Source organism: Crotalus tigris, unplaced genomic scaffold, assembly GCF_016545835.1.
Source record: "Crotalus tigris isolate CLP2741 ecotype Arizona unplaced genomic scaffold, ASM1654583v1 scf7180000017903.3850313, whole genome shotgun sequence".
Classification (NCBI taxonomy): Eukaryota; Metazoa; Chordata; class Lepidosauria; order Squamata; family Viperidae; genus Crotalus; species Crotalus tigris.
Window position 1 is genome coordinate 3,560,774 of NW_024096713.1, and position 288,358 is coordinate 3,849,131.

A 288,358-nucleotide genomic window follows, 5' to 3' on the forward strand; every position below is an offset into this window, starting at 1 on the left:
TCTCAGAACCATTACACTACATCTTTCATAAATCCTTGGGCACCAGGGAAGTACCTGAGGACTGGAAAAGGGCTGATGTGGTTCCCATCTTCAAGAAAGGGGGAAAAAATGGACCCAGGAAATTACAGTTCAATCAGTTTAACATCAATACCTGGGAAGATCCTAGAAAAGATAATCAAAAAACAGATCTGCGAAAAATTAGAAGCAAACAAATGTATAACTAGTAGCCAGCACTTGTTAAAGGCAGATCATGCCAAACCAATCTTATTTCATTCTTTCATAAAGTAACTAAACTAGTAAATCAGCGAAATGCTGTGAATGTAGTATACTTAGATTTCAGTAAGGCATTTGATAAAGCAGACCACAACCTACTCCTTGGTAAGCTAGAAAAAGGTGGAATAGACAACATCACCACCAGATGGATTTGTAGCTGGCTGGCAAACTGTACTCAATGAGTAGTCCTTAATGGCACCACATCCACATGGAGAGAGGTAAGCATCGGAGTATCACAAGGTCCAATCTTAGGCCCAGTACTCTTCAATATCTTCATAAATGAGTTAGATGAGGGAATTGAAGGGGAACTCATCAAATTTGCAGATGACACCAAACTGATGGGAGTAATCAACACCCCGGAAGACAAAGTCAGGATCCAATAAGATCTTGACAAACTTCAACAATGGGCCCTATCCAACAAAATGAGTTTCAAGTAAAGTTTTACATTTAGGCAGGAAAAATCAAAGGTAAAAGTACAGATTGGACGAGACCTGGCTTAAAAACAGTAACTGTGAGAGGAACCTTGGAGCCCTAGTGGAAGATCACTTGACTATGAACCAGCAGTGTGAAGCAGCAACCAAAAAAGCTAATACAATCCTGAGTTGTATAAACAGAGGCATAGAATCAAGAACACGTGAAGTATTTGTACCGCTTTATAAAACCCTAGTAAGACCACACCTGGAATACTGCAGCCAAGTTTGGTCCCTATATCACAAAAAAGATGTTGAGAGTTTGGAAAAAATTCAGAGAAGAGCAACTAAGATGATCAAAGGCCTGGAGACTAAAACATACAAAGAATGGCTGTGGGACTTGGGTTTGGCTAGTCTAAAGAAAACAAGAAATAGGGGAAACATGATAGCAGTATTTCGGTATTTGAGGAGCTGCCACAAAGAAGAGGGGGTCACATTATTCACCAAAGCACCAGAGGGAAGGACGAGAAACAATAGTTGGAAACTGATGAAAGAGAGAAGCAACCTGGAATTAAGGAGAAATTTCCTGAGAGTGAGGACAATTAACCAGTGGAACAGCTTGCTTCCAGAAATCATGGGCACTCCATCATTGGAGATTTTAAAGAAGAGACTGGACAGTCACTTGTCTGAGATGGTATAGGTTCTCCTGTTTGAGCAGGGGATTAGACTAGAAAACCTCCAAGGTCCAAACTCTTATTATTATATTTAAACCTCTTTTTAAAACATTAACTAGGAGAGAGAGATCTGTCTTTCAGGATTGTTCACTGAATGGAAAAGTAGTATTACTAGGATTAACATCATTTCAGCACTGACATCATTACACAAATTATATAAATCATTGTAGAGTTTGTTGTATCAAGCTCCAACAAATTGTGATTTCACTTTGTATTTATTCATCACCAGGCTGATCTCATTTTGTGTATTAGGGTTCCTATCACCATCCCTATAGATGCATCACCTGCAGGCCACGCCCACCCCGTCTCCACAAAAGCAAAAAAGTCGCAATATGTCATGATATGTCACATGATGCAATTGAGTTTGATACCCGTGCTATAGACTCAAACTACCAGTTTTCTGTGTTCCTGTTTAGTCATCATCCTCTGCTTCCATTTCCTGTATAGCTTCTTTGTGCTTCTCAGCTTGTCAATAAGCTTATTATTAACTCATACAGCAGGGATTCTCAACCTTGGCAACTTTAAGACTTGTGGACTTCAACTCCCTGGCTGAGGAATTCTGGGAGTTGAAGTCCGCAAATCTTAAAGTTGCCAAGGTTGAGAACCCCTGTCATACAGGCTTCTTGAAGCTTTACTCATATTTTTCTTCTTGTGGGGATTGCTTATTCCTATATTTTCATTATCTCATTTTTCAAGATCTCCCTTCTCTCTTTGACAAATTTATCCTACAGTAATTCAAAACATGTTGTACTGTCCACCTTTCACTTGAATTCATTAAAATCTACCTCCCTGCGCTCCAAGGCTTCTAATTGACTTCTCTTAGCTTTTTCTCTTCCAGTTATACTGAATTTCATAACTAGGTGGATGTTTTCTCCTGAGATGCTTGACACGTTCAGTCAATTGACCAATTAGATCCGGTGTAACTGATGTCCTTGTTTTTTCTTCGGTCTAAAAAATCGAATTGTCAGCCAGAGAGTTAAAAAATCTGTTCAACTTTCCATTCTTAGCTGATGAGTTATTCAGCAAATATCAGGGTAGTTGACATTTCTAATTATTCTATATCCTGTCCACTCCAGACTATAAGCTGAAAGGAATTGTATACATATTCTGTAATGAACTACAATATAACTTTTGTTTTTTACCCTTTAATCTTTGCCATTCTTCTGCTTTTATGACTTTGAACAAATAATGTTCATGTTACATATTGCAATTATTGTTCTTATCTCACCAAGTTTCTTATCTATTGAGTCATGTTTAATTTTCCATGTCAGCTTTCTATTACTCATATTTGTATGCTGGTATCTGATGAATACCACTGTTCTCTCCACTACCATGTATTGACTATTTTCCATATTTATTTCTGCCACATAACTCCTGCATTGTCATGTATAACCATGTTTCTTTTCTACTTAATTTTAGTTGCAGGCTTAATTTTAGTTCTAATAAGCTCTGCAAGACTCTTGCCAAAAACATTTATATCTGGTCTTGAATCAATCCCATTTTTGTCTAAGAATCCCTTATACTGGTGGTGTAACCAGGGCCCACAAATCAAACTATTTCTTGATGAAACTGATTTCTTAATCATTGTTTATTTTTATCATCTTGCTTCTTCTTAGCCCTTTACCATCAACTGGGAACAGGTAAATACTGGTCACACTTCCAACTGTATTACCTTCCTACTCAGAGCTTTACTATGGCTTGTATTCCTTTATAATGTTTATTTTCTGTTTCTATATGGATAAGAAGGAATGGGTTGTGATTTGTCAGTCTGAATATCTCGATAACTTTACCATTATCATTTATATGTGTGCAACAAGGTACTACATTTCTTTCCATAATTTATCTGGTCCATAGCAACTGCTTGTATCACCATCAATTCTTCTTTTCCTCTTCAATTCTGTGCTTTAGTTTTGTTGATTCCCTACAAAGTTAAGAGGCATTTCCACAGTTCTGTCGTCCCAAACACTTAACAATCTCGCATTCCATGTTAATAGCTTCTAGTTTTTTCATTCTTTTTTAAATCTTTTTTTAAAAATCACTTCATACTTTTTCTTCTTGACTCCTTTTCTTTTCTCTTCTTGTCCTGGATAACTTTCTATCCACTGTCTTCCTTGGATGACATTCTGTTAGAGTGGACTTAAAAGAGATCTCTGTGCAAACTGTATATTCTTTAATTTTTCTGATGAGCCTTTCACTTCCTCTTCAACTTTTGTCTGCTAGTAGGGTGATGATAGTCTGGTCCTTATTCAGGTTTCTGAGGGCTGCCCTGCCCTCTAGATCAGAGGTGTCAAACTGCCGGCCCGTGGGCCGGACGCATCATCCGGAACCCATGCCCACCCCATTGCCGGCAATAGCAAAACTGTCCCGATACATTGCGCGATGTCATGTGATGTCGTGAGTTTGACATGTCTGCTCTAGATTCTACCTCCTGAGATTAGGATGATCCTGACCCTGCTGGTCTTTCAGAAGGCCTTAAGAACCTCCAAGGCCACTCCCACCAATAATACTGACAGGGCAAGCCACTAGAATCTAACCTGAGTGCACCATACTCCTTACTAGCTCTGTTATGTCCCGAGCCTTGCAAACGGCTCGGGCGTTTGCAGGCAGTCCCGGGCAGGTGCAAAGCTGCCCGGGACCAGACAGGCTGTCGCCAGCGCCGTGCGCATGCGCGGGTGCTGGCGCGGGAAAAGTAACCCATTTACCCGGGAGTTGCCTATATAAGAGGCTGCGAGGCGTTTGGGCGAGGCTGAAGCCATCTTCCTGTAAGCTGAACGCTGAATAAAAGAAACTGAGAACTCCAGCTGCTTCTCGTGTCTGTTTTCCCGCCACGGACTCAACACTGGCGACGAGGATGGGATGCCTTGCACTACCTGGAAAGGAAGAAGTGTAAGCTTACCCAAGGAGTCCTGAGCGGCGGAAGAGGAACGGCGTCGACTCGGCAGCTGCCCGCCATTCCGGTGCGCATTCGGGGGTAGGCTGGCTGATAGACCCGTCTCCTGAAGATCCGAAGATGGCGAAAATCGGAAGGCTTTCAGAATTCGACGTCTCACATCCAGAGCGGTGGGAGTCCTACGTATCCAGAATGGAGAACTACTTCAAGGCAAACCAAGTGAGGGAAGATAGCTTGAAGGCTGCCACCCTGCTTTGCGTTTGCGGCCAAGACGCCTTCGAAATCGCAGAAAACCTTGCAGCACCTGTCCCAGTAGAGTCTGTAAGCTACGCAGACCTGAAGAAGCTGCTGAAGGAGCACTTCCACCCCAAGGTGTCCGTTATCTCATGGCGCCACATCTTCGAACAGAGGGATCAACAGTCCGGTGAGTCAGCCAAGGAATACATCGCCGCGTTACGGAAGGCCGCCAAGCCCTGCGAGTTCAAGGACCTCGAGGAACGACTGAGGGACCGATTCGTGTGCGGGTTAAGGCATCGAGAGCTACAACAGAGACTTTTCGCTAAGGAAGAATTATCCTTCCAAGACGCCTTAAGGGAAGTCACCGCAGAAGAAGCAGCAGGCGGCGCCGTCAAGAACATGCGGCCGATCAGAAGCAGTGCAGAGGGTGCGTCCGTGCACCAGGAAGACGTCCGACGAAACTCCGAGGAGGATCCGGACGAGGAAGTCGACCGTCTACACCCCGCGAAGGAAGAGAACCAGAAGGGAAGCTCTTCGGCTCCGCTCAAGTGCATCGGCTGTGGAGGTCGCCACAGGAGAACCGACTGCAAGTTCCGCTCCGCTACCTGCCGGGCATGCGGCAAACAAGGGCATATTGCAGCTGTGTGTCTGGGCCGACGAAAGGCACAACCCCAAGAAGAACGCCTGAAGGGTACCAGATTCCCCAGCCAGAATAGGCTTTCTTACAGGCAAACCTGATTCATCATGCCACGTCTGCGCCTTTTCACCCGTCCACCAACGGTATGGCTGAACGCATGGTGCGCATCGCAAAGGACGCCTTGAAGAGACTCACCTACGGGGACTGGCATCACAGGTTGGCTGACTTTCTCCTTTCTTATCGCACCACACCGTCCACTTCTACAGGGAGAAGTCCAGCTGAACTTCGTTGGGGGCGCCAACTTACTACTAGACTTGACCGGTTGCATCCGGACAGACTGCCTTCATCTACCTCACATCCTAGGGCACCTAGACAACTACTTGTGGGTGCCCCGGTTTGGGCTCGCATTACGGGCCTGGTCATACATGGGTCCCCGCTTCTGTGTCCAGGATCACAGGTCCTCTCTCCTCCGAGGTTGCCCTGGACAACGGTCGTGTCCTGCGGCGGCACATCGACCAACTTCGCTCTAGGCGAGACTTTTCTGATGAGACTCCTGGGTCTTTTCCAGGGGGGAGGGGGACCCTTTGGAGCAAAGGGAAGGGCAAGAGCTACTGCCCACCTCCACTGAGGGAGCCACAAACGGCCCATCTCAGGGTTCTGCAATTGCTCCGAAAAGAAAGTCATGGAGCTTACCCACACAACAGGCACTCACGCCTACTCCAGCCAGGGAGTCACCCCGGGGGCATACTCACTTTCCACACACATCACACAGCACTCCAGCAACGGAGGATACCCGGGGGCATCCCAACAAATCATTCCCTGCAAGAGAGCTGGCACACAATTCCCAAGGTTGGCCTGACCTTACCCCAAATCCTACAGGGGGTCAAACATACACAGAGCTAGTCGAGGAACCAAGTCCCGACTACAACAACCCCTAGCACAAATCAGGGAACACCTGAGTTTTGGGAAAGTACAGAAACCCACACGAGCCCGAGCACAGAATGGGGTTCAGGGATGGGACAGCCTCCTGACAGGTCTTGGACTGACCTAGGAGGTTCTACAGAGACGCCCAGCAGTGGCTATCACTTCAAGGGGCCTGAGGGTCTACAGCTAGGTAGGACAACCAGGTCACAAAGCAACAGAAGCCCTGGCCTGACGAGCCCGGTGGGCAAGCAAGCAGGCCAGGCATCGGGGCACAGTCCTCGGAAGACACCAGGGCACAATAGAGAGAACAGGCTCACGCCTCCCTCCAGTCAGGGGACTTATGCCAGTAACCCAGAGCTAAGAAGGTCACAGAGAGCAAAGAAATCTCCTAAGTATCTAGAAGATTACATAACATTGCTGGCAAGGCAAAAGCCAGTAATCAGTGGGAGCACTGGGGAGCAAAATGTCATATAAAATAAATGTTGTATGTTGATAGTAGTTTTAGCCCGGGGGAAAGGGGTGTTATGTCCCGAGCCTTGCAAACGGCTCGGGCGTTTGCAGGCAGTCCCGGGCAGGTGCAAAGCTGCCCGGGACCAGATAGGCTGTCGCCAGCGCCGTGCGCATGCGCGGGTGCTGGCGCGGGAAAAGTAACCCATTTACCCGGGAGTTGCCTATATAAGAGGCTGCGAGGCGTTTGGGCGAGGCTGAAGCCATCTTCCTGTAAGCTGAACGCTGAATAAAAGAAACTGAGAACTCCAGCTGCTTCTCGTGTCTGTTTTCCCGCCACGGACTCAACAAGCTCTGATGATGTTACCTGGCTATGAAACTTCTGCAGGAAAACAATCAAGCTCAGAGAGCACCAAGGACCCTCTATTTCAACCTTGAGCAACAAATATTCTCCTTTAAAAAATAATTTAAAAGCTAAAATCTAGCACTTGGGGCACTTGTAGATAATTACTCCTGCATTAAATTTGCTATTGTGCTTTTCTTGATCTTGCCTCTATTGCTTCTGTTTTAAGTTATCCCAGTCATCCCCCAGAAAATGTAATAAGTAACAAAGGCTAACAGCCTTTATATAGCCTGAGGAAATCTTTGGACAGGACTGGGATAAGAGACCAAGAGATGTGCTTTTCTGCCCTAGCCCTTGAGAACATCCTCCCTCCTGAGAATAGGATGGCCCTGGCCCTGCTGGTCTTTCAGAAGACCTTGAATACGTGGCTATGTACCCAGGCCTAGGTTCCTGAGTGCATTAAGAATCCCATTTCCTAGTTATGTTGACACCAATGGATTGGCTGCTATTTGTGCTTAATTTCCTTTTGTATTGTGGTTTAACTGTTTAATTGTTTTATGATTGTTCATTGCCCACAGTCACTGGTTTGAGATGGGTGGCTATATACATTGAATAAATGAATAGTCTGAAACAAAAACATAAATCAGGCAAGACATCTTTATCACAAAATTTCTCCCCGACTATGACAATTGTAGTTTCTATATCTTGACATAATTATTCTGAAATGGCATGCACTTCATATTTGTCAATCGTAAAACCCATTTGTTCATCAGTTCTATTTGATCCTTCATTTTCATTATATTTTAATATCTTCAGCTCCGATTTTTAATCTTAAAATTTGCTAATGTACCAAATTCTTTTACTTTTACCATTAATTTTTCTGTTTCTTTTAATGCAGCATTCCCCAACCTTTGCAGCTTGGTGGCCTGGCTGAAACGGGGAGAGGGGAACCTGGCCGTGTGAACAGCGGGCTGACACACACGCACATAGAGCTGGATTGCAAGTTCAGCTGCACTCACATGCGTGCACCAGCCTGCCACTCGCACGAGTCAAGTTGCACCCATGCCCGTCAGCCTGCTGCTCGCGTAGCCTAGTTGCAAATAGTCCATGGCCCTTTAATGGGCCATGGCACAGGGATTGGGGACCCCTGCTTTAATGGATTCTCCAAAATCAATACCAAATCATGCCCTTAACTTAAAAGTTTATTTCTCAACTTTTATTGCCACAATTCTCTTGTCATGTATCTCTATTCAGTAATTAAAGAACTAAAATAAACAGGAGAGACATCCCTGTGTGATCCCTTTTTATATCTTATAGGATTTTTTTTAGATGTCCGATTGACAATTATTTGTGCTTTCTGTGAAGTGCAAATCAATCTTACCCATTTAATAAAATTCTGTTCAAAATTAGTATCTTCCAAAACTTTAAATAGGAAAGCCTAATTCAAATTGTCAAAGGCCCTCTCTGCAGCTATGAAAATCAACATGACTTTTTGCCATTATGTATTCCAAAATGTCCATCACATTTTATTATCTTTTAACTCTTTTAGCTAAAAACCCATATTGAGCCTCATGAATAAATTCTTGAAAAATTATTTTCAACTTCTCAGCCACATTATAGTCATTATTCAATATTCAATATTGACTGATAATATCTTGAAGTCAAATCTTGTCTCTCCTAGTATTAATGCTAAGACATGATTTTTAATTTGGGGAGATGTCTGGAGGAAAATTTTACTGTATTTATAATCTGCTAAAAGGGGGATACTCTAAAATCAATTATACCATGCTTTATTAATATCCTTAAGCATGAAATCTTTTGAATTCGTATTTTGGTCAATGTGTATTCTTTCTGTCTGTGAGCTCCAATTTTCTCATTGGACAATTTATCATGGCCCCCAACACCTCTTATCTTTTATTTTGCTCAACCAAGGCTGGAGATGGGCTCCTAGATAATGCTATGCTTGGATGGAGCAATGTATCTGTCACAACATTTGAAGAGAAAATCACATTTCACCAACAGTGAGATCTGCTAACATAAAGAGAAGTTCTTGGCTTTTTAGTATTTACTATAGATCACCAGACAATCCACCAATTCCATCTGTAGGTGTCACATACTACCTCAGTGGTTTTGGAAACCACAGACGAATGCATATATATGTGGGAAAATTCATGGATTATATATTTGTCTTTGTGTTGCCTATTGTTAATATTACATTTATTACATTTATCTTCTGTCAATGGCATTTTTGGTTGATTTTCTCTTAATATTGACCTGATGTTCCATTTGTTTAAGTTCTACCTATATAGGCTGTGCTGTGATTTATTGAAGACATTCTCAGGTTCTGGGCTTGAGCAATAGGCTAAATGATCTTGAGCATCATGTGGGAATGACAATAATGAAGGGAAAAGCAGATCTGAAAGCATGCCTGGTAATGCCAATTGATTCTAAATATAACAAAGTAGAGTACAAATTAAGTGAGATGCAAAATTATTGATTAATGAGTTCTGGGGAACAGTACAAGGATCATTTACCCGAATTAGATAATTTGTATGACTTGTAGCACAATCAGTAAAAAGAAAGAAATCACATCAGTAAAAAATATGCTGCCATAATCCTGAAACTGTACATATTCATCTAAACATAGTATAAGAGTCTTTGCAAAACATTAATTTTTAATACATGAGATTTGAACCTTATTGTAACAAGGTACATCTAGTATTTCCATAAACTGAAATGTCACTAGAAGACTCTTATTCTTCCAGATTTCATTGCTAATAAAATGTCCTTGAACTCATTCTCCCCCCTCCAAAATACATTGATAGAACTGTTAGATCAGTGGTTCTAAACCTGTGGGTCGGGACCCCATTTGGGGTCGAATGACCATTTCACGGGGGTCACCAAACCATGCTGTCCGCCATTTTTTTCCCTTTTCCCTAGCTGTCCTACTTCCTCTTATTGGTGGCCACACCCACTTGGGGGTCACCACAACATGGGGAACTGTATTATGGGGTCATGACATTAGAAAGGTTGAGAATCACTGTGTTAGATGGAAAGATGCAATTGTTTTTTATGTTTTGCTGATGGAGGCCGTTTAAAAAAATACCTTTTTGATACATTTGAATGAAGCCATAATCTAAGCTAGAACATTCCATAGGGTCGATTGCTCTAGAAGTATAGACTGAAGCACTACAGTTGAGACTGAGGGCAATGGTTATTGAAGGCAAAGTTAATAGTGTTTGCTTCTGGGACTGAGAGTGCAGCCTGCGGGTAACACTGAGGGTGATAACAATGAAAGGCTGAGACCTGCAAGGGCCAAGTTGAAGTGGCAATGCTGTAACAGTGACAACAGGGTCTGAAGACCAAACTGGCAAGTGAAGAAAGTTGGAATTGGCAGCTGGTGATTAGGGCCTCTGTGATAGCGGAGTGGCTGAGGGCCAGTGGCCCTCATAAGGAAACTATGAATGCATGGACAGCTCAAGATTGTGGCCAGAGCTCAGTGGTCCCGAAGCCAGAGTGGTTGACTTGAAGCAGTGGCCAATGCCCAGTGGCCTTCATAAGAGACAGGAAAGAACTTGGAGGTGGTTTGGCCACCTGAAGTGAAATGGAGGAGACAGTGGTGGTTATGCTAGAGGAGCACTAAGGATCCAAAATCATTTGAAGTCTGCTCCAAGTTTAAAAGCCTGGGAGCAGCTAGTGTGTTGATGATGGATATTTGGCATTTTCCCTCCAGAATGAGAGTTGGCTATGAGGGGGTAAGTCTGCCCTCCCTCTGGCTGACCAATGAGAGGGACCAGCTTAGGAGGGAGTAGGGAGAAGCAGAGAAGAATATCTCTCCAGGATATTTAAGGGAGTGAATGAGAAACACTGAAGTGGGATAGTAGAGTAGGGAGGTCAGATTGGGAGGGGGAAGATCATCTTGAGGATCTAGGGAAGGACAACACATTAAATTGGTGATGGGCATGGGTTGTTTCAGGAGCCAAAAGGCAGGCCATTACAAGTAAAGATACCCCCAATGTGTAGTACCGGTGGTGTGTTCTGGCCCTCTGAGCTCATTCCCAGGGCCTGGATAGCATAACCTCAGAGGCCCTGGGTTTGGCTGCTGCTGGTGAATGCCAGGTTGGTCAATAATAAGGCTCCCATTATCCAAAATCTCACTGAGGTGTGAGCCGACCTTGTATGCATCACTGAGACCTGGCTGATTCTGGAACGGAGGGTTCCCCTTTTAGAGATGTGCACAGCCAAGTTTAGGGTTTGGCACCGAGACCCTAGGACAGGGGAGGCAGGCTGGCAGTGTAATCCAAGAATGTCTTCTGGCCTTCAGGGGACTTGCTCCCCATGTTTTTGCTTGTGCGATCCTGTTTCTGAAGCTGCACCCCACTGGATCAATTGGTGCTGCTGTAGCAGCCTCCCTGCTATGTGGCAACTCCTTGTCTGAGTTACTGGAAGCCATCTCAGGGTTGGCAGTGGAGTTCCCAAGGCTTATAGTCCAGGAAGACTTCAACTTGCCATCCCTGGATTTGATCTTGAAAGCAGTCCAGGAGTTTATGGCCACCACGGTGGCTTTGGACCTATCCCAGATCATCTCGGGTCTGACTTGGGACAGTGATCACTTGCCAGATATGATCTTTTTGGAGCAATGACAACATGATCTGGGACAGGGATCTATTGTTAATCCTCCTGTCATGGTCAGCTCATGTCAAGTGTCCTTGAGATACTCTTATGCCACCCCCCTTTTCAAGAGAGGCCAAACCCATTCAAGTGGCCCATTCCCAATGACTGATGGACTTGAATGGGTTCCAGAGAGAATGAGGGATATCCAGAGGCTTTGGTGCATGATCCTAACAAAGCTCTGGTTATGTCCTAGAACCAAAGGACAGCTGAGGCTTTGACAGGATCATTCCTGTGCAGTCTCTCTTGATCCATTGTCTTTAAAAGGACTAAGAGATGCCTAGAGCACTTTTGGAGGAAAACGAGAGATGAATCTGACCAGATATGTCTTAGAGCTGCTCTTAATGCTTACCTTATGGTGGTAAGAAAAATACCAAAATGCAAGAAGCATTTTAAGAAGGGATAATGCCAAGTAGAAAATTCAGATGGAGAAAAAATTAGATTCATAAAGGTTTGTAGCAGTTAGTGGGTTTCCACACTGAGCTCAGCAAAAGAAAGGGTATGCTGTGCATTGTGTACAAAGGTTTCAGAAGAATTGAAAGCAAATAGCCAGTGACCACATGACACACCATATGGAAGTCATTCATATGATGGCTAGAATCATATGGATGCTTATTTGATTTGAAACAACCAACAACTGAGAGCAATTTATTGGATCAAAGGAACTCAGTCTTTGTCCCAATACAGCTACTCCTTGACCTAAGTCCACAATTAAGCCCAAAATTTCTGTTGTTAAGTGAAACATTTGTTAAGTGAGTTTTCCCGTTTGACGACCTTTCTTGCCACAGTTGTTAAGTGAATCACTGCAGTTGTCAAGTTAGTAACACAGCTGTTAAATGAATCTGGCTTCCCCACTGACTTTGCTTATCAGAAACTTGCAAAAGGGGATCACATGACCCCAGGACACTGCAACTGTCATAAATATGAGTCAGCTGCTAAGCATCTGAAGTTTGATCACGTGACCATGGGGATGCCGCAACATTTGTAAGTATGAAAAATGGTCATAATGGTCACTTTTTTCAGTGCTGTTCTAACTTCGAACATCATTAAATGAAATGTTGTAAGTCGAGGACTACCTGTATTAACAGATCTAGCAGATAACAGATATACTGTACATAAGATTTACTAGTTAAAGACTTTCTCACTTTGAGCATGATTCCACTATTTCTACACTTTTGTGCAGTTTTCCTGGTAATGTAAAAAAAAAAAAATAGTTTGTGATGATTGCTTTTTCCAGATTTTCTAATTCCCCAGTTTAGACAAAGCCCTGATTTTTTTGGTGGCTATCCAGGTCCTGTCCTGCTTAGCTTTTCTCTGGATTAGTAGAGGTTGGCTCAGTTCTGCCACATATTTAATGCAAGAATAAAGAACTGTGTTACAGAACTGAGTTGATTCAGATAACAATCTTTTATTTTTTTTCCTTAAAATTGGTATGTTATTAGTTCATTTCTATATTTTAAGAGTTCTGTACAATTATCAAAATGAAATAAGCAATGTTCAATGTGAAAAGTGGAAAAAGGTAAATCAGGAAAAGTTTGAATAAAATGGAACAAGTTGCTGGCTAGGATACAGTACAAACTGATAACAGGACATCTGAAGTGCAGTATCACTGCAGTATAGATACATGAAAAAAATTGTATTTTAAACAAAGATATTACATATATATGTCTGTGTTTGCATGTTTGTGTGTCCACGAATATATATTTAAATACATATATATATAGCATAATATAATACAATATTTATTTATATGCTTCTATTTTACAGACTACACCCAATGATATCAGCAGATTGTAAAAACATATTTACAAATATTTTTTTAAAAAAACCTTTTCATGTACACCAGCACCATAGTTAAAAAGAGCCACCACCCGCACCGATATTAAACAGTATTTTTTTATTACTTGGTCCCAGTTTAAAGTATTTGGAGGAAAATTTACAAATATAATAAACTTTGTATGAGTGCATTATCAGACACAAAGTTAATTTCTCTATTATTCTAATAAAATGGAACTTACTAGAATTTGTGTAGATGAAACTCATGTTTTAATGTTGCAATCCTATAGCACCTTACCGGGTTTAGCTCAAAGAAAATGGAACCTATTTCTGAATAAACATATATAAGATTGCACCATAAGTCCTCTCTTATCAATCTTTCCAGGAGATTGAGGGAGATGATAAAAACATTCACTTAACTTCTTTCCTAATTTTTCCATACTTAACTGGTCACATTTTTCAGCTTCGTCTGACTGCTACACTGCACAAAAGCTTCAATTTTTTTCTCTCTTTCATCTGAATGTGGTATAATTTTATTAAATAAATTGAATAAATGTGTGGATTAAAAATTCTTTGGATCTTTACATGCAGTCCACTAGTGCTATGATCAGAACTCAATTTGCACACTGTGCACTGAGTGCATGATAAAATCTATCTGTTATAAGCACGCAATTTTTTGGCCAAATGTCTAATCTACGGTACCAATGTGCAAATGCACTGGTCAATTTATATTTTAGTACTGACAAGAAATTAACTCTCATAAGAATCAGCAAAAACTCTGCCAGTAATTGCAGTAGGATATGCGCCTGATACAGGAATTTTAGATCTATGCTATTTAAATCTTATATCCCAACACGAAGTGTTTGATGGGCTAAATATTATTTAAGTAAAACACATAACTAAAACCCTGCCCCCTCCTTCATTTTTCGGGAAAAGCTGTTTCTAGAGGGGGAAAATTATGGATAAATGAAGTGTTCAGTGCTTCTCTACATGCTTTTTGAGCTTTTCAAAACATTTCTTCCAACATGCATGGTAATCTTAACCTGGAAATGTATAAGAGATACGATCAGAGAATGTCATGAACCAAAGAATGAATGGCAAAGTCCCCTCACTGTCTGCTGCTATTCTTCTAAAAATTTATCTCTAAAAACAAATTTGCCTAGATGGAAAACTTAAGAGAAACAGATAAATCAGACCCTGAGAATGCTCTGGATGTGGATGTATTTAACATGAACCCCATGTTCAATATACAGATAGGTGGTCACACATTCAATTTCCAATGTTACAAGTAATGCCAATCTAGACTCTTAAGGACCTAAAATAATTGCAGTTAAATTCTAGTACTTCAAATTGCACAAATCTATGAAAAATATTTGCAATGTCAAATACTTATATACAACTGCTACTAAAAATTACATTAATGGATTTTTATTTTATTTTTTATTTTGTTTTCATTGATCAATTTAGTCATTTTAAAGAGCTTAGGGCTTGTAGAAAGTAGGAGGTGTAGAAAAGAGGACATGTGTTTGAAGAACATAGAGCATAAACTCACTCTCAATCTGTCAAGGGATGCTTTGATAGAGGTGTTCAATGTACTGCATATGACAGCCAATACAGCTGTTAGCCCATTTCTGTGTGATCTTTAGAGCAGTTGTTCCTTGATTCTCATGACATCTTTGGAAGATCAAGCCAACCTCACTTGATCCTGTATTTCCAGAATACAGGATCAATATCAATGTTTTCATTTCCTTAGACCTATCTCCCTTTTTCCAATTACTTTTGTATTGCATCACTATCTTTGGAGGCAGCTAGTGAGTAATACAATTATTATACAATCTTGTTTGTCCTGCGTTGTGTTTTTCCTCATACTTAATGAGTCAGGAATCACTTGATTATGCAGGAAATGGACAATAGAGAAAAGACAAGCTCTTTTACTAGAATCCATCATGGACCTTAAGAAGCATTGATAGGGCACCAACTGAACTCATTCAACCCTGATATCATCATCATCATCACATTGAAACAATCTTTATGTAATTCTCTATCAGATTACACACATTGCATGGAAAAGCTTGGTATTTATTAAATTCAGAGTTAAGATCTTTGTGTTTGTCACTTATACAGTCACCTAGTTTTGACTCTCTAGCTTTATTTCAGAAGCTGCCTGTTCTGTATCCTGAAAACTACAACAGCTCTAACAGAACTGCATAGAAAGTGCATTGTACAGGACAGCCAGCGCTTTGGCACACGGAAACTGCCTGACACTTTCTGTGGCCCATGGGCAGAAAGAAGCACTTTTTGAGCTTTTCTCTCTTTTTCTCTCTCTCTCTCTCTCAGTCTCTCTCTCATTCTGACCTGCAGCAGGTACGCTATGGCATGGAGACTGCTGTGGGAAGTTGGCAAGGACTTTTTGTCATTGCTTCAAATTCCATCTATGCCTTCACAGATCAGCTAGCCTTGCACAGCTTTAAAAACAAAACAAAGAAACAAGGATGGACATCATCCTGCTTTCCTTTTTTGACCCCACAAATATTGGAAATAAACATCTCCATGTGCTATGGATTTCCAAACAGTTCATCAAGTTCTTGTATCCATTCATCTCCTGGACCACTTTTAATGATGGAGTCTACAAGATTGGTGTTTTCAGTTATATTTGGAAAGGACCCTCCAGTTCCTTCATTGCTATAGCTATAAGATATGTCTTGAGTGGGATTCCTCTCGTAGATCTGACTTTGGCTGCTCTGATTGAAGCTACTTCCAGGTATTTGTTGTGCAGGAGATTGATTAAAACCAGTTAGAGAAGAAACTGCCTGACTTATCGTAGGCATAACCATTGATCTGGATTGGTTATTAGTTCCTTGTTGTCCAGGGAGTTGTTGCAACATCTGTCTCCCTACACCTGAGTTCAGTGTCCGTACTGCTCCATTTGTATCCATAATAGATTGACCAATACCTTGAGGAAAATGTTTAGGCAGCCTTGGCTGACTTGATTGCATTGAATAAGCAGATCCATTATTGAAAGATCCAATTTCATTGCTAGTCCTTCCAGGGATACCTTGCAGTCCTCTTACCTGCCAATTCGGTGTTCCTTGTGGGACTGACCCCATCATATTTTGAAGCCTGGGGGCTTGTGATCTGGTCATAACTTGTCCCACAGGTCCTTTCATTTGCTGATGTTGTTGAACTACAGTAGAGTTTACTAAAACATTTGGACCAAAGCTACTGACTATGCCAACTCCTTGTGTTGAGCTGGACTGCCTTGGCCCCTGACTTGGATTGTGTATTATATTTATACTATTTTGGTTTGGGTGCTGCAACATTTGGCTCATTCCTGAGTTCATACTGTACATTCCTGGCTGTCCAGTCACTGGGCTGCTGTAAGGAGTCATTCCCATCTCAGACTGGCTACCTGTTGCAGATATTGCTGCAGTGTTCTGAGATGCCGCCAAAGACATCATGCTAGCATTCTGAGGTATCATTCGGGAAGTCCTCATGCTCTGAAGAGCAGTCTGGTTTCTCACTGCAGCTATATCTTGTGGAGAACCTAAAGCAGCAGAAGAAAAAAGATTAGAGTGAACTTCAATTTAGTGAAAGAATTTGCAGTTGGAAGAACTTGGCAAAAAATTTTTGCAAAATATATGCAAGAAATAATCTAGACATTTTTATATTAATATTCAGATTTGTTACATACCTCCTCAGCTGTGTTGTAAGCTCTGACTTGCAAAATTCTGACTTTATGATGTTGGAATATTATTTTGCTTAGCTTATAAGCAAGATTACATGTCTCTAGAAAATCCTACCAATAAAGTCACTTTTAGAGACATGTTAGATCGTAGCAATATGACTTCTATATAGCAGACAATTTCTTTATCTAATACAAACAAAACCAAGCTAAAGAGGTGGAACTTTTTTCCAGTCTCTCAGGTGGAGTCTTTTCCAGTCCTACTTGGAAATGCTAAGGATTAAACATGAACATATTGTCTCTAAACGTAATTTTTGATCTATTTAGAAGATGTATATGGCCAGTCTGGGTGGTTATCAACAATGTTTTGCTAGGAAGCTCTGTCCATAGAAAATTCCAGAAAATGCTAAAATTCTATCCTGGGTTCATCTTCTGCATAACATTTTTGTGATCACAATGATCTCCTCTGCTTTTCTCATAAATAGAAATAATTAAAAAATATATTGTTGCTACAGACTGAGAATAGAATAATGTGTTGTGGTTTTATAGTAACTAAACATTTAGGGCTGTTGGGTTAGAAGGCAAAAAAGGCTTTAGTGCACAGCACACACAGCAGGTTATTCTATACTTGTACCCCTGCATACTCAGAAGCACCATTTGACCTTCAAATCTGAAGTACTGCTCAGCTGTTGTTCTATATCATCATGTTACAATCTTGTTTAAAGTTTGAGGATAAATGTTTTCCTGTTTTCAAAGAAGCAGAGGTTGAGCGTGATTCAGATTTTACATTATTTAGTGGCCAGCCAAATGCTGAAGGTCATGATTACAGGGGATTATAATTATGCAAGCATTCATTAGAAATCTATTTGGAAATGAAGAATTGAACAAGTAAACAATGATCTGACCATTAACTATCCAAGAAACTCTTTAACTATTCCCATTATCTTTTAAAATGAAAACTGTCAGTTGCTGAGAGGTTAATCAATTTGTATTGCTTAGGCATCATATGTGAATGGATATATAGTGTTGTTTCTAGTTATGTCTATAGAAAAGAGAAAAAAAGATGCTTTCTCCTCTAGATATTTTACACAGAGATTGTGTATTAACAAATCAATACTGTAAGCACATTTTGTCCACCTTGAACCAATGTTGAGGAATCAGAAAAACCTTTCCTTATTAAATTCTAGCCTCTCCACGATGAAAAGTAAACTATCTTGGAGGCATGATTGCTTTCTGGAAAACAAACATGCCCTTACGTTTATCATCTCTTATTTAAAAATAGTGATAAGAATTTTGACTCTGCCAAGAGTTCAGTGTGATGCTGAATATAATAGAAGAAAGTAAAAATTCCTTGGTAGTTTTTCCTTTACAACTTTTTCTACAGTAAAAAGACTATGCAGCCCATACATGTATAACATGTATTTCTGAGTTAATATCCTGTCATTTGTTTAAAAAGTCAGCATATATATATAGTACTCCCTCCTTCCATTTTCCTCCACAACAATTCTGTGAGGTTGGTTGGGCTGAGAGAGAGAAAGAGAGACTGGGCAAGGTCTGATTTAAAAAGGAACCAACCACATCTATGTCTCTTACTCACTGAGCAGGTAGGCTCAGGCAGCTGTGGACCCAGGCTCCAATAGCTCCAACAGCTCTTTTTTTTTTTTGAAATCTCCACAACTTTCTCTAATAAAAAAAATTGCCCCAATCAGTGGCAGAGCTTCACGAGCATTTTAAAGGATACAGATAAATAATGTAGTGAGAATAATCTTCAAAAAGTATAGGCATCCCCCTCAGAATATTCTTGCCCTATCCATATGCATCATTATACATACTGATAAAAATGATGTCCAGTGGAGCCCCTGATGTAAAACAAGGCTAGAAGACTCCAACAAATTATGCATTTTGGGGGTATGCCATTAGATTAGATGTTTCTTTTGGAATGAATTAATGTAAATAAACTACAGGTTGTAAAAATATTCCATGAAATAGAAAAGGTTGTTTTGAGCTACAGGGGGCTGTGATTAGGGAAAAATAATAAGTGTATTATAGTAAATGTACATAAAATCAACTGTTTTAATAGCATATAACCCATAAATTTTATTTCCATATAGTCTTCCTTCCAAAGAATTATTTAAAGGAGAAAGCTGGAAACATTGAAAGCAGGACAAGAGCAAGTGCCTTGCGTATAGGAGCAGAGGTTTCCACAACTGTGATACTTCCACAATGACATCATCATGTGGCTATTGCCATTTCATACTAAAGTCCAGACATCTAATGTAAGTAAGTAAACTGCAGCATTTGTGTGAAGACATTAGGCAATGTCAGCATGTCCCCCTTTTTGGGACTCTGCATTGACATTCCCTGACAGTGTTCTGCTAATCAGGGTTATGGAGGTGAGGCTAGAGTTTGTACAACTGACTTACAAAGCTCTTAAACACTAGACATCTTTCAGGGTATTTACAGCTTCAGAACCAGCCATCCTGAGTCCATACTCTGCTTGACTGAAGCACATTTGCTATATTTAAATATTTTAAAGGCAGTGAAGGGGGGGGGGAAGAACTTTTCTTCTATTAAATTTCCCTTGGAAATATTTTTTAATCAGGTTTTGTCTGGCATCCAAAGTATCCATTTCCCCCATTGTCTGCGATACACTTCATCCAGAAGTACTATATATTCTCCCATATATTCCTAGCATTTCATAAACAATTGAAATCATTATTCCAGGGAACCTTTAGCCTCAGCTGATCTGATCTGTGGGCAGCTATCTTAGTTTTTTTTAGCCATCTTGTTATTTTAATTATTTTATGTTTATTCAGGTTTTTTCTACACTTTGTTTGACATAAGATTTTGTTCTTTATACTGATGCACATCATCCAATCTTTGAGATTGGGGACGTTTACATCACCATAAACACAGAAATTCTCTCAATTGCATCTCTACTTTTTGCTTAGAATGTGAATGGGATAGATTTACATTTGAAATGTGCCATCCTTTTGACTTGGAAACTGTCTGGACTAGACCTTACAGTTTTTTGGCAAGGTTTTCCAAAGTAGTTTGCCATTGCCTTCTTCCTGGGACAGACACAGAATGACTGGCCCAAGGTCATCCAATTGGTTTCATGCTAAGGCAAAACTAGAACTCAGACATCAATGCCTTAACTACTGTACCAACTGGCTGTCTCCACTCTCATTAACAGCTTGCAGATTGTGGTAGAACAGACTACATGTAATGAATATGCTTGCTTGTTTCTGTCTCTTCCTGCCATCTGGCACTACAAGATGGTTAAATTTCTAATGCAATATGCAGAATATCTAAGAGGATCACTCCACTAATCAGAATTGTTTGTATTTTTTTGGCAAATAAGTTTTGTAACCAATCTTCTAATTTACATTTTTTAAAGTATTTTTTATGCCTGTTGACAGTGAAGAGAAGGAAAGAAGTAGCATCTAGGGCTATTTGATGATCTGGATTCAAAGGGGAATGTGGGGGTTCAAAACACACCAAGTATGCTTGTTATTCCTGTCAGCAATTCCTTAAGTCAAAGATATCTTTTCCTGGATAATAATAGCCTAGAAAGGAGTAAAGAAATCACAAATAGATGTGATGTGAGCACACTCATGTGTGCATATCACCTTTTTCTCCATTATATCTAGATCAGTGTTTCCCAAACTTGACAATTTTAAGGCATGTGGACTTCAACTCCCAGAATTCCACAGCCAGCATTGCTGGCTGTGGAATTCTGGGAGTTGAAGTCCACATGCCTTAAAATTGTCAAGTTTGGGAAACACTGATCTAGATTGTCGCAAAGTCTTAGTAGCTACTGCCAACTTGTGTTAGATAAGATTGTACCTCCTGAAGATGCTGTTTTAAAATAACAAAGTAGTGGCTGTTTTACATAGATAACCATTATATAGAGAAATAAGCACGTAAATATCAAAGAGAGATAAGCAGCTTCTGAACCTAAAAAGTATTTAGCTCTCACCTGGAAACTGAGTGACTGGTTGGACTGGATAAGGATTTCGCTGCTGTTGCTGAAAGTGCTGCCGAGGCAAATGTGACTGCTGCTGTAAATGCTAGAAAAACAAAAGAAAAGGGGTTAAGAAGGGAAAGTTGCCCATTGGGTTGCTATGACAGCCAATAGTGGGGCACTGATACTGTTCCTTTACTAGAAAGGACTCTCCAAAGATAAGTGCTTATGTGAAGTGGCTAGTGAAGTGAGCAGTAGATAGCCTTGCATAGATCAAGGGGTCTGATTCTACTCCAATATTCTAATTTGTGAACTGGCTGCACACTGGTCACCCATGGGATATATCTGCTATCATTATTAAGCAGCTCCTGGCAGCGTATAAGAGATTTGACTGTTATCTTGATTGGTATGCTTTGTATGTTATGCTGTAGGAGAAAAGCAGGCATAGCTGGGAGGCAGAGTTAAACATGTCATTGGCTTAGAATCCTTACATTGTCACGAACGATCCAAGTCCACACTTCCTTTAATTCCTTTGACCCCTATCTAGCGCCAATTTTGTGCTGATCATTAGTTGACTAGAATTTTGTGCAGACTTGAATAAATGTTATGTGCTGCAATATATGGTCCTGATCCTTTGTGCCTGACACATACTTTTCAATCTATTTATTTTAACTAATAATTAAGCATAACACTCCTTATTTACTGGTATGCTTATTGTCTTTGGCTCCAAAAGAACCAATTGCCTGGATACGGGATCAACGCCTTGACACTTGGCAAATCAACTCATAACTTCATTTAGAAGCACACTTTATAAGCTGAATGAAAAGAACTTTGATAGATTTCAAAATGTATCTATATTTAATTGCTGTACTGAATATTTGCTTATTAATGATCGTATTTTTTCTTATAGAACAAGTAGTTCCAGTTGGTGTACAATATATCAAGCAACTTCCTGCAAAATGTTTGTTAAGTGAATTTTGCCCCATTTTACAAACGTCTTGCCACAGTTGTTAAGTGAATCACCGCAGTTGTTAAATTAGTAACATGTCTTCCCCATTGACTCTGCTTGTCAGGTCACAAAAGATTATCACATGACCCCAGGACACTGCCACCAGTATGAGCCAGTTGCCAAGCATATGAATTTTGATCACATGACCAAGGGGATGCTGCAACGGTCATAAGTGTGAAAAACAGTCATAAGTCACTTTTTTCAGTACTGTTGTAACTTTGAATGATCACTAAACAATCTGTTGTAAGTCAGGGATTACCTGTACTTTAATTCTGCCTGCCTCAAAGGAACTTTTGGAGATAGAATTCAAAGTGCTGCAGAGCCCTAATACTGTCAGTGTTGGGAAGTAATGTTTAAGATATGTAGGAAAACGATATACTGTACTTGTTCCGCCAAGATGTGCTGCTGCCGTTGCTCCCTTAGAAGAAAGTGTTGCTTTTGCTGCTCCATCATTTGGAGTTGGGCCCTCTGCTCAATCAGCATTTGCTTCATAATGGCTGCTTGAGGCTGGTTGCCCAAGAAATTGGCATTGCCAGGATTTGTGCCCACATTACTGGGTCCTGAGGATACAGCGGACTGCATGGGACCTGTGGATCGAGACAATCCCACAGCGTGCTGGTCCTAAACAATGAAATACATAAAGGTATAAGTTAGAGAGTATGCAGGTATACTGTACATTAAAGAAATCAATATATTAAACATTTTTCTTTGCAAAAAAATAAATTAATAAGGAAGAGAACAGAAAACAGAAGGAACAATGCCAGAGGTTAGTCACCAACCTAGTGCTCTCCCTGTGATTTGGAATTACTGTTTACCTAAATCCTAGTCAGTATTCCATTGCATTAAGTTCCATGTTTGATATCAAAAAACAGTGAGTCCCTAAGGAATTATGAAATCTGGACATCATTATTGGTCACAAATGCCAACAGAATCTCTGATGATGTAATCTCATGAAACAGAGTCTTTCCAAATGATTTGACTTGGGAAGAGACCAGGCAGTATACCAGGCAGTAAGGTTTAGTGCAATGTTTTGAATTAAACCTGGAAGTGTTAGGAAGTGGTAAAACTTCCGTAATTAAAAAAATTGCATGCTTTGTAAAAACAACTTTAGCAAAATTGGTTGCTGCAATGTTTTGGTTTTTAAAAATTTATGAACATTTGCATTAACCATTCTGATAACAGTTTTGCAAAATATAGAATGTATGTCAAACTTTCTTTTGGTAAATTTTTCAACCATTTTCTGTATTGGTAGAATATAAAATAATTCATTTCAAATTCATTTCTGAATTTCTCTCTTTTTAACGACATCAATAAGTGTCTACCAAAGGGAAAGAAAATTTGGTAGCTTCACTTATACATAACATTGGGAAATCAGTCTTAACAAGTTGTCAGTGGTGATGAGCACAATAACAGATAAAGAGTTTAGCACAGGCAAAGAGTAAAGGCCAAATATCTGGAAACATGGCCAGAATTAGAAAAGGGTAGGAAAAAAGGGTTAAGAGGTAAATCTGAAATTAGGTATTAACAGCTTTTGGATTCAGATACGGGCATTTGAAAGTCTACCAAAATTTTGATTTGTTTTTCCTGCCTTGCATTTATGTAATGTAAATAAATTAACCATGACTTTCTCAGTTAGTCTCCCTCTCACATTTATTTGATTGAGCTGGGCGGTAATATACATTTCTTTAATAAATAAAATAAAAAATAAAAAATGCAGGGTAGACATAGATGAGGAATGGCATAGGGGCTGGATTAGAAACAGTGATAATCTCTGGCAAGCAAAGCTCAGTCTTCTTTTGTAAATTCTGGATGTCAGTCCAGTAAGCTTCATATTAAATTTGTGCAATCATTGTGAATGAGTGAGCAAAACGGAACCCTGTGGTTTTTCTTCCTATCTATATAATCAGTCTCCGTTGTCTCATCATAATCATCTTTAGATAAGGTGAGGTTGATGAAAAGGTCTTCAGCATGGAAACTAGCTGAGGGAAAGGTTATTATTATGATACTTTTCCAATTAAAGGTATAGCTGCAAAATCTTGTCATACTAGGTACTTAACTTTGAAAATATTTTTTTCTACTGTGTTTCATAATGATTAGAAGAAACTAACTAAAAATGGACTGCTTTTAAACTCCCAATGAGATTTAAATAATGCAGGCTTGTTATGACTGTAATGCAGGATTCAAGAAAGTAATCCTTATAAGTTTAGAAAAATATTCTTGTGAGTGCTCTTGCCTGCCTATCTCAAACCAACATATCATGATATACCTGCAGGCTTTGGCTAGAAAACTCCTAAGGAGGGACTGAAATAAATCTTTGTAGCAAAACAGTTCATTAGCACTTTGACCAATAGCAATTATCATACAGCAAAGATGCATAACAGGAAGTTAGAACTTAATTAGATTAGAAAGAGAAAGTCAGAGGAAGAGATGTGCCTTTTAGAAAACATATCTCTTTTGCCCTGTAAGGTTCAAGTGGAACTTGAGAGGCATCTATTGCAACTCATAAGCTCTGAGTATTGTTAAAAGCTTCTTAAGCACCCAGCAGTGGTTATGTGCTACAAAGGATGCAGTGTACATTTTTCTTCTAAATCCACCCATTATCAAAACTGCAGGTAGCTCTGGATCAAGATGAGTGTGAGAACATCTACTGGGCTAATGTTTCTCTGTTGCACCAGCAGGTGGCATCACGCGTCCAATTCTTGATAGCTTGTGTCAGCCTATTGGTGACTGATTGCTGCCCTGGGCGCTCTGCCTTTTTCCCCCCATTTCCACCCTCCCCTGTGCTTGCAGATGGCTTAATCATGACTACTGTTCCCTCCCCCTCCTCCTCCCCCTTAGTACTTCTGGGATAATGCTGCTAACATTCAGCCAGCCAGTCAAGTGTTACAGCACCGAGCAGGTAGCCTGGCAACTGAGAGTATAATACCGAACAGATGGTGTTCATACAGCATGATGGACATCACACACAGCAGCCTGAGACAATCCAGGAATTCTCCGGTGGTTTAAAGCCTCTTTACACAAAAAATGTGCTTGCCAGCAGCTTTGGGGATAATTTCCACCCTCTCCCTCCAATCTGACACTGAACCACTGAAATGATTTCTTATTATTTCTGTTTTGCTAACTGCACTGAAGGGACAGCAGTCTGGTGGCAGGTGAGATGACAGATGGAGGGCGAAACTCAGGTTATTGTGAATTAATAAAACCTTATGTTAGGCATAGGCAGAGAAAGGTTGTTCAGAACAACATACTTGGGAATATTTATGTGAGGATGCTCTTCTGGTGGCAGCTAGGGAAAATTGTACAATGCATCAATTCCTTCCTGAACAGGATTCTGGTCATTCATTCCCACATGATTATAGCAGAGGTGCTCACAGCATAAAATCACTGAATGTTTTGGTGGCGGAAGGGCTAGGTCTGAATACTTCCATATCTCACCCCCTTTCTTCCTTCCAAACAAAGAATCAACTCTTCTGCCACTGTTGAGAGCTGCAGGCACACCACTGAAGCAACATTACACTGGCTCAGTTTCCAAATTCAATGCAGTGCTTGCTAAGGGGACTCCTGACACTTCTTCCAGATAGCATGTTGCTCTTTACTAATGAGCTCAGGAAGCTAAGACGTACCCAGGCTGTCACATTTCTAACCCTGAACAATGCATAATCTGTGACTCTGGTGGGGCTGGGAAGAAGGCGCAGAGAAGCTCAAACAGTGATATTTTTGTGGAGGAAAGAGGTGGAGGTAAGGAAAGGGAAGAGGCTACAAAGGCTAATGTAAGAGGTTTCTTACAAAAGCAAAAGCATTCATATTCTCAGACCTGCAAACCTACAGTATACGCCAGAAAGATGAGAAGAATAAACAGTTGAATTATTTAACCTTTCTGTCCACTCACATCTTCCTTTTCCTCCAGTTTTATTCCCCAGGGCTACCTGCCCCACCTCTTCCCCCTTAAGCAATGATTTATGGGTGAGGAAATGGGATTTTCAATGGTAAGGTCAGAAATGGCAGTCAGACGTTATCTTGCCCCCATTGCAAGAAAAACCCTGGGCAAGGTTCCAGAGTTTCTGCAAAGCAAGCCTGGGGGGGGGAGGGGTGTCAGAAAAAAATGATAGGTAGCAGCATAGTCGGTCATTGCTTGTCTTTTTTTAAAAAAAGAGCTTTCTTCTGTATTTAGTAGTCTGCATATGTCTGCTATAGTTCAGGAACAGCATCCATATCCTATAACTTTTAAATCAGGAGTCATTAGAGACCCTTTTGATGTATCTCTCTATTATCTCTGTGATTCAATGCATAGCACTGGGCTTTAAAAGTTTGAGTTCAGATCTTTTTTTTAGTCACAGGTTCACTTGGTAAATGCTCAAGCTGTACCTGAACAAACGCTCATGTTCTGAATGCATGTAACTGCACAAAGAACCATCAATCATCATCCAACAACCTGGTAGAAAAGGATTCTCATGCTTTTGCAGCCACCTTTTATGCCTGGCTGAATGACAGAAGTGGAAAAAGAAGAGAAGGTGGTCATTAGAATAGATCAGTCTGGTTTTCAAAAAGCAGCAGCCATAACAACACATTTCCACATTCACACCATAATTTTTATTCTAGCACACTTTAGATGGAACATTTATTCTTCTTCAGAACAGTACAGACTGAACTGTATAAATGCAATCTCAAATGATACTTAGAAAAATGTGTTTAGTGCAGTATTTGTGGGGTGCTCCATGAGCTAAATCAAATTAAATTCAGCATTGATTAATGGTGAAAAAAATTCCTCTATGCACTCCCTTATCACATACTTTTCTACAGAAACTAGTACATGGACAGCATGTGCTCCCTTTGAAACTTTAAAACAGAAGGCATCTCATATCAAAATCATGGTGGAGATAGGCTGTAAGCCTCAAAATTAAATGAATTAGATAGATCAACTATCTAAGAGAAATAAATATAAAAGAACACAAAAATAGGAGATATTATATAATTGTTTTTAAGATTAATTAAGTATGGTAGGTTGACCAGTTTCAGGTCATAGCAGCACAATTACTAAGATCATATGAAGTAACAGTCAAAGCATCTGTTAATTTTATTTGCAAAATGTGTCCATAGAAATAGCTATCTGAGAATTTTCTCCTGGTGGGTCTATCTTTTGAAATGTGTGGTGATCAGAGACAGAACTTTTTCAAAAATGATCCTTTGCCTTTCAATGATTTTTTACAAGGAAGTGTCTTTGTTTCCTGACCTGGACTTCTACTAACTTTTTTTAGCAAAATAAATTTTGGTTGTACTCTCTGCTTGAAAGATTGTTGCTCTTTTATTCTGTGACTTTGTAGTGTTTATTTTATTATTTTCATGGGAGGTTGGGCTTTTTTTAAAGTGACAGTTTTATTTAATATCATTTCTACTTATGGACTATAACTTTACCTTAAAGGTAAATGTTGAGCAACAAAACAATCAGTGGCAACACCTTGAAAAAAGGGATTTCATAGGAAAGTATGCTTTTTACCACTGGATGAAGAAATGCGGGGAAAATACCGCAAAAAAGTAACTTCATATTAAATCTTTGCAGTTTGAAGATAAGATAATTCAAGAGGATGACAAGAAATAATAATAATATGGATTCCTAGAAGGATAGAGCTGATAGAAACACTTAAATTATCAGAATATGCAAATAATATTAAGACAGAAAGTCCACCACAAATCAAAGTAAAGTCTTAAAAAATCTAAAAGCTGCTTTGTAAGCACTTTGCTGTCAAAAACAGAGTTTGCATTACTGACAATGGCATCTTTACAGAAGGTTATAAAATGAGACCATTTAAACATTAGAGGGAAGACACTGAGTCTCCCTTTGAAGTTAGCTCAGGTGTCAGGGATGGAAGTGTCTCATGACAGGTTGTTCTGCCTTGTCTTGCAAATTAACTTCTGCTCTTAGCTGTGGCATTTCCAACATAGCACTTTAAAAAAAAAATCACGAGAGAAAGAATTTAATCCTTCTCAATATGAAGTCTGATGAACCCTGCACCCCAGAACACATATTAGTCCTTGTACATCTCAACCTCTGAGAGAGAATTGTTCATACTGTAGGACAAGATAGGAAAGTGAAAGAGAACATGGGAGTAAAGCTGAGAAGAAACTTAAAACAGAAGATTGATGGTTTTTCTGCACTGTCAGATAAAGCCTGCTTCAACTCAGATTTTAGATTTAAATAGCAAGTCCAGCAGGACCATTCCAGACACAAGATAATGATATTCTGCCTATGGAGTGGATGGGCAATCAACTAGAAAACATATATATAGAATCTCACATATTGACTATTACCTTACTTTCTTTCAGTTCAGTTGTATTGTTTAAAACTCTAGGTGAGCATAAAAACATGAAAGCAAACACATTACAAATAAAACAGAAGGCAAGCAACAATAAACATAAAAACAATTTAAAATGATTAATCACATTTTTAAAAATATAAGTAAATCACATTCTGCTACATTTAACCTAAAGATAAAATTAGGTTTCATTTTTTTTTAATGTAGATGGAGAGGAAAGCAAGCCATATCCTTATAATAAATGTCAGGCTACATAAAATGCAGGATAAGGATGATGTAGATATATTGTTTTTCAAGAAAGTAAGGATGCAATATAGTTGATTCCACTCCATTAAAAAAACCCTAGTTTTTAGAAAAATAATCATGTAATTATCAGCAACAACAAAAAAAGGGGTCACTAGGGTATCTGTGCCTCTTAAATATTAATACCAACTATCAGTCCAAGCTAGAAACCAGTTTGAAATCCAATTTCTTTTTATTCCAGGCCTTTGCTTGCTTGCCAGGAGCAAAGAGGTATTAATAGAGCAAGGGACTACCTACATGGGGAAAACAATCATGCAAATATGTCCTTCAATTAAAAGTGGTGAAAAGGAAAATTCAAAACTTCTTTCCCTTGTGAATAAAAACAACATTCTCAGCCAAAAAACACAAGAGGTAAAAGTTTGAATCAGACAGCTCCTGACTCAAATCTCATTTTTCTGTAAGCTTGTGTATAAACATTAAAACTAAATAGATGTATTAAAAATCCTTTACTGAATTTAGTAGATAATTCCTGTGCATAAAAGAATTTCCTATCTAATCTTCCATGACTGAGAAATTCCCGCCTAAAATATTGGAAAGCAGCTACTAATCATAAAAATTACTGGACTAAATGAATCAAGAGTCTACTGCAGTACAAGACAGTATACACATCAATTAATAATGAAATAATGTATGTGTTGTTCTCTGACCTTTCCAACACACTTGATCAATGTGCTATCATACCTAACATTGCAGTTTATACAGATAACCCTTGCAGTCTTGATTATTGCCACATAAATCTTAGATCTATGGTATGTGGCCTTTTGTCAGCTAAGGACTATACTTGGTCTTGAAATGGAACATTGGGTGATTCTGTACATCCTAAAAAATGAATGAGACCAGAACAAATAAGTGAGTAGGGGGCTAAGGCCACCACCAAATTTGTTTTAAATGTAACAAATATAATTTTAAAAGATGACATGTATACACACATACATATGTTCCCATCACATTGTTTGTTTTAGGAATAAGTAATGTTAAAAACAGCACAAAATTAGTTATTTTTCCCTCATTTTTTTCTTAGTCATGTTAAAAATGATGTGCAGAAGCAACTTCAGCTTTCTGTTTCTATGAGGACTCATGCACTGTTTCCATTGTTCCATGTTGCTCCTTGTGTAATTTTTTGTTTTCTTCAGACATGAAGTAGCTGTAACTAAAATAGCTTCAGAAGTTCTTTATCTGCCATGCTCTTTGGATTTTTTTCCTTTACACAGACACATAGATTCTTTTTTCCTTTCATTCTTAACTATCTTTAAAAAAAAATTACAAGTTACTGTATGTTTTAGTTTATTCTAATTTTCACCTAGTATTTTCTCTTTTTGCTTAAGATTATTGAGTAAATGGTTCCCTCTCAATTTCTTATTTGGAAAATATTCTCAACAACCCAATTTGATCAGGATTTTGTATGGCTCAGGCTGTCATTAATTTCCTGGTGACTAAAGAAAGCCATCAATTTTAAGTGTTAATGCTGCCAGGTTCTTGTGTGCCATTTTGGTATCCTTCATCACCACATTTAGTATCTTCTTTATGTTCATTAGGTATTGACAACATTGTTTTTTGTTAGTTTCAGTCTTATAATTCCTATCACATATTCCCCCTCTCCTTATATGTAAGAGTCTTTGCATTTCTTTATCTGAGATGTGCTACAATATTTGATTTTAGGCCCACTTTTGTTTGCTTTGTATACTTTGTCTTTGAATTCTTTGATTTCCTCTTTTAAGTTCAACTATTTTCAATCCAGATTTTTTTTTCTCTGCTGTGGTCATGGATATGTGTTGTGATCTTCTGTTTCGAAGTTGAATGTGTTTCCACAAATTTAAATTAAATTCAGACAAGATTAAATTTACTGATCTTCACCCCATTTGTTCTTTCTTTCCTCCTCCATTTCTTTTCCTTTTCAGCTGCTGATGTCACCAGTAGTACAAGAATTAAGGGTTCTTATCAAGGAGAAACATTCTTTAAAACCTTTCATGGATAAATCCACAGGAACTTCCAGCTTTTATCTTCTAAACATGCAAAGAATCTGATCATTTCTTACTATTAAAGCAATTTATGTCATGGTGATATATTATTTGGATTATTGCAGCAGTTTGTTAGGAGGCCTTCCTGACACTATTGGATGGCTATTACCTGTTTTAGAGTCTTTTCCTATTAAGCTCCTTCTCTTTGGAATAGATTTATCCTAAAAATCATATTTGGAGTTTGATCTTCTTAAGTTTAAACAAATCTTAAAACTTCTTTTTTCACATTTTTAATGGAAGTACAAGAACTATTCATTTTGATTGCAGTATCAAGTATCATTTTAAAAAGTGGTCATGCTGAGATTAAATCATGAATATTAAATTGATTGAATTGATTAAATTAATTGATTGAAGTTATTAAATTGACACACACACAAACACTTTTTATTATTCTGATGTTACTGTTGTCTGCTTGTATTGTATTTTGGTATATTTTGGGGGGCCTTTAGTCAGAGTTGACTCCTGAAGACTGCCTGGACTAACGCCTGCAGTTTTCTTGGCAAGATTTAAGAAGTGGTTTTCTACTGCCTGAGAGTGACTGGTCCAAGGTTACCCATCTGATTTTATGCCTTAGGTGGGGCTAGAATTCATAGTCTCCTCCTTTCTAGCCTGGCTTCTTAATCGCTACACCAAATTGGGTCTCTTTAGATAAATATACATGAAAATGGTAATACTATTAGACTGTCTTGTGGGAATGGTATGCATGCACCTTGGACCTTCAGAATTTTAATACATATCTTAGATGCTTGAATTAATGTGCTTTCAATATGAACTTCATTCATCAAAAATCAGTAAAAACTAGACCAGCATATACTGATATTGCTAATTCCTGTTCTGCCTCTGTTGCCTCTACATCAGGGCTTTTCAACCGATGATACACGTACCACTGGTGGTACGTCAGCACCTGGCAGGTGGTATGCTTACAATAGGTCAAAAAGCACTGTAAAAATGTGTAAAAAAAGTGTAAAAGTGTAGTGTGGGGATGAGCTGAAGCGGCGGCAACACAGCACTGGCCTATGGGAGATTCAGCTGGAACCATGGTATTGCTGGGGCTCTGCTGAGTGCCCAGGATCTGCACTGGGCTCCAGCTAGCTGGAGCTTCCAGAAGCTGCATGCAGCCTGGGGAAAGGATCAGTTGCAGCAACACTGAAGACAAAAGGAGGAGGGAATAGATATATTCGTGGGATGTGTACATTTGGCCCGGGGCTGTCCTGGAGACTGTGAGGGGCTGGCTCACCCCAGCCTGCAATCAAAGGATAACTCCAAATCCAGCAGGCTAGAAGGCAGCCCAGCCACCATGCCCCTCTGTTTCCTTCTACTTGCTCCCGAGGCACAGATGCAGTCGCTGCTCCTTGCCATAGCTGGGGCGGGACTTGCAAGTACCTCCGTCCTGCAAAGTGGTGCTCCCCCGGCACTACTGCCCGCTGCTATGCCAGAAGCCCCGACTAAAGGCCGAGTGCTTCAGGCTCACCTTGCCAAGAAAGGTGGCACCGGCTGAGACTACGTCCGATTTGCAGCTTGTCAGGGGTGCTCAGAGGCTGCCCAACTTTACTCTGCAATTTTAGGGTTGGAAAGCAGAGGAGCAGCACCACGTTTGCAGGCCTGGTGGCATCTGCTGAAGAACTTCCTGCCCCCCCCGCAGCTTCCTCCTTCAAAGCCATCCTAATTCCGATGGGCCTGCCAGCATGGCAGTGGGCAAAAGTCCCGGGTGAGCCACGCTTTGCAGAGTGAAGCTGGTGGATTTATGCCGGCAGACCCGTCGGAATCAGGACAGCTCTGAAGGAAGTAGCTGTGGGGGCGGGGGTGGGAACAGGAGGCTTTCTAGCAGGTGCTGCCAGACCTGCAAACATGGTGTTGCCCCTCCGCTTTCCAACTCTGAAATTTCAGAGTAAAGTCAGGCAGCCTCTGAGCACCGCTGACAAGCTACAAATCTGCTGTAGTCTCAGCCGGTGCCCCCTTCCTTGGCAGGGCGAGGCTGGAGTGCTCAGTCTTTAGTTGGGCTGCCAGCATGATGACAGGCAGGAGTGCCGAGGGAGTGCTGCTTTGCAAGGACGCAGGTACTTGCAAGTCCCGCCACAGCTATGGCGAGGAGCAGCAACTATGTCTATGCCCAGGGGGGTGAAGAGAAGGAAATGGAGCGCGGTGGCTGGGCTGCCTTCTGGCCTACTGGATTCAGGGGTTTCCTTTGATTGGGGGTGTATGGCCTGACCTTGGCCAAAATGCAAATCCCTCCCTAAGCAGGTATTGGGAGGCTGAAGGCCTCTATCTTTGTGGCCATGCAGTTCTGAAATCGATGGGCTGCTGCTGGGGAGGAGAATCAAATTAGGGCAAAACAAGCGTAGTCCACCATGGTTTATTGATTGCAAAGTTTTCCTCGGGTTTTCCTATTCCTTCCTGGGCTATTAAAATCACATTGGCAAGGTCTGTACTGATAAGGTGACCAACTTTTTTACAACAAAAAGGAGGACACAAATAAATTGAAGAAAAAAATATCGTAAATAAAAGAAACATTGTATTTATTGCAACAATAATACAGAATACACTATAACATGATAAATGCATAATAAAAACCATTTGTAACAATAACATTTTATATTGTAATTATGCTTACGTGCCTATTAATTATTTAAATGAGTACTTTTCCATTGAATGAATATTTTTTGTCAATGTATCATCTTCTAACAATATATTGGAAATATCTGAACAAGAAATATCCTTCATATTGAATTTTACAGCAAGTGCTGCACCTAGAGTATCAACATTCAATCTCGATTTCTCACTTGTCCAAAAATCTACATGGCTGGATTGCGCGGGGGTGGGCAGCGGAGGCAGATGTTGTGAGCCAGGTGCTCCAGGACGGCCATGTAGGTGCGCAGGGTGAGGTGGTGGCAGCGCAGGTCAGCACCAGCTGGCATAGCCCATGGAAGGTCAACTGCCTGCCACGCCCCCGCCTATAGCCGCCCTGCCAGCACCGCTGCCCTGCCATGGAGAGCTGACTCCGTGGCTCGCAAAGCACCAGTCGAGCCAGCTCTGGCCCTGCAGCCGCCCCCCAGCACCACCGCCCACCCTGCGCATCCCTGTAGAGCTGGCCCCACGGCTCGCAAAGGCAAAGCACCAGCCGCGCAGGCTCCGGCCCAGAAGCCACCCCCCCAGCCGTCCCCCAGCACCACCGCCCATCCTGCACATCCCCGTAGAGCCGGCCACGCAGCTTGCAAAGGCAAAGCACCAGTCGTGCTGGCTCCGGCCCTGCAGCCACCCCCCCAAGCTGTCCCCCAGCACCACTGCTCACCCTGCGCATCCCCGTAGAGCCGGCCCCGCGGCTTGCAAAGGCAAAGCACCAGCCATGCTGGCTCTGGCCCTGCAGCTGCCCCCCCAGCTGCCCCCCAGCACCACTGTCCACCCTGCGCATCCCTGTAGAGCCGGCCGCGCGGCTCGCAAGGGCAAAGCACCAGCTGCCCCAGCTCCGGCCCTGCAGCTGCCCCCCAGCCACCCCCCAGTACCACTGCCCACCCTGCGCATCCCCGTAGAGCCAGCCCCACAGCTCGCAAAGCACCAGCCGTGCTGGCTCCGGCCCTGCAGCCACCCCCCAGCCGCCCACCAGCCCCACCGCCTACCCTGTTCATCCCTGTGTAGAACCGAACAGGGAAGATCAAGAGAAACTTACCGCTCCAGTCTCCTCCAGCTATCTGCAGAACTAAGTAGGAGATGGTGTAGTTGGGTAGCAGTGAGGGGTGCAAAGTTCCTGCAACTTGCACGTGCAAAGTTTGCCGCCCGGGTGTTTTGGCGCACTCAGCAGCAATTCCCATTGGCTTTCGAAAGCCAATGGGGGAGTAGCACAGCTGAGGCAAAAGTTGAAAAAAAACATCAAAAAAAGGTCCCGGAACGCCTTCTGAGCGTTCTATGAGGAAAAGAAAGCCCTGCAGATAAGTCTTCAAATATAGAAAAAGAGGACATTTAGGAGGACATTTTCGAGGAAGGACAGAACTCATAAAAGGAGGACCATCCTCCCAAAAGGAGGACGGTATATGGAAAAGGAGGACATTTAGGAGGACACTTTTTGAGGGAGGACAGAACTCAAAAAAGGAAGACTGTCCTCTCAAAAGGAGGACGGTTGGTCACCTACGAACTACTCAACCAGATTTTAGACTAGGCCCTTGTGCAATCCCAGGCCACATTCTGGAGGTAAGAGGATGTGGTAACAGGAGAGAGCTGCAAAATTGATTCGTTATTTATTCTTGCCTTTAACAGTAATAACTACATTGTTTGATGACTTTGCTAGCAACCTGCAGGCTGTGAATTTTCCTTTCCCCCTTGGGGAAATAATTCAGGAGTGCTAGATTTATTTTTCCTGCTAATTACAGTATACCTTGTGGGTTTTTTAAGGAGCTTATGAGAAAAAGATGTGTCTGAAAATTAAAGGATGTATGGATTGGGTTGTGAGACAGGGAAGAGAAGTACATGGACTTATGCACTTCCTGTTGCTGACAGGTGTGTCACTAATATTCTGACTGGACACCTGCATGCTCTCAGGGCCCAGAGATTATCTTCATTCTTCATAGGGCGGTATTGTGGATTAACTGAATTGTCCTCACATCAAGTTAGCCAGTGCAACTTGTTCCATTTTGACCCAGCTTCTCGGGTCAGCTGTACCCAGTGAGTGGCATTGAGCAGGCCATGCCTATCTTCTAGGCGACTGGTGGTACTCGAATATTGCCATATCCTAAAAGTGGTACAATCTCTGAAAAGATTGAAAAGCCCTGCTCTACATTATCTGACTTGCTTCCAAAGTAGGAGTGAGAAAGCATAACAGGTTTAATACACCTTGGGGTTATCCTTGGGTGGTATTGGAATATGAATAAAACACTGTTTTAACAGAGGCACACCTAAGGATACTTATGCCTGTCTCATTCATGGGCTGAGGATGAGATGAGAGCAATACCAGGGGGACATAGCAGACAGAATATAGGGCCAGGGCATGTTTATATCACAGTTAGGTGCAAATGGGGAAATGCTCTGTGTTTCTTTGTGATCAGCAAGGACAGAAAGGATATGTCAACTGCACCATAGCCCCAAATAGCTGTTTTAGATTCCAGACATCTTGTTCTGGTCAAATGCAACCTTCTAATGATCTTTTAGTTGCTTTATGAATTGATTCCCTCTGCTATCTTTTTTAATGCCTTCATTTGTAGACCAGAGTGCCATCAGTCAGCCAGATAATATTTTTTTGGCAGCCACTATAAGGAACAAAAGCAATGGGAAGCAAAAGAGAGAGGGATCAGAAGATATGCTGCATTGTGACATCACCAGGAGCTTTCCCATTTCTGTCCAATCCCATGTACACAAATACCTTCCATGGCAGAAGCCTGAAGCCAAACTAAATATAGCTCACATAGGCACTCATATAAAGCAGCCATTCTGCCCACATTCAATTCTTTCTCTCTCTCACTTTTGCCTTGAACAGCTGTATGCTGCTGTATAGTCTATCATATCATCAATCAAGTTAATGCTAATCAGATCAATAGGAATATAGTCTCTCCAAAGCTTTCCATAGTCTGCTTTTAGAATTCTAAAGATTTAAAATAAATCAAACCAGACTGAATCCTGCAAAAGTAATGCCTTAAGAAAACCAGTAAACTTAAATGTCAGCACATTGTAAAGGTGTTTACTTTAATATAGGGTACATGTCTGGCCGATCCACATAAGCAAATATATGCTGTTCCATAACTCAATAGTTCATATAGTCTTCCTTCCATTTAAAATGATTGTGTCCAAAGTGATGACAAAAAGAGCGTTGTCTTACCTGAACGCTTTTTCTCAGCAGGATGGTGTAGACTCCACTGATTGGGTAATTTAATCCCACCTGCTCAGACTAAGACAAAAAAACTCTGCCACGCCTCCTTCTGGGTGTGACTTCCCAGTTTTTGTCGAGGCGAAGCTACCAGACGCAAGGCTCCAAACAAAAAAGGAAGACACAGGCCTAAACTAACACTAACAGGGTGGGTGTGGAGTCTACACCATCCTGCTGAGAAAAAGCGTTCAGGTAAGACAACGCTCTTTTCTCCATCAGGATGGATGTAGACTCCACTGATTGGGACATACCAAAGCTGCTCATGTCCCTATAGGGAGGGAGTCTAGGCTTGTGACCCCTGAGAACCCACTATTTGCTGTAGGACTCTCCTACCGAAAGCAGCCTCAGCTGCTGCAAATTGATCTATCCTATAATGTTTTATGAATGAGGAAGGAGAGGACCATGTCGCAGCCCTGCAAATCTCCTCGAGTGATGCCTGGGTAGACCAAGCCGCTGAGACAGCAGCACTACGTGTAGAGTGAGCAGTAATATGTGAAGGTACCGGAAGGGACTGGGAAATATAAGCCCTGGAAATACACATCCTTATCCACCGACCAATGGTGGAAGAAGAGACCTTCCGACCCATAGTTGAGGGTTGAAAGGACACGAATAATGCCTCGGACTTCCTGAAGGTCGAGGTTCGTTTAATGTAATGGCGCAGAGCCCTGCGCACATCCAACATATGCCACCGTCTCTCCAGATGATGGGAAGGGTTAGGACAGAAGTTAGGAAGGACTAGTTCCTGCGAGCGGTGAAACCCTGTATTGATCTTTGGAACAAATGCAGGATCCAACCTGAGGACCACTCTATCCTCATGGAACATGCACAAGTCCTCCCTGACCGACAGGGCCGCCAATTCTGAAATCCTCCTGGCCGACGTGATGGCCACTAGGAAGGCTACCTTCAATGTAAGGAAGTGAAGGGAGCAAACTTTCAGAGGTTCAAATGGAGAGGACGTTAAAGCCTGTAACACCTTAGAGAGGTCCCAGGATGGATAACGATGAACCGTGGGGGGCCCTACATTGGCCGCACCCTTGAGAAAGGCACTGACTGCTGGGTGTTGGGACAGGGAAACCTGGTTGTCACAGGTGAGAACTGTCGACAAGGCTGCTATCTGCCTACGTATGGTGCTGGTTGACAGACCTCTAGTTAACCCCTCAAGTAAGTAATCTAATATGTCTGGGATGGAGACAGCAAGCGGTGAAAGCCGCTTTTTGGTACACAAAGAGCAAAAACTTCTCCAAGTGGCATCATAGATTCTGTTGGTCGAGGGACGCCTCGAGGCCTGGATGACGGAAATAACCCCAGAGGAGAAAGACTGTTTGGTCAGACTCTCCCGTTCAAGTGCCAAGCGGCTAATTGGAGCCACTGTGGATCCGGATGTTGGAGGTTCCCCTGGCTGAGAGCTACTCGGTCCGGGGGAATCTTCCATGGAGGTGAAATTGACAGGTCCACCAGGTCGGCAAACCACGGGCGTCTTGGCCAAAATGGAGCCACTAAGATTAGCTCTGCCTGTTCCTGGATGAGCTTGCGAATGGTCGCTTGTATTAGTGGAAGAGGAGGGAATGCATAAAGTACGCCCTCCGGCCATCTGCTCCGGAGGGCGTCCGTTCCCTCCGCCCCCCTCGCCGGAAACCTGGTAAAAAATCTGGGGAGCTGTGCATTGATCGGAGAGGCAAAGAGATCTAGGATGGGCTGTCTGAACCTGCGTGATATTTCCTGGAATAGGATTGAGTCTAGCTTCCACTCTGAGTGATCCACTGTGACCCTGCTCAAGGAGTCTGCCTGTTGATTCGCCTCCCCCGATATGTGCTCTGCCCTGATGGACCTCAGGTTGGACTCTGCCCACAGCCCTATGGCCTGGGCTTCCTGCATGAGTGCCCAAGAGTGGGTGCCCCCTTGTTTGTTTACGTGAGCTTTGGCCGCAATGTTGTCTGTCAGGATTAATACGTGTTTCCCTGATACAAGGGGGGAGAATCTTTGGAGAGCCAGGTGGATGGCCCTGAGCTCCAGCCAATTTATATTGTGAGCCAGGTCTGAACTGGACCACTGACCCTGGGCTAAATGGTTCAGAATATGACCGCCCCAACTGAACAGACTGGCGTCTGTGGTGAGGGTGATCCTGGTGGGTTCCTTGAACAGAGTGCCCTTGGACAAGGCGGACGAGGTCCACCATAGGAGGGAGGACAGAGTGTGATGGGGAACCCTGACCTTCCTGTTGGAGGCGCTGATGTTGCGTTTCTGAAAAGGAAGAAGGAACCACTGGAGGTTCCTGGAGTGCAATCTGGCCCAAGGAACGATGCCCAGGCAAGAGACCATCTTCCCCAGGAGTTGGGATAATTGTACCAGGGGTACTCTTTTTTCCCCTCGGATCTGCAGTGTCAGCTTCCGGATGCTGACTTGTCGCTCCTGGGAGAGATATACCTTGCATAGGCTGGAATCTATCAGAGCTCCTAGATGGAGCAGACGTCTTGTGGGTGTGATGTGACTCTTTTTGAAATTCACGGAGAACCCGTGATCCTGAAGTGTTTGAATAGTGATTGCCAGGTCCGACTGCCCTGATTGGAAAGATTTGGACTGTATCAGTATGTCGTCCAGGTAGCACTGTACCCGTACGGGTATCATCCTTAGATGAGCCGCCAGCACGGCCAAGATTTTTGTGAAGACCCTCGGGGCCGAGGATAGGCCGAAGGAAAGAGCCCGGTACTGGTAGTGTTTGTGTGCATAACAGAACCGCAGGAACCTGCGGTGTTCCTGGATGATCGGAATGTGTAAGTAAGCCTCTGTCAGGTCGATGGAGGAAAGGAAATCCCCCTTCCTGATACTTGCCAAGATGGACTTTAGGGTCTGCATCTTGAACCTCCTGTAAATGAGGAAGTAATTTAGACCCTTTAGGTCCAGTATCGCCCTCCAACCGCCTGAGGCTTTGGGAACTACAAACAGGATGGAGTAGAACCCTTCCCCGATCTGTTCCTGAGGAACCCTTTCTATGGCTCTGATCTCTAATAAATGAGCGATGGCTGTTGTGATTAGTTGTGTTTTTGATGTATTGTTTGAAACCGGGCACTGTATAAAACGATCTGGGGGAGAAGATCGAAACTCTAGGGAGAGACCCTGTCTTATGGTCTCTCTGACCCAGGCGTCTGTGGTTGTGTTTTCCCAAACGTCGTAAAACAGTGCCAGTCGACCCCCAATGGGGTAGTCCTCCTTGGCGTCACTTGGACCGCCTGTAAGGACGACTGCCTGATCCCCTGAAGGGACGCTTGGTCTGGAACTGACCCCTGGCTGCACTACTCTGGCGGTCCTGTTGCCGATCCTGTCTGAAAGAATAGGATCGCGAGCCTCTGGGCCAATCCCAGGACTGCCCTGCCCGAAAGGGCTGTCTCCAATCCCAGGAACCGCTGGGACGGAATGATGGCCTACGGAAGTCCTGTTGGGGCCGTCTATATGGTTTTTTAGAGGGATGGGCCAGCGCCTTGCGCTTGTCCTTGCCCTCAATGATGTGAGGCTCTAGGACCGGACCAAAAAGGTGGGTGCCACTGTACCTAGATGTTGCTAAGCGCCACTTTGCCTTTAAATCCGTGCGCCATTGCTTCAACCAGAGCAGCCTACGTGACGCCACTGAGGCTGCAATGGATCTGGCTGAACATCTAGCCGAGTGTAAGGATGCATCCGCAATGTATTCGGATGCTGCCACTATTTTCCCTATTGTTTGGTGCGCTCTGACCTGATCCGGCAGAATGAGCGTCTGGAGTTCCTGCAACCACATAATTGCCGAGCGTGCAAAGAAGGAGGATGAGGTTGCCGCCCTTATGGCCCAAGCCGAAGATTGGTGAGCTCTACGAAAAGAGAACTCGAACTTTTTGTCCTCTGCCTTCAAGAATTCAGCCATGTCCCCCGGGATGGCGGTATTGGAGAACAGAGAGGTCAGCGGAGCGTCTACAGATGGGACTTCTAGAAGAGAAGCGAAAGAAGAAGAGACATTGTAAAGTTTCTTGTCTAAACTGCTCTGTGAAGGAGTGGTAGCAAGGGATGCCCACTGCTTTTCCACCGTAGACCTGAAGACTAGTGGGCATGGAATCTGCGGTTCCTCCTTGACCTTTTCCGCAAACAGAGGGTTGGCTTCCCGGTTGGATGAGGAAGAAGGAGTCTCCTCCTGGGCTGAGGTAAGTTTTACCGTGTCAATAGCCCTTACGAGGAGTGACCGAAAAATGGCCGGATCGAAAAGCCCGGAAGAGGTCACCTGTTCAGGAGCTGGATCCTCCTCCTCAGACAAGGGAGTGTCTGCAACTCCCAGTTCCACTGATCCCTCCTCCCCTAATTGTGAGGATGTCTCCGAAACAGCAGAGCTAGGTCTAGTATCACGCTCCACCAGAGGTGGGGGAATAGATGCGGGAGGAGTAGGATGGGACTGCACCTGGCTACTCTCAGTTGATGACATAAACTGCCTGAATGCTTGGTGCATGAAGGCCTGGAATTGAGCCTGGGACCACATTTCCCCTTGGTCCCTGGAACTGACCCCAACCTCCATTGAGGCACACCTGGTCTCAGGTGGTTGGTGTGCTGATGAAGGAGAGGAGCGAGGAGGACCTACCTGCTCGGTTTCCCCCCGAGGAGACCAAGGTCTTGGGGCATCCTGAGATGATTCAAATTGAGGTTCTGTCAAAGGAGTATCCAGTGGGGCGGGGGAAACCGTTTCAGTCCCACTGGATCTGAGCCTTTGTGCCTTGGAGAATTCTCTCTCCAATGCTAAGTGTCTCCTTGTGGCCTCTCGCCCGGCTGATTTGGAAGTATCTTTGGAAGACAGATGTTTGGTTTTAGCTTTTTTCTTCCCCCCCATGTTCAATTCTTCAGATCTGCGCTTTGCTTGAGCGGGGGGGACACTAGATTGAGAAGCCTGGGGCGAGGAGCTGTCTGCCATTGCTGTCTAGGTATTCCTGGCCAGTAGTACCTAGAAATGGGGGGAGGAACCCAACACGCAGATCACAGTCAGAGATGGAAAACCGATCCTCGCTCTGAACAGAAGGCAATGGCAAGAACAGCCAGACAGTGTTCTAATGCTGTCAGTACAGGCCTTGTGACAAAAGGTCACGGGCTAAACTGAGAAACAGGTGGACAATAAAAGAATCTCTTCGCTCTTCTCTTCTAGGCCTTAGGACCAGTTAATAAAACCTTGGTCTGCTCAAATGCAGCCAAGGCCCACACCTGGAGTAGCCCCCTCAAGTTTGACCACAACTCCTGTGGATACAAAAATATCTCCCCCCCTGAACAGGTCTGCTCACAGACCAAGTGACACAGGCAACAACTATGTGTCCACAATAATGCAGGAATAACTGCCAATGATTATGCAAAAATTTCAATTAGGCCTCCAAAATGGCGTCCGCCACGTGGGACCTCTAGAAGCAGCTGCGCTAGACCATGTGGTCAAAATGGCGGCCGCCAGGCCTTAAGGCCTGGAGAAGCAAAACCCTGTCGTATTTTAAACAGGAGAATCAATTACACAGCAGGGGAATACAAGGCTGATTTGGGATTCCTCCCCCAGTCCCCAAGCACTTGCGATTAGTAGCGCAGCCCCTGCTGCGATCCAGATAAAGCTGCAGTCAGGAATTCTCCCTCAAGGCCTCGAGGCAAGTAAATCACTCAGGAGGTCTCCGAGTTGAAAAGCCGACCTCCGCTACCCAGCTGAATTGGCGGAATCGCAAAGAGGCTACAGATCGTCGGAACGAGAGCTCCCTAACGAACGAAGCCTGCAGCCTCCTTTTCAAAGCCCAAAGGGCTGCAGGGGAGGGAGGACAGAGTCCCTATCCCCCCCAACGCAATCCTCTTAATTTGGAAGTGAAAGCCGAATTAATCTAATTGTTAATCAATTTGAATTTAAAGTATCCAATTTTAATTGAATAGCCTAAAAGAAAAAAGGAAAGAATCAAACTTAGCTAGGAGCCTTCTGAAAAGCGTCTTGCTGAGCACGAGACTAAGACAAAAACTGGGAAGTCACACCCAGAAGGAGGCGTGGCAGAGTTTTTTTGTCTTAGTTTGAGCAGGTGGGATTAAATTACCCAATCAGTGGAGTCTACATCCATCCTGATGGAGAACATATGTGGCATTCACATTCAGCAATTTAGGTCCTGAATGGTACACATGGATGCCCTTGTTTAGGATGTTACTTAGCAATTTGGTCAAGGATCTTTGTTTTGTGGAAGCCTATCTTGTGGAATAGCAGGTCTTTCTTATGACCTAAGTGATTAGGGCTATGTGTAGTTGCTGGAATTCATGCAAAAATTGAAGGACACAACTACTTATAGCAGATACAGAAAATCTACACACACCCGTTTAAATGCCAGGTTTTTGAGATGTAAAAAAATCAGACCATAATAAATCACTTCAATTTTTTTCCCACCGCTAATATAACATATAGGTTATATAATTCAATTGAAATTCTTTTAGGGGGGAAATGTCCACTGTACATGTTCAGAGAATTCAACACAACTATATCATAACTATCCAGCAAGCAAAAGAAAAATAACTATTGCTCCAAGTTTAGGATGATATTTGTTCCTGCTTCTGGTCTAAGCAATAATTGGCATTCCTGCCTGGCCTTTCTGACTGTATTCAAAGTCAAAACCAATCCTTACTGTAGCTGTTCTGTTCCCAAGTAAAAGGCATTGAGACGAGCAGGAGTAACAAACAGTCTTATCTTTATTACATACACAACAGAACCAAAAACAAAATGGTGCGGATTGTTCTTATACCCCCCTTGCAGGGACAGTCACAGCCAATCAATGCAAGGCATTTCTCCTGCCTTGCGCATGCACATAAGGCAGGAGACAGCCTGTCTGGTCCCGGGCATTCACGTGTCTGCCTGGGCCTTTCTGCAGCCTCCTGCACCTGCTGAATGACTCAGCAGGCCCAGGACATAACAGTAGTGATGGCATCTGTCTGGGCTATTCCAGGATATTCTGAGAGACAGAGGCAATATATATTGAGATGCCTATACAGCACACAGTGTTTAAGTTTCTTAGCATTTACTAGTGAAGCTGCAAATTTTGGTAATGTTCCAAGCTGTGTTTTCAAAAACCTATACCTTGATTTTATAAATTTAAAGTTTGTAATATGCATGAGAGTGTATAAATTATAAACCTAATCTTCCCATCTCCTGAAACACATACATAACATAATTAACCTTATAAGCCTAAGCTTATAAGAGTCATCTTAGGGTGAGATGGGTGACTACTACTACTACTACTAATAATGATGATGATGATGATGATGATGATCCCCCAGTGAGGCACTACCTTGACGTGGTTGTGGGGCTTGTGTACTCTGAGGAAGATGAGAGCTATGCCAGAGGTTCAACCATACTGGACAGGTCTCATCAGAGGAGTCAGACAAAGAGTGTCTCTCCCATAAAAAATATGGTGAGACATAAATTTCAGAATGCCATACCGGCTCGGACGTCGCCCGGGTTAACAAGGTCCGCGCTAGATATTGAAGTTCCTGGATATCTGGTGAAAAATGGGTTACAGGACTCAGGACTGTTGGCTGAGCAACCAGGGCCAGCAGCTGCAGAACTACTGGAAGAAAAGGTGTTTACCCATCGCAGATACACAGTGATGGAAAACAAAGAAATAATGATCTGTTACTACAGATCAAGTCCAACAAGAAGAGGATATCTAAAACGAATGCACCAGTTCTGGAAAGAACAACATCCAGAATCAGAAATAACAGAACAGAGACTAGCAGATCAACGCCGATTTATAACACGAAATAAAGTATTCACAGAAACAGAATTGGACGAACTGCAAAGGTTTACCCAGGGCAAAGAAATCAAAGCCTTACCAGAAGTAATTCAGAATGTAGAGGCAAACCAGGGGGAGTTGGCAGTGAAGGAATCCAGCAGAGATATACAACTGTTCTCATTTGGAAACCAGGCACCTCTTCCTCAGGAAGAACAAAACCCTCTAACTAAAGAAATAAAAGAATTGAAACAAAGAATAACTGAGCATCTAGAACAGCACAAAAACAACAGAATAAGGCTGCCTGCATTGAAGCTTGTTCCAAAGAAACAGCTAGCACAAGCATTAAAAGATGCAAATACTGCAATAGCAAGTATAAGCACCAATTCACTGCAAGAAACAAACCAACTAATGTACAGCACAGCTGCAGTTATAACTGAATACCTGGGATGCAAAATCAACAAAGAAGAAAAACAAACAAACAGTGCACCACAAAAATGGAAGGTTAGACTAGAAAATAAGATCAGCAAGTTAAGATCACATGCAAGCAAGCTAGAACAGATGAAAGAAAAGAAGCTGAAGAACAAGAAGACCAAAGAATACCTAATCAAGGAATACCACTTAGAAACAAGGAAGATCAAGGAAGCACTGGAAATAATAAAGCAACAAATAACAGCTATAGCCAGGAAAATCAGTAGATATGAAGCTCGAATTGCAAACTATAGGCAGAACCTCCAATTTCAATCCAATCAGAAACGTTTCTACCAATCCATCAATGGAGAAACTGCAAGGAATCAGTCAGTACCTGACAAGGAAGAAACAGTGCAGTTCTGGAAGCAGATATGGGATAACCCAAAGAAATACAACAAGGATGCGGCTTGGTTAAAAGAGGTGGATGCAAATAAAACAGAAGTTGAAATGAAAGAACTAGTAATAACAACAAAAATGGTAGAAAAAAGAGCAAAGAAAATCAAAAATTGGTCAGCACCAGGTGAAGATGAACTGCATGGGTTTTGGTTGAAACATCTAACTGTTATACACCCACTCATTGCCAAACAGTTCAACAATATACTACAAGGAGGAGAAATTGAAAAGTGGCTAACAACTGGGAAACCTACCTAATAATGAAAAATCCAGCAAAAGGGGCAACACCAGGCAACTACAGGCCAATTACCTACTTACCAACAACTTTCAAATTACTAACTGGTGTGGTAGCTGATGCAGTACAACAGCATCTAGTTGAAAACAATCTCTTTCCACTTGAGCAGAAAGGAAACCACCCCAATAGCAGAGGAACAAAAGATCAACTCCTAATAGACAAAATGATCTTTGAAAACTGCAAGAAAAGGAAGACCAACCTGAATGTGGCATGGATTGACTACAAAAAGGCATTTGACTCTCTGCCACATGACTGGGTAATCAAGTGCCTAGAAATAACAGGAGTCAGTAGAAACATCAGAAAATTTGTGCAAAGATCGATGGCACAATGGAAGACACAGTTTCAGATCAATGGTGATAGACTGGGAGAGGTTCATATCAAGAGAGGAATATTTCAAGGAGATTCAATGTCACCACTACTATTTGTTATTGCACTGTTTCCTCTGTCAACAATACTGAATAACTCAGGACATGGCTCTCAAATATCAAAAACATCTACCAGTCTATCCCATCTCCTTTACATGGATGATCTGAAGCTGTATGGAAAAACATCGTCTGAAATAGAATCGCTGCTCAATACTGTCCGTATATATAGCCAAGATATTGTTATGGAGCTTGGCTTGGACAAATGTGCCACACTTACTATCAAACAAGGAAAAGTAGTGAAAACTGAAGGAATCAAGATGCCCCACAAAAATAACATTAAGAGTCTGGATGAGGAAGATTACTACAAATACTTGGGTATCCTTCAAGCTGACAACATCAAGCACACTGAAGTCAAGAAAAAGATTAGAGGTGAATACATCAAGAGAGTGAAGAAGATCTTAAAGTCCAAACTCAATGGAAGAAATACCATAAAGGCAATCAACACCTGGGCAATCCCAGTCATTAGGTACACAGCTGGAATAGTGGACTGGACGCAAGCAGAACTAAAAGCAATGGATAGGCAGACCAGAAAAATAATGACAATGAATCATGCCCTTCATCCACGCAGTGACATTGATAGACTTTATCTACCAAGGCAAATAGGTGGTCGTGGAATGCTACAAGTACATCAGATGGTTGAAGAAGAAAAAATGGCTTTGGAAGAATATCTGAAGAACAATGATGAAGATGCCCTGAAATTAGTATATCAGGAAGGCTTACTAACTACTGGAGAGACCAAACTGTCCTACAAGAAAGACCAAATGAAGAACAGAATAGAGGCATGGGAAGACAACGCACTACATGGCCAATACATGAAAAAAATAGCTGGGAAAGCAGATAATAATAAAACCTGGCAATGGCTAAGAGCAGGAAAATTGAAGAAAGAGACCGAGGGACTAATTCTGGCTGCACAAGACCAAGCCTTAAGGACAAATGCATATAAAGTCAAAATTGAGAAGACAACAACAGACAGTAAGTGCCGCCTATGCAAAGTAGCTGAAGAAACATGGACCACCTGGTAAGCTGTTGCAAGAAGATTGCACAGACTGACTACAAGCAGCAGCATGACAAAGTAGCAACAATGGTGCATTGGAAGATCTGCAAAAAATATCATTTGCCTGTAAGCAAAAACTGGTGGGATCATAAAATAGAGAAAGTCATAGAAAATGATAAAATTAAACTGCTCTGGGACTTCAGAATTCAAACAGACAAGCACCTGCAACCTAACACCCCAGACTTAACAATTGTCGATAAGAAAGACAAAAAAGTCTGGATAGTGGACGTGGCAGTGCCTGGAGATAGCAGAATAGAAGAGAAAGAACTGGAGAAGATAACAAAATACAAAGACCATACAAAGACTGTGGCAAAAGCAAGCAAGGGTAGTACCAATAGTAATAGGCTCCTTGTGTGCAATCCCAAAACAACTGGAGCACCACTTGAACACCATTGGCATTGACAAATTCGCTATTAGTCAATTGCAAAAGGCGGCCTTATTAGGAACTGCGTCCATCCTGCGACGATATCTGTAATACCATCAAACATCCACATCTGCCTATCCCAGGTCCTGGGTAAGGACTCGATAGGTAGACAAAATGCCAAATCCAGTCTGAACATCTGGCTGACTGTGCAATGATCCATAATAATAATAATAATAGAACAGTTTCCTTTTTTGCCACATAAGATCATTAACCTTGTCAGTTTTTACTGTTATCGCTGATGAAATTGTAGCTATTTTATTGCCTTTTTCATCCCAACCTAGGATAGCAAAAAGTATTTTGCCTAGAATGGGAGTGGGGGAACCAGTACAAGCTTAGTGGAAGAGGGCGGACTAAGCAGAAATTCCCAACTTGCCCATATGTTGTAGTCATCCATAAATCCAAAGTGGAAATCTGGAAGATTTCAGGAACTGCTAAGAAAAGTGTTTTGAACCAAGCAAAATTATTTAACTTGGTTGAATCCTATTTTTGGAGACATTCTTATCATGTACAGGCAGTTAAAGTTCCAGTCTCTTCTACACAATTACACAAACCTGTTGTGTCCAAACTGTACACAGATATATTTTCACAAACAAGTTAAAGATTGTATGATAAGGTCGAGTAAAAAATTTACAAATGATATGCAAATACAGCAGTGGGAAAATATGTGAACTAAGGGAGTTGAAATTTATAGCATGTTACAGTCTGAAAGAGAATTTCTATAAAATGATGTATAGATGGTATTTACAATCACAGAGATTGTCAAACATGCATAATGGAATTTATAATATGCTAGAAATATAAACACCAACAAGGGACATTTTACCACATTTGGGGACTTGTAAAAAAGCTAAACATTATTGAACTGGAATATATACCATATATATTAATTCAAACAATATACAATTCAGACCAGATACATTTTTGTTAAGAGCTGATGGACAAAAGTCTGCAAAGATTGCATGGTATTTTGTTCTTATATATGACAACAGCAACAAGACTTCTATATGCCCAATACTGGAAGAATTCGACAAATGGAGGAGTAGTTGACAAAGCTGATGGAATGGACTGGAATGCAGAAAGTGACAGCTCTTATTAGAAGAAAATATTGGCTAAATTTAATACTAATTTAATACTTTTTGCATGAAATAAAAAAACAAAATCATGACATATGCTTTGGATTATTAGTGGTATTTGTAAATTATTTAAAATGGAGGTTACATTGTAATTGTAGAGCAAGAGTTGAACTCAAGTTTTATTTATATTTGCTGTAAAAGAGGTTGAAAGTCATTCTTTTTGTATGTTTTTTATTTCTTTTTATATATTTTAATTTTTTTGCACTTCTATCTGTGATTCCTGTGTACATTCTGATTTATTTTTTATTCTCTTTATTAGTAGTATTTGTTAGTTTTTTATTTTTTACTTTCAAAAAAACTTAATAATATATTTTTTTAAAAAGCCTGCACCTAGGTACTGTATATTTTCCAGAAAGCTTCCTTGACTATAAAATCTTTATATACTTGAGAATGGGTACTTCTTTCATATTCATAGCCAAATTCTGGAAAACAAATGCACTAAGACCACAGTCTAATTATCCATATTTACTCTACAAAAACATATTTTATTGTCTCCTATCATTTTGAAACTACTTGTTTTGTATACTTTCTTTTTCATTCTCTGGCACACATTTTCAATTACAAACCATCCTACTATTTTCATAGAATTTCCTTCTACTCTTTATTTGGAGCTTTTATCTTTTCCAATTTCCATAATACTAGAAGTCTACATTAGGATGATTAGAAACAATATACTAGCCCATATATTAAGGCCAGATAGAGTATATCAATCAAGCTATTTTTCTTTGTAACATATACAACTTATTGTATATTAAAAAAAAAGAATGTGAAAGCATGGATTTAGTGAAAATAAAACTGAAAGCTATGGAGAATGTGTGAGATTTAATTCATTGGGAAGAATTTATTCTTCCATCAGTAGTTGGCAATTACAAGATAAGCTCTTATTCTACATTTGCAGTTCACTTTCCAGCTACAGGGCTGTATTTGTAAAATTCCTCTAAGAATTTGCACCAATTCAAATAACCTATAATAAGGCTAAAGAATAAGCTATGAACCGCCCATTAATTACATAATTGTTTAAAAAAAATGTTAAGGAAATATAGTAAACAAAATAATAACATTCTTTTTCTGTGTGTGGTGGTATGCACCAATGATTTTACCTAAAACAGTATGATGGTAACGAGTACTGAGCTTCTTTGGTCTACCTGCATATTCTGCTTTGTTCTGTGTGTGTAATCTATAGTTAGATTCATAGTCCAAGACTTGTGGAACCTTAATAATTCAAGTGCTAACTAAGGACCTAAGAATTATTAAGGTAACACTTCCAAGAAGGGTGGTTTTATGTTGGGTATGTCTAGCTTAATGAATTGGATATGTCTAGTTTAATGAAGAGAAGGACGAGGGGGGACATTATAGCAGTGTTCCAATATCTCAGGGGCTGCCACAAAGAAGGGGGAGTCAAGCTATTCTCCAAAGCACCTGAAGGCAGGACAAAAGCAACAGATGTAAACTAATCAAAGAGAGAAGCAACCAGAACTAAGAAGAAATTTTCTGACAGTTAGAACAATTAATTAGTGGAACAACCTGCCCCCAGAAATTGTGAATGCTCCAACACTGGAAATTTTTAAGAAGAGACTGGACAACCATTTGAAATGCTATAGGGTTTCCTGCCTGAGCAGAGGGTTGGACTAGAAGACCTCCAGGGTCCCTTCCAACTCTATTATTATTATTATCAATCATCGCACAGTCAGCCAGATGTTCAGACTGGATTTGGCATTTTGTCTACCTATCGAGTCCTTACCAAGGACCTGGGATAGGCAGATGTGGATGTTTGATGGTATTACAGGTATCGTCGCAGGATGGAAGCAGTTCCTAATAAGGCCGCCTTTTGCAATTGACTAATAGCGAATTTGTCAATGCCAATGGTGTTCAAGTGGTGCTCCAGTTGTTTTGGGATTGCACCCAAGGAGCCTATGACTATTGGTACTACCCTTGCTTGCTTTTGCCACAGTCTTTCTATTTCTATTTGTAGGTCTTTGTATTTTGTTATCTTCTCCAGTTCTTTCTCTCTATTCTGCTGTCTCCAGGCACTGCCACGTCCACTATCCAGACTTTTTTGTCTTTCTTATCGACAATTGTTAAGTCTGGGGTGTTATGTTGCAGGTGCTTGTCTGTTTGAATTCTGAAGTCCCAGAGCAGTTTAATTTTATCATTTTCTATGACTTTCTCTATTTTATGATCCCACCAGTTTTTGCTTACAGGCAAATGATATTTTTTGCAGATCTTCCAATGCACCATTGTTGCTACTTTGTCATGCCGCTGCTTGTAATCAGTCTGTGCAATCTTCTTGCAACAGCTTACCAAGTGGTCCACTGTTTCTTCAGCTTCTTTGCATAGGCGGCACTTACTGTCTGTTGCTGTCTTCTCAATTTTGACTTTGTATGCATTTGTCCTTAAGGCTTGGTCTTGTGCAGCCAGAATTAGTCCCTCGGTCTCTTTCTTCAATTTTCCTGCTCTTAGCCATTGCCAGGTTTTATTATTATCTGCTTTCCCAGCTATTTTTTTCATGTATTGGCCATGTAGTGCTTTGTCTTCCCATGCCTCTATTCTGTTCTTCATTTGGTCTTTCTTGTAGGCCAGTTTGGTCTCTCCAGTAGTTAGTAAGCCTTCCTGATATACTAATTTCAGTGCATCTTTATCATTGTTCTTCAGATATTCTTCCAAAGCCATTTTTTCTTCTTCAACCATCTGATGTACTTGTAGCATTCCACGCCCACCTATTTGCCTTGGTAGATAAAGTCTATCAATGTCACTGCGTGGATGAAGGGCATGATTCATTGTCATTATTTTTCTGGTCTGCCTATCCATTGCTTTTAGTTCTGCTTGAGTCCAGTCCACTATTCCAGCTGTGTACCTAATGACTGGGATTGCCCAGGTGTTGATTGCCTTTATGGTATTTCCTCCATTGAGTTTGGATTTTAAGATCTTCTTTACTCTCTTGATGTATTCACCTCTAATCTTTTTCTTGACTTCAGTGTGCTGGATGTTGTCAGCTTGAAGGATACCCGAGTATTTGTAGTAATCTTCCTCATCCAGACTCTTAATGTTATTTTCGTGGGGCATCTTGATTCCTTCAGTTTTCACTATTTTTCCTTGTTTGATAGTAAGTGTGGCACATTTGTCCAAGCCAAACTCCAAAATCCACTTGACACTTCCAAATACTCTTCAAGGACAAATCCATGTATGAGTGCACTACAGTAGTCCAATCTGGAGGTCACAAGGGCATGAGTAACAATGAGCAGGGCACAAGGATCTGTAGGAAAAAATGTCCACTTTACAAGTGCTAATTAAACACCTAATTAGCTGTGACTTATTCAAAAATCATAGCATATTTGCCTTTACCTTACCCATGCTTACCTGAGTATATGCTTCGTACCTTTATTAAACACCATCTAATGCTACACTCAACTCTATTAAAATGCCACAAAATATGAACTGTATTTGAACATCATGCAAATGAGCAGATAAGATGTATAGCTCCCAAACTACTCTCCATAGATTAATTATGTTTTCCGAATTCAGGACACATTTATTTCTACTGGCTGCAAACCACAGAGTTGAAATAAGGTTTGCAACAGATTAATTTTAATTAAATTAATTAGTTTATCTTCTAGAACATTAAACATTAAAATAATCTACCCAAACTTTCATGCTCACACAACACATTTAACCATTGCTAAATCACAGATCAAAGGATGAAAGCAAGTTGCAGGATGATCCAACAATCATAGCTGAAACAGTGGTACAGTATGTTAACTGCTTAAACATTTGATCAATAAACAAACAAATCCAGAAACAATCAAATATAGCCCTATATGTTATATATAATCCTGCATGTTATAATAACCTTAAATGTAAACCACCTCAAGCATAGAGCTAATAAAACATGCTATAGATTCAAGTTTCTCTGCTTAAAATATCCAATGCATATTTAAACAAAATATTATCACCGTAATACTCCACACTAACAAAATCCCAACTTTTCCATTTTCTCACAAAAACATTCTTACTATTGCTCTCAGTGCATCCATATCTTTCTGCTAGAACTCCTCAAACTTTTCCTCTGTTCTGCATATTTACCTGTCACTTTATAGGGGAGACAGGTGGCATAAAAATATAAACAAACAAACAAACAAATAAATGTCTTCTCTGTTTCTGTGAATATTGTTCTGTGAACCTAGTCTCATGAAGTGTTATATTCCTTTGTTGATTCTTTTATTTTTAAGACAAATTGCAGGAGTATAAACAAACTCTCTTTGGTGTCAAGGGTTAATTATTTGTTCTGTTCTTCTGCATAATCTACCATGCTTACTTTTCCTGGAGCCCTACTTGCTATGGTCTTGAATATTTGACAGAGGTTTTCTGTATGCAGCTGATTTGCTTTGCTTAAATACCTTCCCTACACATGTGCACAGTCACCCCCCCCCACATATATACATACATAAACACACACATAATATAATATTATTGCGGCATGCAGTTAGCATCACTTCCCAACAGAAACAATTGGAATTAAGGATAGAACTGCATAGTGAAGACATTCTACTAAAATTCTACCTAAAGTAGTCCTACAGAGAGATAGGCGACAAATAAATTTAATAAATAAATAAATAATATAATTACTAAATACCAAATAGGATTCACATTATTTTATTTTTGTTAATAAAGTACATTATTACATTTACATATTATTATAATGACCATAATGTAAAGAGATGTCTGCTCCAAATAATAAAATACAGGGAGAGGTTTATATTGTCAAGGCCATTGTTGCTCCAGGTTTATACTCTCAAGGTCATTATTGCTCCACTTTAGCAAAATTGGTGCTTTTATCTATCATATTGAAGAAAATTCCTGAAAATACCTTAGGGAGAATAAATAATTCAACACTAGTTGAAATAAAATCAGACTAGTCACTGGAAGCACCAATAATGAAACTAAAGTTTAAATATTTTGGCATATAAAATTAAGGTAAGAGTCATTGAAAAAGACACTTGTAAAATCAAAGGCAGCAGAAAAAGAGCCTGAAAGAAAACAAAGAGATATTGATAATCCAAACAGAAGTTCACATGAAGGCAAAATTATAGTTACTAGTAAACAGTCCTGGGGAAATGAACTCTAGTCACAAAGTGACTGAAAAATTGAACTACAGTAAACATATAAAGCAGTGAATAATTCTATGCATCAAACTAAAATTTGGTTGCAGCCACAGAGAAAAATTCATCTGAACATATTCACTGTTTATAACGGACGTTATTTACTGCTTTGTGCTTAGATTAGCTCCTCACTGAGCATCCTCATTCTCCAAGAAAGTATGTATATTAGTGTTGTAAATGAGGTTAATGGCAGACAGGAGGAGCTCTCCTCTGGAGGACCCCCATTTTGCTTTCTTGTTATTGCCAGGAGAAGTGCTTTATTGTACATAATTTTAACCATTTGCAGATCTTGTGGCTCATTTTCTCCACTGGATGAAACTCTTGTCTCAACCCTCTTCAATCCCTGCAGGAGAAACGCTAGCATGACAGCTTTGAGTGAAACTGACAATAGTTCTGTCAGTTTCTCTCTTATTTTTTAGTTCTATAGGAAAAATATGAAGTTTTCTTTTCTTGAAATGGAGTGGAGGTGAGACTTTTGCTGCTTCAGGTGATGTATCATTAGCAACATTAATAAGACAAAGACAATTAAACTTAGTTGAAAAAATAGTGGAACCAGTAACTTTTGCTGGGTATACCTTTAGGAACATCTTAACAAATTTAAGGAACTTGCTTATTATTCAAGATGGACTTATTTAAACTCTTACCAAGAACATTTTAGATCTTTTTTTCAAACTATCTATTTCATTTTCAATGAATTGGTGCTAAAATTAATAAAATATTATGGCTTGTATAAATAAATCACAGAGGAGCATGCTTGCTTGTATTTTAAGTAGATCTACAGAAAGTGTTTCTGCTCAGAATATCACTGAGAAATTAATGTTGCTATTTTACTGCTTAAAAAAATTATTGAAAGTGTAAAGAAATCCCATCCATTCAATGGCTTTTTTCTGCCTCCTTCCTCCCTAGCAGCCTATATTTTGAACCTCTTTGAAAAACTGAAGTTTGGTGTCAAGGATTCTCAAGTTTGTGAAGGTGGGGGGAGGGAAGGGGGGCAGAAAAAGACTGAAGAAAATATGTATTCAAATAATCTACTGTTTAAAACTTTTTTTTTAAAAAAAATGTAACATTCTTCCCACAGAGTCTTATGAAATAAAAACATCATAAAGTACAGAACCTACAAATCATTTACATACTACTAAATCTTCCATTTGCTTTAACTGGGCGAAGCAATGCCTCATGGGGCAACAGTTTCTGAACCAAGGTGTCTAAAATCCAGAACCCATGATTCCTGTGGAATTGAAATTTGGCAAATTGTATAAAACATTTTATGACATAATACAAAATGTCCCAAAATATTTCCTGTTGTCAATTCCTAGTATGTGCTGTACAGTTCAACATGGTCTACTTTCAAAGCAAACACATGTTTGAATATCTCCCTGAATTTTTTAAGACCTTTGCCATTGTTTTTCCTATGTGTCTGGTTCTATTCAGTCTTGTTGGAAGCTGGCAGGAATTAATTGGAGATTACAGGGATCTGGTAAGGAAGTATCTCTGAAAAGATGACTCAGTAGGTCACATGTTGTTTAGTACTAAATATAAATAGTGTGAGTACAACCATGCATGAATTTGGCCTCTGATTAAAATTAACAGACTGTACCACTAGCAGAATAAACATTGCCATAATGCAAAGCTGATTTCTTATAAGAGAATACATGGATGAAATATAGGAACATTATAGGGAAATGCTACCAAAATCAAAGTCTCTTTTTCCATTTTTATTTCTCTATGGCCTAAAAGAAAAAATATCAAACCAGGTGGTATTTGTGATGGCATCAGTTTATCATCTTGTGGTTGATATTCCTAATGTCTCAGATCTTTTATGGAAAATAATAGTATTTAATCCACAATGATATAGAATTTTTTTTAATAAGACCACAATTACAAAATATTATGACTTGATCATAATCTGTGCAACCTTGCAGGACAACGTGGAGCCCAGATATATCAGAAGAACTTTTATTACACAGCACTGAAGTGCCCTTGATCAGGGGTGTCAAACTGCTAGCCCACAAGCTGGATGAGTCATGCAGAAGCTGCGCCCATCCCAGTTCCGGCAGATGGACAAGTTTCCATTTCATATTAAACCAAAAGCAAACTATCCACTGTGTGCAGATTATGTCATTAATTCTGGGGCACACATGTGCTAATTGGAAATTATTCAGGTGTAAAGGTAAAAGATGTTACAGAGAATATAGAATATATTTTAACTACATCTCTTTCAAAGAAAAAATGACTCATATTGTATTAGTTTTATTTTAGAAATGTGGCAATGGATAGGGCAAAGAGCAAATATGAATGTGGACAGCAGTGGAGAAAAATTGGATCTCTTAGCAACTTGCCCATTTTTAGCTGTGTGTAAAGAGAAAGAGTGAAAGAGGACATCTCAAAGTGAAATGTGATGGGATGGATTAAAAATTTTGCAACCTGTAATATGCAGAATACTGCTTAGAATAGGAATCACCAAGCTTTTGAGGCTACTATAGAGAGGACATGGGAGGTATTTATGTTCTGTGCATCAGATATGTTTCAATTATTAATTGATGAGTTTTCAGCAAATGATTTGTATTTTTACTGCTTGAAATATTTTTTAGATTAAAAATCATCTTCATTATGACTCCAAATGTAACTGAATCTAAGCTCTTTGCTGCTTTGCTGAAAATATCATCAGCATAACAGACAATACAAAGCTAGGAATAAAAGGGAATAGGAGCCCAGGTTTTGCATTGAAAGGAACAAATCCTTGCTATCTTTAGAGTTATCTTTATGAGTATCTAACTCCATGCATCACAGTCAGTTATGTATGTGTAGGCCCTTGACTTACAACAATTCATTTAGTAATCATTCAAAGTTACAACAGCATTGAAAAAAGTGACTTATGACCATTTTTCACACTTACAACCGTTACAGCATCCCCATAGTCACATGATCAAAATTCAGACGCTTGGCAACTGGTTCATATTTATAATGGTTGCACTGTCCTGGGGTCATGTGATCACCTTTTGCGATCTTCCATCAAGCAAAATTAGTGAGGAAACCAGATTCACTTAACAATTGTATTACTAACTTAACAACTACAATGATTTACTTAACAATTGTGGCAAGAAAGGTTGTAAAATGGAGAAATTCATTTAATGTCTCATTTAACAGCATAAATTTTGGGCTCAATTGTGGTCGTAAATGTAAGGACTACCTGCAGGGCTTTTTTTCTCATAGAACGCCCAGAACGGAGTTCCGGCACCTTTTTTGGATGGAACCTTGTAGGGTAGTCAAGGCGGGTTGTATGACATGTGTGAGTTCCGGCTTTTTTTTTTTTTTTTACAAAAAAAGCATTGACTACCTGTATTGAATTGCTGGACAATTAACAAGTTCTTTCTGCACAGCTCTTTAGACAACCTGCTAATAATACAAAAAAAAAAAAAATTTCTCAACATTGCTATCAAGTAAAGGTTGAAGTAAAGGTTGATCTAAGATTCTCTGTATCAATGGAAGAAAAACAAACTTGATGAAAGAGGGCAGATTTTTGTTGCATAAGTTCTTCTGGATAAAATTCTGCATTTTACAAAATGGAGTGCAAAAATAACCAGCAGCAATGCCAATTGGCACAGTTGCTACCGAATTGTGACAACAGGTCTGATTTCTTGCTAATATCAGTGATTAGTACCCCACTTTTTTAAATGTATGGATGTTATTTTAGAAGGGTTAGGATGCCCATTTTCTTCCATTCCTAGAATTTCATTATCTTTACACATTAAAAAGGGCTTCATGAACAAAGGGTAACTTCATAATGAAGTTCTTGATACTCTCTTAGGTTGGTTGCTTGCAGAAGTTTCATTATCCAACTAGGAATCATCATCAGTGCTAGTGAGTATGGGTTTGCACCCAGTTTTATATATAATAGTTGGCCCTCCAAGTGTTGTTGGGAGTGTGGTTGGATAATGAAATGTCTGTAAGCAATAACCAAGCTCAGAGAGCACCAAGAGCTCCACAGTTCAATCCCAAGCTACATGTATTCTCTTCTATTGAACTTCACAACAGTTTGGTTGAAGCAATTAGAATAGAAACCAACAATTCTTTTGTAAATATGGGGAAATAGGTGACTGCACTGTGACAGCCAGCTAAGTTGACCATGCTCTGCAGTGCCAATTGGATGCTCAGACATCCATTGATAAAATAACAATAAATGGCAGGCTGATAAATAGGTCTTTTACAACCCAGTCACCAACATAATGTTGGCCTTTGCATGTTTCTCAGTTGCTGACAGATTTGATCGACTCTTGCTGTCTCACTGCTGTAATGCATTAGCAGCCCTTTAACTTAACATAGGAGATATTTCTTATCCATCATTCTTTGCCCGCAGAGAAAATAACATATCTTCTACATTATATTCCCTCAAAGATTCAGGTGGCAACAACTGTTGCATTGTTCTTCACAGAACTGTTTGATTATACTTTTTTTGTAAAGGTTATGGGTTTTCATCATCTAGTCAGGCCATTCTCTAGAAAGCTGAACATTTGATAGGATCTTTTTTACTCTATCTTCATACCCCAGAAATCATCCCATTCTGCTGTTAGCTATTACTATCTATTATTCCATTTTTATCTTATTCTTCCACCAAGAAATTTAGAAAGGCAAACTCAATTCTCACCTAGAGAATACTCTTACAAACATGCTACAAAGACTGAGAATGAACAAATGACCAAAGATGTGTGGAAAATATAGAAGACGCATAGTTTACATCCATACAATCTCCATGCTCTGTGTCAAAGTTGTCCCAGTAATCATTTCCATAAGATATGTCCTCATGCCAGCAACTCTGTCTTATTATCAACTTGTATTCCCAAACAGCTTTAGAAACGCCATTCTGGAAGCATTTTTTTTTCCTTTCTACACTGGCTCAAGACCTCTCCTCTGGATTGTCCATAGTGGATGGAAAAGGAGGCTTAAGACGACATAGTCTGCGTAGCAATCTTTTCAGCCCTAATTTCTCTGACATTTTCTGTGGGACCCTTCATGTGAAACTCAAAACCCAATTTGTATGTTTGTTAAGGTTAAATGACCAATCAATTGTCATTGAATGCAAGCCCTGAAATTGACTAGCCCATCCTTGGCCTAACAATTGAAAGTGCAGTTGAAAGGACCCAGCTCCAAAAGACTACAAGATGGAAAATTCCCATCTGGTGGTCACTATACCTCCTCTTTTCAATTAGGGCTCTTGGAATTTTGTCTATTTGAGTGTATGGGCTGCAAGGCATCATGACCAATTCACGTTTACTGTGGGGCGTGCAATATTTGAGATGGCATGATTTTCTATAGCCCAGGATGCGGAAAGAGCTCTGAAAGCTACAAAACTGGTGCTATTATAGTCAAGAGACATTGTGCAGTGACCAATTTCAATGGATTTTATTAGAAAATTAGAATGATAGATGAACAAATAATCCAGATTTTTTGTACCAGAATTTTGCTGTCTGGATCACTCATAAAATTCTGTGAAAGGCAAAGAGAAAAATAATAAAAGGACACTTGAAAACACTCAAGCTCTGATATTAAGCACTTCTGCTTGTAATCAAAGTGGTACACATTTTTATGCATGGCATGATAGAATGATAACTTCTATAGGACTAAAACAATCATATCTAAGAGTCCTGAAGGAGCTTACAGATATTATCTCAGAGGTTCTTTCTGTAAACTCTGATAAATCATGAAGGATGGGTGTAGTGGCAGAGAAATGGAGAAAAGCAAATATTATTCCTATCTTTAAAAAAAACAAAAACAAAAAGGAAGTAGGCAATTACAGACCACTCAGCTTAATGCAAATACTAAGCAAAATTCTGTAATAAATTTTAAGTAGTCTGTTTATGAGCATGAAGAATGGGTGCTTGCTAGGAGCCAGAATGGATTTACCAAGAATAAATTATGCCAACCCTCTTTTTGACGGAGTGACCAATTTAGTTGACTACAGGAATGAGTGACCACAGTTTACCTTGAGTTGGACAAATATTCGAGTTTCCTGTGAAAAAATCCTGTCAGAGATGATGGCAGCATGTCCTGAATGATAGCTGAACAGTCATAGTTACTGAATGCATCTCATTGGCTCCCCATGAAGCCCAAATGAAGTACTGAATGCCTTACATAGGGCTTTATTCTAAGTCTGTTCTGCTGTTCACCTTATTTATACAACCAGATAAGAGATTTTGAAGTATAATTATGAAATCTATAGACCACACAAAAATGAGGAGATACAAATACTTAGAAGATAGTATCAAGATTTAGGAGACTCTGGACAAATTGGTACAATTGGCAGCCATCAGCAAGATAGATTTCAACAAACACAGAAGCAAGTTCCTTCCTTGGTAGGAAAAATAAAGGCATAGCTACTGGGCAGTAGTATGTGCGTAAAGGGATTCAGTGATTTGGTGTTTCATAATCTGAACATGAGTGAATAGTAAAATGCAGTTTCCCCAAAAAATATAGTCTGCATCAACATAATTTTAGTAACAATATCAAGAAAAATGATCATGTCTTTATATTGTGTGGTCAGGCCACATCTAGCACCTTGCATGCAATGCCAGGCATCACATTTTAGGAAGGATACTAACCAAATGATGCGTGGCCAAAGGAGAATAAACAAGATGATATATAATCTGAATTTTTAAAAAAACTTATTAGGAATAATTGAAATTGGGGAATGTTTAGTCTAAAGAAGAAAAGACTATGGGGAGACAGCATCTGAAGTAGATGAGGCAGAACTGTTCAGAGTTGTTGTAGAATATACGGAAGTAGCAGATTTTAACTGGACAACAACATTTTCCTGATTGAGAGAGCAATTTGAACACTATTAATGGCAAGTAATGAAAAAGACTCCCTCCAGAACTGGTGGATTCTCTTTTATTGGAGATAGTTAAATGGAGGGAGGACAACAGATATATTACGTTCCCTTCATTGGGTGGGGCGTGGGACTAGATGGTCTCCAAAGTTCTTTCCAGACCTCACATCCTGCCAATCTGGAATTAAGAATATTTGGCTGATTTTGAGCTAAATTCTAGTATCAATTAATATCAGTAACAATAGTAGTAATTGTGAGAGGGACCTCGGAGTCCTAGTGGACAATCACCTAAATATGAGCCAGCAGTGTGCTACAGCTGCCAAAAAGTCCAACACAGTGCTAGGCTGCATTAACAGAAGGATAGAATCAAGATCACGTGAAGTATTAATACCAATTTACAATGCCTTGGTAAGACCACACTTGGAGTATTGCATCCAGTTTTGGTCACCGCAATGTAAAAAAGATGTTGAGACTCTAGAAAGAGTACAGAGAAGAGCAACAAAGATGATGAGGGGACTGGAGGCTCAAGCATATAAGGAATGGCTGCTAGAATTGGGTATGTCTAGTCTAATGAAGAGAAAGACGAGGGGGGACATGATAGCAGTTTTCCAATATCTCAGGAGCTGACACAAAGAAGAGGGAGTCAAGTATTTTCCAAAGCGCCTGAAGCAGGACAAGAAGCAAAGGATGGAAACTAATCAAGGAGAGAAGCAACCTAGAACTCAGGAGAAACTACCAGTGGAACAACCTGTCTCCAGAAGCGGTGAATGTTCCAACACTGGAAGTTTTTAAGAAGAGACTGGACAGCCATTTTTCCAAAATGGTATAGGGTTTCCTGCCTGAACAGGGGGTTGGACTAGATGACCTCCAAGGTTCCTTCCAACTTTACTACTACTACTACTACTACTACTACTACTACTACTATTACTACTATTATATGGCATACTGCTAAGTTGAAATGAAATGCATTTGTGACAGATTGGCAACCATACCTAGTCAAACATTAACTATATTCTTATTAGTGCTGCACTCTAAATGTAATATAAACTGGTATCCAAAACGTGAGAAAGGTGAAAGATAAGACAGGCTGTGCAATTAGCTTCTCATACTGTACTAAAAAACAAATCATGTTTGAAATCAGGGAGGAAGGGGCTTCTAAACTCACTGAACATGCAATTTGCCAAATATTTGGTTGCTTGCTTTATTTAAAACATTTATACAGCCACCCATCTTATATCAAATAGACAAGAATTAAAATAACAATAATAAAATAACATAAAAACTGGATTCAAACCATCAACATTGAAAACAAAAACCTGGTACCAAATTAAGCTCTGAACATGCAGTCACCTCATCCTATCCCAGCACTTGGGGAATTTTTTTTTGAAACTGCACCCCCACCCCAGTATACAAGCTGCTACTAGTTACAGTAACATGTGAATTGACATTAGGAATCAAAATTAGGCTGGATTAAAAGTTCAGCTGTAATCGGACAGATTAGTTTCTTTGCCAAGATAAACTAATTATCTGATTAATCTCTTTTTTTAAAGGCAACCTTGCGGTGTTGTTTTTTTTTAAAAAAACACCCTTCTGTTGATGCTGTCCTTGTTTATTTGGCCATGTGCTGCACAAAAGGGTATATTTAGCTTCAGTGTGTTTTGCAGGCCCACATCTTGTAACTCAACAGGAAATCTCTGGAGTCAAAGCTAAAGATACTGTGACATGCTTGGAAATTTATGACCAGCTGTAAAAAGGGCTGCTGTGGTGGTCAGAATACTGGAGCAGTCTGGTTTTTCAAATGAGAGAGAAGACTGAATTCAACTCTCCAATATTCTGAATTTGTGGCAGGCAAGGGACACTTGACCAGGCTTAAAATAGCCATTGAAGAAGCTTTTCTGTTGTTTGAAGTGATGCACAGACACTAACAAACTTAAAAACATAAAGTATGAACATCAAAGACTGAGAAGGAAAGGATACACTGGAGAATAGAGTAAGTAAAGACTCTATTTTATAGGACTTCTGGCTACTCTGGGGATGGTATCATATTTATCAGGAATGGGATCTGAACAAACCAGTTCAACTATTTTTTTTTAATATGGGAAAGATGCTTCCTCCCATAATTCTGCAAGATGGAACTTTCTTCAGTGTCCACTATTACACAAAACAATAGCAGATTGCTACAGTCTTGATATTCCTGCTCCTCAAAGACTTTTTGAGGATGCAATGGGTTCCATTGTGAATCAAGAAAATTGACTTAACTGGCAAACAGCAAAAGGAAAATACTTAAGCTCATTGCTATGAAGAATATGGAAGTATTGAATGGTCTCTACTTATAAGGAAGGAAACAGAAAATGCTTCTTTTTCTGAGAGAAAACTCTGCTCTGAGTAGGCCAAGTCAATCTTTCACTCGTTCCTTTCTCATTTCTTCCATCAGCAGCTGCAGCTGCTCAGAGCAGGAAAGTATGAACTTGTTTTGTTTCAAGTTTTCCTCCTGTTCAAGTGTGCTTGGAACTCCATTTCCTGTTCCTGAAAGAATAGAAGTACTATACTATCAAGGCTAAAAATATTTTGACCAACAAAGGATGAGGAATTTCTTACTATATATAAATTAAAACTCTGTATTTATTTGGTCCCAAAGCCAATAAAGCACACTGACACTGGTTTATCCCACACAAGTGCCTATTGTTATGTCAAGTAATGTTGTGTTTTACTGCATCATTGTAACTGTTACAAGTGGAATTATGCTATACTACTAATACAATGAAGCTGAAACTTATCTGATTTACTGTTCTCAAAAGGAAAAGTCACATTTTCATTTTTAGTTTCCATTTAGTTTATTTTTTAAATTTCTCTGCCTCAAAATCTAAATTTATGTCTAAATCCTACTAAGGTCTGTTTTACAACTGACAGATAGAAGTAATATATATATATCAAATCTGTAACATGTAGAAACAGAAAATACTCTGCCCTCTAGTTACGTGTATCTACAAGAAGACAGCACCAACTTTAGCAGCTGATTGTGGGTGTTGCAGTGAGAAATATGTGAAGTGGTTCCTATAACATGAGAGAAATAACCAAAAAAACCCTTCAAAGTTTATTAACAGAAATATATAAATATACAACAGCATTAGATCTATTACATAAAATTGATTATTGATGCCATTTGATTATTTATTAGTAATAAATAATTAAATGTCATCAAAATTAATTTTATGGAGCACTGAAAGATGTCAAATGTATTTCAGTCTTTCTCTGCAACAAGTTAAAGTAAAATGTATATACAAATGATAATGAATTTCTGGCTGCAGCATGTGGTTTTCAAAGTTTCTATCAATGTTGTCCTTTGCCATCTAAGTACTATTGTTGCGGTGGTTTTGTCTGAGGTTTTGTATATATTTAATAAGGAGATGACAAGAGAATAAAGGCACAAACAATTCAATCCAATATACACTGATTTTAATATAACGTATTTAATGGAGAGAGTGTGTATAATTAAATTCCATTGACTTAAAGGGAGTAAATATATACAGTATAGTTTTGGGTAATGTGTGGTAAATATTGATGTAAAAAAAATTAAAATGAGCAGCCAAATTCAGGATCAGGGCCAGTATGTTCCATTAAATGGGAGAAATGTTTTCTGTTCTATGTCCCTTTTGTCTCAAGATGCAGCATCTGCATGACTGTACAGGATAGAGGGTAATATTCTGGATAAGATGATCTCTGGCTATGTCATTTTGGGGCATGTTAAACATATATAAGCTTCTGTGGATCACAATGCACTTCAATGGATTCTGATCCATGAAAGTCCTCAACTTTACATCCATCTCATTCAAGTGGAAGAGAGCAGATGAATTGGAAGAGAGGTCTCAGAAAAATCATTTCATGCTTTGGTTGTGCCTGTGATTGTCATTTGGGGACATGTATTTAGTGCTCCTCCAAAAAATTACTAGATCTAGACTTAAACAATCAAATCTACTAGTCTCAGAAGATCACTAGAGCCACAATCAGAAATATCCTACGTAGCAGACAACTGCCATGAATAACTTTTGGGGTAGTGATTTGTTACTTGTATAACTTGAAATATAAGCTTTTCTGTCAGACAAGTGTTCAGAAGTGTCCAAACCCACTTTATCATATGATAAGGCCAGAGATTGCTTTTCCTGTCAGCAGGTGATGCTATCTGGGAGAGAAAATGTAGCTATAGGAATCCACCAATGTTTTAAATTGTTTCATCTAAAAATTTTAAGGACAATACCAGTTACAAGCCTTATCAGTGATGCAGATTAGAGTTCAGCTTCAGGGTAGTGCAAATTATGCCAACATACTTTTTTGTCTAGTGAAGGAGAAATACATGTTAACATAGCCACAAGGAACAGCCCCAACAAGGACTCATTAAAACTTGAGTTTTGCTTTGAGAAAAGAGCAATGAAGATAATCAGCAGACTGGAAAGTCATATCAAGAAAGAGTAAAGAATGTTTAGCCTTGAGAATTTTGAGAGGGATATAATAACACTCCTTAAATTCTTAAAGGATGTTACACAGGAAGAAATACAGAGCAATTTCTATTGTTCCTGAGTGGAGAACATAGAGTAGCTAAGTTACAAAAAGGCAGACTGCAATGGACAGAAAAATCCTCTTAAGAAAAAAGAGCAGTTTTAGGATGAAAACCAATAATTTCTCTTTGCTGATGGATAACTTCACTAATAGACAGCCTTAATTTGGATTCTTTCATGGAACAGAGAGTTTGTATAGATCAGGAGTCTTCAAACTTGGCCCTTTTATGACTTGTGGACTTCAACTCCCAGAATTCCTCAGCCAGGCCCACTGGCTGAGGAATTCTAGGAGTTGAAGTCCACAAGTCATAAAAGGGCCAAGTTTGAAGACCCCTGGTATAGATGGCCTAACCGAACATCATTAATTTTGTGGCTCATGAAGGGGCAACAAATCTATAGATCTAGGGATATTTTTTTTTGTTTTGTTTCCTAATAAGATAACATTCAAAAACTCATTCTCTTTTCAAACAGATACAGGATGTTCTGTTTAACAGCAGTGTAAGTCTTGTGAGAGTTTTCTGGCTGAACCTGAAATCTAAAATACAATTCTGTCTACAGAAATGCAGTTCAATTTTTTCCATTGCTCAATTAATGAAACCCATGAACAGAGAAATAGATTGAATGCATGTTTAAAATTGAACCTCACATTCTTATTGTTTCTCTCTTTTTTTGGCACTGGGAATATCAGAAGAACATAGCAGAAAACAAATGAAAGGAAGAAATAGCCACAGCAACAACAACAATAAAATGAAGAACAAAATATAGTAATTTCTAATTTGTTTATAACTGATGCTCATATGAACTAATTAACTTGTTGCCATGGGTAAGTTGAAGGCTACCTATTACATCAATGATGTCAAAAGGGACTAAATACACTAATTGAGGCTTTGGCAGTAATGGTTACAAGTCATAATGACTATATATTACCTCTGGTACTAGAGGCTGTATGCCTTAAAATACTTGGAAGTAGCAGTGTTCTGCTTAAGACACCCCCAAGGCATCTGCTTGCTACTGTGAGAAAGTGCATTCTAGAGGCTTTCAGTTTAATCCCACATGGGTTTTCTCTTTGTTTTAGCAAGTTAGGCAATGTATGCAAAAGTCCTGCAAATGCATATTGCATCAGCACGCAATGACAAATATACACTGTTTTTCATTTTAAATAGTTTTGTGTCTGATTATCTTGGAAGCTGACAAAGCCATATTTCATTCAAATCAAAATAAATCATGAAACAGAAAAAAAATAGACAAAGTTCCACTAACTCAATTGAACCTGTTTTGTTAGCAAAAAAATTTCATCATAATTGAAAATAGCAGTTTTCTTAGCAAAGTGGAAAATATATGGTTTTGCTTTCTAATGACCAAGATATGGCCTATTTGTCTTTTTTTTCTCCTGAAGTGTCTTTTGTTTACTTTTCTCATTCATGCATAGAAAAGCTACTAAGCTGAGAATCTGGCATGGTTGTTGGGAGTTGACAACTGTATGTTTGTGCTCTGACACTCTGTGACAATCTTTTATCAGGTGTAATTTGAGTGTTACACACTAAGAGACACATATCTAGGTACTTCTTGCTATACAGTATTCAGATGGCATAATGAGGTTCATTCACTGCTATAAGACTGAAGGAACATGGCCCACCATTACCAACATCCAAATACATATGTGTTTTCAAAATGACTATGAACTCTGAATGCTGCTGCAGTTTTCTATGTGACTGCAAAGAAATTCATTCTTTCTTAAAATTTTGGACAGCACTTTTAAACTATTTGAAGGACACACTGAGAATACATAGAAGAAAAAATAGGGCAATTTTCTTCTTAATTACACATTCACTCTTATCTCTTGTTAATGAAAAGATATAACTTATTGGTACAAACAATAGAATTTTCTCAATGCATCTATTCTTCTCCACCTCAACATTGGTTTTATAATAAATATGGGATTGATTCATTTTTTCACCACTCACATTTACAAAAAGCATTATTCTCTCCTGAAATAATTACATTATTAAATTTGTACACATAATTTATTTTCCAATAATAATAATAATAATAATAATAATAATAATAATAATAATAATAATAATAATAATAAAGTTGGAAGGGACCTTGGAAGTCATCTAGTCCAACCCCCTGCTCAGGCAGGAAACCCTATACCATTTCAGACAAATGGTTGTCCAGTCTCTTCTTAAAAACTTCAAGTGTTGGAGCATTCACCACTTCTGGAGGCAGGTTGTTCCACTGGTTAATTGTTCTAACTGTCAGGAAGTTTCTCCTGAGTTCTAGGTTGCTTCTCTCCTTGATTAGTTTTCATCCATTGCTTCTTGTCCTGCCTTCAGGCGCTTTGGAAAATAGCTTGACTCCTTTGTGGCAGCCCCTGAAATATTGGAATACTGCTATCATGTCCCCTCTCGTCCTTCTCTTCATTAAACTAGACATACCCAATTCCAGCAGCCATTCCTTATATGCTTGAGCCTCCAGTCCCCTCATCATCTTTGTTGCTCTTCTCTGTACTCTTTCTAGAGTCTCAACATCTTTTTTACATCATGGTGACCAAAACTGGATGCAGTATTCCAAGTGTGGCCTTACCGAGGCATTGTAAAGTGGTATTAATACTTCACGTGATCTTGATTCTATCTCTCTGTTAATGCAGCCTAGCACTGTGTTGGCCTTTTTGGCAGCTGCAGCACACTGCTGGCTCATATTTAAGTGATTGTCCACCAGGACTCCGAGGTCCCTCTCACAGTTACTACTATTGAGCAAGGTAACCCCTATACTATACCTGTACATTTGATTTTTCTTGCCTAAATGTAGAACTTTACTTTTTTCACCATTGAATTTCATTTTGTTAGATAGTGCCCAGTGTTCAAGTCTGTCCAGATCCTCCTGTATCCTAAGCCTGTCTTCTGGAGTGTTGGCTATTCTTGCCAGCTTGGTGTCATCTGAAAATTTGATGAGTTCCCCAACTATCCCCTCGTCCAAATTGTTGAGGAAGATGTTGAAGAGCACTGGGCCCAGAACAGAGCCCTGGCGCACCCCACTACACCCTTCCCTCCATGTAGATGCGGTTCCATTGAGGACCACACGCTGAGTACGGCCGGTCAGCCAGCTACGGATCCATCTGGTGGTGATGCTGTCTAAACCACATTTTTCTATCTTATCAAGTAGTAGGTTGTGATCTACTTTATCAAATGCCTTACTGAAGTCCAAGTAAATTATATCCACAGCATTCCTCTGATCCACTAATTTTGTCACTTGGTCAAAGAATGCAATAAGATTTGTTTGGCATGATCTGTTTTTGACAAACCGATGTTGGCTTTTAGTAATGACTTTGTTTGCCTGTAGTGTTCGCTGATTCGTTGTTTGATTATCTTTTCCAGAATCTTCCCAGGTATTGAGGTCAGGCTGATAGGTCTGTAATTTCCCGGGTCCCTTTTTTTCCCCCTTTTTTGAAGATGGGAACTACATCAGCTCTTTTCTAGTCCTCCAGTAGTTCCCCAGTGCTCCAGGATCTTTGAAAAATATAGTTCAATGGAAATATAGTTCAATGGTTCTGAGATCACATCTGCCAGTTCCTTGAGAACCTTGGGATGTAATCCATCTGATCCTGGTGATTTGAATCTAGGCTGGACAGGTGCTCACTTACCATTTTCTTGCCTATCTTAACTTGTGTTTCTATTCTGTTTTTTTATGGCACTATTTTTGGTCTGTTTTTTTCCCTTTGTGTAAAGACAGATGCGAAAAACGAGTTAAATAGTTCTGCTTTCTCCCTGTTGCTTGTCACCTTCTTGCCACTTTCACCACTAATGGACCAATCATTTCCTTCACTTTTTTCTTGTTTTTTACATGTTGAAAGAAGCTTTTTTTGTTATTTTTGACTTTGGTCGCAAGCCTTAGTTCATTTTGAGCCTTAGCTTTCTTCATTTCATCTTTGCAGGCTCGGGCTATTTGCTGATATTCTGACTTAGTTATGTGTCCCTCTTTCCACTTTCTATACTTGTCCTTTTTATCTTTCAATAAGTCCAAAAAAAATAGTAGTCTGTGGTCTGATTTGATTATGAAACAATGTCAGGTCTTCATTCTGCCTTCTCAGGTATCAAAGCTGGAGACAGCAGGAAAAGCTGATTGGATAGTGAATCCTATGATTCAAGTTGATCCTGCTAACTGCCAGGTGGGAACCTATAATCTGAAGATCACATGTAGATTCCACAGTGCTCCCAGAACCCATCTTCATCACATTAGGGAATTCTGATAGCAGCCTGTTTCTATTTAAAAGATGAAAAAGCAACAGCAATGTTGAAAGGTTTATGCACAATAACTGTGTTTTTGTGTGTGTTTGTTTATTTATTTTTTATCCCATCCTTATTACTTTGTAAGTAACTCGAAGTGGTGAACATATTTAGTACTCTTTCCTCCTATTTAATTAGCTTAGCCTTTTTTCTACCATTGTGGCATTGTTTAAAATATCATGACTTCCCTCTGATAACAAAATTACATCAAAGTATTAAGCCCTCCCACCCACATTCCCATGAACTTGTGGAGGGGAGGTCCTTTGCAAAGTTTCTTCTGGAGCGGTGGGCAGACTGATCTCCTTGGTGAGAATTTGCACCTTACCCTGGTCCCTGGGATTTTTCCTTTCTACTTGTAGCTAAATATGGGGTTTTGGCTACCACTCCTCCCCAAATCCTCCCTGGTTGTTCTGGTTTGTTATTACCATAAAAAATATCAAAATTAGGTTGGAATTGTGTGCCATCTGGCTGCTGCTTTTTGCATCTTTTCAATAGCCAGTGGAAAAAGTCCTGGAGGGACAGAGCTTATTGGTAAGGCAGATTAGACCTCAGCCTCAGAGCAACATGAGTTTTGTCAGAAACATTTTCTCTTTACTAAAGTACTAAGCTTTATATTGCCAATTTGACCAAAAAGGGACCAAGGGTCCACTGCTTTAAGTTATAAAGAAGAGAAATTATCAAGTGTGTGGACCATTTTAGTTATAGTTATGATTGTTGTTATGTACACATAGTATATCAGAAAGAGCTCAATGGATTTGGATTTTGTGTATGTGTGTGTGTGTGTACATACGTACTACATACATAGCTCTCATAATATAAGTGCTGCCCTCGTAATGCAAATAATAATTCCTAACCAATAGTTATTCATTAAAAACTACTACTTATTACTATAAACAAACCAATGTGAAATTACAACTACCAGTTCTTTAGCTGGTGTTTGCCTTCATACACATCAAATTCTTCCTAAGAATCTAAGGTGTCATAATTTATTGGTGTAGCATATCTGTGGCTCCAAGCAGTGTGGCTTTTTGTAATTGACCAATGAAATGTTTGTCAATGCACAGATTTTCTAAGTACCATCCAAGATTTTTTGGTATGACACTCAGTTTGCTGATAACTACTAGGACCTCCATAGCTGGTTTATGCCATAATTTTTCAACTTTTCAGATCTTAATACTTTGTGAACTTCAATTCTTTGACTTTTATTCTACTATCTCCTGGTATTACCACATCAATTATTCATTTTCTTCTTTTCAATCACAGTTAAGTCACACAATAAATGTGTTGTGTACTAAGACTTTACTAATTTGTATTTAGAAATCATTTTTATTTATACTTGCAAACTGAAATAATTTAGGCAAGAGTCATTTAAGAGTGGTATTAGTTTGGACATTGCTTTTTTCATCGCTCCACTTTTTATCTTGTGTCTTTTTTCTTTTTCCATCTATTTAAGACTGAAAACCTGCCTTTTGAGATAGCATTCAAGTTTCCTTTTGTAACTATTTTAATATCTTTAAGAAAGTCTGGACTTCATAATTAAACATATACTTAAGAAATATAGAACATGCTGATCAAATAATCTAAGAAATCAGCGAAGTCTGTATATTAGGAAGTTTCTCTATACCTGGTCTTATTCCATTTCCTCAGATATACTCAGTAAACCCAGTATCCCATACGGAACTAATTGTATTTAGTGATTTTTAATTCAATCTGCCAAGTTATGACCTGATTCATGGTTCCTAATAACCAAACCACAGTCTCCAAAATGCACATCACATAGATAGAATGTAAAGCCACAGTTTTGGTTCAGGTCTCCATCTTTTTGCTTCTGTTTCTTACTTAAAAAGTTTCCCCCTGAATAATATAAACTTTTAAAAAAATTATCTGTTTATATCTAGGAACAGAAAAGGACTATTAGGCTATTTTTCTTCAGTGGAAGATTATTCAATGCATGACATTTGTCACTGTGTTTTATGCTTCTCATACTATATATAGACAAGGAAATTTGCAGCTGACAGAGACAAATTCTAGAAAAGTTGAAAAAACTAGATCTTTGAATAGTGTTTCCTTGTAATATAGGATATTGTTGTTGTTAATTGCGAAGTCGTGTCTGACCCATCGCGACCCCATGGACAACGTTCCTCCAGGTCTTCCTGTCCTCTACCATTTTCTGGAGTCCATTTAAGTTCACACTTACTGCTTCAGTGACTCCATCCAGCCATCTCATTCTCTGTCGTCCCCTTCTTCTATAGCCCTCAATCTTTCCCAGCATTAGGCTCTTCTCCAGTGAGTCCTTCCTTCTCATTAGGTGGCCAAAGTATTTGAGTTTCAACTTCAGGATCTGGCCTTCTAAAGAGCAGTCAGGGTTGATCTCCTCTAGGACTGACCGATTTGAACACCTTGCAGTCTAAGGGACTCGCAGGAGTCTTCTCCAGCACCATAGTTCAAAGGCCTCAATTCTTTGGCGCTCAGCCTTTCTTATGGTCCAACTTTCACAGCCATACATTGCAACTGGGGAAACCATGGCCTGGACTATACGCACTTTTGTTGGCAGGATGATCTCTCTGCTTTTTAGTATGCTGTCTAGATTTGCCATAGCTTTCCTCCCCAGGAGCAAGCGTCTTTTAATTTCTTGGCTGCAGTCCCCATCTGAGGTGATCTTGGAGCCCAGAAAAATAAAATCTGTCACTACCTCCATTTTTTCCCCATCTATTTGCCAGGAATTGAGAGGGCCGGATGCCATGATTTTGGTTTTCTTAATGTTAAGTTTCAAGCCAACTTTTGCACTCTCCTTCTTCACCTGCATCAAAAGGCTCTTTAGTTCCTCTTCACTTTCTGCCATTAGAGTGGTATCATCTGCATATCTTAGATTGTTGATATTTCTCCCGGCAATCTTAATTCCAACTTTTGTTTCATCTAGCCCTGAATATAGGACATAGTTATTTCCAATTGCTCATCACTTAGTCTGATCCTTTCAAAAGAGATTAAATTTTTAGTACTGAACACAAAGTCTATACCTAATTTGGGAAACCCAACAGAAATCTGCAAAAGCATTTTCTCACAGACATATCACAGTTCTGGTCAAAAACTAGGTGAGTTTGCATGCACACAAATACACATTATATAGGTTTATGTACATTTTGAGATTATAAAACTTCCTGGTGACATTGTTCCAGGACTTGGAATTAACTTATTTTTCCCTAACTATGACTCTGATTTACAAGATCTATATTACAAATAGCAGATTATTTTTGTATTAGTATCTTCATCCTTGATATATAATTTAGCCTTAATTTTTCCTCTTATAATAATAATGCTTAATTCCAGGAACTTTAAGTCTTGGATAAAAGGTATCTATCATCCTGATCCTCCTAAATAAACAAGTCAAGCTTGATTAGTACTCTGAAACAGTTGAACATTTGGTGTTCATTTTTTCAAAAAGAAACAAATGAAAGTGTTATTTACAAAACCAAAAGTATCTCTGCCCTGGACATTATGAAATGAAAGAACCACTCATTTCATTAGCCATGTTTGTCCTCATCCTAAATCACTGGTTATAATGTTCTAAGGTCTTTAAATAAATATGACTGTCAGATGCCAAATTCTACAGTGCTGTCAAGCCAAAGTTCAACAGCCAAATACAAATTGTCAGCATTTATTTACAAGGCAGATGTAAGCTGTTTTAATTTCATCTCTGCTTTTGCAATGAGCTCCTGTCCCTTGAAAGAACATACTGTATGATACATTATTTTAAGAATTGGATTCAAAGTGAATTGGAATATTGGTCCCTTTAACAGCATTCATTACTAGCAGGCAACCACCAATAATTGATATCAGCTGAACAGAATTGAGATTTATGATAAAATTAATCCACATAGATTTTTTTTTTTAAAAAAAAAATCCAGCGTGTTTTCCCCTCCATTTGTTATCTAGCATTAATTCTGACCCTTTCTCTCCTTGCTCGTTACTATAGCTGGTACTACAAGCACAATAGTGGGAGCTGATTATCTAGGGTAGCAGGGCATGCAGTTCTGCCATCTGCTTTGTACACCAGTTGTTACTAATGTCTATTTATAGTGTACTTTGCAGCATCCAAATGCTTATTATTGAGATGGGAAAAGCAGCCAGTGGTCATTCTGTTCTCATTCAATCTTCTGACCTATCAAGATCCATTCTACTGATCTTTAACAGCTGCATTCTCTTTCTTCTTTATTCATTTCTATTTACGTAAATTGGACTGAAAAAATATACAGAAAAAATTGGTCAAATAGCAAGCCTTCTATCTCTCAACTGGAATCCTCCTTCCCCCCTTTACAAAGCATTAATTCTCTGTTCCAGAACAGATCATCTGCTGACAAGTGACTTTTTTTGAAGTACTTTTCAATAAACTTGAAAGGTTACCTTCAAATTCTGACAAAGCAATTCATATTTTAAATTGCAATGGAACATAAGATCAATTAAAGATTCTTAAAATGAATTCACATATACATATAACTACAATTCATAAAGAAATTGGGTACTTTGGGATCAAATGATATCTAAGAAATAAAAAATACAGAGCAATGATATATAAAAAAACAAGACAAGAGAAAACAACTTTCTTTGGCTTCAAGTTTACTGAGTCACTGAAAAATAATTCAGTCCTCATTTACAGCATTCCCAAAACTGGCTTTAAATCAACACTCTCCCAAAACTCGCTTTTTAAATAAATTTCAGAAAGACAAGTTTAAGAGCAAATTTTATAACAGAAATAATTGAGAACAGTGTTCATCATGAGTAGAACTACATGTTTTGATTGAATCTCAAGGAGGAAATACTGCAACAGTTTGTCAAAATGTCCAAGTAGATATGCAGGCATGTTTCAAATCTACTGTAAGTAAACTTTAAAATTCCCAGAGTGAATATAGTTGGACAAAGATAAGGAGGGGTACAAGATCACTATGATATAAGAAAGTTTTAAATGGCTGTTACATGCTGACTCTGACTAAAGGGAAAATGTTAACTCATATTAAATGAAGTCTTTTTTTTAAAAAAAGAAACAGTTAACTAATTAACTTTATTCACTTTATTCCCAGACCATATATTTTTACATAAACATAATTTTCAGTGAAAACAACTCCATTATAGACAAAAAGACTTCTCAGTTGATCCATGTCATCTTTAAGCACCAGGGAAGTAGAAACTGTGCCCTCAGATGCAATACTTATTTAGAAAAGCAGACATGCCAATATCTTATAGGAATCAGCTACTTTCAGACCACAACTTGTTACAGCCATAGCTGAATATAGATTTGGAAGGTAAATCAGCAGTTCAAACTTCTGTTCCTAGAACTGAAAACTGCAGGCTAACTGCTTACCAAGGACAGTATATATATAGGTAACATTTTATTAGATAAAATAAGGATGCCACTGGCTACCAGCAATGTGGAAGGAACACAGAACATTATCTATAGAATTAGGAAAGAAGCAGAATTGATAAATTAGTTAAGTAGAACAAAACCCCAAACCTATAGCTTATTATGCTACATAATTTCTTTCTGATAGACTGGCTCAATCTGAGTGATGTTTGACTCATGTTGTTTCCTGCCTGTTCTCAGGGTTTCCTCTAATTAGTAGGGGAGAAGATACTGGCAACTGTAGCTTACTGTATTCATTAGTTGGGCAAACTCAATCACTGACTTAAAATGACAAATGACTTACTCTTCACTTATACTCAGCTATTATTTAAAACTGAAAATATACAAATCAGAGCAATTCCAAATTCTAACACTTAAAATGTTAGCTCTCTGAGTAGCCTATGGCTAATGATGAAATCCATATATAATCTAATATCACTGGCAATAAGCCTTCCAACTACAGATGGGATCTGCACATTCATCAGATATAAGCTTTGGATGCAATTAAGTTAGACACCATCTTGTAATGCTTTTAAGAATATTTCCTGTCACACAAAAATTTGAACAGATTATTTCTCCAAATTTTCAGCTATGAGCTCAGCTTAATTAACAACATTTCTTCCTTTTAATGTAAATTTTAGAAATTGGTTATGTTTATAATTCATGCCTTCACTTAAGTCAAGGATTAGGACCAAGTCTTTCTGATTTCCCAGTTGTCCATATCAAAAAAATAACAGAATAGTTATTTGGACATGTTTTCTTCATCATTTTAGCCTCTCCGGTATTCCAGAGAATATATGAAGAAGACTAGAAAAAGTATCAAACATAGCATACAAAGTTATTAAACACAGAGATATTTAAGAGAGCATTCCAGCTGAGTTTGTGCCTAATGCCATCTTTTATTATTTTTATTGTTTACCTGTATTTTGCTTCTATAATTGTCGAGATTTTTTTATTGATTTATGAAATTATGATGTAGATTTAATTTGTCATAATAACTGGGGACATTTTTTAGATTATATTAAGATATAAATTTGTAAGTGCATGAATGAATGGATGGATGCCTAAGGCACTCATTTTGATTTATGTCTTCTTACTTAACTAATTATAGCTACAAAGCCTCTTCAACTGACCCTTTCATATATATACATAATTTTCACTAACATTTCAACAATGTGTGCCTAAATTTCTCACTTTTCACAGATTAAAACCCTCCAATGTTCTTTTCTATTGAACAATTTCCACTTGCAATAGGAAACAACATAGCTCTGCATTTTGCATTGAACTGAGTCAGAGCATGAGTATGAACAGCAAATGCAGAATAATAGGACATTATAATTAGAAGATTAAGACAGAATCTAGCTACAGATTTCTCAATTACTAAATCCAGGTTCAAATTTTTCAACTACTGTTGACTTATAAGGGTGTATTGCATAGCAACATATTTTCAGGCTAATATTCTTGCTCAACATAAATAAAAACCCAATCAAAGTAGCTTCCATCTTCAATCAAGTATTTAACTTTACTAAATTTCTGTAGGTTACCAGACCTACAAAATTCAGCAGGAATGGTAATGTTTACTACTGAATGTTCATATTAAATGCAGCAGAATAATAGATTCGAAAAGTTCTCCCACAAATTGCCCTGCAAGGTCATTCTGTGTATTCCATTGAGTTAAGAAAGAATTGATTGAATCATAACCATCTTTGATAGATACTTGACCAAATTATCTTGGAGAGCTTCATTTATTTCCCTCCTACTTTCTTTTCTTGCTCACAATCTCATGAAAAGCTACATAGCAAGATATTTGGGTTCTTAATCATTTTCTTCTTGAAGAACATGAATGCTTTGCAACCTGTTATACAAATAACAATGACACAATAAAGTCCAGTCATTCTATTAGCAAAAATTATGTTAGTTAGTTAGTCAATCAATTTGACTGCCCGACTGATGATGTCATTACCTCGGCAGTAATTTATAAGATTGAAAGGAATGAACATATTGTGGGATTCAACTGTCTATTTCCCCCATCTATCAAGTACAATTCAGGGATAATAATCTGAAATTTGTTATTTGTGGATAGAAGAGATGCAATATGCCTTCTTCAACACACAAACTGGACTATATTCATTTTTTAATTTTCTGTATCATCTTTGCTTAATCATAGGAAAGCATTTTTAATATAATCAACCTAATTTATGCCCCCAAGTTACATTTCTATTATTGAATCACCATACCCAACCTCAAGAAGAAACAAATCTGTTACAATTCATTGATTCATTCAGTGTATATAATTGCCAAGTCAAAACAGCTCTGTGTAGCTTACAACAAATTTAAATTTGGCGGAGATGGCATTCTTGTTATATTATTTTATTTTGGAAACAGACACACAAGGATCAAATCTGACATCTCAGAGAATAGCAATTAGAGCGTTCCAAATATTATGAACAATAATTCCCATAATCTCTAATTACTGTTCATGATGGCTGATGGGACCTGATATACAAAATATCTTATCTACTGTTGTTCTAGATCAGGGCTGTCAACTGCCGGCCTGCTGGCCGGTTGAATCATATGAATGCCACACCCACCCCAGCTCCGGCAATGCAAAAAAAGTCGTGATACATCGTGACAGGTTATATGATGCGGTGAGTTTGACTCCCGCATCCCACATTATACCTACTGGGTTTAGGTGTACAGATTCAAGGTACTGGTAAATGTTTTTCTACCCTTTTAAAATAAGGGAAATAGAGCAAACACATGTTATTTCATCCTAGATTGATAAAACACACATGTGCAAACTACAGTATGCAAGCTTATGAAACATTGCTCCTAGTTAATCAGAAGTAACAGAATATGTGTAGAGGGAAATACAAACTGACTGTCATATTGTCAATTCCAGGAAATTAACTCCACAGAAAGGCTAAAACTACTTTTATTAAGTTTGGTTATAATAACAGAATTTTGCAAGTTTGACTGCATCTTTGGTGAATTAGGCAGGCATCTTACTAAGACACTGTTATTTGGCCATTCTGGGCTTAAAAAATGCTTCAGCTCCGCCAACAGTTTCTGCATATCTCCATCAAGGTTATTTTCTTTACTCACTGTATAGTGCTTCTATTTTTCATTCTGTAACAGATATAACAGAAAAAGAAGGGAACCCTATGAGGTTGAAGAAGTCTGGGGAACATGGGCAAATTAAATGCTAAGTGGAATAATAATACACTAAGTGAGCCACAAAAAAAGAAATTAGGAAACTTCTATGCTGCTTATAATTGATTAAATATTCTTAGATTTAAGATACTTGTTTACAGAAATGGGCAAATCCTGCACTAAATAGCTTGTGACATTTCTAAGCTTTATTATTTTCATCAAGAATTTTAAACACTGAACCAGAAAATTAATTATAATGACTGTACTTATACCATGACAGTTTTATAAATATATTAACTACATCCACCTTTTCAGCAAGGAAGAAATGCAGTTTTAAGTGAGAAGATGTTCTGAAGAACCTTCATGAGCCTCCAAATAAATCTGTAGGTTTCTTTCTGATTCAATCAACTGCGATCTCTAAGTGCCAATTAGCAACTTACATAACTGTCAATATGAGAAACATCACAAAGGAGAGCTGCAACTGCTTACAGCTAAGTAAAGGGTAAATGAGATTTAAATTAGGTTAGGATTATACTAGGCTCAAAAGTAGGATTAATATATTATTACTATATTATATTATATTATTATTACTATACTATGATTATGCTGCTGTTACAAATTGATCAAGCATTTTCTCTCTAACTTTTATCAAAATAAGAACTTTCTGTTTCTTAACATTTAATTTATATGTTTTTTTAGAATTAATATAAATTTATTTAAGTACTATTTACTCACATCTGCAAATGTTACCACTTAGGATAATATTTTAGTCAGCCATGATATTGGAATAAATTTACCATGATAATGGGCTATGATACGTTCAGCTCTAACTTTTTGTCCTCCAGAAATAAGTGTTTAGCATGAAACTGTGGAAATAAAATGATCAACCAATTAAAGATAAGAAACATTTCACCCCCTTACTCCCCCCCTTACTTTTTATTTTGTTTCATCTCTTTTGTTTACTTTATTTAGGAAAACTGCTCATAAAACAATCCTCAGGTGGTTCATAAAATAATATTTAGAAATGTATATGCTCTGAATTAAAATCAAATTATGATTATGTGTACATACACATATATACTATGCAATTCTCTTTCATTATAAACAACATTATGAATAGAAGAAAAAAGCAGGTATGAGATTTAAAAAAGGAAAACATAGCTAAAAGTATTTTATGCCAACAGCAAACTTTTTTTTCACTACAAACCATCCTTAACTATGTAATTCTTTGATTCCTATACTGATTGCTTTTTGTTCTTTAAATTTCTTTTTTTTTTTTCAAGGAACTCATGAAATATACTCAATCATTCTGTGTCTTTTTTTCCCAACCAATTCAGCCTTCTTTTTTGCACTTGTTTATGATTTGATCTTCATTCATTTTCTCTATGTGACCAAAACATCTCAACCAGTTCTTTCCTATTGCTAACAAATGTCTGTATCCAATCCACATTAATTCATGACTCACTCATTCTTGATCATATTTATCCTTGTTTTACTACCCACACTTCTTATATGCAGCCAGTATATAATATTTGGCTGGGCAAATATTAATTTCTTGCTGCAGATCATATCCTATCATTTACCTAATGACAATTTTAGGAGAGCAGTGAGGTGTCCTAGAGGTTAAGATGCTCACTTCACACTTGGGAGATTGAGAGTTCAATCCTAGGCAGTGACAGATGTTTCTCTATCAGGGCGCAAAGAGAAAATATCTGCTGCAAACTCCACATAGGTGTCAGCACAACTTTTTCCTAACATTTAACAACTAGGTAGACCTCTTGCTTCATGAATCTTTGGAAAACTAATAAAGTCCACAAGTAATTGAAAGGTATTACTTTATTTTCAAATTTCCGTTGAGACAAAGGTTGTCAGGCAATTTTGCCTTTCCTTTATACAAATCAAATTTTAAACCTCTCCAGCTGCTATTTGCTGAAGACCTATGTCTTTTACAATGATTCTAAGAGCTCTGAAATTGGAAGATAAAGTAGTGATCCCTAATGGTTAGGTACGTCGCTAACTCCCTCCCTCTCTCTCTCTCTCTCCTTTGTTGATTGATCATTTTGGGAAAAAGCTTCTACATGTCTTATCAATCTGAGAATCAGTTCTCACAATGTTGCATTTCCAAGTAAATGAAACAGGAACCACAAGATGAGCTAATTCTACTTTATTATAAGGTTTTGTTAAAAAATCTTGCAAATCTGAAAATACAAAACTCCTTTCTCATTTTACAGCTTGATTAGTGAAGGCAGATCCTTTCTAAGTTTCTTTCTGTGCCCCTTACTCTTGTGGATTCTTTCTCCTTTTATTTGATTGTTCCCTAGGCAGCATCTCTTCCCCACCCTCCTCTTCCAAGGACATTTTCACATTACACCCAAGAATCTTTGAATCAAAAATCATAAACTATATGCAAGGAACCAATTTTCTTTTTTACAAAGATGTTGGGTACAATGGGAAAAGAGGTAAGGTTGATAAAAAACCTTGTAATCAGTTTTTCAAAGTACATTATATAAGAGGGGAAAGTACAGAAAAGGCAACTAGATTGGTCAGGGCTGGAAAACTTTCTGAAGAGGCTACAACATGAGTTTTAGAAAAATGATTGTAACAAGAAAGACATAACCAAGGACATTTGTGGGTAACAGAATGCTTGTTTAGATGAAACTTTAGTGTAGTCTATAAAATCTTATGTTTAAAAATGATGGTGATAGAAAACTGAATAAAACAGAAAGTTGGATGGTTTTATTAATGAATATGTTAAGCCTGCATTATTATAAGAATTAGTAAAATAAGTATTCACACACCGTATGATAAAATGGTGAGACATTTGTGCAAAAATCGATGCAGTCAGCAATATTCCATGACAGCATTTTTGGCAACCTATTAATTTGCTTTATTTTATTTTTTTCATTCAAAGTTTATGGATTTCAAACTATATATACTAAGCACAGTCTTAGTTTTGTCAAGCATGGAAATCAAGAAACCCAGGCTGTTCCAATGAATATAAGAATTTATTGCAAGCTTAACCTCTCTACAAGACTCTGAAGTAGTCAGAGCAAATTGATGAGAGTCAATGGAATTCAAGGTGGGGACTGGGCTTAGATCTCTTGTGCTTGGGAAAGGACTCAAGATTGATGATGCTTTTGATTCATCCTTCAGGCTCAGCCTTGTCATCTCCTAAAGGTTTCTTCATTAAAATAAAAGTAACAAAAGCATCATGCATATATCATTAAAAAGCAGCATTCGTCAATATGGAAGGCTAATTCTACAGATTCATCTGCAAGTTCAGCTAAGTAGACTCTTGTATCTGTTGAAAAGTTAGCTCCAGATCATATTCTGGAGAAATATGTACCAAAATATATGCAAATCATGAGTAAATGTAAAAAAAAATTTCAAGAATCAACCTAATGTGTAAAAACAAGATAACGAGAAAAACCAATCACTACATATATTGGCAAAAAGGAGAAATGGAGATAAGGTGAAATTGATATATTTACTGTATTTACTGTAAATATATCTGTATTAGGTTAATTCTAATAAATGCTGATTTCCATTAAAGTCTTAGCTTTGACCATTTCAGGTTGTAGAGCAATAACAAACATATCATTTACATTCCTTGCAAGACATATAGGGCTTCGGATCTGATTCTAATTTTTTTTTGCGCATATGGGGATGCAAGCAAAGTATTTGTATACAACTTCCTTTTTTCCCCTCAGAGTACATGGTTGCTCTCTGTGGCTGCCATATAAAACATCTTCTTGGAATCAAATCCAAAGCACTGCACAGTCTTAGGAAAAGATATTGTGAGCTGATATTTCAAAGGTAATCCTTCATTGGCCATTGCAAAAGGAAAGAATGAAATATTTTGCTCTTGGTGACTTGTAGCTGGAAGCATAATTATGCCTTGATTGGAACACTGTTATTTTAGTATCACATTCTGTTTTGTAAAAGCGTTATGCCCACGTGTGGCTTTTAAATGCAACCGTCTTACTGGGTTCTTATAGCAAAGCAAACATCAAAAGCCTTAAGTACTCGGCTCTTTAACAGAAATTCCACATCTATTCTAAAAGATTTTGAGTAATACTATGAGCTAAATAGGTACAATTAGCCCAAACCACTTCAAAGGGTTGTTGTTGGGAAAATAGGAGGAGGGAGCTATGTTGAATATGTTCACCAGCTTCAGTTATTTGCAAAACTAATAAAGGTGGGATACAAACAAATATTAGCCCACAGAGATGGTGTCACCTGAGCACTAAAATGGTAGCCATTTTATTAACTTCTCAACCTTTTCACTCAGTTCAGTCTTTCTCTGCAGGCTCCTCCCAAGTCACACATTTTCTTCTTTTTGGAAAGTACTACTTGATTACCATTCAAATCAAATCAGCCAAAAAATCAATGGTATCTCAAAATAATGTTGCTTATGCTTGGCGCAATGCTACTTTTGTTTTATATTATTTTATTGGTTTTTTCCCCTTTCTTTCTCACAGGTAGATGGGGGCTAACGACCTCTGCAGCTGAGCCACCTGAAGTGGTGCACAGTCAGAAAAGGATGTTTTATTTTTCTCTGCCTATGAAGCAGTTTTCTCTCTCAGAGCAATTACCGCAAATGATTTATGTGACCAGTCAAGGGGGCCTGCCAGGGTTCTTATTTCATCTATTTAAAAAAAGTACTCTGTTGGAATTTTATCAGGAAGCTCTGATTAAACTGACAGGTACCTTTTGTTTTGTTCTTGGAAGACTTCTTTTTGGAATCATGCAGTACATTCAAACATTGGGAAAAGAAAGCGTAACTAAGCTCTTCTCCCACAGCCCCTCACCTGCAGGCCTCCTGCAAAGGCGGGGGGGGGGGGGAATCTCCCTGGCACTTTAAGCAGAGTAGTTTTAACCTCAGAGAATGATCCTGGATTCTGTCTACTTGAAAGATTTCCTTTTAGTTGACTCAAGCCACAAAACATACATGTTTGCTCTCTGGTACAAGTCATATTTAGACTGAGAAAACTGATGAAGGCTGTGCCTGGACAAGAGAACAATTTTTGAATTGAGCTAGAAAAAAATCCAGACAACCTCACATAGAGAGCACAGTCAGTCTCTGTCACAGAGGCAGACAGAAGGGAAAGCTGATTGAAACACATAGGCTGTGTACACAGCCCTCTTTTGAAGATCTCAGTGGCAGAAACAGGTTTTTTCACAAACTTATTTAGAAAGAAAGGGGCTCAGTTGAAAGCTATGGGGTTAGCTCTACCAGAACTGAGTGGCAGAAATCCAGACAATCACTTGATGGCAGCGAAATTTTCTTTCCTCTTTGCTGTCCTCTGTAATCATCTAGCTCTTTCAACTAAGTAGATCTGGTAAGCTTACTGTATACAGTTTCCAATTGTCTTCCACTTACAGTAGTGCCATCCAGCTATATCAGGCTACAACACATCCAAGGGAATTAAAACTGGAAAGGCTTTTTGCAAATATATACACATAAGTCTCTTATATATACTTTAGCAATCCTTACAACCACCCAGAAGAATAAGAAATCAAAGACCCCATTGTACAATAGCACTACCAGTGTCATATCATCCTAGTACCCATTCTCTGTGCTAAGCCTTTGTGTTAACATCAGGCTTCATTAACTTGGCTGTGCTGGCTGGAACTCAAAGTATTGTAGACATAACACCACTAGGGTGGGGTTTTGATTCTTTCTGGTAACAGATGAGGTGTTTATAAACTGTTCCTAATTTTCTCCATTGGAAATATATACCAGACTACTGCAGCAAATGCTGGTTATTTATCTAGCCTCTTTTCTGCTTTTAAACAGCTGCCCTTTCTATTAAAAATCCAACTTATTTGTTTAATATTTATGTAACAATGGTACTGAGAGCAAGGGAACAGGAAAAAAAGGAAGTATTTTATATCTAGTAGCTAGTTCTAGGAAACTAATTGATTGGTTAATTGTAAGTAAACAAAAGGATGGTCAGGTAGCCAAGCAGGATTTCTTGTTTTATAGTGTCATCAATCTGTTAGTTCTGAAGTGCAACAATCATCCCATTTTTCTATTTATGTTTTATTTTAATACATGATATAATTCAAAATTTGTTACTGAAATTACTTTGTGAAGATGTCACAAACTATTCATAACCTTAATATTAGAGGTAGATAATTATACCTATGATTTAATCTTTGTTTCATACTAACAAAGTTCATATCAATAACTTAATCTGGAACATTTCTATTAAAGAGAAAACCAATTAGTATGTATCACAATACTAATGCATTAAAGTAAACAGGTCAAGACCCTGTCAAAACTACAGATAATAAAATCATAGGTCAATTGATTTCATAATTAAGACTGATGCAGGATAACAAAGTGGAAGTATATGCCCATCCCAAAAAATCAAATTGTCTTTGAAAGCCTGGAAAGTACCACATATTTACAAGTTTTAGCACTCCTATTTAGCAGCCAATTTAGGCTCATTGAAAATGAGGTATTTTTATTGAATCCATTTCTGAGAATATCATCATTTCCATTTGGAGGAAGGAATTAGATTGAATATAATAACTGAAATAGGCTTTAGGAAAAGGTAAGAGCAAAAATAAGGAGTGTATTTAGCCTCAAAAGATGTGACTCCACAGCCTCAAAAGATGTGACTCAAAACAATATGGCCAAATCATAATTTTGAATGTGGACAAACAAAAACTATTGATAGAATTTAAAACTAAAATGCAAATTTTGTCCTGGTGCCACAAATTGCACAATCCTGTTAGAACTCGTTATTCTTAGCATAACTTCTTCAGATGTAAGAACTACAACATGGTGGAATTATTCCTGATACTAAACAATCCTATCCTTAGAAAGAATTTCTAAGGATATTTGGGATTGGTTTCTTTTCACTTTTTCCCACTTTTTCTCACTTTTTAAAAGGAGTTGAGATGTAACATCAGAAGAAATGAGTCATACAGCAGGAAAGTCAGTTGGGGGAAGAGATCTAGATAAAAATAGAAAGACATGTTGATTGCATTGTTACCAGGACCAGCTTTATGAGTCAACAGCAATGACAAGAAAGTACTGAAAATGAACTAAACATACAATCAGTAACTAATGCCATAAGTCTAGAGACAAAATAGGAAGCTAACTGTAAACTTCCAAGTCTAAAATAGGAGGAAAAACAAGAAGAAAAAGCATACAAGAATGGCACTTAAATATTGTTGCTTTTTTAATCAACAAGTGCCTCAAGAACCAATAATAACTTACAAACAAATAACTTACAAACACATCCTTAACATTCCAAAAATTCAAGTAAATAATGTTGTAAGCTACCTAGAATCGCCTTGCGGTAAGGTGGACAGAAAAAAACTACATTAAATAAATAAATATAACTAAAATCAAAATCTGTTACAGAGGTGAAATAATTGGAGGATTGTGTATAGTGTTACTTAATGACATTGCTTTACATATACATATACACTTTTCATGCTGAGCAATCTATCAAATAACAGCAATAAAAATACACGTTAAAACAATAGGACTATTATATGTAACTTCTACATGTTGTAGTTTCAAAAAAACATTTAAACCTATATTATCCCCAACAACAATAGCTAATGGAAAGACCTATGAGGGTAAAGAAACAGGAAATCTTAAAGACAATAAAAACACAAGATTGTGTTTTTTAAAAAAATATATTTTAGGATTTAATTTTTTATAGCAAAAATACTCAGTTTGACCAACTAAGCACATATTTTCAAGCATACAATGAACAAAGGAGGCTTAGGTAAGTTATGGCAAATTGTTCAGGCCTCCAGAATCACTGGAGAGTAAACTCATGAAGGTAGCTTAATCTTCAATCACAATAATAAATTGAAATTGCACTGCAACTCAGAAGATTAGTTCTCCTGATATATGATAGCAGATTTATAACAAGATTTAACATAAATAAAAATCTGTTTTGTACAGAACTGCATCTCAAGGCTCACAGCCTTCTAGCAAGCCCACAAAACAACTTGCACAAACTAAAGGATGCTCAGGTTTCAAACCAACAGAAAAATCAATAATATAAGTTATTGGATACGGTAGCTCACAAACAACAACAAACTTGACTGGTACAAAACTCTAGAGAAAATTGTCTGACAAAATAAGAGGCCAGCTCACTCAGTCAAAAATCTTGCAGTGGCCAATTTGTGCCAGCCTAAGAACTAAGTCTGTAAACTATATATCACAAATCTTTTATGTATGCAAACAATGTCCCAACCTCTTCAGCTTTAGGAAGATACAATATTCTTAACTGCTGGGTTATGGGAATAATTTCTAGACCTATTTCCTGGATAATTTCCTGGACCTATTGATCATGTTCTGAGGACAGTGAAACAAATTATACTGGGGAGGACTGTAACTCAGTGATAAATATGTCTTGCATGCAAGAAAGTCTCAGGCTGAATCTCAACATGAAAAAGGATGACGTAGTAATTGATAGAAAATAATTTTATCAATTTCTATCAAAAAATGGCTAGTTCTGTGATGGGTGGATTGATTGTATGATCTGGTATAAAGCATCTTCATATACAACAAGACTTTGATTTGCAGTTGTTCATAACTGAATATTGAAACATATATTCATGCAGATATGCAGATCTGGTCTACAGGAGTGAGTTCAGGAAACAAAAAGGCATTTATATATATTGAGCTGCTATGTTGGTATGGCTTTAAGATTTTCAAACTCTTCAGGATAAAGTGCTTCCATCCAGCATGACAGCTCTAGTATGAAAAAAGAAAATCTAACATAGAGGCAGCTTCATGAGATACAAGTCAGGGCCCCAATAAAGAGAAGCAACTCCTCCTCTGTTCAAATTTGTCCTGTTTTTGAGAGCAACAGGACCAAATCATGAGTCTTACAACATATTGTCAATAGACTATACTTGGTCAAAATTGAACGAAATCATGATCCTTCTTATTTATTTTATTGCTCATGTGCCCAGAACATGACAAGAAGAAAGAACAATATTCCAACTGGGCTTCAGAAATCATTAGTAGGCCCTACATATGTAGATCTAAAACCATGACTCTGACTATTCCTATTTTAATTTTTATATAATATGAAATAGAATGATGAAATCATATTTTTGTTCCATTCATGAGCTGTATATCTAAACAAATAATCTAAAAAGGAAATTACAAAACAGTAGCTAAGACCTATGATAAAGGTCTTGTTTGCAATGTTCTAGAAGACATGTACAGTATGTCTTTCTCTATGTATGGTAGGAAGACTGCCAACTCTCCCTTCTTATATATTTTCAATGTAGATATTACTGGCATCACTGATTTACTAAAATCAATAAAGGTCATCTTAAATACTTTCCAAGCACAAAGGCTGAGCTTTTAAAGAAAAAAAGACCTCAGTTCCAAAATTTGTCTTTCTCTCTTTAGAAAATGAGCAAATATGTACATTAGCAGCCTGACATATGGATAATTTCCCAGGTTAGATGAAAAATCTGAACCCAATTTCAATTTAATACTTTTGTTAAAGAATCCAGCAGTGAGGAGTAAAAATGATGAGTTGTAATTTAATGTAAAATGAAAAATAGACTTTACAAACTAAAAGCTATCAATGGAATATACTATGAAGATGGTTCAACCAACAATCAGCTCAAAGAGCACCAAGGCCATTGCAGTTCAATCCTGAGGCACATATATTCTATTTTATTAAAGCCTATCAGACATGGCAATATATATCAGAAATGTTTAATTTTGCTTAAATGGCTGTTTTCTCAAACTCTACTTTAGATTATGATCTTTTGAAGACAAAGCAAGTTCAGCTCAATAGTTTTCTAGGATATGAGAGTAGTTTCCAAGAACAGAAATTCAATCTGATTAACCTAGGTGTAGGCTAATCTGATCAGGTATCTTTCAGGGAATTTCTACAGTACCAGTTTAGCATAAGGATGAGTCATAAAAAGATTAAAGAAAGATCCCTCTTTAACCACAACTTATCCTGATTTTCAATTCTATAATAAGGAAAAAATCTTACTGGAAATTATGATATTATTATTTAAAAATGATTAAATTTCAAAAGGGAGAATTTGAATGAATTCATGGGAATAAGGTCAACACAATTTGAATATTATTCAATGCAAATCACAAATCAGGTGTAGGCTACCATTTATGATTCTTGCCAGTTTGATTTGAAGCAACCTGACTTTAGAAATTATAGCATTTAAGGATGAGAATTTAACCTTATATAATTGTGTATATTCATAAGAAAATGCTTTCTGAGGAACAAGGAAACTGATATGTTGATTTTATATTTCAGAAATATATATATTTGGAGTGTATTGCTGTGTTTTGATGAAATATACATTTGAATGACTCACCTATATATCATATGAACAATCTCTTGTTCATTTAATAACAGCAACCAAGCAGGGTGATAGAAAGATAGTTTAAGACTTGTATGGAGTACCAGTCTCAATTAGCCTACTGGCTCATCTAATTAAAAAAAACACAATTAATAAAATGTGCTGCAAAGGCTGCCCAGAGAAGCCTTTATCCCCAACAGGTATTTCTTCAACATCATTAGCACTTCACTTTCTTAAACCTTCGGGCAGACCCTAAGGCTGATTTCCTCATACAAAGCACCTTAATCCTCCCCACACTTTTGTGTCTGCTCATCAAATTAATGAAGCACATTGAGAATGAAAAGTCTTATAGTAGAAGAGAGCAACTTCTCAACTATTTGACACAATCTTCCCCTTCTGACTCTCCTCCTCCTCTTTATTATAATACTGTATAAAGAAAGCACAACTTCCTTCTTTAAATGAAAAGGGGGAAGGGCAATAAAAAGAAGTCTAATAATTCTGGTAGAAGGAGATATCTGTCTATTTGAGCATCTGCATATGAAAAAGACATAACTGCTTTTTGGGCAAGGATTTGCTGCTGCAATATTGGTTACTATGCCCAGAGTATCAGCTACTGTTTTTGCATTTCTACTTCTGACTTTCTTAAGGTCAAGGGATCATAAAAAAAGAAAGAAAAAAGTACACATATGCATAAAAAAAACTCAATATGTCACAATATCATCAATAATAATTTCTGTATATGTGGGTTGTGTGAGGGTGTTTTGCAACTTGTGCTAAAAAGGACAGCTGTCTCTTGTACAGAGCTGCTTTGAAAAAGTATAAAAAGGATGATGGGGTTGCATTAAGGATTTTTTCATTCACTGATATCTGGAGAAGCAATTTCCACTCTTCAACCTGTGAATATCTCTCATCATATCACTGACCTAAATATAGATAATATTTCAAGCCAAAGAGAAACTGGGGAAAAAGTCCTATCTAAAAGAAGTGAAACTACAAAAGGAAACTGGCAAAGAAGGACCATGTAATCATTTGAATGTAGAAAAATAAGTTCTTTTTACGGGCCAATTATTCTGTTCCAAATTTTTTCATATTTGCTAGGAGCCCCTTCTCTAGGTAAAATATTAAACCTCACAAAGCATGCCCTTAGTTTATGTCTGCAGGACTGTTTTTTAAAAAGCCCATTTATTCATTATTGCCTTTTTGGTCTTCCATTACATGGACATGGTTTAGGAGACAGGGAGATGTGGCTTAGTTAGAGCAGTGGTTCTCAACCTTTTTAATGCCGCGACCCCCCAACCGGTCGTAAGTCGAGGATTACTCAATCGGTCGTAAGTCGAGGACTACTCGACTGGTGCAGCACCATTTGCAGAATGGGACTTTTGGCAGGCTCAGCAGGGCAGAGACAGCCTGGACAATTCCTATTGTCTTTTGAAAGCCAATAGAATTAGACTCTATTCAAGAGAGTCTATTCTATTGGCTTTCAAAAGCCAATAGAATAAAAGGGAGTAGCACAGCTAAGGAAAAGGGGGAAAAAATGGCGGATTGCGTTGTTTGGCGACTCCCATGAAATGGTCGTTCGACCCCAAATGGGGTCCCGACCCACAGGTTGAGAACCACTGAGTTAGAGTATCTCAGATGGGTGACAGGCATAAAATGTTAAACCTTTATGAAAGGTTGAAAGAGAGTAATGATTTACACTGGGAGTGAAGCAAGAGTTCCCAGCAACAGGAGAGTAACATTCCCACAAATCCTGTCATCACTGCAAAAAAGATATCATATCTTTTGCTATGCAAGATACAATGATGAACTATATACTGTAGATTAGCTCAGTTGTCAAACATTGATAACAGCCTGAGAACACAGGCACTGAACTAGTGGACAGGTGTCACTAGCCACAGCTGTATGTTTAAAAACCATCTTTAAGAGATTCCTCCTGAAGCAAAATGCTGGATTTTTTTTTCAAATAAGATTTGGTATCTGAAATTAATATTTATGAAGCACAAATTATTGTACCAGTTCACAAATAAGCAAGGGATCTCAAGGAAACAGTAAAAAAAAAAACTAAAGTAGGTGTGCAATGGTAAAATTGGGATAAACTGTGGGTAAGGTGTATTGCTCAGTTCTCTTTTCTGTAACCATCTTAGGATACTTCCATACCATTCATGCTTGATGCAATGTGAAGTGATCTACAACTGTCTGTGTTTCTACATATCTAAAAACTCTGAGAATTTGCAGAGAGTACAATTAGCTGCAATACAATGTTCATTTTTGTTCTTTTTTCCTGATCATTTTGTAGTTTTTTTTCCTTTTTCCTTTAAAGAGAAATATTCACCCTGAAGAAAAGAAAGTGGACAAAAAGTGTAGGAATATGAGAGATGCACTAAACAACCACTATAGCTAAGTTTATAAACTAAACCATAATGTGGTTTGTTTTGCTTTAGTTTAGGATGTTATATTAATCTAGTTTAGAGCAGATTATTATTTTTTTAAAAAGGTTAACACAATACATAAATTCAAACTTACGCCACTTGGGAAACTGAAACAAAAACACATTGTTCTTAGGTAGGATAGTCTCACACAGGTGATCTTAAAAGTGGTGGGATTCAGGTGGTTCGGACCGGTTCAGTAGAACTAGTAGCTAATTTTTTTGAGTTCGGAGAACCGGTTGACGTGTGCCAGAAACACCACCCCCTCCTGCACCCAATCGGACTCATGCAACACCTTCTTTCCAGCTCTGCTGCAGTCCTCCGTCACTTCCTCCGCCACCATGAGCAGTCCCACAAACAAAAGAAGTTTATGGGACTTAAAAAAAAGTTCAATCAATCAATTCCAACTTCGTGGGATTTTTTTTTTTTACGATAAGTTGGATTTGATTGAACATTTTTTTTTTTAGTCCCACAAACTTTTGTTTCTGGGACTGCACATGGCGGCAGAGGAAGTGACAGAGGAGCTGGAAAGAAGGTTAGAAAAGAAATGGTTTGGGAAGCGAGGGCATCTGGGCAGTGGAGTGTAGGGCAAGATCTCCAATTCTGCGGCAGCAGAGAAATGCTTTCCAGCTCCGGAGCTCTAACTGCCGCTTTGGTGGCTGTGTGGGCAGAGCTGTGAAGAGGGCTCAGAACGGGAGTGAAAGGGAAGAGGATGGGTGGGCAGGTGAGGGGGAATCTGCCGAAGCCATCCGGAGAAGACGAAAAGCAGCCCCTGCCTCGCCCACCAGCAGTTCAGAGAAGCCGTCTCTGAGCTGGCTGACTGGCCAATAGCTGCGGAGGTGCTGCAGTGAGTCGTGCCCAGGAAAAGGAGAGCATGTGAGGCTGGGATGGGGGGAGGTAAACCAGCCATGTTGGATGTATCCGGCCAAGTAGGACTTTGGCGAGTTAGCGAGTGGCTGGTTGAAGAGAGCGACGGTTGCGGTTCTGCCTGCTTTATTACATGGCAGGCTATTAACAGGCAGCCTGCTCCATTTCATTAAAAAAAATTACAAAATAGATTTTTTTTAACGAAATGGAGCAGGGTACCTGTTAATAGCCTGCCCTGTAATAAAGCAGGCAGAACCCTCTCTTCAGCCACTTGTCCTCTAACTTTGGCTCCATAGGAAGAAGGCAGGTATCAAATGGCAACTTATTATTTTTTTCTCCAACTGCCTGTGTCCGGTGTTAGAATTGATAGCTTTCAGGGAGACCATGTGGTCGAGAAAGGTACCACTTGTTATCAAAAACATAAGAAGTGCTGCCCTGTATCATGGTGAACCAGCCATCAGAGCCCCATCGGGAGACAGCCCTGGGATGGCCGGAAGGGAGCCCTCACCAGGCCCCAGCCCTGTCTATTTGGCAGCTCTGATGGGGGTGGTGGTGGCTGCTGCTGCTGCTCTAAGCCTCTTGCCCCACTGGCCATGCAGAGAAGCAGGAGGTGGTCGCAGCGATCCCTGCATTGCCTGGCCTGGCTGGCAGCAGCTCTGGAAGCGAAGCTGTGCCACCTGTCCTTGCGCTGGTGGGGGTGGTGGCTGATGGGGTCCCAGCAGATGCTGTGCTGCGGAAGAGAGATGGCATGCTGCCGGTCAGGCCTGGCGATGCAAGGATCGCCTCCACCTCCTCCTCCTGCTTCTCTGAATGGCCGGCAGATGGTGCATGGCAATGCTTGGGCAACGCATGGGGCTTGGAAGGAGGAGGCAGCAGTGGCGATCCCTGCATCACTAGGACCGGCCAGCAGCATGCTGTCTCCCTTCCGCAGCGCAGCATCTTCCAGGATGATGGTGGTGAGGGGCCGTAGGATGATGTGGAGCAGAAGCAGTGAGGGGTGGGTTTGCACCAGAGCCTGCCTTCCCCCGCCCCACCAGCGCAAGGATGGATGTCGTCTTCCAGCTTTTTAAATCCAAACTTATATTACAAACTTTTCAAATCTCTTTTCTAAAAAAGTCTCAAAAATACTTTTAGTTCCCAAGTTTCAAAGCTATATATCTATATTGGTTCCAAATTGTGATTTTCTCTGTTGTCCCCCCAAGCAATTAGTTCACCACTTTTCTTTTCCTGAGGGAATGGGGCAGAAATTCCTCTTATCAGGGAGGATTCTTTGCTTTGGGCAGTTTTTTCCAGGAAAAAACTTTATAAAAACATAAAGAGAGGATAAAGTCTCACCCAGTTCCATCCATGTTGCTCAAAAGTTGCTTGTTACTGCTTATTTTCTTTGTTTGTCAGCAGCTTCGGACTGGCCATAGAAGTGTAGCCAGTCTTTCCCTCACCGGTTTGGTGGGCTTCCTCAGATCAGACAGAGGGGCTGCTGCCCCTCCACAATCAACAAGGGTCCCCTCCTTCTTCGTCACCTCTCTGGGGTGACTTTCGACCCTTTTTAGCATCCCCAGCGGGGAGAAATTGAACATGAAAGATGGAGCCCTGTCTTCTTGCGCCAGCATGCTGTGACGCCTAACCGGAAGTCCAAGAAATCTCTCTTTGGTTGCTTCTGTATATTTGTGTGCTATTATTTTCCAGATCAGAACTCATCTCATTTCAGCTTGTTGGAAAGAAGAAGAGGAAGAGAGTAATACTATTTCATTTTTAGTTTCAGAATATTAATTTGGATATTGCAACAATTGTTTATGATTTGCTCTCACATTACCAAACATCAAGTATTACTTGAAACTGGAAAGTATCTTATAAAGGATAGATGTCAACTTTTCATGCTCTGAACTATTCAACTGAGATTGGTTTGTGCTGGTGAACATTCTCATATCTGTGGACTTGCAACACAAGAGGGGCTGAGTTAAGAGAAAAAGCAACCACTTCAAAGGAAGCTTAAGGCCTTAGCTGAGAAACACTGAGCAGAAGTGAAGTGAAGGGAGGAGGGAGGGTTGGGAAGAGGAGCATTAAGTAGTCAGCAGGTCACATACATAGAATGTGCAACGGCAAACTCAGTTTACAAAGAGACATCTGTTCCATTACTTCAATGCATTGTGGCTAATTACATCCTGGCCCGTCTGTGAAATGACAGCCACTTATTCTCCAGTGAAGCATAAAATCTGTACATGATCAGTTCAGAGAGAGGGGAGACAGAAGAGCATAGGATAGGAGGAAGAGTGGGGAGAGGGAAAAAAGGAAGGAAAGGGCTTCAGGAAAACATCTGATGCTTCTCTTACCAGTTCAGCTTGCCAAAGATTCAGCAGCTGGTGAAAAAAAGAGAACCATACAGAGAAGCCCTGACAAAGGACTCCCATTCTGAAGCAAAAAACAAAATCCTTGTGTCAGTAATAGCTTTAAACTTTTTGTTCCTTGCATTCAGAAATATATATCTAATATATATTAGTTATAACGTAGTTATATTGTAACTAATATATTAGTCATAATATTAGTTATATTATATAAGTTACATACGGTTATATTAGTAATATTATAACTAATATAAATTAGTTAAGCTAATTTAACTTAGCTTAAATTATGTAACTAACTAACCCAAATGGGCAGTGACTTGAAATAAGAGTATGACTTCTACTGTAATTTGATATAAACCTCCTTCTTTTCAATTTTTTAAACAGTAGTTTTGTCTGGATGGAAACAGCGGGTCAGGAAATGCACTTGTATGCCTGTACCTAAGTGCATATATGTAAGCACATTAACCAGTGCTTTTCTGCCTGTAAGAGGCTGGATATAGCTGACAATAAATACATTTATTTATTTTTATTTAATTAATTTAATTTACAGTAGTACCTAGGTACTCATCTTTAATTGGTTCCAGGAGGCATGAAGAGCACCAAAAACAATGAGTACCAAATTCTTCCCATAAGGAATCATGTAAATAAATTTAATGTGTTCCCAGATAATACACATTTTAAGGCAATATGCAAAAAGGTAGGGTTTATGTCATTACTTTAACATGAGAAATAAATTTAAAAATTAATAAATACTTAGATTAAATAAAAGCTTCATTTTACCTGTACTGATGAGGAAAAAAAGTGCAAAAACACACAAAATGATCACAGAAGCTAAGAAAAGACCACAAGGGGATGTGTACACAGCAAGAGCTACCACATGACTACCGTGTGACCTTTTGTTACCGTTAGAGTCACAAGGCAACTGACACCAACAAGTTCTAGCTTATGCTAGAAGTACCAACTAAATGATAAGAACCAGGACAAAATTTTCCTGTCAAAATGAGTCAAGTACCAAATTTGATGAGTTTCAAACCAGTTGAGTACCAAGATATGACTGTATTTATTAAATTAATTAAATTTATATGCCACCCATCTCTCTGTCAGGGCCACTCTGGGTGGCTTACTGAACATAAATAAATAACATATTTAAAATCCTATAAAATGATAACATCGCAGCTAAAAATCTTAACTCTTTCCCTGAAAATGCAAGTGCAAGGATAACCCTCTGAGAAAACTATATTCCATAACTTAGAAGCCATATTGTACCAAAAAAAGCGCCTCTCTTACGTGCCTGCTAGCAGATACCCCATAATAAGGAGAACTTTTAAGATAGTCACTTCTGTTGACCTTAAAAAAAAAATCTTTCTAGATTTTATACGGTGGAATTTTCAGAGATCCATATGGACTAAATCTGTCTATACAGGATGATTTTGATAAGATTTGCCATATCAGATCCAAACAAACATTGAATTTATTTATTAATTTCTTCTCTGATAGTAAATTCTCCTTATGAAACACTAACGAATTCTGTGTGTGCATTGCACAAGACTAATAATTCCACAACAATCCACTTTAAAGGTTATTTTCCAAAACATTCAGCAATTGGTAGAGCTCTTTTAAAATTGTTATCACTTCCTCTTTTTTCAATACAGCAAGTAAAACCAGAAGCCACATAACTGTTAAATATTATTTATTTCTGAACCACCAAAATGTACTAAATGATGCACAGAAATTAAATACAATCTTTTAAAAAGAGTGAGAAATGGAAGATCACCAAACAAAATACAGACATATGGAATCTGAATGGCCTTAGCAAACTAAGATGCTCCTCCTTTGAACCAAAAAAAAATCTGAAAGATATAAAATTTAAGTGGCAATATAGAAAACCTTGGATCATTAAAAAAAAAAGCTAATCAGCTTCACATTTGGTAAGTATTCAAATAAGGGACCATCAGGAAATCTCAGAACTGTAAACTACATTGGAAAATAGAAAATAAATCTCAGAAGGCAATGGTGAAACACTGCCATGTGGTCCCCCGAAAACTATATGGGTGTCATGATGAATTCCCAACTCAGAAGTGACTTCATATTTTTTAAATTATAAAACAGGCGCCCTCAATTTTGGACAAATGGATCTGGAAATCCAATCACACTATGTCATGATAAAAATATATACAGTGTATATTTATTGGTTTGTTAGTTTATATTTTGTATTTCTACACCACCCATCTGCCTCCAAGAGGGTCTCTAGGCAGTGACTAGATGCCTTTTATGACATCTTTGCCTGACTAGTTCAGTGTCTGAACTAGAAATCCAGAAATTTAGAGTTTGAAAGCATGGTTTATCCAATCACCTAACATCTGATAGATATACAGGTGGTCCTAGATTTACCACAGTTCATTTAATAACCTTTCAATGTTACAATCACCCTGAAAAAAGTGAATTATGACTGTTTTTCACACTTACAACCATTGGAACAGAGAGATAGCATCTTGCTGAAAGATGGGAGGGAGGGAGAGAGAGAGAGAGAGAGAGAGGGAGAGAGAATGTTCTAGGAATGGACAGTTTCTGATGGAGAAGATAAAGTGTGTCCCATCCTACCAACTCATTCCTGCTACTTGGTGTCAAGAGGATTGGGAATTAGAAAAGCCTGAAAAAGAGAAATCCCCTTGACTTCAATCAAAGGCCAAAGGAAATTATCCCACATATGCATACAGAACCTCAGACAGAAGGTAATAAGGACTGGAAGACTTGGCAGATTTTGGCAGTTAATCTAGACAAAAAAATGGAAATTCAAGAGGGGCACAAAATCTACAGTCTTCTATGACTGATGGTAAATAAGAAGAGATGCACATATTACCTCTAGATTCAAAGGGGAGGAAAGGAGAAATAATTAATGTAAGAGCTGAAACTGCCATGAAAAAAACCTAGTGATACTCAAGCCAGAAACACCTGGTATATAAACACTGAACAGATGTCACTGTTTATCCAAACTAAGAAAAGAACAGTCCAAATCCATTGACTTGAAAAGTAGGAGTAAGAGGTCTAGGATTAAAACCTGAAGCAGATAGGGATGCATACACAAACACATGCATTCATGATTTTATTTTTGTGTTCTGCAGTATACAGAACTTCTGCACCTGTATGAGTCTTATCTGCTATAAAGCAGATAACTAGCCATACCATATCTGTGAAGCTTCTGTTGTGAGCAAATCCTGAATACAGGGTTCAATGTCTTGAGTTTAAGAATTATTGCTACAACTGATGTCAAGTCTGACCACTTATTTGAAAATCTCAGCAAGAATGTACATTGGATGATCCAGCAGCCTTTCAAAAAGGATACTTAAAAGAGATTGCTCTTAAACTTGTCAATCAAAAGGCAATTTGTTGTTTAAAAGACAAGATGGGAGAAAAGAAGAAACATGGCAAGATTATAAATGGAAGATAATATTATTTGAACATTCTCTTCACTACTCTCATGACATTTGGTGAATGATACTAAGTAAATGTAAGAAAAGCCTGAGATTTGAAACATATATTAACTATACTCCTGTAAGACTATTTGGCCAGCCTAATAGATATGGAGAAGATGGGTTCTGATATAGTTCAAAAACTGGCTACGTTAAATAACAGAAACTAGTGAAAAATTAGAATTTGAAAGCTAGCTTAATTCTTCAGATTTGATTATAACCAGGTATGTTCAAGAGTCAAGATTTAAATTGGCTATAGTCATGGTATAGAAATATCCTACATTATTCAAGGTGGTAAAACAACAGGAATTGTAAAGAGCTTCAAAAGGTATCCATTCCTAAAAAATTGTCAACAAAATGTAAATAAGGTTCGAGTTAACTAAGTGTAAAGTGAAACAAATAGAAGCAAAATAGCCTATATACTGATGGGTTATGAGCTATCAACAATTGACCACTAAGGAATTTGACTTCTAGACAAAAAGATTGATGAAAATATTGTGTAGCTGTCAAAAGGGTAAATTCTGAATTAGAGTTAATCAGAAAACGATTCACAAATAGAATTGCCAATATAGTAAGATCTTTATAAAAACCAATAGTATGATCACATTTGGAATATTATGCATAGTTTTGACTACAGCATCTTTAAACAATAATGTTATAAAATGAATCTGTTTGTCTGTCTGTCTGTCTACCTACCTGCCCACCCACCCATCCACCCACCGACTGATCTAACTTCCCACCTACCTACCTAACTACCCACCCACCTACCTACAATAGGGACTAGGAGGCTAGATCAGGGAAGATAGCTATTTGTGGGATTGTTAATTAAGAAAAAAGGTTGATTAAAGGGGAAAAAGAGAATTATAATAAGCTATACATAATATTCATGAATTAAATACAGGTTTTCCATGACTCCTTTTCATAAAATGGCAAGAAATATATGACAGATACATTGAAAGAGCTCTTTATAGACCATAAGATGAATTTACCTGATGGCCACCAAGATGGCTTTTAAACAGGGTGGATAATAATCAATGATTTAAAAAAAAAAATAGGGCGGAGGGGGACCGGCCTTATCCTGCCCATCCTCCATAGCATGGTAGTCCAGCATGGGAGGGGAATAAAAGGGAAGGCTGCCAAGCAAGGAATGGCCTGGCTGGGGGGGTCCTGAAGTAAGCAGTTGCAGGGTATGTGGGCAGCTCCACCCCTTCTCCCACCTGTCTTGCCTCGTTGAGGCAGTAGTGGCGCAATATGCGCTCTCCTGCCCCATTGTGGCAGTGAGGTGGGACGGAGTGGGCAGGGTCCTAACTAGGGCTTATTTTGGGGGTAGGGCTTATATTAGGCCCACCCCCAAAATCAGGGTAGGTCTTATTTTCGGGGTAGGTCTAGTTTTCGGGAAAACAGGGTATGTGTGATTAACCTATTAACCTAAAATCGGTTCTGATATCGCTATTTTACTAACCTGACAGCTTATTATTCTAAATAGGAAACCTTCATTTTGTTTGCAAATAATAATATTAAAGATTCTAACTACCAGCAAGAATGAGTCCTTACATTTAAAGAGCACCTGTCATTTCAGATCCATCATGGCAGCGCCTGTTAGCGAGCATCCACTCACCTGCTGCCCACCATGTCCCCCACCTTGTTGTGTCACTGCCGCATCACCAGCCATCCCATTAAAGTGAAGGGGACTGTCGGTGAGTCAACAGCGGGTCAAAGGAGGAGCCGCTGCAGGACAGAGATGACAGTTGCTCTTTAAAAATTAAGATTAAAATCGAGTTTATTTAAATTAAACCTTTTTACTAGTGATTTAAATCATGATTTAAATTGAGTTGATTTAAATCAAATCCACCCTGCTTTTAAAAATGGTTTAGGTAAAATTCATAGATGATAAAGCTATCAATGAGCTCTAGTCATGCTAATTATAGAAACAGCATCAGTAGTAATGACAAGTATCTGCAGTAAACCAAGTTTGTGTTAAAATTATGACAGAGATGTCATGACACAAACCCCATCCTTACATATTTGTGTTCTGTTATCAGATGCAAATAAGTTGTAATTTTTATGTCATGACATCAAGATGGAGATCATGAACATCACTTGCCATATTTTCTCCCAGGCAAACTCGGTGAAAGGGGTTTTCTACAGAAATTTGGTGGGTATCTGTAGAAAACAGGATTCTAGAATAGACAGACTTTTGCTATAATTCTGTTCTAAGAGAAGTTATTTCCAATATGTTATGTAGTAATCTATGATCATACATACAGTTTGTAACTCAGCATTAGTGCATTTGTCATGGTACTTTTTCTACATATTTTTGTGTACTGATGATGGAAATGATGCTGACATCACTTCTGGTATGCTTGTTTGACTATAAAAATTACCTTTAAAAAAAAAGATATTCAGAATGGATCTTATTGAATCTTTTCTATGAAAGAGGTTAATGCCTACATGTTTCCTAAGTAGTCATTCCTTCGATGCCAAAATCATTAGCAGCTAAAATTGTTTGTTTTCCAGAAATCACAAGATAGAATTTGCTGAGGCCTTCAGTAAGCACAGGAGTCCCTCAACATTAGTCTTTCCAATTGCCTACAATTAGCATCAATTGTTCTAATGAAGCTGAAGTCATTAGCTGCCACAAAGAGTTAATGATGGGTCCTCCCTTACAAAAGCAATGATCCCTTCAGGAGGAAGGGCTGGTGGCACATCTCACTCCAGGGACTAACTTTGTGCTCTGAGGGCTACATATCAATAAATCCATCATCAACCCTTAGCTTTATAGAAATAGACAAAGTTAATACTTAATGTTTGTGGGCACATATGCATAAGTGTAAAAGCTTCTTGCTTCCAAATATCAGATCTGAAAGAAACAGCTCTTTGCCACTGTTCTTATTAACCTTTCTCAGGCCAAACAGTAACCTTGCTCTACTCAGGAGCACATTTAGCTGTTCCCACAATACATTATCTGTTGAAATAAATATGGAAATCAGGCAGAGCAAGTCAGCCAGACTGAAATAAATTCATCATTCACAGGCTCTCAGGGGAGAAAAACCATGCGTGCCCCCCCATGATTATTTCTGAAGCACTGAAGGAATGGCAGTATCACTAATGAGGCCAGTGCTCCATGACTGCTGATTATAAATGACCTAAAAAGAAGAGGAGGTGGGGTGGAGATAGGAGGGATGTCTTGTCTGGATAACAAGGGGAGGAAAAGCAGGGAGAAGAACCAATTGCTTGCCTTATGATCTAGAAAAATCCTGCTTGACTCCACAGTAGTGGGAGGGCAATTGTAGTTTCCCTGCTGATTATGGGCAAAACCTAAAGATTAAGTTCAAGTACAGCTTTGAAAACTATGAAAGCAAACCACGCCAAGCTCATACTGAAAATATTTGTCTCCCGAAAACAAATTTAATTCAGTTTTCAAGCAGTAGTATGGATTTCAATTTTAAAAATGCAAATGTATTCAAACTGGCAGAAAGAAAGGTCAGGACTCAAGAAGGGGCGTTGACTTACCTGAACGCCTTTTCTCAGCACGGAGATGGATAATCCACGCAGTGGGTTGAGACTGTATTCCTGGCCAATCAGATCAGTCAGCCAAAGTTGCCACGCCCCGTCTTGGACCATGATCCTTTAGTCTTGACTCGAGCGCAGCCATTGACTGACAGTAAGACGTTTTGGCTCCACTAAATATACCCTATTATTCTAGTCTATAAGGGTGGGTGTGGATTATCCATCTCCGTGCTGAGAAAAGGCGTTCAGGTAAGTCAACGCCCCTTCTCCAGCACTGGAGATGGATAATCCACGCAGTGGGACATACCAAAGCCTATTGTCCCTTGGGTTGGGGAATAGACTGGTCCCGTGTGCAACTTTGGTCTAGCACCTGCTGGAGAACCCTCCTACCGAAGGAGGCCTCTGCAGAGGAGTACCTGTCGATTTTGTAATGACGAATGAATGGAGAGGGCGAGGCCCAAGTGGCTGCCCTGCATACCTCTTCAATAGAAGCCTGCATGGCCCATGCTGCTGAGGTGGCAGCACTCCTTGTGGAATGGGCTGTGATATGCTTGGGGACTTGCAAGGACTCCGCCTGGTATGCCCCCGTGATGCATGCCCTAATCCACCTACCGATGGTAGAGGACGAGACCTTCCGGCCCCTAGTAGCAGGGTGGAAGGATATGAAAAGCGCTTCTGAGCGTCGGAATTCCGCTGTGCATGAAATGTAATGTCTTAGTGCCCTGCGTACGTCCAAGGTGTGCCATTGTTGTTCCAGGGGATGAGCTGGGTTTGGACAGAAGTCTGGTAGGACTATTTCCTGTGATCTGTGAAAAAGGGAGTTGACCTTTGGAATGAATGAAGGGTCTATTCTTAGGACTACCTTGTCCCTGTGAAAATGGCACAGGTCCTTCCTCATTGAGAGAGAAGCTAACTCGGATATCCGCCGAGCTGACGTGATGGCTACCAAGAATGCTACCTTATGGGTCAGATAGCGAAAGTCACATGTTTTGAGTGGTTCGAAGGGCGCTCTGGTAAGAGCTTGTAGTACTCGTGGTAGTTCCCACGATGGATACCTGTGCACGGTTGGCGGTCTGATGTTTGCAGCCCCCTTGAGGAAGGATCGTATTAAGGGATGCTTGCCCAAGGATTCACCGGGGCTGGCAGAAAGTATAGTTGAGAGGGCGGCGATTTGCCTGCGCAGTGTGTTTGGCGAGAGGTCCCTCTCTAGGCCATCTAGTAAAAATTCTAGGATCTTGGGAATTGTGATCCCTTCGAGTAACAATTCCTGTTTAGAGCACCATGATTGGAAGCTTCTCCACGTGGCCTCGTAGATACGGTTCGTGGAGGGGCGCCTTGATGCCTGTATGACCCTAATTACACCCTGTGAGCAAGCCCCCTTGGCTAAAATTGACCGTTCAAGAGCCAGACGGCTAGTTGTAGCCATTGTGGCTCTGGGTGGGAGATCTCCCCCTGCTTGAGGGAGATCCTCTCCGGAGGAATCCGCCATGGATTCGTGCGGGAGAGACTCCTCAAGTCTGCGAACCAAGGTCTCCTTGGCCAATAAGGGGCCACAAGGATTACCTCGGCCCTTTCCCGCAGAATCTTGCGTACTACCGCCGGAAGGAGAGGTAAGGGTGGAAACGCGTACAGGAGCCCCCTTGGCCATGGGCTCCGTAACGCGTCCGTCTGCTCTGCTCCCTTGGATGGGAATCGGGAGAAGAAGCGAGTTAGGTGGGCATTGGAAGGAGAGGCAAAAAGGTCCACCTGGGGAAGCCCGAAGCGGTGACAGACCTCCCTGAAGATCCTCGGGTGTAGTTGCCACTCCGAGTGATCTATTGTTGATCTGCTCAACAGATCTGCTTGGATGTTTGCCTCCCCCGATATGTGGTCGGCCTTTATGGAGGCCAGATTTTGTTCCGCCCAGGCCCCCAGTAGGAGGGCCTCGGCCGAGAGCGAGCGAGAGTGTGTGCCCCCCTGACGGTTTATGTGGGCCTTGGCTGTCACGTTGTCCGTCAGGACCAGTACGTGCCTGCCTTTTATGCTGCTGTGAAAATGCCTTAACGCTAGGTGAATAGCCCGCAGCTCGAGCCAGTTTATGTTGTGTCGGAGATCCACCGCTGACCAGCGGCCCTGTGTCCACTTGGTCCCCAAGTGGCCTCCCCAGCCGAATAAGCTCGCATCTGTTGTGACTACTACTCTGTCTGGTTCCCTGAAGGGGGACCCCCTGAGGAGAGCTGGAGATAGCCACCACCTGAGGGAGTGTCGTACTCTCAGAGGTATGCCTACCCTCTTCCGGGATGCACTGATTTGTTGTCTCTGAAACGGGAGCATGAACCATTGCAGTTCTCTTGAGTGCAGCCTTGCCCAAGGAACTATTGCTATGGTCGATATCATCTTCCCTAGCAGCTGGGAGAGGCAGACCAGCGTCACTGACTGACCGCGGCTTACCTGTTTTACGGCTTTCTTTATGCTGCTGAGGCGTTCCTGTGATAGGTACACCTTGCATTCCTTTGTGTCTATGACCGCTCCCAGGTGGAGTATTCTCGTAGTTGGGGTTAGATGGCTCTTTGGAAAGTTCACCGAGAAGCCGTGGTCCTGCAGCATTTTTATCACTAACTTTAGGTCCGCCCGAGACTGCTGGGCGGACGATGACTGGATTAGAATATCGTCCAGGTAGCACTGGACTCTGACTGGTACGTTTCTTAGTTGTGCTGCCAGAACCGCCAGAATCTTGGTGAACACCCTGGGCGCTGATGACAGGCCGAATGGAAGTGCCCTGTATTGAAAATGGTGCCCCCTGTAGGCAAACCGTAGAAAGCGGCGGTGAGCCAGAGAGATAGGGATGTGCAAGTATGCCTCCGTGAGGTCGATCGATGCCAGAAAATCCCCTTTCCTTACGCTTCCAAGGATGGAGCGTAGTGTCTGCATTTTGAATTTGCGGTATTTTATGTAGAAATTTAGCCTTTTCAAATCCAAAACGGCTCTCCAACCCCCCGAGGGTTTTGGGACCACGAAGAGGATAGAATAAAACCCCTGGTCTCTCTGGTTCATAGGCACCGGCTCTACGGCCCGTATGTTTAGAAGGTGCTGAACGGCCTCGTTCATGAGCCTTCTCTTTGTTGGGTTTGTGGGACAGGGGCACGGGCGGAAGCGGTTCGGGGGCTTTGAGAGAAATTCTAGAGATAGACCATGACGTATGGTGTTCCTGACCCATACGTCCGTGGTGGTCTCTTCCCACTGGGGAGCAAACCCTGCTAGTCTGCCCCCTATGGGAAGGTCTGGGCGGGAGTCATCTGGTACGGCGGAAGGGGCGGTTGTTCCCCCGAAAGGGCCGTCTTCCCTGTGTTTGCCTATGTCTTGTGTTCTGTCTGTCCCCCTGTCTTTCCCTATCCTGTCTAGCTTGGAAGGGTTGGGAATTTTGAAAGTAGTTGACCCTGGCTTCCGTACGAAAGGATTGTTTCCTTCCCCAGGAGCCGGGTCTCTTGTCCTGCCTTTTAAGCATGTGTTTAAGGACCTTGCGCTTGTCCTTGTTCTCTGTCAGGTATGGCGTTAGTGCCTCACCAAACAGCTTTGCCCCTTGGTACGGAGCCGAAGCCAATTTCCACTTGGATTTGGTATCCGCCTGCCAGTTCTTTAGCCAGAGGATGCGCCTGCTCGTGTTGTTTGCCGCCATTGCCTTGGCTGAAAACTTGGTCGCTAAAAGTGTTGCGTCCGACGCATATTCCGTGGCCGCTACCATTTTGCTGAGTTCCTGGTGAGTGCGTATATCCTCCATGGGAACCCGGCCCTGTAACTCACGGAGCCAACAAAGTGTGGCTCTGGAGAAAAAGGACGCAGAGGTAGACGCCCTGGTAGCCCAAGCTATTGCCTGGTGCGTTCTCCTGTAGTTGGACTCACTCTTTCGGTCCTCGGCTTTAAGAGCCTCAGCAAAATCTCCTGATATGGCCGTGTCCGATATCAGGGGACCTATGGGTTCGTCCACCACCGGTACCTCCAATGTTCCCTCTAGCTCCCTTGCTACGTTAAATAGCTTCCTCTCCGCATTGCTAGGAAGCGGTAGGGAGGTTGGCGCTGCCCACTGTTTCCTTATTGTGTTTAGGAACATGGTCGGGCATGGTATGCGGTGTTGAGTGGTTACCTTTTCGGCGAACGTCGGCTCAGCCTCCGTGTCAACTGTGACAGGCTCCGCTGGTGTCCCATGCCCCAGATGGGCTGTGGCCTCAGCCTTGCGCAGAATAGTAACAAAAAGAGAAGGGTTAAACAGGCCGCTGAAGGACGGCCCTTGAGGTGAGGTGTCCTCCTCCTCCTCAGACATTTGAATCCCTTGTGACGTACCTGGCTGGTCCAGGTAAGCTTCCTCAGAGACCGACAAGTCTGAGATGGAGGAGAGGTCCTGATGGTCCTCCGTTTCCTCCCGATGCCTCGTTCTAAGTCCTAGAGGCTTGGCTTTTGAAGTTTGAGCACTGGCCTCAAATGCACGGTCCACTGCCTGTGCTCTTAGGGTAGCTAGCAGATCCCCTGTCAATGCAGGAGGAGTGACCATTGCCTGCGACCCTGCAGGTGCTTTGGTTAGCATGGTCCTCGGGGTTTCCTGTAACCTCCGTGTGGAGGGGGATCGGGAGAGCGATGAGAATTCGCCTATCCCACCCTCTGTTTGGGACTGTGATGAGTTCCCTAATGACCAAATGGCCCGTGGGGATGAAGGGAGACCCAGCGGTAGGTCAGGACCTATTCCCCCATTCTGCCTATTTTCAATTCTGGCCCTTTTCTGGGCTCTGTCGAACTCTTTTTCTAGGGCTTGGTGTCTTCTGATTGCCTGTTTGTCAGCCTTCTTTGATGACTTCCTTGCAGCCTTTCTAGGGGCTGCAGAGGATTCCGAATCCTCTGAAGCAGGTGCTCCAGAGGATGAAGGCGGGGCTCCAGTGGAGGGAATGATTGCTTCCTCCATTCTCCACTAACGCTGGGCCGCGATAGGGGGGACCCAGGTAGTAGGAGAGCTCCAACTTTGAGTAAGGACAGGCGCACTACTGGGGGCGTCTGGAACTCAGGAGCAGACTCTGCAAAATTGTCAGAGTTAGTCACTGTGCACGGATAAGAACAGGCACGCTAATGGGAATGCCTGGAACCCGGCTTGACTATGGTGGGTAAGGACAGGCACGCGACTGGGGATGCCTGGAACCCACCACTAAATCCAGAGGCGTACGGGCCACTAATGGGGGACCCGAAGTCTGGAAGGAGCCAAAGGCAACTAAACACAGTTAGTTATGAAAGGTTCTTATTTACTTTAGGTAGAAGACACCAAGTCCTGGAACCAGTAGCTATGTGTCTGATTTGAATGTCTCTGAATGAATAATAGATGCTTTAGTACCCCAGTACTGCTTGCCTATTAATTCACTCCAGCGGCTGAACCTAGCTTTCTTAAGGAACTTTAACTCCCCTGTTTGGACAAAAAATATGGCCGCCGCTGCCAGGAAACTACTGCGCATGTGTTAACAAGGCTGCCTATGCCACGTGCGGTTGTAACAAAGAGCTGCGCGTGCTTCCAGCTGTGCAGACAATGGCGCCTCGTTTAAAAAATCCTGAGCAGCCTGGAGTGAAAAGACTGCTCCTTCGCACGCCAGCTGTTTCCCTTAATCAATCTCCCTCCCAGCATGCGTCCCCTTTGTCCTCCGCTTCCCTTGCTAACTGCTTGCCTTTCTGTCTTTTTTTTTGTTTGTTTGTTTGTTTTAAACGCGAGGGGTTGCCCGAGCCTCCCCGTTTGTTTAAGGCGGCTGCCGGCTGCTGGAAGGTGGCTGGGGTTGGTTAGGGAGGGGAGTTAGGGATTTCCCCCTTTTAAGTGGGGGTGGTTTCCCCTGTAGGAATCTGACTTCCTGAGTTTTACAATTTAGCAAGGAAATTTTTGAGTGGTCAATTAAATTGAATTAAATTATCTCTAATTAACTTTTAAACTAAGCAATTTCAGCTACTAGAAAAAATCCCCCCTAATGGAAAGGAACTATACCTGCCCAGGAGCCAAAAGTTGTAGATGTCTCGCATGGCCAGATCAGTCAAGACTAAAGGATCATGGTCCAAGACGGGGCGTGGCAACTTTGGCTGACTGATCTGATTGGCCAGGAATACAGTCTCAACCCACTGCGTGGATTATCCATCTCCAGTGCTGGAGAAAGAAAGGCTTCACTTTTATGAATAAGACCATATAAGGATAAAAATGCTCTAAAACACCGGTGTCAAACTCGATCACGTCACATGATGTATCGTGACATATCACAACATTTTTTGCCTTTGCGGAACCAAGGTGGGCAGGGCCTATGCGTGATGCATCTGGCCCGCGGGCCACCAGTTTGACACCCTTGCTCTAAAGGATCATATATTCAATGATCCTCTCAGGGCTATTTACTCTAAGCCAGAGGTCCTCAACCTTTTGGGCATTAGGAACCGGTTACATGGAGAGAGGTGTTTCTGTGGACTGAAGGGTGCATGGTTTTGTGTGCTGCCTGCATCCCACGGATGGGGCTTTGCTTGTTTGTGCAGACTGGTTGCTGGCATGCTGCTGCCCAATACTGGTCCATGGACTGAGGTTTGGGAACCCCTGTTCTAAGCTACCCAATTCAATTTTCTGGTGAAGCCAAAATAAGTCTGAAGAACAGGGTTTTAATTATATTTTAAGAGGACCATTCAAGTATTTTGGTTATCATGTGAGACACTTGGAACAAGAGTTGTAACATAAAGCAACTTGGTTGGCTAAAAGGGCAGTGTTTTCACAAATACTGATTTTTTTCCCATGTAAGTTGTATCAAACATTCAGTATACAATAGGTTGTCTAATATCAATGTAAGCCGATTTACAGTGACTGATTTGTTGTTTTAAACTGGGCTAAATTCCGTGCCACAAATGATTAAGGTCAGGTATTAATAATGCACTGCTTCCTAAAATGACAACTGTTCATTATATCATGGTATTGGTATATCATGTGCTCCTAGCTTCACAAAGTGTCTCCTTGGTCCCCACTGTTGAAATTACTGAAGGTAGGGGAAATCTTAATAATATTATGATACACATAAAGTGGTCTTGGATACTATGTAGGGGGAATAATTAAGTATGTATCTATAATTGTCTATGACAGCCAGTCATGTATCAGTGCAAATGACTCCTTTCTCTGCTCTGCTGCATCTAGTGTCCTCCAAACAACCTCAAGGGACTCCAGAGAGGTCAATTCCTGGCTGTCAAAGTTTCTCTTCTTGCTATCAGATTTATAGTAACAGAACATTATATATGAAAAAAAAAAACCTAAGACCCAATGTCTCTTTTTAATAGGTTCAATTTCAATTTCAATTGCAAAACAAAATGGTTATTGTAATCTGAATTATGGTTTGGATGATATCCACCATCATTTAACTACACATAAATCTGTCAGTTTCAGAGTCACTCAGTTTTTTATTGTCCTGACAAAAATCAGTTCTGGCCTTACGTCTCTATGAGCTTGCAAATTAAGCAAAAGAAATCACACAAATGTTCTGCATTTTTGTGATCACTTTCATCTAAGATATTCTCTCTTTTTTTTACATTTTCATTAATATTTTCATTTTATATCCATTTTCGAACTGCAAAAACACATTACAAAGATCTTAACAATATATATTTAGCACAAATCCTATATTATTTTGTCTATATGTCTGAGAATTGCTAGTCGTTCATTTATATTAAACAAATACTAAACAAATTTCTTCACCATACCTAATTAACATCAGGTTTCTGATTATAAATTACTATTAAATCAATTTTAAATAAGTATCATCATTTACAGTCATCTGAGGAAAGTGACAGAACAAAATACCTTTCTTCCTGGACAAAACTACCAAGATAATGAGTGGCATTGACAGGTCATCCATATTTAGGACATAACATTATGATTCATCATAGGACAATTTTTAATCAACCACACAACATCTAAGTTGTTCATTCCAACCAGGGAGAAAATAATATTGGAGAGGAAAAAGGTTGAAGTTGGTTACTGACATAAATAAAATCCTTTCTTTCTTAGAGCTATGAGCATAAACCCAGATGTTCCATCTCAGTCTCCTCCAAACTGAGGATGGTGAGCCACGAGTAACATCACTCCAGCCAACTATTGTCCAATCATTGCCCAACATATCTGGATAATCAAAGGTTGGGAAAGCGATTCTATTACTGATTTTTCTGTAAGGATTGTGATCTGAGGCTGCAGCTTAAAAGAATGCGGTCAATACAGAGCTAAACTAGTGTCATGTCAATTGGTAACAAGGCCCTGCCATTTTTACTAGCATTAGGTACATTGCAGACAAAAACAAGCCACCCAATGCTGCTCTCCACAAAGGACCCATTTGTCAACACAAATAAATGTGTTGTGTGATCCCTGCAGCTTCCTCTAGAAGTAGAAAATCATATTTCTTACAGTTTAACAACCACTCTCTAGTAACTGCTAAAGGATTCTACTGTGTTTTTAAAGCATAAACAATAATAATCTTCACACAGAACTGAAAACTGAAAGCAAGCAAAGTGAAAGAGGGAAATTGGTTTATTTAATGGGTGCTAAGTCAAATGCCAAACAGACCATCTTTTCTCCCCCAGACATCAAGATAGCAATATAAACAAAACAGCAGGGAAAAAACACGGCTGGACTGCAGATTCTTATCATACTATATTAAGGAAGACTGTATTTCAGGAGCTTAAAAACTCACTATATTATTTATTTTTCTTAAAATAACAAATTATAGTTATGATTATTATATTATTTGAAATCAATTAAAGAGGGACATTACACTGTATTTTTAAAAATCAAGGTGTTTGTTGATGCAACAACTGACCCAGGAACTGAGAGTACCATAGACCCAATGGTGTTAATGTGGATTCTAGAAAATCAGAAACATGCTGGTTTAATACTTAGGAGTTTCTCCTAACTTATATATACTGAGTAAATTGACATTTGTCTTAAGGGATAGCAATTTAAAGGGCAGAGAATGTTTCTGAAACAAGACAGAGTAGATCAAAGACACAACGTACCAATGGAACCACTAATTTTACTTCATGGAGTTATTATGAAGATAAAATGGCAGAATTCTATTACTTCGGGATATTTCATAGAAATATTTTTTTTAAAAAAGCAAGTTTCAGGTTAAGGCAATTAACATGGAACTTTTGGTAATCTCCAGAAGTGGATAGGAACCATTTCTGTTTATCCTGAACAGTTCCTAAATGCTACTGTACTCCTAAGCTAGATGTCCTGACTCTGATAGCTTCAATGTATCAAAACAGTAAAGGCAAGATTTAAAAAATTGTTTTGATGTACAGTTCCATCACCCCAGCCAGTTGGTAGGAATAGCAATCTAGATGGCATTATTCTGGACATCTTATGAGATGAAGTTGATAGAAAGAAAAAGATACCAAACAAATAAGGAAAAGAAAGTTTGAAAGTAATGGAAAATATGAACGGGGAAGACTGAGGAATGCATAAGAGGAGAAGAGTTTAGATTCTGAAATAAGTGACCTTAGATTGTCCTCCAGAAAATTCTTCACAAAATTAAAGTGGAAAAATTAAATTTTAATCCAATTTGTAATAAAAGTAATCAATAGGCATATAGAAGGAATTTCCAAGCAGTTGCCACTTCCACATAGCTCACTACATTTTTAGATGGCTAATGAAGAACGCTTCATCATGGAGAAAATCTAGCTTTATGATCATTAAGTGTCTAAAATGACTTGATGGCACATAATCAATTCATCAATGGAAAGCCCTAAAAAAGTCTGAATGCTGGTAATTTCCTCCTACCTCTAAATAGGAAACTACCAAAACAATTGATCCATATCAATTTTATAAGTACCACTGTCGCTTACATAAAAGGTTACAAATCAAGAAAAGTTGAGTGTCAACAACTTGAAATAGCATGTTGTCTCCATTATGAAATTGTGGATCAGGGGACAGTAGATCTGTATTCAAGTATGTTGCCTTAAATTACAAAATCTAAAAGTTAAAAATCCTAATGTCTTGGATATAAGTCTCCATAAGAAAAATGAGTCTCATGGGCAGAAGTTGCAATGAAACTTCAGGGCTATACATTTTTAACTTGTAAGTACAGAATTCAGAAAATATTTCATAGTCTGTAATGGTACTAAATTGAAATAAACATTGGAAGTAAATGAGAGGAAATATTTTCTGGACCTAATAGGTTTCAATTAATTTATACTTTGATCTCAGTTGTCTGAAGCAATAGTGGATGTTTAATAATCAACGGAAAAAGTAATGGTAATGATCTCATACTTCCTGTTTGTGTGCTTCTGTGTTATGCCCAAAGTAGGGAACTTGCAAATCTCCCTTGTGGAGAGGTGAATATGCTTTAACAGCATCTGGAGTTCATCCATTCTTCCATGGACAAGATTAGCCTGAATTCTTGGTGTTGTACAAAACGTGCAAACAGTAAGGGATAATTCATTCATGCTTTCTATTCCTCCTTCTGTCCACTACCCATGGATATTTATTAAAATTATCATTGTGATCACAGTTATAAATTTTCAGTACATAATATTAGACAGATGTCCAATTAAAACAACAGTCTTTTTGCTTATTAAAGATACACTAGTTTTAATATTTTTGTAAAGTAGGTTCACATTACCACAGTGATCCCCAACCTTTCCAGCTTGATGACCTGGCACGGGGGGAGCATGTGAGTGGCTAGCGCAAGTGCGCATGCACAGCTCCAGTGGTATGAGTGGCGGACACGCGGCCCTCCATTCATGTGAATGGAGCTTCGTGCGCGAGCATAAGGGCCCACCATTCTTGCTTGCCCTTCGCTCATGCAGCCCAGTTTCGAACAGGCTGCAGCCCAGTAACAGGCTGCAGCCCGGGGATTGGGGACCTCTGCATTAGCAGATCAAATTATCTCACCTGTCTCTTTAGAATAGAAACTCCAGCATAAGGCTAAACAAGATGTGTGTGTGTGTGTGTATGTGTGTGTATGTTTTTTTTTGTATATGTATGTAATTATTATTAATACTAATGGAATTTACTATATTTGATAAGCATCTCTGAATAATAGTATCACCGATATAAAAGAACAAGATGGCCAACATACTGTCATTACTGGCTTATTCAGTTAAAAATTCATGTGAAAAGTGTTCATTTAGACACCGAATAACTTTCATTATTTTCATTAACATAAGAATAACCACCCAGACAAATCTCTATATGATTATAAATGCATTATTAATTTAACAATTCCCCACCATTTAAAACAGTAAATGTGATGTAAGAACTACAGATTCTGTATGGGAACATTTCTTGATGTTCTATAACCTTTCTATCACCTTTCTATCACCTGTCTATGCATTGGTCAAGAAAGACAGGCTGTTTGGTGTGGTCTATCAGCTATTTATCCATGAATTATAACCTTTAGCATGCTACTTTCAAATCCTGCTATCTCAATTATAATATTTACTAAGAGGAGCTATTAGTGGTTTTCTTTTTATATATCTCTATTGGATGATACTGAAATTTGATCTAGTCAAGCATTCTGTTTCTTGCCAATTTCTTTAGAAGTTTAAAATGAGGATAGGAAGGCAACTGCAACTGGTATTCAGTGGTGACTGCCTTTGAAAACATGATTTCATACAACAGAAACAGATATCTGTAATTAAGTGGCATACTGGGATCTAAGATTTTAATTCTTTAAATCAGAAGTGGGCAGAAACCAGGGTGGTAGAATATTATAATTAAAACTCATGAGATCCACAAACCAAAACAAGGTACCATCTAGTGTAAAGAAAACTTAAAATTAGAGAATTCCATACCAACGTATTTATTTTTTGGAATGGACTAATATATTAATTTTTATGCAAAAATCCATGCATTGTCACATGACGCTTAATTTCAGTAGTATAATTTAGTCAGTGTCATTTATAACAGCTGACATTTTGCTGATTTATTGCAAATCAACCAGTGATGTACCAATGCATCCAGATCTGTCCTATTATAAATCTTTATGATTTTGCTTTTAAAATCAAACTTTACCAACTTCACCTCAGTTTGGAGACAGAAATTTGAAAGTTCAGCACAGGGCCATCCTTTAGTGAAATATAGCTGGAAAGATGAACATTATATAAAAAATCAAGACATCTAATCTGATTTCCCCTTCAGCCATTAATCATGTCATTTAAAACAGCCATTTTGGAAGGTGAAATTTAGAGGTGACTTCTGAATTACAGGCATTTTTTTCCTTTGTCATTTGCAGAAAAGTCTGGAAATATTAAATTCCCAAAGTCTGGGTCATTTTTTAAAATTCTTAAATAGCTATCCTATCATTATGTTTTAAATGATGTTCTCCATATATATAAGAAATATGCAAAACTTTTTAAAGCCAGGGCATGAATACAACTTGGACGAGCATTCCTTAAGGCAGGGGTAGGCAACCTTGGCTCTTTTATGACTTGTGGACTAGTCCACGAGTCATAAAAGAGCCAAGGTTGCCTACCCCGGCACTAAGGTGTCCTCTCCCAGATATTTGGGAGGGATGGTCTTTGTGATGCAAGGCATCTCAAGCCATCATTTTCTCAAGGAAAAATAAGTTAACTCAAGTGTTTATAGCAATATAAAACAAACGCCATGTCTTTGTTCTGATGTGATGAGGCTGTGGTCAAAATAAATTATTTGCAATACACACCAGTTCTACTATCTGGGGACCTCATCAATCATTGGAGGAAGATATACACATTTAGGAATTTTATCTGACTATAGACATCATGACACCTCCTCACAGAAGCTGCCAAGAGCAACTGCCCTAAAGAAAGAGGATTGCATCAGTTCTGCAGATGATGGCATCTTCGCAGTTCCTTTAAGAAGATAATTCCCAGTACAGCTAACCAGGGCTTTTTTTTCATCATAGAACGCCCAGAACGGAGTTCCGGCACCTTTTTTGGATGGAACCTTGTAGGGTAGGCAAGGCGGGTTGTATGACATGTATGAGTTCCGGCACCTTTTTTTTTTTAGAAAAAAAGCACTGCAGCTAACTATTAAAAAAAATGTGAAATATTAAGAAATGGTGCTTGAAATATTTTTTCCCTTCTCATCTTTTTTTTTCAACCTATATCATGCCTTTATTTGGAATGTAAGTTAAGAGATGGAAATATTCTGCTTTTATTATTTTAGTATAAGCCACTATCAAACCTTATGGGACAAAGGATGGATTACAAATAAAAAAAGAATCAAAAAGTTCCATTTTATTTTCTCCAGGACAAATAATTTTGACCAATAGGCTTCCTTCCTTATAATTTATTAAATATGAAGTTTTGTCTCTTGTCCTTTCCTACTATACACTTTTTAGAAAAGATATACAGTTCAAATAGTTTTTAAAAGAAGCCACTAATAAGAAAATACAACACTTAAAATATGTAATACAATTACCCATTTCTTATGCTGGTCTATGACCATAATAAAGATTTGATTTGATTACACATTTTGAAAAAACACACATGAAGCCCCCAGTAAAACAATGTATGAAATAGTAGAGAAGTCTTAAAATGCTATAAATTATCAGAACATTTAGGTAATTCCCATTGTTCAAATATTCATGTTTTTACTAGGCATTGGCACTTAAAGAATATTTCAACTTGACAAATATCCTGCGGGCATCATTCTGCTTTGTGCTCATTTCTTGAGTTAAGGGAAAATTCTGTAAGACCAAGAAGTATGGGTGCCTTAATAAAACAGTATGGAATTTTACTGCGTCCTGTGGGAGTACGGAACGCTTTCTGTGCTGGGAACAACTTTAGGTTTTCTGTATTTCATAATTGTTTATCAGTAGACATTACTGCATCCATTCTATTTGTAATCTATACTGAATTCATTCAGAGACAAAAATTATACAAAGTAGGTTGAGCTGGTATTTTCTACAGAACAATTTCTGCTAATCTTGAACCAAGTTCAATATTTGATTAATACCCCTCCCTTTTATTTTTGTTCAGGTATTATGAACTGAGAGGAGGCATCAAGTGAGCACTCAGGAACTCCATCTCTTGCCAACATCACTCAAACAGTATTAGCTTCTCACAAACAATTGCATGTTCAACACATTTATCTAGAAATGGGAAAGCTAACATGAGTCAGGCTTTATGAAAATTGGCTTCCACTCAAATCCACACATTATCAATGTCCTGGCTTAGCCAGCTTTGCTCTAGCAATTATTTGCCCATAACAGTCCAGACATAAATGTCTGCAGGCAATGTTGGCAAGGGTGCTAGTGATATTCACAGCAATTACATGGTGAACACTCTGGATTTATAATGCTTGAAAGGGACTCCTGCAACTAATCTAATAATAATAATGATAAAGTTGGAAGGGACCTTGGAGGTCATCTAGTCCAACCCCCTGCTCAGGCAGGAAACCCTATACCATTTCGGACAAATGGCTGTCCAGTTTCTTCTTAAAAACTTCCAGTGTTGATGCATTCACTACTTCTGGAGGCAGGTTGTTCCACTGGTTAATTGTTCTAACTGTCAGGAAGTTTCTCCTTAGGTTGTTTCTCTAGGCTGTTTCTCTCTTTGGTTAGTTTCCACCTGTTGCTCCTTGTCCTGCCTTCAGGCGCTTTGGAAAATAGCTTGACTCCCTCTTCTTTGTGGCAGCCCCTGAGATATTAGAACACTGCTATCATGTCCCCTTTCGTCCTTCTCTTCGTTAAACTAGACATACCCAATTCCAGCAACCGTTCCTTATATGTTTTAGCCTCCAGTCCCCTAATCATCTTTGTTGCTCTTCTCTGTACTCTTTCTAGAGTCTCAACATCTTTTTGACATCGTGGTGACCAAAACTGGATGCAGTATTCCAAGTGTGGCCTTACCAAGGCATTGTAAAGTAGTATTAATACTTCACATGATCTTGATTCTATCTCTCTGTTAATGCAGCCTAGCACTGTGTTAGCTTTTTTGGCAGCTGCAGCACACTGCTGGCTCATATTTAAATGATTGTCCACTAGGACTCTGAGATCCCTCTCACAGTTACTACTATTGAGCAAGGTACCCCCTATACTATACCTGTGTATTTGGTTTTTCTTGCCTAAATGTAGAACATTACTTTTTTCACCATTGAATTTCATTTTGTTAGATAGCACCCAGTGTTCAAGTCTGTCCAGATCCTCCTGTATCCTAAGCCTGTCTTCTGGAGTGTTGGCTATTCCTGCCAGCTTGGTGTCGTCTGAAAATTTGATGAGTTCCCCATCTATCCCCTCGTCCAAATCGTTGATGAAGATGTTGAAGAGCACTGGGCCCAGAACAGAGCCATAGGACACCCCACTACACCCTTCCCTCCATGTAGATGCGGTTCCATTGAGGACCACACGCTGAATACAGCCGGTCAGCCAGCTACGGATCCATCTGGTGGTGATGCTGTCTAACCAGCATTTTTCTATCTTCTCAAGTAGTAGGTTGTGGTCTACTTTGTCAAATGCCTTACTGAAGTCCAAGTAAATTATATCCACAGCATTCCTCTGATCCACTAATTTTGTCACTTGGTCAAAGAATGCAATAAGATTTGTCTGGCATGATCTGTTTTTGACAAACCCGTGTTGGCTTTTAGTAATGACTTTGTTTGCCTGTAGGTGTTCGCTGATTCATTGTTTGATTATCTTTTCCAGAATCTTCCCAGGTATTGAGGTCAGGCTGACAGGTCTGTAATTTCCTGGATCCATTTTTCCTTTTTTGAAGATGGGAACTACATCAGCTCTTTTCCAGTCCTCCAGTAGTTCCCCAGTGCTCCAGGATCTTTGAAAAATATAATTCAGTGGTTCTGAGATCACATTTGCCAGTTCTTTGAGAACCTTGGGGTGTAATCCATCTGGTCCTGGTGATTTGAACTCGTCTAGGCTGGACAGGTGTTCACTTACCATTTTCTTGCCTATTTTAACTTGTATTTCTATTTTGGTTTTTATGGCACTATTTTTGATAGGTTGGTCTGTTTTTTCCCTTTGTGTAAAGACAGATGCAAAAAACGAGTTAAATAGTTCTGCTTTCTCCCTTTTGCTTGTCCCTTCTTGCCACTTTCACCTACTAATGGACCAATCGTTTCCTTCACTTTTTTCTTGTTTTTTACATGTTGAAAGAAGCTTTTTTTGTTATTTTTGACTTTGGTTGCAAGCCTTAGTTCATTTTGAGCCTTAGCTTTCTTCACTTCGTCTTTCCAGGCTCAGGCTATTTGCTGATATTCTGACTTAGTTATGTGTCCCTCTTTCCACTTTTTATACTTGTCCTTTTTATCTTTCAATTGATCAGAGAGTTCTTTATGCAGCCATGCTGATTTCTTTTGAGAGCTGTTATTTTTCCTCTTTGTTGGTATTGTGCTAGACTGGGCCTTTATTATCTCACTTTTCAAAATTTCCCAAACCTCTTGAGTTGTTTTCCCCTGGAGGACTCTCATCCATGGAATCCTTCCCAAACCCTCTCTAAGTTTATTGAAATTAGCTCTCTTGAAGTCCAAGACTCTAGTTTGACTGTGTTCTATTGCTTGTGCTTCCATAATGTTGAATTCCAATATTGCATGATCACTTCCTCCCAAGGTTCCTATGGCTTCAACACTGTTGATATGATTTTAAGTTCAATTCCTTTACAGAACCCTGCCACAGCACGCTTGACTGTTATGAGTTAAGTTTCCATTAAGATAAGAGATACATATCCCTCATCCTCATTCCTTTCAAAAAATGGGCATACTCTTGAAAAGATCAGGAAGACAAAATTGTTTGTTTTTTCATTGCTTTTTCCATGCATGTTCTGCCATTATACTGTGAAAAAGGGTCCAACCTGCAACAGTAATTATTAGTTAGCATGCAGAAAGATCCAATCTCCAGTGGCTACTATCAAAGACTATTGACTAGCAAAATTGGGCAATGTTAGTAAATAATGAAGACAAGATAAACAAATAGCCTGCTTTAGAGTAAGAATGTTCCATCTCTGTGTGTTTCAGATCTAAAGATCATGTTACAATTATATACTGTTTATTCTTGGCAGATCTTTTCCTTTAGCAAAAATCCTTTGCAAATGTGTCAAGATACTCTTTGAACTTACAATGACAGAATATCCATTATATTCTAACACATTCCATTTTCTAAGTATCTCTCTTCAAATTATCAAAATATATTTTAAAGAGCCAGAAAAGACAGTCAGAGATGTTGGTTGGGTAGTTGCCTATTGCTTCCTTGAAATTTGCAGCTTCATAGAATAAATGCTAGCTGTTTTTACTGAACATTAAGGAGAAATAATGAACAGAGACAGCATTAATTCTTTTGAAAGGATTTCCTAGGCATATACAGTAATTTGTCCAGTACCAAAATATACTCTTGCTTTCTGTCCCTTCTCTCTCTTTTTCTTCTCTCTCCCCCTCCCTCATTCTTCGCTCTCAACAAGATTGCCCTATAACAAGCATTTTGGGGACAACAGTTAAAATCTATTGAACCCATTGCATGCAAACTAACTTTGCAAGCCAGACCAATAAAGTAACTTCTTTTTCTTACTCTCCAAATCTCTTTTGCACTCCTCAACAGTTTTATATTCATCTCTTTTTTCCCCCCATCACTATCATCATATAATCTGGTAGAGAGGATTCAATGGAGCAGCAAAAGGAACAACTCCTGCTGCTTTTCCCAAAGCTTCACCTCACTGGTACCACCTGAGGAAGAGGGTGGCTTGGCAAATTAGTCATCAAGGGAGTAGAACTGTTCCTTTCATCGTTGCCAGATTGTTGCCAAGAGGAAGAAATGAAAGAATATGGGAGAAAACTGACCACAACAGAGGACAAAAGCAGCAGCAACTAGCTATTACAACAATAACAATAATAACAATAGCAGTAGTTTATCATTAATTGGGGGGGGGGGAACTAGCAGCCTTGGCCTCACACATTTTCTCTTTAAAAGTTTCCAAACAGCATTGTTTGAGAAAATGATATGGCGTAGGTGCTTCATTCCCTCATACTTTCTTGTGCTATATACTTTTTTAAAGACTGACTCTCATTTTTACACAAAGGAAACATTTGCCTTCAAAATGAGCAAAGTCAGCTCTGTTGATGCCAAGTTCTGAATAGTTAACTTGTTATTTAAAAATTCACTTTTTGAAAGCTTGCTGATGTATATTAATGGGCTGACAGAGAAGGAAAATTGAGAGATACTAATTTATGCAGGTGTTCAACCAGCTGCTGCAACTGCATTTCAGTTTCTTAGAACTGAACTGCATAAAACAGTATCTTTTTGACATATTTTATTAAGGATGGATTGATCTGTTCAGTCTCTCATCATAAAATAGATTTCAGGGAGTTGGTTAAAGCTATTTCTAGATTTGATAAACTGGGGCATATTCTTGTCTGCGAAACTTTTTTGTTTATATTGGCTTGTAATTTTCTGGCATTTTAACTGCTGTAGAATTTAAGAATAGCAATAGCATTTAGACTTTTATACCGCTTCAGAGTGCTTTACATGGAGTCATAGAAAAGGCTAATTTTTCTAATAAGTCTACCTATTTTTTTTTAAATTATTAGTGAAACTATGGAGAAATAGAAGTATCGGTAACAGCCAGTTAATAACATGACATATTGCAGTGGAGCATGAAGCTGAAAACACTAGCCTGAAGATGACGAATGGGACTTCGTCGAAACGTCGCCAAGACACTTCCAATTTTACGCGGGAGAAAACCCGAACAATCAAAGACCTACATACAAACACCCGCGAAAACCTCAGAATATATATATATATATATATATATATATATATATATATATATATATATATATATATATATATATGTATGTATATTCGCGTTTAAGAAAATTAAAAACGTGAACCCTGGGAGTATTCATGGTGAGAAATAAAATGATCACCAGGGTAATAAAAACTATAAAATTTATTAAAAAGCGCCTAGCTTTCGCCGTCACCTGCCGGCATCCTCAGGGCTAGTGCGCCAGGGAGTGAGAGAGTCACTTTTATAGGTGCAAACAGGTCTGCGCATGACTCCTCGACCTCGTCATCGGGCCTGAGTAGAGTGACTGCGCACGGCTGGTCTGTTCTTTTCTATTCATTTCAACTGCACATTCATCCTCCTCCATCCTTCTTTCCCTCAATCTTAAGGTGGATGGGCAAATGTCTCTATAATTGCAATAGTCTCTATGTTTTAACTCTTCTCCACCGGGGGCAGGTGGCAATACACATTTCATGTTTATTTTGCGATCCTCCTTCGTCCCATTGTTCTTCCTATGGCAAGTTTTTCTTTTTGTTTTGATGTTTTTACTTCTTATATGGATGTCGTCTGGGTGGTCCTGTGGGTCCTTTCAGGGTAGTTGTGGTTCACCGCTGGTCTGGAGCTGGAGGGGAAGCCGTTCGATCACAGGGGGGGCGGCGATTCCTCAATCACCCCTGCATCCGGCCGCTTTACGCGCGCCGCACCATAATCAGGCAGTCCGGGGGGGGGCAGTGACGGAACCATGTCCTCGCTCTTCCCTCTGGGGCAAGCACCGTCCAGATGATCCCACAGACCCCTCCCAGATGGGTGCAGCTCGTCGATGGTCCGGAACTAGAGAATGAACCGCTCGATCGTGGGTGGAGGGGGGCGGCGGCTCCCCGGTCGTCACTACGCCCAGGCGTCCTGCGCGTCCCCTACTGCGGGTATTCGGTCCGGGGGGGAGGGTAATGGTGGAATCACGATCTATTTGATCCTCGCAGCGTCCCTCCTCCGCTTGTCTCCTCCCTCTTGCGTCGTTGGTGGCTGTACAGATCCTCCGGAGTTCTCTGGGATGCGCAAGCAGGGGGGATGACAGTTCGATCTCCTGAATTCTTTCTCCTTCTCCAATGCCATTCAAGGGTCCGCCTCCGATCGTGCTCTGCGGTTCCCTCCCTCCCAAACCGGTCATCCTGGTCTGACAGGGGGATCTCTCCTTTCCTTCCGAAATAGCCAACGCATTTTCTTCCATGTGCGGATGGATTGCCGTGTCCAAGGGTCTCTCCCCCCCTCCAATCGCAATATCTTCCTTTATACTGGTCACAACACCTCGAGTATCTGTGGTATCTGGGTTCTGAGTTTTGATTCCCACAGTCCCTTTAATCCTTCGGAGCTGTGGTGGTGTTACCGACATGGTAGAGGTGTTTTCCGATTGTATTTCCTCATTCGGATTACTTTGGATCAATTGGGGAGTTGATTCCTCCTCCTTAGTGTCATTAAAGTTGTTATTGGGACGTCGGGGGTGCTGTCTTTGATTATTTGTGCTCCACAACCTTAAAGCCATATATGCCGGGCACAGGTCCACATGCCGATTAATAGAATTGTCATCTGAGAGCCATGCCTCCTTGAGTAGGCGGCCCCCCTTGGTGTTGTCACCAGTCAGTATGCTAACCTCACTGAAATTGAATTTATGGTCTAATTCCGCCATGTGTGCCCATATCTGGGAGTGTTGGTCTCCCCTTTTCACTGCTAACCTATGCTCATGGACCCTGGTTTTAATCCGTTTAGCTGTCTCCCCAACATAGTTGGACCGGCAGTCCATACAGTTGATCTTGTAGACGGCTGCCGATCTTTCAATGTTGGGGAGCGGGTCCTTGGGGCGCATTATAGCTGCCCGCAGTGTTTGGTTAGGTCTATGGGCCACTTGTATCTTGTGCGGTGCCAAAATCCTTGCAGTGGCCTCTGAGACATTGTGAATGTAGGGGAGAGTAACGCGTGTGGTTGCCTGAGGTGTAAGTCTTTGGGGTGTGGGGTCACTCCGGGGTCCAGATGGTTTATTGAACTGATTAATAAACTTGGCCGGGTACCCATTATGTTTGCACACCTGGAAGAGGTAATTTATCTCCTCTCTCTTAGCTCTGGCAGTGCTGCAATGCGACTCCACTCACTTAAATAAAGTCCTGACACAGCTGACTTTATGGGCCATGGGGTGATTACTCTCGAAGTGTAAAATCCTGTCTGTACATGTGGGTTTTCGGTATACCTTAGTGGTCAGACATCCGTCCACCTGGCGCTGCACTAACACATCCAAAAACGCTAAACTGCCCTGGTGTTCCTCTTCCATGGTGAACTGGATGTCTGGGTATACCGAATTCAGGGCGTTCATAAAGTCAGTCTTGTGCCACTCCACAAACATATCGTCCACATAGCGGGCCCAAAATTTTGGTTGATATTGGGCCAACGCTATGTGTTCCAATCGCTGGAGCACCACCTCCGCAATCACACTGGAGATCGGCGACCCCATAGGAGTTCCCTTAATCTGTTCATATATCGTGCCCTGAAAGGTGAAATAGGTGTTAAGACAGACTCCCATTAATTTTATGAGGTCTTCCGTCCGAAGGGAGTCTTGGTGTAATCCTTGGTCTCCCTGATTCAGTCGGTCCCTTAAAACCGCAATGGCAAGTTCCTGCGGGATGGAAGTAAATAGGGAGACTACATCGAAGGAGACCATGACTTCATCTTTTTCCACCTTCAGGGCCCTAATTTTGTCAAGGAACTCCTCTGCCGACCTCACAGTAGTGTTGCCGTTGTCCGTCAAGTGGCTGATGCGTGTCCTCAGCCACTTAGCTAGTTCATAAGTGGGTGTGCCTCTGAACGCGACAATGGGGCGTAGGGGGACGTCAGGTTTATGCACCTTTGGTAAGCCATAGAATCTGGCAAGCGCTGAATCGCCAGGGCGTACCTTCCTCAATACGTCCTCCCCCATTCTCCCATTGCGTTTTAGGGCATCAAGGAGTTTATTGGTATAATTCTTTAGCGTAGTGGAAGAATTATACCACTGTCAGCAAGGGAAAAAGTAGCCCTGAGCCAGCTTAGAAAGGATGACACTATTGTCATCCTTCCAGCTGATAAGGGGAGAGCAACGGTTGTCTTAGATAAAGAGGTGTATGTAAGTAAAGCTTTGGAACTACTTCAAGACAGTGCTGCCTATAGAATAATCAATAGAGATCCCTCCACTACGCTAAAGAATTATACCAATAAACTCCTTGATGCCCTAAAACGCACATGTACAGACAGGGTTTTACACTTCGAGAGTAATCACCCCATGGCCCATAGCCCATGGCCCATAGCCAGAGCTAAGAGAGAGGAGAGAAATTACCTCTTCCAGGTGTGCAAACATAATGGGTACCCGGCCAAGTTTATTAATCGGTTCAATAAACCATCTGGACCCCGCCCCCCTCCCTCTCCGTGACTGAACGGCTTTCCCCCCAGCCCCAGACCATTAGTGGATTACAACCACCTCGAAAGGACCTACAGGATCACCCAGATGACATCCATATAAGAAATAAAAACACCAAAACCAAAAGAAAAACTTGCCATAGGAAGAATGAAACGAAGGAGGATTGCAAAATAAACATGAAATGTGTATTGCCACCTACCCCCGAGGGAGAAGGGTTAAAACATAGAGACCATTGTAATTACAGAGACATTTGCCCATCCACCCCAAGATTGAGGGAAAGAAGGATGGAGGAGGATGAACGTGCAGTTGAAATGAATAGAAAGGAACAGACCAATCGTGCGCAGTCACCCTATTTAGGCCCGATGACGAGGTCGAGGAGTCGTGCGCAGACTTCACTGCACCTATAAAAGTGACTCTCTCACTCCCTGGCGGACTAGCCCTGAGGATGCCGGCAGGTGACGGCGAAAGCTAGGCGCTTTTTAATAAATTTTATAGTTTTATTACCCGGGTGATCATTTTATTCCTCACCATGAACACTCCCAGGGTTCACGTTTTTAATTTTCTTAAACACGAATATATATATATATATATATATATATATATATATATATATGCGCGTCTTGGCAAGTGACAATACAAAGAAGCATGGCTCTCCAATAGTGACTTCATTAACCGGCACATTGACCTCTGCTCGGCACATTTGGCATTAAGATCATGGAGTGCTGCCAGTTGCCCATCCCGTTACCGACAGCTCAATGGCGTGTTCAGTAGAGAAACCAAGGAAGATATGCCAATCCCCCGACAAATTGTGGATAACCTAGAGGAGAAAGAGCAACATCTGAAAACCCCCACCATCCCCACAGTACTGACGCGCTTCAAAAGGCTAGGAGGGCGGCGAAAATCAAAGCCCAGAATCCCCGTATTATGGACACCGGGGACATCCCAATTGGTGCACAGGAAAACATCGCAGATGGAGATGGGAGGAGATTCTCAGGACTGACACCTCACTTACAGCTTGAGACAAAACAGCTGACTGATCCAAAGAAGACGGGACGACTCCCCCGACCAGCAACACCAACCAAATCGGGAACACATGGAGCATACGGCGCTGAGTGTAATAACGAGTGGATGGATATCCCGAGGAGCAGGGAGAAGAGTGAACCCGGACGGAAGAACACGTGGGTGGGTGGGGCTTGTGAAATCATCTTGCCGCACCCTGTATCGGCAGCACCCATTGACTCTAAAGACCTGTACCACACGCATTCAAGAACGAGAAGCATTGGAGGGAGGAGGGGAGCAGAAGAGGAACGTTACGACGTTTGAGGATACCATAATCCCACCTCCCCCCGCATCGGTGATCCCGATTGTAACGTGTGGAGGAAGGATGAAGAAGACAAAAAAGGGGGGAGGGGCATGATGACTGTGCATGACCATACTTACGAGGCTTATCACATGGATAAACAGCTCACCGAACTACCCCAATTTACTGCTGTAACCCAGGCAGCCCAGAATGTTACACATGACCATCTTAGTAACAACTGGGCACGAGGGGGAGGCGTTAGGGAAGAAAGGGAAAGCACTCGTAGAGAGAATAGCTGCATGGATGTGGATTGGAAAAAGAGGAAAGGGAAATGCAAACCACCACACAAACCTGAGGGAGAGAATGGATCAAAGGAGGGGGGCAACCAGGGAGATAGGGAGGTTGCCCCACCCACCCTAGAATCCAAGGAAAAGAAGGCAAATGAGGACATACACGTAGATAAGGGGTGCAGGAAGAAACGGATCACCGGAGTACAATCTATCCAATTAGGTCCGATAACGAGATCAAGGAGCCGGGCGCAGACTCTGGCTTGCTTATAAGAGACTCTCCCACTCTCTGGCGTTTTAAGCCCTGATGATGCCGGCAGGTGACGGCGAAAGCTTGGTGTTTTTAAATTAAACTTTTATAGTTTTAATTACCTTGGTGCTCATTTTATTTTAACATGAATATACCCAGGGTTCATATTTTTAATATTATTACTCATATATATATATATATATATATATATATATATATATATATATATATATATATATATATATATATAAATACATATACACCTTTAATAAAAAATAATGCATTATGCATTATAAATTCCATTTCTCCAACCATATTATGATGCAAGATCAAAGATTTCAAGTTGTCTTTACAAAGTCATCCTGCTGACAAATTGGATTGTTTTCAGATCCCATCCTTCACCACTATCTTTAGATATCCTGAGGCTACTTATAGAATGGGAGTTGTACTTCAACATATCTGGAAAGCACAAAATTGTAGAAGACTAATTTAGAGTGATTTTTTTTTGCCATAACACTTCCATATTGTCAAGGTTCCAACAAATGAAACCACAAAAGCAGAACTCAGAGGCTTGAAGTTTCCCCATAGCACATGTTTATTGGATACATAATATTGGCACAGTCAAAAGTGAAACCAACTCTGAAATTTCCCAAGAGATTCGAAGTAACTAAAAGTAACACTCCCCTCTACTATGCTATAAATCACGCTACCTAATAAAAACAACTGGTGGGCTTCTCAAATTGTCCTTGCGCTCCTTCCTGTACCCGCGGGAATGATCTTGGTTCCCATGGGACTGGTCGGTGTTTTGTCAAGCGATACAAATAGCAATAATACTTTCCCCCTTTCTCCCCCCCCCATCTATGTGGTAATTCAGGATGAAAAAGATGGCTTTCAGAAGTTGACACATATATGAATATGATGCCTTTATAAAACCTAATCACACTTTCAATAGAAAGGGTTATTTGGGGGTATATTATTAAAGAGATAGATTTTTCTTCTTTATCCTGTTATTACCGTAGTTGCTAATAGCTAATACCTCTAGTATCTGGTCTACATGTAGTCTACATCAGAAAATGTTTATAAAACTAATTTAAAACTAGAAACAGATGAGTGTCTTACACTGGATTCATCTATCTATAATACTGTCCTGTTACACTGCACCTTTTATAAGGATTCAAGGACCCATTTTATAACTCACCTGATAAACTACCCAGGAAATAAGAATGTTATTAGATTTGTAAGATTCAATTTCCATAAACATAGCTAAATTTTGTTATACTTCCTGTAAAATTCCTGTAAAAGACTTTGATTATTTAACGATGAACTTATCACCAAGTATATTATATTATCTTGTTTCACTTTTACTATATTTTTTGTTTTAATGTGCTTTTGTTTGCTATTCTGGTCAATGACCATAATAAAACCATTCATATTCATACCTACAAGACAAAATGTTCCTGATATATTTATTATCCAATCCTACAAATGGAATTATTTTGTCTTGTTTATTAATCAACTCACAAATTATTTAGGATTATATAGATTATGCTGTTTCGTCTACTCAGTCTAACCCTCTGCATAGCATATTTTTATAATATAATGATGCTGCAATGGTATATTTTTCCAGTCTAGCAAAAGAGAAAAAATTAAATAGAAACTACTTAGTACAATACTATCAACCCAGACTATTTTACCAGAGTTATATTCCAAGAACACATCTCTACCATTATTCTATCATGTCTACGTAGTAATGAATAAGACTGCATATTTGGTTCCTAATTAAAAAACAACATTATTGCATTTATCCTTATTTTTTATTATAAAACTTCTGTGAATGATGCGAAGATATTATTAGCTTTTTTCTGAACCTCACAGAATAGAAACAAAAGGTAAGACAAAGAGGCACACCAATCAATAATTAGATGCTTAATTCCCTTATGACTACAATGGAAATTCAGGTCTTTTGTCCATTCCTTTTGTAAACAATCTAGAAAATGTATACAGATGTGTACATCAGTAAATGGCATAGCTTGAAGGAGTACAGCTCCGAACTACCTAGAGCCTTTGCCTATCATAGTGGAGACAAATTTATGGATGGACTCAAAAGCAAATCTTGATAAAAGACTACAGCTAAAAAAGAGAAAAGGATAAGCTTTCAGGCACATAAAACTGTAAGTTGCTATTTAGTGTTGTTGAAAATTAACTTGTACATTGAAGTAGAATATATTTCAGAATACAAAAAAAGCTCCAGTAGAAATAGTCTTCTATAAATATTTTGCTCATTTGCTTACGTACTCTGAAAGAAGCCGCTGCCAGTTCAGATCTTAGTTGTTTGATCTATTTTCTCCAAGCATGTGTGCTTAGTAAATTACATATTGTAAGCAACCTCAGGAGGCAGAATCCCATCCTAGTTAATTCATTTTCTTGCATTTTGATGGGGAGCACAACAGCATGGAGTAATCCAAAAGTAACCCCCAGTTGCTAAGTTTTTAAGCCATTAGTTGCTGCTGATTTTCAGCAGATACGCCACTTCTGTCCTGCTTAACGATTTAATTTTAAATATTAATGATGGATGGATGGCTTTGTGTATAGAGATGAGAATATCAACCACTGCTTCTCACTAAGGTCCTACTAAAAATGCAAGAGGAATTGTGCAAGAGCTACTTACTGGTTAATCAATTTTTAAACAGCTATTACCCAACATGAATCTAGAATACTGTAAACCATCTGAGAATACATAAAAAGGCAAGTGGGTGCAGCTGGAATCTGCACAAAAAAGCACAAAACAATTACTTTATACAATACATTTTTTAAAAAGTTTGTTTTGTTTTTAAAAAGAAAGACTGGCCAATATGATGCCCAAACCTCTTCCTGTGCTTTCCTAAGCTCTCTGTAACCAAATATTGCCAAAAATTGTGGCAAATGTTTGCTTCATCAAAGCCCTAAAATTGATTTCATGCAAAACATGCTTCCCACCTGTGCTCCCTATTCCAAATTCTGGAAAAATTGACAGATTCCATGGATGGGAAAAGCCCACTTTAGGAAATGCTGTTTCAGAAGCAACATTTCTCTCCATTCTGCATGAAGAATCAGTCTCTATTACTCAAAGAAAGGATTTTTGGCTTGATCTGCCTCCCAACTGCTATAAGCACAGTACCATACTAACAAAGAAGCCCAAATACAGAATTGTCAGCATGCTAGCAATAGGGACTTGGAAGTCACCGGAAACTTGCCATCATAAGGAACAGTGAAAAATGACATAACGCTGGCAAATTATTATTTTATTTTTGGGGAAGCTTAGGAAGGGATGTGCTTTTCTGGATGAACCTGAGAGGGCAAGGCAAGGCACTCACTTTTGGCTAGCAAGTAAGTACTAACTGAGGGTCAGTTCTCTGTTCTCCGCTATTAGGCAGAAAAGGTAAATGTTATTGGCTAGTAGTGGTTTTCTTGAATTTTACTCTCAACCATAGATTGCAGGGGAGCCCTTGATCATCGATTGCTGATATCTGAACAGATCTGAAAAGAGCCTGAATTTGATCTTAGTGGTATCTTATCGGTAATTTCGGTTCAGAAAGATTAGGAGGTAGCACAACAGGCCATCTGAACTGCCCCCTGTGCTGCAAGAAAAATGTGAACAGTAATATTGCCATGTAATGCATATAATGTAGACAAGGTTCCTTTTAGGCCATTGGCTCCAACTCAATACATGGAACCAAGTTAAAGCATCCCTAACAAATGATTGTCTAGACTCTGCTTGAAAACAACCAAGGAGGAGGGAAATTACTTCTCTGAATAATTATTTTGATGACTGAACTGCTTTTATTAGGGGTTCTTTTTTCCTACCATTTAGTTAGTTTCTGTCATACAGTATATTGTACCAGTGAAAAGTAGTTGCTTTATAAAAGATTATTTGTTTTCTTATATGCTCTTTTTGAAGATAAAATGAGCTCCAAACAGACAAGCAAAACTATGACCTAGCTAATTAGGTCTCTGTGAGACAGAACAAGATTATAAAGTATTCTATATGCTAAAAATACTTTAAAATGATTAACAATCATGCTGTAGTGTGTTCCAAGATAATTATTGATAGCAATATTTAAAAGTGAATATAAAGATCTAGCTAATGTAAGAGTTAACATGACATTGTTAATTCCTTAAAAATAAAAAAAACCACTTTATGGGAGTAAGTGTTAAATTTTCTATGTTTGATATTCAATAGATATTGGCATGATTAATACTTAGATATAAAATTTTCTGAGATTGTTTTAAAAGAAAGATATGATTAAAAAGTAAGCAATATATAAATAAAATATCAATACATTGTAAATGAAAAAGTCCTCACACAGAACTCAAAATACCAGTTTTGAGTTGCCAAATTGTCAAATATCCATCAGATGTCAACTGAGAATGACTTAGAAAGCTTATCAACACATATGGTAATGGAAACAAACACCACAATGTTATGGTACAAGCTGAGTATTTTAGTTCAATAAGGTGATGTGCTGGAGATATTACAGTAAAGGCTGAATTCAATGCAATTATGCAAAATTACTATCCAGTATCTCTTAGAGGAGGAAATAAATGATTGAAAGTCTTTCTTATTGCTTTATTAATGCTACTTTTATGCTGCTTCTATTGGATGAATCCATTAGTTTACAATTACAATAAAACATATAACGTATGACAATATAAATTACACAACCTATAAAATAATAAACAATCAATCCAATTAATTCATAACATCATAATAAATGATAGTGCCACCTACTTCCTAGGGTATTTAATTATTAGATCCTTAATTCTTCCTTGAATAAACAATTTTTAGTAATTTTTAATTATTAATAGTAAGGATGCAGTTCTTGTTTCTAAGGATAGGAAAAAGGTAAGGAATGAGAAATAGATGATACTCACTTGTCTTTACAGTCTATTTTGCAACATATATATTTTTATAAGATTTAAGATTTTTTCTTTAAATCTTAATGGAACACCATGTTGCTATACAATCAGTTATAGTAAATAGCACACACTCATTGAAAAACATCACATTGTACATTTCCAATATAACTTCATATACATCACTACACTTTAATAAACTCCTCATTCTTTACCATTCATATTTTGTTACTGAGAAGATAATGTCCACAGGCAAGGCAAAGAGGGATAAATGGAAACATGTACATGATTATCTCATCATACAAATACCACAATTTACATATGTGTATCAAACAGTGTGATAAAATACATACTTACATTTGTGTGGTGACATGATCAATATACTCATTTTGAGATTGTTAAAAAATATATGTCTGTTCCTGCATTTCATGGGAAAGAATAGCTGAAAATTTGCTCACTTTGTTTAAATTGTTGTTAGACATTAAAAACAAAATAAAAAACACAAAAGCAAAATAAAAAACACAAATAATGTTTCACATACCTGAAAAGAGGTAAATTGATAAACTAAAGTTAAAAACAAGTGAATAGCCAGTTTCCAATCCATCAATAAACAGAAGTTTATACTCAAAGGAATATAGAATAAAGATCAGAATTTACTGTAGATTTTTTTAAAAAAACTGAAAAAGCATGATTGGGATCATTGCAAATCTTGATAGTCTAGGGAGGTCATACCCCCACCTCACCCATTTCTGCTCTTTCCCAACATCTATTGTGGACACTAAAATGACTGCAGATATGTAGTGCCCAGAGAGGCCTCATTTTTCAGGATTCTGCAATTTTGTCTCCCCCTTGGATGGAGAAATGATCAGTTATCCAAATAATCACTTGTTTGGATGACAGGCTAATTGGGTATATTAATTTAATCCCAATAAAAACTGGAATGTTTAAAGCTAATTAAATCCCATTGCAAAGAGATTTCATTCACTAATAATCTGACTCCTGTTCTTTAATCAGTTGACAGTATTCTGAGAACAGCATCAGGGTGAGGTCCAATGGAGTATGGATAACTGACTTTAATCCCAAACTTTCTGGTTCTCAGAGGCAGAAATTGGTTTCTAATTAAAAAAAACAACAAGATACAGCCTGTCAGCCTGATCTGTGACCACTGCTGCAACTGAATGAGGTAAAAAAAGGGAGAGCAAACAGGTAATGCAAATAGTGGTAATACAAATAGTGGTAATACTGGTGATATTAAACACCAGGAACAATTGTTGGAAAAGGCAGCAGTTGAACTATATGCTGACTATGTATTTATGAATAGTAAGGAATTTGTGCTAACAAATGCATTAAGTATATATATGTGCATAGGATGTGAATATAGTCTATTAAATGGGGACGGGGGGGGGAGAGAATGAGACAGATAACTGGTATAGTTAGGACCTTAGTACAAAAGCTGTATGACTGCCCAGAGAAATGTCTCAAAGCCACTGAAATTTTATCTGATTTTTGTCATGTAAATGAAGAAATCTTCTCACTGAAAAATCATGGAAAGGGGAGATAATTTTTTAAGAGAATACAGGGATTACATTTTATGTATTTGGATAAATAATAAATCTTTCACCTTAAAAGGGATTTTGTCATTACATAAAAGGATTGGATTTATTCTCCCCAAGGTTGCCTTCAAAAGGAACACAGGTGTCACCTGCAGATGCAGTCACAGCTTGAGAGAGGTTGTTTTGGCTAGAAAGGATCTACATGGCAGATGTATTGTAAGAGTATGATTTTAATGCTAATGAAGCAGTGAAAAGGCTGAAGAGGAGAGAAAGGAAGAACTCATTCATCCAGGGCTATTTTGTCAAGATGTGCAATTGAAAAAAATTGGCCTGAGGAAGGAGAAGGCCTCTTTGCTCTTTTCCTATAGAAAGAAAAGCTTTTCAGCAGATGTAGTTAGTAACTAAACAGACATAATGGATACTTTTGAAGCATTATCTATTGGGTTCTACCCAAAGCGATTCCTTAAAAAAAAAAAAATACAAATCAGGAACTTTGATTAGAAAATGTTACCAGAAGTCCTGAATTCAAATTTCTTTCAAGGAGGGTGACTCAGAGCTAGTCAGAACATATCTTCATTACCTCACAGGATATTCATGACTCCATGTGCGTTGTGTCAAGCAGTTGGAGGAATGGCAGGATAAAAACCAAAATAGTGAAATGTCAAATGGGAAAATAGATGATCTTTCTTACGGAGTTCTTCTGAAAACCAGTGTAACAGAAAATGTAAATGTATGTTGGGTTAATTATTAGATTTTTAATCTTTCAGCCTGGAGCGTCAGGCATAAAGGAGCAGCATACTGATGATAAAGAGAATATGGCTATTGAGGGGGGGAAAGACTGAACTGCTGTATTAATGTTCAGAGTGAGCTTCCTTTGTCAGACTGTGGGGGATATATGGCCAATTTCCAAACTGCTGGTTATAAAATGTTCCTTAGTTACATGCCTTTTTCTCTCTCTCTCTCTCTCTCTGTGTCATATACAAACATATCCACACACAAAGGTGAAACAAATGTACAGAGGAGAAAACACTGAAAATGGGGAATGAGCAAGAAATAAAGAAGGTTTTTCCATTCTTCTACAAGAGACGGAAGAAGCTACTCTGCAAATTATCCTTTGAGGGGAGAAGATAGCTTTTACCAATAAGCCTGTTGCTTCTTAGTTAATGAATCTCCTTACAGGTTTCTGCTACCTAGAAATGAATTTTTTAAAAAAACTACTCCAGTCACTGGCATAGGAAAAAATAGCACAGAGCAATTTCAAATGTGTACGGGCACCTCTGAGTTTTTTTACAAAAGCTTATCAAGCAAAGTATAAGAAAATTGTCAAATGATATATGAATCTTTCATGTTTGTGTATGTGAAATAAAGCTTGTATACATAACTAATAATTTCACTGATACTGATAAACTTATTTGCTTCATTTAGATCATATTCTTCTTTCAAGCATTTCTAGGCTTGCAACAATCAGAATGTACTGGCAAAGATGAAGGCCAGTGAGATTTATATCACTGCAGCAAGGCAAATTTTATAGTGTCTGCAGTGGAATTTGCTTCACTTAGCTGAGGGCTGCAAATAACACTGTAGTAAGCCCAGCTTAGTCAGAATTGAAATAAGAACATCTTTTAAAAAAAGAAAAACTTTCATCAGTCTTAAAATGGGAAGCTTCTACTAAAATCTGAAGGCAAAAATCTATTTTAAATTAAAGTTGCTGGAATAATATAGAAAAAATGTTCCACCAAATGTTGGCATATTTGGAACAAGAACAACTGGCTTACCAGGACATGAAATACTTGATGAATAAATACTGAATCACAAGACATAAAAAATGAGAGACAAACAGTATAGATTTTCCATGTAAAGCTGATATACTGTATAGCTTGATTTTTGTTCCAATTTTCTTCCACACACTTTTGCCAATGGTAAGATTTGGGATGGGCAACACAGAACATGCTATATATTGCCAAGCACTGGCTTCCATTAATCGCAGTCAACATTATTATTGGTGAGTAGATGTGGGAGTTGCTGATGTCCACCACTTTCTGGCAGAAGGTAATTCTGGAAGCAACATAACTTACTCACATAAGGATGCACTGAGTCAAGACTAGGAAGATTTTCATGCATTGTGTTTTAAACAGATGTTCTGTTGACTTAAACAGCTTTCAGAAGAAGTCTAAGAGGAATCCATTTCATTCACTCAGACATTTATAACTACAGGTAGTGCTCAACTTATGACCATAATTGAATTCAAAATTTCCATTGCTGAGCAAGACAGTTGTTAGGTGAGTTTTGCCCTGTTTTGTGACATTTCTTGGCACAGATGTTAAGTGAATCTTTGCAATTGTTTAGTTAGTAACATTGATTTTGCTTGTCAGCAGGTTGCAAAGGTGATCATATGACCCCGGGACACTGCAAATACATGTCAGTTGCCAAGCATCCATGGGGAGTGTGAAAAACAGTCATAAGTCACTTTTTCAGTGCTGTTGTATCTTCAAACGGTCACTAAATGAGTGGCTATGAGTTGAGAACTTTCTGTAACTCCTTCTTTTGGTGACAGATCTCTCAAGTATTTTACTGAATAGCACTGGAAGAAGCCATTCAATAAGCATGATCAAGAAGGACTAATCTCTTACTTAGGAACAATAACAACTTTTATATACTTCTTTAGAAAGTTCAGAAGATTTGTATCAACCCAGTAAGACTGGTTAAAAGAATCAATTGGCTAGAATGGATATCAACAAAAACTATGTTTATAATTTTTTTGTCTTGAACAGATATTAATGGGGCAGGGGCATGGAATTTCCTTTTTCTGAAATATATTTAGAACCGGAAATATTCCTAACTGTAAATGAATGTTAAGCGTATTCTAGTTTCTGCAGGAAGATCTGGCACATGAGATACTGCCTCTTCCTTCCCCCTCCCCAAACATACGGCCTCCTTAGAGTATCAGGAAACCAGGGTGGGGATTCTTGTTTATATATTATTTTTATATCAAGGTGCAGAAGAGAAAAAGACTCTCTATACAAACATTTCAGAAAGTGTTCATCTGAGAGCTTGACTTAACATCATTCCTGCTTTGCACTGAAGAATGTACGAAGAATGTATACATATTCACTTCAGCAGAAAGTGAAAGAGAAATGTGGAGAAAGATTGATTAGGGGTTAGGAAAGTTCCTAATACAGCTAGAGGGTGTTAGGGATTAAGCTAGGATTTTCATGTACATTCAGACAACAGATAAATTTTATTATGGGTAGTCACTATCATCAGATGTTAAAGCTGCCAATGGAACTAACACAATTGTTTTGTTGTTTGTTTTGATTTGTAACCTTAATAAACAAGGAAATATAAGTTGGACTGAGATGGAATATAAACCCTACCAAGTCAACAAGTAAATTGAATGAATGCTGCAGAATGAAAGTGACCATTCAAAGCTCATGATTAAGTACAATGATAAACAGTTCAGATTTTCAATGCAATGATCCTAAATGTATAAATGCAAATTAAGACAGATAAGAGAATTATGGCAACGGAAATGCACAACTGTTATTTACTATGGTACACTCTTTGACTTAAAACAAAGCCTATTATTTCTGAACTACTTAGTTTTCCAATTGTTACAAATGGATTTTTTTTCTATGATGATTTTTCTGGCATACTAATAAAAATAAGAAATCTAGGAGTACCTGTTCTTAGAAACAAATTTTATTAAAATACATACATTTTTGTGAGATGCAGGTATTCCCAGATTCCTGATATTTTTACTGCTCTAAGCTGTCCTGTTCCAATGTCTATAATGAAATCCCAGGCCTATATATTTCACAAAATGCAACATATTAGGGTAATATGATATTTATGAAAATATGTCAAAAATATCCTTTTGGGTTAAGGTTTTGTGCTGCAATGTTTATGAGAGGCATTCAGGCTACAGTAAAAATAAATGCACTTACTAGAGTAATATTTTCCAATCTGACATCCTGCAATGCTCAATTAACATGTTAAAGCAATCACTTCTAGATTGGGAAAGCTCAAAACCTTAACCAAACTGCCTAAGACCATTGTTTGAGTAACCCAATAGAGCAGGGGTCCCCAACCCCCCCATCAGTGCACCAGTATCAGGCCGCAGCATGCCAGCAACTGGTCTGCACAAACAAGCAAAGCCCCACCTGTGAGATGCAGGCAGCACACAAAACCACGCGCCCTCCGGTCTGTGGAAAAACCTCTCTCCACAGAATCAGTCCCTGGTGCCCAAAAGGTTGGTGACCTCTGCAATAGAGGATTACATAACACATCATCTACAGATTCTATCTGTATATCAAAAATCCATCAGTCAGAAAGTTATATGACCTGAGTCTGAAAAGATTGGAGCAAGCAAATAATGGGATTTAACTAAATTTCATGGGGCTAATGGTGAATAGCTTACTAGCTGACAATGAAATATATATATTCTTAAATACGACAGAATATGATTTCCAGCTCACTGCTGAATTTTTTACAACGTAGGGCTTTTTTTCAGTATATGACCTGGACACAAGGATTCTCAAGCATTATTGGATTTTATGCATGTCATCACAAACAGTGTTTCTTACTAGACAGCATTACTCACTAATGCACTGATAAGATGTTCTGTTTGCCTAATATTCAAGGACAGTACATCTAGCGAACATTACACTAGGGCTAAGGGTGCTGTCAGAAGAAACAAGGCCAAATGTTAATTTCAATTCAATGAAAACACTGTCCTGTGAAGAAACTGCTTATCAAAAATGATGCATTATGATTTAGGCACTAGTTAGCACACCAAGCAACTACATTGTGAAAGGAAGTCAGCAAAATTGTAAGATACATTAAATTATGTCATAAAGTGCATATCCAATCCCAAAATCTGGATAAATCTACCATCCTTGCAGTTATACATTACTGCTAGAGACGACAAATGCAATAGGATGGCACACAGTTGAATATTCATTAATGCAAGTTTTTGCAGTCTCTTCAAGAGGACATTTGACATATCAGATATTGCAGAGTCAAGATTAAATGGCTGTCTCAAACACTGTGGGATTTCATTAAGAGCTACATGTTCTCTTTAGCTGCTTGTGGATAACAAGTATGCGTGAGTAAAAAAAAATATTATAGATAGCACACATATTTCTATAGTACTTTTTATTTTCTTTACTTTGGTATATTATGCACCTAAACCATCTTTAATTATGGTTATTTACCAAATATAAATCTATCTCTGCGATATGTGTATCATTAACCCAACGCTTAGCCTTCCTCTCTAAAATTGCATAGTGCTTTTATTCCGCCTATTAAATCCTTATAAGTAAAGTTATAGAATTTCAGAGGACCATGGGGAAGGATGAAAGAATTACTATAGGAAGAGAAGGTGGCAAGGGAAATTTAAACATCCTCTAGTCCTGATCTGTAATCAAGCACACCCATTTTAAAATTAGCACTTTGTTTTTCCCAGCAGAAGGCAAAGCTGAGTTCTTTGGTTTGTTTTCCTATGCTTTTTCAGGCCTAGTTTGCAAACTAACTCAGCTGTGGGCTCCTCTCAGTGAGACATACAAGTGTGCACACATCTCTTCTGCAACATGCAGAACCAATACTGCTTCATTCTTTCCTGTGTTGTTTTATACATTTAGAGAACTTCTGCTTTTTCAACAAAACATTGAGGGAATTGTTACTGCTATATCTACTTTACATTTGTAGATCTAGGGATGCCACTAGGCTTTTGCCAGTTTTAATTGTGTTATGTTTATTCTTATTGTTCAAATTTTGTGTTACTAACAAAAATATAAACTGAATTAAGCACCTAACACCCCTTGTATATATGGTAATAGCAATGATTTTTGTATACTTTTCATCACACAGTCTATCATGAACAATTACCATGCCCTGCTATTTACCATGTAGCTGAAAAAAAGTATTTCAATTTGCATTGCACATAGATTATATTCTTACTTTGTTTGACAATCTGATCCCAAATTTTCCAGCGCATGCTTAGAAACAGAGGAAACTAGTTGACTTAAACTGTTAGTTCATATAATCAAATATTAACAGTGCTTGTCAGCATAGTTTTTTTCTTTCCTAACATTTTCCCCACAAGTGCAGGTTCTGCTTTTTGAAATAACTGACTGTTGATCCATTTGTTGTGATAGGAATTACTTTTTTTCATTATATATATTTATTTCCAAGAGTTTGAAGTTGGTATCTTTTGCATGGAAAGAATACGTTCCATCACTATGCACTCTCTTCCATGTTTTCCATAACAGTTCTAGGAGATTCCATTGCTTTTGTTATTTTATTAGAATTTATTTAAAAAGTGGCATACTCATCTTTAGCCTTTAAAAAAACAGTGATGACCTTTAGAAGTTTCCTCTTTATAAACTACAGAATTTGTCAAAGACATCTGCTAGTGCTTTGTCTCCAATAGGCAAGTCAGAATTCCAGTTGTCATGCAAATAAATGAATTAATAGATTCCTACAAATGATCCATCAAAGAAAATACCTTCAATAGGGTGTAAGGAGGAACTCAAGCTATAAACTAGAGTGTACTGCCTATTCATTCTTATCTTGTTTCTGTGAAAGCCATGTTTCAGCAAGGAACAGCAGAAAAATTACCCTCCATACCATGCATAATACTGCCAAAAATAGGACAAAACTATTTTCTTCAACTGATATAACTTATAAAAATTATGTTTTTAATAAGATAGTTCTTTTCCTAAAATTGCTTTCAATTTGGCATCTTGCTTGTCCATTCATTTTTATCTTAAATTCAGAGCCAGTTGCTGGTTGTCTTCTAATCGGTTATATCTCACATCCACCCATACTATCTACCCTATCCATGTATTTCCCAATTTCCGGTTTGGGATTTTGGGATTATCTTTATCATATAAGGTCTCTATTCAGATGAAGATTTGGGAGATCAGTTCTATATAAATTTGTGCCCTGATTCTTATACATTACTCAAAACCTCCGCCTTTTCTTTTTGTCACCTAGCTGTGCTGGACTGAAGTAGGGTCTTACTAAAGGAACAATCATGACCCCCTTTTTAAAATGAAAAACTAAAGACTCTTTTATTCAATCTTTGCAAGTTCTGCAAGACCAATCTTTGAATATAACTGATAACTACTGTCCCTTAAGAAGAAAGGGACAGTAGTTGTCCAAGCTATGAATTGCTCAGCAGTCCTATCATTCATCTGAATGAGGCAGAGATAAAGATCAAATGGAGCTCCTTTTTGCTCAAAGGGTCTAGGTGAGTTCAAATGTTCTAAAAATGTACTTTATACAGAATCAGACAATTTTGTTATGTGTTTAAATGCATATCTTACAAGGAATTATCAGCACAAAAATGTAGACACAAAATCTACTGCCTGTATTCTGAAAAAAAATTCATATGCCATTTCCTTCCACTTGTAGCCTTTTAACCTAGTCCATCTATGAGAATCATCTATTGAATTTCAGAAGATAAATCATAACATCATTTGAAAATTCCTTTAAGGATCTAGATAAGATTCCTATCACTGTGTAACGATAATTATTTTATGGGGAGGGTGTAAAAATATTGAAAACAAATTGAAAATGACAAATCAGAAACACATCTGGGCTTTCACAAGTGTAATTTATTAGGCCTTATTTTAATCTTATTACTAAATATCATAAGTCTAAATATTGTACTTAATCAGTTGGATTTATCTCTAACAATTTAATCAGACCACACATTTCTTGATATGGTGTGATTTCAGAACACTGACTTCAATAGATTCATAACCAAAACCACTACTCTAATTTTATGAGGTTCCAGTTCACAGTGGAGTATAAGCTAGACAACTGTTTGCAACTGTAGTGCTATATCCCAAGGTCACCCAATGGAATGACCTGGCAACAGGTTGAAATACTTTCTTACAATATATAATTAACTTACAGTTTTCAATACAGGATGTGATGATGAATCAGCTGATTTGAATGGCTTAGAAACAGGCTCAAATAAATTAATGAAAGATAATTATCAATAGCTATTAACCATCATAATTAAAATAAAACTTTCATTGTTGGAGGAATATGCATATGATTAGGAGATTTGCAAACAAAGAATAGGAAAAAGATTATCCCTCATACCTTGACTATACTTCAGTCAGAGAAACCATGAATGGAAAAACAATTAAATAAAACAATAATTGGAAACTAACCAAGGAGAGAAGCAACCTAGAACTAAGGAGAAATTTCCTAACAGTGAGAACAATTAACCAATGGAACAGCTTGCTTCAGAAGTTGTGGATGCTCCATCATTGAAGGCTTTCAAAAAGAGACTGGACAACCATTTATCTGAAATGATATAAGGTTTCTTGCTCAAGCATGGGGTTGGACTCCGAGGTCCTTTCCAACCTTATTATTCTGTTCTGTTCTGTTCAGAATTTTTAATCCAATTTTCTTTGATTTAATTATGTCCTCTAAATACCTAAACCAGGTGTGAGTATTTATTTACCAAATCCTAATGTTTGATTCTATGGAAATGAGTATGGCAGACAGAAAATTCTGTCTTAGATACGGGGAGAATTCTGTCTAGTATTCAAAAAAGCTCTCCGTCACATTTTAGAAGCTATGCACGCACACGCGCGCGCGCGCACACACACACACACACACTTTATGAAAATAAGCAGAACTTATACTGAAAATGAGTTATACATATTTTTGATATAAAATAAAAATGCTACAAAGTAGTTACTCATTGGATTCTTGTTATTTATCCTTTCCTCCCACATATTTCTAATTTCAAATAATGCAACTACAGTTTCTATAACCTTTAGAATAGCAGCATTCTCATAACCATGAGGTTAAAGTCTTTGTTTTATTATATTTTTCTTTACCCATAATTTTTTTTCTTCCCTCTCTCTCTCTCTCTCTCCCTCCCTCCCTCCCTTCCTCCCTCCCTCTTTCTTATATTCATGGACTCTTGACATTTTCTATTCTGATTTTCTGTTTTCTCATACAAGATTTATTCTGTTGCATCCATTTTTCTTGTACATTTATACTGAAGAAATCAAACATTTTACCATTACTTATCCCCACAGAGGTAAAGTTAGATACCACTATCTAACTTTAAATACAATATCACTTCTACAGTTTCCTTCACAGATAGGGAATAATACAATTCACCCACAACTGAAATTCTAGAATTGAACTTGGACCAGATATTTTCAAGTTTGAAACAAAAATATCAGCATTGCATATTCTATTGCACCGCATACTTTATTTCACACATGTTGAACCAGGTCAATTAAAAATGTAATTGTGGCACTCACATAACATGCTAATCTGGGTTAGTTTTTATTGTGTGAATATGTGAACTTTAATATTTATGAGAATCTAGTACATTTGTTGATTTAGGAGTTAATACATTCTGCAAGCTTAGAAAAATGGGATAATCCACTAACAAAATCAAATGTTACTTGGCCAGCCACACTGCCTCTGCTACTACTGTAGACATTCATTTGTCTCTCCTATTTTAATACTGAACCTTTTTTTGCTCTGGATTTATTTTGTAGCTCATTAATTATCTTTTCTTCTTTCAAGCCAACCTAAACCAAAGAAACTTTACTAAGTTATTTCTCAATATGTTTATAATTTCACTTGATTACTCTAGTTCCTTTTTAATTGTGTTTCCATACAAATTCTTTTATAACACCTGGAAATCACACAATTGCTATTGTATTACTCAGTTCTTTTACTATTTTAGAGAACATCTGTATATTACATGCAGGAAATGTTGGAATATAATTTTATGTTCACTGCTAAAATGTGGGAGACAAATTGTGGTCCAGGTGCTTTCAGACAGGGGATTCCTAGCTCTCACAATCCAAAAGAAATGTGCTTGTAGCTATTCTGCCTTTTAGTTGTAATAGATTTGGTAGAAAATGATAGGAAGGATATACATTATATTTGGACTACTTTATTTATAAACTTCCATGATAAAGTAGGAAAAATCTGAATAGGTTTTGTATAAACATCTTCAATGTGAGATATCAGAGAAGATAAACTCAAATACAAGCAAAAGAAGATTTGATAGCTGTATCCATAGGGGTCTGCAGCTTAGAAGTTGTATTTTCTGAAGAAGGCGCATATCTGCAATCAAAAAGATTAATGGTATATACTTATGGTAGCTCTGACCCAAAGGGTGATTACAATACAGCACTGTTCTATTAGTGACAACGTGTAAACTATTATAACAGGGAAGAGAAATAGAAGCTGTGCTCCATTTTCCTTTGTGCTTTCCTGTGTAAAACTTCCGTTTTGTATTCTTGTACATAGCATAGCTTGGTAGCGCTTTAGATTGTTAAATCAAGTCTTTGAACTTCCTCCTTCCCTCCCCCACTTCTGCTCTTTCTCAGTCATTTGTTTTCTTCAGATATAGACTAGCTCAGGGAGTGTTATCACTTTCTTGTAAAAGTACATTGCTAACTCCAAGGACAGCCATCTGTGGCAGGGAGGATATTACTGTTACTGTCTTATATAACTTTTGCTAGATGATAAGCAAAAATTAAAAACAGTAAGTATTTAGAAGAATTGTTATCCTTATCTAGAAGTATTGCAGTAGAATGCTATAAACATTTTGAAACCCATCTTAGGGATGAACTTCAGTGCCTGGGAAATGGGCTGAATCCTAGTCTGTATATTGGCTCAGGAATTCTGGGAACTGAAGTCCACACATCTTAAAGTTGCTGAGGTTGAGAAACACTGATCTAGAGAACATTGCTGTTGTCTCTCATGAGGAAGGATTCTCAAGAGCTGGAAAAATGTGATTGTTTATTTGACATATACATTCCTTTATTAAATGTCTTTTTTGTTGCCTCATCTTTGGATATTTCTGATCCGTCTGTATTATTCCTTATTATAAACTTGTTACTGTTTTGCTTTGCTTTGCTCTGCTCAATAAATCCTTGAGGCTTCTACCACATGTTTGTGTTCATCATGTTCAAATACACAGACCTACCACTTGGACTTTGTTCTGGCAAGACATAATAATAACAGACAAGGAATATTCAATAGAAGCCCCATTGTCTGGACATCCATGTGTCAATATATATGGGTCTTTAGAGTGTTTAAGGTATTCCATAAACCAATATTTTTCAGCGTGCTTTCTTTCAAAACATTGGTTATGCAACTGTAAGGAACTTGATTCCTTGTTTTTCAGTATTTATCTTGAAAACCAAATTGCAGCTATAAAATTTTTCTGATATCATTAGAATAGAGCTGGAAGTAATACTCAAAGCATTTATATGGGTTACATTACTTACAAAACTGATAGCAGATGTTATGTCCTGAGCCTGTGCAAGCAGGCTCGGGGCATTGCAAACGGTCCCGGGCAGGTGCAAGTTGCCCGGGACCAGACAGGCTGTCGCCAGTACTTGTGCGCATGCGCAAGTACTGGTGCGCCAAAAGTTGCAGATTGACCCGGGGATGGCCTATATAAGAGGCCAGGAGTTTTGGGCGTTGCCGGTGTCTTCTAACTGTAAGCTGAACTAAGAATAAAGAGTTCCTGAGAACTACAACTGCTTCTCGTGTCTTGCCATTTCGCGAAGGACGCAACACTGGCGACGAAGGTGGGATTGCCTTACATCGAAGAAGAAAAGGTGTAAGCTTACCCGAGTGAGTCCTGAGCGGCAGGAACGGCGTTGACTCGGCAGCTACCCGCCAATCCAGCGTGCATTCGGGGGTAGGCTGGCTGATAGACTCTTCCTTCTACAAAAATGGCAAAGATTGGAAGGCTTTTGGAATTCGACGTCTCACATCCAGAGAGGTGGGAGTCCTACGTAGCCAGGGTGGAAAACTACCTCAAAGTGAACCAAGTAAGGGAAGATAGTTTAAAGGCTGCCACCCCGCTGTGCGTTTGTGATCAAGACGCATTCGAAATCGCTGAGAACCTTGCAGCACCTGTCCCTCTCGATTCTGTCAGCTACGCAGACCTAAAAAAGCTATTGAAGGAGCACCTCCAGCCCAAGATGTCCATCATCGCGTGGCTCCACACTTTCGAGCAGAGAGATCAACGACCCGGAGTACATCGCCGCATTGAGGAAGGCCGCAAAACATTGCAAGTTCAAGGACCTCGAAGAACGACTGAGGGACAGATTTGTATGCGAACTAAGGCATAGAGAGTTACAACAGAGACTTTTTGCCAAGGAGGACTTGTCTTTCCAAGATGCCTTGAGAGAGGTCACCGCAGAAGAAGCAGCGGGCGGCGCCATCAAGAACATGCGGCCAATCAGAAACAGTCCAGATGCTGCATCCGTGCACCAGGAAGAAGTCCAAAGGAACTCTGAGGAGGATCCTGACGAGAAAGTGGACTGTCACCAACACACAAAGGAAGGGAAACAAAAAGGAAGCTCTTCAGCGCTCCCCAAGTGCATCGGCTGTGGAGGTCGCCACAGGAGAACCGACTGCAAGTTCCGCTCCGCTATCTGCAGGGCGTGCGGAAAACAAGGACACATTGCAGCTGTTTGCCTGGGCCGTCAGAAGGTACAACCTCAGGAAGAATTGCGCCTGAAAGGTACCAGGGGTCCCAGCCAGAATAGGGTGGGGTTTTGCGCTTCGCGAAGAAGCATCTATAGGACAGGCACACACAAGCCTATTAAGAAAAAGCTGTCACTTAAGGTAAAGCTACAAGGGGTTCCATTAACTATGGAACTGGACACGGGGTCTGCACTTTCAATCATTTCTATGCATACATTTAGGAAGATTTGTTCCGGCAGCGGAATCCAGGCCAAGTTGAGGCCTTCTGACATTGTGCTAACAGACTTTCAAAACTCCAGAGTGTGTGTTAAGGGGGAGGCCACCCTTAACGTGCAATATAAGGATTTTGAGGGTCCACTAGACCTATTAGTAGTAGGGGGTGAACGAACGAGTCTCATAGGACTCGATTGGTTTGAGACCTTGGGGATACACGTCACAGGGCTCAACAGCCTACAAACACTCGACCTACAGGAAGTCTGCAAAGAATTTGCAGATGTCTTCAGCCCCCAGCTGGGCACATTCAAAGGACCCCCTGTGTCATTAAAGCTAGACCCCACTATCACTCCCATTAGAATTAAAGCAAGAAGGGTCCCTTTTGCTTTAAAGAGTAAAATTGACACTGAGTTGGATAAATTGATCCAACAAGGAATTCTAGAACCTGTTGACTCTAGTCCCTGGGAGACCCCCATTGTCACGCCTCTCAAGGCAAATGGGGACATTCACATCTGTGCTGATTACAAATGCACTCTGAATAAGGCATTGCAGCAACATGCCTATCCTGTTCCTGTGGTCAGTCATATTCTGGCCTCCCTCAAGGGGAAGCGTGTTTTTGCAAAGCTAGACCTAGCTCAAGCATATCAACAGCTGCCTGTTGATGATGATGCTGCTAGAGCTCAGACCATTGTGACCCACAGAGGGGCCTTCAAGATAAAGAGGCTACAATTTGGAGTAAATGTTGCTCCTGGGATTTTCCAAAGCGTAATGGAAAACACACTACGGGGTATACCAGGGGTTTGCCCCTACTTTGATGATGTCTTAATTGCAGGAGACTCCACACACAATTTAGCTGAAAGGCTGAGGGCTGTCCTGTCAAGGTTCAGGAAAACAGGCCTCAAACTTAAAAAGGATAAATGCAAAATTGGGGTGCCTGCTACTGATTTCCTGGGGTTCAAAATTGATGCTGCTGGAATTCACCCTGCTGAATCCAAACTAAAAGCTATTATGCATGCCCCTAGGCCAAAGTCCAAGGCCGAACTACAGGCCTTTCTGGGCCTTCTGAATTTCTACAATTCCTTTCTTCCATATAAGGCTAGTGTAGCTGAGCCTCTTCACAGGCTATTGGATAAACAGGCAGTGTGGCAGTGGTCACAAACACATGAGGCAAGTTTCAATGAGGTCAAGGCCTTACTCACTTCTAACAGTGTACTTGCATATTTCAATGAATCCCTTCCTGTGTGCATCGCTTGCGATGCTTCCCCTTATGGGGTAGGAGCTGTACTGAGCCACCTCAGGTCTGATGGAACTCAGGTTCCTGTTGCATATTACTCCAGAACATTGTCTTCTGCTGAGCGTAATTATGCTCAAATAGACAGGGAGGCCTTAGCTGTTGTTGCTGGGATTAAAAAATTCCATGATTTTTTATATGGTAGGCATTTCACGGTCTTCACTGACCATAAGCCTTTGCTGGGACTGTTTACCACACGTAAGCAAACCCCCCAAATCATCTCCCCCAGGATGCTCAGGTGGTCTATCTTTTTGTCTGCATATGATTTTTCCCTACTTCACAAGCCTGGGAAGGAAATGGGCCATGCTGATGGCCTCAGTAGATTACCCCTGCCGGTAATAGAAGCTGACCCCGCGCCAGCCATCAATCTTCTTTCTATCCAAGCCTTGCCCGAGTCCCCTCTGAATGCCAGGGATGTAGCTGCTGAATCAGGTACAGATCACGCACTTTCACGTGTCCTTTCTTGGGTTTTGTCTGGATGGCCTGAGCACTGTTCTGGTCCTGAGTTTCAGAGTTTCTGGTCTAAAAGGAACGAGTTGTCCACCTCTCAGGGTTGTCTGCTTTGGGGAAGCAGAGTTGTCATTCCCACCTCAATGAGGACTAGGGTCTTAGGTTCCCTCCACGAGGGTCATCCTGGCACTGTACGAATGAAGGCTCTTGCGCGCAGCCATTTGTGGTGGCCGGGCCTAGACAAGGACATTGAAGCTAAGGTGCACGCATACCACCTTTGTCAACGCTCGCGCCCTGAAATGCCCCAAGCTCCTGTACATAGATGGGAGGAAACACAGTCTCCATGGTCTAGGGTGCACATTGACTACGCTGGGCCCTTTCAGGGTCAATTCTTCTTGGTCCTCGTTGACAGCCATTCAAAATGGCTTGAGGTTGTACCTGTCTCATCCACTACCACTGCAAAGACCATTCAGATACTGAGGGGGATTTTTGCTGCACACGGGCTCCCACACATCATTGTGTCTGACAACGGCCCTCAATTCACTTCCTCCAAATTTCAAGCTTTCTTGCAGGCTAACCTGATTCGTCATGCCACCTCTGCGCCTTTCCACCCGTCCACCAATGGTATGGCTGAACGCATGGTTCGCATCACCAAGGACGCTTTGAAGAAACTCACCTATGGGGACTGGCATCACAGGCTGGCTGATTTCCTCCTTTCTTATCGCACCACACCGTCCACTTCTACAGGGAGAAGCCCAGCTGAACTTCGTTGGGGGCGCAAACTGACTACCAAGCTTGACCGGTTGCATCCAGACAGACTGCCTCCTTCTGTCTCTCACCCCAGGGCACCTAGGCAACTACTTGTGGGTGCCCCGGTTTGGACTCGTAATTAATTACGGGCCTGATCATACATGGGTCCCTGGTTCTATATCCAGGGTCACGAGTCCTCTCTCTTACGAGGTGTCCCTGGACAACGATCGTGTCCTGCATCGGCACATTGACCAACTTCGCCCTCGACGGGACCTTCCCGCTGAGACTCCTGGGTCTTTTCCAGGGGGGGAGGGGGATCCCTTTGGGCAAAGGGAGGGGCATGGAATGATGCCCATTATCAATGGGGGAGTTACAAACAGCCCATCTCAAGATTCCGCGAGTGCTCCAAACAGGAATTCAAGGAGCCCAACTAGATACCAGGCATCAACGCCTACTCCAGCCAGGGAGTCACCCCGGGGGCATAATCACTACTCACCCGCATCACTCAGTACTCCAGTCAGGGAGAATACCCGGGAGCATCCCAACAATCCATACCCTGCAAGAGAGCTGGCACACACTCCTTCTAGTTGGCCCAACACTACCCCTGTCCCCAGAAGGGGGCAAACATACAGGGAGGTGGTCGAGGAACCAAATCCCAACTACAACACCTCTGACTTCACTCAGGGGACAACTGAGTTTTGGGACAGTACTGAAAACCACACAAGCCCGGACACTGAACGGGATTCAGGGGACAGACAGCCTCCTGACAGGTCTTGGACGGACCTAGGAGGTTCTACAGGAACGCCCGACAGTGATAGCCACTTAGAAGGGCCAGAGAGCCTACAGCTAGGCGGGACAACCAGGTCACACAGAGAAAAAAGCCCTGGCCTGACGAGCCCGGTGGGCAAGCAAGCAGGCCAGGCAGTGGAGCGCAGCCCTTGGGAACCCCCAAGGCAAAATAGGGGGGACAGGCACGCATCACCCCTCAGTCAAAGGGTACTTGACAAGCACCCAGAACTTAGGAGGTCACAGAGAGCAAGGAAATCTAAGTATCTGGAGGATTTTGTAACTCTCTTGGCAAAACAGAGCTAGTAGAAAAGTAGAGCACTGAGGCTGATGGAAAACGGGGAATACCTGGTATTGGGGAGCATGGCACTACACTAAAGAAATGGGTTATGTGTTATTATGGTATGAGGAATAGTTTTAGCCCGGGGGGAAGGGGTGTTATGTCCTGAGCCTGTGCAAGCAGGCTCGGGGCATTGCAAACGGTCCCGGGCAGGTGCAAGTTGCCCGGGACCAGACAGGCTGTCGCCAGTACTTGTGCGCATGTGCAAGTGCTGACGCGCCAAAAGTTGCAGATTGACCTGGGGATGGCCTATATAAGAGGCCAGGAGTTTTGGGCGTTGCCGGTGTCTTCTAACTGTAAGCTGAACTAAGAATAAAGAGTTCCTGAGAACTACAACTGCTTCTCGTGTCTTGCCTTTTCGCAAAGGACGCAACAGCAGATATTTGGCAAAGCAAATAGTACTTACTTCAGGCTTTTAAGCTAAGAAATGAATCGTGACCACTGCACTCCAGAGAAATTGTATTCAGGAGAAGATTATACAAATTCCGCTGGTTGTTGGGCATGGACAAATTGTGCAGATTTCTGAGTTTTTCTCCCTAGACCTCCAATTTAACACTCTGCCAGTTGTCTAATTACTCCTATTCATGTTAAGCTGTATGTATGGATTTCTCTCCAGCCACACACACCTTTCTTTTTTTAGTATAATTAATGAAGCTCCTCAAAGTTTAGAAAACAAACTGGAGCATCAACTACATTCTGGCATATAACATGAAGGCTATAAGCTACTAATCTCCTTGCAGAATGTTCATGTAGCCAATATATTTACACAGAGATTCAAGTGCCACATTGCAACAGTTAGATTGGAAATAAATAGGGGAAATGATCTGATTAAGCCCTGAATATCTATTAATAGTCTTATACAAGAGTTCCTATGTGGTACTGTGAGAAAAATATTTCATTAACCATAGAGGAAAGTGTGAAAGTAGGTACAAGTCCCAACTTCAGAATTTTCCTTGTTTACTTCTACATAAATAACTGTTTGTTTTGTTGTCTCTGCATTAATATTCTTTCCAGAATATTAAAACCAAATCCATACAAGATTATTTCTGCTCCTTTCTTTTCACACTCACACTTCAACCTTATAAAGAAAAAAACAGAAGCAGAAATATAAACTTAAGAATAATCATGTTGCAGGGACTTTCACATTTCCCTCTTAGGGATGGTGAAATATTTTTTTCTCAGAGTACCACATAGAATGCTACAGAATCAACAGAACCCATCATATTTGTGATAACAGAAACAAGTTAATAAAATTTACAAATGAAATATTTGTACATACTTGTACATACTTTCCTCCATAAATAAGGCTCCCTATCCTTCCTTCAATATATCTGAAGCTAGATTAAGGTATTGCTAAGGGAAGAGTCTAATCCAGGACTATTCATACGTATTGGAACTAGTAATCCACAGAATTCTTGGTCAACAAAGTCAATAAAAGGAAATTTAGGAAGTGCAGATGCTTCTCATTTAGAAAGCAACAGTTTGGGCCAGGTTTTTCTACCGGGATAATTTTTTATCGGGCAATCCTTAAACATTTACAGAAAAAAAATATGGAAGCACAGAAAGGAACATGAAACACCTAATAATGATAATAACTATGCAATGATAGTGTCTTATGCTAGAAACAATTTTAAAAAAAGCCCGTTCCTTATTATTATTATTTTTATAAACCAATGAATAAAACCAACGAAAAATACTCTGCCCATCCTTGAATCCCTTTATTTCCTGAGGCTGAATAAAGTCAGACAGGGAAGGGCAGAATCTCTGTAATTTTATGTTATCAGACGATCTTTTCCCATCATTGTGAAGAACAATTATTCCTGACTGCTCAGGAGGTCAATTGACAAACATTTTTCAGGAAAGCAGCAAGAGAAAGAAGGGGAAATACATTCCATATGGAAGGCTACTGTTTTACCTTTCCCACCTAATTCATTTTTCAATCAGTATGCCTATAAATTGGCCTACTGGGACTGCAAACATCCTTCTATATACAGTAGAAAGATTAGATTTCTATTTGGTTAGGTCATTTGAAGATTAAAAGATACAGGGTTTTATTAGGTACAGATATGGATATTTTTCTGAAACTGGGATGAATTTTTTTGCATCTTGATACCATGTTTTGTGTGTGTATTTACATATACGTGTAATACATATATACATATACCAGTGGTTCTCAACCTGTGGGTCGGGACCCCATCTGGGGTCGAACGACCATTTCACGGGGGTCGCCAAACAACGCAGTCGCCAAACAACGCCAAAAATGGCAGTCCGCCATTTCCCCCCCCCTTTTCCTTAGCTGTGCTACTCTCTTTTCTATTGGCTTTTGAAAGCCAACAGAATAGACTCTCTTGAATAGAGTCTAATTCTATTGGCTTTCAAAAGCCAATAGGAATTGTCCAGGCTGTCTCTGCCCTGCTGAGCCCGCCAAAAGTCCCATTCTGCAAACGGTGCTGCACCAGTTGAGTAGTCCTCGACTTATGACCGGTTGGGGGTCACGGCATTAAAAAGGTTGAGAACCACTGACATACACAAAAACCACACTTGACAGTGCAATGGTAAAGCTATTATATGGTTTGCTGTTGGCTATAGAATGGTGATTAGAATGGGACCTTCAACAACAGTGTTTCTGAATTTCCTGTTCTCCAAATATGTTAGGAAAGAACAAGACAAGATTTGCAATGGTGGCCTGATAATACATTTCACTATCCTTGCTGAGACCCCAATAAATCTAAAAGGTTGAAGAAGGCTTGAAGTTGGAGAAAGCTGGTTTAGAAGATGAGTAGGAAAACTAATCATTGGGGAATTAGCGAGAGACTAAAACAGGTAATAGTTATGCTATTTTATACTACATACAATCTGCAAGTCTGTACTATTCTACAGTACACGCACAGTTTCTCAACCTTGGTAACGTGTGGATTTCAACTTCCAAAATTCCCTAGTGTGCCTGGCTGGGGAATTTTGGAAGTTGAAGTCCATACATATTAAAGTTACTGAGGTTGAATGTTCTACATGAACTGAGACCATTATTAAGAAAGAAGGGATTGGATATGTTAATCAGGGACATAAAGCTTACACTTTATATAATAAAAAGAAAGAACTAGATAATGAGATCACCATGTATTTCAGTCCAGATTTTTAAAAGTATTTCATGTATTAGATTTTTCTACTGATAAGAAAAGATATTATTTTTTGCAATAGTGATCACATCAAGTCCTATTTGTAAGACTGCAGTTTTATTCCTTTGGTGAATATCTAAACTTTTTTTAAAACTTTCAATATTTCAATATTTTAAAGGTGACAGAATCAAACTGAATAACAACCTAAAAACAGTCTAAAAACCAATTCAAAACATTTATGCAACCATATTTCAATAAACAATTTGCTATATTCTATGGCAAAACTGAACTATAATCCCACTGTTGTTAAACAAACAAATATTAAATGGTTATTTGTTCATTCCTTCATATTTCTACACCACCCATCTCAACTAAATGACTCAGGGCAGGTTATAATTAAAAAGATATCATATCAAAGTATAAATAAGAACAGACTTAAAAACAGAATAAAAGGGTTAGGGTTAATATATTAAAAGTTAAAGAGCTCAAAGATGGAGAGAACATTCTCATGACACCATTTCCAAGATGGTATACACTCTTTAACTCCCATGCAATTGGCAAAGCCAAGTCTTAGTACTCTTTCTGAAGACCAGAAGAGAAGGGGGTTCACCTCAGTTTTGTAGGTAAGGTGTTCCGAAGGGCAACAGCAGAGAAAATTCTCTTCTTGAATTCCACCAACTGAAATTATTAACCAATGGGATCCGCAACATATCCTCTCTGCTTGACTAGGTGGGATAGGACAATGTAACTGGGATCAGGTAACTTAGCCCCATGCTACGAAGGACTTTAAAGGTGATAACCGTTACCTTGAATTAGATCCGGAAGCAAATTGGCACTCAATGGAACTTGCATAGCAGAGATGTTATTTGCGCAATCCTAGGAATTCCCAAGATTGCTCACACTGCTATATTCTGCACCAATTGCAACTTCTGGATAGTCTTCAAGAGCAGTCCCATATAGAACACATTGCAATATTCCATTCAGGAGATGACCAGGATATCAGTAACTAAAAGATTTTCTCAAATCAGGGAATGGCATAACTGGTGCACAAGATGAAGTTGATCAAAGGCCTTCCTAGCCACGATTGCCATTTGCTCCTTGAGCAGGAGTTGTGAGTTTAAGAAGACCCACAGATTACACATCAGATCCATCTGAGGCTGTGTAACCCCATTTAGAACCAAAGATCATAAACCTCGAGTTTATAAAAGAGCCTTCTCTCACAGCCAGTCCATCTTACCAGGGTTTAGTTTAGGCCTATTTTTCTCCAATGTAGACCCTCACAGCCTCCAGGTACTGCAAAAGGGCATCCATAGCATCACTTACTTCAGCCAGGATGAAGATATATATCTTTGTTTAATCAGTATATTGATCATGCTTCATTTTGTGGCAATGTATGATCTTATCTGATGGCTTCATGAAGATATTAAGCACTGATCCCTGCAGCATCACACAAAACAGAATTGGACCTCTTGCTCTCTGACAACACCAACTGGGACTGTCTCAAAAGAAGGAGGTAAACCAGCACAAAACTGTGCTCCCATTCCCAACGCTGAAGCCTACCCAGAATGATATGTTTGGTGATATCAAAAGTCACCAAGTGATCAAGAGGAGCTAAGATGGATGCACTACTCCTATACTGCTCCTGTCAGAGATCATCCAAAAACATGACCAATGCTGTTTCCATCTCATATCTCGGACTGAAACCTGACTGGAAGGGGTCCAGATAATCTGTCTTATCCAGGATCCTCTGGAGCTGCAGAAAGACTGCCTTCTCAACCACCTTCCTTAAGAGGGGAAGATGGGAAACTGAACAAAAATGAAAAATGGTAGGGTCCAGTGATGACTTCTTAAGAAGAGGTTACTCCAGCGGCTCTTTAAATGGTGCTGTAACATCCTCTCACTAAGGCTGCATTAACCATCACTAGATCCACCTGCGTATCATCTCCTGAGCGACCTCTAGCTGTCAGGAGGGGCATGAATCCAAATCCAAAGTGGCTATACTTATAATCCCATTTATAATCCACTTTCCCAGGTCCAACAAATCAAACTTTTCCCAGGTAACTGAATAAGACATTCCCAAGGTATCTCCAACAGACTTGCTCCATGCTTGGTTTTGAGTGATTTTATCCACTAGGTGCATTGAAAATTATTCAGCTCAACCCTTAAGATGAACCTCAGAATCCTCTTTACCCAAAAGGCAATAGGCGACCCCGAACAGGGCCGCTGGATAGCACTTTGCAGATGCAAAACTGACAATTCTTCACTCTTAATGCTATGGGGTAATTCTTAATAGCAGCTCTAACTTGTAATCAATCAAATTCATGCCTTGTCTTCCTCCATTGAGGTACATATCAAATCCTTTTTTACTCTTTTTAAATTAAACCTTCTGGCTGATCTGGAGTTGGCTGGTATAAGTCTGTTCAAGCCCACTGATTTCACATTCAATATGGCACTGGGAAAATACGGCTTTCCCAAACTATAACACCCATCTAAATACAGCAAATATCAATCAAAAACACATTATCAAAATAGATTATACTTTATCTGGAGATGAGCATTCATCTGTCATAGTTATGTACTGACAGAAATAACACTAATTTAGGAGAAAGTTGAGTTTGAAGCTACTAGAAAGTTATATGCACAAAAAACAAATGCTTTTTTTTAAAGAAGGCAAATATAAAGAGAAAGTTTTAGAGAACAGTACACAAGTTTCTATTGAATTATTATGTTAATTCACATGAGCCATTCACAGAGAACATTCTCTGTGCACACTTACCTGACCTAGAGATGGAAGAGTTCCATAAGCTACTGGCTGGTTCATCATTCCTTTCTGCTTCAAAATAAGCATGCGCTTCTGCTCCTCACTCAAAGATGTCATTTGGGATTGAACTGGTGGCTGTTGGGGAAGCTGTTGCTGTTGTTGCTGCATATATGGCATCATGGGACTCTTGTTGGAATTGGACATTGGTGGAGTGATCCTTTGACTAAGGTCAGCATTGAAATGAGACAGAGGTTTAGTGTTGCCGTAAGAAAGCATATTGCTTTGTTTGTTCAAAGAGTTTGTACCCAGATTATTTGGCTGCTGACTAATCATATTGATATGGTTTTGAGGGAGGTAGTTATTCATTGTATTCTTTTGTGAGTTGTTTGCCGTGGGAGGCACTGCAGGATTTTGGTTGTTAAAGGCTTGGGGGTACATCATCGGGCTATTTGGTTTATCTGTACTGAAAGGTCCTCCATACGGACTAGATGGAGGTCCCACTGGAGACCAGCTAGATACTTGGTTTGGATGCTGTGACTGCTGCTGCTGCTGTTTCTGCTGCATGAGCTTAGCCCGCTGCTGCTGCTGGGCTGCCATCTGTTTCAACTGCTCAGCTGGAGACAAGTCAGTGCTAGTCACAGTCACTTGGCTAGGCCCTGGGCCTGCTGTTGTCACTGTTGTTGGATTCATGTGGAAACTATTGCCTGGTCGTGACTGAGTTTGGTTTGAGGGATGTGCTTGGTTGGGAGTCTGAGGGGACTGAACCATACAGTTTGCTAGTGAACTGTCCAGGCTTGGAGCAGGAGGACCATTAGAGGCTGAAGGCAGGCTGGAACCCGTAGGGATATTTGAAAAAGGAGGCCCTGATGATGAAGGTCTTACCTGGGGAGAGCCTGTTGGTAAGTGAGCAAATGGAGAGTGACATGGATCACTTTTAACACTGGCAGTTTCCTGAATCTCAGTGGCTGGTCTCGGAAATTCAGGTTCCTTTTTCTCTTCAAAATCTTCATTGAACAAATCTTGTATATCATCTTCTGGAACAGTGTTAGCTAGCTCATCTATTAATTCCTGCCACTCCTGATCATTCAGGTTAATGTCTGAAAAGAGTTTATTCTGATTAGAAAGGGATGTGTCAGAATTGTCAGTGCAGTTAGGATCATCCAAAGGCTCTTGTTTCAGTTCTTTGTTGCTACTACTGTTGTTGTGCAGAATGTTAAAACTATCTTCAAGCTCAGTACATCCATTGACTGGGAGTTTTAGGTCAGAAAGTCCACCATTTTTACCTAGGTCTTCCAGCGTACCCTCATGGGCTCCACTGTTTTGCAGGGGCAAAGATGGCTTTAGGTCAAGCTGGTGAAGAGGAGAAATAGAAGATAAAGGCAAACTGTTTGGCAAACTGTTGACTCTCTCAATCCCAGGTACATCTTTCCGTATCCGCTTATTAGTTGGAGAGAAGCTTCTCTCACAGACACCATTCTGCTGTTCTCCGTTGAGGGGTGAGCGTGCTCCTTCTAATTTTCTCTTCACTGTCTCTTGAAGCTTGAATAGAAAAGAAAAAGTAATTGATTCAAGATTTGTCCATTTCTACCTTTTATAAATCATCATAACTATATACAGGAAGTTTTACTAATTTATTATGATTCATAAAGATGATGTTGTTTCAAAACATTTTGAGTTGGATTTCTGAACTTTATTTAAACTTATTGGAATAATACAAAATTTTAGAGAAACAATTTCTTCTCACAAATGGAGGTGTATCATTGGCAATGAGAGTTATTACATTATTATAATTAGTTATAAGTTATTCTAATATAGTAAGCAGAATGAAGTGGTAGACTGGACTGGAACTACTAGTTCAACGAGTGCTCATATTTCAAACACTAAAAATTACCATATCTAATAGCAGCATACATGTCCGAGATGTTTTCCTAGCCATCTCCATAATATATCCATTTACAATGTAAGTAGGAAATTTCCAGAAAGCAGCCTTACGTAACTCCCCCACATGCTATGTAAAGAGGCACTATTGAAAATTTCCCATTGCACTTTAATTTCAGGAGTTTTTGTACCAAAGCTTTTAAAAATACTATAATATCACAATTATCTCTTTTGCCACATGTTGCTAGGCAAAACCAATAAACAAAATTAAACAAATACTGTAGTCCTCAGTACAACAGTTGTTATTTGAAAAACACTTTTCCTACTTCAGCTTGCAAGGAAATCTAGTGATTTCTGCCAACAGATTTTCCTTTTCATTATATATGTACTTCATATCAGTTACAATATATACACCATAATGGAACATTTCCCAAAATAATGCATTAAATAATCAAGGTAAGTACTTATTACCTTGAATCAACTGCACAGTCGATCTTTTATTTGTAAAAAAATAATTTGGATGAGAAAAAACAGCTAGGATGAAGTAGATATTGCCATATCTCCCCAATGCAACCTGTCCTTCAGATAGGATTTATATTGTTTCTTCCCTTTCCAATGAATGATAGACAGAAAAGTACTTCAAGAGTTCAGGTTTTATATAACAAGTTCAGTGAAACATGCAGTTCCCATACCTTTATTTTATGTAGTTCACCATACTATCATCTGAACATTCAGAAAATTAGCAATCATTACTATAGTGCCTCTAAGCAAGCTGGTAAATATGATTCCCCCAGTTAATGCCCAAGAGACCACACAATTAAATTTTTATTTAAAAATATATAATATATAATTGAATAACAGTAACAAATTTTTGTTCCCATTTGAAGTGGGGCCTCATTAATACTTGGATGGCATACTTTAACAAGATGTTACTGCTACAGTCTTGATGACAATGTTATTATTATTTATTATTACATTGAATTTACATACTGCCCTTCTGGCTGTTTGGGGCAATTCTGGGCGGTTTACAATATAATAAAAAATAGAAATACAACCACCATTATAAATATAAAAACAGATTAAAATTACACAAGATTAAATACAAACTAAAAGACATGTCCAGAACAGAGTGGCAATGGTGCTTTCTCTGCCACTGCACCAACCCCCTCCGGCACACAGCTTCTCCATCAGGGCCTCATGCCAATCAGCAGAGCCAGGTTTTAAACCTCTTCCTAAAGACCAACAGGATGGGGACAGATCTCACCTCTGGTGGCAAATGTTTTAAGGGCAGGGGGCCATGTCTTTTTTCCTAGACCCTGCCAGCCGAACTCTTTGGTTGATGGGGACTGCCGGCCCTTTCTGTCAGAACGGGTGGAGTGGGCAAATCCCACTGGGGAAAGACAGTTCCTCAGCTATCCTGGATCCATGTCATAAAGGGCTTTAAAGGTGATAGCTAACATCTTGAATTGGACCTGGAAGCAGATCAGCAGCCAATATGGTTTGCATAACAGTGGTGCTACATGTGCCACCCTAGGTATTTCCAGAATTATTTGCACTGTTGCACTCTGGACCAATTGTAGCTTCTGAATACGTTGAATAGTGCATTACAAAAATCCAAAGAAGAGATGACCAAGGTATGAGTGATTGAGCAGCTAAAAAATTGGTATTTTGCTGCTAATTTCAGTGGAGGGCTCCTAGATTGCTGGGAGCTGCAGGAAGCATAGGGTCTGTGAATGACTACAATTGCTTTATAAAAAGAAAACAAGACAAAAAAACTGCACCAGTAAATTTCAAACATTCCTAGAATTCTTAATTTTAGATTACCTACATCTTATTTTTTCTTCAATTTTCTTTAATCTGGATTCTTCAAGTTAATTAGTAAATTACCAACTTTGATAATCCTCATCTAACATGACACAGCAGAAAATATATTGGATGACACCAGGTCCTTTTATAAACTACAAAACCTATTTTATATTATATAACACCAGGTAAAATCAATGTGTCTGTTGTATACTTTATAATGTCTGAAATGAATCCACAAAAATGAAAAAAAAAAACTGTTATAAGAAATGTGACAGACCATACACCTAGATTAATGCACTTTTTGTTAATGTAGGTAAAAAGACACATTATAAGAAATAAACTTCAGTAGTCATAGAAAACTTTAAGAACTTTATAGAAGCTCTTAATAAGCAAAAAATACAAATATTCCATTTCTTAAGATATAGTTTGATAAGAAAGTCTTTCGCATATGAATGTTTTCATTATTCCACAGTGTGAATGGTAAGAAATTTCTTTGCTCATATGTGGGCAAGCAGTTTACACTCTCATCACATTCTGGGAGAAAAACACCCTGGCTGATCTACATTTCTTACACATACCTGTCTCCTTTTCAGGGTAGAGTTATCAGATAGATGAACAAGCAAAGAAGGATACAGACAACAAGAAAGGAGGATACATGGAGGGGGGAGGGGGAAATACCCTATTTAACTTTCTTGGCATCCACAACAAAAATTATAGTGAAAAACTGCAAATAAACAAACAAAAAGTCTTTAAGTCTACATCTATACAAATTTACTTTTTCAGCATTTAGGAAGACTGTTTTTCCACCACAGGAATGCACTAGAGCTGTTAGGAGGCATTCAGCATGTAACTGATTAAGGTCTTGCCAATTTCATGCAACAGGTAAGCTGCCCAGGGTACTAATCAACTAATTAAGGTCACAGAGCTGAGCTTGTTAATTTGCGGTTAGCACTTAATAGGGAAGTGATGGGCCCTGGAGAAAGCTGCTCAAGAAGCGATAACTTGTTAAGATACTCAAAAATCTGCACAATATTTGATTTTAAGGCTATGCCTGCTGGATGGAAGACAAAAAGATGGATATGTCCTCCATTTCCTGGACATCTGGTAATGCTATTTCAGAGAATGGAAAAAAGTTCAAGCTTTTAAAAATTCTTCTTGTATTGAGGATTTCCAATACTAAGCAAAATGGTTGCTAAGTAAGTCAACATTTTATGACATTTCTTGCCATAGTTGTTAAACAAATCCCTGCAGTTGTTAAATAAATCTTGTGGTTGTTAAGTTAATCCAGCTTCCCCCATTGACTTTGCTTGTCCTAAGCTGTCTGGAAAGGTTGCAAATGGCAATCACATGACCCTGGAATGCTGCAACCATTGTAAATATATGCCAGTTGCCAAGTGCCTGAATTTTGATCAGATGACCATGGGGATGCCGTAATGATCGTAAGTCACTTTTTTCAATGCCGTTGTAACCTCAAATAGTTGCTAAATGAATGGCTGTAAGTCAAGGACTACCTGTACAGATTTCTGAGTTAGGCATTTAAATCTTTGTCCCTTCCATCATTATAATTGATTTATAATTTTTGGAAGTCCCCAAGGATTTTTTTTTTTTTTGTCTGCGTGCAGCCCTCCTGCCTCTGGATTATAACTCCAACTCCTATTATCAGTGCCCAGCATTTTGGTTATACTGGCTTGTGATGACGCGAGTATTATAATATTTACTACATCAAATTGTTAAAGTCTGTTGTGGAATATATAAAAGGTAAAATGTATGGGAATATTTTTAAGAGTTTAAATAATCTACTACTTTCTAAAGAGGTTGAGACTCTAAAAAGAGTACAGAGAAGAGCAACAAAGATGATTAGGAGACTGGAGGCTAAAACATATAAAGAAAGCTGCTGGAATTGGGTATGTCTAGTTCAGGGGTAGGCAACCTTGGCTCTTTTATGACTCGTGGACTTCAACTCCAAGAATTCCTGAGCCAGCCATGCTGGCTAGTTTAATGAAAAGAAGGACTAGAGGTGATATGATAGAGGTGTTCCAGTATCTCAGGGACTGCCGTAAGGAAGAGGGATTCAAGCTATTCTCCAAAGCACCTGAAGGCAGGACAAGAAGCAATGGATGAAAACTGATTAAGGAGAGAAGCAACTTAGAACTAAGGAGAAATTTCCTGACAGTTAGAACAATTAATCAGTGGAACAACCTGCCTCCAAAAGTTGTGAATGCTCCAACACTGGAAGTTTTTAAGAAGAGACTGGACAACCATTTGTCTGAAATGGTATAGGGCAGGGGTGTGCCCACCCCAGCTCTGGCAATACAAAAAAAGTCACGATACGTTGTGACACGTCACGTAACACAGCGAGTTTGACACCCGTGGTATAGGGTTTCCTGCCTGAAGAGAGGGTTGGACTAGAAGACCTCCAAGGTCCCTTCCAACTCTATTATTATTATTATTATTATTGTTGTTGTTGTTGTTGTTGTTGTTGTGTTGTTATTTGTAACGTTTTCCCTCATACACGCACCCCCCCCCAAACACAAACAGACAATTTTGTGCCCACCCATAGGCCTATATAGTATATCCAGGAATAATGCATCTTAAAATTCCTGAAAGGACTGCAATGGGCAAATCACAGAATATTTGCTACCTAAACGAGGGACCACATTCGCCTGTCGATAACATTTTCATCCGCTAGAAAAAAAGCTGCTGCATTTCATTCCACTAGCAGCAAGTCATTTTTCAGAAGAAATTAGACCAAGATGCCTGTTGTTATAGCAACAGTCAGAGCTACTTACACCACCCCTCCCACCTCCTATTTGACTTTAGTGGGCAGCTATTTCAATTATGTATAGGGAGTGACCACAGCGGCTGCTGTTTAGTGATTTTATTGCTTCTTCAAAACAAGCTCAGAGACTGAATCCTTTTTCAGTGTTTTATCTGACCATAAAATTCAAATAGACTTCAGCATTTTACTCTGCCCATCTTGCTGTAACACAAACCTGTTGGTTGGACTGCTCACTGACAGGGGAACTCTAGCTGCTAATATAAAGCTTTCAATCTGCCTGTGTAGACAAGGCTGCTTCCACTGATTTTGCTGTCCTTAAACTAAACCCATTTCTTGCAGGAAAATAGCTCAGCAAAGACTGACCAGAGGCCAGTAATAAAAGAAGAGTCTCCATGAAATTTGAGGGGCAAAGAGTCAATGAATTCTGCTAAACCTAAGATCCTGAGTGTCCTGTTCTTTTGAAATTTTTGGCTTGGGAATCCATTCAAGAATAGAAATATTTTGAATATTTTGAGATTGGCATGAAAGTGGAAGGAGTGCAATTTTATTATATTTTTCTTTCATGAGCAATCTTAAAAAATAAATATTCCTAAGAGCTTTGGTTAAGACAAAGGTTTAAAAAAGAACAAATCCTATGATTTAATTCTCTGTTGAAACATGGGTGGCTTTTATTTTCAATGTCATTTCAAAAGAGCTGCTAAATCATTTGTGCTCAAATGAACTTACATTCTTGTAATAATAATTAAGAATTAGGATCACATAACAGGCAGACTGAGATGTAGTCAGAGAACCTTCAATCTTAATCCCTATCCCAGCAACTGACAATTAAAAGGCATTGTCTATATTATATTGTTGCAATATTCGAAATAACAGTGTAGATCCCATGTTGATTCTGGATTTCACACTGTCTTAAACAATTCCATGACATAGCCAGTGAAATACTCTTGGTTTAACCAAAGAAGATAAAAAAAAATGACTCCATTGGACCAATGTATGATTCCTCTCAGGGCTAGATTAATGATAAAGAGGATAGGATGAAATAGCCATTGTATATTATATTTTAAATATAGCTCTGCAGAGTAGAACTGGGTGGCAAAGACCTACCTCAAAGTAAAATATTTCCAAATTCCTTGGGAAAGCACACAGCAATTACAAGCAAACATATATTTTATTTTCTTCATCCTAAAGTATCTGTAAGGTAAATATCAGTTGAGCAAAGCTCTGAGTGAATGCACCCAGAATTTATTTGGCAGCCTTAGAGAAGTGGGGTTTACTAAGGGCTATGTCTCAAACAAATGATAATTAAAAAAATTATTTGCTATACTTTTACCTGATCTTCTTTCTCATCTGGAACACAAGAAAACATGGTCTGATCTCTAGTGTGCATGCACACTAACCAGATCCAGCTTCATTTTACTTAAAAAAAATTAGCTTCCAGTTATATCCTGGGATTAAAGTTTGAGCTAAATTTTAAATAATTTTTATTTCTGTTTTGTGATTTCATATTGCTATTATATCTTAGTCTTTATATACATTATTTAATTCATATCCTATTAATTAAAAGAATGTTCTGAACCCCATACAAAACACATTTAAATTCATACTGATGTCTTTATTATACTAAGGTATATTAGCTGCACTTTTTTCATAAAAACAGACAAGTACTAGAGAAAAGCAGTGCCTTTTACTGGATTGAGAAGTATTTTAAACAAATCTTGTTTCCACTGTTCACTAGCAATACATTTTAATTACAATAGGATTTATAAATAAATCTGTTTAGATTAAAAGGATAAACTGCATAAACTTTGCATACACTTTGTCCTGAAAAATCTTCTATCTTATTTACCTTTTGATTCTCCTATGATCTTTCAAAATCCTTAATTTCTGTATTCTATCTTGAAAAGAAATGACATTGTCTGCCAAAATACATCCAATTCTACCATCTGCATAAATAAAACCAGTGCTTTTTTTCTAAAAAAAAAAAAAAAAAAAAGAAAAGGTGCCGGAACTCACATGTCATACAACCCGCCTTGCCTACCTTATAAGGTTCCATCCAAAAAAGGTGCCGGAACTCTATTCTGGGCATTCTATGAGAAAAAAAGCCCCAAATAAAACAGAATATACCTGTAATCTGTAGAAATGATTTATTTTCTGCTGAGCACGTGGAAGGATAAAAGATTTTTAATAGATTATTGAACCTATTTCTTTCAACCACTGGATTTTATTCCTTCAGGCTTCTAACTACTCATGTTACCCCAATTTTAAATTCCAAGACTATTTTGTAGCATAAGGTAATTTGTGGCTGTTTCAATTATGGATGCTATTCTGCATACAGATTCCAAAATCCTTTTTGATGCAGGTTATACAGTTATACTGTTTGTTTTAAATTTGTGGTTTTTGTCCTTGCAGTTCTGCAGTTATAGTATATGGCTTGCGACAGAATATTCTCCAATGTATATTTAAGGAGTTACTCAAAGTTTGTTATCATGAAGAAGGAATTCATGTTTTAGGTCGGCACAAGGTTTTCTGCAGGTAATTTCAAATCCTAACCATTCTCTTCATGCGAACTATGCATGGACTTCACTTCACTTTGCAAGAGAAACTGCCCTTGTCAGTCATGTTGATAAGTGAAACTGCTGATGCAGACTACATTTAGGCTTGATCTCCTGGGATGGCAAGATCTGTATACTTAGTAAAATCAATACAAGTTTTACAATGCAGCAATGCATTCCTTTTTAAAAGTGAATTTTCCAATCACTGGACGATTCCAATAAGAGAGCAATCATTTTTAAAAATCTCATTTTATAAGATCAACGTTAATCTTAAGTTTTACAGTAATATGATCTGATTAATTTAATGTACAATTCATATAATTTCTAACTGGGTGTATGCATGTATTTTGTTTGCACTTGTGCATTACATTTACAACACTTTTTGATTATGTCTGCAAAACTTGAGTATTTTCAATAGAAACAAGTAAAAAGGCTAAACTATTATATCTTCTGTATAATTCTTTTCTACAAGTGTACTATATGTCTCTATTTATATTTAGATGATTCATTTCCTGTGGATCAGGAGTCCCTGCACTCAGTCATTCAGACCCTTATCATCTCATGGTTGGACTACTGTAATGTGCTCTACATGGGGCCACCATTGAAGAGCACTCGGAGGCTACAGCTGGTGTGTACTGCAGTAGCGCAGGTAGTTCTTGGGGCCTCAAGAATGGCCCCTGTACAGCACTGCTCTGTGAGCTGCATTGTCTGCCAGTCTGCTTCCATGTCCAATTCAAAGTGTTGGTAACTACTTTTAAAGCTCTTCATGGTATGGATCTAGGATACTTGAGGGACCATAGCATCCCATTCGGATAGGCCCATCCTACCTGTGTCCCGTTGGCCCAATTATTCTGGCTAGGAGAAAGATTTTTTCTGCCATTGCACTGCCTTCTGGAACATCTTGCTCCCCAATGTGAGGTCGGCCCCAACCCTCCTGACCTGGGGCGACAGGGAGCATCACAGTGGAGGCAATTGATCAATTAACAACATTCTGCCCCCCTCCCCATCTGTAATTGGTTCATACTGTTTGTTGGTATTAACTTATTTATGGTGTGTGTGTGTGTGTGTGTGTGTGCGTGTGTGTATAGTACTAGTAGTAGAATTTTGGAAATTTAAATGTGCTTTTCTTCCATGTTTATCTTCACAAGAATTGGAGACAGGGTTATAGTTGTATGAGGCATTTTTGTAAACCTCTTTCTTTGTATAGACTGGTATATATCCCCATATCATCTGTTGGGAATGGATCTTTCCTCTGTTTATCAAGGCTTTCTTCCTTACTCTCTATATGTTTTATATGGTTCAGTTATCTATTACTTTCATTGAAAGTGATTATCCATTTCATATTCCACCATTTCCTTACAATTAGAACTGTATAGATTTTGATATGTCTTATTTGTATTTTTGTATATTCTAATTTAGTTTCTATTTATAACTTTAATTTTTGTTTAATTTAAGTATTATTTATTTCTAACATTATTTCTGTTCATATGCTAACTTTTAAAGCATATTATTATCACTATGATTGCTATCTTCATAAGCATCACTTCTGTATTGTAGAACTTCATAGGATCCATTTTTTATTGCTATTTGTTATAATTTTTCTCATTAAGACTTCAGTCACCTTGCTGTCAATGTTTCCTTTGAATGCCTTATAATGATATTTTGCTTTGAAAGTCTTTTCTCATCCAGAAGAAAGCAGATCTAAAACACATACTTTTTAGTTAAAACACATACTTTAATTAAACTTCCAGAAAAGTTTATTCCTCAATAAGAAGAAATTTGCAATTAAGTTTAGGGACATAAGCCACAATTTGTAAGTCTTGCAACAAACTTTTATATTTACTTGAGTAACTAGAATCTGGCTATAGTTATTTTATCAATTAAAAACTGTTCATATTTCCGCTTTATAGAATTATCTTTAAAATTCAATATGTGGCCAAAAAAGGTACTGATGAAGTATATTGTCTTGATACATTATTATATTCAATAGATTTCATTTCCTTTCTGTGCCCAATTCAAAGAATGTGTATTTCCCTGTAAAACTGTAATCAGAGCTACAGCATATTTTCACTGGCCAAGGAAACAATGGGAAAGGCCATGATGCAAAAAGGGTGAAGCATCTTTAAAAGTCCCAGTCTGCAAATAAATATAGTGCATAATTAAAAATTAAAAATAGTTTCTTTTGGTTATTTGCTGAAGATTCACTATAGGAAATAATATCATCACATGTTGGTAGCGCAAGTAAAGGAATTCACTGGGTTCTAAAGCAGCGATTCAAAAGTAGAAATATACTATGGACCATAAGTTACCCATTCATGCTGAAAATGGTCTGGAATATGTTTATTTTTATGACTGCCAAATGTAAAGGCCCTGCTCTTAATTTTCTGAGATATATCTGTTACTAAAGACATAATATTTTTAAGAGTTGTTTCTCATCCTGATAAAGACTCAGGTGACTGTCACTTAAACAACCAGTACCATAAAACTGTGGGAAAAGATTCAAAATATCTCCATCCTAATATACATTAGATATTTTGATTCTATATCAAATATTAGTTCATGTGCTACAATTGTATCACTATTCTTTCATTAATCATCTATTTCTTAATCAACCTTATAAAGAGGACCTTGATTTTGTGTATGGGCAAAATTATTTTAAGTTCAGATAGCAGCAAATCCCTGACCATCTTTTGTTTAAACCATTTCCAAGGAACCCTCTTTGATTGCTTCCAAGATGAATTTCATAAAGATTTCAGGCATATGTGTCTTAACAAGCACCATGGCATTATTTTCTACTGTTTTAAGTGCTGATCAGGAGTTTTAATATATTTCTACCAACGTTTCTTTTCGGTTTTTGTCTGATATGACTGATCTCATGGTTCATTTTGATGGGAAAATAGGTAGATAAAGATTTATATTATTGCATCTCTACCAGAATGCTGACACTTATTTTCAAAGTTTTATAGCATTTTATTTCTACAAAACCTTTGGCAGCTGTCTGGAAGCCATTCCAAAGTGCTAATTTATTTTAGCATTAGACCATTTTCATGGAAAGAGTATTAAATTCATTCATAGTACTATCCAAAGTGGGACAATGAACATGTAATCTGCAGTTGTCATAGACTAAGCTACTATGAAAAGGAACACGAACAACTTATTTTGTGCAACAAAGGCCACAAATGGCTTGGTCTTCCCCGCACAGTTTTGGAACAAGCTCTAGTGAAGCAAATAAGCTGACTAAGAGGCTCACAGTCGACAGGCTTTGAAAGAAATGGGGATGCCAAGAGGAAGGGTTTATGCTTGACATTTTTTCCCTGAGGGTATAAGGAAACTGTGTGCACTAAGAGCATAGAGCAGAAGGTCAAATTATACTACAGAAAAAGCACAGGAATGAGAAGCTGGGTATATGGTTCATTACCTCTAGAATACTGCCATTGTATATATCAAAAATTAGAGAGAAAAGAGAGAACACTTAGATTATAATGTGGAGAATATAATCTGGGGCCATATCAACCCATGTATGCCCACACCAAGCCTTGGATGCATTTTCAGAGGCCCACGAAACTATATATTTTTATTGTAACAACAAGGGAACCTTGTTATATACAGTATATGGGAATATTCATACTTAATTAAATTAACTTTAATTACATTTGGATTTAAATTAAATATTTGGCTTCCACTTGTAGTTTGGAGGATAACCTCTGACATGCACCCCAAGATCAACAGTGCAAAAAAGTCACTGCATCTTTGTTACAACACCATCAGATAAATATATAACACCCCTAATATAAAATATGATTCTTATTAAGCAAGGCGGTTATTAACCATTTAAAATGTTCTATGCTAACCCAAATTGTTTTGCATTTATTAGTTCATATGGGGCACTGTAAGACATTTTAATGTTTATTGGCAACTCATAGGATGCTGGATCCTGCTAGAATGGTGGGGTTTGGTATTTCATCTAGGCCAGTGCTACAACAAACATGTGAGGTATAGTAAGACAGAGGCCATAACATAGGAGTTATTCTTGCTAAGACGCTCAACACATCCTCCCCACATATTCACAAGAGATTCTGGCATCCTTGTGTAAATCTTGATTTAGCCATCTTAAGAAAGTCAGGTTCATGGTTGAAATTTTTGGATAGTCAGCAGAGTAAGCATGAATATTGAAAAAGTTAGCATTGTTAATATAAAATTTAATTTTACTCATTTAATCATTTAACCTTTCCCAACTGCCATCAAAAATGTACACCTGTTATCAACAATTGAAAAGTCCAATTTTCTTACTTGCTTTTTGAACAAAAGCCAAAACTACATTTTGCTGACAAAGGGAAATGCAAAAGAAATGCTAATAAAAACACTACCCAAGCAGAATTTCCATAACCTAGAAAAATGAGTTTGACCACTGGAAGGCTCTAATATTGTTTCAATTGCCAAAAAAAAAAAAACAAAAAAAACACCAAAATGTTGAAATAAAAATTATTTCAATGTATGTGCACAGAACATTCAAAATGTGACTATATAAAGCTCCATGGATGTACATACACTTTATAAAGGTCAAAAACTGTACACTGAATTTTCAGCAATAAGGAATGGTGATACCATGTTTCTTCCAATTCTAATAAACATGTAAATCAATCTGTTACATTTTTTGCATGGCATCACAACATACTCAACCTTGCATAATAGAATTTAAAATAATTGCTTGGGCACTCTCTGGTCCCAGTCTAGTATCTTTGTCTGTAAGTAAGCATCTCAATTCTCTCCTCTCACTTAGCTGCCAGGATATTCTGGTGCTACTCTTCCATTTCTTTTTCCTGTTTGACTGGATGATTTAAGATTACAGCAGTCAGATGTCCCACCGGATACAGTTCTTACTCTATGGCACAGGTGCCAGAGGCGGCACTCAGATCTCTCTCTGTGGGCACGTGCGCTGTCGCCCCAGGCCTAGGCCTTCAGCTGGGTTTTATAAAACCTTTTTGCTTTAGGCCTCCATTGCCGTGTACAAAAAAAAAGGTTCAATCAATCAGTCAATTTCAACTTCTCGCGAGGAAAAAAAAGATCTTGCAAAGTTGGAATTGATTGAACTTTTTAGTCCCACCCAGTCTGCTGTTACCACCACAGTCACGCCCACCCAATGGGCCACACCCACCCAGTGGGCCACACCCACCTAGTGGGCCACACCCACCCAGTACCCGACGATGCATAAGTGGGTTTTGGGTTGCAGTTTGGGCACTCTATATCTCTAAAAGGTTCTCCATCACTGCTCTAAGTAACATACAAATAATCCTTCCTTACTAATTACTTGTTCAGTGACTATTTGAAGTTGCTATGTTTGCTGAAAAATGACATTTACAGTCAGTCCTCAAGGTAACGGTCATTTCACAGGATCATGATTTGGCACTTTATAACCAGGATGGCAACCTGGTTGTAATCATGGTTTCAATCTCCCATGATCATGTGATCACCATTTAAGACTTTCTCTGCTGGCTTCTCACATGCAAAGTAAATGGGGAAGGTAGTAGGAAGTTACAAGTCATGGTCACATGAAATCATACTTAACGACTCTCAGTGATTTGCTTAACAACTGCAGCTGGAACAGACGTAAATCGGTGTGCTCATGTGATGTTTAATTTAATGATCACATCGCTTGGTTACAGAGTTGCCAGTCCCAATTGCAATGGGTAAGTGAACACTAGCTGTATCTAGAAAGACATATTTTTTAAATATTTCCTCTGCCTTAAAGATCAAATTTACAAAAATGAATGTCTTCAAAACCATCTCTTTTCCAGCATCTTGGCTTAGTGCTTTAAGAACTTTGCAGATTAAGTGGAGAAGAAAATATTGGATACATCATCTTCGCTCACTAAACTGATACTTTAACGGTGCAGAATAGAGGAGGGATAATATGATGACCTATTTTCCATCTCTATTCTGCTGCTGTGTACTTTGGGACTGGTCCAACTTGTTTACCTACTTTATGGTTTCCAGAGGCTCTGGAAATTCTGTATCTTTTGCTATATTTTATAGCTAATATTAATTCTTAGATATTATTCATGTCTTTTTCATTTGTCTGCTTTTGTCACATTATTTTTTTGTTTGCTGATTTTAATAAATAAGCTGTACTTTTCTAACTGAATTGAAAGACTTACTGTATATTCTTTCTCTGATGTGGACCTAGGGATTGGGAGAGTGCCAGGTGCAAACTAAACTGGATATTATTACCCGCAGTAATTTTCCAACAAAAGGAATCCCTGTTTTGTGAGCCTTATTTATTCCTCCCTTTGTCAAGAGGTAAGCAAACAGGGAACTGTGACCTATGCTCTAATGGCAGATAGGGGAATGCAGTCTTAAAAGAAAACTATAGGTTTTAAGTGTTGTGTGTTCTTAGGCATTTAAGGGCTACTATATTTACAATAAAACTGTTACAGTTATTGCGAAGAGCTCCAAAACTGTGCTTATAAGTGGCGTAGCAGTGTTGAGTGCATTACTCATCACCAGGAATGTCCCATGCAGCACCGAACAGATGCCTCTGGCAGTCACACAATAAAAGTACACTCTCCTATTTAGGAAAGGAGCTGAACTTTTAAGAAACACTTTGAAGCTCCTGGAAAAACTGAAAACTAAATGCATCCATGATAAAAATAAGATAACAAGACATATGCAACTTAGTTTTAAAGTATATTGAGTTATATGGATTTTCAACTGTTTTGTTTTTAATCTATTTAATTCCAAATGGAGTTCCTATTGTGCAAAATAATAGAAAAATTGGACTAGAACCAATTCATAATCAGTTAAATAAAGGAGCTTTATTAGAAATGTTGAAAAGGATAGCTGGTGCTGCCCTGTTAATCTTAGCAAGCTAAGTCTTTAGGGTTTTAAAATTATAAGTGTTGTTTTAATGTAGTACATCAGGCTGTTATACAAAGCATCATGGCTTTTTGGTTTCTTGCCTGAACAAATAATTCTTCCAGCTGTTTGGGAAAACACCTCCTCTTTGTTCACTTAGTGAAAAAGGGGGTATAAAAAAGCTCACTTAAAAAAATGCACGCTGTTCTTTTGAGCTCTTCATCCAGGACATGTTAATGACATTTGAGTGGGAGGTTGATATTTTAGCATAGTGAGATATTAATGAATTGTTCACATATTTCTATCTACAACAGTTTGTGATCCCCCTCCCCATTTTGTATTCCCACAAAACTACTAAGATACCCTTTATATTTTTCTAACATTGCAGAATTGCTATGCACCCTCCTTCTTTCTCCATTTACCCTCCATAATTTTTCTCCTCCTGTAAGCAGCAACCACTAAATAGCACCAAATGGACTGGCACTGTCTTGTTTCCTGGCCTAATGGATGCTTGTTTAAACAGTGAGGCTGTTTGCATTGCTGCAGCTCGCTGCATGTTAAACACAATCCTCTGAAATCCTACACCAATACAATAAAGGTATCAGCAGTACAGCATGGGGAGGCAATTACTATAAGGTCCCAAGTGAGCCTTCTAAGCTGTAGGAAGGAAAATTTGATCGAACAACTAAAAGGAAAATCTGATTCAGCTCAACATCACGTGGAAGACGCAAGGCTTAACTGCAGCCAGGTCTGTGGAGGGCAGGAGGAAATCAATGGAAGAGCTAGTGAGACCAAATGTACATTGTTAAGAGGAGCTTTAAGCATTGCCTGTTAGCAAAGCTATGTGTTGCAAAGACCAACAAAGAGGCTCCCCTTTCCTCTTTCTCCTTGTCCTGGAGGCTTTTATTTAAAAAAAATGCAGCCCAATACTCTTTCAATTCCCACCTTTTACCAATTTCTGAAATATTTCTCCACTGACAAAATGTGCTTTTCTCCCATAAAAAAGCCGTTGCATATCAAGGGGGTGAGGTAAACATCTGAGCAGCAGAAGAGCAAAGTTGCTATGATTTTTATTTTATTTTCAAGAACATCAGAAGTTTATCTTTCAAAGCTAGGGTTGGAAAGAGATATCCAGTTTTCACTCTAACGACAGTCAATTTGAAGGTGTTAGAAATTCCACATCAGTTCATCTCTAAAATGTTGTTGAAAAAAAGCCCTACTTCCTCTAACTTAAAACTGATTATCAAAAACAACAGGAACTACTGCTTCTAGTATTTTAAAAGCTAAAGCTTGTAGAAAGGGCAGCTTTTCTGATTAAGCAGACCAGTTTCCCTGAATACATGCCACAACTACGTTAACTAATAAGCTTTGTTGCACAGGACTGAGCTAATAGTAATAGCTGGGCTTTCAGCCTTCGGCAAAACTTATAGTCAATAATAAAAGGGAAAGCCAATAGTTACTTACCTATCTAGGGTACACTTCAGACATTTACTTCACGAAAAACCAGAAAGGGACAACATGAGAAGATCAACATGGAACATCCAGATGTCTAATATAGATGGCCAAGTCATTATAGAATCATCCACTACATATTTTTCTTGGTAATCTCTATGAATGATGGCATGGTAGATTGCATTCAAATGAATGCACATCGATCTGTGAGCAAATGTATTAAAGGGTCAGTGAAGTGCACTCTCAACCCAACTGATAATACTGTAGGCTCAAAAAAATCTAGAAGGGGAAAAGGCCTTGTTTTTTCTGAGGTCTTGTTACTATTAAAGTGTTACATCAAAAGTTTGGGAAACTACTAGAACTGTGTTTTTAGAAGCATTTTTGTAGCTGATCTGCACTAAAAAAAAATTCATTATTTTGGAATAGACACTAAAAATCCTTAGCTTTATGCTTGCTAATTTTCTCTAAGATTATGTAATCACAGGCTCTGCAAGGAAGTTTTGATGCATAAATTCCATAAGAAGAATTCTGCTGGATTTAAAGAAAGAAAGAAACCCTAACTATCCAAATAACTATAGAAAATCCACAAAATGGTCTCATGGCAACTAGCTACCTCCAGTGTTTGTTTCCAGCTCCTGGAATTCAGTGACATTTGACTACTGGTGCAAGTAGCTTTTGATAGTTCAGTTTTTCAAGAACATATAGGTTGCATATATAAGCCTAAACTAACAGCAATAATTAAATAAAGCCAAATAGAGGAAAAGAGATATAGAAGAAACCAGGAATGCTTAATTAGACTTGGACTGTGCTGCACAGGAATGTGGCTTCATGCGATAAATTCAGTTTCCTATCCTATAACATAAAGCTATGATATATGGACTAGATAAGTGTAAAGGTTTTGAAGAATCACAGTCATTTGAAATTATATATGGTACAGAATACTTTTTCACCTAATTTTATAAGTAGGCATTTTTTGTGCAAACTGACTTAGTTAATTTAGCTCTTCCTTGGAGAATTTTCTCTCTTTATGAAAAATATGTACATGTAATAAAATATTATATGTTCCTGACAGGTAGTAGCTTTCTGATCTGCATTCACTGCAGGTATGAGCATGCACATTTAATTGTCAGGGTTATATATGCAAATTCATTCCAAAAGAATCAGAAAGACTGAAATATTATTTCTCTAGTGTGTTCACATAAAGCAGATATGTCAAACACAAAGCCCGGGGGGCAGATGCGGCCCACGAAGTGGTTTCATATGGCCCATGAAGCCATCCTGGAAACAGTGAGGGAATGGCCCCCGCTACCTTGGTCCTGGCCCAGGCCAGCCGGGAGCCAATGTACAATTTTGTGGTGGCCATCTTTGCTGAAACGCATTCAGTTTTAGCTCCACAAGGCTGTCTAGAAACAGCGAGGAACCAGCCCCTGCCGTGTTGGCCCCATCCCCTGGATGCATGCTGGGGAGGTGTCACCCTTTGTGAGGAATGAAGAAATGGACCATGCCTTGGCGCTTACCCTGGTCCCCTTCTGCCAGAGACCCTCAGATCTGTCCCACTCCTGCCCAGGCCCCCACAGGCACCCTTGATGCGAACGTTGTAGAGCTGGTCATGCCCACCCAGTAGGCCACACCTGCTCCACCCACCCATTAGGCTGAACCCACCTTGGCCACACACACACGCCCCCCCGAGAGCAACCGCAATGCTGATGTGGCCCTCAATGGAATTGAGTTTGACACCCCTGACATAAAGGGTTTTTAGACTTTATTTTAATTTTGCTCCATTCCCTGTGAAACTGCACAGATCTTTAAGCATATAGTCGAACATGTGTGGGCCTCCAAGCAACAATGCACAGGCCTCCTCAAACATCTGTTCTTCAAAGATGCAACAAGTGCAACATAAATGAATGGGGTTTCTCAACATTTTTCTTCTTTCTGATTTGCGATGAATCATTATTCATCAAAATATATGTTCTAAATATTTGTAAATAAAATCCAACAATACATAGAGGCTATGGGTTTTATAGTTCCTGAAATAATAGCTTGGTTAGAGCTTCAGATATTTTTTGAACTGCCAAAGTGATCACTATTTTGATTAAGAGAAACTCTAAGGAGGCTTTACAAGATTCGTATCATGGTTCCATTAATTTATAAAGATTGCTTATTTTCTGGTTTTAATAATCAACAGCTTTTTAATTCCTGTTGTCAGTTTCTATACCAGTGATAGATACCGAGTGCCCAAACTGCAACCCAAAACCCACTTATTTATCACCGGGTGCCAGGTGGGCGTGGCCCACTGGGTGGGCGTGGCTGTGGTGGTCATGGCAGACTGAATGGGTGTGGCCAAAGTGGGCGTGGTCACCTCGATGTTGCTTGTGGGAAGGCATGCCTATGGGGACCGGACAAGGTTGGGGGAGATCCAGGGGATCTCTGGTAGGTGGGCAGTGGGCAGGAGGCTCATCCTGTGGGGTGAGGCAAGACAAGGTGAGGCAGGTTGGGTGGGAGGGAAACCAGTGTGCTGGGATGCATCTGGCCACGTGGGACCTCGGTGAGTTAGCAGGCGGCTGGTTGAAGAGGGATGGTTGCCATCTCTGGGGCATGGCACACGTGCCCACAGAGAGGGCTCTGAGTGCCGCCTCTGGCACGCATGCCATAGGTTTGCCACCACTGTTCTATACTATTTTAAATTTCAAGGGAAACCTTTGATTACTTATCTCTCTTAATTTAAACACAGTAAGTAAAAAAAGTCTCCTCTAACAAAACAAAGAAGGCAGGGAGCCATTTTACTACTAGCAACTTATAACATCTTTACCTCATTAATCAGCAATGAAATGATATAAAACCTCTCAGAATTTCTATTTTAGCACAATGGTTGGATAACTCTAGAATACGCCACGTCAAGTGACATGTTGCAATGTATTGCAACTCTTTTTGCATTGCCGGCAATGGGGGGGGGGCAAGGCTTCAGTATGATGAAACCGGCCCGCGGGCCGGCAGTTTGACATCTCTGTTCTAGAAGAAGCTGTAAGTTATTACTAAAGAAATGGAGTAATTAAAATAGATTATTCATGGGCAACCAAAAAGTTATTCATAAGTAATTGTCCCAGATGAAATCATCAAAAAAGAAAAAAAAATAGCTTAAATACTGAACAAGAAACTTTTACTTAACATTAAAAAGGATCTTTGCGGAATAGGACTTGTGAATAAACATCACAGATGTTAGTGAAGGAAATGTTAGAGAGTATAAAGCTATAGTGGGTGTTTTGTGGAATTTTTTAATTTCCCTTGATCACAAAAAAGCATTATCAGAGTAATGCTAAACACAGCCCTATAAGAAACCATATTTTATAATCTTATTGACTTTTATTTTACCTCTTTTTTTTCTTGAACCAAACCTTTTAGGATATAAGTTTCATAGCTTCTTTTGGCATCTACCACCTCGCATCAGTTCAGATTCATGGAACTTCCAAACCTCTAGGCCAAGTATTGGACTCTGGCAGTTTCTGCCTGCAAAGATTGCTTCGTGAAATCTTTTAGAATCAATATTGTTCCTTCTCTTTATGTATGCATTTTTCCTTGAACATGAGCACACATATCACACATTCTCTCTCTCATACATGCAAACAAACACATGCTCAAAGTCTGCAATATGGCTCAGACTCTACAAGTACAAAATAGATCAAGTGTGTTCTAGACAGCCTTTTTAAAAAAATTGTAGTAGCTATGCTGCCATTCAACGTTCAGTGGTCCCACTGCAAAAGCCCAGCTCTGGTAAATATTTACATAATCCAATTCAGCTATTCGAACTTCAGGTGTTATAATCATATTATAATAGGCGGCTCTTGACATTCAGTATATTGTTTTGCTTCCTGAGGTCAGCCTGAGATTTTGTTTGCAAATAAGCAGTTTTGACACGGATTGTAGAAGTAAGCATAGAGACATAAAGATAGATGAATTGCTGCAATCTCTCCCCTCAACAAGGCTTACAATTTCTATCACCAGTTTGCAAGAAAATAAACATCAGACTCTCACAGCAAACAGTGGGTATATCTTTTCCTGCTATTCTTGCTCTCAACTTCACCTTTAGAGAAGTATAGTTCTCTTGAGAAACAGTGGACACTTCAGGACATCTTATTATTCAAATAGCATTGCAGTGCAAAACTCAAATGGCAAGCAAGGTGCAATTAGCTAAAGATAGAATTCCTAAAAACAAAACCTAAGAACTGCTTCCAAAATAAAATATGTTACAATTAATATCTGAATAAATACTTGCTCTATGGAAACTTTTCATAAAGAATTGATTATACAAAACTAATATTGGAGCAAAAATGCATTGCAATAAAGTAACAGATAAAACATTTGATAAAGCTATTAAACACGACATCACCTGCTGTTTAAAAACCTTATTAAACTCAAATCAAATCAGTCATTGGTATCAAAATGTAAACAACTCAGGAAAAAACTACCAAAAAGTACTCAAAGATATCTGAGTTCTAAGATGACTTAGACTAGAGCTTTATATAAAACAATATTTTTGGTCACCACGATGTAAAAAAGATGTTGAGACCCCAGAAAGAGTACAGAGAAGAGCAACAAAGATGATTAGGGGACTGGAGGTTAAAACATATAAGGAAAGATTGATGGAATTGGGTATGTCTAGTTTAGTGAAGAGAAGGACAAGGGGGGACATGATAGCAGTGTTCCAATATCTCAGGGGCTGCCACAAAGAAGAGGGAGTCAAGCTATTTTCCAGAGTGCCTGAAGGCAGGACAAGAAGCAATGGGTGGAAACTAATCAAGGAGAGAAACAACCTAGAACTAAGGAGAAACGTCCCGACAGTTAGAACAATTAACCAGTGGAACAATCTGCCTTCAGAAGCGGTGAATGATCCAACACTGGAAGTTTTTAAGAAGAAACTGGACAGCCATTTGTCCAAAATGGTATAGGGTTACCTGCCTGAGCAGGGGGTTGGACTTGATGACCTCCAAGGTCCCTTCCAACTTTATTATTATTAGTATTAGTATTATTAGTATTACATTTTGTGTCTTTAATCTAAAAAGGCACACTATATAAAACAATTATTCAACTATAACAATGCAATCATCTTGAGTCTGAATTAATATGCATTCTAAATTCATAGATGTTGCACTACAGCACATGCTAGCTAAACAGCTTAACTGCAATCATCCTTTCACAATAACCTGGAAAGACTACACAGATATAAGAGGTGTGGCATGTTTCAATTTTGTTATTGTATCAACTGAAGAAGGAATACCTGCTAGCTTTCTACTCACACTGGAAGTGGCAAGCCTGACCTGTTCTAAAGCTGTTACTTCTCTCAGTTTATAGGCAAGAAATCAATGTTGAGAGTTAGCATGGGGTAACATCTCAGCTATTGGACCTATCTGGGGAAATGCAAGTTCAGACAGGGAAGCTCATCGTGTGACTCAACTAGGTTCTTCTTTTAGTCCAGCTTCCCTTCAAGAATTGTTGTTGTTGTCTTCTCCCAGACTGACTGACTGACTGACTGACTGACTGACTTACTTACTTACTTACTTATGAATGAATGAATGAATGAATGAATGAATGAATGAATGAGTCCTTAATGTCAAACAATGATTGATTAAATGTAGATAGCTGGAAAAAGACAGCTTTTGAGGTAATTATACCATTATGTATATCTTCAAACAGTGTGGATAGCCTTAAAATTGTGTGTATGGTTGTTTGTATGTATATAAACATGCCCTCCCAATGAAATGCATATGCTTCTTATAATTACTGCACATTGCTTTAGAAAATATTCTCTTTCCAAAAGCACCTAAGCATAGTTAATAAGCAAATATATGTGCAGGCGCACATTAGGATTCCTAGTTTGGTTTTTCTGACTACAATTCCTACTTCTTTATCACCAAAGAATTCCATTGTACTGGCTTCGTATTATTTAATAAAAACATATGAATGTATTAGGTATCTTGGGACAGCTAACTCGAAAAATGATTTAAGCAAACAAAAAAAGAGCAAGTTCTCTGACTAATATTCCTTAAATTGGAAGTGGCTCCTTATGAAGAGGTCTGGCAAAGTGAACCGGGTTGTTATCGCTCCAAAACTAAATATTAACCAAATATTCAAACCCAGAGTGCAAATCTACTATATATCACACATAACATGTATTTCTAGAAGTATGGAGATTTTAAAATCTCATACTGAAATTTTCAGTGGTAGAGGCAACCTATTCAGAATTGCACAAAATCCATGCATATTAACGCCCTGTTGCTTTTATAAGCATATCATAAAAATAGGCTTGAAGGAAGAGAAATCTTTACAAATGTGAGGTTTATAGCATGCTATAATTAAGTTCATATAGTGAAAGAGGATGCATGGTTTTGTTCTAAATATAGCAGAAGCCCTTTTTATTATGCATTTTTTCTCTCCTCTTCCCCTTTTAAAAGGGAAACATAAAATAAAATAATGAATCACCAATATTGTTGGTTGGCTTCTTTACCATTAAGCTTTATGCAGCAAATGAAGAGAAAAGAACTATATCAAAAAGCTTTTCTTTACTTCCCCCTCTTTTTTTAACATTTATTGTTGTGTTGAGTTTTCTGAAGGCAGAGGCGGCATTGTATAGATTTTTTTATAGCAAATTTGAACAAATTGAAGCCTGGGTTGCAGTCTGCTTTGTCTTCCTCTGCCATATGTATTTGCTATAATGCCATTAGATGCTTACCATTAAAACAGTGGAACACAACCACAACCTCTGTGGATTTTCAGAAACTAAAATTTGGCAGAGAACCCAGCTATTCAGGGAAGATATATGTACTTTTGCAAGAAAGGGAACAAAAACCTTATTTACCACATATTGATGATGACCACCAGTGAAGGGGGGAGAGGCTCAAGCAAAGAAACTGAAAGTGAGAGAAAAGATACATTGTTTGTTTCAGAAATCCAAATCTGTTTTAAAAATAGTCCTCAGAACAGAAGTTTGGTAAAATTTTATTGTCTTGAATAACAAAGGAAATTAGTGAGATCATAGCATGCTGAAGGAAATGTACAGATCTAGAAAGGAAAAGAAAGCAGCCTGATGTCAAAAAGACTTACAAAATGGATTCCATATCACTCAGGAAAAGATACATCTGAAGTAAGAAGCCATCTTCTCTGGTTGACAGATTGTTTCCCACCCCATCCTCATAGCATTGGAAGGTCCAGGTTTTGGCCTTCAAAGTCTGAAATTGTGTTGAATCAGAAACTAACCTATCTAAGAGCAGAAGCCAAAATCAGGACCATCCCACCATCAACAGTAGTGTAGCAGATGGGTACCATAGAAAGGATTTTTGTTATATGACACCATATTGCTCTGCTCACCTACAGTATAGCCATGGTAAAATACTATTAATTCTGACAAGTCTTTTGGACTCCCATCAGATGGTTTATTCATCTGTTTGTGGCCCCATGGAGTGTTCTGGAGCTTCTACCTAAATCACTTTTTATTATCAAAATGTGGCCAGATTGCTTTAAATCAGTGGTTCTCAACCTTCTTAATGCCGCGACCCCCAACTGGTCGTAAGTCAAGGACTACTTAATCGGTTGTAAGTCGAGGACTACTCAACTGGTCCAGCACCGTTTGCAGAATGGGACTTTTGGCGGGCTCAGCAGGGCAGAGACAGCCTGGACAATTCCTATTGGCTTTTGAAAGCCAATAGAATTAGACTCTATTCAAGAGAGTCTATTCTATTGGCTTTCAAAAGCCAATAGAATAAAAGGGAGTAGCACAGCTAAGGAAAAGGGGAAAAAAATGGCGGACTGCGTTGTTTGGCGACCCCCGTGAAATGGTCGTTCGACCCCAAATGGGGTCCCGACCCACAGGTTGGGAACCACTGCTTTAAATTATTGCATATAATTTCTGACAGGGTATCTGTGTTACACAATATGCTTCAAAACAATGTACTTCAGATTAATACATTCACTAAAATCCTAACTTTTATATGATAAAAACATCTTTATCAAGGAGAATATTTGTAACTCAGAGTTGACATGAGAGATCCTTGGTACTCTCTGAGGAGCTTACTTGTTTTCTTGCACTGATGATGTTACCTAGTTTGGATAATGAAACGTCTGCAAGAAAACAAGCAAGCTCAAAGATCCTTCACATCTTTAAATTTAGGGAGCTTGAAAGACAGATTAAGTTACAGGCACTGATGGCTTAATTGGAGATTAAATTAGAATTTCAATGCTATATTCAAACTCAATTTTTCATTCCCACCAATTAAAGACCTTTCTCCAACTTGTCTAAATCTGCAGGTGACAGCAGAGGACACCATTTAAATGTTATAAGAAAATGGACACTAATGCATAAACGTTTATGTCAGATTGAGTCTGTTTACGTTTTAGAAAACTTTAGTCTAGTTCAGTGTTATCTAGAGTTTACTTTGTTACTGCTTTGAAACCAAACAACCATTCCACATGTGTAGAATTCAAACTAGCTACTTTATTGTACTCTGTCTATAATACAGGAATCTCCTCAGACTGCTTGCCTTCCCTTGGGACCAGATAGATAAAATTCCATGGAGCTTGGGGGTGGGTGGGTGGGGTTGGTTAGTCCTGGGTCATGCAGCTGCACAATGATTCAAGGCTAATTCCTCACTTGAATCCCCCCCCCCGCCTAGATGGGCATTTCCCAACAGTCCTTTTATATAGAGATTAGGGTAAATATGTTTTGAAACAAATAAACTAAACATTTCTGAATAAGAAACCAGCTAATATAAATTGGCTAGCTACCGCAACATATATTGTTGAATTGATCCCTGCTTTTTGAAAATGGTCTGTGTTTTTTTTTATATAGTTTTTCCAGATACACATATTTGACTGCTGCTTCCAAACCATACGGAATGGCAAAGTTAAGATATAAGAACTTTTTATAGATTTTACAGATTTTCTTTTCTTTTATAAAATATAAGAGAGCCAATCTGGTGTGGTGGTTAAGGCATCAGGCTCGAAATTATAAGAACATGAATTCTAATCCTGCTTTAGGTACAAAGCCGCTGGGTGACCTTGGTTGGCCACTTTTTCTCGGCCCTAGAAACGAGGCATTGGCAAATTACTTCTGAAAAACCTGCCAAGAAAACCATGGAGATTACTCTCTGAGAATTGGACATGACTGAACAGAAGAAAACTAAAAGAAGTATACAATCCAACAAGCAAATTTTGAAAGGTATCTCCAAACTATCAATTTTATTTCTGTAGCTTTTATGTAGATGAGACATTGTAAGAGAAGAGTTATATTAATCTATGGGAGTAAAAAATTAAGGTCTGGTAGCACCATTTCACACTAACTATTAAAATCTTTTAATTTGAAAAAAATGTTACTTAATTCCTTCTGATTTGGGGATATCATAGATTTCCTAAGAATTCCAGTTTCCATTGGATATTGAAAGCAGCCAACAAAAAAGTTTCTTTAACAAGTTACATTTCAACAGCTCACATATAGATTCAAGTTCTTGCTGCTGCTGTCACTATTTTTATTGAATCTATCCATAATCCAAATCAGTTCTTCATATTTTAAATTATACTTCTGAAATCTTCATCTATTTTACTGTATTCCTTTCAAAATAACGCTCCCACAATATAAAATCTATGCAATTATAATGCAAAATATAATACATATTACATGTAAAACAGTAACAGCAGAACCAAATGGCTCTATTACTTAAAAACTGAACAGAAGAAAATTTATCTTGCCAAGGAGCTCCTATATCTATAACTGTTAGCAGCAGTACCTACTGGTGTTTTACCTGGTACTTGGAAAAGAAAATGGAAGAGGTTGAGAGATGCTATGTGCATTGCATGCTGTCTGTTTTCCGTTTCTCTTCACTAGGACAGGGCATGAGTAAAGGTAAAGGTTTCCCCTAGCCCAGGGGTCTGCAAACTTGACAACTTTAAGACTTGTGGACTTCAGCTGGCTGAGGAATTCTGGAAGCTGAAGTCCACAAGTCTTAAAGTTGTCAAGGTTGCAGATCCCTGCCCTAGCCAGTCGTGTCTGTCTTTAGGGGGCAGTGCTTATCTCCATTTCTTAGCCAAGGGAACAAGCATTGTCCGAAGATCCTTTTCATAGTTATGTGACCAGCATGACTATATGCTGACCTTGTCAGAGCTCTGTTATCTTTCCCACCCATTTGGTACCTTTTTATCTACTTGGATTTGCCTGATTTCGAACTGCTAGGTGGGCAGGAGCTGGGGCAAATAACAGGAGCTCACCCTGTCACACTGCACTTGGGTCTCGAAAGGACAAGGATGCCAGGCTCGGTGATCAAATGGAAGGTCAGGTTACTACTTGAAGTAAGAAAGTCCTAAAATGTTTAGGGCTTTAGAGGCCAAAGTCTAAACACATCTCATATTAGTTCTGGAAATAAACAGGTAGCCAATGCAGCTACAGAAAATTAATGCAATATGAATGTTTTTTTATAGGACCATTAACTGGAATGTGATTATTAGTCATGTATTGTTAATAACTAGCCATTTATTACCTTCTGTAGCACATTTTGCAACATGGCTCTCCAAGTATATACATGTGCATATGTCTATCACTGTAGTCCACAAACAGCTCAAACTTCTGAAATCTGAATTGTTCTCTTTTGTTCTCTTACTTTCTTATATTTCAGTTGTTCTTCTAGTAAAGAAAATCGGCTAAAAACATCTACATTACATAGCCCCAAATCTGAACTTGAAATATTTTTCAGCAATTTTCACAAAAAAAGAAAATCAAGATAGCATGTATATGAATAAATCTACTATTTCCTCCCCAGGCTATATTCTTTGTGGTTTCTTCAGTATTGTGCATACATACCTCTGGTGTTTACCATCAGCAATTTTCAACATGCTGACATGGCTAAAAGTGACCACAAAGCCGACGCAAGCAAACTAGGAGAAACTTAAGTGGAAGCACTATGATTTTTCAGCCTAAATTTTGTACTTTTCCAACAGAAATTAACAAGGTGCCTGGTTATCATGGAAGAGGATTTGACCAGTGCAACTTGGAATAGACTCTCTCATCCTCTCTCTTCACCTTCTCTTTCCTTAACCAATAGAGCTTTGTTCCTGATGTTGCTATTTTAATGGCTGATGTAAGCAAAGCTGTGGGGGAAGGAGCCATTCCCACTATAAAGGTTACCTTTCTCCCTGTGCTGTTCGCTCACAGAAGATTTTGTGCTGCTTCCCTATTATCTATCTTGCCATATTTTGTATATTTTTATAGTTGTCACCTGGCATTACTTTGTTATTTGATTAATTCAATTAGTGTAATGCTCTAACTTAAAATTACATAAAATACAGTTGCAAGCCCAGAATATTCAGGGTTTCCTTTTAGTTAAATGAAATTGAGGGGGGGGGTTAGTTAACTGAAATATTAAATTCAAACATCATTTTTAAAAATTATATTGAATGCCAGATGTCTTTTAAACTCTCTCCTCCAGCATTTTTTTTTAAAAGGTGACTGATAATTACAACACTCATGAGTCCTTCAAAGTTGAAACGTTTAGAAATTTCATAAATAAAAGAATACTGACATTTTATGCAAAGTTTCTAAGAAGGAAAACATAAAAGAAACTGCTGTTAGTATAACATGATGCTTAATAGTCTAAATCAGGGTTGTCAAACTCACAACATCACATGACATGCCGCGATGTATCGTGACTTTTTTTCCATTGCCGGCAATGGGGTGGGCGGGGTTTTGCCATGATGCATCTGGCCCGTGGGCTGGCAGTTTGACACCCCTGGTCTAAATAAACAAATGGAACCAAGGAATCCTAATAATTTATTACAACTTACATTACAAAATGGAAGGAAAACACGTAGAAATTCTTATGTATAAATGTTCTAAATGAACTTTATGATAAAGATTTCATAAGGTTTATAAAACCTTGGGAATTCCTCTTTGGACTTCCCATAGCCTGTTTTGTGCACAAATGTTTAACCTATAACTACCAACATATCAGATTATTATCGGCCATATTGGAAGCTCTATTCCACACTATCTGAAGGTAATTTAACTAAGAGAAAAAAAATTCCTCCATGTATTAGAGGTTCTCAGTGCAACAAGAAGCCAGAAGCTGTAAGAAACATTGGCAATAGCCTGGTTCAAAATCTGAACCCACCTAACAATTCTAGTATTCAAATTACTTATATACAGGTAGTTCTTGTTTAGTGATAGCCTTGTACACTGACAACAATGGTTAAAAAGATCTTTCAAACAATCCTCACATTTATGACTTTTGAGGGTCTGTAAAACAAAGAGAAGCTGATGTAAGATCACAAACAAATCGTAGTTTCATTTAGTGACTGCTTTGCTTGACAACCAAATTGCTGGTCCCAATTGTGGTTCTAAACAAAGACTACCTATACTAATGTAGTATCTCAAATACTTTATAAATCTTAAATTTATATAAAACTGTATAAAACTTAAAAGCAAAAAAATCATGACATTCTAACAGAGGTTGCTACTACAAATGTAGATCTGAGACTTTTGTCACTTTACAGATTAACATTATTGTAAAATGAACTTTTTCAGGTAAGAATCTATTTTCCCATATGCATATAACAGAGAGTTAAATGCTTATTACAGCAAAGAGTCTTTTGCATTACTAATGTATTCTATGTGACACAATCCTATCTACTTTTAAGAAAAATTCACATTGATTTAAATAAGATTTATTCCAATTGTACACAAGCTGCAACCATAGTGTTGGTATATTTATTGGGGCACAAAATGAGTTGCCAGATAAATTATCCACTATTCTGTCTTTATGGTAGTACAAAATGTAAATTAGATGTTTGCATCTGTTTGCATTATTTATTTCTAATAACCAATTACCATTTAAAAACATTTTTCTCCATTTTGTAATAACATTAACATAAAGTTCTCCTTCCTCATCCAGTGACCAATATTGACAAAAGCAGAGTTCTATTTGTTTTATTACTTTAGATGAGAACCAGACCTTGTCACATGGAAAAGGAAGAGAGAGACCACCTTGAGGTCTCCCGCTTTCTATCATGTTAGCTATCTCCAATTGCTGAGAAAGATGATACTTAGGCTGCATCTCACAGGCTTTCTTTCTTGGCAGGAAAGACTCCCCCCCCCAATTTCAGTTTCTAGTCCTCTTCTACTGACACCTGCTCAAGCTTCAGGAGAATGGCTTGAATAGCAACTGGCCTGCCCTCCAACAGACTTCCCACCTAACAAACCTCCATCCTCAAAAAGCATATTATAAAGGGAAATGATAACTAAGCATAAATGGTTAACTTGGAGTGATATAGTGGGATTCTTCCAGGGAGACTTTTTTTAAAAAAAAACAAGACGATTTTTTTTTAAATTGACACATATGTCAATGTGTGATGTTTACAAAGATTTAAAGGCCTTTGGTTTTGAACATGAAGTAGAATTATGTACAAATTATGGACATGTTACTGCTAAACTGTATAAACATTTATTGAAATTTGAAACAGAAGAACAAATGAAATAGCGTATGATAAAATGGGTTAAAATCTTTGGGTGTACTATAATGGAACAAGGGAAGAATGTGTGGATGAAAGGATTTAAACTCATAGAAATTTGTTTCTACATACTGGTATGATAACACCAGACAGTCTTTTATATGTACAATGGTGAAAAGATCTGACTCAAAAGATCTGATTGAAAGTCTCATTTGGATTTTTTGCAGGAAATAAGAAAAAAAGAGAAATTATGATATATGGATTTATTACTAGAAATAACTTTCATTTTCTGTTATCTACTATTATGTTGTAAACTTAGACTTTAATGTAAATTTATACTTATATCTGTTGTAAAAGAAAGCCAGAAGTCAGTTCTTTGGGTTTCTTTTTCATTTTTTACATCTTCCCCTCATCTATCTTCTATCTTAATTATTAGTCCTTGTTTTATTTATTTATTTATTAGTTATTATTTAATTTACTGGATATGCTGCCCATCTCACAATTCAAGGTGGGAGTTTTTAATCTCTTTAATTTAAAATCAAGAAAAAAAACATCCTTCTTCCTCCTTCTATTGATGCTTCAATCTAGTTTTGCTCCATGTGGCACATTTGAAACTGCCTTATTTGTGCATGCAGCTTAACATTGCTTCCCAAATTCTGCCCAGAAGGGAAGGTTTCATTGGAATCATCTATGCCAGTTGGGAAATTGAAGTTCACACCTCTTAAAATTGCTGAGGTTGAAAAACACTGGTACAGAAAGTACAGAAGATGTTCTTGATGGAAATATGCAAGAATCATTGGATAGCGGTAAAGGGCTGACATTTTTTAACTCCGGAACAATGAGATAACATTGGAAAGCAGCTGAGACTGATACCTCCTAATTCACTAGAGCAGTGGTTCTCAACCTGTGGGTCGGGACCCCATTTGGGGTCGAACGACCATTTCACGGGGGTCGCCAAACAAGGCTGTCCGCCATTTCCCCTTTTCTTTGGCCACGCACCTGGCACCCGGTGATGTATAAGTGGTTGGGGGTCACCACAACATGGGGAACTGTATTATGGGTCGCGGCATTAGAAAGGTTGAGAACCACTGCACTAGAGTGTAAGAAGGAAAGGGAGGACAGCACAATCGAACTTGTAAGATTGTGTTGTTGTAGTGAAATCTCAATACAATATTTTTAGGTTTCCAAAATACTTTTTTTTACTAGGCAGTTGAGTAATTCCTGTTGTATAATAGCTCGAATGAGGGAGATTTATATTTCCTCTGTCTTAAATCTGTCATCTAGAGCAGGATAACTATCTGCCTTTATGTTAGGACTGCAAGAAGCAGAAAGCAGATTTTTTTGTATGATTGTATTTGTAATGAAATTTTACATATGTTTACTCATATGCAAATTGTACTATCAACCAGCTATGTACTGAACTGCAGCCTTAAACCTCCACCTGAATCCTCTTTGGCATTGCTTCATACCCTGATGTTATTATTTAATACTATTAGGCCAAGAGCCACTTCAGAAATTGTGTCTTCCCTAACAATAATTCAATGCAGAGCTCAGGCTTTTCTGTGTGACCACCTCAGAGAATAACTGATGCTATCACAGGTTTCTTTTCTGTGCCAGTGGCTGTATTTTCTTTTCACAAAGAGACTATGATGATAGGCAGAACAGGAGGAGGCTGTTCCGCTGTTTGCTCATATCTCTTATTAACTGGTCTTTCACAGTATAAAACTTCTAAAGGATTAGTAAATTAATAAAATTAACTAATAGGCTCATAGATGCATGGAAGGATGCATAGATAAATTCTGGATGGGAATAGATAAGTACACAGCTGCCATTTCTCAAAATTAAAAAACATCCCAAATATGCAGCTAAATTAACAATTGCCACAAATAAGATCTTCCAGTAGAATCATATACCAAATCCATAATGTCCTCATCCAAGAAATTCAGCTACCCTGTGTTAAGATAAACTCAAATGTTTCTCAGTTCAAGGATGCTTAAGTAGGTTTGTCTGTGAAGTGGCAATCTACCAGAGAATGAGGGACACAGTTATAAGTTTCTTCCATTTTATTTTCCATTTAAAGTCATTAAAACCATTTAGAACCTCCTTTAAAGATCAATCAGTGGCTCAAATAAAAATATTAATAGGTACACAGAGATATTCTTTCAATGGGAAGAACTCTTTTTATTTGAGCCAAAATATTCTCTTGATTTTTCATTGAAAAAGTTAGAGAGGTAACTTCCTTCTTATTGTAAGTAGGAATTTTTTTGTGTATACTTTTATTAAGGATTTTGATTACAATAGTAAAAACAAATACAAACTAAACAAAGAAAAACAAAAGAATAAGAAAGAATTAAAAGTGCAAAAATCTCCCTGTCAGTCAATAAAAGAGACGGTGGGAGATTTGTACTGTCAGATGTGCAAAATTCTATTAATGTAGCTTTATAATAAAGTAGAATAAGCTGATCTCATTGAGTTTCCTATCTGGCCTACCTGACATGCCGCCAGAACTTTGCAAGTAAATGTCTTATTTTAATCTTGATTTAAAAAAACAACTTTATATTCTTTTCTTTCACTTTTAATTCTTAGTTCATTCAAACATTGCCAAAAGGATTAAAAATTTTCTTTAATTCTTCTTTACCCCGTACTACAGACTTCTTCCAGGGTTTAACAAGCTTCTTTTATAGACCCAACAAGAAAATATTTTCCAGGTATTCTCTTAATTTATCATTTGTATGTCTTCTTTAATGTTTTAAACTTCAGACAATTTCTTTTATATATTCAATCTTTTCCAAATCGTTCTCTTGGCTTGTCATTTGTGATTCCATTTTCAGTACTTTGTCTTGTCAGACAAAATCTGCCCCACATCTGACATTCCCTCACTGACAACTTTTGGACATAATCCATCCATAGAATCAGACTTCATTACCACCAATGTTGATTGATGTTGTAGCTACTAATTTCTGGATCTATTTTCAGATTTTTAATATTTTTCAATGTTATAACATTCACCAAAAATTTGTATGTATTTTTTTCTATTTAAAAACTTTAGTGCCCACTAACTTCCAGTTTCTAAAGTCATGAAGTTGCTTATCTTTGTTATAAACCTAGATAATTAAAATAACTCTAATTCCCATGAGAAGCTGTTTATTTTTATAGTTAATTTCAAAATCTTATAGTAAAAATCAATATTCCAAATTTAACTGGACTCTTAATCTGCTTATAATTTTTTTAGTTATGCATAAGATCAAAATCTTATTTAGCTTTTTTCTGTTTATTTTAAATTCTTTAGTTCTTAAGTTTGTAATTTATTTTTCTTTTGTTTAGAGTTGAAGCTAAAGCCACCTGGTAAATTTTCCAATTTGTTGTTCTCAGTGCTTTTTTTGTAAAAAAAAAAAAAAAAAATAGGTGCCGGAACTCACACACGTCATACAACCCGCCTTGCCTACCCTACAAGGTTCCATCCAAAAAAGGTGCCGGAACTCCGTTCTGGGCGTTCTATGAGAGAAAAAAAGCCCTGGTTGTTCTAAAGATCTCTAATAGTTCTATAATGTTTAATAGGCAATTTCCAAAAGAGATTAGAAAAAGAGTTGAGAATTTAGTGTCTTTTAAAAAAATTCTTCTATTGTTGCAGGACAAGATAGCTAATTCCTTTGTCATCCAATGTTCAAATCCAAAGAAAGCTGTTTATGGAGATTTTCCTTCTATTCCCCACCATCCAGTAAGAGCTGAAGAAGCTTCTTGGATGAGAAGCGAAACATCTTCAAAGAGAAAAAAGAAAGCCTAGTTGCCTCATGAAGAAGCACCTTTGGGCCAAAGAAAGCTGTTGTCCTGCAATCTCTAGGAGCGACTATCTGGAGCACAGGTGATCTCCCATCCTCTCCTTAAAAAGACAGTCTGTTCATCAGTTCTTGGGTCTTTGCCACAGTAGCTGGCTCCACAGTTGTTTTCTGTTCACTACGGCTCTCTTAGAAATCCTTACTATATGTACTATAAGTTAAGAAGGCAGAGAATTCCTTGACGTTCATTTCCTAATCCATTAGTAAAAAAACAAGATCATTTTTCATACATTTTAGAGTTACATAGTGAATGATTTCTTGTCAAAAAGGCAAAGAATTTTAAAAACTTTTTTAAAATCACAGTTTAAATTTTTCTGAAGCTTAAGAAGGCCCAATGCAGTAACAATACAGTAACAAAAAAAGATATTTTTTGTTTGTGAGTGGTATAGAAAAACATTAATTAGATATTCAGCTTGTACATATATATGTATAAATTAGCATCTATTCATTGCTGAAACGGCAATAGTTTTTCCCATAACTGAATATTAACTGTGTGAAGAAAGTTTCTGGATAAAAGAATGAAAAATGCAGCAGAAAAAGTAAGAGGGAATTTTAAAAATTGAAATACTAACACAGGGGTTGTCAAGAGTACTTTTTGTTAAACCTTTGCTACACCCATACTTAATATTTTAATTAAATTAAATATTTTAAAAATAAAAATAATATATTGGTAAGATTTGTTCTCTAAGCCAACTATTATGAAAACTGGATGCAGAATGGAGAATTCGTAAAGGCAGCTTCATTGCACATAGTATCTTTGAATCAAGCCCCATCATTTCTGAGTTAAGTCTGTTTGCTTGGAAATAGCCATTCTCTGCATATTTTATAATTCCCCAGGGAAACCACAGTTTTCATTTTAATTCACTGCTTAGATTGGCTAGTTCATATTTACTTAATGTTTTAGCATTTTGAAATCAAATACAACAATTAAAAGAAAAACAGTATTTTTCACCACTGGTAAAGGCTAGAGAGCTCTCTAATATGCAAGCTGTCCATTTATTCTTTAGTTAAACTTTGATCTGGAAAGGTATAATTTAGACCATTAACAATTTGTTTTAAAAAAATGCAGCCATGTATCACTAAAAGGTTATACATAAAATCATCTTGCAGGTGTAATTTCTCATAAATAAAATCACAAAAGTATATAGCATATAGGTAAGTATAATAAATAAAATATAAATAAATAACAAATAATTTTGAGATTAGAATTCCTGCTTTTATGCTTTTGATTCTTAGAGTTTACACATGAATTACATTTAGACCTGATCTTATACCTCATTAATGAACCTATATAAATTGAATTATGAATGTTAATTTAACACAAGGTAGAGATATTAAACACAAAAGAATATCACAGTACTGCACAGTTCAAAAATGATTCAGAAGAAAAGCTTTGGAACTTATGCAAGGAACGCACCATCCTATTTTCATTAAAGCAGCCCCTCCTTTTTCAGGCATCTCCATGAGCCTCAGAAAAGGTGTGGCTGCTTTAAGGGACACATTAACTGGAATGAATAGCCTGAAAAATGAGGGGTTGCTTTAATGAATAGCAATGAGGTACTATGTTCACAAATGGTCTGAAGCCATTCTTCTGAATCATTTTCCAAGCATGCATAATCCTATTAAATGTAATTACTTAATTAAAGTTTAATCAAAGTTCAATCAAATTAAGTTTTGGTTCAGTCCCCACCTATTTCATGTTCCTTGCCTGCCTACATTTTGGAATGCAGCCTCCAGCATTTCATTCAAAGACAAAACATAGCCCTCAGCCTTGCCCCATCCCCCCCCCCCCAGTTATGCAATTCTATAGTATAGAAAAAGTTTCCTGGAGAAGTTATGGGTATTAATAGGCATCTCTTATGAATACTTTTAGACAAATGTTTATGCCCCAGGACAAATATAATAGGAACTATATCAGTGAATTCTTAAGTGCATCCCTTCCAAATTCATTTTTTCTACATTTACTGTTTTCTTGTTCTCCAGTGTCTACTTTATACTGTTTTTAAACAGCATTATGCTAGTGATAGGACGTCAAAAGATCTGAAAGAAGGCATATTTGCTTAATATGAACAGACTCTTCACCCATTCCATATAGCTTAACAAAGTAATGTAACAAGGCTCTGCCTGGTTCATGGGCTTTCTTTTATGAGCTTCAAAATTACTTCTCAGTTGTTCCTGCCACAAAAAAAGGAGTTACACAGCCTGTTCTTAATTGAAATATTTGGTGCCTGCTGATATGTTCAAACACATCCACCAAATCTAGATTATTCACTGGCAATTAAAGCTATTAAGTCAGCAGACAGACAGTAGGCTATTTCATTGTGATTTGACAAAGCCAGCTGTCTTGCTCTCTCCTTCTATATGACAGCACTGTAATTAACGGTAATCAAATATGATTTGGACTAGGTGTTGCCTGCCTGCATTCATAGCCAGAAAGGTATCCTGTCACTTGCATAACATGGACAAAGGAGATTATGGAAAAGTTGCACAAGGAAAACACCAAGAAATGGGTAGTGGGGAAGATATTATTTCTTCACAGTATGTTTATCAGGCAGGTTGTATCTTGTACATTAGAGAATTCAGAATAAACCAAAAGTTTAATTTGGTAAGTTAGAGTTAAATGAAAACAATTAAGTTAAATTACAAAAGGCTGATCAAGTAACATTATGAAATGTACTAATAAGCGTAATTATTCTTAGCACACATATTCACTGCTTCAGAAGCATCTATAACCTCCATTAACATTAATGGGAGCTCTCCTCATGCATCAGGCACAGACTGGAACCTAATAGGGCATTACAGCTTCCAAGTGCTGTATAAACATGAACTAATTAGTTCTCATAACCATGCTGCATGGTGGGTGAATAGGGATGTATTAAAATACACATCAAAAAAGTCTCACTATCAGGGAGTACTGGAAATTTGCTCTGTGACAAGAACCAGTTAAAGAATTGCTCTAGCACCTAGATTGAGCTATATTTTGCAGTCAAATTGAGAGGCCAACTGAAGGAAAATAACATTAATGTTGCTACTGGGATGCTTTGTGACCACAAGTTTTTTTTGTTGTTGTTGTTGTTCATATGTTCTTGATCAGCCTGAAGGTGAACATCAATTGTTAAAAGATTAGGTTGGGCTTTATGGTTGTGAACCTCCACTGCATGGAAGAAGTGAAATTTCTTTTTTTCCCTGAACAAAAATCACTCATTCCCAAGCTGCCATACTGTTTAAATGACTATAGGATTTAGTATTTGAAACAGAAATCAAATAACTTAAATGAAAAATGGTGTGTCAACAATATAAATTTATTTCAGAAAATTTAGTTGATAATCTTTTGCAATCAAAGAGAAAAGAAATGAGAGCTTTCTGCCTGCTTTTGCAGGACATATTTAAAATGCTGAATACTTTTAAACAAGTTTATATGATAGATTACATGAGTTGTTATGGCTTGTAGGTGAAGCTTTCCTTGGCATCTTAAGCATTGTTAGTCTACAATGTCAAAAAATAAGGAGCTTGACAGCACCTTTTCTGACTAACAAAAATATCAGTTATATCAGTCTCTATGAAATGACTGCAGCTCACAAATGCTTATGGCTTAATAAATTTTAACATTTTAGTCAGAAAAGGTGCTGCCAGACCCCTTCCTGAATTTTGGCATCTTAGTCATGTCAGAAGAGCTGCCACAGATCTTTCTTCCTAAGGGGGCCTGTCTCTCCCCATCCCGCATTTTCTGACAGTGGAAAATATTTTGTTCAGACAAGACTTTGATTACATGTTCCTATGTTACCCGTTCTTGTTAGTTTAGGTGCCTCTGTTTTTATCATCTCTTTAAACTATGTTATTTTTGTTGCAGATTTCCTGCTATGGAAAGACAAGCATAATACTACATCATCATCATCATCATCACTAGAATGATTGCAAAATTTAAGTCCTTCCCCCATTATTTAGGGAGACATATAAATCTAGCAAATAAACAGAATATTTTCTCTTTAATCTAGTTCCGTGATAGCAAACCTATGGCATGCGTGCCACAGGTGGCACACAGAGCCCTCTCTGTGGGCACGCACACCATCGCCCCACTCCTAAGCCTTCAGCTGGGTTTTATAAAACCTTTTCGCTTTAGGCCTCTGCTGCCGTGTGCAAAAAAAAAAAAAAGGTTCAACCAATCAATCTCAACTTCTCGCGGGAAAAAAGAAGATCTCGCAAAGTTGGAATTGATTGAACTTTTTAGTTCCACCCAGTCTGCTGTTACCATCACACCCACCCAAATGGCCACGCTCACCCGGCACTCGATGATACATGTGGGTTTTGGGTTGCAGTTTAGGCATTTGGTCTCTAAAAGGTTCGCCATCACTGATCTAGTCCTTTTAATCAAGTAATTAAAAATGTGTAAATTGCTCTTTTCATTTTTTCTTGCATCAATAAAAACCTATGTTAACACTGCCCCAAGTACAATGTCTAAGCATGACCTTTATGGAACATATAAGGCTGGGGTCTTCAAACATGGCCCTTTTATGACTTGTGGACTTCAACTCCAAGAATTCCTCAGCTAGGCATGCTGGCTGAGGAATTCTGAGAGTTGAAGACCACAAGTCATAAAAGGGCCAAGTTTGAAGACCCCTGATATAAGGTGATGGTTACAATATTTGTCCAAAGTAGTTACAATTTATTTTGCTCTCCTGCTATAGCTTTCTTCAGTTCAAGATACCATATGCATTAGTGTAGAGCAGACAACTTCTGGACCTGTCTAAAAAATGCTTATGCAAAAGTGTGCTCAAGCCAATTGTCTGTTCCTTCATTTTAAAAGTTAGACAATGTTCTGTTCTCTTTAGAAACATAACTGATTAACTTATGCCTTGATTACTTTTTGGTAATCATCTGGATAATTCATTCTACATTGAAATGTTAATGTTTATGGTGATCCTTGGAATGCCCTTAACCTGTCAACTCTGAAACTACCCATTTCATCAACTTTTTCTTGGAAGTTAAAGTATTGTCTCTTTACTTTCCTATTGTCTTTGCTGGAATCATCACAGATTCCTTCATCCAATTCCATCTTAGTATGTGACGCCATAAATGATGTCATTGGTTTAGATTAGAACAGTGGTTCTCAACCTTTTTAATGCCGCGACCCCCAACCGGTCGTAAGTCGAGGACTACTCAACCGGTCGTAAGTCGAGGACTACTCAACTGGTGCAGCACCGTTTGCAGAATGGGACTTTTGGCGGGCTCAGCAGGGCAGAGACAGCCTGGACAATTCCTATTGGCTTTTGAAAGCCAATAGAATTAGACTCTATTCAAGAGAGTCTATTCTATTGGCTTTCAAAAGCCAATAGAATAAAAGGGAGTAGCACAGCTAAGGAAAAGGGGAAAAAAATGGCGGACTGCGTCATTTGGCGACCCCCGTGAAATGATTGTTCAACCCCAAATGGGGTCCCGACCCACAGGTTGAGAACCACTGGATTAGAACTTATGAATCATGTACTGGCTAGACAGTTTAGATGTTGACACAAATGTTTTTTTTAAAAGTATAGGAGTAATAAAGAACTAGATCTATCATGGGTCTAGGACCTGTAGGCTCCCACCATTGGCTGCACCAACTTGACCTCCAGCCACCCACCTCAGCCCATTCACAGCTAGCTTTCTTCCTCCGCTGCCCCTCCCCTGGCCATTCTCTATGGCCACTGGGCCTCTGGCCCTCCACCCTTTGTTCTGTCCATTCACCCAGGCCTTTGGGTGCAAGGGACAAATATCCCCCAGCCAGTGGGGTGGCAATAGAAACACTGGTGTTGCAGGGTAAGCGTGCGATTGAAGATGGGCGGGATGATCGCAGGAGCTACATAAAATGCAAGATTTTTTTTAAAGTGTTGCAGCTGCTCTGCAAGTTTTTTTTTAAAGGAGCTGCATTTTCCAACCAAGTGGGTGGCCCCAGAGCATAGTCCTGACAGGTCATGCAGAGGGGGATGGGGCTTCAGTTATAAAAAGGTGTGAGGGGGCAGACAGGCAAGAGTATGTTGGAGTGACTAGAAAGGGAGGGAGGGGCTTTGCTGAGACAGCTTGGCTCACAACTCATCCAGCTTCAACAGAATGAAAGGGGGGAGGAAGAGCAAGCCCAGCACGGCTTCAGGCATTGGGGGGGGGCGCAGCAGGTGAACGGCGATGGTGTAAGGCTTCTGGAGTTAGCATCTCCCTGAACCTGCTGCTCTATTATGCATGGCCCACCCAGTTGCCGCTCCCAGCCCCATGGAAGGCTGCAAGAAATCCCTATCCCAGCTTCTCTTGTCTCTCTCATTCTTTTCGTCCCCTGCCTCTATGTCTTCCTCCCTCACCGCCCCTCTTGCAGCGTTTTGTGCTGATTTTTTTTCAGTCTCTTTTATTTTCCTTTTGAACAAAGCCTAAGGGTAGTTCAAAAATGTGAAAAAAATAAGTAAATAATCTATGATGAATGGGAATCTCTGACAGCTATTGACGGGCAAAAAAGTACAGTAATCTAGTTTGATAAGGAATTGATAACTTTGTTCTCCACTTTTTTATTTCAGTGTATGTGGATACACACAAATGGTTATATTTGGGTGAAAGAAGGAGAATGTACGGCAGTATTTATGGATTCAGTCAGCCAGGTGCCTGATATAGCCCTCAAGAACATACATATTTTCCATTCCTGCAATATTGGGCATTACTTCTTCTGCACTATTTTAATAGTTATCAGAATATGCAAAGCTAAATAGATATTGACTGCAGCAGGCTACAATATGAAGAACATACTTCTCTATTTTTATAAAACCTTTTAATGAAATAATCACAGAATGAAAGAAAGCTGTGTTACTTGCCCAATATACTTTTTATAAATATTTTTATAAACAAAAAAACAATTGTAGACACCAAATCTGCAGGCCAAAAACCTCTATACATTAATAGTAATTTAACTGATCTGTCACTGTATACAGTATTAAAACAGGGGAGGAGTACTGCTAGTTAAAAAAAGTCTACAAAGAAAAATACAAAGAAGTAGTAGTTTTAGCAATATTCTATTTTCTATTAAGAATACCAATTTATCCTTAAACATAATTCAAATTTTGGCAGAATAGTTTAGATTAGAACAGCTATCTCTTTAATGTTTAAAATTCAAATCTACTTCTTCAGTTCTACAAAGGGATGTTTAAAGGGTATCATGAAGATTGAGAAGGAGAACATTGTGTATTTTGTCATACTGTGCATTTTGTCTAATAATAACTAAGCAGCAATTGACATATTTTGATTATTTGTCCCATTAGTACATCCATCTAAGTTGCACGTAATTTCGATTAGATCTAGTCTAAATAAATGGAAGTTCGGCCAGTCAGCTTTTAGATCAGACTTTCCCATAGTAATGCACTTACTTGAACAAAACCACATGTGTTTGATATTCTACTCTTGCCCTTCTATATTATTATTTTATTTACAAGCTAATCTCAGCACTTCGATTTTTTTTACTTCTTAAGAATAAAGTTTTCTAAAATTAGATCACTACTATAATTTATAGTATAACCATATAAGAAATATACCTCAGTATATTTCAGAACATTGAAAGCATCTTATCTATCTGGATCTGGAGGAAATAAGGGAAAAATTAGACCCCAATCTCATCAAGAGGAGAGAAGAATCAAAATATGCTAATAATCTGCAATATTTACAATAAGTGATTTAATTCTTTAACTCATCCACCTCATTCTAGGGCAGGGGTAGGCAACCCAAAACACTCAAAGAGCCACTTGGACCCATTTCCCAACAAAAACAAAACACCGGGAGCCGCAAAACCCTTTTGATATCTAAAATTTTTATTTATTTATTTATGAGACTTATATACCGCTTTAACTCTCTAAGCGGTGTACACCAGTAAGCAATGTATATATATATATATTTACATTGCCCCCAACAATAACACTGCATATATCCTGTTTTACCTTTATTATAGGTGTGTGTGTGTGTGTGTGTGTTTGTTTGTTTGTGTGTGTGTATGTATGTGTGTGTATACACACACACACACACACACACATTAAAAATAAAAGTAAAAATATGACTCTTGGGAATATCCATACTATTAAAACAATGATCACCAAGAGAATGCTTTAATGCTTTAAGAGAATAAAATTACATACACACACAGGTAAAAAAAGGATATATGCAGTGTTATCTTCATTTTAGATGTCAAAAGGGTCTCTCTCTCTCTGTCTCTCTCCCTCCCTCCCTCTCTATCTGCCCTTGGTCTGCCACTCCTCTTCCCCCACTCTCTTTCTTTCTTTCTCTCTCTCTCTCTCTCTCTCTCTCCCTCCCTCCCTCCCTCTCTCTTTCCCTTTCTCCCCCCCCCTCCTATCTGCTGCTCACCTGGCAAACTTCAAGTTGTTGCCCAACAAGCTCAGGGGTAAGCAACCTTGGGTCTTTTATGACTCATGGACTTCAACTCCCAGAATGCCTGAGTCAGCCTAGCTGGGCTAGCTAGCTCTCTCCTGCCCTTCCTGCTTCCTGCTTCCTACAGAGACGCAGCAAAGGGAGGAGCTCCGCCCAGTAAGCTTTTTAGCTCCTCGGAGAACACTGTGAGTGCACTCTCTTTTACACACACACACACACACACAGAGAGAGAGAGAGAGAGACAGAGAGAGAGAGAGAAGCAGGGAAGCGCAATTGCCTCTCTGTGTCTCTCTCTCTCTCTCTGCAAAGGCAGAAGAGGCTGGGAGCCACAGGGAAGGCTCAAAGAGCCGCATGCGGCTCCGGAGCCGCAGGTTGCCGACCCGTGTTCTAGGGATATATATTAATATGAATTAATAAATATTCATATTAAGTTAAAAATTAGTGCCTAGATTATATCAAAAAGATATTATCTAAATAAAGATTGCTTCTAAAATATAGTCTTTTTCCACTAATTTGGAGACCAATTTGAAATATCTATAATCTCAAAATGGAATTATCAGAAAAAGATTGCCACAGTTTAAACTTGCTTTATTTCCTGAAAAAGCAATATGTACTAATGTTTTCATAAAAGCTCATGTTTCCACCTGACCTTTGTGCTCAAACAGAATGTTCCATAAATGTTTCCCAGAATCATTCCAAGACTTTTTCTGTGTTTGGCATTGATCAGTATTATGCATTCACATTAGAAGAGCATACCTGAACCAGTACTCCAGTGGCTCCCAAACTTTTCTATACCCCACATCCCTAGAACGCTTCTGATATATACTCGCACCCTTTACAAAAGTTCAAAATAACGGCAACGAATTAGGCACATACATTATAATTTTGAAAACCCAAGATTTTGTACCCCATGGAATATCGTCTCGCACCCCTAGGGGGTGAAAACACCCCCGGTTGGGAACCCCTACAGTACTCTGTCACATTGAACTTGATAAACATAGATAGTTTACAATCAGGATACAAGAGTAGTGAGAGCCAGTTTGGTGTCATAGTTAAGGCATCATGCTAGAAACCAGGAGATTGTAAGTTCTAGTTCCAACTTAGACACAAAGCCTGCTGGACCAATTAATTTTTTTCTCAGGAGGCAATGGCAAGCCTGATTATGCCACCTGGCGGGGTCCAGGAGGAGGGCCTTCTTTGCTGTTGTTCCTGCCCTCTGTTGTTCTTGCCCCCCAATGTGAGGTTGGTCCCAACCCGCCTATCTTTTCATAAGGGCCTAACATGGCTTTGCCAGTCGGCTTGAGGATCCAGTGGGGGAACAGCGTAATGGAGGTGATTGATTGAGTAATAACAGATTCCCCCACTCCATCCATGTCTTTGGTTTTAATGTTTGTTTTTAACTTTTTATGTTTTAGCTTTTCAATATCTGTAAATTACCAGAGTTACCCTACAGTAAGATGAGCAGCCAATACATTTTATAAATAAATAAGCCACTTCTCAAAAACCTTGTCAAGAAAACCATAGGGGCTTGTCCAAGCAGTCTCTGAAAATCATCTTTGATTGAACTAAAAGAAAAAAAGGATAATAGTCTGTTTTACTACTGCTCTCCAGCCACTAGTATTTAAGATATATGCTACCTTTGATTCAGTAAGTAGTAAAAAACTATCAAGACTGGAAATCACAGATAACTTTATCTTCCATGATAAAACATTTTAAAACCACCTATATTTCCACATCTGATGGTAATTAATTCCATACAATGTATTTACATAAAACTCTGCATTACTGAAAACAAGTCAGAAGTGTTCAGCAACTCAAACACTGTATTAAAGACAATTGAGATGGATTTTACTAGAAAAACACAATATAATATACAAGAACTCCTTTGAATTGTAGGATTTCCATTAACGAAATAGCATGACACTTGACTCCAATTAGTGACACATTATTTAACAATAACTCAAATTAAAAATACTATATTTTTCACTGTTGGGAAATAGGAAAGAAGATGAAGAAGAAAAAATATATATTTTGGCAAATCATGTTCCACCAGTCTTTTTTAAAAACTTAATTTAGGCTAGACCAGGGGTAGGCAACCCAAAACACTCAAAGAGCCACTTGGACCCATTTCCCACCAAAAACAAAACACCGGGAGCCGCAAAACCCTTTTGATATCTAAAATGAAGATAACACTGCATAAATCCTGTTTTACACCTTTATTAAAGTGACATGAAAGTAAGTTAGCAGATCTTTAGCAGCTGCCAAACCTGTTTATTATAGTGTAGTGTATGTGAGTCATTACTAGAAAAATTATAGCTAAAAGGTAAGAGGCGGACCTATGTGTGAAATATGTCTAGCAAACTAATCTGATGATCAGCTCAAGCAAAGCCAGTCTGCTTCATGACACTGTTAGTAGATTTTTGCCATTAACATCAGCTAAAACAATAAAACCAAGAACAAACAAAATGTCTCCTCCATGCCCTTTCCACAAATTATAATAATTGCCAAAGTCAACAGAGGTGTAGGATTGAAATAGATTACTTTCAATATAGTTTGACACGACCATATGCATCGTCTCAACTAGTATTTTCAATTACTAGCTGTTCAACATCCATCTGTATGCAAAACTGCATTATTCTACCACCTCTGTGCCCTTAAACAATTATATTCCTGTTCTTGTTAGTGGGTAATAGAACTAGATCCTTACTAAGTTGTCTTATATCAAGTCTGAACATCAGAACAATGTTTCCTAACTGGGCACTCTGTAGGTATGTTGCAGTTAAATGACCATGGTTGTGTTATTCTGGAAGTTGAACTTTCAACTTATCTGGAAGTTGTTTTAAGCAGTTGTACTTTTCTGCATTTGTTAAATATTGAACCTGGGTGCCTGAAATGACCTAGTATGACCAGTGCATTGTATTTTAATTTGTAATTCCTATGTACATATTGAACTTCAGATGAAATTTTAAAGTAACCCACATATTGAATGAATACTAAAGCATAGTAATCTTAGTAATCTTAACGCCTTATCGATTTTCATTACTGTTCTTATAACATAATCTTGTAGAGTGTTTCAGAACCCAGAAAACTGCACACAGTTACAGAGGAAGGGCAACTATGGGAAAGGAAGACTAGGAAGAGTAAAAATGATATTGGCTTTTCAATATCTATGCTGGAAGACAACAGTGCCTATGGACAGGCTTTGCTTTTGGGGCAAGACAGGGCTTTTTAGCCAGACCTGCTTCTCTCAGATAATAATCTTGGCTCTTGGAATTGTTGAGTAGCAGTTATCTATGCATCAATACGAGGGCTTCATCTACACTTTAAATTGTAAATAACTTGTAAATGTATTGCTGTTTCCACTTTATTGTACAGCTTCTATTCCTTTACTCCAGAGATAGGTTCAGTTTGGATTGTGGATGTCATGAAGATGTATTGGATGCTGTTAAATTTGTGAGTAGTTTGAACAGCAAGTTTTCTTTATTCATTCACCAACAAACAGCAACAGCAAAAATGGCCCGCAGGACTTTTATAGTGTTCTTCCAAAGGCCAGCATCAGTCAATGAATGCAAGGCTGTTTTCTGGTCCCGGGAAGCCTTGTGGTTTGCCCGGGACTCTTTGCAACATTTCTGAGCCTGCTGAATACTTTAGCAGGCCCAGGACATAACACCCCTCCCCCCTAGATAAAACAATAAGTACCCTTATTGTTATAGCAGCACACATACATGCGTTCAATTGGCAGGTTGATGTTGTTGTTATACATTATGCCTGCACACAGGCAGACCACTCCTACATTTTTTTAATATGTACAAGAATACAATCACAATGCTTAATACCTTGAGGTGTAGCACCCCTTCATTGTTCTGCAATTTGAAGAACTAGTGAGATTCCCTTATCCTTGACAGAAACCTCACATAGTCTTTAAGATGTTTAGGTGGACCCTTGTCCCGCTGTGACCTTCTTATGGCCAGTGTGTGTGCCTGGCCTGCCAGCTCACCTGCCAAGCTAGGCAGACCAGGACTTTGGTGCTCCAAAGACCCAGGTGACCCACCCAGCTGCTGACTGGCTGGATCCTCTAAATCCAAGCCAGGGTTCCTTGGGGGGGTGGAAGTCCCCAAGTCCAGTGGTGGGATGGAATTCCCCAAGTCCACAATGGACTCCTCTTGGGAGCACTGTCCCTCGAGCCCAAGACCAGCAGCTTGAGTGACCTGAGTGGCTGATGTGCCCCAATAACCCATGGCCCCTGTGTATGTGCCAGAGGTGCCAGAGTCAGGAGCTGCCTCCATGGCAAACCCCTTTTCTGGAAACTCCCTGTCTGGAGCAATAGCTGAACTGTGCGAATGCCCCCTTTCTGCCACTGGAACATGTGCGGCAGCGTGTAAAGAACTGCTAGAGCGCGAAGACTGTCGTCCAGAATTGTGATTATGGTCCTCCTCCCCCCTGAGAGCAGAGCCAGGAGTGGAAGTGTTGCTGGGAAGCCTCCGGCGCAGTTGGTCTATGTGACATCGGATAACATGCCCATCGTCCAAGGCCACTTCATATGACAGCGGCCCAGAGACCTTGCATACCACTGCTGTGACCCAGAAATGTCCAGGTCCATAGTTCCTTGCCCAGACCGGATTGCCCACCTGTATCTCCTAGGTGCCCATGGCTGTGACACCTGTGAAGCCACCCGGTCTGGGTGCGACCTGTCCACTTTTGTGATGAGGCGGCGACCCCAACGGAGTTCTGCTGGGCTCTTTCCTGTGGCTGTGCAAGGTGTGGTGCATTGTGAAAGAAGGAAATCAGCTAACCTGTGATGCCAGCTGCCATAAGTGATTCTCTTGAGAGCATCTTTGGTAGGACACACCATCCTCTCTGCCTGGCCATTGGAAGATGGATGAAATGGTGCTGAAGTTGCATGCCAGATCAAGTTGGCCTGTAGAAAAGCCAGAAACTCAGAAGAAGTAAATTGGGGGCCATTGTCTGAGACCAGGACATCGGGAAGTCCATGGGAGGTGAAGATTCCTCTCAACACCTGGATGATCCTAGCAGTAGTAGTGGAGGAAACAGGCACAACCTCTAGCCACTTGGAACGGCTGTCAACGAGGAGAAGGAAGAATTGCCCCTGAAAGGGCCCAGCGTAATCTATATGTACCCTTTACCAAGGGACTGTGTTTCCTCCCACCTGTATGCAGGGGCCTGAGGCATTTCAGGCCTGGACTGTTGGCACATTGGCACCCATGAACTTGGGCCTCAATCTCTTTATCGAGCCCAGGCCACCAGAGATGGCTATGCGCAAGCGCTTTCATCTGGACTATGCCTGGATGTTCCTCATGCAGAAAGAGCAAGACTCTAGTCCTCAATGAGGCTGGGATGACTACCCTGCTACCCCATAAAAGGCACCCTTTGAAAATGGAAAGCTCATGCTTCCTTTGCCAGAAGCTTTGAAACTCAGTACCTGGACATGCGCCAGGCCATCCTGACAACACCCATGTCAGCACACGTGTAAGTGTGTGATCAGTGGCAGTTTCTGCAGCCACGTCCCTAGCATTGAGGGGAGATTCAGGCAACTCCTGAATGGAGAGGATGTGAATAGCAGGGGCAGGATCAGCCTTTATCTTTTGTAGAAGTAATCTGCTGAGGCCATCTGCATGACCCATTTCTTTCCCAGGTTTGTAAATCAGTGTATAGTCATATGCTGACAGGAAAATTGACCATTTCAGCATTCTAGGATATATTATGTGAGGGGTTTGCTTGTTTGTGGTAAACAAACCCAGCAGAGGCTTATAGTCTGTATAGACCGTGAAGTGGCAGCCATATAAGAAATCATGAAATTTCTTTATGCCAGCCACTATGGCCAAGGCTTCTCTGTCAATCTGGGGGTAATTACGCTCTGCAGATGATAGAGTCCTTGAAGAGTAGGTCATAGGGACTTGTGTCCCATCAGCTTTCAGGTGACTAAGTACTGCTCCCATCCCATAAGGGGATGCATCACATGCGATGCACACTGGCAATTGCTCATTGAAATGCGCTAAGGCCGCATTTGAAGAGAGCAAGGCCTTAACTTCATTGAAACTCCTTTCATGGACCTTTGTCCACTGCCATGGAGCCTGTTTATCCAAGAGCCGGTATAACGGCTCAGCCACTGCAGCCTTGTGTGGAAGGAATGCATGATAAAAGTTTAAGAGTCCCAGAAAAGCCTGAAGTTCGCTTTTGGACTTGGGACTTGAGGCCTGCTGAATTGCTTGGAGCTTGGATTCAGCAGGATGGATGCTCTGAGCATCAATTCTGAAGCCTAAGAATTCAGTGGAAGTGACTCCAATTTTACATTTATCTTGCTCCAGCTTCAGACCCGCTTGGCGAAAATGAAGCAAGACAGCCCTTAATCTTTCAGCTAAGTTTAGAGATGACTTCCCGGCAATGAGGACATTATTGAAGTAGGGACAGACCCCAGGAATACCATGGAGCATACGCTCCATTACACTTTGGAAGATACCAGGGGCCCCATTAACTCCAAACTGCAATCTTTTGACCTTAAGTGCTCCTCGGTGTGTTACAATTGTTTGAGCCTCAGATGTTGCCTCATCAACTGTTGGTAGGCCTGTGCCAAATCAAATTTTTGCAAAAATCTGCCCCCTCTTAAGGGAGGCCAGAATGTGGCTCAACACAGACACTGGATATGCATGCTGTTGCAGCGCTTTGTTCAGTGTACATTTATAGTCCGCACAAATTTGGACTTCTCCATTAGCCTTTAGAGACATTACAATGGGGGTTTCCCATGGACTAGAGTGCATAGGTTCTAAGATGCCCTGCTGGAGCAGCTTGTCCAGCTCTGCATCAATTTTGCTTTTGAGAGCAAAAGGCATCCTTCTAGGCTTAATCCTAATGGGTGTGATAGCTGGGTCTAAGCGTAAGGCAATGGGAAGCCCCTTGTATGAGCCACGCTCTGTGGTAAACACATCAGCAAACTCCTTACAGACTTCTTCAAGGCCTGACGTTTGCAGGCTGTGAAGCCCAGTCACTTGGATTCCAAGGGCCTTGAACCAATCGAATCCAATGAGACTCGTGTGATCACCCCCAACTACCACCACATCTAGTAGGCCTTCAAAAGCCCTATGCTGCACCTTGAGTGTGGCCTCCCCCTTCATGCTGACTCTGGAATTCTGGAAGTCAGTGAGAATTAAGTTCGATGACCTGAGTTTTACTCGTAGGCCACTACTGCTGCAAATCCTTTTGAAGGTGTCATGAGAAATGATCGATAGAGCGGACCCTGTGTCCAAATTCATTGACAAGGGAACCCCCTGCAACTTCACATCAATGTGAAGCTTTTTTGAAGTGGCTTATGTGTTCCTGTCCTTAAAATGCTCCTGTGCGACTTGCAGAAACCCACCCTGTGTTGGCTGGAGACCCTGGTACCTTTCTGAAGCAATTCTTCCTGAGGCCAGACCTTCTGGTGACCCAAACAGACGGACCCAATGTGGCCTTGCCTGCCACATGCCTGGCAAATGGCAGAGCGGAATCTGCAGTCAACGCGCTTGTGGCGTCCTCCACACCCGAAACACTGAGGAAATGCTGGGGCCTTGTCTGGACACTCCTTCGGCCTTCTCTCCGCTGACTGGTGCAGCCTATCCACCTCCTCTTCAGGATCCTGTTCTGGATCTTCTCGAGCGATCTCTTGATGGACGGTAATGGTGGCTGAAGGATTTCTGGCAAGCTGCAAGGCCTTCATAGCACCGCCCGCTGCTTCTTCAGCTGCAACCTCTCTCAAGGCGTCTTGGAACAAAACATCTTTCTTGGCGAAGATCTTCTGCTGCAGCTCACGACTTCTTAGGCCACAAACGAAACGATCCCACAGTCTCTCTTCCAGATCCCTGAATTCACAAGGCCTCGCTGCTTGCCTTTAGGCAGCAATAAAGTCTGCAGCAAACTCACCAGGCCTCTGGTCCCTCTGCTTGAACGCGTGTCGCCAAGCAATCACTGAAAGTCTAGGTTGGAAACGTTCTTTCAGGATCTTCTTTAAATCTGCATAAGACACTGACTCCAAAAGCGCCAGGGCCACCAGATTCTCTGCTATGTCAAATGTTTCTTGTCCACAAACACGCAGCAGGGTAGCTGCTTTAAGGCCGTCTTCTCTTATCTGATTTACTCTGAAGTAATTCTCCATCTACGTCAAGAATGAGTTCCAGTGTTCTAGGTGGGAAATATAAAAGTCTGACAACCGGCCTATCTTAGACATCTTAGCCTTCTGCAACCCTCGTCAACACCTTCACTGCAAACCTTTTGTTGGAAAAGGGTACTTCTGCTGAGCTCACCTCCCGATCCTGTACTGGCAGGCAGAGTCGCGATTCTGGACAACGAACTTTCCCCAGGACTTCAGAATTCCCTTGGTGAGTCCTATCTTCTTCTGTTGGTAATCTTGCTTGCAGCGATCCCACCTTTGTCGCCACTGTTAAATTCTGGACGCTGAACTTTCCCCAGGGCTTCAGAATTCCCTTGTTGTTGTTGTTGTTGTTGTTAATTGCGAAGTCGTGTCCGACCCATCGCAACCCCATGGACAACGTTCCTCCAGGTCTTCCTGTCCTCTACCATCTTCTGGAGTCCATTTAAATTCTCACCTACTGCTTCAGTGACTCCATCCAGCCATCTCATTCTCTGTCGTCCCCTTCTTCTATTGCCCTTAATCTTTCCCAGCATTAGGCCCTTTTCCAGTGAGTCCTTCCTTCTCATTAGGTGGCCAAAGTATTTGAGTTTCAACTTCAGGATCTGGCCTTCTAAAGAGCAGTCGGGGTTGATCTCTTCTAGGACTGACCGGTTTGAACGCCTTGCAGTCCAAGGGACTCGCAGGAGTCTTCTCCAGCACCATAGTTCAAAGGCCTCAATTCTTTGGCGCTCAGCCTTTCTTATGGTCCAACTTTCACAGCCATACATTGCAACTGGGAAAACCATGGCCTGGACTATACGCACTTTTGTTGGCAGGGTGATGTCTCTGCTTTTTAGTATGCTGTCTAGATTTGCCATAGCTTTCCTCCCCAGGAGCAAGCGTCTTTTAATTTCTTGGCTGCAGTCCCCATCTGAGGTGATCTTGGAGCCCAGAAAAATAAAATCTGTCACTACCTCCATTTCTTCCCCATCTATTTGCCAGGAATTGAGAGGGCCGGATGCCATGATTTTGGTTTTCTTAATGTTGAGTTTCAAGCCAACTTTTGCACTCTCCTTCTTCACCCGCATCAAGAGGCTCTTTAGTTCCTCTTCACTTTCTGCCATTAGAGTGGTATCATCTGCATATCTTAGGTTGTTGATATTTCTCCCGGCAATCTTAATTCCAACTTTTGATTCATCTAGCCCTGCCTTTCTCATGATGTGCTCTGCATATAAGTTAAATAGGCAGGGCGACAGTATACAGCCTTGCCGGACTCCTTTTCCAATTTTGAACCAATCAGTGGTTCCGTGTCCAGTTCTCACTGTTGCTTCTTGACCCGCATATAGGTTTCTCAAGAGACAAATGAGATGGTCTGGTACTCCCATCTCTTTAAGAACTTGCCACAATTTGTTGTGATCCACACAATCAAAGGCTTTTGCATAGTCAATGAAGCAGAAGTAGATGTTTTTCTGGAACTCCCTAGCTTTCTCCATGATCCAGCGTATGTTGGCAATTTGATCTCTAGTTCCTCTGCCTCTTCGAAATCCTGCCTGTACTTCTGGTAGTTCTCGATCCACATACTGCTGGAGTCTAGCTTGTAGGATTTTAAGCATAACTTTACTAGCATGTGAAATGAGTGCAATGGTGCGATAGTTTGAACATTCTTTGGCATTGCCTTTCTTTGGAATTGGAATGTAAACTGACCTTTTCCAATCCTGTGGCCACTGTTGAGTTTTCCAAATTTGCTGGCAAATTGAGTGTAGCACTTTTACTGCATCGTCTTTTAAGATTTTGAATAGCTCAGCTGGAATACTGTCACCTCCACTAGCTTTGTTGTTGCTCAGATTTTCTAAGGCCCATTTCACTTCACATTCTAGGATGTCTGGTTCGAGGTCAGTGACCATCTCATTGTGGTTATCTGGGATGTTAAGCTCATTCTTGTATAGTTCTTCTGTGTAGTTTTGCCATCTCTTCTTAATCTCTTCTGCCTCTGTTAGGTCTCTGCCATTTTGGTCCTTTATCATGCCCATCTTTGCATGAAACGTTCCCTTCATATCTCCAATTTTCTTGAAGAGATCTCTGGTCCTCCCTATTCTGTTGTTTTCTTCTATTTCTTTGCACTGTTCATTTAAGAAGGCATTCTTATCTCTTCTAGCTACTCTCTGGAATTCTGCATTCAATTGGGTGTATCTTTCTCTTTCTCCTTTGCCTTTCGCTTCCCTTCTTTCCTCAGCTATTTGCAAAGCTTCCTCAGACAGCCATTTTGCTTTCTTGCATTTCTTTTTCTTTGGGATGGTTTTAGTTGCTACCTCTTGTACAATGTTGCGAACTTCCATCCATAGTTCTTCAGGCACTCTGTCTATCAGATCTAATTCCTTAAATCTATTTGTAAACTCTACTGTATATTCATCAGGAATATGATTTAGTTCATACCTGAGTGGCCTAGTGCTTTTCCCTACTTTTTTCAATTTAAGCCTAAATTTTGCAACGAGAATCTCATGATCTGAGCCACAGTCAGCTCCTGGTCTTGTTTTTACTGACTGTATAGAGCTTCTCCATCTTTGGCTGCAGAGCACATAGTCAATCTGATTTCTATATTGACCGTCTGGTGATGTCCATGTGTAGAGCCGTCTCTTGGGTTGTTGGAAAAGAGTGTTTGTTATGACCATCGTATTCTCTTGACAAAATTCTATTAGCCTGTGCCCTGCTTCATTTTGTAGTCCAAGGCCAAACTTGCCTGTTATTCCGGTTATCTTTTGGCTTCCTACCTTAGCATTCCAATCCCCCATGATGATAAGGACATCATTTTTTGGTGTTAATTCTATAAGGTGCTGTAGGGCTTCATAAAACTGGTTAATTTCATCCTCTTCAGCACCAGTGGTTGGAGCATAGATTTGGACTATTGTGATATTGAATGATTTGCCTTGGATTCGAATTGAGATCATTCTGTCATTTTGGGGATTGTATCCCAGTATTGTTCAGTCTTGTCATCTCTTTTTTGACTACGTCTAGCTGTTAAATTTGCGAGTAATTTGAATAGCAAGTCTTTTTTATTCATTCACCAACAAACAGCAACAGCAAAAATGGCGCACAAGCCTTTTATAGTGTTCTTCCAAAGGCCAGCATCAGCCAATGAATGCAAGGCTGTTTTCGCGCCTTGCGCATGCGCACAAGGCTGGAAACAGCCAGTCTGGTCCTGGGCAGTCTTGTGGTTTTCCCGGGACCCTTTGCATCATTTCTGAGCCTGCTGAATGCTTCAGCAAGCCCAGGACATAACAGATGCCATGATTGTTATAACTAATAATAAATCAACCATTTATCAAAAGGCAAACTTTGGGGGTGGCTCTCCCTCTCTAGCTCCTCTGCTTGCCTTTGTCCTTTTCTAGGTGGGGACTGAATTTCCCAACAATGCATTGCACTACAGTGACTCACTTTTTAATTTTCCCACAGGGCCTTTAGAAAAATTTTTAAAAACCAGAAGTTTATAGCAGTAAAAATGAAACTAAAAGTTAGTCTGTTTAAGAAAAATATTTTTTTAGTCAGATGGAACAGGAACAATCTGGGGTTTCTAATGGAAGAATCTGCAGGATCAAGAAAAGCAGGGCACTTTTGTTTTGTAGCATGGTTTCCCTGGCCAAATCAATGGACAATGGCTGCTCTTACTATTTACTTGTATTAAAATACTATGTTTCCAGTCAATGGGAAAGGGGAAATATTGTGCCATTCACAAAATTAAGAATTCTTGAATAGGAAATAACAGTAAGTGTCATAGAAGTAGTTAGTTGCAGGGTGGATTTGATTTAAATCACATTGATTTAAATCACGATTTAAATCATGATTTAAATCACTAGTAAAAAGGCTTGATTTAAATCAACCCAATTAAAATTGTAATTTTTAAAGAGCAATTGTCATCTCTGTCCCGCAGTGGCTCCTCCTCTGACCCGCTGTTGATTCACCGATAGTCCCATTCATTTTAATGGGACAGCTGATGATGTGGCAGTGACACTACAAGGTGAGGGACGTGGCGGGCAGCAGGTGAGTGGATACCCACTAACCAGGTGCTGCCATGATGGATCTGAAATGACAGGTGCTCTTTAAATGTAAGGACTCATTTTGCTGTTGTTAGAATTTTTAATATTATTATTTGCAAACAAAATGAAGGTTTCCTATTTAGAATAATAAGCTGTCAAGTTAGTAAAACAGCGTTATCAGAACCGATTTTATGTTAATAGGTTAATCTCACATAGTTGGAGAAGTACCCAACTTCTTTTATTTAATTAAAACACTTAGAGCTTGGTACAGATGCATTTCTCTTCAAACAATCATACAGTTTGCAGCGTACATAGATTTGCAAAACAAAGGGATAAAGGAATATTCCTGAACTTTGTTTTATGATCTATCTCATGGTTACTGTAAAATTGTGTGAATGCATCAATGCAGTGCATGTTATCTCAGCTTACAGAGCCTGGATTCATTGAATGAGTTTACCAAACATGTAAATATTGCAAAATATACAGCCTCATGCTACATATATTTCATGCTGAATAAACTAAATCATTAATGTATCTTAAATAGAAAACTATATTTACATAGATTTTTACTCCAAAAGCATTTTATTAAAATAAATTTAATTTAAATAAAAAAAATCTGATTTAAATAAAAAAATCTGATTTTTTTTTAAATCATCGATTATTATCCACCCTGGTTAGTCATGATGGGGTCTCCTTCTGTCAGGGGTGAACAACCAAAACTATATGAGCAGAATTCAAGCTGACTACTTTATTATGTTCTGCCTATAACAGAGAAATCTCCCCAGTCTGGCAGCCTAATCCAAGGAATTTAATGTGGTCAATCCCAGCTCTTCTGCAGTTGCAGTGACTTCAGGCTATCTATGTGCTTGTTCCCTCCTTCCTGCCCGGTTGGGTGATTCCCAACACCATATAGTATATATGTTCAAGGGTAGTAGACAGCTCTTTGATCAGTTAAATTGGCAATTTATGTTAAGATTGATTGAAGAAATGAATTTTGGAGATAAAATTTTACAGGCTTTTCGAGGTATTTATCAAAGACAATCAGCACAACTTATAGTCAATGGAGGTTTATCTGAGGTATTGAAAAGGGGATTAGACAGGGTTGCCCATTGTCTCCTTTGTTGTTTGTTTTAACGTTGGAAATTTTGTTGATAAAAATTCGTGAATCACCCAAAATAAAGGGGATAGAGATTAATAAAAATGATTATAAATTAAGGGCTTTTGCAGATGACTTGGTTGTTACTTTGTCTCAACCAACTCATTCTGTAGTGGAGTTGCTACAATTGATAAATCAATTTGGACAAGTTTCTGGTTTTAAAGTTAATAATAATAAAACTAAAATATTACCAAAAAATATGACTAATTTGGATAAGGATACCTTGGTTAGATTGACAGGTTTTGAAGTTGTAAAAAAGGTTAAATATTTGGGGGTATTTTTATCTGCTTCTAATGTAAAATTGTGTAAAAATAATTATGAAAAGTTGTGGTTTAAAATACAGAAAGATTTGAATGATTGGAAAAAATTGCAATTATCTTTGTTGGGGAGAATTGCTGCGGTTAAAATGAATGTTTTGCCAAAGTTTCAAATGATACCTATTTTAAAGAAAGAGGTAAATTTAGAAGAATGGCAGAAAGGTATTAATAAATTTATTTGGGCGGGGAAAAAACCAAGAGTAAAACTTAAAATCGTACAAGATGTTCGAGAGAGAGGTGGACTCAAGGTACCGAATTTGAAACTGTACTATGATGCGGTGGTTTTAACACTGATTAGTGATTGGATTAATCTAACAAATGTAAATATACTCTTTTTGGAGGGATGGGATTTATTATATGGATGGCATGCCTACTTAATATATAATAAAAAGGTGGATAGGGTTTTTAAGTCTCATATTTTAAGAATTTCTTTATTGCGAGTTTGGAAGAAATATTTCAGAATAGATTCTAGAATTCCATTGTGGGCAATTCCAGGGCATGTAATAGAAGGAACAAGAAAAGGAGTGAAGATGGACAGCATTTCTTATAAATAATTACTTAATTGGGATGGGAAAAATTGGCAATTAAAATCTATGGATGAATTATCACAAGAAAATATTAATTATTATTGGTTTCAGTATAAACAATTATTAGAAAGATGGAGGATAGATCAAAAAGTGGGTTTGGTCAGGGAGGATGTGAATCTGTTGAAACAAATTAAAGATCAAAGTCGAACTCATATAAAAAGAATTTATGGTGTTTTAGTGGAATTGGATTCAAAAACAGAATTAGTTAAAGATTGTATGGTTAAATGGGCTCAAAATTTTGAAGAGCCGATTTTATTAGATACATGGGAGATAATTTGGGTGAGGAATGTTAAATTTACGCAAGCTCAAAATTTACGAGAAAATTTTTATAAAATGTTTTATAGGTAGCACCTTGATCCACAAAAGATGTCTCGTATGTATCCAAATCTGCAGCCTAAATGTTGGAGATGTGGTTGTTTGGATGCAACGTACTATCATATTTGGTGGTCATGTAAAAATATAAAGGCTTTTTGGATTAAGATTTGGTGGAACATTCAAAAAATTTTTAACAGAAGGATAAAATTCACACCACAATTGTTTTTGTTAGGCATTATTGTTGATTGTGATGATAAAGAAATTATTTTAATGTTGAATTTAATTACAGCGGCAAGGCTGCTGATAGGGCAATACTGGAAGAAGGAGTTTTTGCCTACTTTAGAGGAATGGTTTCTTAAAGTTTCTTATTTATCTGAAATGGCAAAAATTTCGGCTTATTTGAAAGATCAATCGCAAGAGAAATATTTTTTGGTGTGGAAAAGATGGGTGAATTTTATACAGCATAAATATGAGATTAAAAAGTAGTATTTAGCTTTTGAATAATTTGTGTTTAAGGTAACGATTAGAACTGTTGTTTTGCTTTGTTTTTATATATTGGAGTTAAAGTATTTAAAAATTTTGTTCTTTGAATGTATTTATAATTGTTTGATGTTTATTTAAGTTGTAAGGTTTTTTTCTAGTTTTTATTAACCTTGTATTCAGCTCTGGGAAGGAGGGGGGAGGGTGAAGGGGGTGAAGGGGGTGGAGTGGGAGAGGGGGATTATTTTATTGTAAAACTGTAAAAATTTTCAATAAAAAAAGGGTAGTAGACAGCTATCTGTTAGGTATACTTAAACTGGATTTTCACATTGAGCAGAGTTCAACTCAGTGGCCTTTAAGATTCTAATATGTAAGGTGACCAACTGTCCTCTTTTAGGGAGGACAGTCCTCCTTTTGTAAGTTCTGTCCTCCCTCAAAAAAGTGTCCTCCTTCATGTCCTCCTTTTCGATATTTGAAGACTAATCTGCAGGGCTTTTTTTTCCCTCATAGAACACTCAGAATGGTGTTCCGGCACCTTTTTTTGATGTTTTTTTTTCCCAACTTTTGCATGAGCTGTGCTACTCCCACTATTGGCTTTCGAAAGCCAATAGGAATTGCTGCTGAGCGCACCAAAACACCCGGCTGGCAAACTTTGCACATGCAAGTTGTCTGTATTATTGTTGCAATAAATAAAATGTTTCTTTTATTTACGATATTTTTTTCTTTAATTTATTTGTGTCCTCCTTTTCATTGTAAAAAAGTTGGTCACCTTACTAATATGTCTCCAACTGATTCCGATATAGCTAAGAGGCTTCCATGTTTTTTTCTCAGGCATTTGAACAGGTTTCACAGATGGCTCTTTGTTGGCAGAAGTGAATACTGAAATATTGCAGTTCATCCATCTGAATTCCTCATCCAAGCCAGTGTTCTAGCATCTGTACATAAGGAGTTTAACAGGAAACAGAACCTAGTAAGGATAGTGATTAATAAAAGAGAAGATTTTAAGGGAAAAGAGAAAGGGGATAATGTTGATTCCTCCCTTCGATTTGCTTTTTTGAAATAATCTTGCCTGTCTTGTGTGTGAATATTCCTCTAATGCTTTTTTATTTAGAATCCATTATTTTGTTATTTTTCTGAAATAAAGCTAATTAAGATACCTATGATAAAACTAAAGGAACCAATACTCTGTTATTAACTTGTAAATACAAGTTTCACTATTGCTGGAAAATATATAACTTGGCTAATCATTAAGTATCTCAATAATGCTTCCTAGTGAACTTCATATAAAATTGTATAGTATCAAATATTTTTTTAACAAAATCAATTTCCAAAACTATAAAATAAAGTTTTTATTGTCCCCCTTTGTGTAATGTGGAGAAATGCAAAAACATTTTCATATTATTTACTTAATCAATTCATATAGCTTCTTATAATTATGCCTCTGAGTAGTGCTGATAAGATTAAAACTTCGAAGTTCAGAATGGAGTAATGGTGTCCAAGGAAATCCAGCTCAAGGTAAACCCAGCTCAAACTTTAACAAGCACAAAATCAGAACAACAGGCTTACCTAACTTGCAGATATCCTGTCTGAGGGAACATTCAAGGATTCTTTAGGAATCTTCAAAAATTCACAAAATGCTAGTAGAGTCAAAGCCCCTGATAATCTTAGGGAAATATTTTTCCAGTGCATACTTTCTGGGTTCAGCCAGATGGCACTGCATAATTAATTGGACCTGTTGAATCTAGTGGGACAGGCAGAAACACTTGTTTCTGTTCCATTAGTAATGCAGTTCTACAAATAGTCTTATGACTACTTTTGAGGAAAAAAAGCCACAAAAAAAAAGAAAGAGGGCTTGAAAGTCTGTGTTTAGAACACATATTACTTAAAATGTCCATCTTTCAGCAAATGTCTGCTTGCTCCATATATTACGTTAGCCTAGTAAAAAAAACACTGCAATTCTGATTATTTATCCACCTTTGTTGATAAAAAAATGTGTTACTCAGATGAAACTGCTTTATCACATTTGCCTCCAGTTGCTGTTTTTCCATACAGATTTAACCACTTCTGTTAATGCTGCTGGCAAGCATTTCAGAGACTATTCAAATGCATCTAGATCCATTTCCTATGACAGTGGCAGAAGAGAGGATGTCCTCTCTATAGAACACTTTTAGTTTAATTGATTTTCAAGTTGTCCTTGAAACAACCATTTTGATGCCCGCTCTATGAGTCTACAAATATGACTTAGATGAGGAAATTGAAGGGGAACTCATCAAATTTCCAATGACACCAAACTGGCAGGAGTAGCCAACATCACAGGAGACCGACTAAGGATCCAAAAAGATCTTGACAAACTTGAACAATGGGCCCTATCGAACAAAATGAGTTTCAAGTAAAGTTTTACATTTAGGCAGGAAAAATCAAAGATACAAATACAGATTGGGCAAGACCTGGCTTAAAAACAGTAACTGTTAAGAGGCACCTTGGAGTCCTAGTGGACGATCACTTAACCAGGCCTGGAGACTAAAACATATGAAGAACAGCTGCAGGACTTGGGTTTGGCTAGTCTAAAGAAAAGAAGAAATAGGGGAGACATGATAGCAATATTTCAGTATTTGAGGGGCTGCTACAAAGAAGAGGGGGTCACATTATTCACCAAAGCACCAGAGGGCAGGACAAGAAACAATGGTTGGAAACTGATCAAAGAGAGAAGCAACCTGGAATTAAGGAGAGAGAAACTTCCTGACAGTGAGAACAATTAACCAGTGGTATAGCTTGCCCCCAAAAATCATGGGTGCTCCATCACTGGAGATTTTTAAAAAGAGGCTAGACAGTCACTTGTCTGAGATGGTATAGGTTCTCCTGCTTGAACAGGGGGCTGGACTAGAAGACCTCCAAGGTCTTTTCCAGATTCTATTCTATTCTATTCTATTCTATTCTATTCTATTCTATTCTATTCTATTCTATTCTATTCTATTCCAGACCTTTTTATCTGATCTTATTCCATCCTATATTTTTTTTACTACAGAAATCCAATCTTGTCAAGGATTCAAACATCTACACTTTGTGATTGTGGGTCTTGTATTTTAAAGGGTACAGGGTAAAGTAGTCTTTAATCAATTAATAGCTATTAGCAGGAAAAAAAACCAGTGATTCCCAACTAACTTCTCAAGTTTCACCCTTACTCCCCCCCCCCAACAGCTCTTCTTTGTCAAGCTCGTGTCTTCATGATAATTTTTTCATTAATTCTCATTGTCATTCCCAGAACTTTTTTTAATAAGGTACAGTTAGGGTTAACTCACCAACAGCTGGATAATAAAATATCCACTGGATGAAAAGGGGGGGGGGGAGAGAGAAAGCAGCTAAAGCAAAAGTCAGCACAAGAACTTTGTTGAGAAAAATGGAAAGAAATAGAGGAAAGGAAGCAATCATTCAAAACAGTGATGTCTCTATGGCAATATGTTAAAGACCTAAAGAATGCCCAGCAGGCAAAATCTGGAGGTGGGGGTGGGGAGGAGGAGGCACAAAACCCACAAAGTGCATCTCCCAATAAACAGTATAAAGAGGAAAAGGGGAGGTCTGCTGAAAAGAGGCTGGGCTAGAGACACGAGAGCTGAGTCAGCTGCAGACAACAAGCTCTGAGCTCTTTAGCTGAGTAAATGAGAGGCTGCAGGAGGGTTTTCCCTGGGCCCTGGCATGATTGATTCCACTAATGATGGGGCTTTGTGACTTTTCACTAGCTAGTAATAGCTGCCTGAATAGGTCTAGGAAGGAGCTTGCTGTGCGAATAAATGAGTAATGACCTGCAAAGCCCTCCCCCATCTTGGTGGAACTCAGGACAATGCAAGCTTTGCTCTCCCTTGGCTCAGGGCTGTTTTACACATCCCTGCCATTGGGATGAATGAAAGAGCCATGTGTTTAAAGACATCCTTTTCCCCTTGGGAATAAGCCTGCTTCGTGTGGTTCAAGAAGAGCACAGGCAGTGTATGACTGGCTCTTTTACGGACAAGTAATAGCCATAATCATAGTAGGAATTTGACAAACCAAAGGCTGAAAAGAGATTCCTTACTGTTCTTCCTCCTCACATGGCTCCATGTATCTGCATTTCATGTTATACATGTGAATCTTCTATATATTTATATTGCTAAGTTTTTCCTGTGTTAAAGTATCTGATATATTCATTCATGAAGTATACTGACCCTGCTCACACCCTCTAAATGTCTTGCCAATTGTAATTTAGTGACAGATCTAGGTACCAACAGTGCTAGGATTTTCCAAGTTCCCTTCCCTTGGGAGAAGGGCTTATTAAGTATTTGTTAGCATTGTCCTTTGGAAGACTTACTGGGTTTTGATGCTCACATTCTTTGGGACCAGTAGTACCAATGGTTTGGATGCTTACTGGAGAACAGTAGAAGTAGATATTGTATACTTTTACTATTGCAAAACAAACAGAAATCAAAAACTGATATTACAAAGTTGGAACAATATTCATTTTTCATCAGTTAAGCAGTATTTTAAAGCATGCACCTCTTTTCTATATTTAGTGAGGCAGTTTATTGCTAAGAGCCTTGACTGAGGGACTATTTAGGGACTATTTGCCTGCAAGGTATACACAAATTTATATACTTAGTTTACAATGTTTCCTGATTTTAAGAAAACTGACTTAATAATTTAATTAAACAATACATGATAATATATGTAGAACAAGTTTGTTTAAAAGACTTAAGACACATTTTAAAAATTCCCCCCTCTCTCCTATGGATGATGGTATGTGTCTTCCTCAATCTTAAGTCCTCAACCAGACGTTTGGGTATTTGAGGATTCTGCACAATATCTTAGCTGCTTCAATCACGGCACTCCTCTAGACAGACAGCTCTGATGTCATTCTGGTTTTGTTTTTTGGAGCCATTCTCCCAGTATAGGATTCTCAGTCCCAAGTGCTCCTACCATCCCTGGGCCACTTTTGCTTTCCACTTTCTCTCTAGTTCCTCCTTCCGGCTCTGGTACTTTTCTAGCTTCTCATACTCTTTCTTCCTGATATTGGCACTGCTGCATCTATTGCCACTGCTATTTTCTGGTCCTTGTCACCACTGCTCTCCTTATCGATTGATCAGTACCTGGCTGTCTACTTGGATCTGAAAGTCCCACAGGCTCTGTTATTCTGCACTTTCTGCGGACTCTTTATCCAGACTTCAGAGATTCTAGCTTATACACTGAGCAGATGATCCTGAACACAATTCCAAGCTACTTGATTGTGCTCTTCAGTGTATTCTGTTTCTGCCTGCATGTTAGTTACAACCTGCCACTATGTGTTGTACTGTCTCTGAGGTCTCTCTGCACAGTCTGCACCTTGGTCTTATCTATGATAGACCCCTGCTTCTATGGATTTGATGGTCAGTGTTTGTTCTTGCACTACTATGATGAGTGCCTCACTGCTGTTTTTAGTTCAGCTTTTTCCACCCACTGATAGAAGTTCTCAATGTCAGCCAGTTCAGCTATCTGTTGATGGTACATCCCATGCCGGGTCTAGTCTTGCCATGGCACTTCCTCTGTTTAATCTTCCTCCCATGTCTGCTGCTGCCTCAGGCAGGCTTTCAGCAGAAAACATCTTTAAGTGCCACCTTACTGTGGCTTTGTCACCATCAGATTTGGTGAGGTGAATGTTGTGACTGTGTGTATGTGTGCTTGCGTGCGTGCATGTCCACGCACGCACTTGACCCAAGGTACAGACTATGAAGAACAACCTCCGAAACAATCCAACAAATAGTGCCAGGATGTAAGATGCAGGCAAGAACAGCATACAGTTAATGGCACAACCAAGTATATACATAGTGGATTTTCACCTTTGCAGTATTCTTTTTTTCTCATTTCCTTTTGAAAATTTTGTATGTATTATCAACAGATAGCTGAAGTGGCTGACATTGGGAAATCCTATCAGTGGCTGGAAAAAGCTAGACTAAAAGAAAAGCACTAAGCACCAAATCCATAGGAGCAGGGGTCTATCATACTAGACAGGACCCAAGATCCAGACTGTGCGGAGAGGCTTCAGAGACAGTACAACACGCAGTAGCAGATTGTAAGATGCAGGCAGGAACAGAATATACTAAAGGGCACAATCAAATAGCTGGCATTGTGTACAGGATCATCTGCATAGTGGTTGTGCCATCCAGTATATACTGCATGGCACAATCAAGTATAAATAGTGGATTTTCACCTTTGCAGTATTCTGGTTTTCCGTTTGAAAATTTTGTATATAAGAAAAACATAATTTTACAATATTATCCAGCCTCATGGTAAATACTAAAATTGTGTGGACTGGATCAGTGCTAAGTAAGAGTTGTAACGCCTTTTCAACGTGTCAGCTCCAGCATGGGTCATGACTATTTGGTGGCAACTAAATTTGGCTAATTAAATTAGGCTTCATTCCGCCTTGTTAAGACCTGCCAGGAACAGTAGTTTTTGTGTTTTATGAATCAGAACTGTGGCTGAAGAAGAAAATGATTTGGCAAATTTAGTTATACTCAAATACACTGCTTTCACAGAATTACTCTGATCTGATTTAATAATTTCTTTTCTCAGTTTTCATGAGTTTTATAAGACTGATTTCTTATGGGATATATGTGAGATTAGATCTCAACACAGGTGGAAAAGCAACAGGCAGACTTTACATCTACCGAGCTCTTCAAATTCCAGTTTGAGCATATACATTTTAACATGCTGAAGGTTAATTTTTATAAGATAGAACATGTTTTGAAAAATCATAAAAAAGAAACTTTTAATGCTGAATTCCTATTTAGGGTACAAATATAGGTTCATATCGCATGTGGACCTGGTTTTTTCTGCCTGACAATATATAGTATATTAAATGTTGATGTGTCTTTCAGAACAATTGTCTTATTACCAATTATTCATTGCCAGTATGTAGGCAATATAAATTAAAATAAGCCTTTTCTGTTTAATCTCTTTTATATAGAAAGCACTAGAAAACAATACCAAAAATAAAATTATTACATATTAATATATTGTAATCCAGATTAGAAATGATCAAACCACAATATTGATACTTTTGATTTTCAAATGCTTTCTTGACCAAGTATTGGCATATCTTCCTGTTGAAGAACATTCGGATAGTCCTTGACTTACAACCATTTGTTTAGTGACCATTCAAAGTTACAACAGCTCTGAAAAAAATGACTTATGACCAGTTTTCACACATATGACCATTGCAGCATTCCCATAGTTACATTATCAAAATTCAGGCACTTGGCAACTGGCATTATATATGACAGTTGCACTGTCTGAGGGTCATGTGATCACAGCTTGTAACCTTCCCAGCTGGCTTCCGACAAGAAGTCAATAGGAGAAACCAGATTTACTTAATGACTGCATGATTCACTTAACTGCAGTGATTCACTTAACAACTGTGGCAAAAAGGTTGTAAAACGGGGCAAAATTCACTTAACTGCCTCATTTAGCACAGAAATGTTGGGCTCAGCTGTGGTCATAAATCAAGGACTACCTCTATAGAGAATTACAACAGAAAAAGACCTCATGGCTGTTAGAACTACTTGGGTGACAGCTGTCCAGTCAGCCATAAAAACCTCTTCTTAGACCAATCCTGCATTTCTGTTTTCAGTAGAGGGAAGAGGGAAGTAATTAAGTTTGCTGATGTTACTCAAATTCAATTCAATATAACTTCCCAAATGTCTGTAATGTTTATTTACCCAAGAGATTAGGAAGGGAACTGCAAAAACCTGTTACATACAGGCTAGTAAACTGATGTTCATTATGTGGAATCTGAACTAATTGGCCTTATAACTAGATATTGATTCTAAACTGTGAGACTCATTCAACAACTCTAGAAGTACACAGCAAACAAAGAATTAGTGTGCACAAGATACATCCTAAGTATTTATGCATAAGTATGCTCAGTACTATTAATATAAAAACTCTTAACTGTTAAGGTTATTTCTAAGGTAAATAAATGGTCAAAGGTTCCACAGCTAAAACTGTACACCAAGGTTAGAATTGGTCCACCTTGCCTAATAATCTGTGGAGGCTGTGAGACAAACTAAGATTAAGCTGTGACATAGCAAATTATGAATAAAATCTATTTTTGCTCCTACTGTTTTAACTGAATAAAATTCTAGAGAAAAAGCAGGAGGAAGGATCAAAATTCCATGTGCTCATACAGACATCCGCTAAACGCCACTGAAGATGTTACCTAGCCTGGTAATGAAACGTTTGGAAACTAACCCACAAGCTCGGAGAACGAACCTTCACTCTCAAAATTCCATGTGCTCATACACTTTTTCCCTACTTGCCAAAGTAAAGCCAGTGGATAATTTAAGACTTTCCCAAGTATTAAAATTTTGTTCTTTTTACACAGTTTACTAAAAAAACATCCCATGTAAAATAGCTTTGCAAATTAAAGAACTTACTGAATTTATACAAAAAGATCTTTTCAACTTTTAGAATGTTCACTTTTTTAATGTTAATCAAAATATAATTTTACTTTTCATATAATTATATTCAGCTTCATAATCAAATAGGAATTCAATGGAATGTTTCAGTATTATAATGAGTTAAATTATTATACCTGTGTCTATGTATAATGGATTTCTGCAAACCAATGAAAATTATCCTGCATGCATTATTTAATTATTAATAAAAATACCAGGCTGCTGGGTTTTAGCTGGTTAGTCTTAATGCTTTTAGTTAATGTGAATGTATAATTTTTTGGATCGAATGGTATATAATTTCTGAGAATAATAATAATCCCCCAGTGAAGCACTACCTTGATGTGCTTGTGGGACTTGCATGCTCTAAGAAAGAAGAACGTTATGATAGAGGTTCAGCCTCACTGGACAGGTCTCATCAAGCCAGACAAAGAATGTCTCGCCTATAAACAAGAAGGTGAGACTTACAGAAATCTATATCGGATCAATTATTGCCCAGATCAACAAGATTGCACCAGATGTTGGATCTCCTGGACATCCGGTGACAAGCGGACTTCAGGACTGTTGGCTGAACAATCAGGGTCAGCTCCTGCAGGACTACTGGAAGAAAACTTGCTTATCACTCACAAATATAAAAATACTGAAAATAAAGAAATAATGATTTGCTATTACAAATCAAGTGCAATGAGAAGAGGATATCTGATTACCTGCTTACCAACCACTTTCAAATTGCTAAGTGGTGTAGTAGCTGATGTAATCCAACACCATCTAGCTGAAAAGTTTTTTTTCCCATTCAAATAGGAAAAAAACCTGCCAAAACAGCAAAGGGCAAAAAGATCAGCTCCTAGCTCCTGATAAGATGATTTTGGAAAATTGTAACAGAAGGAATGCCAACTTGAATGGATTAATTAAAAGAAAGCATTTGACTCCCCACCCATGACTGGATAATGAAATAGTTAGAAATAACAGGAATCAGTAGAAACATCAGAAGCTTTATGCAATGAAAGAAGACAAAATTACTAGTCAATGATGACAAACTGGAAAAAGATAATATTAAGAGAGAAATCTTTCAAGGAGACTCACTATCACCCCTACTGTTTGCAATTGCACTAATTCCTCTGTCAACAATACTGAACAAGTCAGGCTATGGCTTTCAAACATAACCATCTCCCAGCCTATCCCCACATCCCTTACATCAGGGTTGTCAAACTGCTGGCCCACGGGCCAGATGCGTCATGCCAAAACTGCACCCACTCCATTGCTGGCAATGGAAAAAAAGTCACGATATGTCATGACACGTCACGTGATGTTTCAAGTTTGACACCCCTGCCTTACATGAATAATTTGAAGCTGTATGAAAAAATACCGTTTGAAATGAAATCACTGCTCAACACTGTACAAATATACAGTGATTGTAATCGAGTTTGGGTTGCAATTGAGATATTGCAATGGAGCTATTAGTATGGAGTTTGAACTGGATAAATGTGCCATCCTTACCATCAACAGAAAAAAAAACTTAGCAAAAACTATTTAAGATGCTACATGGAAATAACATTCTATGTGAAGAAGATCACTACAAATACTTAGGCATCCTTCAAGCTGACAACATCAACTCCACTGAAATCAAGAAGGTTAGTAGTGAATATTCAGAAGAGTGAAGAAGATCTTAAAGCCCAAACTCGGTGGCAGAAATACCATCAAGGTGATTAAAACCTGGGCAGTTCCAATCATTAGATATACAGCTGGAATAGTGGATTGGACTTAAGCTGAAGTAGAAACCTGGATAAGAAAAATAATGACAATGAATCATGCCCTTTATCTATGTAGCAATGTTGACAAACTCTATTTACTAAGGAGCATAGGTGGACATGGAATGTTGTAAGAACACCAGATCATTGAAGAACAAAAAAGGACGTTGTAAGAGTATCTGAGGTATAGTGATGCCCTGAAGTAAGTATACCATGAAGGCTTATTAATAACCAAAGAGACTAAACTGGCCTATAAGAAGACCAAATGAAAAACAGATAAGAGGCAAAGTATTAATACTTTGTAATTTAACAAAAAGAATCTAGTAAGCAAAGCAGATAACAAGATCTGGCAATGCTTAAGAGCAGGAAAGCTGAAAAGGGAGACTGAGGGATTAATTTCAGTTTGCACAGTACCAAGCCTTAAGAACAAATGCATACAAAGGCAGAATTGAGAAAATAGCAACATATAGCAGACACCACCATCTTGTTAGCTGCTGTAAGAAGATAGCCCAGACTGACTAGAAGTAGTGGCATGACAAAGTAGCAACAATGGTGCATTGAAATATCTGCAAGAAATACCACCTGCCTGCAAACAACAACTTTTGTGAGACCACAAAATAGACAAAGAAAATGAAGAAGCTAAAGTGGTCTAAGACTTTAGAATTCAAACAGACAGGCATCTGCCACACAGCACCTCAGACTTAATAACTGTTGATAAGAACAAAAAAAAAGTTTGGATAGTGAACATTGCAATACCTGGCAACAGCTGAATAAAAGAGAAAGCAGAATAAAAGAGAACGACTATGGCGAAAGAAAAGAAAGATAGTATCAACTATTAATAGACAACCTAGGTGTAATTCCAGAACAGCTGGATCAGCACCACTGGCAATGACAAAATCACCATCAGGCAATTGCAGTAGGCAGCTTTACTTGGTACAGCTTACATCCTGCAACAATACCTTTAACAGCCTATCCCAGATCATTGGGAAGGAGTTGATAGCTGAACAAAAATATCAAATCTAGTCTAAACGTTAGGCTTACTCTGTGACCAACCATAATAAAAACATTGTTCTTTGAGACATTGTTTTCTATTTTTTGAGTTGAAGTTCATGCTATTTGTCCTTTAAAAATGAGGATTGTTAACTGGTTACTCAAAAGCTTAATATTAAAAGAGGAACTTCAGTTCTAAGTGGATAGTGGATAATGCAATGGATAAACAATAGCTACAATGATGGTGATGATGGTTTTTGACCTGGAATGTTAATGGATTGAATTCTCCTCAGAAACGGAAAAAAATCTTTTATTATTTGAAGCAACATACCAATGATGTTATTTGTCTACAGGAAACTCATATTTTACTTAAAGACCAGAAATATTTAGTTAATGCTCGTTTGGGATCTCATTTTATATCTCCTGCTCCTGGGAAGAAAGGGGGAGTTGTTATATATGTTAAACAAAACCTACCAGCTTGTCTGGTAGAATCAGATCCCCAGGGGAGATATGTGATGATTGAACTTGGTATATATGGTAAGGTGGGTTTTCTTAGAGAAGATGAAAACCTTATTAAGCAACTGAAGGATCAAAGACAAACCCACATTAAGAGAATTTATGGGGTTTTAGTTGAATTGGACTCAGAAACGGAACTAATTAAAGATTGTATGATTAGATGGGCGCAGAACTTTGGTGAGCCAGTTTCATTGGACACCTGGGAAACTATTTGGGTGAGAAATGTCAAATTTACTCAAGCACAGAACTTAAGGGAGAATTTTTATAAAATGTTTTATAGATGGCACCTTGATCCACAAAAAATGTCTTATATGTATCCTGACGTGCAACCCAAATGTTGGAGATGTGGTTATAAGGAGGCTTCTTATTATCATATTTGGTGGTCATGCAGAGAGATAAAAGCATTTTGGATTAAAATATGGTGGAATATCCAGAGAATTTTTAGAAGGAGGGTAAAATTTACTCCGCAATTATTTTTGTTAGGTATTGTTACAGATTGTGATACAAAGGAGGTTGTATTGATGTTAAACTTGATCACAGCCGCTAGGCTGTTAGTAGGACAATACTGGAAGAAGGAATCTTTGCCTACATTGCAGGAATGGTTTCTTAAAGTAGCTTATCTGGCAGAAATGGCAAAGATTTCGGCTTTCTTAAAGCAACAAACGCAAGAGAAGTTTTTTGCTGTTTGGGATAAATGGATAAAATTTATACAATTTAGATTGGGTATACAAAAATATTATATAGTTTTTTCATAAGTTTTATTTTCATATATATTATAGATAATTTTTTATATATATAAATATAAAGTTTTTAATTTAATTTTTATTTTTATTTTTTAAGCCTATATTCTGCTCTGGGAAGCTCAGGGGGGGGGGAAGGGAGGGTTTTTTTTTGGGGGGGGGAGGGCTGGGGGATGGGGTTTTTTTTTTTATTATTTAATATATGTATTGTTTAGTTTTATTTTTCTGTATATGTTGCCTCTTGTTTTGTATTATTTTTCCTTTTTTGTAAAATTTATAAAACTTTCAATAAAAAAAAAAAATGATGGTGATGATGATGATGGTGAAATCATCTTTATGTGCAAGTTGTATATTCTTGATCAACTCAGGATCCATAGATATACCATTTCTTGTGGGAAACTGATATATCAGGAATATCATATAGAAACCTGTTTATTAGTATTACATTCAATTATGTCTGCAGAAGAAGCAAAGAAAGGAAACTTATGAAAATAACATTGTATTAATGCAATGGAAGTTCCGGCCTTTTTGTGTATGTGTATGTCCACACACATATAAAAGGACACTGAACTTGCACTTGTGATGGTGTGATACTTTTGTCAGTTTAATGAAAACAGTAGATCCAGCGGAATAACAGAATAACAGAATTGGAAGGGATCTTGGAAGTCCTTTAGTCTAACCCCCTGCTCAAGAGACTTAAACCATGCCAAATAAATGGCTGTCCAATCTCGTCTTAAAAACCTCCAGTGATGGAGCACTCACAACTTCTGAAGACAAGTTGTTCCACTAATTAATTGTTCTCACTGTCAAGAAATAAAAGATGCCTCTGATTAAATTTTGTTTTAGAAAGAACATAATTTCTATTACATTTTCGACCATTTTTCCATTTAATCTAGTTAAATAGCTTTGTCTCTTGATCTTTATAAGTTGGCATTCATATATTTCACTTCCCTTGTGACTATTTTTAGAATCTACATTGTTCTCCACAAAAATATATATCCAATAAGGGTGACGCATCTGCACCAGATTTTTTTCTATGCTATAATTTTAAATCCAAAATGTATGTGGACCACTGATGCAAAGAGTACACCAGATGTCCTGAAATATATCATACAATGATGATATTTGTGGTATCATCCATCTTATAGAAGGAAAGCTACAAAGTGAGTACTAAAAAGTCCAAGACTCTATTTCAATAATCCCAAAGTAAAAGATTAACAAGACAAAAAAGCTTCTAATTCTATTGAGAAAAGTCTCTATATCTATTAACATTTTAGGTTTCCTAATTAACATATAGTATTATATTTCAGATCCAGAAGGTGGTACAAGACTCATGTACAACTCCATACCCATTTAATTCTTGCATGAAATTTTCCTAGGTCTTGCTTATTTATTTATTTGTTCATTTTTGTTTTATTTAATAACATTTATATGGCTGCCTGGCTCACTTAAAATGACTCTGGAATGCTTTCAAAGATAAAAACCCAATATAAAAGCAATAAAAAAGAAATTAACCCCCACCCCACATGATAACAACCAACCAAATAAGCCATCTGATGGGTTTCATCCCACTCTGGGATCCCCAGCTTATTGGCAAAACCAAGCCTTATGAAAGAGTTACACAGTGGGACCAACCTTATGAAAGAAGGTAACTATTGTTTTGATTTTAAAATATATAAGTTGTTTTATGGAACGGGATTCAAATCTATACAAACAAGAAACAGAACTGCTTCTCTTAATGGGGTGTAAATTACAAAAAATATATACAGTAGAAAAGAGGTGCACAGGACTCATATTAATGATTCAAAGAAAAGGAGGAGAATTCTTTAATAGCTTATTAAAGCATTTCATTCTGTTCAATGAAAAAAATGGCTTTTCACAAGTCTGGACATGGAAAGATGCCTACTACCAAACAGTTTCCAGGACGTGTGATCCCTGAGGCCTCAGCACTCATAAAAGGATATTCCAATGTGCAAAAAATAAAACAAAACCCAAATGTTTTGTTTTTTGCAAACACACACACACACACACACACACACACACAGAGAGAGAAGAAATAAAAATAAGTAACGTCTGGTCAGTGCTATGCTTTCTTTACAAGAGATTTTGTAAACTCATATTTACTTACATCATTTATCAAGATGTTTAGAAAATGAACAGCATTCATCTTACAGTTGTTTTCTTCTTTCTTTTAATCACCATTATTTTTTGAAAGTTGATTAGCTATGGGAGTTATTCATTAGCTGCGCTGCAAAAAATCTGAATGATAAACACTCTGGTGGTGCTCTTTTCTAATCAACACACCTTGAATACTGTAATTAATATCAACATGATCAAAACATTACTTTAAAGGCAAGAACCATACACCCCTGAGTCTCCTTGAAAAAATAAATGATTGAACTCTTAAAATGACCTAAAATTGTCCCTAATGAGCTATTCCTTCCATTTCATTTGAAAGAAATTTTTCATACAATGATTACATAGAATGGTCAAACTATTGTTCCTAAACTAAAAAAATCTCTTTTTAACCTATTTCTTTTTCCAAAACCAACCAGCTTACAGGTAAAGATAACAAGTATATACTGCAGGACTATACACTCTTCAAAAATGATTTGGAAAAAAGTGCTTCTGACATTGTGCCAGCAAAACATCTCAAATACTTATCAAAGAAGACATTTTTAAAGCTTCCATGCTAATCAGAACAACTATGTTATTGCTCTATGTGTTGCTCAATTACATCTTTTGTTGATTTTTTTCTACATAAATTTAACATTTTTACTGTTTTACTGTTTCATTACAGAAAAACAGAGTTGGAAGGGACTATGGAGATCTTCTAGTCCAACCCCTGCTCAAGCAGGAAACCCTATACCATTTCAGACAAATGATTGTCCAATCTCTTCTTAAAAACCTCCAGTATTGGAGCAACCATAACTTCTGAAGACAAGCCATTCCATGGGTTAATTGTTCTCACCTTTAGGAAGTTTCTCCTTAGTTCTAGATTAGTTCTCTCCTTGATTAATTTCCACCCATTGCTTCTTGCCCTGTCTTCAGGTGCTCTGGAGAATAGATTGACCCTTCTTCTCTGTGGCAACTCCTGAAATATTGGAACACTGCTATCATGTCACCCTTAGTCCTTCTTCTCATTAAACTAAACATACCCAATTCCTGCAACCGTTCTTCATATGTTTTAGCATTCAGTCCCCTAATCATCTTTGTTGCTCTTTTCTGCATTCTTTCTAGAGTCTCAACATGTTTTTTATATTGTGGCGACCAAAATTGGATGCAATATTCCAAGTATGGTCTCACTAAGGCATTATAAAGCTGTATTAACACTTCACTTGATCTTGATTCTATCCCTCTGTTAATGCAGCCTAGCACTGTATTGGCTTTTTTGGCAGCTGCAGCACATTGCTGGCTTATATTTAAGTGATTGTCCACTAGGACTCTGAGATCCTACTGGTATTCCTCCTATGTTCCACGTCATATCACATACTCACCCAATTGTTGAGAGATTAATTTAAATAAATAAATAAAAATTAGTTTAACTCCCAATGCAAGAACTCAAATACAGTGAGCTTTTACCACATTGATAACTTCATATATGCTAAGATTACAGATTCCAAAATTCCCAACCACTATGAAAAGTAGACGTTCTGGGAGTTTTTATACCAACATACTGAGAGGTAAAGTTGCATCACTTATGGTCCCCACTTCTCCCAATGACATTGTGCATGGTTATAGGAATACAAATAATCCAAAGCAGCAAGAAAGACATCTATATTAAAGAAGCAATCCTCATATTTGAATTCTCACAGCTAAAACTTAGATGAGACATGATATAGATAGACAGACAAACATGAATTTTGCTTCATCTCCTACAACCATATTGAACAGTATGAATAAGAATGCTCATCCAGGAACAAGCAAGGATTCTTAGGCTGATCCAGCTGCAGAAAATGTTTTTTGTACTTCAGTCTTGAACTTCAGTCCTATTTTGTTTTGTTTTCTTACTGAAAACACTAAGAGGTTTTTAAATCTTTAAATAGCAATCATCAGAGAGTTAAAATATAGTCAAAATGTTCAGATAATAGAATGAAGTATTTAGTTAGCACCTTAATTTCAAAGAAAAACAAAACACCTACAAAGGTTTTTTTTTTTTTTATTACAAAGAAGCCAGCAAAAATAATTTGCTTTACTTACATGGGACACTGGAACCTACTTTTCTTATAAAAATGTGCAGAGCACTTTGTGTTGTGTGGTGTGGTTTTCTAAGGGAACTTTTCCCCACAAGATTGCCAGGCACCTAGAGGACAAGCTCTAGTAAATACCATTAGTTTCCAAAGAAACTCACCATTGCTAGTAAATTACACTCACTTTTTTTAAAACATTCCATCCTTCGTTTCCAGTTTATTTAGAACAGATACTGTGCTTTATCTTTTTAAGCTTTTGTTACAAAAGTCTGAAATTAAATGCAATATAACCATTGCTTTCATCACTTTCTTTTCCCTTTTTCTTCCTGTTGTATCCCCATATAAAAGCTTCATTTGCCTTGAAACAAGCTATTTTAATTGCTTGATTACTCACTAATGACTAAATCAACTTTCTACTTGGAAAGTAAAGCGTAAGGGTTCAAAATGACATTTAGAATGTCTACCTGTTTTGCCACTTATTTGGAAAAAGATCTACCATTCACATTTCGCATTATACAATGTGAAACTCTAAACACTTCAAAGCAACTCCATATAGAATCACTAAAGCAACATACCAGCAACTTTGGTCCAAAGCTAAACTTGTCACAGATCTGTAAAGGGGAAAGATGACTTGACAAATTTTCAGTTCCTGCATAAGAAATACTCTTCTTTACATAAAGATTTACCAGCCAAAACTGTTTAAGTGCCTCCTAAATTATTCTCCTGATGTGCTATATTCAACCCTGCTTTGATGTTTAACCTGCTTCACAAAACAGCACATAGAAACCTAAAAGAAATTATAAAACATTGATTGATAGTGAAGGTCCTCCTGGATTCTGTAGTTTTGGATGGTTGGGACTTATTCTAGTCATTCTTGTTTGGATGTGAATTAATCTCAGACAAGATCCTGTGTGCTTGTGTCACGTGGGGGAAAGAAAAAAAGACATTCAAACATAGCTTCTCTCAATAAGCTTGCAAATTTTAAACATAAAGGTTCAGTTTAAATTCCCAACAATTACAGTTGAAAAAACCAAGCAGATGATACTAAGAGAGCTTCTGCCTGAAACTCTAGGGAGCTTCAGCCAGTTAAACCAGGAAGTACTAATCTACAGGTAGGAGGTAAAACAATCATATATTGCACAAAGTTCTACCCTGGCCTTTGCATAAATACTGTATAATCATGTCCTTACTTTACCAGTCCATAGTTATGGGTTCCTTACCTAAATTCAGTACGAAAGGAAAGCAAAACCTTTCTGCTTCCAGATATAGTTTATCCATCATTTATTGGGTATGTCTAGTTTAATGAAGAGAAGGATGAGGGGGGACAGAATAGCAATGTTCCAATATCTCAGGGGCTGCCACAAAGAAGAGGGAGTCAAGCTGTTTTCCAAGGCACCTGAAGGCAGAACAAGAAGCAACGGATGGAAACTGATCAAGGAGAGAAGCAACCTAGAACTAAGGAGAAACTTCCTGACAGAACAATTAACCAGTGGAACAACCTGCCTCCAGAAGCGGTAAATGCTCCAACACTGGAAGTTTTTGAGAAGAGACTGGACAGCCATTTGTCCGAAATGGTGTAGGGTTTCCTGCCTGAGCAGGCGGTTGGACTCAATGACCTCCAAAGTCCCTTCCAACTTATTATTATTATTATTCTCAATCATCGCACAGTCAGCCAGATGTTCAGACTGGATTTGGCATTTTGTCTACCTATCGAGTCCTTACCCAGGACCTGGGATAGGCAGATGTGGATGTTTGATGGTATTACAGATATCGTCGCAGGATGGAAGCAGTTCCTAATAAGGCCGCCTTTTGCAATTGACTAATAGCGAATTTGTCAATGCCAATGGTGTTCAAGTGGTGCTCCAGTTGTTTTGGGATTGCACCCAAGGAGCCTATGACTATTGGTACTACCCTTGCTTGCTTTTGCCACAGTCTTTCTATTTCTATTTGTAGGTCTTTGTATTTTTGTTATCTTCTCCAGTTCTTTCTCTTCTATTCTGCTGTCTCCAGGCACTGCCACGTCCACTATCCAGACTTTTTTGTCTTTCTTATCGACAATTGTTAAGTCTGGGGTGTTATGTTGCAGGTGCTTGTCTGTTTGAATTCTGAAGTCCCAGAGCAGTTTAATTTTATCATTTTCTATGACTTTCTCTATTTTATGATCCCACCAGTTTTTGCTTACAGGCAAATGATATTTTTTGCAGATCTTCCAATGCACCATTGTTGCTACTTTGTCATGCCGCTGCTTGTAATCAGTTTGTGCAATCTTCTTGCAACAGCTTACCAAGTGGTCCACTGTTTCTTCAGCTTCTTTGCATAGGCGGCACTTACTGTCTGTTGCTGTCTTCTCAATTTTGACTTTGTATGCATTTGTCCTTAAGGCTTGGTCTTGTGCAGCCAGAATTAGTCCCTCGGTCTCTTTCTTCAATTTTCCTGCTCTTAGCCATTGCCAGGTTTTATTATTATCTGCTTTCCCAGCTATTTTTTTAATGTATTGGCCATGTAGTGCTTTGTCTTCCCATGCCTCTATTCTGTTCTTCATTTGGTCTTTCTTGTAGGCCAGTTTGGTCTCTCCAGTAGTCAGTAAGCCTTCCTGATATACTAATTTCAGTGCATCTTCATCATTGTTCTTCAGATATTCTTCCAAAGCCATTTTTTCTTCTTCAACCATCTGATGTACTTGTAGCATTCCACGCCCACCTATTTGCCTTGGTAGATAAAGTCTATCAATGTCACTGCGTGGATGAAGGGCATGATTCATTGTCATTATTTTTCTGGTCTGCCTATCCATTGCTTTTAGTTCTGCTTGAGTCCAGTCCACTATTCCAGCTGTGTATCTAATGACTGGGATTGCCCAGGTGTTGATTGCCTTTATGGTATTTCCTCCATTGAGTTTGGATTTTAAGATCTTCTTCACTCTCTTGATGTATTCATCTCTAATCTTTTTCTTGACTTCAGTGTGCTTGATGTTGTCAGCTTGAAGGATACCCAAGTATTTGTAGTACTCTTCCTCATCCAGACTCTTAATGTTATTTTCGTGGGGCATCTTGATTCCTTCAGTTTTCACTATTTTTCCTTGTTTGATAGTAAGTGTGGCACATTTGTCCAAGCCAAACTCCATTACAATATCTTGGCTATATATACGGACAGTGTTGAGCAGCGATTCTATTTCAGATGATGTTTTTCCATACAGCTTCAGATCATCCATGTAAAGGAGGTGGGATAGTCTAGCAGATGTTTTTGATGTTTGATAACCATGTCCTGAGTTATTCAGTATTGTTGACAGAGGAAACAGTGCAATAACAAATAGTAATGGTGATAATGATAATATTGTGTGTTCTGTCTTTAGGCCTGTTGGCCCTGCAGTCGCTTAATTTTTATTATTATTATTATTATTATTATTATTATTATTATTATTATTATTATTATTATGGATCATCGCACAGTCAGCCAGATATTCAGACTGGATTTGGCATTTTGTCTACCTATCGAGTCCTTACCCAGGACCTGGGATAGGCAGACGTGGATGTTTGATGGTATTACAGGTATCGTCGCAGGATGGAAGCAGTTCCTAGTAAGGCCGCCTTTTGCAATTGACTAATAGCGAATTTGTCAATGCCAATGGTGTTCAAGTGGTGCTCCAGTTGTTTTGGGATTGCACCCAAGGAGCCTATTACTATTGGTACTACCCTTGCTTGCTTTTGCCACAGTCTTTCTATTTCTATTTGTAGGTCTTTGTATTTTGTTATCTTCTCCAGTTCTTTCTCTTCTATTCTGCTATTTCCAGGCACTGCCACATCCACTATCCAGACTTTTTTGTCTTTCTTATCGACAATTGTTAAGTCTGGGGTGTTATGTTGCAGGTGCTTGTCTGTTTGAATTCTGAAGTCCCAGAGCAGTTTAATTTTATCATTATTATTATTATTATTATTATTATTATTATTATTATTATTATTATTATTATTATTATTATTATTATTATTTAAAATTAGAGTGTTTGGGTCTGATAAATTCAATATTTCTAGATAATGAGGAAGTCCTTAGGGCTTCATTCATGATTGGTATAACAATGAATTTCTTTTTCCATAAGTATTTAACTTCAACCTGTAAGACCTAGTAGTAGTAGTAGTAGTATTACTTTTCTTACATAGCTAGATGATTTCAAGGCACTGAAGCCATTTCACTCACGCGTACCATGCTAAAACACTTACAGCAGGCAAATGTGCCTTTTTCTGGCATCATGACATAGATATTCACCCAACCAACCAACTTCTGGCACACTCCTAACTGAAATCTCCTGTTGAATAAACAAAGTAAGAGCTGGCCACCAGACAAAAGAAGAATTTGTTCCCTTCAATGATTTTTCTGCTATGCAGTATGTAAACTGATAGGAAACAACCAGCTTTCATGTACATTTCTTGTTCTTTTATTATTTGTAATGATTTTCCTGGATATCTATCAAAAGAATATATTTCTCCCAGGTGCTATTTTACTGAGTATGATTAATGAACAAACTACGGAGCCAACAAAAATTAAAACTACAAATTAAGAGCAAGAAGACTTAGCAGAAATAATGACAGAGAAAGATATATCCAAATAGTGTGCTGATAATGAGTTTTTAGAAAATGCCAAGACTCGCTAAACTGCTGACAATATAGCATCTTTTCATACCATATCTAGGGCAAACCTGGGTTACTCACAGACTGTACACTGAACCAAAAAATAAAGTTAAATATTGACTCTATTTGAGATTCTTATCAAGTAGAGCTTTGCTGACAGTGAAAATTAAAACATCATTCATTTGGAATTGGTGGGCAATGTCTGCAACATTCTTACCATTTTAAGACCCCTTCCCATAATATCCAAGAAAGTAATTTGGGGTATGTTATTATTTATTTACCTATTACAATCATTTATAAACATCTACTTTACAAGGACCCTAAGATGATAATTTTTGACCATTATCATCATCGTGGTCATCATCATCAGTGAAACAACTACTATCTACTTTGAACTAACTACCTAGGAAGCCTAAATATGAGTGACCCAAAGCTTGACAGAACAGGAATGTTCTTATGACTTACTTGAGGGCAATCTGATGGAGTCAGCTCCTGAGAAGATGTATCATGAAGTCTGTTTTCTTCATTTTCTTTGGAAAAGGGATCCTCAATATTATTATTCATTTATTTAAATGATTTATGTAACTGCCCATCTGGGTGACTCTGAGTAGTTAACAGTTATTAACTATACCAATCAAATTTCCCAAATAACCACAATGGTGTTAATACAACATAATTCCACCAAGCTCCTCAAAACACCTGACCTTCTACAATCCCCTAACATCTGACATAAGGTGTGAAAAAATTACATTTTTAAGATTTCTCAGAATGCCAATATGGTCAGGGCCATCTGAATCTCAGAAGGAATGGTGGCAGGCATTGTGACCAAGGAGGCACACTTCTTTAAGTAGGAGCTATGAATCCAAGAGAACCCCTAGATTCAACACCACTTCTCTGGGAGAGTGTTATTTTATTCAGAAATAGAGACATTGTAAACTCTAATTAACTAAAGAAGCACAGGAAACTTCCATTCTTCTCAGTTATTCAGGAATGGATGGCATGAAAGGCAATATGTGCTAAGTCCTTATTGGTTTACATGAATGCACAATAGCTCTTAGTTTCTGAAATAGTAACTGAGTAGTTACTGAGACACCTTTTCTTGCAAATACACAGCAGAGTGATAATAATATATAACAAATATCAGACCTGTCCTTCAGTAGGCCGAGATTTAAGGTTCTTACATGTACTCTCAAAATGCTATGGAAATGCAACTAGAACATTATTTTTCAAGGTCTGATGTCTGCTGCTCTGTTCAATAATTTTCAACAAATCTAATCAATGTAACAAACAGCACTGGAATTGCTAATTGAGCTGTGAATCTTTTCCCCTCTTAATTAAAAGTTTAAATAATGAGTCAAATTACAGCTCTGGTGAGAGTTCACTTTAGAGCAAATAAGATAAAAAGCAGCAAGGAAAAAAAATGCTTAAAGCTTGTTATGTTATTGAAGTTTCACATATAGAAATCCCAAAGATAACGACATTTTTTCCTCAGGTCTGCTGCAACCACAAATACTGTCTTCTTAATGTTCTTAATTGTGGGATCTTGAATACATCCATGTTTAACAATATAAAAATATCAAAGAGACTTTAAATGGTAACGTAGCCAACTCAATTCACACACACATAGTACATATAGTACTGATGGCTGAATTGACGTACATAACAAATAACAGGGATAAGAAGAACAAATATATTAGGTTATTGTCACTGAATATGGAAATAGTATACTATTTTCATTTTCATATTCAAGGCAAAATAGAATAGATCAGAAGTTCAGTATTTACCACAACTATTAATTTTTTTATTAGACTGGATCATTATTTTTCTTTGCAGCAAATAGGATATATTTCTCCTTAGCCTCTACAAGCAATTAAGATTTTATCCAACTTTATCAGTATTGACATTTTTACCATCTTAATATAGTGCAGAATTATTGCATCATATTCTTTCAGAAATAGGTCCCAGTCTTTATCAAAACTAAATTTGGGAACTGTCAAAAGTTTATACTAGACATACATTAATCTGTTTTTTTGTAAAGACTGAAAAAGAGAGAAACAACTTGTTTACATCATACAAGTAGTTCTCAACTTACAACAATTCATTTAGTGACTGTTCAAAGTTACAACAGCACTGAAAAAATGTGACTTATGACCGTTTTTCACAGTTACAATCTTTGTAGCATCACCATGATCGAAATTCATACGCTTGGCAACTGGTTCATATTTACGACGGTTGCTGTGTCCCAAGATCATGTGATCCCCTTTTGCAACCTTCTCACAAGCAAAGTCAGTGGGGAAGCCAGGTTCATTTAACAACCGAGTTACTAACTTATCAACTGCAGTGATTCATTTAACAACTGTGGCAAGTCGTAAAATGGGGCAAAACTCACTTAACAAATGTCTCATTTAACAACAGAAAGTTTGGGCTCAATTGTGGTTGTAAGTTGAGGACTACCTGAATTTAAAACTTTGGCAGGAATCAGAATGTTTCCTTTGGAATTTGGCACTTCAGTAGGAACCCCCAAGTTACATATAGTAGAACAAAGTCTATACAAATACGCCAGGCTGAGGGGACAGGAACTGCTACTAATCCATCTGATGAACGTCACTTTCTCAAAGGCTCCATCACATCAATGCATTTCAGATGTAAGTCAGCATACTAATAGATACGTCTGCCTTTTTAAATTTAGGTTAAAGGTGTTACATATTAACTAAGGGTACACAATTACATACTTTGTACTTTGCAAGAATGGCATTATGTTAATATTTTCTAAAGAGGAAAATACACCTATTAGTAAGTTGAAGCAAAACGGTAAAATGTCTTGTGGTTCCCTAAATATTAAAAACTTTATTAGGAGGAGCTTCTATTTCATATCTGTTGAAATGTATTCTAATTCACAAATATTCTAAGTAGAGGGTCTTTTTAGTTTTCATGGTATTGTAAGGTTTTCTGATATTTCAACTACAGATAGTCCTCAACTTACAACTGCATTGAAAAAAGTGACTTATGACTGTTTATCACACTTACAACAATTGCAGCATTGCCATGGCCACATGATCAAAATTTGGCCGCCTGACAACTGACTCAAATTTATGATGGTTACAGTGTCCCTGGATCATGTGATCCCTTTTGTGACCTGACAAGCAAAATCAATGGGAAAGCCAGATTCACTTAACAGCCATCTTACCAACTTAACAACTACAGTGATTTACTTAACAACTGTGGCAAGAAAGGTCATGAAATGAGGCAAACTCATTTAACAACTGTCTCACTTAGCAACAAAAATTTTGGGCTCAATTTGGTCATAAGTTGAAGACTGCCTATAACAGAAACTCTGAATGGAAATATCCACTACAGATGTATGGTTGCTTTTTAAAACTTTTGTCTCCCACTTTTACTGGGTTTTATCACATTTTTAAAAATTATGCATAGAAAACGTAGTTTATTTACCCACATGAAATATATGTGAAGCCTACACTATTTTATTAATGCAAATAGGCCTTTCTAACAGCAAAGAAACTAATATCCTTTTTCAAATCCATTCTTTTATAGGTTTTTTTACTCAGAAAGAAAAGTTTGTTGACATGTAGAGTAAAAATATACTAGCCTGTGTTTCTAAGGTTTCAAACATAAAATAACTTATAACAATGAGTTTTGTTTTAACTGATTTTCAGAATTCTACTTCAGTATTCCGTAGGCCTGAGTTAATCTTGCAGCTTGGTCATTTTACCATTTGGATAATGGTTTTATCAGGGCCTTCCCTTTGATGGTATGTAATATTCCTTTTGTAAAATTCCTCTAAACACAATTCCATGCTTTACAATTTCAATATGTATGAAAAGGTAACAAAACGAGGTCTGATTTAAAAGAAGAAAAGAAAAAGAAGATATATTCTAGAAATACATAATTTCATATTTTAAAATAACATCAAGACCACCAAAATTAAAGTGGTGCTTATTCCTGTTTGTGATACATTTAATAAAAATGTGAATAAGAACCATTTTGTTCTTATTCAAGGTTTAATGGAACCACATCTACATGGAAGGAAGTAATCAATGGGGTACTCCAAGGTTCTATTTTAGGCCTAATTCTCTTCAACATCTTTATAAATGATTTAGATGAGGGAATAGAAGAAGAACTCATATGACACTAAACTGGCAGGAATAACCAACACTCCAGAAGATAGGCTCAAGATCCAGATGGATCTTAATTGACTTGAACACTGGGCCCTATCTCACAAAATGAAATTCAGTGTAGAGAAAACTAAGATTTTACACTTAGGGAAGAAAAATAAAGTGTACAGGTACAGATTAGGTGAAACCTGGCTCAATAGCAGTAATTGTGAGAGGGATCTTGGAGTCCTAGTGGACAATCACTTACCGTATATGCCGGCGTATTAGGCGACCCGGCGTATAAGACGACCCCCGAGTTCGACGCCGGGTCGCAAGACGATCGACGCCGGGTCGCAAGACGATCGTCGCCGAGTCGCATATAAGATGACTTTCTAGGCATGCGACTCGGCGTCGATCATCTTATACGCCGGAAATGACGTCATTTCCGGTGTATAAGATGACTTTCTAGGCATGCGACTCGGTGTCGATCATCTTATACGCCGGAAATGATGTCATTTCCGGCGTATAAGATGATCGACACCGAGTCGCATGCCTAGAACGTCATCTTATACACCGGAAATAATAAATAAATAAATAAACGTTATGACTCGGAGTATAAGACGACCCCCGAGTTCGGAGGCTGTTTCATCGCTCTCAAAAGTCATCTTATACGCCGGAATATACGGTAAATATGAGCCAGCAGTATGTAGCAGCAGCCAAAAGAGCCAACATAATCCTAGCCTGCATTAACAGAGGGATAGAATCTAGATCACATGAAGTATTAGTACCGGTTAATAAAGCCTTAGTAAGACCACATTTAGATAACTGCATCCAGTTTTGGGCACCATATTATAAAAAACATGTAGAGCAGTGGTTCTCAACCTGTGGGTCGGGGCCCCATTTGGGGTTGACCGACCATTTCACGGGGGTCACCAAACAACGCAGTCCGCCATTTTCTCCCCTTTTCCTTAGCTGTGCTACTCCCTTTTATTCTATTGGCTTTTGAAAGCCAATAGAATAGACTCTCTTAAATAGAGTCTAATTCTATTGGCTTTCAAAAGCCAATAGGAATTGTCCAGGCTGTCTCTGCCCTGCTGAGTCCGCCAAAAGTCCCATTCTGCAAATGGTGCTGCACCAGTTGAGTAGGTCCTCGACTTACGACCAGTTGAGTAGTCCTCGACTTACGACCAGTTGGGGGTCACGGCATTAAAAAGGTTGAGAACCACTGATGTAGAGACTCTGGAAAGAGTACAGAAAAGAGCAACAAGGATGATTAGGGGGCTCGAGGCTAAAACATATGAATAGAATAGAGCTAGAAGGTTCCTTGGAGGTCTTTTAGTCCAGCCCCCTGCTCAAGCAGGAGGTCCTATACCATCTCATTCAGATGACTGTCCAGTCTTTTTTTAAAAAACTTCTAGCGATGGAGCGCCCACAATTTCTGGGAGGTAAGCTGTTCCATTGGTTGATTGTCCTCACTGTCAGGAAGTTTCTCCTTAATTCCAGGTTGCTTTTCTCCTTGATCAACTTCTAACCATTGTTTCTTATCGTTCCCTTTGGTGCTCTTTTGAACAACCTGTCTCCCTCTGCCTTGTGGCAGCCCCTCAGATACTGGAATATTGCTATCATGTCTCCCCTATTTCTTCTTTTCCTTAGACTAGCCCAAGAGTAGGCAACCTCGGTTCTTTTATGAGCCAGCTAGCTGACTCAGGAATTCTGGGAGTTGAAGTTCATGAGTCATAAAAGAGCCGAGGTTGCCTACCCCTGGACTAGCCAAACCCAAGTTCTGCAGCCGTTCTTCGTACGTTTTGGTCTCCAGGTCTTTGATCATCTTAGCTGCACTTCTCTGAATTTTTTCCAGTCTCTCAACATCTTTTTTGTGATATGGTGACCAAAATTGGCTGCAGTATTCGAGGCTGCAGTATTACTAGAGCTTTATAAAAAATATGAAGAATGTTTGCAGGATTTGTCTAATCTAGTGAAAAGAAGGACTAGGGATGACATGAAGCAGTGTTCTGAGGGGCCATCACAAAGAAGAGAGGGGTCAACCTATTTTTCAAAGTACCAGAAGGCAAGATAAGAAATAATGGATGGAAACTAATCAAGGAGAGAAGCAACCTAGAACTAGGGAGAAATTTCCTAACAGTGAAAACCATTAACCCATGGAACGGCTTGCCTTAAGAAGCTGTGGTTGCTCCAACACTGGAGGCTTTAAGAAGAGACTGTACAGCCACTTGTCTAGAATGATATAGGATCTCCTGCTTGGACTCCTCCAAGGCCCCTTCCAACTCTGTTATTCTGTCATCTTTTTTAGAAAAGATGACACACATTTAATAAAATCTGTCTCAGTCCACCTGGCAGCCTGCTCAACATCTACAAAATTTCAAAATGTATTGTTGAGCAGCCATAACCACAGCCACATCCATGGCTTAGTTCATCACTCCTACTCTCTCGATAGGCATTTGTTGGAAAGGTCCAGCCATCCCTGAATCATTAGCAAGAAAAATAGCAGCCCTCCTGTTCTGTGTTGGGATCTTCAAAAAAAATCTTTCTACTTCTAACAACAATAACAACAACAACAGTAATGTTGGAAAGGACCTTGGAGGTTTTCTAGTCCAACCCCCTGCTACATAGATGGACTTGAAAATACTATGGAAATTAAAGTTCAGTAATCTGGGAAAAAGCAAAAGCAAAACCAACAACACAGTGCCATATTAGCGTTCTGAATGTGAGTTTTGAACACTGAGGAAACTCAATTAAGAATATTTTGAGAATAAGCAGAAAAAGGATGAGAGAGAAGGATTCAAACATTGGGATAATGGCTTCTCAGCAGCAAAGTAGATGGCTGCAAATTTATAGTCCTTTCCCAGAATGTAGCAATCTATTCAAACCTAAATAATATTCTGCTTTTTGTTCACAACTACACTTGCAGCAAGGCTTACAATGTTCAGGTCAAACCATCAAAAATAAATTGGAAGATGCTAAAGTTGTGTATTACATTTATAGATCTCGAACATTAAAATGTATACAAAAAGGAATTGTACAAGGAGAGGTACAACATTATTAGATTAGTGGACCAAAACCATTTATAAACACCACATGTAAAACTATCTCTCAATTATGTTTGTAAACAACATATGCATTATGACTAAAATGTGTCTTAACATTAGCAAATGAATCAGTTACATTTTAGTTGGAAAACATAAGCAAACTAGCAGTTTCCAGTAAATTGAAGTTTAATCAATCAATCTACTCCCTTCGTCACCTATCAGATTGCAATCCAGAAGCTGTTTCTTTTACTAACAAAGACTGCTATAAGGCTCTGAATTAGATCCTATCTAATGACATTAACTATCCATAGTGACTATAGTTTTCTCAGCTAGGCAGCTCAGAGGAAGGGAAGTCTGCCTCTTTGATTTGTTTATTTTGATATATCAGAGGTGTCCATAGGGGGTCAAGAGTCGGCAAATGATGAAAGCACTATCAGGCTGCTACAATACAGTTTCTGTTCCTTTTGTAGGTGTGTCAGGATGTTGCATGCACATAGGCAAAGAACAGAGCTTGCCTTGCAACAGCATGAAGCTGCTTTCTTGATTTTAGAAATAGGCCTCAGATCCTGCAGATGCCTCTGAATATATCAATAGCATTTTTTTTTCAATTAATGTTATTCATATTCATTTTCCAACCTAAGGAAAGTTTGATATGGCTATGTGCAACGGGAATTGTCTCGATATGGTTGCAAGAGAGGGTGGTCTTAATCAAGTTTTGGCAATCCGGTACCCTGGGAGTTACACAACCCTCCATTTTGAAGCATATGTCTACACTAATTACAGTCACAGTGTGTAGAACAAACATGATTTCATCTTTAAAATCTGTGCTGGGTCTCCAGTCAAAATGGTAGAATATGAAGCTGTTAATTGGAAATCCCTGAGTCTAGTAAAATTTTAGATGACCTGTGAGTAAATGGCTACCCCTATAAAGCAGGTTGATAAAATATCCTTAACTGACCTTCCTCCCTTTAGGCAAAATTATGTAGTATTTAACACTTCCCTTGCCAAATGTTCCCAAATATTATCCTTGTCAGGGAACAAATTCATTTCCATAAACCCATTATCACAGGGTATATTAGGTACAATGCTGAAACACATTTCTATCCCCTTCCCAGAGTTTTCCCCATGGTCCTTGTTGCAAAATAGATTCCTTAATGCCCACTTGTCAGTCTCTGGGTTCTTCTGTAGTTTCAAAGGTGGGAGCTTCGGCATAAGGACTGGTTCAATGCTGTGGTCAAGAACTTCCAGCTTGACATGGGTCCAGTGGATTCAGGCGTCCTTCTCAGATACCTTTATAACTGTTTGGGTTGTTAGGAGGATGTGAAAGGGTCCTTTCCACCTGGATTGCAGCGGGAATTTCCGAGAAAATGATTTGACCCAGACCCAGTCCCCTGGCTCAAATGGATGGAGATTCTCTTTGAGCGGCAGTGTCTGTGTCAAGGTGCTGTGTTTCCAGTCTCTGGAATTGATGGTGCATGGCTAAAAGATAGGATGATAAGATCACCTCTCCCCTTTCTAGGTTAAGGGAGTGGGGATCTAAACCATTTAAGGTGTTGGGAGGAGGCAGACAAAGAGGAATTTGAAAGGGGAAATGCCCAATTCTTACCTAGGTTTGGTTCTGAGATGGAACAGGGCTACGGGTAGCATTTGGAGCCATAACAAATTTTGTCTCCTGACAAATTTTGCCTAGGTCTTAAGTTCCCTGTTCTGGCATTCTCTCCCCCCCCCCCCCAATGAGGCTGGGTGGTAAGGCACATGAAGGTTCTGGGTTGTCCCTAGAACCTATAACACATGGGATACAAAATATTTCCCTTGGTCTATGTCTAAGACACTGGGTACCCTGAACTTTGGTACTATATCCTTGAATAGGTACCCGGATGTTTCAAGTGCAGTGGCATGATAATGGGAAAGTCTCTACTCAGTGGGTAAATTGATCCCTACACACTAGAGCGTATTGAAAACCATTAGCTTTAGGTAGCTGAATAAAGTCTCAGAAGGCAACAGAGGGCAATGAGTCTCCTATCTGGGACTTACCAAAACCCTTCCTGAATGGTTGCTTCGTATTTCTCAACCCAAAACTCAGCCTCCTCTTGCTCTAAGACAGTGGTTCTCAACCTGTGGGTCGGGACCCCATTTGGGGTCAAACGACCATTTCACGGGGGTCGCCAAACAAGGCTGTCCGGCATTTTTTCCCCTTTTCTTTGGCCACGCCCCTGCCACCCAGTGATGTATAAGTGTTTGGGGATCACCACAACATGGGGAACTGTATTATGGGGTCGCGGCATTAGAAAGGTTGAGAACCACTGCTCCAAGAAGTCCTGATAAGGGATTTATTGAGGGAGCGACAATGGGTGCAGGCATAGGTTGTATGGCAACCCACTTGGCTGTGTAGCCTGCGTATTGCTTACTTTTAGTCAGTGCTTTTTCTGTAAAAAAAAAAAAAAAAAAAAAGGTGCCGGAACTCACACATAGCATACAACCCGCCATGCCTACTGTACAAGGTTTACCTTTGTAGTTGAAAAAAAAAACCTTCAATTTTTAGCATATCTAAAAGACTAGGACTTTGTTCAAGGTAAGTTAATACTAGTATTAATGTTACCATGCACTGTGTGGCTTTAAATTACAAGAAGGCATTTTATTGATCTTTTGGGACATTTACCACTGGCATACCCTTTTAGTTTAATGAATGGAAATGTCAGCTTTCTATGTGGATTGAAATTGGCCCAATAAAACAAAATTTGGTTGCTTTTAAAATATTGAATTATTTTTAAGACGTTGTCAAACAAGGTGGAAAAATTTACATTTGGAGTTTAATATGGACATTGACTTGAAACAAATTAAAGTTGAAACTTTGTCAGCAAACAATTACTTTTAATTTACCTTTAAATTAAACCAAATTTAATAAATAGATCTGATTAAACCTCATACTGTAGGTCTATTTTTACGTACATAATTAATATATATTATTAATAATAATAAAACCTCCAAATCACAACACATTGGCTTTATTCTTATTCCTCTCCTCTGCAGTTTGAATATAAAGTATAAAAGACTAAAAAGAGATTTTTGTAGACATTCCAGCCTTTGAACTAACCAAGGAACTGAAACAGCAAAGTTTTGCTTTCGGGCAAGCTTTTTTCCTCTCACTTTGCCTCTTTTTAATCTCACACTCCACCTTCTGTAAGGGAAGGCAAAAGGCTCACTCATCCTCTCGTGAAAGAGGGCCTCCATGTTTATGTGTCTCCCACTGCCACCATCAGCTTCCACACCACATGTTTTGACCCAGCCAATCAAGCCACGCTCTGGCTGTGGTGCTCCAGCGCCTTATGGTTCCTCCTAGAGGAGATGGACAGCGCTAGAGGGGACACCGCTCACACTGTACTGCCAGCAGGACATTTTCAAAAGCAAACAAAGATAGGAAGGGCAACAATAGGAAAAGAATTCAACTCTGGAAAATCCGTCCAAAAAAAGGTGCTGGAACTCTGTTCCAGTGCGTTCTATGACAAAAAAGCCCTGCTTTTAGTGATTTGGGTATCATCCTTTTGGTGGGCTTGGCAGTGTATGATGCATTGCTATGGCTGAGGGCAATGAGATAGCTTGTAATAATTTAGAAACCAAGGCTGCATGGGCAATCGGGTGTCCTGCCAAGGTTAGAAATCCCCATTGCTTCCGAAGAGCATCTGTGGCGTGGCAAAAGTCAAACGCATATCTAGAGTCCATATATATACTGGTAGACCAATTCCTTGTTGCTTCACATGCTTGGGTCAGTGCTACCAATTTGGTGGCTTGTGCATTGTGTGAGGGTGATAATGGAGAGACCCAGACAATCTCATACAGGGAGGCGACTGCAGCACCGGTGACTTAAGTCCCCTCATGCAGATAGAACAAACCAACAGTGAAGAGTTTCATGTCTGGATTTTGCAGAGACATATCAGTCAGGTCAGGTCGTGGATAAGATAGACACTGTCATGTAGGATGTTATCCATCTACTCCGCTGGCAGCAGGGTGACTGGATTCAGTGTAGAACATCGCTTAAAAGTTATGTGGTCTGTGGTGAATGGCTTGACTTCAGACTGTGCTAGTCACTGCTAGGTGAAGGCTTGGGTTTAGGATTTAAGGAGAATGGCGAAAATGTCATGTGCAACCCTTAATGTGAGTGGGAGGCCAAGGATGAGATACTTTGAACGTTTTACTATTTCTACAGTTGCAGCAACTACCCGCAGGCAAGGGACTGCTCCCCGGGCTACTGGGTCCAGTTGGACAAATAATATGCTACTGGTCACATTGTGGCACCAAATTTTTGTGTTAATAGTCCTGAGCCCACCCCCTGATTTTTGTGTATGAAAGTATGAAGAATTTCTGGTAGTCTGGCAAGCTGAAAACTGGGGCTGAGGTTAAGGTTTGTTTTACTTTTTCAAATGATTGGGCCAGTGATTTAGTCCATAAAACAGAGTCATTCCCTTTGTTGTTAACTGAACAAAGGGTCTAGCCAACTCCCCAAATGAGGAGATCCAAAGCCTGCAAAATCCCAGGACTCCCAGGAAGGCTCTAACCTGGCTTTGGTTCTAAAGCACTTCAAGCCCAATATAGTCCTGACCCGCTCCGATACTAATTTGTGGGTCCCGGGGGAGATGATGTAACCCAGGTAGGTCACCTCCCTTTGTAAATACTACAGCTTTGTAGATGATGCCTTGTGCCCTCTTTCAGCCAGGCAGTGGAATATGTGATGAGTATCAGTTCTACAGTCATCCTCTGTCTCAGAGGCTAATAACAAGTCATCCACATACTGGACTAAGATTGATTTTCGTTTCAGGTGGATGGATGACAAGTTTGCCTTTAGGAACTGGAAGAACAGGGTGGGTGATTCTGTATACCTCTGAGAAAGATGAACCCAGGTGTATTGCTGGTCTTCCTATGTAAAAACAAACAGGTATTGGGAAGCCAGATCTACCGGAATGCTAAAGGAAGCTGCGCAAAGGTCTATTACTGTGAAAATGATTGCTGAAGCAGGTATTCCGATGATGATAATAGCTGAGTTTGGTACCACTGGCGCCCTAGGTATCATATATGCATTCACAAGCCTCAGATTGTATACAAAATGAAAAATAGGGTTGCCCTCTGAGTCAGTCTGGGGCTTTCAGATCAGAAAGTTTGGAGTCTTATAAGAGGAAGTGCACTTTCGGAGGACCTCTTGCACCATGTATACTTTGCTCAGTTTTCTAATTGGTTCAATTGACTCAGCCATGATTCCATTCTAGGGAATGCAAGGTGGTGGTCCTGCTCTGAACTTTTGGCCAAATTTAGTTCCTAGCTTCATCAATGAGCAGAGTCCACTTTTCACATAATCTGCATGCGCACTTCTTTGTCATTCTGCCTGGATGGGCAATTTCTCTCACTCCCAGGCTTCCATCAATCTTCCTAGTGGAAATCTCAGTGGGATCCTCAATTCTGAGCTGCCCATATTTGGGGTTTCTCTTCCTACTGTCCGCAACGAAACTCCAAGGTTCCTTTCCTCGGGCTCCCACAATCCACAGTTTTCTCCGCACCACGAGGTGAAGGTACATTTCAGCCTATGGTCTGCTGCCTCTGGGTTTTCAGGCAAATGGCCCAGGAGGACTTTGTCAGTCGAAATTTCTCAGAGTACCTTTTTTATTAGGACCCTGCCCAGTGATTCCTAACTGGCTTCCCGGGAGCAAGCTTCTCACTTTCTTTATCAGTTTTTCTTCCACTCAGTTCTCTGTCCTTCCTTTGCAGGTCTTATGTTCTGGCCAAACCCCCTTGCTTTCCAGTCATGGTCCTGTGGGACTAGCAGTGGGTTTGGGTGCAGTTAGGAAAAGCATGGAGGGAGCAAGATCCAGGTGTGGTTGGGGAAGAGCTCCTCTCTCTCTCTCTCTCTCTCTCTCTCTCACACACACACACACACACACACACACACACACACACACACACATTTTCTCTTGCTCTCTCTGGGCCTCGGAAAATCTTAACAAATTTGTGGTATTCATCTCTTTCAAGCAGCCCTCAGGTTCAAAAAGTCCCACAACTCCCTTTACTACCCTTATCTGATCAGGCAGGGTCCAGAGAACTCACCTACAGACAAAGAAGCCTGTTGCCGGCTACGTGAAGGCTTACCTGGGCCCGTTCTATTGGCTAGGTTAGCTGGAGTCCCTTCATGGCTGCCAAAATAGTTGGAAGTTGAATTCCAGGCTCATCCTTCCAACTGGAAAATGAGGCAGAAATGCCATCTTAGCAGAAATAAAGAGGTCGAAGCAGGCTGCTAGAAAAGAGGTTTGATTTATTCAGAAGCGAAGTGACAGACAGCATTTGGTTCTGGGACAGCTGACAACCGGGTTTGGTGAGCAGATGGATTTTTATATGATTTCGGGGCTTTATTATTGGGACATCGCAGCTTTGTTGTACAATAGGCTCAAATGTGTGCTTTTTAAAGTTCTAATTCTGGTGGGTTAGCTCCTAATGTGGTTGAAGGGTCACATCCTGCCCTTCAGGTTAAGTGGGGAATGCAGTTTTAAGTGTTATTGTTTGTGTTTTAATCCATTTAGTCTTTGGCTTCTTGCGAAACCTGCAGCTGGCAACATTCTGTTTATGAATAGGCTATAGCCAGCGCACTTTCTCCTCCTGATTGGAGCTATTCTGGACACTTGGTATCTTCTCTCAATAAGCATTCCACTTTTGTGAATGGATATAAAGTATCTCATTCATGGATACTTGACTTGTGTGAAAATCACTTCAAACTGCTTTCCTAGTCAGGGAGAGAGTGCAGCTTGATTTTTATGTTGTGGGAAGTTTTTCTGTTCCTTGGGGTGATTTTCCTTCCAGCCTGATTTTGCTGGGAGGGGAGGAGCTTCCTACAGTTTGATACTAATACCATATAGCACAGAGATCCATGTTTCTTGCTCCCTGTTGAGCCTAACTTGTTGAGGATCTTGGGTCATTCTTATGAAGAAAAATATTAGGAAAACATTTATGGGATGAAAAATTTCTTTGCATGCACATTTTTTCTTCACTGCAAAAATGGGGTAAAGTAGATAATATCTTTTAATAAAGTGCCCTTTGTAAAAGACACATCATTATAGAGAATACAAGGAATAAGTTTTCATTAAAATGATAATGGAAGTATAAAGTTTTAACACCTTATTCTTTCTCCACTGGGCATAGATTCCTTTAACAGCAATCTCCAAGAAACTGTAGTTACTTGAAGCTGAACTGAACTTTGAAACATGAAACATGACTGTGCATTGGGAAAAATGAGATAAGAAATTAAGGGAGTAGATAATTTTTGCTGAGTGATTGCCAGGGAATACTACAATAATTTGATGTTATTTATACAACTATATTTATTATTTACCTTGACCTCCTTAGACAAAACAAATCCTAGAACTTGAACTTTGCACGCTCAGTACTAGTACACTGAATGGTCTAAAATGCTTCCCAATGTGATGCCATCTAAATGTGCTGGAATTAAATGGAGTATTCCTGAGAGCCTGCAAGATCAAGTTCATCATTTATTAAAGAAACTCACTCGGTTATTTTATTTTAACTCAATTTATTTCATATGGCTTTTGTGATAGTAAAAAAGAACAACCAAGAAAGGATTGTTATGTAAGTACCTGGAGAAAAATCTGACAAATGTTTCTTTCATAATGATTCTACTTGGAGTTAAGAAAAATATAATAAAAAATAATCTTATGGGTATTACTCCTGAACAGGGAAAAGAAAGTTCTGATGTCTATAATCAAAACAGTAGATTCTTGCAAGACATGTCACTTGTCCCTGGTGGAACTGAAAAAGATTCAGAAAAGAGAGAGTCAGTTGGAACTTTGAGAAAACTGAGTGGTTCTATGATGGACCATTCTAATACCTGAAAGGATTTCACACAGAAGACCAACCCAGTTCTCTATCATAAAGGAAATGTTATGATGAATTTGTTACAAGAAGGCAGAGTCTGCTTGGATGTTAAGAGAAAAAACACATTTTAAACAGCAAACAGTTTAATGCTATAGCTATTTAGCTGGAGAAGTGGCATATGCACCTTTAAGCAGTATTCAAGCAGAGACAAAAAAAAAAAAAAGAACAGCATACAACACGGAAAATATGTTTGGAATCTGAACACAAATGTGACGTACCCATCTAGTTTGTCCACTTATCCTTTTTCCCAGGCTTGTCCTAGCATTAATGGTCATGACTAACAGTGTTGCCTTTTTCCCACTGACTCCTATTCTAATGCACTTCTATCTAGAACTTGCATAGATTTAACAAGCATATGCATAGATTGTGTGACAAATCCCAATCCATCTGCATTTATATTTGACTGGACTGGGCAGGTAAACAAGAAGAGCAAAGAGAAAATACTGTACCCCCTTTCTTCTGCATCAAGAGAAAAATAAATTTTCCAACTCAAAGCTCCAATACTACCATTAAGAATTTCTGAGCATGTACATTTGCAAACCTATTGAACTCAAATAAGACATTGAAACTACTTTTTTTATCACTTGCTTATAATCTATGCTTCTCTAAGACTAATGGAAGAAGACAAAAATTTGGATATGGGAAAAAGAGAGTAAGACAGGTTAATTTTACTACATATATTATTACTGCTTATTCGTTGACAAAGAGAATAACTATGACACAAGTATACTCTGAAGAAATAGACCATTTGAAATTCAGCTTTTCCTGACATTCCTGAAATAGCTGTGCTTACATCTGTTCAGCAGAATATTTCATTTGTTGTTCTCAATCCAGACTGTACTTTTCATGCACTCACTGATACAAAATAAATCCTGCAGACTGTATAAATTAAAGCTCTAACTATAGTTCAGGAAAACAAAATGATAGCTAGTACAAACATTAGCACCAGGGAGCAGCAGTATTTTTAGGGAGGCGTGTATATTTAAGGATTATACCATTTACTGAAATTTGGGAAATGCCAAACAATGCTTTTTAGACCATTCAGCAGTTTAACAAAAATCTCATCTGGCAATGTTGATAGATTCTTTGTGTCTGCCACAGATTTCAGATACAGAGTGCACTTTGCCGTAATAATTGCTCTGGCTGTCCATTCCACCCATCAGATGATAGAAAACTATCAATCAGGCTAAATGCAATGTGAGAGAAGTCTCTTTAGCCAATTAACTGGTAATGAGAACATTAGCCACATATCTTCTGCAGAGGGCACCTTAGCAATTCTAGGAGAGCCCACAAGGATGACAGTTCTATCTTCATGAGTAATAGTGATCATATGATACCATAAGAATTCTATGCCCGTTATATAAAAATCTAAGCCAAATCATCCATTTCATACTCTTAAATATTTTAAAAGCTATGGAAGATTTTATATTTATATTACCTAATCTCTGTCTAAAGATTAGCACTCTTGCACTATTCTTTCACAAACAGTATTCAAAGCACCAGCATTTTCCCAGATGTATCATTGTATCATTTCCTCCCCTTTTCCCCTACAAAAAATAATATCACTATAAATTTCATCTGGAACAGGAAAAATTAACTCTGTTACTAGTTAAATGCAACCAGTGAAAATTCCTTCTTATGTTAAGCCCCTTCCAGAAATACATTTAGGTTGACTAAAACATGGATGTGTAAGCAATGAAATGGTAATGTGAAAGAAATCACCAGAACCGTGAAGAAAATAATTCAAATAATAACCAATTGCCACTTCAGCCTGGTGGCATATTTAAATTCTATTTCTCAATTCATCTGTTGGAATTCATGCCTTTTGTGCAAATGAAAATCACTGAAATGACAAACCAAATATTCTCTTCGATCTATTGTTAGGTTTCACCATCTTACACGATTAATCATTTGATATTAAAAAATAAATTAAATCAATTATCTGATGGGAAACAGCAGTATTCGTTTCTTATAGTTTTGGTTGATTTCAGAAGAAACAGATTCTTGAACTTTAGACAGGAGATGAGTTGTAATGATAGAGACAATCTGAACAATTTTAGGAATGAACAAACTGGAACAAGCGCATATGTGAGAATGTACAAGATGCAGAGATATCCTTCCTGAAGTTGATTCTTGTGCCTATTAGACTGCAACAAAACCAATCAGCAGGAGTGTGTAGTTTTTTTCATTTATGGAAATGTTTGGCTTTTGAGTGATGCACCATTTCAACAAGAATAAATTATATTTACTATCATTTATTTTCTTAATATATTAATAAAGTATAATGTCAAAATATAATATTTGATATATTAACATGCTAATAATTTTGGGACTTTCTTGATGACTCACTCAATGGCTTGAGGGCTACATATAGATTTAATCTCAGGCTGTGAAAACCCCTGGCCTACAGCTGAAGATTCTCTTCACACAGAACTCTGCATGTTACTTCTTTACATGTTTCAAAGCTCAACTCCAACACTGGCTAAACTCACAGATTCTGCAATCAAACTTAATGAAGCCTTGATTGAAGATTAAGCCGACTGGCCTGTGAATGATTTTTTTTCCACTGAGGTCAAAGGGTCTATTCTCTAAGACAGACATAGTAAATGTCCTGGATGTATGTTTATGTGATGCCATTTTTGAAAAGCATAATCATAATTTATGAAGAGGTCAGACTTTTGGTCTTGTGTCTGGATAAAGCTGTTTCTTTTTCCAAAATTACAATGATAGGCGTATACATTTGGTTGCTAGCATAGCTAACTAAATCCAGCTCTAATTTTGTAGTGAGAGGTTCCATGCAGAGCTAATGTTTTCCAATAACATTTAAATATTTGGAAATGGTCAAGTCAGACTCCAGTGCTAAAATGATTCTTACATGTGTCTGTCCCAGGAGACCTTATAAATCAGGTGGTTTGGACAGAACTCCAGTCACAAGAAGATGGATATGCATTCATATATTTCATATTCTCAACAAATGATCATGGCAAGCAGGCAGCTCTAATTATTCAAAATCCTGAAAACAAATATTAAGTTCCATGAATGTTCATTACTGAATATAATCAGAGCCATATATCTATCAGCTGCAGCTGAAATACAAATAGGTTATGCAGTAATACTTACTTGCAAGTCCAGAACAGAATAGTTGAAGAACACTTCATTGATTTAGTCTAGATCTAAACCTCACAGAAAGAGTGTGTAAATATCTGAAACCATTTGTGTTATAAAACTCCCCAAATGTTACTTAAATTAACATTTAAAGCAATTTACCCTGTAGAAATGGATCAACATTTCCAAATAGTGAGAAAAGGGACAGAGTTTTCTACATTTCATTAGGAAGTTTCAAGCTCTGGATCAGAGGTCTGGCTCTAGCAAATTTACAATGAAGATTTCTTCTCTGTATTCTCTGCATCTTAGAATCAGAGTGAGATTGTGATCACACAAAAATAATTGGCTAATGAACCTGGCTTAAGTGAACAGAGCAGATATATAGCTATCATACATGGAATGATACTAGTCCAGGGACAGAAGTAATCATTACAAGGAACAGCTAAGGGCTCAGCTTCCTTCTATCATACTTCCTGGTCAATGTAAGATCGAGCCCACTTTGCTATAAATGGTAAAAGGGCAATAAACAAGCAAACAATGACTGCCATCCTCAAGACCAATTTGAATTTTGCTTTGAGTTATTCTACATCCAAGCTATGCTGGAAAAATGACAAGGCTATCACAGAGCAAAAGGAAATTTTTTTAAAGTCCCTTTTTGAACTATGTAATTTCACTGTATTATAATTTTGCAATTTTAACTGAATTATATAAAGTCCTTTAAAAAAAAATAGGGCAGGGTCTGGGTGATGTGGCTGGGAAAGAGTGAATGAAGCAGAAGGGATTAACAAGTGGGCTGATAATGAGAAGTGGCAGGGAATCAATAAGTCCAGTTCCAAGGGTGAAGTAATCTGATAAAATGCACTTTAATATGAATACTAACCATTTGTAAGTATGAACTCAATAAAATAGGAATGAAGGAATGCACTAATCAGATGATTAAAATCTATTTTTCTAACTGTTGTTTAAAAATATTATTCCATTTCTCCATTTCACCTCTCATTCAGCCCTGTTATATTTGAAACATGCAATGAATTTCAGATGGACTGTCTTAAAAAGCGCTTAGATGCCATAGTGACAGGCACATTATAAATACCATGAAATAGAAAAAAGGAGATGAGATAGAGTTAAGCACACAGTGGATTCCACATAAGGATATTAAAATAAAGCTAAAAACAATTATAGGAGTGCTTTGCAATATAGCAAAGCTTTAAGCAAAAAACAAAACAAAACAAAACCCTTAGTTCCAGAGTAGCAATGTATCCAGTTGCAAGAAATCTCATTTTAACAACCCAGGACTGGCTTCATCAGTCACTCTGTGTGCTACATTTCTACAGGGAAACTTTCGTAGCCCTACAAAGAGAAGTACCATGGACCAAAAATTCTAATGCAACGATTTTTCACTGTGGAGAAAATGCACATAATTTATTCAAAAGGCAAATTGCTAGATTTGCCTTTCAATCTCCCTTTCAATCTCCTAAATGATGATACTAATTGGAGGAGGACAGTCTCGTTACTACTGTTGTGATACTAGTGTATAGCATAAAGTTCATATAATTTCAATCTAGATATAGAACAATGGAAGTGGGATACAAGGAAAGGATGGATCGAACAAAAAGGAAGTTGGCATCGGTTTATAGCTTTCAAGGTCACTGTATCAGATCTAGAAGAGTAAGTGACTTCCAATTATGTAACAAGAACAACTTTAAAAAAAAAAAAAAAAACATTTTCCTCTATACCACTAGGGGAAATGTAGATTTTTTTTTTGTGAAAGAATTTTGAATCTGCTATTACATTTTTGGGACTGAAGAAACATTAAGAAATAGCCTATTCTTTAATTTTGGCCATTAATTTTAATCACATATTGGGGCTTTTGTTTGATAAACTGTATATTTTTAATAAAAATTAAAGATTTTACAAAGCAGACAAATTTTCCAGTATTTAACTTTATACAGACTCAGATGTTTTAATCCTTGCCTGAAAGAATAGGAAATGACTGAAGCCAACCATTCACAAAATGGCAGCAGGTGTGACCAAAACCAGAATTTAAAATAATTACTGCAGAAACATTGAAACATTAATCATTGAATAAATCAACTTTATAAATTTTTAAAATGTTAGCATGTTCAAAAAATTCAATCCCTCACCTGACTCTTTAGCAGCAAAATCTTGTAGCTATGCTTTCTACTGAATTCAATGGATCTTAGTCTTAGATATGTGAGCGCAGGAATAAAACCTAAAAATACTAAATACCGCCTTTTAAAGCAAAATAGAAGGCTGATTATCAAAGTGGTTTAATAACTGCAGGATGTTGGACAACCTCTCCAGATAAAAATTATATTTGATATTTCCTGACTCATGTACAGCTATAGACTTGACTGTGGCAGTCTTCAGTATTTTTTTTTATTTTTTTTATTGAAAGAGTTATCCAAGTCTTTTAAACAATTTAAGTCTGGATATCAGGCTGCTAAAGAGTTAATGGCTGGAGGCCTGATATAACAATAGTCTACCTTAGATCTGGGATGAGCAGATATGTATTTTGGGGGGGAGGGAGGGATTGATGACTCCTCAGCTATTTGAGGACACCAGCTGGTCTTTAAATATAAGGTGTAACATTAGATTCTAATGCACAGTGCAATAATAGTAGCCTGCTTCCAGCTATACCTGCCTGGGACATTAATAATAGGCATTCTCTGCAGATATCTATTCAGTCAACAATGAGAAGGCAAGGAAAGCAGGTGGACATGTCAGGAATCAAGGGTGAATAAAACAAGGAAAAAATAACTTATCTGCCATTTTGATGACACTATTTTATAGCAAATAAAATTGTGAAATATGATAACTAGCAGATCAGAAAGCAACATTTACTCTTCAAGCTAGATGAGTATCTGTCATGGATGTTTAATTTGCATTCCTGACTGAGTAGGCAGTTGGACCTAATTATCTAAGCAGGTCTCTCCAACTCTATGGTGCACATGGAAATAAAACTATCTTCTGCATCCTCTGAAAAACTACATGCTGCTCCTCCTCTAATTTCTGTTTATTCCAGATTTCAATCTTATGGATTCTTAGAGATGGAGACAACAGTATAATAAATACAGTGGACATTTCTTCCTGTTCCATCTATCCTATTAATCTGCTGAAATAGATTGTACATAATATACCTGTACATTATGAAAGACAGCTTATTAAATTTTTATAAAGAAACAAAACAAAACAAGTTCTTTATAAAATGCAGGGCCACAAAAACTTTTAATAAGCATTTAATATTAATTAAATTAATTAATATATATATTTTCTTTTTTGAAATTTCTAACCTGATCAAAAAAGTGAAACAACACAAATTTAAAGTTTTCAAAAAAATAGAAATTATGCAAAATGAAAATTGGCATCTATTCCTGCCACTAATTGAACATGTTACTATGATAAAAAAGCAAAAACTTTTATGCAATCTTTTAACTATATTATTTACAGTAGCTCTCCAAAATATCAACAAAGTTATAGAATTAATAGTCTCTTCTTTAACTATCAGCAAATTCAACTCTTTTTTTAATACCAAGTTCTCATTTTTTTCTATTGTACAGAAAATTACAAAGAATTTCCATTAAGAACTGAAGCTTCGGAGAGCAAAAATTAGAGAACAGGAGTTTTGCTTTCAAAGAATACATTTTTACTTCCCTTTCTACAGTTTCCATTATGTGTTTAAAGCAGACATGTCAAACACAAGGCCCGGGGGCTAGATGCAGCCCGCGAAGTGGTTTCATGTGGCCCGCGAAGCCATCCTGCAAACAGTGAGGGAACGGCCCCCACTGCCTTGGCCCTGCCCAGGCCGGCCGGGAGCCAATGTACAATTTTGTGGTGGCCATCTATGCTGAAATGCATTCAGTCTTAGCTCCACAAGGCCGTCCAGAAACAGCGAGGAACCAGCCCCTGCTGTTTTGGCCCCGCCCCCTGGTGCATGCTGGGGAGGTGTCATCCTTTGTGAGGAATGAAGAAATATACCATGCCTTGGCGCTTGCCCCGGTCCCACCCCTTTTTGCCAGAGACCCTCAGATCTGTCCCACTCCTGCCCAGGCCCCCACAGGCATCCTTGATGCGAACGATGTAGAGCTGGCCATGCCCACCCAGTGGGCCACACCCACTCTATCCATGCCCACCCAGTAGGCCGCACCCACCCTGGCCAAACCCACCCGACCCCCAAAGGGCAACCGCAATGCTGATGCGGCCCTCAATGAAATTGAGGTTTAAAGTATTAATCAGGAAGAATAGTTTTGGAATCATAAACTGAAATATTAAGATGTGAAACAATTAAATCAATTTATACACGTGAACATACAGACAGACAGAATTTCACAATTCACTGCTGATATATCATAGAGAAGTGGAATGACTTTCAGAAATGTATGGAACTGTCCACTTTATACTGTCTGTGGAAACAATCAAGCAAGGAAAAGAATAACAAAGTGCTAGATTGGAAGACAAAAAGACTTGACAAAGGTTTTCACTGGCTTATGTTTGCTCTATATTTCTACTCATAGTTTACAGAAATATGAAAATCTCATAGCATACTATATATAAAGTTTGTGTCATCTTCCATAGATCTGATAAAGCACACATGAGCACATTTTTTTTCCTGAATATTACTAACACACATAATAAAATCATACTTTTTCCACATTAGGTATTGGAATGCAAAGGTTTCCACTAAACCCTGTTTCTAATTGTGACCAGCTTGCTTCAAAGCATCTGGCACTAAGTTCTTTCCTACATATTGAATAACAAACATTTTGTACTAGTTCTTGTTCTATCTGTAAATTTCTGCTCTCACTGTCTTGCACAAAGGATAGTTCTAGTCAAAGGCACTATAAACCCATAGAATTTATTTGACCTACATCCATCTGATACGACTTGGGAGGTGGAGGAAGAGGTCTATATAGCCTCTGCCAATTACCCTGCCTCAGAATGTCTGGAATACACAAAAATCATGTCCCTAAGCCAAATCCATAACAACAACAATAATAACTGCTGCAAAAGCAAAGCCAGAAAACGATCCTACATCATTTCACTAATTAGAACTTGGAATACTGTACTGAAAATAGAGGGGGGGGGGTAATATATTCTCTTTTCTGTGTATGTAAATAGGTACTCCAATTTCCTCTTCATACAGAAAAAAGCCATTTATTCCCCGAGAACCCATGGCTATTAGGAATAACAGTCCACATTTTTCCCTTCTGCCTAACCAATTCCCTTTGGAAATGATGGGAGGGGAGAGCGAATGAAACAGACAGCTCCTCTTTCTTCAGCTTTTAACAGCTTTGGGAGGTCAGGATGCGATTGGTTCAGCTTTGTGTGCGATACGGAGCTGTTCACTTAGCAACAGCAAGCAGAAGAAGCAGACAGCCACACCACCTGGCTCAGTGAGTGCTTAAAAGATTTGCTCTCTTACTGCACAGAAACAGCTCCCTCTAAGAAATGCTTAACTCATCTCCTGGGGCACGGGTGAAGAATGTGGTGATCACCACCTTCCATTACCACAGCCAGAGAAAGTTACTTCAATTCCATATTATTAATAGAAAGACTTAATCAAAGCCTAATGATAAAAAAAAGTAAATTGGCAGGGCACATTTTTAACATGAGTTGCAAAACATGAGATCTTACATGAAAAGAGAAAAAAGGCATATTAGATAGATTATGGTAAAATGGTCACTAAGATTTCTGTTCCTTCACAGTTTATTTCCAAAGCACCTTTTCTCCAAGCAAAAATATGGGAATTCCACAGATTTTAATCCTTTTCATCATCATCATCATCATCATCTTGCAATTTGCAGCATGAGTTATTACATATGTATAGATTACACTCTTGGGTTGCACCAGAAAAAGGTAAATTCCAAAATACAGAAGACACAGACGGCTCTTAATGAACCGGTTCCAAATTTCAAAACCACTTGGTCATCCCTCTCTCAGACATTATACTAACTAGACTAACTTCTAACTAATTACCTGACACTAAGATGTCAAAAAATGGAATTTGGCTTTAATTTATAAGTTCTTCCTATGGACTTGTACACTAGAGCAAATTAAAACATGATTATTACCAGCTATTTTAGTTAAAGAAGTCTTACTTTTTCCAGATTATTATTTCTAATGTTACGGACATTGTAGGAATACCACATATTTAAATACTTTTAAAGTAATCCCTTTATGGATTACTGCCTTGTCGTGGCGAAAGGGCTTGCGTAACTCAATGAAGTTATAAGCTATGCCGTGCAGGGCCACCCAAGATGGACAGGTAATAGCAGAGAGTTCTGACAAAATGTGATCCACTGGAGAAGGAAATGGCAAACCACTCCAGTATCTTTGCCATGAAAACCCCATGGACAGTACTAAAAGGCAAAAAGATATGACGCTGGAAGATGAGCCCCTCAGGTCGGAAGGTGTCCAATATGCTACTGGGGAAGAGCAGAGGGCTAGTACTAGTAGCGCCAGAAAGAATGAAGCGACTGGGCCAAAGCCGAAAGGACGCTCAGCTGTGGATATATCTGGTGGTGAAAGGAAAGTCCGATGCTGTAAAGATTTTTTCTCCATAGGAACCTGGAATGTAAGATCCATGAATCAAGGCAAGCTAGACGTAGTCAAAAAAGAGATGACAAGAATGAACATCGACATCTTAGGAATCAGCGAACTAAAATGGACAGGAATGGGTGAATTTAACTCAGATGACCATCAGGTATACTACTGTGGGCAAGAATCCCTCAGATGAAATGGAGTAGCCTTCATAGTCAATAAAAGAATAGGAAAAGCAATACTGGGACACAATCCCCAAAATGACAGAATGATCTCAATTCGAATCCAAGGCAAACCATTCAATATCACAATAGTCCAAATCTATGCTCCAACCACTGGTGCTGAAAAGGATGAAATTGACCAGTTTTATGAAGCCCTACAGCACCTTATAGAATTAACACCAAAAAATGATGTCCTTATCATCATGGAGGATTGGAATGCTAAGGTAGGAAGCCAAAAGATAACCGGAATAACAGGCAAGTTTGGCCTTGGAGTACAAAATGAAGCAGGGCACAGGCTAATAGAATTTTGTCAAGAGAATACGATGGTCATAACAAACATTCTTTTCCAACAACCCAAGAGACGGCTCTACACATGGACATCACCAGATGGTCAACATAGAAATCAGATTGACTATGCTCTGCAGCCAAAGATGGAGAAGCTCTATACAGTCAGTAAAAACAAGACCAGGAGCTGACTGTGGCTCAGATCATGAGATTCTCGTTGCAAAATTTAGGCTTAAATTGAAAAAAGTAGGGAAAAGCACTAGGCCACTCAGGTATGAACTAAATCATATTCCTGATGAATATACAGTAGAGGTGACAAATAGATTTAAGGAATCAGATCTGATAGACAGAGTGCCTGAAGAACTATGGATGGAAGTTCGCAACATTGTACAAGAGGTAGCAACTAAAACCATCCCAAAGAAAAAGAAATGCAAGAAAGCAAAATGGCTATCTGAGGAAGCTTTGCAAATAGCTGAGGAAAGAAGGGAAGCGAAAGGCAAAGGAGAAAGAGAAAGATACACCCAATTGAATGCAGAATTCCAGAGAGTAGCTAGAAGAGATAAGAATGCCTTCTTAAATGAACAGTGCAAAGAAATAGAAGAAAACAACAGAATAGGGAGGACCAGAGATCTCTTCAAGAAAATTGGAGATATGAAGGGAACGTTTCATGCAAAGATGGGCATGATAAAGGACCAAAATGGCAGGGACCTAACAGAGGCAGAAGAGATTAAGAAGAGATGGCAAAACTACACAGAAGAACTATACAAGAATGAGCTTAACATCCCAGATAACCACAATGAGATGGTCACTGACCTCGAACCAGACATCCTAGAATGTGAAGTGAAATGGGCCTTAGAAAATCTGAGCAACAACAAAGCTAGTGGAGGTGACAGTATTCCAGCTGAGCTATTCAAAATCTTAAAAGACCATGCAGTAAAAGTGCTACACTCAATTTGCCAGCAAATTTGGAAAACTCAACAGTGGCCACAGGATTGGAAAAGGTCAGTTTACATTCCAATTCCAAAGAAAGGCAATGCCAAAGAATGTTCAAACTATCGCACCATTGCACTCATTTCACATGCTAGTAAAGTTATGCTTAAAATCCTACAAGCTAGACTCCAGCAGTATGTGGATCGAGAACTACCAGAAGTACAGGCAGGATTTCGAAGAGGCAGAGGAACTAGAGATCAAATTGCCAACATACGCTGGATCATGGAGAAAGCTAGGGAGTTCCAGAAAAACATCTACTTCTGCTTCATTGACTATGCTAAAGCCTTTGATTGTGTGGATCACAACAAATTGTGGCAAGTTCTTAAAGAGATGGGAGTACCAGACCATCTCATTTGTCTCTTGAGAAACCTATATGCGGGTCAAGAAGCAACAGTGAGAACTGGACACGGAACCACTGATTGGTTCAAAATTGGAAAAGGAGTCCGGCAAGGCTGTATACTGTCGCCCTGCCTATTTAACTTATATGCAGAGCACATCATGAGAAAGGCAGGGCTAGATGAATCAAAAGTTGGAATTAAGATTGCCGGGAGAAATATCAACAACCTAAGATATGCAGATGATACCACTCTAATGGCAGAAAGTGAAGAGGAACTAAAGAGCCTCTTGATGCGGGTGAAGAAGGAGAGTGCAAAAGTTGGCTTGAAACTCAACATTAAGAAAACCAAAATCATGGCATCCGGCCCTCTCAATTCCTGGCAAATAGATGGGGAAGAAATGGAGGTAGTGACAGATTTTATTTTTCTGGGCTCCAAGATCACCTCAGATGGGGACTGCAGCCAAGAAATTAAAAGACGCTTGCTCCTGGGGAGGAAAGCTATGGCAAATCTAGACAGCATACTAAAAAGCAGAGACATCACCCTGCCAACAAAAGTGCGTATAGTCCAGGCCATGGTTTTCCCAGTTGCAATGTATGGCTGTGAAAGTTGGACCATAAGAAAGGCTGAGCGCAAAAGAATTGAGGCCTTTGAACTATGGTGCTGGAGAAGACTCCTGCGAGTCCCTTGGACTGCAAGGCGTTCAAACCGGTCAGTCCTAGAAGAGATCAACCCTGACTGCTCTTTTGAAGGCCAGATCCTGAAGTTGAAACTCAAATACTTTGGCCACCTAATGAGAAGGAAGGACTCACTGGAAAAGGGCCTAATGCTGGGAAAGATTGAGGGCAATAGAAGAAGCGGACGACAGAGAATGAGATGGCTGGATGGAGTCACTGAAGTAGTAGGTGAGAACTTAAATGGACTCCAGAAGATGGTAGAGGACAGGAAGACCTGGAGAAACGTTGTCCATGGGGTCGCGATGGGTCGGACACGACTTCGCAATTAACAACAACAAAGAAAATATAATTAGAGAGAGTAACATCAAGAGAAAAAACAATAGACATGAAGTCAGGGACTTGTGAACAATGTGTCTGGAGGATGCTAGGTTAGGGAAGTTGGAATATATGGAGAGGAAATGTCTTCAAAGAGGAATGAGATAATCACAACTAAACATAAAGAAGTGTAGCGAACATGTTGATAAAGACTTATCCACACCACATTTATATTACTTCTGGATAGGTAACTGACCATTTTCAGTTATGATTTTTTTCTTCATTGCAGATATGGCTACAGCATGAGTAAGTACCCAATGGTACTCCAGATGCTGAACTATACTTCCCAGCATCCTTTCCCATTGGTCATGCTTCATAATGTTATCATAAGTGTCCTTACAGCAACATTCCTGAACAATGGATCTTTCCAGAAAAGATCATTTTAGGGCATTTTTAGTTAGAGGGATAAAGCTTTAGGTTGTCCCTTAGGAAGAAGAAGAATATTCTTGGGAATATTTTTCATATTTAAATTTAATTGTTTCTTATTATAATCAAATATTAAGATTCATAAAATAAAAGAAATGAAATAAAAATCACAGAGGATAATCAACTGGTATTTAAAATAAATACATTTTAAAAACAGATTTCTGATGTTACTTTTAAAAAGTAATCTTAATAATAATAAACTAAAACTGATTGAAGTATGTTCCATTCTAGCAATGCAATTCTAGCATTACCAAACATGTAGTATTTTTAATACACCATTTTTCTGAAATGAGGTCTAATAATGCAGCAATACTTACTACAGATCTTACTTACTATAGATACTACTGCACAGTTTTCCTACAGGTAAGGCAATATCTTCAAGTAAGCAAATGTACTTGCTATCTATGCATGTGAATATAGAAAAGCAAGTAGAAATTCATTTCTCAGTTCCCCAATCCCAACTCCAAGTGTACACAATTATGTGTAGCAAAATACAAAGGGCTATATTAGTGATTTGGGGTTATGCTTGTTAGTTATTAGAAAGTTTTAGATACAGTAAATGCTTTGCAAAGCAAACGCTACCAATTGTTATAGTAACTAAGTATAACATTCTTTTATTCAGAAACCCTGGATTATTTTCAAAATAAAAATGTGATATAAGACTGTATTCCTCTGTATATATTCTACATGATACATTCCAGTGCACTTAAATGAGTTAGTTCTGGGTAAACTTTGTATTTCATTGATTACAATTTTTGAGCCATTTGATTTAGGCCAATTATAGTTCGTGTCAAAAGAACTATAATTTTTCTATCCATTTTCCTATGGGTGTCTTGTGTTGACAGAAATAAATATAATAAAAGTACATCAACAGTATCAATAAAACGTAACAATCTACCAACAAAGAAGTATAAAAATTAATTAAAATCAATTAAATATGGAATGTAATCAGATCACCCATTAAAAGACTGGATGAATAATAAGCACTTAACTTTTTACCTAAAGCAGGGATCCCCAAACTTGGCAACTTTAAGACTTGTGGACTTCAACTCCCAGAATTCCATAGCTGGCAGGGGAATTTAAAGTTGCTATGTTTGGAGACCCCTGATCTAAAGGATTGATGTTGTTCCTTGATTGGGGTGGGGGAGAAAAGGTATCCATACATAAAGCTACCTCTCCTTGAAAACCTCTTTATTTCTGCTTGTCTAAACTTTGAGAGCAGGGATTCCAGAGAAGGTTCCTACAAAGCATACAAAGGGACTGAAAAAAGTGATTTATGACCAATCCTCACCCTTCCCCACAGTCACGTGATCACAATTCTGCCACTTGTATTTATGATTTCAGCATCTCAGCATTTTACAAACTTCCCGGCCAGCTTCCGACAAGCAGTCTATGAGGGAAACTGACCACGTGATTCACTTAACAACAGTGGTAATTCATGTAATGATTGTGGCAAAAAGGTCATAAAATCAGAGAGAATTCATTTAATGACTATATCACTTAGCAACAGAAATTTTGGTTCCAATTTTGGTCATAAGTCGAGGACTACCTCTAGGGTTCTCAGATCCGAGCTGAACAAATCTGAATGGCCACTTGATGACAGCAAACAGATGCAGAAAATTCTAACTCTCTCTTTGTTGCCTTTTAGTGATTGCTGCTCAGATCTGAGAGCCACAGCAGTATTTTAAATTCATTTTGGAATCTTCGCAGGGGAACAACAGTAAACTTTAATCTGCTCATCTCAAGTCTTTAGAAGTATGATTCAGTATTCCAAATCTTGGGAATTGTCCCAAGGAATTTGGCAGGACTAGCTTTTGAGTAGAATTACATAAGATTGGGCACATGAATGCTCATCAGCCACTGTAACATCGTGCAATTAGGTATGATGTGTATTTAAAAAGGCAGTATAGTTTTCAATACTACCATCCCAATTCCCAACTTATATTGAGGGGACCTTGTTGCTCTCTGAGCTTGGTTGTTTTCTTGCAGACATTTCATCATCCAAAGTAAGTAACATCATCAGTTAGTATCAGTGGACCAGCCCAAGCAGAACATAGGCCCTCTATCTACGTATTTTACCTGTTGCTCCAGAAGTTGATTAGCACTGATGATGATACCTAGTTTGGGTAATGAAACGTCAGCAAGAAAACAATCAAACTCAGAGAGCACCAAGGACTCCTTCATCATTTCAACCCTGAGCTACAAATATTCTCCTTTATTGGTACCAACTTATATTCATGTACAGTAGGAGTTTCTTTAGTTTAGCATTCTCCAAATTCTGTGGGTGGTGGGTAAATTTGAAATGTTGATATCATGTAGGCATTCTTACAAATTAGCTGCCTTGTGGGATGAGTATGTTCCCTGGAACCTCCTCTGTTTTCTCAGGATGCTCCCTATCAAACTTCCAGTTTATTTTTGTCTTTTTTTTTCTGGACTAGGGATGGTGAGGAGAATGAAATGGTCATATCATTAAACAAAACACCATTATCAATAAATGCCTTTCTTGGTGATTCACAAACAAAGCTGTTACAAAAAAAATTGAGAAAGTCTCCACCTTCAAATACAGGCATATAATTTTAAATTGGAATGGTTCCATTACCTTTATTACTGTAACCTATACCTTTCAGTGCAATATATCTATGATAATCTTGCTTGGAAGAATTGCTTGATGATGAGCTATCTGCCAAGAGCTTGAGAGTCCAACTGCAAGTCTAGGTATTCACATCCCACCACCTACAGAGTATCTAATAACAGCTGGAGTGTCATTTAAGATCACTTTGTGTCAGCCCTTTAAGGTAGATCAAACTCTGAATCAATATTCTTAATTCTCTGCTTGTAAAAAAAGCACCTGTCCGCACCCTGCAGCTCCATCTCTCCTCATATTGGTAGGAGAGAAAAACGAATACAAAGTGAAGGCTACACTAAATCTGAGGCACGGTGAATTGACAGTTCATGAGTAGAACAGAGCAACACACAGGGCTGGTAGCTACATGTTGCTTGAAATGAAGACATGCCAATGAGGGAATGTACTGAATTATTGTAGACAAATTCTGCAAGAGGTATAATTTCAGTTCAGTTATGTTGTTGATAGGAAAAGTAGCATCTTAAATACCGCTGCAATAATTGGTTATTTGTACATCCACTTACTGTTGGTATTGCAATGTGCCGTGGGATGTTTGGCAGATAATGGAGTGCCCTGAGAACCTCAGTAGCCAGACAGAGATCTTCCGTCTCTCTAGAAAGAGAGTCCGACCTTCAAGATAGATCAGAGCAGTAATCCAATGTTATGTAGGTCATTACTGATTTATTGTAAGGCTACAGGAACAGAATTTTGCAAATCTGAATGTACTTCTGAATACCCTCTCACCTTTATCTTCATGAGAACTAGCGAAGGACTAGTTTGATACAATTAGTCAGATTACATTATTGTCTAGGACTCAGCTCTCTTTTATATGACCATTGTCTTGGTAGTAGCTCTTCCTCCTTTCCATCAAGTGTGTCTCCTCCCTTGATCTTGGACTTTCAGTTATTGAAATATCCATCCAGTGCATGTTTACTTGGCCAGCCAATGCAAAGCCTTCCAATTCCCAAATGTATTTAGTACTTATACCAGCATAAAGTCACAAAACTTTCAGTGCTGATTTCCCTCTTGAAGGCCCTACTTTCTATGGCCACATTAAATAACAACACTTCTATTTCACTTACTTTATTTAAATAATTTATAAGTATGCCTATCTCAACCTAGTGTAAAATAAGGCAAAATAAAATAACCAGAGTACAACCCATGTTCTTCCATTTTATTACTTTGCCACTCTCACTTTAAATGGTGATGAAAATCTTTCCCCAACCATTCTCAGTCTTACAACTTGGCCATCATCTTCAAAGCTACTTCAGGGCTAAGTCTTGGAAAGAAAGTGGCCATTGGTACACAATATTTGAGCAATTGTAGCAGTGGCAGTTGCTGAACATGGCACAATGCCTAGAATTGCTAGCCCACCTAAATGGAGAAAAGCAGTTCTTCATCTTCAGTGAGGCCAACTTACATAATGGCAGTTATGGAAGAACCAACTATTTACCCCATTGCCAACAATCCAACTACTGCCATTGGAGAACATCTCTCTAAATGTCTTGTGATATATTTAAGCATTTAGGCAATTCTTACCTTTCCTTCTCCTCTTTGCTCCTCTATCTTTAATTTCTGCCTTCTCTACATTCTATATCCCTCCTTTTCCTCCACATCTCTCCCTTATTGCCTCCTTTTCTTTGGAAAGAACTAGTGTCCAACTATCCCTGTATCACTAAGTCCCCAGCAGGCTGTTCTGGAGATATTTTTCATTATTCTCTGTTGTTCTCTCCCTGCAGCATTAAAACTGAGCAGAATCATACAGCTGGTGAAATGTTTCCAGATTTTTAGAGAGCTCTAAGACTGTCGCCATTTATCAGCTCCTTATATAACATAAATCAATAAGAGTTTCTTTTTCAGAAGCTGAGCTAGAAAGGTTGTGGCAAAGAGAAAGGAAGGCTGTGCATAAGAGGAAGACACTTGAAGGCTCAGACATTGCAGAATTAAAATAAAACAAATATAAAGGGATGCTCCAAATTTTCATATAGGAAATACTGAGGATGTCTTACGGGAAGAGGGACCTCTTGTCCTTCAAACTTGGGGGGAGGGTTTAAAGTTTAAACTTACAACTATTGTGTAAGTAACTATTGTATTATTGCATCATTTTATTTGGTTCGGCTTACATATAAACCATGCATTCATTCAGTTCCATTTGCTCATAATTGAAATGACAACCTCAATATATTTCATTATATTCATATTAGTTAATCTGAGAAAGGAATTTGCTTTGTTACTTTGTTATGAGCAACATGGAAATCTCTCCCCCTTCACCAGCCTGTAAAAGTCTTACCAGCAGCTTGCTATTATATCCTTTTAACATTCTCTGAAGAAGTATTTTCCTCACATTCAAAAATACAATAGCAATACTGTGAAAAAGCGGAAACATTACTTCCTTAGACAAAACACATAAAATTATATATTCAGGGGGGAAAGCAGACCCTGTAATTGTCTAAGGACGTGGAGATGCAATGTTGGCTGCAACTGAATCCATTCTCTGGATTCAGTTTCTGATGCCCGGTTCCAATTAGATGAAAAGGATGATGGTGGCTGCCTCCTTACAGGTTAACTATATAAGAGGTAGCACCACAGCAGAGGTACCAACGTTTGGGTGATGTTTTGGGGCAGCTCATTAAATAATGGGGTTTGAAATAACGGGAAGTGAAAGACAATACTGGAAATATAAAAAAAATGCTGACAAGAGATCCGCACCTCAGTTTGCACACTGAGCACCTTTTCCTATTGCATCATCCTGGCAGGAGCAACTATGACAAGATAGGGGTATGAATTAACACACTGACTTTAATAACTATTATAACAGAGGGCAATGTATGTGGATCGTAATGTCACCTGTTAAATAAATGTAGATATACAATTTTGTCACAACTGGCTCTTTTGGATTCAATCTCCAATCTCCCTGTCCAAGAGAGGCGGCAAGCTGGTAAGTAATGTATTCAGAAAAATTAAAAATTCCTGACCTGCAACTTCAGTATAAATCAAAACCCTTCAGTGCATATCATCTATTCTGGTGACCAAGACCCTTTTACAAAATAAAGGTTTTCTCATTCTTTCTTCTAAACTAGTTGGGCTCTTAATGAATCACCTGATTAGAGCAACATGATCAGGCAACTATTTATCCATTTGCCAGTTCACAAGGGATAGAGGTTCTGGTTTTTGACAATCAAGATGCCTGGCATCTTGACTTACAACCACAAATGAGATCCAAATTTCTGTTGCTAAGTGAGACATTTGTTAAGTGAATTTTGCCCCATTTTACAACCTTTCTTGCTACAGTTGTTAAGTGAATCTGGATTTCCCACTGACTTTGCTTATGAGGTAGCAAAAAGGGATCACATGACCCCAGAACATTGCAGTTGCCAAGCGTCTGAATTTTGATCACGTAACAATGAGAATGTTGTAACAGTGGTAAGTGTAAAAAATAGTCATAAGACACTTTTTTCAATGTTGTTGTAAGTCAAGAACTACCTGTACATTCTATTCCGCAAGACTCATATCCTCTGGATTTGCATGTAGCTAAGAAACAACAGGAATCTCTTCCAAACAGCAGACAAATGCCCAGTAAAGGTTCACTCTCAAACTCTCTGAGAATATAGAAGGTCTAAGGCAGGCTGGAAGTTGTTGGCAACTACAAATCATAGCTATATGCTAATTTAAGTCCTTGTACATACTATTGTTGAGAATGGATGTGATGAATACCGTAACAGATGTAAAGCAGTATTATAATATGGAATGCCTGTTAAGATTGATGAGCCTCTCCCAATATTTCTGAAGCTAATCAAAAAAGTAAATTAATGTAATAATAAATAACATCTCTGCTTTCTGAACTGCAGGGGTTGCCAATTAGCTTCTGAGTAGGATTCAGGTGCTGGTGCCACCTATAAAGACCTTTATGGCATAAGGCCTGGTTATTTGAAGGACTGCCTATAGCAGGGGCGTCAAACTGCCGGCCCACGGGCCAGATGCGTCATGCCAAAACCGCACCCACCCCAGCTCTGGCAATGGGGGAAAAGTTGCGATATGTCACGACACGTCACATGACGTTGCAAGTTTGACACCCCTGGCCTACAGTATCTCCTATAATACCTGTTCAGCTGATCCAAGGCAGGGTTGGCATTTTCCAAGTTCCTTCAATTAAACAACATCTATTAAACAGTATCTATCAGGACTCCAAAAACACACCTTCTCTACAGCAACACCTGCATTCTAGTGTGAGATTCCCTCTAAGGTTAAAAATTACTTCCAACCTATTGGTATTTCATGTCCTTTGTCTTGGCCCTTGACAAGCATGATTGAGGGCCCACTGCTTTTTTTCCCCTTTGTTCCCATCTGGCTTTATTATCTCTACCAACATTGTTTTTGTTTTGTGTTGTTCTCTTTTAAACTTTTTAAATAATCTATAATTCACCCAGAGTTGCTGGATGTTAGACAATATATAAATGTAATAAATAAATAAATACTAATATTGTAATGTCTAAATACAAATAATTAATTTAAAAGCATTCTTAAGTGAGATTGACAGGAAACAATTAGGTGAATTTGTTCTTTTTCCAATCTTGCTGCCTTTACTTCTTGCTGGTTGGTGTACAAAAATGAAAGAGAATTGTTTCCCAAGATTTTTAGGCCACAATATCCATGCATGTATACCTGCTTCCAAATCATCACTAATAGGGACAATCAGCAACCAAATCAGGAGTTGACATAACAGCTTTGGAGTATTTTATTTTGGGTCTTCTCACCAATAGCAGTTTCTTGGACACAAAAAAGGTGATCCGTTAGCATCATCCCCAAGTCCAAATTTGGTGAAAGGACACCAACATGCCAATTCTCATACAAGGATTAGAAATACATTTTGTCTATTAAAATGATTTTACAATAAAATAGTCCCAATGAACAAAATCATCCTTAACTGGCAGGTTTTTGGAAAAGAAATATTGACAAGAAATACTTCATCAGAAATCATCCCACAATATTTCTCATCTTGTGTTAATTAAAAATAATTTGCATTTATCAGAAAAGATCCTTTGCTTCAAAGAATGTTATTTGTTTTGGGAGGATACAGATTAAGCTGCCCTGGGTTTTGCATAGGAGCAGGTAAAGCATTGCCAGCTTTTAAAAAGGAAAATGACATTGCCATTTCACTTGGATTCTCTCCCATCCCTCAAGCTATGTATCTTTAGTTTGCTCTTCAACAACTGGGCAACTTGTCTAGCAACAGGATGCTACACTAAAAATAAGTTTCCCATTTTGCACCCTTCTTTACAAATGATAGCTCAGTAAGTGCCTCTGCAATCTTTGTAATGTGACACTCCCAAGCTCAACAAGCCAAGCAGGCCCAGGAGACATCTTCTTTCACACCCTTGCTCAGATAATCCAAATAGGACTCAAATAGATCCTCCCTAAGCAATCCCCACTGCTTCCTAAATATATTTCATTGCTTTTAGTGATCATGGTAATAAACAGTCAAATGTTTTGCTTGTTTTATTTGAATTGCTTTTGTTTGACACATAAAATATCAGAATGAGGTTTTTTTTCTACAAAGTTTAACAAAAACAGACCATAATGTGATTTACCAACTTAGAATTTTTTTAAAAAAAGATAGCTACCCTCATTAGTGAAGAAAAATAAACTAATAAGTTCTCCAAGACTAAAGACTATAAAGTTGCGGGTTGTGCGACAGTTACATCCTTTTCTGGACCAACAATCCCTACTCACAGTCATTCATGCCTTAGTCACCTCCCGGCTTGACTATTGCAACGCGCTCTACATAGGGCTACTCTTGAAAAGCATCCAGAAGCTCTAAGTGGTCCAAAATGCAGTGGCCTACATGTTTTGTGCAGACCCCAGTGTGCGCATGTGTCACCTCTGCTGCGGGATCTGCATTGGTTGCCAATTTGCTTCCAGGTGCAATTCAAGGTGCTGGTTGTCACGTTTAAAGTCCTTCATGGTTTGGGACCAAGTTATGAGGAACCATCTCCTGCTGACCACATTCACCAGACCCATTAGAATGGGGAGACAAGGAATGTTGCAGGTCCCATCTCCTACGGAGGTACAACTGGCGAGACCCAGAAGAGCCTTCTCCGTGGTGGCTCCTTTCCTGTGGAACATCATCCCTAGCCCCCACTTTGACAGTCTTTTGGAAGGCCCTGAGGACGCAGCTTTGCCAGCAGATCTGGGGAACCCAGAGTGCGATGGAGCCCATCAAATGGCTTCTTTAATTGTGTGCTGTTGCCAGGAGGAGGTGGAGGGGAGTTATTTTTTTCTATATTGTGTTTTTATTGTTTATAAGCCACTTAGAGTCATTGTGACTCTATTTTCTAAATAAATAAATAAAGTTATAGAACAAAAGATAGGACAAAGTTACATTTAATCTGTTAGTTCAAAACTTTCAAGTAGATTCTAAAGACAGATGACAAAAACTTAGAAGAGGTATTCCTCCCTATGTATAAGAAAAGATACTGTAGATGGAATAACAAGTAATGTAAATGTTAACACTCAGTAATAGGCCTGTATGTGCAATTTAGTTACAGTATGGCTTACTTTTTAAATGAACACAGACACTTTACAGGTGGAGGCAGCCAATTCCGGCTTTTCAATAAACCATGACAAGACAAACCATGTCTTAGTATCACAAACTGAATCATATCTGAAAGATTGCAAAGCTACCATAATATGCATATTTACCTGAAAGTAAACCCTTCTGGTTATAATGAAGCTTACTGTAAAGTAAACATGTGTAGGCTTGTACCATCAGCATCAATAATGCAGTCTATTAAAAGCTGTTGGTATAATAGCTGTTTCATGTCATACCAATGATAACAGAACAGAAGCTGAGAAAGCATGACTGCTAATGTCAAGCAAGGAGGAAAAACTATAGAGAATCCAAATGTCTCAGTTTCTTTTTTAATAGTCAACAGCATGATCATCTGGCAGTTGCATTTCATAAGACAAACGCTCCAAATTAATAGAGTGAAAACTAACCCAGGACTAGTGAAGTGATCAGTTAGATCAGTGGTTCTCAACCTTTTTAATGCCGCGACCCCCAACCAGTCGTAAGTCGAGGACTACTCAACCGGTCGTAAGTCGAAGACTACTCAACTGGTACAGCACCATTTGCAGAATGGGACTTTTGGCGGGCTCAGCAGGGCAGAGACAGCCTGGACAATTCCTATTGGCTTTTGAAAGCCAATAGAATTAGACTCTATTCAAGAGAGTCTATTCTATTGACTTTCAAAAGCCAATAGAATAAAAGGGAGTACCACAGCTAAGGAAAAGGGGGAAAAAATGGCGGACTGCGTCGTTTGGCGACCCCCGTGAAAGGGTCGTTCGACCCCAAATGGGATCCCGACCCACAGGTTGAGAACCACTGGCTTAGACAAACTCAATCATACAAAACTTTCAAAGTCAGCATGAAGAGTTGCACCTGATATAAAACATTTGTATTAACATTTTAAGCATCTTTTCAAAATGCAGCCATGTGACTGTAAACCATGATTTGCAGGTGACCTTGGGGTGAAGCCATTTGTGATGTATCTGACAAATTATGATGAAGCCAAATTTGCCTGAGATATGATGATGCATCCTGTAGGTATGTATAAGACATGTACACACATCTTAGTATTACAGATATGACAAATTTCAAATATTATAATATTACAAATTGAGTCACATCTGGAAGACTGCAAAGCTACCATACTATGCATATATAAAGAACCCTGAGACTTCATCTTACTCCTATTACATTATTTTTAATTAATTTATCAACAGCTGGAGCATTAAAAATAATAATTAAACATTAAGAAAATCTCCAGGTTTTTAAAAACAAGGAGCTAAATTATTTTCTCTGCTGCTGCAGAAAATATAACAGCAAAAATGATATAAGCCAATACAAACAGCTACCTTTCATAGATTAAGATCCAGGATTTTGCCTCCTCATAATCTCTCACCTTTATAGGATGTGGAGGTTAAAGACACATATGACTCAGCTTTCTCAAATTTACTTTTACCTGCATAGGTCTGAAACTAGAACAAATACTGCCATATATCTTGCTTCGTTAAATTGCATCTCAGACATTTAAAATAATTTTTTCACACAGATCACGATGACAGAGATTGTGAACAACTTTAATTAGTACAATGTCATGTTTTCTTCCTCTATACCTGAAAGAATTAGTACATAACTTACAATCTGTGCATATGTATTCATAAATATAAGTGTATAATTATCTATTGTATATACACCCATATGCACACAGCCAATGTAACATAGTGGTTCAAACATTAAGTTTGGTTGCTGGAGGAATAACTACTACTGTAGATACTCATCTAAGTCAGGAGCTCTTAATTTGTAGACCACAACAAAACTTGGATGGGAAAATAATTTTATTTTCACTAACTTATAACAGAAATTTAACTTGTCATTGGTTTAATGGATTAGAAAGAAGCACATACGCTATTATATATTTGTTATTTTGTAATCAATTGATAATTGTACAAGAGCATAGCTGGTTTCCTTTCTGAGAAGAGCTCTACAGGTTTCATCACACTCTAAAGGGGTCCAGCGAACAAAATGGGGAATTATTATTCCCCATTATTCCCAACTTAATTTATTGAAGAGGTGAAGCTACAGAAATTTTTGTGAAAATATGGAATAAAATATAACAAATAGCCAGGTGCACGTGTATATGCATATTTAGCACACAAAAATAGGATATGAGACAAAACAGATGTTCACCAACCCAAAATTCACAACCCTCTTTATAAGCTATTGATACAGAGAAGCCAAAAATGCTGCCAATATTACCAAAAACAGGGCACGGGAAGCAGAGCTGTGGATAGGGAATCGCCTAAATTCACTGAATGGCTATAAGAGCAATTGCTTTTTCTCATGTCGTTCAGCATACATTCAGTCACCAAACCATTGCCCACTTCCACTTAAAATTGTCACATTGCTCTCTTTCTGACTTGGCTTAATTTATTGTCATTTAGTAGCGTCAACCTCTTTTGCTAGTTGTTTATGACTACAATATGGTGTGATTAAAAAAATAACACTGACAGAGCAATGAGCAACTGGAAAAGATGAATACACTGGAACTTTCTGAGTCTCCAAAATCTCCAATTCACTTGATAACATTTCATCAACAAATACATAATCTCAAATATTTTTTTCTAAAATTGAGATACTGAGTTTAGGATACAAGATTGGATTGCAGGCTGTGTTAAGTCCTAATTTGAATAAATCACAAATTAGGCAGGTTCACAAAACATACCAATTAATAAACCATAGCTTGAAAACCACAATAACAACAGATTAGTGGTTTGGGCTCCGCGTTTAGCCCAAATCCACCCCCCCTCAATTATATTATAGTGCGATGTGTGAACACTGTCACTAAATATTTTAAACATCTGATATTCTCCTTCCATGGCAGAGATGAACATAATTTTTTTTTCAGATTTCATTGTATACTTAGATATGCAGGCAATGCTTTTCATTGGTAAAGGATTTTTGATAACTGAAGGGAAAAGCAAATATTCAACTAGTACAGATTTCCCAGTATGTAGATTCTGTGATAGGGAAAGGCATCATCTGTTGAATTTTTGTCTGCCATGTGTCCGTTAAAAGCACTTACAACCCTGTGGGTATCCTATTGAGATTGCTTCAATCCCTTCAGTGCTGAAGAACTGCTGGTTAAGTTTTGCAATGAAAGTCAAGCATCATGTAGCATTTGTTACCAGGAAGGGAACATCTGAACTGGTATTCCAATTGATGCCAAGGACTGGGTGACCATTGTAAATGGCTAAAGAACTGAAATGGTTAGGCATTCATAAACATTATGGAGTTTGTAGCTACATAAAGTACAGACCTTAAATAACTAACTACTAAAGTTTCAGCCATTAAACAGTTCCCACTGGGGGGGGGGGAAGAGGGGGGCTTTTCAGCCATAACTGCCAGTTTATTTTTCCAGCATGCTATTTATCTAATGATAATGAATGAGAAAAGCCATGCTAATGTTAATGCAAGATTTAGGCAGTCTGAATCCACCTGAGAAAATGTTTGGCTGCCAAGCCTTTGCTGACATAAGGACTTAGTCTTTATAATTATCTGCACAGAAGAAAGTCAGTAAGAAAAGCAGACAATAGCTAAACAATTGCAAAACAATGAGCAAAAACAAGGCCTGCTAAAGTTTGAAGAGTGAAGTATTAGTAGCCCCATTACAGACCTTTTGACAGAACATAAATTAGCAGTGATACCTATCTCATTGCACCAATCACAAAAGGCCCAGAAATCAAGACAGCTAAACTACTAATCTGGGATGATCAGAGGAAGTAGAGATAGTGAGAAAAAGAGAAAAATTCAAAAGAAATTTTGAACAAAGAGCAACAGGGCAATAAATGACCAAAACTAAAAGAAGATTGATAATGTCACAAGAAATTGTAATGTGTTCTGGAGAATTATGGCAAACTGTGTGCCAAATGGAACAATTTGAGGAACACAGAGCAATAAGTGAAGTGTACTGTCATGACTAGAAGGCTGAAATTTATGGGCAGTCTGACACCAGGGAAAGCATGTGCTGGTTATTATAAATCACTGCCTCTATGCTAACAAAGAATTGTAAATTTCACAGTGAACTCTTAGGGTTGCACTCAGAACAAGAAGAAGTCATTTTCAATCCACTGAAAAGTTTTGCTTTATAACCAAGGTTTGATATCTGCAGACACATCTTGCATTACATAGAAAACATAAATGTCTCTATAACCTTCAAGGAAGTCACAAGCATGTAAGAATATGTATTGAAAATCCAAATTAATAAATTAAACCTAGTAAAATGCAAGCATGAAGGATTTAACATGCATAATGACTTACTGGCATGTTTATACACATAAGGTCTCCAATTTAATATTTATAAAAGGAAGATATATTCCAGGCTAAACTGGATGTTGATTATTAGTGTTTTGATCAATGAAAACTCACATCTGTTTTCCTGGAAACCAAGCCTGTTGCAGCCCCACAACACAATTTAGAAGTACTAAATTATGGGAGATTAACCTGGATACTTCTTTTTTCTGGCTTTTTCTAATATGTTTCACAGCTAGTGTTCAACTTCTGAATGTCCAGCTGGATATATTGTGTTATGGTTCGAAAAAAGCTACTACTCTTGAGAATTTTGGAAACAGGTCACAATAAAAATTACATAAATGTAGTAAACAAGGTAAAATAATGTCCCAAACTTTAATTCCTAATTTGCAGTTTTTAGAAAAAAGATACAATGTATAAAATTTATTTCCAGAAGTTTATTTAGGATTGGTGTTTTAAGCTGTCCTGGTATTCTCTTTTGAACCCAAATTGTGATCATGGGGATGCTGAGATTATTATAAGTGCAAGGACCAGTTGTAAGTCATTTTTTTCAGCACCATTGTAACTCTAAATGCTTAGTAAATGAATCACTTTAAGTCGAGGGCCATCTGTATTTCTAGATCTTCTGGCAGTGTTGGCAGCTATAATTCAATACACAGGCTCCCTTGTTAGAATACAAAATATATTATACTATAGAAATGTTAACTAAACTCAAGTTTGGAAATTAGTTTCCTTCCCAACTTTTCATGCGCACCCAAAGAGAACATAAGCAAAAAATTCAACACTTTACTATTAAAAATATATCATGTATAGAAGTGGATAGAAGCCAATACCTATCAATGATCTGCTGGTAATACATTTTATATATCTGCTTGCAATGCTGATGGAATGCAGATCCAAAAGAAAATGAGAGAGGATCTAAAAAGCTTCTGCTGCTAAATCAGCTGAGTTTAAAAGTTTCTGAATGACACTAATCCCCTTTCCATTCAATTTACCTTTCCAGAAGAATTGGTGCAATTAAGAAACAGAGAAGCAACCATTGTAAATAGCATTATAAATACACATGATTTATAATAATGTTCTCTTTGTTATAAAGCAATCCATGTCATTGATCACTTCCATGAGCACAGACAATTTTTTTAAATTTTACATATATATATATATATATATATATATATATATATATATATATATATATATATAATTTTTCTTGAATACCATGTTCATTTTTCAATAAGAAACATATCATGTCAAATAGATTCTCCTCACTAACTCTGGAATAATTATAGACAATTATATCTACACAAACTGTTACTAGTTTCACTAACGTAGCCGATACCATTACATAATTACTAGTTCAAAATATTTCATGTAACTATAGGACTTTCATAGACAGGATAGGCCTTTCTGAAATCTAGAGCTAGATCAGAAGGCTTTCCAGACCAAATTAGGCCTATGAATTGAAGAATTTCCATGCCAGTAAAACGATATTCCCAAAGGAAAAAAAACTGGGGGTTGGGGGGAACATTGCTTCTAAAGAGAATTTAATAAAAATCACATCAGTGGAAGGAAAAAACAAATGCGGGATTGGGAAAAAAAGGACAGATAACAGTAAGTATTATAAATATGCGATGCATATCAGTCTTCCTTTAATTTATGGATCAGGACTAAAGTCCTGTTAAATTAAGGGCTTCATGGAAAAAATGTACAGTAGTTAAAAGAAAAAAAATAAAGTTTAAGAAATAGATATGCTCTGGAATGACACTCCACTCATGAGAAAGAGGAAGAATGAGATGATTCATTAAAGGCAGCAGGAAAGCTATTAATGTTGAGAATAGCACAAAATATAGGAACAGACAGAAATCATGGTGATATATATGGAAAAAAGGGCAAAAAGAGAGATTTGAGTCTAAAGACCTTATATTCAAATTATACAAAAAAGGCCTGCATAAAAATAATTATCCATAAAAATGTCTATTCATAAATACAAAACAAGCATAATTATTTTTTACACTGCATTAAAATTCAGTTTGAAATAACTTCAAAAAGTTTCCATTAGAAACATAAAACTGGAAGAAGTACCCAGCCACAAGCCAAACCTTGAATAGGTGCATCCCCAGACAGATTTATGGTTAAGCATTTATAAGTGCCTTGCCAGCTGACAATTATATACAAACCTGCCTTCATACTGTATGCATGCATTTATAAAGAAGATTTATCTATTTATATAACCACTGCTCTGGGGATGCAATGAGAGAAGTCTCCATAAAGCTAGACATAAAGAACACACAGAAACTGTGAATTTCTCTTACTGGGAAGACTATGACCTTCAAGCTTCTGGCATACCAGATGCTTTTTGTTTCATTTACCAGCATGACCTGGTCTTATCTATACCATTTTGCAGTCTCAGTTATAGTTTGTGTTTTGTCAGATTCATACAGATTTCAAGGAATCATATTTTCCTTCAATTTATTTTCTATATTATGTGATACTACATATGGTTAAGCAACTTTATGCTCTCAAACTCTTCTGAAATTCCCACAGTTTCTTGCCACTGGCCATCCTGGACAGGAATCATGGAAGATTGGGAAAGAAATATAAACATTGCCTGTCATCGCAATGGTAATGCATAAACAAAAGGTCCAACACAGTATTATTTATTTATTTATCTATTTCTTTATTTATTCATTCCTTTCTTCAGAAGCATGGCATAACCTAAATATTTATATGCTCTGATGTGACATAAGCATACTCCAATAACAATAGAAAAATATGGACAACTATAAATATTTCATAATCTCAGGAAATTTAAACACTTTCCAAAAACTGGTTTATGTAATATGTAATATATAAAATATATAATCAAACTGAAGAAAACTATCTCAAATGTTTCCATCTATACCCTAAAGTCATTTTTGGAGGGTGTCATACTTTTTTAAGACAGGTGTGAACTTGGATTTATGATAAATCTGAAATTATAAAAAATACGTAGTCTTAACTCTCTTGATATATAGGACAAAATTAGGAATATACCTTTGTTATAACTTAAGAATGGTTGCCATTACAAACTTAATGGCCACAGAGTCATTAAGATCCCTAAACTTCCCTCTTTCTTGGGTTCAGATCCAGCACCCTCTGTATAAGAGTAATCTGACTTTAATTTCTTACTCTTGCTTGTAAGTATAGGTAGTCCTCAGTTTATAATAGTTCATTTAGTGACCATTCAAAGTTACAACAGCACTGGGAAAAGGGACTTATGACTGTTTTTCAGTAACGACCTTTGCAGCATCCCCATTATCATGTGATCAAAATTCAGATGCTTGGCAACTGGCTCCTACTTAAAGACCCTGGCTGTGTCCCAAGGTCATGTGACTATATTTTGCAACCTTCTAACAAGCAAAGTCAACAGGAAAGCCCAATTTACTTTACAACCGTGTTATTAACTTAACAACCGCAGTGATTCACTTAAAAACTGTGGCAAGAAAGGTTGTAAAATGGGGCAAAATTCACTTAACAAATGTTTCGCTTAACAGAAATGTTGAGCTCAATTGTGGTCATAACTTGAGGACTACCTGTAATAGTTTCCTGCCTACCTTCTTTACCATCTGCTCAGGCTACTACCGAAACCCTGACGTCAAAATGCAGCAAATGGCAGGCTAAAAAACACGCCTTTTTAATGATAGCTCCCCAACTCTGGAATACCCACTGATTTTCCAGCAAAATTATTCTTTATTCTTTTTGGTCTTTTAATAGTGCTGGAGTGGCATTTTAAATCTTCTCATTGTTATCTTGTTTATTTTAATGGTTAAATTTGAATATCCAAAGCTTTGATAGATTTGTTGGAAAGGCTTTTTCTGTCTAATTACAGTTAAGTATGATTTTGCAGATGACGGGACTATGCAAAAAGACTTTTGGAACTCAATGTCAGAAACAGATAGGTTCACAGAAGAGGATTCTGGAGATATTTTAGTCTTAAAAGTACCTGTGAGGAAACCTCGTTTCTTCTCTACATGACCACTGAAAGGAAATGCAGCAACGTTCAGGAATTGCTGGCATAAGATGTTTAAACAAAAGTCATGGATTCAAATAACCAGCAAAGTTCATATGCAGTAGAATTTTTGTGTATCAATTAATAATAGAATTTTAATAAAGAATAAGAGAGTCATGCCAGGGGTGTGTGTGCATGCACACATGAGCACAAGCATGCCTTCTGATCATTGTTGACTCCTGTAGTTTCCTTGGCAAGATTTCGGGAGTTGTTTGCCAATTCTACTTCCTATGTCTGAGAGACAATGACTGGATTAGACATGGCAGGATTAGAACTCACACTCACCTGGTTTCTAATCCAGTGCCATTGACATGACTCTAGTTGCATATTTAACATCATAATATTAACAATTCCTAGTAAATAGATTCACTCATTAAAATGGTCAATGACTCTTAAAAACAGCCTACATAATAGTCAGAGCACTTGAGAAAAGATTGGAAAAGGGTTGCAGAATACATACAATCTCTGTTTTCTCTCTCTTTTACTTGAGCAAAAAAATATGTGGCTTTAGAAGCAGGCTGCGAATCTGAAATAAAGTCAAAACAGCATCAGCCTTGAAAGGCTAGCAGAGAGCCATATTGTTCCTGCAGCAAAAATACTGCTGCTTAAATACTAGGATAATGTGGAATATGATCTTGAGGAGTGTTATTTGGAGTCTATCTAATAATCAAATTTGTTTAAAAAAATGCTATTTGTATTGGTGGTGGTAGTAATAAAAGTAGTAAAATATTCATACAGAACTAAAGATTTGTGACCTTCAAATGTCACCGAGCTATAACTCCCAGCTTCGTCATTATTAGCCAAAATAGCTGGTACTGATGGGAGTTATTGTTCATCAATATCTTGAAATAGTTTCCATCTCTGCTGCATTTCCAACATACTTTAGAAAATAATTTGCACACCACTTTTTGCAGGAGCCAGGGTATCCTGCACCCAATAGTTCAGTGTAAATTCATCCATTATCACCTCCTTTTGTTGTTGTTGTGGGTTGTATGGTAGTTATAAAACAAAGTGTCATTTGGCTGAGCATCTGAATGGCTGAGGAAGATAGTTATCCTGTGCTTCCACAACAAGAATGCACTATTCCCACAGCTAAATATTTGAACCTTGATATGAGTAAACGGCAAGAGAGAAGTTCCCTGAGGATGGGGGCTCCAGCACAAGTCCGAAAGTTCGGAAGACAAAACCCCTGGTCCCGGTGACTGATCCAAATTGGATCCTGCAAAGTAAATGAACTCGGATTCCTTTTTGTGCCTTAATATCAGCAACATGGGATTTCCAATAGTACAGAGAAACATGCCTATAGAATGCCAACATTAATGGGAATATGTTACAGTGAATAACAGGCTAGGCCTTGACCAAAGAAATCAGATTTTAAATGACATGACAGTTAGCAAACACACTTTCTTGTGAGTCACTCTCTAGCCATTTTCCTCAGTACCCAGAAACAAGAGCTTCTGACTCTCAAGGGCTTCTGCTACCTGAAAAGAATACCATAAAGCTATTCAACACCAAGTTCAAATGATACAACATAGTCTAGAATGTTTAGATGCAAGAGTAATCAATTCATTAACTGAAATTATATTTTGAAAGTGTGTTCTTCTGGGTTTTCTTTTTCTTGTATTTCCTAGTTGAAAAAATGCCATCTTTGGATTTCAGTTACAGGCATGTTTTTGTTTCCTTTAAAATAAGGAAATGGCATTTAAAGAGGAGAATACAATATATTTCAATTCCTCAAACTGCTAGAAAGCCCATACCTGCACCTGCACTTGCATTACACAATAAAAATACTAAACTGTTATAATTGTACTATTTTAAAACTTTTTTAAAAATTCATTTTCAAAAAATCTACATAAGCAGCTAGTCAGGCCAACTAGACTTTAGCCCAGAGGTCTTTCAACAGCATGAAAGTCTAAATTCCAAAGCTACAAAGAACTCCACAATTCACTCATCAAAGGTACACTTCAACTTGCTAAAGGCACTGCTGCTTCTTTATTTCTATAGGGCTCACACCTGTGGTGCCTCAAAACCATACAGGTGGTCCTCGGTTAATGATGTTCGCTTAGTGACTGTCAATTTACTGCAGTGCTGAACAAGTGATACTTTCAACCTCAAAGATCTGACTGTCAAAGTGTCTCCATAGTGTTGTGACTGCAATCTGGGTACTCAATATCCTGCAGTCACATGAATACAATTTGTGAACTTCTGCGTCAGTTTTCCATAATAAAAATCAATGGGAAGTCAGCAGGAAATCACGGTCACGTGAGGTCTTTGCTTAATGACTCAATAGTGATTTGCTTAACAACAGTAACTAAGAAATGCCATAATGACCATTGCTAAGCAACATCACACTTTATGATTACATCATTTAGTATTGGAAATTTCAGAAAGGACTACCCATATTGGAACCAGGGAGGGGGTTATCTTTAAACATAAATTAAATATGAATTTTAGTTAATACAAATAGGATTTTAAAGAAAGTTTGCTTGTACAATTAATTCTTTTCTGTCAGTATCTCACTGTTGCATAGTCTATGCTTCGCTAACCATAGTTTAAGTGACTGAAGGTGTGTAGGACAGAAACTGCAAATTTCTGACCATCAACCATTCCCATCTATACTTCATACCTAAACCTCACAAGTCTACTTCTTCAAAATGCTCTCATTCCTTTATCAAAGACAACTCTTGCAGTATATACATTTCCTCTATGATAATTGCACGGTTAAGCAAAAGAGAGGGGGAGGGAGGATTGTTTCCATCATAACCTGTGATAGGGAGCACCATTATCCTCAGAAACCTGTCCTAAAAGCTAAATTGTGCTACTAAAGCATAGAACAGAGCAGCAAACTCAGGGCTTCGCAGTCTAGTGTACTCTAGAAATTTTAGGCTACAACTGCCATGATACCTGGGTGCTGAAGAGGTTGATGGGAACTTGTATAGATGACGGCACCAAGATACCTAATGTAACTTGCAGGTAATTCTCAGTTAACGACTACTCATTCAGAGACCATTTGAAGTCATGACAGAATTCAAATGGTACTTTCGGCTAGTCCTCAAAAGTTCTAGCCATCCCAGCATTCCTGGGATATGCGTTTGTAATCTGGGCACAAATGGCTCACACTTATAACAGCTGTAGCACTCCATGGTCATGTGATCATTATTTGAGAACTTCCTTGCTGGCTTCCTGCAAGCAAAATCAATAGGGAAGCTAATAGGGGAGATTTTGATAAGTCTTCTGCATGCAGCAGCAACTACCCCAAGCTTTCTCATGCTCACACTACCCTGGCTTGCTAGTAGCTTGGAATTTGCAACTTCCTGCTGGCTTTCCCACTGATGTAGGTTGTTGGAAGCTGGCAAGAAGTTGCAAGGAAGTTCTTGCTTAACGACCCATAAATCTTATTTAACAACAGCAACAATGACTGCAAGGATTGCCATCACTAAGCAACGAAATAATGTGACATTGTGCTTTATGAGTGCATTGCTTATTGACAGAAATTCTGGCCCCAATTATCATTGTTAACTGAGGACTACCTGTATTAATTAACATAGGGCATATTAACAGGTGCATCTCCTACCTGAAAAGTTTTAGCTAAAGCAAGGAAAAACAATACACATAAGAGCGACCGTTTATGGTACTCTAACTATTTATGACATTGCACACTTTGTCTCAAAACTTAGAATAATCTGTGTTTGCAAGTCTTATTCTTTCTCCCATTATGTGTCTTGGAACAACATTGAGTCTGCTTTGAACTAAAGTAATGTAAATTGTCTCATGTTATTCCATAATGTCTGGACTTGGGTTTTTCTTTTGTTTTTTTCAAAATCAAAGATAATTATAAGCGTTTGAAGTGAAACTGATAAGACATTTCAGGTGCATTTATTTCAATAAACAGTAAAAATATTAGAAGTTGCTCCTATCCTGTGACAGAAAGCTTGGAAAGTTAAAGAAGTTATAGAAGGAGTCAAGAAGAGAATTCATTTCAAGAAGTAAATTGTGATCGTATTATTCCAGAGTTAGAGCCATTAAACAGGATAATTAATAAACAATACCCAAGAACCACTAATGTTATTTTCTACAAAACAAAATAGAGTATTTTATTTTGTAGAATAAAGTAGTGCCCTGGTTCTTCAGAGCATGGGTATAATTCACTCATAATATATAAATAGAATTATATTTAAATAGAATATCGTTAAAATAAAGCAAACATCATTAAATGCTAAGAAGAAAACCAATTTTTATGTATGCCAAGAAAACCATATGAATGAAGATCCTCCTTGCCTGTGGGGTAACTTTGGGGAGGTGGTAGAACTCACAGCATGGTTTCTCATTCTTTCAATGCTGTTAATCAGTAATAAGAGTAGCAGGAAAAATATTGACAAAAATGGGGTACATTTTATTCTACAATTGTTGAATTCTAATTATAGGATTCTGTTTTGCCAGTTTTACTAACCAACTACTTCCGGGAGCAGTTAACTTACCCTTGTGAACTGGCAGTTCAGAAATGTGGCTGACCTGATTTGTTTTGTAAGTACTATTTTTAAGTCCTTCTGTTGCTGCAAAAAACGCTAGCAGATTTTCACAGTAAATAGAAAAAGAAAATATGCTGAGGCCCAATTAGGATCAGTACCCCAATATTAAAGAAGTGAGACAGTGACGGAGTTGCTTGAGAGGCTCCAACATATTTTTGGGAGTGATTCTTCATCCAAGAAAGAAGGAAAATATTAGGAACCGTACATAGCACTGTAAGCCATTGGGCACTTCCCAGCATGTAGCTTTTGATTCTGCACTGTAGGATTCTAAGCCAGATACAGAACTTCAGACATCCAGACACAAATGAATCAATCACTCCATACAAAGACTCAAAGAACAGAGAGGAGGAAGAGTGCTAGATCACTTATGACAGTTGCATAAGAGTAATGGTTTATTCAGAAACAGATTATCATTTATATAGCATGAGTATATTTCTGTTATGTATGGGTGTGGGTAGATATATTCTTTCTTTTGAGAGCAGTCAACATAATTTCATTTTTAATGTGGCCCAGTGTGTTCACAGTAAAAAATGACAATAAAGGCTATCTTATCTTATTTACCTTTTCTGGAACTAACCATGATATGCATGGTATGGATTTGGATGAAGGACACAAGCTTCCTGTATTTGAGCATTTGCCTCAGAACATTCAAATGCTGGATAATTTCTGTGCCAGTCTGCTTTAGGAAACCTGTTCTGGGTTTGGGTTTGACATTGCCTTCCTGTTCTGGACATTAATATTCAGGATAAAATGTTGTGAGCTCTGAATGGTAAAGCAGGGGGGCATGTGCAATTTATTTATCTTTTAAGGAAAAGAAAAATCCAACAGAAATCTATGGGCAATCATGGAAACTTCAAAGAGTTTCCTAACTCAAAAACAGCTGTTACAGCAGCTTTCACCAAAAAGTATCCATACATTTTGGTGGCTAAGTAATAATAGTACTATCCCCAGCATCACAATTCTATTATAAAATCATGCTATACATATAGCATTAAAACACGATAACTTCATTCTTCTCCAAATATTAATATAAATCTAATATATATCAACTTCTCATAAATGTTTCAAATACTATAAGCATCCTTTAATATTCAAAGCAGTGAGAAAACTGTTTTGGTCTAGTTAATTGTTCTATTTGGCAATTAATACTTTTGTATGTCCATGCATATGTATGTATTACACTGTTATTTGCTAATTTTATGCAGTTCAGAAAACAGTGTACCAACCTTTAAAAATGTTCTTTAATTATAGCACAGTAGGCAAAGAGCTAGCTCTTGAACTATATATTTGAAAACATCTGATATTCACAAGTAGTCTGTCATCAAAACACTTAGCACTAGCTTTTCTCCATCCACACCTACCACTTACTATACTACGAGACTTACATATCCAACTGCTTTTTGCTGTAACTAGGTGCTTACACACATGAGGAAATATTACAGAACTAAGTCAATACAAGTCTGTTCCAAGGATAAAATAAAACTTGTCTCAAATTAAGTATGCTGTTTAAAACAATGGTAATTTTAAAAAATGAACCATTTTAATTTGTTGATCTCACCAAAGAAATTAGTGAAGAATGAAGCAACTATGATTGTGCAGCTTTCTTCTCTTCGATCAGAAAATATTTCCTTCCTGTTTGCATCTAGCATGGAACAACTTGTACTCTGTATACTACTGTATGCTATACCCTGGCAACTAGAATGGTAAGATTGCAATTTTGAAATATAAGCTGACTGCCCAGTGTAGAACAAGTCAAACTGAAAGATGGGCAAAAGTAAGTACACGATGAAGGACTTTTCATCAGGGCTTTTGCTAAGAACTTGAGTGCCCTTATGTATATCAACTTGACCATCATTCTTAATTCTTCTGATTTAAAGAGTAGGTTTTAAAAATATCATATGGCACTGTTTAGAGTGTTAATTGCTTATAATGTCCTCACTTCATTCATCCTACAATCAATACAACAAAAATGCCTCACAGCCACTGCAGCTTTTCCTAATCTGTCAAGAGTTGGCATTGAAAAGCCTGGCAGCTCTCCAGGAGCTCTTGGCTTTTTTTATGCAAGACATGGTGCAAGGGGCTTTTCTTGCTTGGCTTCTATGCTGAACATAGAGAAGTGAAGGAATGCTAGCACACACTCACGAGCATATGTACAACTTCTTGCCACTTCTGTTACCAAGCAAATTCAAGACTGTAAGCTGATCTAAGACATGGAGTTTTAACTTTTACTTTTGCTTTATGAGAAGCTGATAAAGTATATTAGATTTATATTAATATTTGGAGAAGAATGAAGCCATCATGTTACTTATATTACATAACATGATTCATGGTAATTAAAAAAAAAATTCTGCAGATTTTTCCATTCTGCAACTCCCATTTGAACTCCTATCTGAGAACAGACTGCAGTGGATACTTCCAGACAAAGCTTTTTATTCTGTAATCGCATTGCTATAAAACATAGAATGTCATGGGGAAGGTGGAGTGTCAGGCAATAGCCTCTGCTATTCCACTACATTTTCCAACATTTTCTCCTATAAAATTAATCTCCTAGGAATAGAAAATTACCATAGGCAGGCCTTTTCAAATGATAGTGATAAAATCTGATCATCTGGAAGAACCTTTTATTTATTAGCTGAATATACACCACAATGCAAACTTGCCCCCAGATTGCAGTCAATGACAGCTTGATCATCCAGGGTTAGATCAAGTATTCAACCTTATTGCCACCACCCAGCCAAGCGCACCATTTAGCTTGCCCATAACAGAAAGAGACTAGATGGAAATGGAAGAGGTGTGTTTGTGATCTGTATTTTTGAAATTCACAGCCTTTGTTTTTTTAATAATTAATTTTATTATTTTATAATTACTGGATGCAAATGCCAATGATAAAAATTGAGAATTAAAATATTATGAAAATAAAGGCATGGTAGAAATCTAATGCAGTTTGAATGAATTCACGTGGTATTGTTAAATATTTGTTTTGGAATTACTGCTGTTTATTGGAATCTTATCACAAAAAGTGGCATATAAATCTTTAAGGCAAGTCACAACAAATAGTTAAAACAGCATAGCTATAATTTAACAGAAAATAGATACAGTATAATAAACAAACAACAACACCCCCAAGATAGATAGTTTCATTATTATTTAAAGCAATCTAGTTTCATTATTATTTAAAGCAATCTAGTTATGGACTTAGAACTGTTTGTTATGAGGAAATATACATTCCTACATTCCCATATCTAATTATATAATCATCCTCTTATGTTTGCAGTACCCAATTTTAAAGTCAGCATTCCACATTTTGATGCCCATCAGAGGTGACATATTGCATCTCCCTTTGGTCCTAACAAAAGTTGCTGAACAAAACATAGATATCATACCAGTTTAGGGAAAACATTCTGAACCAGAAAAAAGTCAACATCCGTGAGGTGCAAATAACCAGGAGCATTCATTGAATTCCAAGCACAGAAGAGTTTATTATTGCTACCTCTATGCAAGAATCTAATTAACTAATGGTCCAAGCTAAATGGCACTAGATAAGGGTCAACAGAATAGCAACACAATGCCTCCAAATTGATGACATATTTAACCCCGCCTTCCAGGTCAGCCTACTACATCCAAACAATGGATTTTTCTTATACCATGAAAAGGTGATTCATAGGGTGCCTCCCATTTTTCCATTCATTTCAGCGGAACAACTACACAACTCTAGATATTCAAAGCTGCTCCTCCAATATTGGGGGTTCTCCAAACACTGAACTTCATGGTAGACTCGTGCCCAATTAGAGCTCCGTTCACTGAACAAATAATAGTTGAACTATAAAATACAAGCAGAAACACCCAAAGTGCTCTTTTCGACAAAGGATGGTCATTGTGTTGTCATACTTACATTAAATCTTTTTGGGATTCTTAGGCTTTCTCTTTATCTAGTTAACGGTGATGAAATGCAGACAAATGAAGATTTCATTTATTTAAGGCAGAAATTGTATGTTACTCTCCCTTTTGCTCAGTCCTTTAAATAAATATGGTGAGAGTTAGAGAAAAAAAGTGTGGAAGTGTTCATTTCTTTCTCCCCAAATGAGTACTGTGGGTTCCATTGCAGGTTCTGATCTGGAGCACACTGCAGGTTATGATCAGGCCACCCTCACCCACACTTGGGAAGGAGACTGAAAACGATAAAAGCTACAAGGGCATGAACAGCTAATCCACAATGTACAGCCCTTGTGTGTGACTCTATGATCATAGCAGCATATTAGACAGGTGAAGAAATAATAGCTCTTTGATTTAAATGACCTTTCAAGAGGCGGCATACCTGCATAATAAAAATAAAGAAGACTGCATTCTGCTCTTCTTTTCTGACTCCCCAGCATTAACCTACACTGCATTACACCTTGTACTTTCCTTCACCTTTAATGAAGATAGTATTTCTTGGTACTCCAACATATCCAAAGGGCAACAGGCCAGGGAAAGCTGCCTACAGTATATCATAGGTGCTGGTCAAATTTTCTTTTTTACTGATTGGGTCCATTACAGAAGTTTCTGTTGCAGTTATATTCCAAGAGTACTTCCCTGGAAAGTATTAAGCATATCTACCCTCCATCCCAACTGAAGTAATCTAAGCAATAAGAAATTTGGCTTTTATTTATTATAATAAAATGAGTGTAGTGAACTCTGTACTACACTGTTATGTATTTTCCAATGTGTTATAGCAGAAAAACAAATCAGGATTATGAATATAGCCATCTATATCTAAAATCTGAAACTGCATCTTTCTCTTTAAGCAGATACAAAAGCCTCTGGATTCTCAGTTAACACTGAAATCTATCATGCTGAACAGCGTGTTGCATATAATATTCATGCATATACAAGTAGTCTTTATTTACAGCTACTCATTCAGCAACCATTCAAAGTTACAAAGAAACTGAAAAAATTGACTTAAAACCAGTCCTTGAACTTATGACCATCATAGCATCTTGAGTCACATGATCAAGAACTGAACAGTTGGCAACCAGAATGTATTTACTTTCTGCATTCAGAAAGTATTCAGACCCCCTTCATTTTTGCCAATTTTGTTATACTGCAGCCTGATTCTACAGTTGTTGAAATTCATTTTTTGTCTCATTAATCTACACTCAGTACCCCATAATGACAAAGGTAAAACCTAATTTTAGAAATGTCTGTGAATTTATTAAAAAGAAAAAACTGGAATATTACATTGACATAAATATTCAAACCCTTTGCAACAACACTTAAAATTTAGCTCAAGTGCCTCCCATTTATCTTGATCAGGGGTCCCCAACCTATGGTCAGTGGCCCGGTACCAGGCCGCAGCCTGTTGGCCATCTGGCTCCGGGAATAGCTGGCAAGCTCCACTCCAGTTGCGGTAGCACCACCACGCATGCACTAGTGGTCCCATTTGCGCATGTGTGGGGACGGTAGCACCGCTGCCAGTGTCACGCAGGTGCAAGTGGCCCATTTGCGCATGCGTGCACATGCTAGCACTGCTGTTGTGTGTGCACCATTTCTGCATGTGTGTGCGGGCCGCACGTTTTTCTCTGCTGCTCCCTTTTC

The 288,358-nt window shown here is 38.5% G+C and overlaps 1 protein-coding gene across 1 annotated transcript; it reads right to left on the reverse strand.

The window, feature by feature from the left end:
* Nucleotides 1-12,998: 12,998 nt before the first annotated feature.
* Nucleotides 12,999-204,533, reverse strand: LOC120308358 (mastermind-like protein 3). Its single transcript, XM_039344313.1, has 6 exons — nucleotides 204,302-204,533; nucleotides 161,162-161,178; nucleotides 153,384-154,907; nucleotides 22,385-22,621; nucleotides 21,007-21,097; nucleotides 12,999-16,886 (listed from the first exon to the last, which is right to left on the reverse strand). Exons 1-6 carry the CDS (start codon nucleotides 204,531-204,533, stop codon nucleotides 15,898-15,900), a joined length of 3,090 nt encoding a protein of 1,029 aa, XP_039200247.1. The 3' UTR covers nucleotides 12,999-15,897.
* Between the last annotated feature and the right edge of the window lie 83,825 nt (nucleotides 204,534-288,358).

What these genes read in the sequence shown, in the direction of transcription:
- LOC120308358 (XM_039344313.1), bottom strand. Translation starts at nt 204,533, where the DNA reads ATGGAGAATTACTTCAGAGTAAATCAGATAAGAGAAGACGGCCTTAAA. An exon ending in CTCTTCCATCTCTAGGTCAG is followed by an intron (nt 22,622 to 153,383) that starts GTAAGTGTGCAC and finishes TTCATTGTTTAG; the next exon opens with GACCAGCACGCTGTGGGATT. An exon ending in ACCAGTCACTCAGTTTCCAG is followed by an intron (nt 16,887 to 21,006) that starts GTGAGAGCTAAA and finishes CTGCTGCTTTAG; the next exon opens with GTTCTCCACAAGATATAGCT.